This window comes from Schistocerca americana, chromosome 2, assembly GCF_021461395.2.
Source record: "Schistocerca americana isolate TAMUIC-IGC-003095 chromosome 2, iqSchAmer2.1, whole genome shotgun sequence".
In the NCBI taxonomy this organism is placed as follows: Eukaryota; Metazoa; Arthropoda; class Insecta; order Orthoptera; family Acrididae; genus Schistocerca; species Schistocerca americana.
Genome location: NC_060120.1, coordinates 579,834,692 through 580,123,049, shown reverse-complemented (window position 1 = coordinate 580,123,049; position 288,358 = coordinate 579,834,692). Strand labels below are relative to the sequence as shown.

Sequence of the window (288,358 nt, the reverse complement as noted above, 5' to 3'; positions counted from 1 at the left end):
CTGGATTATGAAGGCAGCCCTTTTTACATCACATACTTCACGTTCTCGTAATTCGAAACGTGTAACAGAATGAAAGTTACATCAACGAGGTCAAATTCATCGTATTACTGGATCAAATACGCCTTTAAAACGTCTAAAAATGCCTTCCTCACGCTATGTTATTCACAAAGCACTGTAATATTTACTAGTTAAACAACTGTTGCGCGGACACAACAGAAATTAAGAACGAGCAGCAACTGTGATCAGTAACCACCTCATGTGTAGCGGTTACTAACACGACGGCGCCGGCTTCAAAGCAATGCAGCCGAAGTCTCTAGCGCCACCTCCCCTCATTATACTTCCATGATTGATATACAAAAAGACGCTTACATCTTTTACTTGACGTAACGTTGATATGTGTGATCTAACTTGTTGTAAACTCATATTACAATGAGCTCTATGATTGTAAATAAAGGGTTTTGTTAGACTGGAATCACTGCGTAGCACTGACATCACGACGATAAGAAGCCGTGTTTTACTGTGCATAAGACACTTGCACTCTTACAGCTGTTATGTTAACGCGGCAGCATTTACAAAACAAATGCTTCATGGAAACACGGTCACAGAGTTGCTTCGACGCCAGCTCTGGACTCGCAGAGTCATCAACACGCGTTAAGAATCACTCGGCGACCGCGTGCAGTGTTTATCCGTTAACTGGCGCTCGCTGTGCGCTAATGACTTGCCCGCTGTCTTATCCCGGAGGCCAGCGCTACTGCCGGCGAGGTCTCAGGCACTTATCAGCAAGCGGCTGCGGCCTCGCACTCATAATGCAACCGTAAAACGTTTTCTAATCACAGATTTATTTAGAAGGATCTGTAGATTGTGCGGGCTTTCAAATAAAAAAATGTGGCCCTCAACTACGTACCCTCAGACCCAGCGTTGAAATATTAAAAGTTTTGGCTGGTTTCGTTGTCTAGGGGGTGGGATTCGTAGTTGCCGCATTTCATCCCGAATACTGCTGAGTCTACAGTATACAATATGAATACACACCTGAATCGAATGGTCGAAGGTTCCTATCACTCAGCAATAGCGAATTTTGAATGTAACACAAAAATTCATAAATGAAAGACTGCAATTAAATAAAATCTGCAGGTCCTATTTTAACGACTTTAAATGATTAGTACGATGGCAGAATTACTTTTAAGAATGCCGTTTATTTCTGCAAAACACTTATTGGTGTCGATGGTCCGGCAATTAAATAAAATGTAAGTTGAGTAACAGGGAAAAAATAGATCCCTACTTCACGTAATTAGTTATGAGCAACAATATAACTCTCGAGATATTCAATTCTAAACGCATACTACGTCTTCACTGCAGAAGCCACGGAAATCTCACAAGTGTACAAGTCGGCACTCCGAAGTATTTCTATCTCCCGCGACCACGCGCAAACTTCTCAACACTCTTCAAGTATTCCATGAGACCCTCCGTCGCGCCTTCCCGTCCAGAACTCCCCCGTCCTGTGCCACCTGATGCTACTCCCCCACCTCCATACAGTCTCTCCATTGACTTCGGTAGTCGCCTACCATAGCATCGAGCGCTGTGATTGGCTAAAGCTCTCCCACCATGTCTCCAAGCTAACGCACACTCACAAACATATTGATTCTAACACACAATATTAAATACATAAACAAATTAAATAAACATACATCAAAGGAATAGAAACAAAAGCAGGCCAGTAGCCTAATGTGTCTGTCCTTTCTACAACACAGTCAATATTTGACCAATTTCTTCATGAATAGCACACATCGGATATAAACAAAGACATAGACGAATAAATGTATTTATAAGCATGCTGCTACCGTTTTTTCGTGTAACTGCGAAGTACTTATGCCCTGATGCGATCAAAAGTAATCGGCCACTTTAACCCCCAATAACTCGTGTAATATTCAAGTTACATGCCTGAAATTCATGCCAATTTAGGTTTACATTAATAGCTTTCTAAAGACACATCGATCGACTAAATAGGATGAACCGTTTAGATTTTGGAAATTCGTTGCTGGGTGTTACTTGTATAATTTACAGTCAGAGACTAAACTTTAAACTAATAAAGATATTGAAAATATGATTACACCATCAGAATTGTCGTGCAAATAATGATAATGTATATGTTTCTTTTTAAGGTATCATGATTCCTCTGGCTATTATTAATTTTTACATGAACTGTGAAATGTCTGCCATTATGGTTTCACTAAGTACGCCCTCTTTGCCACGCCCGGCATACAAATCTCCTACATCGACACAAAGCACAGTCCTCGACACAGCATCAACATGGAATTCCCAGCCACGTGGCCCGCATCTCGTGGTCGTGCGGTAGCCTTCTCGCTTCCCACGCCCGGGTTCGATTCCCGGCGGGGTGAGGGATTTTCTCTGCCTCGTGATGGCTGGGTGTTGTGTGATGTAGTTAGGTTTAAGTAGTTCTAAGTTCTAGGGGACTGATGACCATAGATGTTAAGTCCATAGTGCTGGGAGCCATTTGAACCGTTTTGGAACCCAGCCACGTGATTGGCCTGGACCACGCGCTGGGGCTACTTCGGCCAACGTTCGGCACCACGCAGTTGCTGACGAGCCCCAGCTTGCCGAGCAGCCTGTCCAAACTTAGAAATTTTCAGGGCGCCACAATTCGCCCGTTACCTCACAATGGCAGTTGGAAGGTTCCAAATTTGACGTAAAATATCCTTATTCCAACAATTCGTATATCCCATTTTTGTGACTGCCAAAGCTCCTTGCAGTGTTCCTTTGTGACCGGGCACGTAATTTTTGATGTAGCAGATCCAGAAGACTGGGGAAGTGATCGATAGTTACCGTTTTGCCATTTGCAAGACATGTCATTTAGAACAGTCCGTTCTCCGCCCAAGAAAACACTGGTGATACCCTAGCAGGTAGATGTAATCATTCTATTTTATTTACTGATGTGACGCCTATTGCTTAAACTGTTGCTTCGTCTCTGCCGTGAAGTGATGGATCCACGACTCATTGGTACTATGAAATTAAAAACCGGTTGGATTCTTTTTTGTCAGTATTTAACGAAGGTAACGTCCACCGTGACCATAGTTTCTTCAACTTTTTCTCTGCATTTTTTTCGTTTGGTACTTAAATGGCAACAGCTATTTCATGCACCGTTATTTACGATATTGTACACTTTCTTGCTGTCTTAGTCTCTTGTTGCAGTTTTAGGATATTCTTCGCATGGATCATCTTCTACCTCTACATACATGCTCTGCAAACCACTGTGAAATGTATGGCAGAGGGAACGTAGCATGGTACTACATGTTCGGTTTATTTCCCGTTCCAGTTGCGTATGGAGCGCTGGAAAACAGTACTGCTTCTGTGCCTATGTGCATGCCGTAGTTAGTTTAACTTTGTCTTCACGAGAGCCCTTCCCAATATCCTGCCAATGAACCGAAGTCTGTATCCTGCCGTATCCGAGCTCGTTCCATTTCATATCTCAACAAACTGTTATACTCCCCGAGTCATAGAATACTACGTTTGTTTCGTTTAGTGAAGCACAAAATTTTACATTTGTGAACAATTAAAGCAAGCTGCCAATTTTTGCACCACTTCGAAAGCTTATCAAAAAGTGAGTGAATATTGGTGCAGCTTGTATCAGACAGTTCTTCGTTATAGATAACTGCATAAATTGCTAAAAGTTTGAGGTTTTGTATTACCATTGTCTGCAAGGTCATTCATACACACTGACGTGACAAAAGTCATGGGATACCTCCTAATATCACATCGCGTCCACAACTGGGAAAGTGTAGCTGCTGCAGGATTTTGTGCACGAACTGACCTTTCGATTATGTCCTACAAATATTCGATTGGATTTATGTCAGGCGATGTGGGTGGCCATATCATTCGCTCGAATTGTTCAGAATGTTCTTCAAACCAATCGGCAACAATCGTGGCCCGATTACAAGGGGCATTGTCATCCATAAGAATTCCATTTCCAATCAATGATCGATTTAGTTGGACCAGAGGATTCAGTCCATTACATGTAAACACAGCCCACACCATTATGGCGCCTGCACCAGCTTGCACAGTGCCTTGTTGACATCTTGAGTCGTGGCTTAGTGAGGCAAGCGCCGCACTCGAACACTATCATCAGTTCTTACCAACTAAAATCGGAACTCATTTGATTACTCCACGGTTTTCCAGTCGTCTAGGGTCCAACCGATATGGTCACGAGACAAATGTAATGTATTGCGAATACATAGAAAGAAGGATCCTTTATTGTATGATTATATGATAGCGGAACAAACACTGGTAGCAGTTACTTCTGTAAAATATCTGGGAGTATGCGTACGGAACGATTTGAAGTGGAATGATCATATAAAATTAATTGTTGGTAAGGCGGGTACCAGGTTGAGATTCATTGGGAGAGTGCTTAGAAAATGTAGTCCATCAACAAAGGAGGTGGCTTACAAAACACTCGTTCGACCTATACTTGAGTATTGCTCATCAGTGTGGGATCCGTACCAGGTCGGGTTGACGGAGGAGATAGAGAAGATCCAAAGAAGAGCGGCGCGTTTCGTCACTGGGTTATTTGGTAACCGTGATAGCGTTACGGAGATGTTTAATAAACTCAAGTGGCAGACTCTGCAAGAGAGGCGCTCTGCATCGCGGTGTAGCTTGCTCGCCAGGTTTCGAGAGGGTGCGTTTCTGGATGAGGTATCGAATATATTGCTTCCCCCTACTTATACTTCCCGAGGAGATCACGAATGTAAAATTAGAGAGATTAGAGCGCGCACGGAGGCTTTCAGACAGTCGTTCTTCCCGCGAACCATACGCGACTGGAACAGGAAAGGGAGGTAATGACAGTGGCACGTAAAGTGCCCTCCGCCACACACCGTTGGGTGGCTTGCGGAGTATCAATGTAGATGTAGATGTAGAGGTGTTGCAGGCGTTGTCGTGCTGTTAGCACAGGCACTGGCGTCAGTCGTTTGCTTCCATTGCCAATTAACGCCAAATTTCACCGCACTGTTGTAACGGATACGTTCATAGTATGTCCAACATTGAGTTCTGTGATTATTTTCACACAGTATTGCTTGTCTGTTAGGACTGACAGTTCTACGCAAACACCGCTGCTCATGGTCGTTAAGTGAAAGCCGTCGGCCACTGCGTTGTCAGTTGTGAGAGGTAATGGCTGAAATGTGGTACTATCGACACACTCTTGACACTATTGATCTCGAAATACTGAATTCCCTAACGATTTCCGAAATTGAATGTTCCATACGCCTAGCTTCAACTATCATTCCGCGTACAAGTTCTCTTGATTCCAGTCGTGCGGGCATAATCACGTCGGAAACCTTTTCATTTTAATCACCTGAGTACAAATGACAGTTCCGCGAATGCACTGCCCTTTTATACCTCGTGTACGCGGTAGTACCGCCATCTGTATAAGTGCGTGTCGCTGGCCCATAACTTTTGTCACCTCACTGCAATACTCTTGTCTTCCTCTTTTGTTGGCTTGGTTGTGGCACAGGGAATTTCTTTTTTGGTGGAAGGCTGATTATTGTATCTACATCATCTTCACTGTATTCTCTTGTGTTGTCACAGGTCCCTTTTTCAGTATGGTCCAACCACTCTGATATTCGAATCTTGAATTTAAGATAACCCGTTATTTCTTGGCTCTTCATTTTCAGAGCACTGTAGTCCCGCACAGCCAAAATAAAGAAATAATATTGAGTTAACTGTCCACTTTCTAGTTCTTGCAGCTTGCGTGTATGCTACAATGATGCAGTCAAATGAATTAACACATTCCATATTTTCATTGCAACTGTCAATTATTTGTGGTCTTTTAATGCTGATATGCTTTCTTTTTTTGATCACTACTTGCATTGTCCCACAGATATTTTGCCTTCTGCAGACGAAGTAGCGGCTATTCCTCTTTGACAACAGAAATCTGTTCATCTCCTCAAATGGACTAGTCGGTAACATCATGGTCTGTCTTTCTCATTTCATTGTCAGGCTGGAGCTTATTCTCAATTGGAATTCTGCTTGGCTGCATGTTTCCAGTTGCCTCCTAACTTCGCTCAGAATGAAGACAGTCCAACAGCTCAGTGGATCCAAATTATCTGTCGATGTAAATAACACGACCTGCAAAAGATAGTCACAATATAATCTGCAGATAATGTTTTTCTAATATCATCACAACTTTGTCTCCATTATTTAAACATTCGTAGCTTCCTAGTATTGTGTCACCTTTTTCCTCGTACATAAAGAAATACAAGCTTGACATTTCATCAAATTATGACAGATTCATATCAAAGTCGAATGGCTTCTCCAGTTCATGACGTATCTCATCTTCTGGCAATAGGTAAAAGTTTTACTTGTTTTGAATTAAATCAAATAATTATTTTTTATTATTACTGTCGTCATTATAATAAATATTTTATTATTATAGCTGCTTCCTTTACCATCGTTCAGTAATAGCGAAGTGTGCTAACACTGATAGCAAGTTAGTGCTGAATATTTGCAACTGAACAAATTATTTAATGAGATACAAATTCTAAGTGCCGTGTATGACACATATAAAACTTATACTACAAAATAGTGGAAAGTAACATATTAGTGCTGCAATGGACTAATATTTCTTTAATAATCTGTTGAAAATAAAATAGAACTGTTTCAAGAGAGATTGGATGTGACTAAATGAATAAATTCAACATCACTTTATTGTTCTTCCACTGCGGACCTCAGGGAAACAAAGGCTAACTTCACCTATTGACGACGCAGAGCGTTGAAACTAGATGCAATAGGTAGCGACACATTGCGGAACGTGAGAAAATTAGTGTCGCATGAATCTTTGGGGTTACGTGAGTTCTGGATGCGGACAAACGTTACCAGTTCTGTGTTTCGTATACGATTAATGCGTGAAACAGAATTCGTGACTTTCATGAGTGAAATAATAAATGTTGCGGTCACACCCGCCGCACTGAGTTTGGAAACAGAGCGCAAAACGTGCCTCTTAAGATGCCGGATAGACAACTGCAACTATCTTTAGCGGGATACGGAAATATTTTACAAGTTAAGCACAAACAGTGAGCTGTCAACACTCACTTAACTGTTTTCTAAGGCGAGAGTTTGGTACGGATAGATCTGTGTAAGCTTGCTCCATCGTTTATGGGGAGCTTTCAAATACTACTTGATGGGACTAAGAACGATCTTTTCCCAGATACTATGAGGAAACCAGCTTACGAGGTTGTATGTTCACATTATATTCAATCAAAAAACTTAGTTAACAACATACGGGAATTAAATCTCCCTCCTATCCAAAAGCACTTGTCACCCATCATATTATCAAGGACCTCTTCAACAGATTTTCAACATGTGTACGGCAGGAGTGAAAAGTATAAAGACTTAGGACTATTAAGGCAGCGCACATAATTAGTATAACCAAACGGGGACGAAACACTATCACTTGAGTAATCAGGTACCCCATAACAGCAAACGATAGCTAAACGGAACCAAATTCACATCAAATAAAGTCACTAGACAATTTGCCAGAATTCATACATATCTCTCAAAACGTAACACTACAAGTTCAACCTCGTTCCAATGCGTCACTGTGACCCCAACATAAATTCATCTGTCTGAAGTAAAACAAAACAAGTCAAACCAAAGTAAGAAAAGTCGAATAAAAAATCAGCCACTGATCCTTGTAAAGCAGTTGATAGATATGTCCCGGAGGAGAACAACAGTGTCGACTATACTACGTTAATACCACATTTAACTGGCTCAGTCAACTCACAAGAACTACAATATGGCCCAAATATGCCCTGATTTGAATTATATCGCCACCCAACATTCCGACTAATGTCTCAACCACAGATGACGTAAGTAGAACAATTCAGCCATGAATATAATCTGAACACCTGTGAGATACAGACATCGACATCGCTTTTCTACAGAAGGCTCTCTCTCCGTCTTTACCAACACCTCTCTTAATATTAACCCAAGGAGTGTACAGCAATCTCCTCTAGTCAAGATGTGTCTTAACAGCTAAGCTCTATCGGCTTTCAGTGCAGGGACGAACATGAAAGTACAAAACTTCCTGGCAGATTAATATAGTTTGCCAAACCGAGCCTCGAGCCTGGAACCTTTGTCTTTCTTACGCAAATGTTCTATCGACTGAGGTATACAAACAGGAAAAGTACAACATGCCCAACTTCTTGTGAATTTTCAAGTGCATTCGTGCATAGTGGGAGACTTAAATTGCCTGGGAGAGCAGTGGCAGCATCCAAATTTAAATTGCAGTTGAAGTACACCGGATATTTATTCATTTATTACTGTTAAACAATTCCTACAGTCTCGTCCCCCAGTGCAAATCGAATAACCACTTAAAACTAAAAGTCAGTATTATGTTACTTTGAGTACATGTGCCATTTTGTATTGGAACTGTGACTTGGTATCGCTGGGGCAACTGGTCATCCGGCAGTCAGAATCTATGTTCAGCTATTAAAGAAAAACTAAGTACAGGTGACTCAAACAAAAGTGGCCTGGAGAAAAGTGTTCCAGGGCGCAAAGAAACAGAGCAGAGCAAGGAAGTACAATACTAACCTCACTATATCAGAAGCTGAAAGTGATTACCATACATCTCTTGGCACTCTTGGACCTTGGTCAACAAGCTGCTGAAGGCTTAGATTGCCGGAATTCGTGCAGTCTCATCCGAAATGCTCTGCTGCACCTCTTGAAGACTATCTGCCTGCTTAGCTGGGTGGTAACGTGCTCGCCTCCGATGCAAGCGGGACTGGGTATTGTGTTGTCCTCATCATTTCATCCTCATCACCGGCGCACAAGTCACCCCATGTGGCTTCGACTGAAATAAGCTTTGCGCTTGGCAGCCAAATTTCCCCGGATGGGGCCTCCTGGCAAACGATGCCATACACTCATTTAATTTTCCTGAAGACTATGAGGGTTGTTGCGATACACCTTAGACTTGGGTGCTCCCCATACAAAGTAATCGCACACTGACAAATCAGATAACCTGGGTGGCCTGCTAGGGCTGCGACCAGACTGATCTCCGCCAAGAACTCCGTCAGGCGTGAAGGTTGTGTAAATGTGCTCCAAGGTTCGTCCGGCTGTATGGGTAGTTGTTCCATCCAGTTGGAAGTAACTGTTGGTCATGGGGTGTGGTTATATGCATATTTTCACGTCCAGTCGTTTCCACTCGTCAGGGCCACTTTTCTTTGTGCCACCCTGTATAACTAATCCCTATAACTATACAGGATGTTCCAGGAATGTTGCGACAGACATCGAAGTGTTGTGGAGGGTGACTGGAGGAACAAATCGGGGACAGGACCCCGTGTTCGAAAACGTCATCCAATAACGCTACTGAGCATAAAGTTTGTAGACGCCGGCGCCTGGTGCTAGGCAACCCCTTTGGCAGAAAATGTGAATTTGCACTCTGACAGGCGGTAGGCAAAACGTCTCGCAATGTTGTTTGTTATTTAGTGATCGCATCTATTCGCCACGATCGCCAGTGGAAAAGATGGAATTAGCTGCTGCATAGAAAGGCCCCATGCCCTATGAAAGCGATGCTCTGTTGTCCTGATGGTTGACGATTTCGACATGGGTTTCCATTTGTTACTAAAAGCGCCTGTCACCCTAAGCAGTATTCTTCTCTGGACGTGACGCAGTTGGACGGCGACATATTCACTTCGTAGTTTCCAGTCCCATACACATGCAGCCAGTTTCATCATTTCTGTCAAAATAGTAGAGCGAGGTACTGTAAACGCGCATACTGCTGATAACCTATATTCGTTTATAAATAATGTCACAACCTTCTGCATAAGTTTTATTGTTCACTGAATGAAATCCGTAATATGAGTTAAGAAATTCTATTTTTGTCAAGAAAGACACCCAAATATTTGCATGTTTTCTTTCTTCGAATGGACACAACGTCGAGCTTTAAAATGGAATATCTCATTTACCTTATCTTCTAGTAGAACGCATGAAGTCTTATTTGCAGATACTACATGTTTTCGCTATGAACACCAAGTTTGAATCAAATGGATTGCGTCAGAGATTCTATTCTACGGCTTTTCTCTCGAATCGTGGTATACAATCACCATAATATCATCAACCTATGCTGTGAAACTGTCTGTGAATAAACTCTCTTGTAGTGTCCTTAACAGCAGTTCGATTATGATATTCAAAAATTGGGGCCACACAGTGGGCTCTCTGGGCACAGTTCTATAATTCTCCCTACTATTTTGTCTGTTTTTCTTTCTCATTGCACTACCCTACCTTGATAGTAGTCTATGAAACTACAGTAAAAACATCTAGGAACAATTGTTTCCCTAAGCCGAGCGAGCAGAGCAGGCCACCATATATTATCGATTCTCTGGCTATATCTGTTATGACCCCAACCACATATTTTATTTGTATGTTGTCAGTAACAGTCATGGCACAATTAATCGCACCACCTATGGTCTTACACTTCCTAAAACCAAACTGGTATTCATAACGCCCATCCAGTTCTCTACAGCTATGCAGTCTGTTACATAGGCGATTTTCCTGAACCTCTTCTAAAGTATGAGGTTCATTCAAATGAAACCTGGTCAGTGCGTCCACCTTTGCCTTGCCCATAAGGTGGCACCACATAACTGCGGGTGTGGTGGCACCATCTATTGGTAGAGAGACCGATGCGTGCGCACCGTTTGATGTTGCGTAGTGCCAGTGTGCTTTCACGCCGAAACGCCGAAGAGAAGGTGGTCACACAAGTTATCGTCCACTACCGAACTTGCAGGCGAGTAAACAGGAACAACGAGGAGTGATTCGGGTTTTGGCTGCGGAGGGAGTTGGAAGCCGTGAAATGTATCGACGGATGAAGGCTGTGTACGGTGAGTACAGTCTGAGTCGTTCTAGTGTTGTGGAATGGCGCAAACGATTCCTTGAGGGGCGCGAGTCACTGGAAGACGATGCTCGTTCTCGATAGGCTCATCGTGTCATCGCACCGGAACTGGTTGCGGAAGTGAATGCTTTAGTCTTGCACAACCGCAGGATCACCGTGGACGAGATCTATCGGTTACTAGGTATTAGCGTGGGCACCGCCCACACCATAATGCATCAACACTTGAACTTTTGAAAAATCTGTGCGCAGTGGGTTCCCCACCAACTGACAGCCGAACAGCGCAATACTTGAATGATGCTGTCTTTGAGTCATCTGTAGCGTTATCATCAGGAGAAATACGGCTTTCTGCCGCGTACTGTCACAGGTGAGGTGACGAAACATTGTGTCACCATTTTGAACCGGAAAGCAAGCGTCAGTGTAAGCAGTGGAAACATGCGACTTCACCACCTCCAAAGAAAGCAGAGGCCGTGAACACCCGTTCTGGTAAGGTCATGATGTCCTTTTTTGATCACAAAGGCCCACTGTTTCTCGAGCTCCTGGAACGGGGAACCACCATCATTGCCCGGCGTTATCAAACCACTTTATAGAACCTCAGACGACCCATCAAGTCGAAACGCCAAGGCATGTTGTCTAAGGGCGTTATCCTCCTGCATGATAATGCCTGCCCACACACGGCCAATCCGGTGAAGACAACATTGCAGCAGTTTTGGTGGCGAACGCTGGAACATTCACCGTACAGTCCTGACCTTTCACCTTGTGATTTTCATGTGTTTTGACCTCTAAAACAAGCTATTAGCGGGCATCGATTCGCAACGGACGACGAAGTGTGTGACTGGGTCCAGGCCTGGATCCGACAGCCACCCACTAGCTTCTTCAAGGATGGAATCGACTGGCTAGTGTCGCAATGGGATAAACGTGCCAACAGTTTCGGCGACTATTTTTGAGTATGTGTACTGTGTATAACTACATTTTTAGTTACTAAAATCGTTACCGTTACTTTACACTAGTGACCGTGTGTCATTTGAAAACCCTTTATGTTTTAAGAACATGGTGTCACACATCTCGCGAATATTTGAAAAAAGTCACTATTCACCACCAAGGGCTGCTGATAAAAATTTCTTTATTCTACAACCAGTTTCGGTCCACAGAGCGTCTGCAGGTATCATAAATTGTTTACAACAGCTTCTGATTACTGTAGGGAGATGGGTAGGCGAGCGAGTTGCTACAACCACTAGTGGTCAGTCCATGGATTACATTAAAATCAAAATGTTGCGTTTCTGGAAGCCAATTATTAAGGAAGCTGCCGAAAACAAGAAGTAGATAATGTAATTAATCGTGATGACGGTTTGTTATTCTATAAATTCCTGAGCATTTACATCTACATCTGTATTCTGTGAGCCGCTGTGAAATGCATGGCAGCGGTACGTACCATTGGACCAGTTATTAGGGCTTTTTCCCATTCCATTCACGTATGCAGCGCGGATAGAATGATTGTATAAATGCCTCTGTACGTGCTATAGTTAACCTAATTTTGTCTTCGCGATATCTGTGGGAGCGATATGAACGGGGTTGTAATATCAGGGTCAGACAAATGAAAACTGAACTGCCGCCACGACGGGACCATGGATTGGTTCCATTAAAAAGTAATCACGAAATGCGATAAGACATTTCTCTCACTGGCAGGCGAGACGATGAATTCATGTTTCTTCGAAGGCAGTCGGCCGTTGGAGGACCCACAACCGCACCAACTCTAGCACTTCTTCAACCGACTGAAACCGACGCCCACTCATATCTTTCTTCAGGTTGCTAAGGATGTGAAAAGCACACAGCAAGAGATCTGAACTATACAGAGGATGTTGCAGTGTTTCCCAAACAAATCGCTGATGTGTAGCCTTCGCCCCATTGGCATTGTGAGTGCGGACGTTATCGTGCAACAGGATGATTCCATCTGACAGCATTCCAACAGCCCGAGGACAATCGGCAAAGTCAGCAGTAGAAACATTCCACATCTCCCCCGCCAAAGAAATCCAAAGCTGTTCACACAAATTCCCGTAAGGTCATGATGGTTTTCTTCTTCAACTTCAGGGGCCCTCTGCTCGTGGAGCTCCTCGAGCTTGGAACCACAAAAAAGGCGCTGCATTATGAAGACATTTTGCGGAAACTGTGACGCAACATAAAGCCAGAACGCCCAGCAATACTGTCAGACCGAATCATCCTGTTGCACGATAATTCCTGACCCCACACTACCAACTGGACGAAGGCTGCGCTTCAACGATTTTGATGAGAAACACTACAACATCCTCCGTACAGCGCGGATACTTCACCGTGTGATTTTCGTATAGATGGTGACCCAAAGGCAGATATGTGTGAACGTCGGTTTTTGTCGGACGAGGATGTGCATGAATGGGTGCGGTTATGGATCCGTCAGCGGGCGATTGGTTTCTGGGAAACAGAAACTCATAGTCTCGTCTCCCTGTGCAATAAATGGCTTAAAGCTGTTGGCAATAATTTTTGAATGGGACCATTCCATGGTCCCGTTGTGGCGGGTGTTGAGTTTTCATTTAACTGTCCTTTATATTTCCTAAGAGTCATCGTTTAAAGTTTATTCTTCAAACTTTGTTAGAAGGCTTTCTCGGACCTCTCCTTAGGTATCACCACAAGAAGACTTCGCAGTTTAAATCTTTTGACCATAAGGTCGTCTTTGACCAGTCAAGTTCTAATCTGAAAAACCAGTCAGCAAGGGAAACACATAGTGTCTTTATGGTTTGCGTTTTTATACACAGTCACTAACCTGGCAACAAAGCGTGGTCGCTCTTGCGGCGGCATTGGGGTTAGGCAGAATGTGTGCTCCAACCCGCCGATTGGTGGCCGCTCCATTGCCAGACCCAGCCACACGGGCTTCCGGAAGTCCAGGCAAGTGCCACCCACGTACCAGAGCTGCCCTGTGAACCATGTGCCACGTTCCACTTACCAACAAGTGCTGCCTTCGCTTCGTGTAATCTACTGCACTCATTTCTTAGATAAACAGTGAGTTTCATACTTCCAGAGGTTGTATAGGTGACTTCATAGATCAAGTTTTACGTAGGAACCCATGTCCAGAAATGATCTTTTTCCATGTTACAAGGAAAACAAGAGCTACTCAATCGCGCGCTAGATGTTTCTTACGCATTTCGCCTGTTATGGTAGGCTATCCACATTCACGAATGGTATGATGATGCAATGTCACGTCCTCTGTTTCCATCTACCTTGTTTTCATGCTTCCTGGTGTTACGTCAGTTGACATTACGGTGACTAGTACTGCGGTAACAGGATGCCTGAGTGTACATTCACAGAGCACACCGATATGTTGTTCATTTACGGTGCAGGTCGCGTTAACGGAAGAGAAGCTCAACGTCTGTACTACGAGTACTTTCCAAATCGTGTGACCCAGTCTCATCCTATGTTTGCCAGGGTAGAACAACAGCTGCGAGAAAGTGTTGAATTCACAAGCAATAGAGTAAACTGCGGTGCTCCAAAAAGGCGGTGCACTGGTGCATTGGGAGAGGAAGTGCTTGATCAAGTTGAAGAGAACCCATCGACGAGAACTCGAGCCACTGCACCTGACTTGCATCTGTCTCATTCGTCTGTCTGGCGTGTTCTGCATGAACAGCAACTCCACCCATATCACCCTCAGAACGTACAGGCCATGCTCCCGGCGAATTTTGTGCCACGTGTCAATTTCTGTACTTGGCTTTTACACCGTTGTACACATTTTCCTCAGTTTTAAAGACGAATTTTGTTCACTGACGAAGCGCATTTCGACAGGGAAGGTGTTTTGATCGCTTGAAATAAACACATTTGGTATCAAGAAAACCCCAAAGCCACGTGTACACGATGATTTCCGCACACCTACGGCATCAATATTTGGGGAGGTACCTGCGATGTTCATGTGATTGGGCCGTATAAACTTCCTCCCCACCTAACGGGTGCCAGGTACCGTATATTCCTGCAACAAGCGCTGGCGGAGTTTTGGAGACGTGCCATTGGACGTTCGGCTTGAATGGTGGCACGGTGGTATATTTTGCAGTTGGCGCCCCCCCCTCCCCTCCCCCCCCCCCCCCCCAAACACCTGAACGTGTTCTAGGGGGACAGAAGGAGATGTCGAGGTGGACGACATGCTTGGCCGCCGCGCGGGATTAGCCGAGCGGTCTAGGTCGATGCAGTCATGGACTGTGCGGCTGGTCCCGGCGGAGGTTCGAGTCCTCCCTCGGGCATGGGCGTGTGTGTTTCTCCTTAGGATAATTTAGGTTACGTAGTGTGTAAGCTTAGGGACTGATGACCTTAGCATTTAAGTCCCATAAGATTTCACACACATTTGGACATGCTTGGCCACCAAAATCCTCAGATTTAACCCCTTTGGACTTTTTTTTCTGGGGCCAATGAAGAGTCTTGTTGAATAGATCATGACTGCGGCATATGTGTTTAATCATACACCACGCATGTTGGACAGAGTTTATGCGAACTCACTGCTCAGATATACTGCGTGCACCAAATTCTGTGGTCGTTATACAGACCAGCTGTTGTAATATGACAGTGAACAGGAGTGAAATATGTACATCTTATTTTCCTTGTATCATGGAAACGAACCGTTTTCGGACATTGATTCGTGTGTAAAACTGGATCCACTTAATCCCCTCCACAACCTCTAGAGGTGTGTAACAGGAATTGTGAAACACCCTGTGCATCAGAGAGACAAATTAACTATAGTCTGTTCAAAATTACTGTGAGATTGATAGCTACGACCGAAGCAGTAGTGGGAGAGCTCACACGGAAAACTTGAACTGCATTCCGCCAATGCCACTCATCCGTAGCCGCAGCAATCACCACAACACTTCATGCTTGTCTGAGTTTCAGACAGCTTGCTGTCCTCTGTGATTGTTGCACCCCGTGATTTTCGTTGTCGTTTTTGGTGCTGCAGGATTTGTTGTCATATTTGTTGTTACTGTTATGTGTCGTATGGTGCTGAACAATGTCAAAAAGATGTTAGTCGGAAGTTATGAGTGCAAAAGTTCTGTGCCGCTTACTTGATCAGGGATTTGCCGTACGAGGGCAGTCGAGAGAAATAATTTGCGAGTTACGTGTCTACTTTAAGACTGAAAAACTTAATGACGGCCCGTTTCTCTCCGTTGGCAAGGTAATCGATAGCTCTGCTGTTGTTCTGAACATAAACCAAAACAATACCGTGAAGATCAACAAAGAAAAGTTTGAGAAATAAAAAGAAAATGGAAACACTTCGAGGGTTGAGTCTTCTGGGGAAAAAAACTTCATGTGGATAAGAGGATTGCCAATAAACACTGATCAGCCAGATCATTTTGACCATCTACCTAATAGCGGTGGGTCCACCTTTGACACAATAACAGCTGCGGCGTGTCGTGGCATGGAAGCAATGAGGCCTTGGAAGGTCGCTGGAGAAAGTTTGCACCACATCTGCACACAGAAGTCACCAAATGTAAATTCCTGGTAGGAGGGCGATGAGCTCTGACCCCAACGCACAATCACATCCCAGATGTGTTCAATCGGGTTAAGATATTGTGAGTTAGTGAGTCAGTATATCAATTTGAACTCGCCACTGTGTTCCTAGAACCACTCCATCACACTCCTGGCCTTGTGACATGGCGCATTATCTTGTTGAAAAATGGTACTGCCGTAGGGAAAGATGATTGTCTTGAAGGGTTGTACGTGGTCTACAACCAGTGGTCGATACTCCTTGGTCGTCATGGTGCCTTGCGCGAGCTCCACTGGACCCATCGAATGTTTCCCAGAATAGAATGGAGGCGCCGCTAGCTTGTCTCTGTCCCGCAGTCCAGGTGTGAAGGTGGTGTTCCCGTGAAAGACGACGGATTCGCGCCCTCCCATTGGCAGGATGAAAAAGGTATTGGGAATCATCAGACCATGCAACGCTCAACCATCGCACCAACGTCGAATGCCGATGGTCAGTTGCCCATTTCAGTCGTAGTTGCCGATGTAAAAAAAGAAAAAAAAAGTGGTGTTAACAGTTGTATATGCGCATCCTTAGAAGCGTTCGGTGCGCTGTGTGTTCTGAAACACTTGTACTCTGCCCACCATTAAAGTCTGCTGTTAGTTCCGTCATAGTTCGCCGTCTGTCCTGTTTTACCAGTCCGCCCAGCCTACGACGTCCGACATCTGTAATGAGGGGAGGCCGCCTAACCCCACGACGTCTGGACGTGGTTTCGCCTTGGTTTCGCCCCGTGTTGAAGAAGATCACCACAGCACTCCTCGAACAGCCGACAAGTCGTTCAGTTACCGAAATACTCGTGCTGAGCCTCCAGGCCATCACAATCTGCCTTCGGCCAAACTCAGATAGGCCGGCCGCTGTGGCCGTTCGAATCCTGCTTTGGTCATGATTGTGTGTGATATCCTTAGGTTAGTTAGGTTTAATTAGTTCTAAGTCTAGGGGACAGATGACCTCAGATGTTAAGTCCCATAGTGCTCAGAGCCATTTTTTGAAACTCAGATAGATCGCACACCTTCCCCATTCCACACATGGACATCACGCTCAATGACACTACGTGCACCGTGCGTGTGTCTGAGTAGCAGTCATTCCTCGTCAGATGACGCTGCTATCGCCTGGATGGATTTATATCGAGGAGATCGGTGGTCATAATGTTCTGGCTGGTCAGTGTAGATCCATTTGCTGTGGATGCGATTCCTCATCATATTTATGGTTATTATCGCAGAAAGAAAAATCCGACAGTCGGCAAGGTGCCGATCATCCTTAAGCAACAGGGTTTTTTTCTGGGCAGTTGCATAGTTTTTTTTTCTTCATTTCATTAAATAACAACAGGGACAGTTCTAGTGACACTTGAAGCATCTGTCATAGCGAAGACGGTGATGTCAGCACATTTTTTCTGGTATCGCTACAGAAATGGAGTATAGCCGGATTCAGCTGCATGTTTTAAGTGCACAATTTATAATGGCAAGTACCTACATAACAAATTATGTTGTCGTAACTTTTGACATTTTAATTAGAAGGTCTTATCAGCAGCTAAGTCCAAGTGAAGTTCGTCTCCAGAATTCAGTCAATGTCACACAAAATAAATGTTACTGTCTACGATATAATTGCTTCAGTATTGAAGCAATGATTTTTGTATCGTTTCTGTTCTTCCTCCAGATACTGTTTGGCGTATTTAAGACACGTTTCCTCACCGCGATAAACACCTGTAAATTTTACAGTTTGTTTTGTTAGTAGTAAGTAGATGGTTCAGAAAAATTAATGACAGGTTAGTTATAATCATAACGATCCGTTTCTCGTAACAATACCATATAGGTGACTGCTTAGCACCTGACGCGCGAGCGGACCGTAGTGCGTCACATTTAACAATCTCTGAAAGAGTTCAGGTTTGGAGTAGATAAAATATGGTGTTCAAAAAAGGTCCAAATGGCTCTAAGCACAATGGGACTTGACATCTTAGGTCATCAGTCCCCTAGACTTAGAACTACTTAAACCTAACTAATCCAAGGACATCACACACATCCAAGCCCGAGGCAGGATTCGAACCTGCGACCGTAGCAGCAACGCGGTTCCGGACTGAAGCGCCTAGAACCGCTCGGCCAAAAATTTGGTGTATTCTTTAGATTTAATTCGAGTGTTCGCCCAACTTCAGTAACAAAAAATTTCCTGCATCTGGAAAATTCGGTAACGCGATGGAAAATGAATTTTCGTGTACCGTCTTAATAATCTACTGCCGCAAATAAAACTAAAATGGAAGCATTGTGCAGTTCTTCCAGAACACACTGGTGCCAGTTTCATATCTGTACAGCGAATAGTTGTTTGTTTGAGTGAGTCGAATGAAACGTTAAATTACGTGACTCTTCTGTACCGGACGTGGCCTCCAAGCGCTACACCCGAACTGGCAATCCTGAGGTAATTTTGAACAGACTATACACTTGTTAACAATGGATCAATTAACTAACACGATACTCTGAACCGAACAACCCAATGTTTCATAATTTTGCTCGCAAATATTAAGGAGTCATCACAAAATCGTAAAATACTATGATTATCGGTAGTATATACTCTAGAAAAATAAAATAAAATAACAAAAGACGTTTTACGAAAGAATTATCCAAATGGGGCGGAAATCGATAGATGTGATGTACATATGCAGACAAACAAATGACTATAATATCCGAAAATTTGGATGACTTATTGAAAAGAACGAGCTTCACAAATTGAGCAAGCCAGAAACGGGCTGGTCCACCTGTGGCCCTTATCCAAGCAGTAATTCGACGTTGCACTAATCGACAGAGTTGTCGGATGTCCTCCTGAGAGATATTGTGCCAAATAGTGTACAATCGGCGCATTAGATAGTCAATGCCCGAGGAGGGCCCAGCCCATAATGCTCCAAACGTTTTCATATGGTGAGAGATCCTGGGATCTTACTGGCCAAGGTAAGGTACAGCAAGCACGAAGACAAGCGGTAGAAACTCTCACCGGGTGCGGATGGTCATTATCTTGCTGAAATGTAAGCCTCAGATTAATTGCCAGGAAGGCCAACAAAACGGCGTAGAATATCGTCGACGTATCGCTGTGCTGTAAGGGTGCCGCAGATGACAACCAAAGAGGTCGTGATCTGAAAAGAAATGGCGCCCTAGACCTGGTTGTCGGGCCGTGTGACGGGCGACGCTATGGTTGGAATCCCACAGTTTTCCGGGGCATCTCCAGACATGTCTTCACTGGTCATCGAGGCTCAGTCCGAAGTAGAATTCATTACTGAAGACAATTCTCCTTCAGTCAATGTAATGAGATTCCAGGCCAAAGACTGTCTGGAGACGCCACACACAGAGGTGGGATGCCAGCTTGACTGTCAGCTATCATATGGCCCAACCACCAGGAATGGAAAACTGGAAATGAGCGTTTGGCGTCATTGGCCAAGAGGCCCCTTGTGGGGCAGGTCCGGCCGCCTTGGTGCAGGTCTTCTTACATTCGACACCACATTGGGCGACCTGCGCGCCTGATGTGGATGAAATGATGATGAAGACAACACAACAACCAGTCCCTGAGTGGAGAGAATCTCCGACCCAGCCGGGAATCGAACCCGAGCCGTAGGGCGGCAATCCATCACGCTGACCACTCAGTTATCGGGGCGGACACCACCAGGAATGATGATGTGGCTGCCAACTTCTTTTTTCTTTTTTTTTTCACAGCAGTACCCGTTTGGTTGTATTTTGGGGCTCCCTTACACAATGACGTGTCGACAATATTCTACGCCCCGCTTTATTGCCCTCATGTCAAGTCATCTTATGCTTACATATTAGCAAGATAATGCGCGTCCGCACGCGATGAGGCTTTCTACCGCTTGTCTTCGTGCTTGCCAAACCTTGCCTTGGCCAACCAGGTCCCAGATCTCTCCCCATGTTTGGAGCGTTATGGGCAGGGCCCTCCGACCAGCTCGGGATTTTGTCGATCTAACACTCCAGTTAGACAGAATTTGGCTCGATATCCCTCCAGAGGACACCCAGCAACTCGATCAATCAGTGCCAAGCCGAATAGCTGCCTGGATAAGGGCCAGATGTGGACCAACACGTTACTATCTAGCGCAGCTTATGAAGCTCTTTCTCTTGAATAAATCATCCAATTTTAAAAAAATGCTATCATTTGTTTGTCTGTACATGTACATCACTTCTACAGATTTCCATCCCATTCGGATAATTTCTTTGTGGTACGCCCTTTCTTCTGTCGAAGAGTGTAAAAACATGTCCAAAGCAGCTCACGGAACAAAATATTAGTTACTTCCTTAAAGAGGATGCTGGTCGCTTTGCAGCGTTGTAGATAGTGTAGAACTGGTACCACTAGTACCGCGACCGTCATAGTCGGTTGCATGAAATCAGTGGGACAAGAGTGGCCGGCATGAAAATGCGACAGAATTTCGGAAAGGAGCTATCGTGTTTAGACTTACCAACGAATGAAGTTGACGGCTTTAATGGTGAATGGACTGGGATTGTACAGCGTACGTACAAGGAGTGGTGCACAACTCACAGTCATGTTACATTGCGCAAGAACGCTGGTCGTAAAAAGATCCGTATCAACAGAGACCGGAGCCAACTGACACGCCTTGTCGATAACAATCGGTTTCCAACCCAACAAGGATTGCCGCTGTCAGTGAATGCAGTTTTACAACCCAACAAGTACTGCTGCTGTCAGTGAATGTAGGTCAATCTCAACGAGTTTGAGACCGAACAATGCACAGGGAACTGCATGCAGTAGACTTTTTAGACTTTTGAGTTGGGTTCCTTGCAAACGAACGTTTCTCATAGTGGCAGAGAATCTACGTGTCCTTAGTGAGCCAAACAACTCAGAAACTGGACAGTAACTGACTGGACGTGGTGTTTAGTGTGGTCCGGAAAGTCTCGCTTTTGGGACTTTTTTGATGATGTAAGGTGCCGAGTACACCGAATTCTCAATAGATGTTTTATCCACAGTGTGTCCAGGGTTCTCGTCATGCCACAGGTTGTTCTGTACTTTTTTTGTACCATGATCTGTTATTACTCATTTATGTTACTGTGAACATGAACCAGGATGTAATGGGTGGGTATAACTAAACTGATGGTGTTCCGACTGCTGTACTACAGGCTATAAACATCGCAGGACGCTGAAACATTACGTTCATAAATCAGTGCTCTAGCAAAGTATGCAGAAAAAAATAATAGTTTCACTTTCTACCAGCAGGTGAAAATATGGCGTTGTAAGCAGTCAGGACATGGTGTGGGTAAAGATCAGACATATAACCACCGTGGGTGTGACACGTTTATTAGGATATGGTTACAAGGTACAGCATGTGTTCGGGATGGTCTCCCGATTCAGCAACATGCTGCATCCATAACACGGCATGGTCTACAGTTGCTCGCAGAACATCCGGCGTAATCAGAGTGATATGCCATCATAAGCTATGCTTCAGATCAGCATACTCCGCGAGCGCTCCTATTAATGAACATAACGACGTTTCAGCATCCCGCGGTTTTTGGAGCCAGGATTGCAGCATTCGGAACACTGTTTAATTATAACCACCCTGTAGATCTAAACGTTATCGGTGACTGAAAGACAAGGTCTTTGAGATATTCACGCAACCAGATGTCACAAGGATTTTGATTGGGGGATCTGGAAGGCCACACATCTTGAAATTGCCTATAAATGATGCAGTCGTTGCCAAAGATTTCTCAAAGCAAATCCTTCACCACGTAAGTCACATGTGGTGTCACCCCATCTTCCATAAAATAGTGTTGTGAAGCAAAGTTGGAATGTGTTGCACAAGGAGGTCCTTATAAATTGCAGATACGACTCTACATTTAACAGGCACGTGGGTTGGCATCTCAGAGTGAGGAAGCTTGTGAAACCACACTTCACATTTACCCAAGTTCAGTGCAGTGGATGTTCATCCACAACATGTGGTGGAGTAGAACCCCATAGGCGACAGTCCTGTGAATTCAACGGACCGTGGAGAGTAAAATGTGCCTGGTCCACACAAGGAATATTTTCTTGTCACATGTCACCCATTTTCAACAATGTCAAAAAGGAAGGGCAAAGGTCAGGGCTTTGTGCCCAACTTGTGGCTCCATTTGGTGTACATTCTGAAACTTGTAGCGGTTACATTGTAAAATGCACCGCAAAATCTTTTGAAATGTCGACCAGAGATGAGGCAATTCCCGTGACATACCTCGAGTACTGGCTGTGCAATATAAGACGGATGCTGCACGGTCGGCTATAGCAGCAGCAACCTTATCAACAACTGCCATGGGAATGGGCCTACTCGCTTTCCCCACTGTACCACCTAATCCACCCATTTGTCAAAACTTCGCGATCATATTCTTCAACCTATTTATCGACATGGGGTCTCTTCGCAGCTGTTTCTGTCGGTGATATTCTCGCAATGCAGCACTGTTAGTGCTGTCGTTCTGATAAAACAACTTTACTAACAGTGCACTGTCTTTCTTCTTAATAGCCGTTGTGTCTCGTACGGAAAACTTCAACATTCTTGACACTTTACACCAACAGTCAACTCACAAAAGAAATCACCACACCATACCAACGTCAAAACAGGAAGCATTTCATATTCTGACTGCTAACAGCGCCATATTTTCGCATGGTGACAGAAAGTGGAACTATTATTTTTTCAGTATACCCTGCTGAAGAGCGATATGCCGTCGTACGCTATACTGCAGATCAGCATACTCCGTGAACGCACCGATGAAAGAACATACTTACGACGTTTCACCATCCCTCAATGTTTGAAACCCGCACTGCAGCACTCAGTACACTGTCTGTTTGATTATAACCACCTGTTATATTTCTCGGTGACCAAGTGTTGGCCTATCTTTGACATCTTCATTAACGAGTGTGCTGTGGTTTCTCCCGGCTCTGGTGAGATAATGATGATGATGTGGGGCGCTCAACTTCATAGTTACCAGCGCCCGTTTAAATTCCGAATCTTTGCACTATCCAGTCTCTCCACTTCCCCGAATGATGACGAAATGACTAAGACAATAGAAACACCCAGTTCCTGGGCGGAGAAAATCCACGTCCAGCCCGGTAATCACCCCCTAGACCCCGTTATCCAAAGGTAGCAATGCTTCACTAGGCTCTGCGGATATGCTTCTGGATAGATAAAGACTCAGGCACCCTATCGCATCTCGACTGGCCTGTTACATCACCCGATTTCAGTTAAATAGAAAGTGTTTAGGACTAATTGGAACAGGGGCTGAAACTTAGCTATCAGCATTACTGCAGCTTCATCTAATCAACAATAAATAGCTACAGCCGGATATGGCACACCTGAAGAGACTTGTGATCTCTCATCCCCGCCTAAATGAGGCCATTGTCACGGCTGGAGTCGGAGTTACATACAGTAGTCCTAGAGTGTTGTCTCTTGAGGGGGCTAACTTCTTGTCTGGTGGTGCTTATAAATTCCACGAGTTGTGGATTTTTCTCGTTATTTCATGCCATTATTTATTTATTTTGGACTGATGCATTTCCTTCAGGTGTAACAAAGACAAGAGACAGCGTTGTAACCCCCCTCCTCTCCCCCCCCCCCCCCCCCCCCCCGGTGTTAAATCTTTAGAAAGAGGTCATTAAAGTATCGTCAGATGCAAAGATGGGAAAACATGTTAAACTCCTGAAGATAAAAATGTCTTCAAACGCTTATAAACTACTGTATCAAGGAAACAGTGCTAAGTGCTTTCTATGCAAATGTGCACAGGTTATTATGGTGCGGTGTACCATGCTGCTGAAATGGCATTTTTAACGAACAATCGTTTGAAAACAAAAAAAGAATGAGGAAAACGGGTAATGGAATTAGTTAACCAATTGTGCACAGTGCAGCAACATTATCAAACAATTTAAAATCTGACTCATCCGCACCTTCTCTCCTGCCCTCCGTCGTCCCTTAATCTTTGTAAATGAGCTGCAGTCAAGGCCCACTAGACCGTCTTTCCCGAGATGCTAGGTGTTCTCCAGCACCAATGAGAAAGAAATTTCTGTCAGTGATGGAAGGAAACAGTACTTTACAGAATCATACCGTGTGTGAGCAGGTAACAGCCAATTGAAATGCGGAGTGGCCCTCAAGGATCAATAAAGTTTTTCACCCATTGTGTAAAGCTTTAAAAGAGCGCAAGAGTATGTTTCCCACTCACAGTCGTGGCACTGCTCGTAATCTTCCAGTTTTCTAAGCGAGTATTGTGTTTAATGATTGCATACAGTCAGTATGAAGAGGCCTCAAACGATAGATGAGCGCTGAGACGACTGCAGGAGTTGTTCTGTGAACGGAGCGCACGTGGTGAATTGTAACTGAAGCCAGTAAAACACATTTTCTTCTGGCAAACCTTCCGGGATGTAAGGTCGTGGTCCATGAAACTCTTCAGCTCCTAACGTTTCGTCGAGAGCTGCGCTGGACATCTTCAGAGGGGTGTTTCTCCTCCGGTGAGTTTTGCCGACTGACGGGTCGGACGTCTAAGAGTGACATATATCGTAGAAAGTGGGCGTGGCCAGAGTTACACGTGATATGCAGAGATAATCTTTGTCAGAGATAAAACTTAACTTTTTATCTGCATATGAAACAAATAATTTTTACCAAGCACATTAAGTGTACTAGCACAAAGCTTTGACACACACATTTAAAGCAATATGAATCTCTAAAAACTTCCTAATAAGTCTCTCATTAAGTGCCTTTCTTTGTCTATGCAACAGTTAATTTAATCGATAACATATTATTAATTCCTCATTGAATTTCAGGCACTCTTGGATAAATCAAGAATTTAACTAGTTATTTTTACAAAGGACACTCGGATTTCTTCACGTACGAGAAGAGGATCCTACTTGGATAAGTGCACATGACATACTCATTGTTCAAAAACAGTTTTTCAATATTAAAATTATAATTTCACAAAACCAAACACAAATTTACTGGTTCACACAGTTATACAGTTCTGACCTTTCGTATGTGTGATGAAGTGGCTGCGCAATCGTGGTGGCGAGCATGTGGCGGTTACGTAGTCTCTCCGTTGGCGTTAATAAGCTCTATTTACTTCTTCTTGGCGTCGTTAATATCATTTTTAGAGCCTTCCCCAAAGCTAGAGCACTATTTTCAGCCAAAATTTGCATCCGGGGCCATTCCATCTAAATTGCAGTACTGTAAGCCTCGGTCGGCACCTGCGCTGTTCATTCATCGGTTACTGGCTGCCGACTGACTACTGTGCTCTCTCGTTTGCCGCTCAGGCTGAGCGCCAATACCACCTTTTCGCTCACGCCAACTCACTTCCGTTGCAAAGGGGATTTACTCTGGGTTTTGGTTATATGTCAAAGCGGTAGGTGGATCAAAACAAAATGTCCAGACACTCTGTGACCAAAATGGTACTGAAACAGAGGATGACAGACTAAAGGCCGAAATACTAAATGTCTTTTTCCAAAGCTGTTCAACAGAGGAAGACTGCACTGTAGTTCCTTCTCTAGATTGTCGCAAAAATGACAAAATGGTAGATATCGAAATAGATGACAGAGGGATAGAAAAACAATTAAAATCGCTCAAAAGAGGAAAGGCCGCTAGACCTGATGGGATACCATTTCGATTGTACATAGAGTACGCGAAGGAACTTGCCCCCCCCCCCCCCCCCCCTTCTTGCAGCGGTGTACCGTAGGTCTCTAGAAGAGCGTAGCGTTCCAAAGGATTGGAAGGGGGCACAGGTCATCCCCGTTTTCAAGAACGGAAGTCGAACAGATGTGCAGAACTATAGACCTATATCTCTAACGTCGATCAGTTGTAGAATTTTGGAACACGTATTATGTTCGACTATAATGACTTTTCTGGAGACTAGAAATCGACTCTGTAGGAATCAGCATGGGTTTCGAAAAAGACGATCGTATGAAACCCAGCTCGCGCTATTCGTCCACGAGATTCAGAGGGCCATAGACACGGATTCCCGGTAGATGTCGTGTTTCCTGACTTCCGCAAGGCGTTTGATACAGTTCCCCACAGTCGTTTAATAAACAAAGTAAGAGCATATGGACTATCAGACCAAATGTGTGATTGGATTGAAAAGTTCCTAGATAAAACAGAACGCAGCATGTCATTCTCAATGGGGAGAAGCCTTCCGAAGTAAGCGTGTTTTCAGGTGTGCCGCAGGGGAATGTCGTAGGACCGTTGCTATTCACAATATACATAAAGGACCTTGTGGATAACATCGGAAGTCCACTGAGGCTTTTTGCGGATGATGCCGTGGTATATCGAGAGGTTGTAACAATGGAAAATTGTACTGAAATGCAGGAGGATCTGCAACGAATTGACGCATGGTGCAGGGAATGGCAATTGAATCTCGATGTAGACAAGTGTAATGTGCTGTGAATACATAGAAAGAAAGAACCTTTATGATTTAGCTACAATATATCAGGCCAGCAACTGGAACCAGTTAATTCCATAAATTATCTGGGAGTTGGCATTAGGAGTGATTTAAAATGGAACGACCACATGTGCGGTAGCGTTCTCGCTTCCCGCGCCCGGGTTCCCGGGTTCGATTCCTGGCGGGGTCAGCGATTTTCTCTGCCTCGTGATGACTGGGTGTTGTGTGACGTCCTTAGGTTAGTTAGGTTTAAGTAGTTCTAAGTTCTAGGGGACTGATGACCATAGATATTAAGTCACATAGTGCTCAGAGCCATTTGGAATGACCATATAAAATTAATCGTCGGTAAAGCAGATGCCAGACTGAGATACGCCCACTGCTTGAATACTGCTCACCGGTGTGGGTCTGTACCAGATAGAGTTGATAGAAGAGAGAGAGAATATCCAACGGAGAACAGCGCGCTTCGTTACAGGATCATTTAGTAATCGCGAAAGCGTTACGGAGATGACAGATAAACTCCAGCGGAAGACTCTGCAGGAGAGACGCTCAGTAGCTCGGTACGGGATTTTGTTGAAGTTTCGAGAACATGCCTTCACCGAGGAGTCTAGCAGTATATTGCTCCCTCCTACCTATATCTCGCAAAGAGACTATGAGGATAAAATCAGAGAGATTAGAGAACACACAGAGGCATATCGACGATCTTTCTTTCCACGAACAATACGAGACTGGAATAGATGGGAAGATCCATAGAAGTACTCAAAGTACCCTCCGCCACACACCGTCAGGTGGCTTGCGGAGTATGGATGCAGATGTAGATGTAAATATAATGCAAAGTCCCTAGGTATGAACCAGCTATTACATAGTTACAAACAAACATATTTTAAAAATCTCATCATTTAAACATATTAGGAAGTCACCACAAAATGTACATAATTACATGCTACTGCCCTCCAGTTAATAGAAAGAACTTAACTCGCAAAGAATAAACATTTCACACCACTCAGCTTCTTTACAGTAGATCAAAGACATTTCATAATAAAGAATATACATTTTACATCACCCAGAATTAATCAGTACAAATTATTTACAATATTGATTGTAGTGTTACAAGCACTTGCAAGCCTATGAAATAATAACTCCATCTCGGTTGTTTCATGCTCCTTTAACATCCCATCAATCGCGACATACGCTGCCTAGCAAAAAATGTTTTTCAGAGGGACTACGGTGTTACTCCTGGTGTCATGGTGTGGGGAGCCATTTAATATGTCCTCAGGCCACGGTTGGTAGAGACTGAGGGATCGCTGACTGCACAACGGCACGGCACGGACATCCTGCATCCGCATGCGTTACCTCTCATGTGTGGGCATCGTGGTGCCATATTTCAACAGGAGAATGCTCTTCCACACGTGGTACATGTCTCTACGAACTGTCTCCGAGACAGAACTCCTGAGGGACCAGCTCGGACGTCAATTCGCCGCAATGACAGTATCCAGGATGTCAAGGACCAGTTGCAGCGGTAGTAGGCTAGCTTGTCTCAATGGAGATATAACGGCTTTATGACACCCTTTCCATCCGAATCAATGCATGCATCCAGGCCAGAGGTGGCGGAAGTTCATGCTGATAAGTAGGCCCATACTGCCAAATTCTTTGTAAATTTGACTCGGTTTTGCAAAAAACTGAAATAACACCACATACCGTCTCCATTTCGTGTCCTCCTCCCCTTGTGAACGCTCACCTTTTTGTCAGGCAGTGTATTTACTCCTCCGTCTAGGTGAACCGACTAGTCATCTCTGAATATGAGACAATCATAACAGTCTTATTGATGCATCAGCATCTTGCTTGGAGCCGAGGTGGTGTCCCAGTGGTTAGACACTGCACTCGTATGCTGGAGGACGAGCGGTTCATATCCTCCTTCAGCCATCCAGATTAAGGGGAATGCCGGGATGGTTCCTTTGAAAGGACGCGGCCGATTTCCTTCTCCATCCTTCCCCAAGCAAAACATTTGCTCCGTCTCTAATGAACTTGTAGTCGACTTATTTCCCTCGTGTGGACTTGGATCCCAAACAGCGGTCTACTGACTTTCGACTACTTTGGAATATTGTGTAGTATGCGGGCAGAGTTAGGACGACCGCTGTGGCGGAGTGGTTCTAGGCGCTTCAGTCTGGAGCCGCGCGACCGCTACGGTCGCAGGTTCGAATCCTGCCTCGGGCATGGATTTGTGTGATGTCCTTAGGCTAGTTAGGTTCAAGTAGTTCTACGTTCTAGGGGACTGATGACTTCATATGTTAAGTACCATAGCGCTCAGAGCCATTTGGGTACAGTTAGAAGCGTTTCTTGATATCCCAATTCAGAGACATCACTAGAATTGCTTTCCTAAGAGATTTCTGAGGGCTAACCGCAAAGTAGTATCTCAAATGTTCAATGTTCAATTCCGACACACTTGATTTTCCCAGTCTCATATCTTTATATAGACAGCTAATACTTTTGAACTGATGATAACGTCTAAAGATGTTATGTCACTTCCGTAGTCACTGTTGTCGTTGTGGTCTTCAGTCCTGAGACTGGTTTGATGCAGCTCTCCATGCCAGTCTATCCTGTGCAAGCTCCTTCATCTCCCAGTAGCTACTGTAACCTACATACTTATGAATCTACTTAGTGTATACATCTCTTGGTCTCCCTCTACGATTTTTACCCTCCACGCAGCCCTACAATGCTAAATTTGTGATCCCTTGATGCCTCAGGACATGTCCTACCAACCAATCCCTTCTTCTAGTCAAGTTGTGCCACAAACTTCTCTTCTCCCCAATCCTATTCAATACCTCCTCATTAGTTACGTGATCTACCCACTTAATCTTCAACATTCTTCTGTAGCACCACATTTCGAAAGCTTCTATTCTCTTCTTGTCCAAACTATTTATCGTCCATGTTTCACTTCCATACATGGCTACACTCCATACAAATACTTTCAGAAACGACTTCCTGACACTTAAATCTATACTCGATGTTAACAAATTTCTCTTCTTCAGAAACGCTTTCCTTGCCATTGCCAGTCTACATTTTATATCCTCTCTACTTCGACCATCATCAGTTATTTTGCTCCCCAAATAGCAAAACTCCTTTACTAGTTTAATTGTCTCATTTCCTAATCTAATTCCCTCAGCATCACCCGACTTAATTTGACTACATTCCATTATCCTTGTTTTGCTTTTGTTGATGTTCATCTTATATCCTCCTTTCAAGACATTATCCATTCCATTCAACTGCTCTCCCAAGTCCTTGCTGTCTCTGACAGAATTACAATGTCATCGGCGAACCTCAAAGTTTTTATTTCTTCTCCATGGATTTTAGTACCTACTCCAAATTTTTCTTTTGTTTCCTTTACTGCTTGCTCAATATACAGATTGAATAACATCGGGGAAAGGCTACAACCCTGTCTCACTCCCTTCCCAACCATTGCTTCCCTTTCATGCCCCTCGACTCTTATAACTGCCATCTGGTTTCTGTACAAATTGTAAATAGCCTTTCGCTCCCTGTATTTTACCCATGCCACCTTCAGAATTTGAAAGAGAGTATTCCAGTCAACATTGTCAAGTGCTTTCTCTAAGTCTACAAATGCTAGAAACGTAGGTTTGCCTTTCCTTAATCTATTTTCTAAGATAAGTCGTAAGGCCAGTATTGCCTCACGTGTTCCAACATTTCTACGGAATCCAAACTGATCTTCCCCGAGGTCGGCTTCTACCAGTTTTTCCATTCGTCTGTAAGTAATTCGTGTTAGTATTTTGCAGCTGTGACTTATTAAACAGATAGTTCGGTAATTTTCACATCTATCAACACTTGCTTTCTTTGGGATTGGGATTATTACATTCTTCTTGAAGTCTGAGGGTATTTCGCCTGTCTCGTACATCTTGCTCACCAGATGGTAGAGTTTTGTCAGGACTGGCTCTCCCAAGGCCGTCAGTAGTTCTAATGGAATGTTGTCTACTTCCTGGGCTTTGTTTCGACTCAGGTCTTTCAGTGCTGTGTCAAACTCATCACGCAGTATCGTATCTCCCATTTCATCTTCATCTACATCCTCTTCCATTTCCATAATATTGTCCTCAAGTACATCGCTCTTGTATAGACCCTCTACACTCCTGGAAATTGAAATAAGAACACCGTGAATTCATTGTCCCAGGAAGGGGAAACTTTATTGACACATTCCTGGGGTCAGATACATCACATGATCACACTGACAGAACCACAGGCACATAGACACAGGCAACAGAGCATGCACAATGTCGGCACTAGTACAGTGTATATCCACCTTTCGCAGCAATGCAGGCTGCTATTCTCCCATGGAGACGATCGTAGAGATGCTGGATGTAGTCCTGTGGAACGGCTTGCCATGCCATTTCCACCTGGCGCCTCAGTTGGACCAGCGTTCGTGCTGGACGTGCAGACCGCGTGAGACGACGCTTCATCCAGTCCCAAACATGCTCAATGGGGGACAGATCCGGAGATCTTGCTGGCCAGGGTAGTTGACTTACACCTTCTAGAGCACCTTGGGTGGCACGGGATACATGCGGACGTGCATTGTCCTGTTGGAACAGCAAGTTCCCTTTGCCGGTCTAGGAATGGTAGAACGATGGGTTCGATGACGGTTTGGATGTACCGTGCACTATTCAGTGTCCCCTCGACGATCACCAGTGGTGTACGGCCAGTGTAGGAGATCGCTCCCCACACCATGATGCCGGGTGTTGGCCCTGTGTGCCTCGGTCGTATGCAGTCCTGATTGTGGCGCTCACGTGCACGGCGCCAAACACGCATACGACCATCATTGGCACCAAGGCAGAAGCGACTCTCATCGCTGAAGACGACACGTCTCCATTCGTCCCTCCATTCACGCCTGTCGCGACACCACTGGAGGCGGGCTGCACGATGTTGGGGCGTGAGCGGAAGACGGCCTAACGGTGTGCGGGACCGTAGCCCAGCTTCATGGAGACGGTTGCGAATGGTCCTCGCCGATACCCCAGGAGCAACAGTGTCCCTAATTTGCTGGGAAGTGGCGGTGCGGTCCCCTACGGCACTGCGTAGGATCCTACGGTCTTGGCGTGCATCCGTGCGTCGCTGCGGTCCGGTCCCAGGTCGACGGGCACGTGCACCTTCCGCCGACCACTGGCGACAACATCGACGTACTGTGGAGACCTCACGCCCCACGTGTTGAGCAATTCGGCGGTACGTCCACCCGGCCTCCCGCATGCCCACTATACGCCCTCGCTCAAAGTCCGTCAACTGCACATACGGTTCACGTCCACGCTGTCGCGGCATGCTACCAGTGTTAAAGACTGCGATGGAGCTCCGTATGCCACGGCAAACTGGCTGACACTGACGGCGGCGGTGCACAAATGCTGCGCAGCTAGCGCCATTCGACGGCCAACACCGCGGTTCCTGGTGTGTCCGCTGTGCCGTGCGTGTGATCATTGCTTGTACAGCCCTCTCGCAGTGTCCGGAGCAAGTATGGTGGGTCTGACGCACCGGTGTCAATGTGTTCTTTTTTCCATTTCCAGGAGTGTATATACTCCTTCCACCTTTCTGCTTTCCCCTCTTTGCTTAGAACTGGGTTTCCATCTGAGCTCTTGATATTCATACAAGTGGCTCTCTTTTCTCCAAAGGTCTCTTTAATTTTCCTGTCGGCTGTATCTATCTTACCCCTAGTGAGATAAGCCTTCACATCCTTACATTTGTCCTCTAGGCATGCCTGCTTAGCCATTTTGCACTTCCTGTCAATCTCATTTTTGAGACGTTTGTATTCCTTTTTTCCTGCTTCATTTACTGCATTTTTATATATTCTCCTTTCATCAATTAAATTCAATATTTCTTCTGTTACCCAGGGATTTCTACTAGACCTCGTCTTTTTACCTACTTGATCCTCTGCTGCCTTCACTATTTGATCCCTCAGAGTTACCCATTCGTCTTCTACTGTATTTCTTTCCCCCATTCCTGTCAATTGTTCCCTTATGCTCCCCCTGAAACTCTGTACAACCTATAGTTTTGTCAGTTTACCCAGGCCCCACCTCCTTAAATTCCCACCTTTTTGCAGTTTCTTCAGTTTTAATCTACAGTTCATAACCAATAGATTGTGGTCAGAGTCCACATCTGCCCCTGGAAATGTCATACAATTTAAAACCTGGTTCCTAAATCTCTGTCTTACCATTATATAATCTATCTGATACCTTTTAGTATCTCCAGGATTCTTCCATGTATACAACTTTCTTTTATGATTCTTGAACAAGTGTTAGCTATGATTAAGTTATGCTCTGTGCAAAATTCTAACAGACGGCTTCCTCTTTCATTTCTTAGCCCCAATCCATATTCACCTACTATGTTTCCTTCTTTCCATGTTCCTACCGTCGAATTCCAGTCACCCATGACTATCAAATTTTAGTCTCCCTTCACTACCTGAATAATTTCTTTTATCTCATCATATATTTCTTCAATTTCTTTGTCATCTGCAGAGCTAGTTAGCATATAAACTTGTACTACTGTAGTAGGCGAGGGCTTCGTGTCTATCTTGGCCACAATAATACGTTCACTATGCTGTTTGTAGTAGCTTACCCGCACTCTTATTTTTTTATAGATTATTAAACCTACTCCTGCATTACCCCTATTTGATTTTGTATTCCCCTAACCACAAGTCTTGTTTCTCCTGCCACCGAACTTCACTAATTCCCACTATATCTAATTTTAACCTATCCATTTCCCTTTTTAAATTCTCTAACCTACCTGCCCGATTAAGGGATCTGACATTCCACGCTCCGATCCGTAGAATCCCAGTTTTCTTTCTCCTGATGACGACGTCCTCTTGAGTAATCCCCGCCCGGAGATCCGAATGGGGGACTATTTTACCTCCGGAATATTTTACCCAAGAGGACGCCGTCATCACTTAACCATGCACTAAAGCTGTATGCCCTCGGGAAAAATTACGGCTGTAGTTTCCCCTTGCTTTCAGCCGTTCGCAGTACCAAAACAGCAAGGCCGTTTTGGTCAATGTTACAAGGCCAGATCAGTCAATCATCCAGACTGTTGCCCCTGCAACTACTGAAAAGGCTGCTGCCCCTCTTCAGGAACCACACGTTTGTCTGGCCTCTCAACAGATACCCCCCCGTTGTGGTTGCACCTACGGTACGGCTATCTGTATCGTTGAGGCTCGCAAGCCTCCCCACAAACGGCAAGGTCCATGGTTCATGGGGGGAGGCCGTAGTCACTATCGAACGTAACATGGAACACGAAACAAACAGCAAAACACAAAAGTCTGTCTGTTTGGTGCCGCCATCTTTGCTACAGGCACTTTCAAGTGGCGGGCTGAGGTAAGTTAAGAGGAGTACTTACAACCACCTCACAACTAAGCTGACATCTTTGTTCTTTTCTCTAGTATTACATCATTACTGGGCGTCACATCAAAGAGGGTTAAGGGTAATAATAAAAATCCCAGTATTTCTCCTGAAAGCCGCAGCACATCATTGCTCTCTAACCCACAAAAATACCCAAATTTTACACCCAAGTAACAATCACAAATGTTTATGTACCCGTCCCGATAGCTGTGCGTGTAAAGCGCCGCTTCTGGACGGGGGAGGTGCACCGGCCCCGGATCGCATCCGACCAGCGAATTAACGACGAGAACAGGTGTGTCGGCCAGCCTGGTTGTGGTTTTTAGGTCGTTTCCTACATCCGAATAGGTGAATACTGGTCTGGTACCCAAGTCCTGCCTCAGTTACACGATTCGCAAACACTCCAGAAACTTTGGCTCACTTCATGTCAATAACACTACACACAGACAGCTGGGGTACGCATATTCCATCCCTGGGGATTTGGGGGGGGGGGGGGGGGAGTGGCGGTGGCGGTGGCGGTGGCGGTGGCGGGGGAGGGGGAGGAGGGGGCTAACGGAGTGGCAGCAGGAAGGGCATCTGGCCATTTCTTAAAATTAACAATGACAAATCTGTTAATAACCAAACTGATCCAGCACCGACGTGGGGCACAGGCACTAGAAAAAGAAGAATGGCCAGTGTTTATGTGCTCATTCCATGAGATACGCCGCGAGTGTTTGATATGTAACGGAGAGCATTGACACACACTCTGGAGAATCGGAGTTGTACGCTGTCATCTCTTCACTACTTTTCAGTCATAGTTTCCCCGACAAAACTACCTTCACTGCCGGAGTTTTCGAACCGGCTGCTCCCGTATCAAGAGGTTAGCCCTTGCGAGTGCTCACCTGTGGGTATGAAGTCACGCGTGGTTGCCAAGTACTGGTCTGCATCCAGCGTGAGCAAGTGGTCCTTCAGCGCAGGCTCTCCAGCATCCTGCAACAAGATGTTTTGCGGCGTTGACTCTGCAGTGCAATAGTCAGGTTAAACCAACGGAACGAACTCACGTGGAAGGGAAAGGAGGCTCACCTATGCTGCTCCAGTTTGTTATAATTTTTGGAAGGTGTAACACAGAAGCAGGGCAGTGAAAGTCGATGTGACCAAAGATGAATCATCCATATTCTGCTAACAGTCATTGGATCTCGATCAACGCGAGCAGCAATTTCGCGATACGATAAACCGCACTCGCGATAGACTACAATCCAACCTTTATCAAAGTCGGAAACGTGATGGTGCGCATTTCTCCTCCTTACACGAGGCATCACAACAACGTTTCATCAGGCAACGCCGGTCAACTGCTGTTTGTGTATGAGAAATCGGTTGGAAACTTTCCTCATGTCAGCACGTTGTAGGTGTCGCTACCGGCGCCAACCTTGTGTGAATGCTCTGAAAAGCTAATCATTTGCATATCACAGCATCTTCTTCCTTTCGGTTAAATTTCGCGTCTGTAGCACGTCATCTTCGTGGTGTAGCAATTTTAATGGCCAGTAGTGTATAATAAAATAAATACTAAAGTCCTCTCAATAAAACATATTGTAAGTAAGAACTTCACTTAGAAGTGTGTGAACACTTTTTACATAAAAAACAATTTAGTTTTCAAATGTTAAAGAACTGCTCTCAATGAAATTTGTAATTTTAAATAAAATGTAAAACACATGTACGATTGGTTTTCAGATACCTACGTAGGAGTCCTATAGTGCTGCAATTATTTGCACTCCTAATTTGTGGCTTAAAGTCAATCAGTTGAATTGTGTACTTTAAAGAATGTGGATCCATGATGCATTTAACACGTCATGTGCACGTAAACACGTGGACAAAGGTGCACAGTTACGCATTTCAACATGTAACAAGCGTAAGTGGAATGTTAAGTGTGTGGACATCCCTAGTTGCACAGGTGGTTTTCAACTGTATTGTTTCTATGGGTGCTACACCTGTTACTATTTTTAACAAACTTGTGTGGAGTGTGGAATATACTATCCACTGTAATGTCAACATGACATACGCGTTACAGTCATAACGGAACAGGACGTACTACAACAAGTTTTATGAAGGTGTGAAAATGTAGAATTTCCATTTCTCCATTTGTAATGGCAGATATAAATAATGACTATACATGTACTTTATGTAAATGCATCACTTTAGACAGATCAGAAGATGACACTAGTAACTGTTGAAACTGGTAATCCCGAATAAATGTACTTTATGTAAATGCATCACTTTAGACAGATCAGAAGATGACACTAGTAACTGTTGAAACTGGTAATCCCGAATAAACAGTGTTTAATGCGACCTTGGCTATTAAAAGTTTCTTCAAAGCAACTACAGATCGCTGCAACTAGTCTCTAATTATGAGAAATTTCTGATAGCACCCACCCTAAACTTTCTATCGGGGTAAGTCTCAATGCCTCGAGGAATCGATACTGTATATTCGATACCCTTATGGGTAAGACACTTTCCTTATGATACCACTCATGCGGGGGCTATCGCTACTTCTTGTTGGGCACCGTGTTATATCGGCCTTAGTCTCGATATGTCGTGGAATCGATAATGTATATTCGATACCCTTCTGTGTACGATACTTTCCTTATAAATCCAGACATGATGGAACTGTCGATACTTCTGTCTGGGCACCATGTTCTATCGTTTAAGTCACGATACATCGGGGAATCGATACTTTATATTCGATACCCTTCTGGGTACGATATTTTCTTATGATACAATTCTTGTGGGAACTATCGATACGTCTAGTCTGGCGCAATTTTCTATTTGGGAAAGCCTCGATACATCAAGGAATCGATACTGTATACTCGATACAATTATGGGTACGATACTATCCTTATAACACCACTCATGAGGGAACTATCGATACTTCTAGTTTGGCACCATTTTCTATCGGTGTGAGTGTCAATACCTCGAGGAATCGATACTGTATAATCGATACTGTTATGGGTACGATACTTTCCTTATGACACGACTCATGAGGGAACTATCGATACTTCTGTTTGGGCACCGTGACCCCAAGTGCGGCAGCGGGAGACTCACGTGGCCCGCCAGATTGAAGGGCATCGCGAGGCTCATGTCGAGCGGCGTGGGCGCGGTGGCGACGGCCGTCATGTCGACCCACAGCTCCGGCAGCACCGAGTCGCGCGGCAGCCGGTAGGAGACCTCAGCCAGCACGGCGCCGGGGAAACCGCCCGCGCCGTCCCAGCTCACGTGGCTCAGCAGCACGCCGTCCTCCAGCATCTTCGCCTCCCACAGCGCCTGCGCAAAACACGCCACGTGCACGAACTCATCAGCACGCCTAAACGCCTCAAAACAGATTTTGCACCACTTACATGTCAGCGAACGTGTGTGAATTTACACCCACATCCGCATCCATACTCTCCAAAACTGCAAAATACTAACACGAATTACTTACAGACGAATGGAAAAACTGGTAGAAGCCGACCTTGGGGAAGATCAGTTTCTATTCCGTAGAAATGTTGGAACACGTGAGGCAATACTGACCCTACGACTTATCTTAGAAAATAGATTAAGGAAAGGCAAACCTACGTTTCTAGCAATTGTAGACTTAGAGAAAGCTTTTGACAATGTTAACTGGAATACTCTCTTTCAAATTCTGAAGGTGGCAGGGGTAAAATAGAGGGTGCGAAAGGCTATTTACAAGTTATACAGAAACCAGATGGCAGTTATAAGAGTCGAGGGACTTGAAAGGGAAGCAGTGATTGGGAAGGGAGTGAGACAGCGTTGTAGCCTATCCTCCATGTTATTCAATCTGTATATTGAGCAAGCAGTAAAGGAAACAAAAGAAAAATTCGGAGTAGGAATTAAAATCCATGGAGAAGAAATTAAAACGTTGAGGTTCGTCGATGACACTGTAATTCTGTCAGAGACAGCAAAGGACTTGGAAGAGCAGTTGACGTAATGGACAGTGTCTTGAAAGGAGGATATAAGATGAACATCAACAAAAGCAAAACGAGGATAATGGAATGTATTCGAATTAAATCAGGCAATGCTGAAGTAATTAGATTAGGAAATGAGACTCTTAAAGTAGTAAAGAAGTTTTGCTATTTGGGGAGAATATAACTGATGATGGTCGAAGTAGAGAGGATATAAAATGTAGACTGTCAATGGCGAGGAAAGGGTTTCTGAAGAAGAGAAATTTGTTAACATCGAGTATAGATTTAAGTGTCAGGAAGTCGTTTCTGAGAGTATTTGTATGTAGTGTAGCCTTGTATGGAAGTGAAACATGGACGATAAATAGTTAGGACAAGAAGAGAATAGAAGCTTTCGAAATGTGGTGCTACAGAAGGATGCTGAAGATTAGATGGGTAGATCACATAACTAATGAGGAGGTATTGAATAGAATTGGAGAGAAGAGAAATTTGTGGCACAACTTGACTAGAATAAGGGATCGGTTGATAGGACATGTTCTGAGGCATGAAGGGATCAGCAATTTAGTATTGGAGGGCAGCGTGGAGGGTGAAAATCGTAGAGGGAGACCAAGAGATGAATACACTAAACAGATTCAGAAGGATGTATGTTGCAGTAGGTACTGGGAGATGAAGAAGCTTGCACAGGATAGAGTAGCATGGAGAGCTGCATCAAACCAGTCTTAGGACTGAAGATCACAACAACACTCTGCAAAACACTGTGAAATAAATGGCACAGGAACAGCTTGCGTCTGTCATCATGAGCCTCCCACTTCAGTTTCTTCAGAACCTCTGTCCCACTGATTAAACAAATCTATGACTATTAGTGCTGCCCTTCTCTGTAATTATCTCTAAACGAGAATTGTAACTTACCACACCTTAGACCACACTGCCTGGGCCGGCCGAAGTGGCCGTGCGGTTAAAGGCGCTGCAGTCTGGAACCGCAAGACCGCTACGGTCGCAGGTTCGAATCCTGCCTCGGGCATGGATGTTTGTGATGTCCTTAGGTTAGTTAGGTTTAACTAGTTCTAAGTTCTAGGGGACTAATGACCTCAGCAGTTGAGTCCCATAGTGCTCAGAGCCATTTGAACCACACTGCCTGGGGCGGCGCAAGTGTCTCTTCAACAAATGTACTCAACGGGACAACGCTCATCAAGTCTACGTCGCACGCGCAAACGACCATCACTTGAAACTTCCTGGCAGATTAAAACTGTGTGCCCGACCGAGTCTCGAACTCGGGACCTTTGCCTTTCGCGAGCAAGTGCTCTACCATTTGAGCAAAGGTCCCGAGTTCGAGTCTCGGTCGGGCACACAGTTTTAATCTGCCAGGAAGTTTCATATCAGCGCACACTCCGCTGCAGAGTGAAAATCTCATTCTGGAAACATCCCCTAGGCTGTGGCTAAGCCATGTCTCCGCCATATCCTTTCTTTCAGGAGTGCTAGTTCTGCAAGGTTCGCAGGAGAGCTTCTGTAAAGTTTGGAAGGTAGGAGACGAGGTACTGGCAGAAGTAAAGCTGTGAGTATCGGGCGTGAGTCGTGCTTCGGTAGCTCAGATGGTAGAGCACTTGCCCGCGAAAGTCAAAGGTCCCGTGTTCGAGTCTCGGTCGGGCACACAGTTTCAATCTGCCAGGAAGTTTCATATCAGCGCACACTCCGCTGCAGAGTGAAAATCTCATTCTGGAAACATCCCCTAGGCTGTGGCTAAGCCATGTCTCCGCAATATCCTTTCTTTCAGGAGTGCTAGTTCTGCGAGGTTCGCAGGAGAGCTTCTGTAAAGTTTGGAAGGTAGGAGACGAGGTACTGGCAGAAGTAAAGCTGTGAGTATCGGGCGTGAGTCGTGCTTCGGTAGCTCAGATGGTAGAGCACTTGCCCGCGAAAGTCAAAGGTCCCGCGTTCGAGTCTCGGTCGGGCACACAGTTTTAATCTGCCAGGAAGTTTCATATCAGCGCACACTCCGCTGCAGAGTGAAAATCTCATTCTGGAAACATCCCCTAGGCTGTGGCTAAGCCATGTCTCCGCAATATCCTTTCTTTCAGGAGTGCTAGTTCTGCAAGGTTCGCAGGAGAGCTTCTGTAAAGTTTGGAAGGTAGGAGACGAGGTACTGGCAGAAGTAAAGCTGTGAGTACCGGGCGTGAGTCGTGCTTCGGTAGCTCAGATGGTAGAGCACTTGCCCGCGAAAGTCAAAGGTCCCGTGTTCGAGTCTCGGTCGGGCACACAGTTTTAATCTGCCAGGAAGTTTCATATCAGCGCACACTCCACTGCAGAGTGAAGATCTCATTCTGGACCATCACTTGCGTGCAGGCGGAATCTGTTTTCACCGCCGAAAACCACGGCGCACCGTCCCATCGTCCAAGTGATCCCCTGACAGCACCCGTCGAGCCGTGCACGTCGCTGTTGTGGCGCGACCACAAGACGGGCTAGAAGTGTGTGTTCCCGTAGTCTCACTGCACGTAGTCTCACTCACGGTTCGTAGCATTTTCTGTTGACACGTCTGGGCTCACAAGCCCTCTCACCTTTGGTTTGGTAGCTGCACCATCTGCCACTGCTGCGTGGCCTCTGTGGCCGAGCGGTTCTAGGCGCTTCAGTCTGGAACCACGCTGCTACTACGGTCGCAGGTTCGAATCCTGCCTCGGGCATGGATGTGTGTGATGTCCTTAGGTTAGTTAGGTTTAAGTTGTTCTAAGTTCTAGGGGACTGATGACCTCAGATGTTAAATCCCATAGTGCTTAGAGCCATTTGAACCATTTTTTGCCACTGCTGCCCTTACAATACTACGATCCTGGCGGGTGTCTGTGCTGTGTGGACGTCCAAAACCTCGTCTACTGGTGTGAGAATGTTCACGTGACCACTGATACCAGCTTTGTTGCAGAACTAACACAGCACATCCGATTTGTTTGGCAGTTCTCCGAAAGGACCATTGCGCCACTCGGAAAGTCACAGTTTGACCCCTTTAAAACTCGTTCAGTTGGCTGTAAGGAAGCGCGAGTACGTCTCCGAGACATGGTTGCCTCCTTACTTCTCACTTCTGCACCACACTTAGCCTTCTGGCTGTGAGCATTCCATATTAAAGGGTAGAAACATATGACGCTCTGGGCGCTATGCCATTACGCTACTTGTTAGCGGACGACGTCGAAACCATTATCAGTACATTATCAGTACTAGCCAATTCCTTGTCACTAAACTTTGAAAAAAAAAAAAAAAAAACACACTACATGCAGATCAGAACTTGTAAGGGGTGTCCCACGGGTATATGCCTAACGTATGATGACAAGCAGCTAGAAGAAGGGGACAGTGTTAAATTATTGGGATTACAGCTTGATAATAAATTCAACTGGGAAAAGCATACCACAGAACTGCTGAAGCCTCGTAACAAATCTCTATTTGCAATGCGAATTGTGTCAGACATAGGAGATATAAAAATGAAAAAGCTGGCATACTATGCTTACTTTCATTTCATAATGTCATGGGGAATTATTTTTTGGGGTAATTCAAGCCAAGCTGAAGTTTCCCGGGCACAAAAACGAGCAGTAAGAGTTATATGCGATGTGAACTCAAGGACATCCTGCAGAAGCCTGTTTAGGGAAGTACGGATACTAACTACTGCTTCCCAATATATTTATTCTTTGATGAAATTTGTCATTGAAAATATATCACTTTCTCAAACCAACAGCTCAATTCATGGAATCAATACTAGAAATAAGAATAATCTTCACAAGAATTTAAAGTCACTTAGTCTTGTACAAAAAGATGTGCATTATTCAGGAACACACATTTTCAATAACTTGCCAGCAGCAATAAAAAGCTTAACAACCAATGAAATTCAGTTTAAGAGAAGCCTAAAGGATCTATTGGTGGCCAACTCCTTCTACTCCATTAATGAATTTCTCAGCAGTACCAACTGATTTGTGTGTGTATATATATAAGTACAATATAACTTCTGCACAATTTCAGTGCAGTAATATGTTCATTGTAACTTAAGTGTGTGTGTGTGTGTGCGTGTGTGTGTGTGTGTGTGTGTGTGTGTGTGTGTGTGTGTGTGTAAGTATAAACTAACTTCTCCAACATTTCAGGGCAGTAATGTGTTCATTGTAAATAAGTATTATAGTAGTTGTATTGTACGTTTATTACCTTATAAATAAATAAATAAACTTTTTTATTTTAAATTCGGTGTATTAGTATTTATAAAATGATTCTTTCATATAGTGTACATTAAAAAATGACGATCATTCCACTTGTTACCTGTGGGATGGTACATTAGCTTATTTGTTTGGGTTGTAAATATTTGTCATGTATTGTTGTTTTTCTGACATGTTCTACATCCTGGAGGACCTCCTCGCTACGGATCAATTGGAATAAAAGTAAATCTAATCTCTAATCTAATCTGCCCAGGTGGCATATGCCGTCATCGGATCAAAATCGTATCTTTCCAGTTGTACCAACTTTTTGGCGGTCGTGTACGTTTAACATGCCCTGCTGGTCCTATTTGGTACAGATACCACACACTTGAGCAATATTGCAGTATGAGTGGCAAGCAATCTCCTTTGTTGACTGACTGCCATTCCCTAATATTCTACCAATTAAACGAAGTCTGTCATCTGCTTTACCTACGACAGACCTTATGTGATCATCCCATTTCCTATTCCTACAAAGGTATTTCTACGAACTGGCCGATTCTGGTTCCGACTCATTAACAATGTAGTCATAGAATACTACGTTTTTTCATTTTATGAAACGCAAAATTTTACATTTTTGAGCATTTAAAGCAAGTTCTCGATCTTTTCACCATTTTGAAATCCTATCAAGACCTGACTGAATATTTCTGCACTTTTTTTCAGACAGTGTCTTATGATATATAAGTGAAAGCCTGAGGTTACTATTAAAGTTGTCTGCAAGATCTTTAATATACAACATGAGCAGCAAGAGTCTCGGCATACTTTCTTGGTGCACACCACAAGTTACATTTGCCGATGACTACGTCCAAGATAACTTGCTGCATCCCACCTGTCAAAAAATCCTCAGTCCAATCACAAATTCTGCTTTATAACACGTACGATCGTATATTTAATAATAAGCGTAAATTTGGACTGCCTTGATCCATGGCTTTCAGTATGTCGTGTGAGTGTGACATGAGTCACCCATGATCGCTATTTTCGGAATACTTGCTGATTGGTTTGGAGGAGGTCATTCTGTTCGAGATACATATTTACGTTTGAGCTCAGAATGAGTTCTAAGATTCTGCAACAAACCATGTCAATGAAATTTGACATTAGTTTTGTGGATCACTTCTGCCACCCTTCTTGTAGTCGGATGTGAGTTGTGCGTTCTCCCAACTACTAGAAACGATTTTTAGTTTAAGAGACGTATAGTAGATTGTACTTCAAAGACGAGCTAACACTGCTGCAAATTCGCTATAGAATTTGATAGTGATTCATCGCTCCCTGGAGCTTTGTTCGGTTGTAGCTGTTTCATCTCTTTCTGTACACCACTGACACTGTAGCGTCGCAAGTTTTTTCCGAGCGAACGTTTGTTTTAGGATAGCTAGCTTCATGTAACTTCGGGGCTGACTTCTGCCAGCCTAACCGGGAGACACACGCGCGTCTGTCACTACCTGCCGTGGGAAAGCTATCCAATGTCTCTTACTGGAGGCGTACATTCACAACCTATAAGAACCTAAATAAATGATATTGAATATTATTCAATCTTTTTCAAAATCGGTACACTACCTTTTGACACTCAGGAGAAGATTGTATCCAAATTTCAGCGTTACAACTATCATAGTTTCAAGATAGAAAAAATTGCTAGAAAAGTCAAAAACCGCCACTTACGAAGCAAAATTCAGTTAGGAAATATAATAGTTTATCTTTTGGTATGATTGGAAAACCTAAACGGAACTCTCAGTGTGCAGAATTAATTAACTGAGCTTTTCGCATTACAACTTCAATTATTTTTCGTTTTCGCAATATAAAAATCAGACAAAATTATTATTGGTGTCTAAGATTTTGTGGGAGTAAATGTGAGTGAATGAGAGTGTGTACGTGGGACATTCGTCAAATTTTAATGTTGCATTATATACCGTCTTAAGTAACCTGCAAGAGTTACGCAAGCCTGTCGTGGGAAAATGTTCATAGGGAATTTACCCACTTTGCTGATGACGTATGTCTAGGTGTGAATGCTATTGTAACAGAGCGGTCAGAAAGTCAGCTGGAGTAATATCTGTATCTAAAGAATATTACCAGATTTACTGCCTTTTCGTTTTCGTTTATTAAACATTACTTTAATATTTGTATATCAGAATGACGTAGATGCGTCTTTATGTAAGGACTGGTGCAGGCCAGTTTTGGCGCGAGTATGATGATGAGCGAGCATTCTGATTGGCAGTGAGTATGGTTAGCCAATTAGAATTGAGACGGTTCCCGCTCGTTACCTTATAGTTATACTGGGAGTGCGAGTCAAATTAATGTGCAAGATGAAGGAATATTGAGTTCCTCGCGTGTGATACGTGGCGTGACTAACGCTTATGTAGTTACGGATAGTTTTGTGAAATTAGGAAGTTCCAGAACTGTTTAGTTGGACAGATATTCGCGTGTGGCCTTGATAGTACCCTCGTGGCAATGTTGGAGTATTCAACCACTGAGCATTTTTTGGCAAGTAGTTTCTTTTTTGAGAAATCTACAAGAAGGACCGAATGTAATAACTCATGTTAGTAGTGAAATTAATGACTGTGAGAACGTTGTTTGATTCAAGTCAGGTTTGTACAGATGTCTGGCTGCTGTGCATGTGAAATGAGTGTACGAATTGTGAATGTGAAAAAAATAGCCAATAGTTTAAATGTGGTCTGAATAGTACCGTTTCTTTGGCTAGATGGACAAAATTAACCTTTTTGTGTGGAAATTTCGGACATTATTTTCCAGAAGTTGATCCATGTTCTTACAGCCCCATAAATTTTTTTAATGACAGTTTTTCTACATTACTAGAGTTGCGCGGTCTCAGTAATTGTAGGTATTACACGGCGTTTTTTTTATTAACGCTGCTTTTACATCATCTTGTAAGTATCTACGTTGCCGAGTGGAGGAACATCGAGCAGACGCCGTTCTGAGGTAGGTGAATTCAAATTTGCAGCCTGCACACGGCAATACTCAAAAGCCCAGCCACGCCGCAGCACGAATATCCATACCGTCCATCTTTGCAGTGGTGCGGAATTAAATTGGGGCAGTACCTTTGCATTTTCATTTCTAAAGAAACATTTGAAAATTGCGACCACCGTTCTTGCTTTTTCTTTGCTAACCTCAGTTTCAGTCCCTGTCTCGCCCATGAGTGTCTTGATATTCAAATGGCTCTGAGCACTAAGCGACTTAACTTCTAAGGTCATCAGTCGCCTAGAACTTAGAACTAATTAAACCTAACTAACCTAAGGACATCACACACATCCATGCCCGAGGCAGGATTCGAACCTGCGACCGTAGCGGTCACGCGGACCCAGACTGAAGCGCCTAAAACCGCACGGCCACACCGGCCGGCGAGTGTCTTGATAATAACTTGGGCAACATTTATAGTCTTTGTAATTATGTGACTAGAATTTCTTCATGTTTTATGAAAGATCGTTCACGCGTTGCCGTATTGACAGCCAAACGTGTTCCACCCAGCATATTCCTGTCTCTATCCCTATGATTTATGCAGTAATCTCTGTTCCTTTAGAAATTTCTTTATATTGACTGTAGGCTTAGATTGAAGGTGTAGGGGGAATGCAGTAACAAACTTATGAAAAAACATTACTAACAAATAAAGAAAGACAATAACCAAAATAAGGTCATGCTTTCCCAAAGTGCACACCTGTGAAATCAAATACTCAAGTGAGTAGCACTGATTACCGTATTGGTCAACATAGTTGGATCCTCTTTGGAATGTCGTCCACTGAGATCATCCAGTGTGCCAGGAGCTTTCCTGCAACGAGGGACTGGATGCTTCAGTTAGCACCAGACATGCTCGGTCGGGTTCATGTCAGTATATTGCGGTGAGTATGTATATAACGGATTTAAAAGGCTGCTCAAACGCAATCGATGTCTACCTATACCCCCCACGTCTGTACCTGTAGCATAACGGATACGCCCAACACTCTGCCTACAGCATGTGGGACAACATCAGTAGGAACTAAGAGAAATGCCGAAGTCGTCGCCGGGTTCCCAACCCGAAATAAACAGAACTAAACCAGGATTATAGTCCGTGAGACGAGTGATTGGTACTGACAGTTCCGGCGGGCAGACGGCGCTGTTGCCGAACGTGGCTCACAGCACGCGGCGCCCTGTCTGCTACACGCATTCTCTAGCAGCAGAAATAAAAGCGAGACAAAATACAAGTCGTATTGGTACGCGTGAATTTATTTAAAGTTGATGCTTGAAATATATTAACTCGAAAACTGATAAGAGCTATTTAGTACAAGTATCTAAGATGCTGAAACATAATAAAGTTATTTGTTAAACTTCACAACTGAAATGATAACTATTTTCGCAAGTTGTTGAACGTTAGCAGTTTTGGTTTCCATTGTTAAGTATTAGCATTATTAATTTGTTCTACTACAAGCTACAGAATAATTGGTCAGTGTATTAAGAGTTATAATCTGAAGAAAGTACTCACAATATGATGATCTGGTTGTAGATCGATAGCAAACTCCCCCCTTACATTCCTGAATACGTTGTAGTTACTGTAATGGAAAAACACCACTCACATCACTGTCAGAATCTGATTTGACGTTGTCTTCCTCAGCACTACTCGAACTATCACTGCTCTCTCCCAGATGTATAATTAAATTTTCCATGCATTCTTCCACAACCCCTTCGGTTTTGGCCGCCTCTCTGATGGCACTTGCAGTGCTGTTTACAATTTGAGCCCACGTCTCGCTTGTCACTTTATTGATAGCTGCTGGAAGGAGAGTTTCCACTTCAGAGATCGTGAATTTTTTAATTTGTTGCGGCAATGTAATTTTTTATCTGCGCCCACACTCCTTCAATTGCATTGAAGTGACAGTGGTATGGAGGAAGCCGAACGATTTCATGCCCGTGCCTTTTAGCAATCTCGTCAATTACATATATTGTGCCACAATTTTGAGCAGTTCCGCCTTCCTTAAATCTTCTCTGAAATCTACTTTTCACCGTTTCAACCACTGAATGATATCGTCCTTTTTTTGTTGCCAAGGTTGGTGCCTTATCGTGAACAACGGAATGATAAGGCGCATTGCCCATAACAATCACTGATGGACTTGTCAGATTCGTCATAAGCGATGTCTCGAACCATTCTTGAAATATTACACTGTTCATTTCTTCATGGTAATCTCCAGTCTTTTTTGACCGAAACATTTTCAAGCAGTTTGGCACAAAACCTTTAGATGTTCCTACATGTAAGACAATAATACGCCCTCCTTTGCCAACAGGCACTGCCGTTGTCCCCTCGGGCGTTCCATCATTCCAGCCTCTACGTAAAGAATGGCTGGCATTGACCCAAGTTTCATCTAACCACACTATACTTTCGAATTCCACACCCATGATCCTGCGCAGAAATCTGCACCGCCATGCAACTACATCTGTCCTTTCCATTAATATTTTGCGTCCGTTAAACAGTGAATAGCTGAAGCCTATTACTTTCAACACTGTACGCAATGAAAATTTGCTCCCTTTAAAAAGATCGTCTTTCTGAAGCGACACCTGTAATTTAGATAGAGTGGGATGTTCCCTTCTCTTATAATAGCTGCATATACGACGACGAATAGCGTCTTTCTGAAAATCGTCCAAAGCTGTCACCTGCTTATTTCTCGGTCGCTTCTTTCCTGGTGTGTGCAGCTTTGTTGTGCCACTCTCGTCACAATCTACACTATACTGTTATTTCCCTATCTTTACAACAGTGTTCTTACTTATTTTCAATGCTGCTGCAATTCTCTTCACAACCCGAACAACAGGAATTACGGGCCCACCTTTGTCCTTTTCTTTCTCAAAGTAATCCCTCACAGAACACACGAATTCACGGGCCTGGGTGTGTAGCACACTTTTCTTCCTCCGTTTCACTTCTTGTGTTGGGCTGGTACTACCCGCCGCACTAGACATTGTTTACAACTAAACATAAACAAAGAAACACTAAAAACAACAAAAACGAAATAAACTGCGAATTCAACTTCAGACAAACGACGAACGACCGCACCGCCTGCACGCGAGACACTGGTAAGTTTCATAAGCGCGCGCGACCGGGTTTCAGAGCGGCAACGTGGCCCTTGCTACCCGCTCAAAGTCAGGCCGTCATTGGCTGCCTGCCTGCGGTCGCTAGGCAACGGAAAGACGCTACCGAGCTGTCAATACCAAAGACTCGTCTCCCAGACTATAGATTGTTACTATTACAGTTCTAATGCACCCCAGATAATACATTTTTATTGACGTTTCGGAAGCATTATTTATATTTTACGTTAATTGTTAGCACTAAATTGGCTAGGCCACGAACTGTTCGCGGAGAGAGAAAACGCAACGTCAGTGGAGCAAAGTAAACGATATACAACATGTCACCAATGTTGTGTACCACTGTAATGAAATATATCCACCATCCGCGAGTGTCGAGGCAGAAGTCTTGCGCGACCTCTGCCCCAGAATGCCCAAGACGATGTGCTTTCGTGTTCGGTATCGTCTTGTTACCAGCTCGTAAAACGAATATGCGTACAAGCTAATCAGGGGACAGAAAACTCTTCCACGCTACTCCAACTGCCAATGTAATTTTATATTAACTGTAACTCTGAAAGAGTGATTAATGCTTCCAGATGACTGTGGAAGACCGACTGTATATGCCTATGTTTCTTGAAATTAGGAAGCAGCTGTTTATTAAATGTACATATATAGTTTAAATGAAGGGTTATGAGTCGTTGACTCAGTTTTTGGTGCATTCTGTAGATGTGCAAGACCGATAAAAACGATGGCTTCCACTCCAGTGCGATCAAAAGCTTTGCCTGGCATCAGTATGAGACCGGCTGGGTCACATACAAAGAGCTGTTCTCAACCTCCAAATCATTTCTCTGCGCTTACATGCCGGCGAGCTACTTTCCACTTCTGAACCAGCAAATGGATCTGAGCACTATGGGACTTAACATCTGAGGTCATCAGTTCCCTAGAACTTAGAGCTACTTAAACCTAACTAACCCAAGGACATCACACATATCCATGCCCGAGGCAGGATTCGAACCTGCGACCATAGCGGTGGCGCGGTTCCAGACTGACGCGCCTAGAACCTCACGGCCACAACGGCCGGTTCAAATGGCTCTGAGCACTATGGGACTTAACATCTATGGTCATCAGTCCCCTAGAGCTTAGAACTACTTAAACCTAACTAACCTAAGGACAGCACACAACACCCAGCCATCACGAGGCAGAGAAAATCCCTGACCCCGCCGGGAATCGAACCCGGGAACCCGGGCGTCGGAAGCGAGAACGCAACCGCACGACCACGAGATGCGGGCACAACGGCCGGCTCTGAACCAGCACTCACATTGTAATTTCTGAGAGTAACCACAGCACCTAACATTAAAATTGTTGTCTCCTTCGATATGTGCCCCGTTCCATTACAATGCACTGTGAGCCATTCCTTTAGTTTATTCCAGAATCCTGGAGAATGGTGTTCATGAGGCGAGTGCTTTCTTCTCTTACATTACCGTCTCGAATAACGAACCTATCACCGAAATGTTGGCTGTAGAGCTGAAAATATGGCGTGGGATCCTGTCTCAACAACACACAGCCCTCAAATCACCCTCCAGTAGCGAAGAAAGGTGTCCGACATTCATACACGGTACAGGCATAAAACACGTCTGACTCTCGTTCCATCTGAGCACGTGGTACTACGCACCTGATAACTGCATAATAACTGCACTGTCTCTGCGTTCTTCGACCACCATCAGCTGCCAGATAATTTTTTCACTCGTCGGAGAAGAGGACCCATTGTCATATATTCAGGTTCTGTTCAAGGTGGTGCCTTACACACCTTCTCCTGAGGGGTTTGTACTGTTCTTCTTAACTCTAGATACCAAATTCATCATACAAAGATTGTTGCACACTGTCTGTATCGACGTATTCCTCTCAACTGCCTCCAAAAAGACTGTGCGCAGTTGTCTTGCATTCTCCCGGGGTAGCTAAGAGGTGTAATTTGTAGGCAGTGGTACGCATCAGTCCATTGCCAGACTGGATGTCTCATGGGTTATTCATAATTGATTTAAAATCATTACTATATGAATTCCAGTCCAACATTAATAAAATAATTAACACTTGTAATTAATAACATAAATGATTGCGAGGATCAAACCATCTGCTTAAACATCAATTCCTTCTCTTTCCTGGTGGCTCTTGTGCACGTAATTCTCTCTGTAGTTTAACTAGGTATGTGATGAGCCAGGCTGGGCGCAATGACACAGGTGAGTGACTTGACGTTCGGACCGACCCTCCTGGAGTTGCCGCCCACCTTTCAGAGGAAACCAAAAGGGGATGATACGAACTGGCCGCTCAGGGCAAGTAGAGGCCAGCATGCCAGCCACTGTCAGTGCTTGTGTCTATGAGACGCATTTCTATGGTTTTTCACATAATGTGTTCTGTGCAATATAGGGTCCAAGGCTACATTCACAGAAGTCATATATCCTGAAATGATGAACGCCTCCACTCTCGAAGAGTCTTAGTTTTTGCAGGCAGAGGTCTGGCCAGAATACACTGAAAAGGGACCTTGTTTGTGCTTACGAGTCGTCTTCCGAGAATGGGGAACGAAGGGAAGTCGATGACAGATGAAAATCTCGGCATTCCGTGTGAGGTAACAGACCTGCATTGTGGTCAAGAATTCTTTTCTCGATGAGCTGATTTCCAGGGGCCGTTTTTTTTCAGGCTGTCTATTTCCTGGCATAAAAAGTAGTGAGAAGGCTTCTCGTTGGCTAATCCAAAAAAATATAGTAAGAGAAGTCACATTTCCAAGAATTTGGATGTATTCGCTGAAGTAGCAAATTTATATGAGGAGTGGGAGCGTAACTCTGAATTGTTTAAGAACTGTGTGCGGTTGTGTGTAATGATTGGGTAGTGTTTTGCTAGGAGCGAGAGAGTTGTCTCGTTAAAAAAATCACTAGCCAGCATTTTGCAGAACCTTTTTTATTGGCGAACAAGAACTGAGTAGATTTGTAGAAAGGAGAAAGAACTCTGTTTAGTGGAGAGTGCTCTTTGGCTCGGGACACGATGAAGGAGACTCCGTCTGAGGACTGTGATGAGAACACTTGTCTAGAGATTTCGTCTGGAGATCCGATAGAGAGTGATTCGTCGCAGTCTGTGGCAGATCACGCTTCTCTCCCTAGGTTTCACACAGTTGAGTGCTGAATGTGGCGAAAAACAATAGCGTGGGCGAGCAGGATATGACAATTACCATGCGTTTATAAGCACATTGTTAGGTTTGCCACGTTTATCAAATCCAATACGTTTCTCGAGTGACTGAAGGCTCATTTATAACTCACAGGGGAACATCCCGAAGTGTCAATAAATGATTTTGGTAAAGTTTGGCGGGTGTGTAGAGGGGACAAAATAATGCAATACGTATTTTTTTTGTTTGTGCCCAATTTCATTTTTAAGGAGCAAAACACACCCAAAAGGGTAATTTCGAATTTTAGGTTCAAAAATGGTTCAAATGGCTCTGAGCACTATGGGACTTAACATATATGGTCATCAGTCCCCTAGAACTTAGAGCTACGTAAACCTAACTAACCTAAGAAAACAACACCCAGTCATCGCGAGGCAGAGAAAATCCCTGACCCCGCCGGGAATCGAACCCGGGAACCCGGGCGTGGGAAGCGAGAACGCTACCGCACGTTTTAGGTTCGTAGGGAACATCTTCGAAACGATGATATATAAATATGTTTGTAATATTAAAGATATGTAATCTTGAAAACTGTATAATCGATTTTTTTAATAATCAGAAATTTTTCAAAATACCCTATAACCATTAAGTAATTTTGAAAAACGAAAAACAAATTAAAGAAGCTTTCAAGCGTCCATGTGTAATAAAGCTGATTTGTGAAATACCATTTTTGGAAAAATAATCTGTACCCAATGCGCTGTTAGAGTGTTTTCGGCATATATAATTAAAATATCTAAGCAATCATCATTAGCCTATTTATTTATTTTACTTATATTTGTTTTATTTTTAAATTGTTATTTTACGTTCGGCATTCCTTTCTTTTTTGTTTTTTAGTTTACCGTTCGCATAAGCGTATTTTGTTAATCGAAAATAATTAGCAACTCAATATTACCATACAAAATCATTAAAATAATGATAATCTGTAAATAAATGTTTAAAACATAACTTTTTCTCACACAATGCAGACAGAATGAACGAAATTTCTTCAGGTGATATACATGACGGAGAAGACAATATACAACAGAGTTCAGCAGGATGTCAAATTGTCGTAGGTGATCTCTAAATATCCTGATTTGTACCAGACATATATCAGTACATTGCTAAGTCCTGGCGAAAACGATTGATTATGTGCTAGCGACTGCATCTCAATTATATTTTTTCTTGAGTGAAGATTGATATCAAAAGCATTCAACAGAACATTATCTCATAATCTTCTCATATAGTTCTTCTTCCAACATCGAAAGCCATATACATTTCACAACGGAATCTGTGCCGTCGAGCCCTGTGGGTCACAAGATGAAAAAGTTCCTTGCCTTCAGGTACGATGTTCTATACGGTTCTTTCGTTCTAACAGCCCTAAGAATCTGACTATAATACCGATTTTTCTCCCTCATTGGGAAAGAAAACATGTTTCAAATATCTTCTGACCCAGTCAGACATATGTTTACCAGATTTCATTGCTGTCGCAAGGACATTTGAGGCTTCGAATTCTCGGTTCAAACTCACTATTCGTTTTTTTAAACTATGAATAGGCGGGTAGTCATAGTGAAAAAACCGCTTTGACCATTGTAGCCGAGGACAAGAAATTTGTACATCTGGTGATCCCAAAGGACTCGATGTCACAGGTACATATGTAGTACACATACTGCTTCTGAATTTGGAAGAAATTTGTGAGAAGCTTTTCAGATCTAGTTCAGTTGAATGATTTTGATGTCAACCTCCATTTGAGAAAAAATATAATTAAGCTAAAGTCATTAGTAATCCTTTTCGCAAAGGCTTATCAATGTACTGATATATGCCTTATACAAATCACGATATTTAGAGGATCATCTGGGACAATTTGAAGTCCTGTTCAATTTTGTTGTATACTTTGCTCTGTGTCATGTGTATAATGTGAAGAAATTTCGTCATTTTATGTGCGTTGTGTAAGAAAACGTTATGTTTTAAGCATTTATTCACAGGTTATCATTATTGTAATGATTTTGTATCATAAGAATGACTTACTTATTATTTTCAATAAGCAAAATCCATAGATGTGAATAGTAAACAAAAAAACAAAATAAACGTAAAACGTAAAATAACTATTTGAAACATAAAACAAATATAAGTGAAATAAATAGCTAGACTAATCATAATTGTTTAGATATTTTAGTTTAGGCGTGTTGAAAATACTCTGATAGCACATTGTGTACAGATAATTTTCCGAAATATGGTATTTCAGAAACCAAATTTATTACACATGGATGTCTGTAGCTTGAAAGATATTTTAATTTATTTTGTAACAGAAGTTTTCGTTTTTCAAAATTAATTAATGGTGGAGGGGGGATTTACAAAATTTCAAGTTATTATAAAATTTGATTATACAGTTCTCATGAACGTTAATTACATATCAACTTTTATGTAAGAAACATTTTTTATATATCATCGTTTCGAAGATATTCCTTCTAATCCCTATATACCGAATTACCTTTTGGTGTACGTTTTATCCTTTAAAAGGGAAACCGGACACAAAAAAAAAAAAATACGTATTGAATACCAATTGCATTCTTGAGCCCGCTCAATACACCTGCCAAGCTTTATGATGATCGTTTATTGACACTTGGGAATGTTCCATTGTCAGTCAATAACATTAGCTGCATTTGCATTTTTGCATTCCTTTGGCGGATTTAGGCAATCACTGACTGACCATCGCAGATTTCTGTTATATTTCGCGTACAGATTATGATCTTGTCTTATTCACCTTAACTATACAATATCGGCCAAGATATTCAAGTGATATATTTGTACTGTCTCTTGTCAACAATTCTTGATTTCCTTATTCTCTGCTTTTCTTGTGATCGAACTTACCCTGTAATTATTTGTTGTTCACGCATGCCAGCAGGGAACTACCTAATAAACAGGGATTAATGTGGACCACTGTTTCATTTCATTGTTACATGATCAACTTGTTTCTAATATTTTGTGAGGTACAACAACTACGTCTCACGTTTGCTAGATTTACCCCTGTCCTATTAGATATTCGTTGCGGGGAACCTTTAATTAAACGCATATAAGCCCACAGGGAGTGATCTATCGGCCAGGCCAACCGATGCGGATAGTTTGGGTGTGTCGAAAGATCAGCTGTACTCCCACAATTGCTGTCAACAGCTGGTGTCCTTGGCAACAGCCGAGCACTACAAAACAATCTTCAGTGTTTAATATTTCACAGCAGCGGACGAATATTCAAATGACGTCACTCTGATGTACGCCTAACTGGAGAGGAACTTCTTGTCCTGAAAATCCTTCTTGCCATATAGTATCAATGCGGGCACATTCAAAACTTGAGATAACCCTTCACAGGACGCTGTCAGAGTCTGTGGTGTACAAAAGCTGCCTTCTCACGTTTACGACTAGAGACGCCGCACCCTCCACTAAACCCATTGAGAGGGCAGCTTTGCTTTTATCAATGTTAAGCAGTTGTCTACAGATAGCGATTTCCTGTGGTCATAGGGGTGCTAAAAAAGACATTTCCGACAAAAAAAAATTGTGTGAGTGATGAGCACGGTGTTATCTTTTTTCAATAGTTTATATTGTAAGTCAACAGGTTCTTTCAATTGATGAACGCGTAAAAACGCATGTCACCCTTGATTGCTATGAAACAATAATTTTTTCTCTTCTTTTTACATATGCAATTATGTTCATTACTCACTGTGACAGATAAAATCGAATACTGTGAGAAGATTGTGAAATAATTATGAACCATGTATATATTGTAACCGCAATATTATGTTAAAAATGAGAACTAGTTTGTTTAACGATCTAGTAAACACAAAGGCAATGTTGTGGACTTTGTGTTGTATAAATCATGAAACAGCCTGGGTGCTAGCATAAAGCAGAAACCTTGTCGTTATACAGGTCATCGACATGAAACCTCCCTGATTTCCAAGATCAATTAAAATTAAAAACTGTCAGACATAGATTCTTGCGATTTGTGTATCGTGTAAAGCAACTCGAAAACCTTTTATATAGATTTTTTCTACATGATTCCTTTTGTTTTGTTTGAATTGCAAAAGATTTACCAGAAATCAGTGCAACTCAAGAGAGAGCCGGTTGCGTGGTTTAATATGCGAAAACGGTATCACTCATTGCTGTCCAAAGAAATTTTTGACGTTAGTCTCAAATGGGGTCACCAGACGTTAAGACGATTAAGGCTTGGTATAACAAATTCCTGACCTCTGGAAGCGTAAATAGACAGTCAGGTTCTGGCAGAAATAGCACATCTAATGAAATGATAGAGGAGATCAGAGGGAACTTCCAAAAATGCCATAATCCGAACGAAACATCTTCGCACAACAGCTCATAAGGTGCAGCATAAACGACTTGGCACGCTCATAAACTCCAAATTGTGCAAACACTGAAATGTTTAAATGTTCAAATGTGTGTGAAATCTTATGGGACTTAACTGCTAAGGTCATCAGTCCCTAAGCTTACACACTACTTAACCTAAATTATCCTAAGGACAAACACACACACCCATGCCCGAGGGAGGACTCGAACCTCCGCTGGGACCAGCCGCACAGTCCATGCCTGCAACGCCCTAGACCGCTCGGCTAATCCCGCGCGGCCAAACACTGAAATGAAACGACTTGCAGCTCCACCACGAATTTGCTATTGAGATGTACTGGACTGGGAAAAACCTCAGCTATTTAGTAAATGTTTTTTTCTCAGTCAAAGCAACCACCCACATATTTGTGGAACGTTAATCGGCACAACTTTCGCACCTGAGCTTCAGACAACCCTCGCTGATTTTGGGAACATATCATATACAGTGAAAAGGTGAATGTGTGGTGTGCGATGATAAAAGAGGGCGCAGTTGGTCCATTTTTCTTCATCGAGCAAGCAGTAACAGGAATCCTTTATCTGGATGTTCTTGAGGAATTAGTAGTCCCTCAGCGTGTTCCCTTTCAGCCAAACGGTGTACCACCGCACTGGGGTTTATATGTTCGTGACTTCCTAGAGCAAAGCCACGCGGTGTAGACGTGCGGTCTCGGGCGCCTTGCCCCGGTTCGCGAGGCTACCTCCGTCGGAGGTTCGAGTCCTCCCTTGGGGATGGGTGTTTGTGCTGTCCTTAGCATAAGTTAGTTTAAATTAGATTAAGTAGTGTGTAAGTGTAGTAGTGTCTGGCGTGAGGTCGGTCGCTTGATGGCGTGTTCGGCGCGGGCCCGCCCGTTGCCGGCGCGCCGTAAGGCACGGAGGCTCGCACTGGGGCGTATCGCTTCCAGTCGGGCGTGCCGCGGCAGTCCCCACACGGGGAAGTGATGCGTCTCTTATAGCCTCTCCTTCCCAAGTGGCTCTTTCCGCCTTCCCGTGGTGCCAGATGTTAAGCTCGGCATTCTGCCTTGCGACAAAAGGGAGAGCTGCAACCCCAATGCGAAAGCGAAGGGTGCGTGGCACAGGGGGAGCTGTGTCGAGGGACCGAACACCAGTCCCTCTCTGTTCGCAGGGCACAGACCATCAGGTGTTCTGCATGCCGGAGACCTCGTTTGTCGGCGTGGGATAGCGACGCGATTCGGCAAGGGTGCTTCGCCGCGCCCCTGGGTAACCGGGGCGTGTTCTGCCAAACCCATGAGGTGGTGACATCGCCTGGGCTAGGTTAGATGAGTCCAGACCGCTGAACGACTGGGTGACCGACCCACCACCTGAGTAGGAGTTGGTCTTTGGCTGAGAGGGGGAAGCTCGGGCTAGTAAGCGGCGAAGGGCGAGAGGTGCATCCGCCTCTCCGGAGTGCGGGGTGCAGTTGCCGAGGAGCGTCGCGTGAAATCGACGATGACGGAGCCACCGACGGGGACCAGTGCGCTGGCAACGGTGCTCTGAACCCTGCAGTTCGAAGAGTGCCCTTGGCCTTGGGGCGAGGCCGGTGGGCGAGCTGCCTTTTTGTCCCCCCCCCCCCCCCCCCATGCCAGAGGAGCCGGTCCGGGGTAAGAGACGGGCTCCCATTTTTTATCACTCGTTTATTCATGATGGCGACAATTGAAACGGGTGATTCGTGTGCGTAGAAACGCGCTTCTGCTGCACCTGATCCCTCTCCCCAGGACGAGTTGGGACAGGCAGAGAGTGAGACAGTGACACAGAGGCACGCCAGAATTTCACTGCTCTTAGAGCAAAATGTGAAAAATGGTAAGATAAGCCAGGCGGCTCTGTCTATCATCAAAAATGAACTTACAGCATGGGCCATTGCCCATGCAAAACTTGAAGGATGGGTGGAAGGAGTTAGAGAAGGAAAACAGCAGATTGCGGAACCAACCGGTCAAGACCTGGGCGGCGGTGGCTGCGCAAGCGCCAACCAAGCCAAACACAACTAAAGAGACAATAGACAAAGTAGCCAAGAGAACAGACACTGCGGTCTTTCTCAGGACTCTGCCTGGGCAAGACACCAGTGTGAAGAAAATTCAGGAGCTATTCACGAAAACAATCAACCCAGCAAAAAGACAAAATCAGAATAACGAGAATTAAACCAAGCAAAAATTCGGTAATTGTGGAGGTAGCTTCGGTGGAGGACAAAGACAAGTTACTAAACAACCAAAAACTAAATTCAGTAGTCAAGTGTGAACCTCCAAAGAAGAGAAATTCCCTAGTAATCCTCTACAACGTGCCCACCATAATGAGCGATGAAGAAATTACAGACACAATAAGAGAGCAAAACTTTGATAACATAAATGAGGAAGAATTTAAAAACAGTTTCAAATTAAGATTCAAGACGGGGCCTCGGGGGCGTGATGTTGTTCATCACGTTGCCGAGGTCACGGCACCAGTGTGGAGAAAGATCACGGCAATGGGCAGATTATACGGTGGCTTCCATTCGGTCAACGTCAGGGATTACATCGTGGTACCTCGCTGCCACAACTGTGGTGACCTGGACCACATTCTAAGGCTTTGTACCAGGGAGTCGGCTTGTACGAACTGTGGCACAAACGGACATAACCGCAAAGACTGCAAAGCAGCAGTGGTCTGCATTCCCTGCAAAAGCCGTGGAAAAAAGTCATGTGGAGCAACGGGACGTAATTGCCCAACATATCGAATGCTAGAGCATCGATTGATCTCTAGAATCGATTATGGCTGATCACAGCCCACAAAACAGGATGCCAAAGCGCAAATCTCCGAGAAAGAGGAGGCGGGACGCTATGAGGCCAACCAGATTTAAGAACTTCTTGATGGCGCTCTCGGGCGCCACTAAGACAGAAGTAATAGACAAGGCCATCCAAACAGAGCCTTACATGATTGACAGCAGTATACAGACAGATCTCCCCGCAATGGACATAGATCCCGCCCCTCAACGCCGGGGAACGAAGCCGACAGTCCATCTGAAGCAGCAAGGGCATCCTATGACTGTAACAATCCCAACAGGAAATCAATCTAAAGAAACTCAACCTATTCAAGACAATGCAGTCACAAGTCTGAAGTCCACAACACAGAGCACTCCAGTGGTCAGATTGCCACCTGTGGACCCGGTAAGGGTGTACCCCAATATCGAGTACACGATGCAACTGGCTAGGCTGGTAGGGCCGATTACCCTGGCCACTGCCTTCCGAAATGTGGTCCGTGTAGGACATGAAGAGGGTAGGAAGGTAACCTTCTCGGTAATGGAGGCTGTGGACAGAATTCAGCTAAAGTCAGTGAATCTCCCCTCTGATTTCGGAGCCCTGTGGGACCTGCTAAAGAAAGTCTTTGAGAGACATGGTGAGAAGTTAGACCTCCAGAACATTTACGAACAGGCTGTACTGGCAAATGGACGAATTGCTTTCGACTGGAGTAAGACCTGGCCAGACGACCACATGCACACATACTTCCCATGACGATTGAAATAACAATTGGACAATTAAACACGCACAATAGCCGACTTGTGATGCAGGAGCTCCATAAAGAGGTGGAGGAGAGGAGACTGGATGTGCTCTGCCTACAGGAGCCGTACTCCCAAGCTGGAAAAATAGCTTTCGCTGCCGCAACATGACAAATTGTCAGCAGAGGGGAGGATCCAAGAGCGGCGATGGCAGTTACAAACAAACTTCTGAGGGTCACCATGCTCTCACAATTTACAACTAGTCACTGCAACGTCGTGGAGCTTCAGTCACCAGTGGGAGTAATTATCCTCATAAACACGTACTTCCAATACGGAGACGAGATTGAGCAGCATTTAGAACATCTGGCAAGAGTTACCACGGCGTTGCGGGGACGGAAGATAGTGATAACAGCTGACGTAAATGCAAAATCCCCCTTGTGGTACAGCGGCACCAGAGATGCAAACGGGGACAAAGTGGAAGAGTTTATCATGGCATCACAGCTCGTGGTGGCCAACAAGCCGGGCAATCCTCCCACCTACGCAGCAGGAGGAGGACAGGGCACGAACATAGACGTAACCCTACGCAGCAGGAGGAGGACAGGGCACGAACATAGACGTAACCCTAACATCGCCTAACGCAGCAAACCTTATACAAAGTTGGAAAGTCGTGAGCAATGCCACCACGACTGACCATAATTTAATAACTTTCACTTTAGGTGAAAGGGAGTGCCGCTGGACCATGGGATGGGAAGTACAATTCAATTATAACAAAGCGGATTGGGAACGCCTAGCAAGGGAGTGCGACATTCCTGCCGTACCGGAAGGTGACGTACATCAAGACATAGACGTGGACGAAAGAGGTGAGGAACTGGTAGGCGCAGTACACAGAGCGGTGAGGGCCGCTGTACCAACCAGGAGGAAGGCCATGGCGGCCTCACCGTCACCATGGTCGGCCGAATTAGAGGAATTACGTCAATCTGTCAGGAGGCTAAGGAGGAACTACCAGCGCAGTGTCGTCTGGCTGGAAAGGCAAATATGGCAGTTGCAATGTAGGGAGGCCAAGCAGAGATTTCAGAAGGAACCACGCGGAGTAAGACTGCGTAGCTGAGAGAGCTACGTGTTGAACCAGTTGGTTTTAGACCCTTGGGGTCTCCCCTATAAATTAGTGAGGGAAAAAATCCGCTCTCCCCTGGAGTTATCAACAGTCAGGCAGGGGGACAGGATGACGGAATCTTGGCGGGAGACTGCCTCCTCCGGTCCTCCTCCGGTCCTCCTCCGGTCCCTGCTGCCTGACGACAATGCGGATGGAGAAACTGTAAGCCAGCAGCAACTGCGAGATGCAGACCTAGAAGAATACAACAACGACACGGCAGTCTATCCCTTCTCGGAAGACGAGGTGGCTGCACAAATAAGATCCCTAAAAAGAGGGAAAGCTCCAGGACCAGACGGAATTGTGGTTGAGGTGGTGCAATTTCTGGTACCCCCAGCTAATCGCGCCGCTAACTCACCTCTTTAACGAGTGCCTCAGACAAAGGAAGTTCCCCAAGAGGTGGAAAACCGCGAACGTGGTCATAATAAAAAAGGGACCAGAAAAAGACCCGGCTGAAGTCAAATCATACAGGCCAATTTGCCTATTGGACCTGTTCGGGAAGCTTTTGGACAAACTGCTGGCTGACAGATTGACGGCTCACCGGGTGCTGTGCGGGATGAGCGACAGGCAGTTCGGCTTCAGGCCGGGGCGGTCGGCATCTGATGCTATCGCTCTGGCGGCTGAGGTCTGTGGCTCAACCCCACATAAGTACGTCGTTGGCATCATGGTGGATATCAGTGGCACCTTCGACAACCTGTGGTGGCCTTCGCTCTTCTCCTGTCTGTGGGAGAAAGAGTGTCCAGGGCCGCTATATGGGCGTCTGAGGAGCTATTGTAAGGATCAGGACGTATGGCTATCATCTCCTAGCGAGAGAATTGGGAAAGTAATTACCAAAGGGTGTCCCCAAGGCTCTGTTCTGGGACCCCTTTTCTGGGACATCCATATGGAACCATTGCCAGACAGACTACAGCAAAGTGAAGAAGTGCTAGAGGTGATAGCCTACGCAGATGACCTCCTCCTGCTGGTCGGCGGTCGCAGCCGAGAAGACATCGAACCAAAGATCGAAAGGGCCATAGAGAAACTGCACCAATGGTGCCAAAATACAAAGATGAAAATATCTCCAAGTAAATCTACATACTTACTGCTAAAAGGTCAGCTAATCAGGAATCCCACTGTTAGAATCGATGGCTCACCAATTCTTCGGCGATAGGAGACGCGATACTTGGGAGTCATAATTGACAAGAGATGGAACTTCTGGAAACACATAGAAACCGTAACCCAGAGAGCTCTCCAACTACTAAACAATCTCATTTCCATTGGACATAAAAGATTTCATCTCCCTCCTCATCTCATAAAACTTTATGACAATAGCATTCTAACCTCAGTAGTGGGTTACGGCTCGGGTGTCTGGGCGCACAGGCTCACACGGGTCGTGCCCGCCATGACCGTGAGAAGAGTCCAAAGGAGCATGATTTTAAGATCTGTGGGGGCCTACAGAACACCACCGGGGGGAGCTCTGTTAGTCATAATGGGGCTCTGCCCGCTAGATATCAAGATACGTCAGCAAGCGGCATGGTACTGGACCAAAAAGGGGAACAGGGAGAAAATAATTGAGATCATGGGTGTGAGCGTGGAGGAGAAGAGAGAAATACGAAATAGAGGGGAGGAACTTTGGCAGAGGGCTTGGGAGGAAGAAGAAACGGGGAGAAGAACCTTCCAGTTCCTACCTGACGTAAAAGAGCGTGGGGGCATGAAATATTTTGAACCTACACGAGGACTTATTCACTTTCTCACTGGTCATGAACCCTATCCGACATATCTATGTCGGTTTGGGAAAAGGGCAACCCCCGAGTGTGACTGTGGCGCGGCAGAGGGAACTCCCGACCATCTGGTTTTCGAGTGTCCTCTCTTCAATGATGTCGCGACAACACTCCGAGACAGACTTCCGAACACTGACACATGCTATCTACTTAGACAAGAAGACACTTTTCATAATTTGAATGCTCTGGCAGATGAGGTATCACGGAAAGTGTTAACAGAATACCTGAGGGACCAAGAATAGGTACCAATTCATAGACCAACCGATTGAGACCAAGATCCCATTCCCATACCGCCTGTGCGTGGAATGGCCGACTTCCATCAGTTGGAAACCGCCACGTACGTGATTAGGGGGGGGGGGAGGGGGTCAATACCACCGATTATGACTAAATTTTTTTGTAGGACTTAGATTTAGGACATTAACTTAGGAAACTGCAGCGAATACCAACTTTGGCCAGCCCAGTGCCAGGGGCATGCTACACGGGGTTAGCTCGTGGAGCCTGGCTATTTTAAGTAGGTTTGTACTTTACTGGCACACCTGTGACGCTGCAGTTAGTAGTTATTCTAGGTTAGATCCTTAACAAGTAGATTAATTAAACTGCCCATTGTTGTAGAAATTTACCACACTGTAGTAGTTTAAACTGTAGTTCACTAACATACCCGTAATATTAAGCTGCATTATAACCCAATTTTATGTAGCAATTAATGGCCCACTAATCATGCTAGGAGGTGGGTTAATATGTGTAACTAGTATTGTTGTGGAAATAAAGATTTAAAAAAAGTTGTGTGTAAGCCTAGGGACCGATGACCTCTGCAGTTTGGTCCCATAAAACTTACCACAAGTTTCTAAAATTTCCTATAATAAACCTCTCAATGGGGTTTACATGTTCGTGATTTCCTAGACCAAACCTCTCCATAGCGACGGATAAGACATAAACGACCAATTAAGTGGCCACTGTGACCTCCGGACATAGCTGCTCAGAATTTCTTGCCATGGGATTGTGCAAAAGACACTGTGTGTCTCTCCCCCGTACATGAACTTGGCGATCTCCACAGAAGAATCGTGGATGCAATAGCCATCATCACGCCAGGCACGTTTGTACACACTTAGGTTGAGGCAGAGTACCGTCTATACATTTTACGGGTTGCAAAAGGAGCCAATTGTGCCTTGACAGAGCAGTTCATGGTGCATTTGTTTTTCCTCCCCATCTAGTGTATCACCATGGCTCTTGTGTTCCTGACACCGCTGGGAGCATTCCTATCAGTTGGTTTGTAGCTACAGCACCGCGCCGAGGTGAGGTGTGACCATGTGGTACAATGGAAGGCAGTCTGGTCATCCGAACTGCAGTGACAACAACTTCTTGGAGCCGAAGGGCGGTGGACAACAATGGAAAAGTCGTCAGTGTCGCACCAGCGCCATGCATGGCGCGCCGACCGGGCTTTCTGTGTTTCGGTGCCGTTCGCCCATGTTGTTACTGGTGACCATGTAGACGGAGGAAGGGTCAGCTGCCGTCGCCATAAGATGGCTGCTGTGGTAGAGTAGAAGGCGCTTCGAAATGGCCAGAGAAGGAGAACACTACTAGCAACTTGGAGTACGAAAACAACCACCTGGAGAGACAAAGCAGGAAGCATGGGGCAGAGAAGCGAGGTAGCCTGGTGAATGGACAGCTAATGCTGGTGGTAGCTTGCTTTCAACACGAGGCATCGTTCCAGCTGGAGCAGCGGATGATGCTTGGCCCCACAGAACCAGGGAATACAGAATTCTGCGAGAGATGAGATGGGCGCTGCTGTGTGTTTTCGGATACGCCAGCCAGAGGATGTGTGTTTGGTGTGACTAGTGCTAGGTTGCGTATGACTGATTCAGGGCTGACCTGCTTAAGTCGTCTTTAATTACGTTTGTGAAATACAGTGTATTCAGTGTGGGCCTAGTGTGTTCAGTTGAAAATGTTAGATCTGATCGAAGTATGTATAGTCAGATTTCATTTTACATTGCTGTTGGATTTAATTGTTTTAGTGTTCGTATCTTCTGTGGGTAGCAGAGTGTACGTGGGGTTACTTTCACTGTGGATTTTGTCTCTCCTGTATTGCCTCTCTAGTATTAAGTAAGGTGTCGGTTTTGGTTGGACGCATACTAGGATTTGGTTCTAAGGTTAAATCTTTAATAGGCTATTCTCGTATTCTCCTTTCACTGACAGTTATTTGTGTAATTCCTGCTACTTTTACTGTAAGGTTGAATAAATTCAGAGGGGCTGATTTACTGATACTCTGTTCTGTTGTATTTTGTATTATAGTGTTGTTGGCTTGGTATATTAATCTGTGTTCCCTTTATTGTAATGTCGATTGATTCCAGTGCGGTAAGTCACTTCAAGGTATATTACCTTGTATTAGGTCTTAAGTGATATTTTGTTAATTTGAGCTCTGAGTTCTATGGTTGCTTCTTATTCTGTATACGCTTTGGGTTGTTCATACTTGTTAATAAATTGAATTACGCGTGGTTTAGAATTTACTCTCGCACAACTTGCAGCCATTGTCATTCCCGCCGTTTGGTGCGCCACGCCATGTACAAGTGTATTCTTTTTTTGTACAAACAGTAACAGGACTCATGGCCTACTATACTGTACGCGGGTCGTCATACTATGAACGATGATTATTTTAAGATTATTAAAGTTATCAACGTTGCCAGAAAATAGAACTAAACTTTTACTCAGCTTTAAAGTTCAGATAGTTCCTAGTAACTCATTCATCTAAATTTGAACATTAATAATAGCAGTTGTTGTTTTGAAGTTGATGTTTGCAAGAACTGTTGAAAAGAGGATAATCTGGCAAATAACGGTAATCTGTTTCTTATTTTATGATACCGATTGATTTTTGTGCGTAGGTTATTTGAATCGATGTCTTGGCTGCCGAATTCCAGTGACGAAACAGTGTTTTAATGCTTATTTGAAGGCATATTTCAATAAATGAATGTTAAGAATGATATTTAGGAATTTAGAAAGATTTATCTATTGGAGTTTGTCACAGTAAGACTTACGACGATGTGCGCAGCATCATTATTGCCGTGTTGCATACAGTAGTTACAGATTCATTTATTACTCTGTTAATCACCATAGTAAGAAATTCAAAACTATATTTCAAAACTATATTCAAAACTAAATTTTATGACCCCTTAAATACAAAATTTGCTTGTGCACGAATAGTGTCTGAAGTCAGCAGTACGAGAATAAATGATTCTGGTGAGAGCCCAGTTCTAATAACAACTAACTGGCTTAAAAGCAGTCTCTTTGCTTTAGGACGTACTCTTTAGTGCTCTTTAGTATTTCACTGAAATACGAATATTAATCAACCATGCTCCCAGCTAATCAATCAAAACTGAATTTAATCTGAGATTTCTTCACGGAGGAATTATCCGAATGGAACGAAAATCGGTATATGTGATGTACATGTACAAACAACTGATTACAATTTCAGAAATAAAACTGGATGGTTTATTCAAAAGAAAGAGCTTCACATACTGAGCAAGTCAATAATGCGTTAGTCCACCTCTGCCCTTAAGCAAGTAGTCACTTGGCTTGGCACTGATTGATAGAGGTTTTGGATGTCCTCCTGAGCGATATCGCACCACATTCTGTCCAATTGACGCGTTTAGGTCGTCAAAATGCTGAGCTGGTTTCAAGACCCTACCCATAATGGCTCCTAACGTTCTCTTTTGGGTAGAGATCCGACGACTTTGTTCACTAATGAAGAGTTTGACAAGCACTAAAACAAGCAGAAGAAACTCTCGCGTGTGTGGGTGGCCGTTATCTTGCTGAAATGTAAGCCCAGGATGGCTTGCTTGAAAGGTCTCTGCTGGATTCCTTTCATATTAATTTCTTAAATCTGTTGTCATTTACGGCATAAATTCCTCTTCTAAATTTACTGTGGCGTTTCTGACTATCTGGGAGGAGACTGAGTAGTGGAACGTGTTACTTTTACACATAAACAAGAACGATCTGTCACACTACTACACTTTAAAACCCAGTTTATATGTAATTCATGTCACACAGTCTCATACGGAACCTACATCCGCTTTCTTTTATATACTGTATTTGATAAGATACTGTCATCCACCTTCCCTTCTATGTGAGAGGATGAATGAGCAAATGTATTTCTAGTTGCATGCTTGAGGGTAGCAGACAAGCCTGTCTGCTAGAGAACAGTAGGACCAACGTCGGAACAGGTAGCTACGCTTTCTAAAAGCAGAGAGGTTTCTATCCTTAGTATGGTCCTGTCCATCCCTTGTAATGTTGGTATGGGAAGCTGCCTCTCCGGTCACTTCCGTTTTGTGTAGGGAAGCACCCTTGGTAGGAGCCCAGGTCAGTCTGTCCGCGGCGAGCGTCTGAAGTGGTAAGATCTCCGGCTAAGCGCGTGCCTGCTAATGGATTTCTTGAGTTCAGCTCTAAAATATCTAATGTTATCTTAAAATTGCAACGCAGTGTAAGTCGAGTGTGAAGTTCAGAGTATCTTCCGTTAGTTGCTTTGTCACTACTTTGTGAGTAAAGTGGAACCATGTATTGATCAGTAACTCTAACTAAGATCATCAATCTTAAATGCGAATGTGCGTGAGATTATAACGTCTCGTCTTGACAATATTTTTCAATATAGCAACTTTTCTTTATGTTCAACCCACGTGGAGTGTACTTTGTGAGACCAGTACCACTTGCTTACACAATAGTTTGACCCATCAGGTTAATAGTAAGACGATAGTAACCAGTTCGTGGTTTTTCTTTTGTAAATTGCGTTTCGATGTAATTTATTTTAATTATCAAAATTATTGTGGAATTACACTCTTTGTGTAAACCAAGTTGACCAAGTGAAGCTTGTGGTGTAAGCATCAAAGTAGCCCTCAGCTATTCTTTTCGGGAAGATTTCACAGGGTTGATATGAATTTAGTTATCAGTGTGTGGTAATTTCATGACGGACAGGATTGCGCTACGAACGTAACTTCTTTGGGTGAAAATTGAATCGGTTGGTTGTGGTTAATTTCCTCTTGCATATGTTTCAACGTTCTTCGTGTGTTATTTTATGAATGCAGTGTTGTATGTAGTCTCCCAATCTTGGCTCCCTATTTGATGTGTTCCGTAAGATTACAAACTCACATTTCCACAATCCTAAATAAGGCACCAGTTTAGTTATGAATCAAGTTTGATATGCTGAAATTTTAACAGAACAATGATCAATGTTAAAATAAATGTCCAAATATAAACTGATTTATTTCTTTTTATTTAAATTGTCCTTATATATATATATCACCGGTTATCGTAAGATGAGTACTAAAAGATTATAATTAATGTTAGTCTGGTTGGGAATTTGGTAAGCTAGACTGGATACCTGGTGAAACAGTTGCGCAGTAATGCAAGGTTAACTTCCTCAGATAGCTCACAGCTTTTAACCCACTTTTATGGTCTTTAATATCAGCACCGCTTACACCTCAAATTAATGCAACAACATTACATGCTATCAAGGGCAACAAAGCGGAGCGTAGAATATCCTCGACGTATCGCTGTGATTTAAGGGGCCGCGGATGACTCCAAAGGGGTCCGGCTATGAAAAAAAATAACACCCCAGGCTATAATTCCTGGCTGTCAGGTCGTATGGTGGGACACAAGACAGGTTGTTATGCCACTGCTGTCTGGGGTATCCCCAGACACATCTTAGCTGGTCATCGGAGCTCAGTTCGAAGCGGGACTCATCACTGAAGACAATTCTACCACACCCAATGAGATTCCAGGCCGAAAACGTGTCTGGAGACGCCGTGGGCAGTGGTAGAATGCCAACGTGACCTTCGCCCGCCATATAGCCAGATAACGAGGAGTGGTGGCCTGGAGTGCCGTTTCTTTTCGTAGCAGGTCGCCGGATCTTCACCCTATTGAGAAGGCTCGGTGTATTATGTATTCTGGGCAGGACATTCCAACCAGCTTGGGATTTTAACATTCTAACGCGCCAGTTAGACAGAATTTGATGCGATATCCCTCAGGAGGACATCCAACAACTCTGTCAATCAATGCGAAGCCGAATAACTGCTTGCCTAAGGGCCAGAGGAGGATTAATTGACTTGATAAGCATGTGAAGCTCTTTCTCTTGAATAAGTCATCCAATTTTTCTGAAATTGTAGTGATTTGTTTGTCTGCGCATATGCATCACATTTACCGATTTCCGTGTAATTTGGATAATTCCTTCGTGATGCGTCACTTGTTTCTTATCTTAGAGTGTATTTAAGCATAAGGTGGGAGAGTAGCACGTTCCGACTGTTTGTAAACGGGATGTAATTTATTAATGTGAAAGTTAATAACTTCAGTTTTAAAAATTTCACGTAAAATAGACAGATCGACTTCGAGAATGCAGGCAGAACTTTCACTCTAACGAGTTACGAGCAGACAGAGAACTGCTTAGCCACGAGAAAAATAGTAACAACAACAAAGACGGTGCGATAGTAAATTGTGTCTCCATAAAACAGGATATTGCATATTCTGTGCTAGAATTTTTGGAGGGGATAATCGTGTATCATATGGGTGCAGACGGAATCCATGAATGTGTCACTGGAACACAGTGATTAAAATGATCCAGGCTTTAACTAGCCGAAAGTAAGCAAGAAGAATCAGAATAGAAAGGCCTGAATCCATACATATTACAAATTGGATACATTTACGTGCGTATGTATGTTCCACATCTCTTCCTAAACCTCCGGATCGATTTCAACGGCCGACCGTGGTGGCCGAGCGGTTCTAGGCGCTTCAGTCTGGAACCACGCGACTGCTACGGTCGCAGGTTCTAATCCTGCCTTGGGCATGGATGTGTGTGATGTCCTTAGGTTAGTTAGGTTTAAGTAGTTCTAAGTTCTAGGAGAGTGATGACCTCATATGTTAAGTACCATAGTGCTCAGAGCCATTTGAACCTTTTTTTTCGATTTCGACGAAACTTGACACACTTATCACTTACTGTATGCAGGAAACCACTGTGGTGGTAAGAACCACATACCTATGAAAGGGGTGAGGGAGAAGACGAAGCGTAGGTCCCGTTGCGCAAATAGCGCCCCCCCCCCTCCACCCACCCACAAAATTTTGAAAGGGAAAAGGTTATCGCTTAGTATATTTTCGCTGTTCAAGCGGTTAAACTGCCGAATCAGGCATGACTTTTAAATTATTACTTATTTACTGCCACTCTGTTTGCAACACATTTAACAGATAATATTTACATATACCATTGAATGTAGTTACTGAAATATATCATTGTACGACACAGTTTAGGTGATATGATGTTATAACCATCGGGCTGCGTGAAAACGAAACAGTAGGCCGAAATTCGCTACAGATCATGTGAAATATGTATACAAATATGTCTGAAATATGTTAAATATGTGTCAAGTAGATGAAGTTAAGGAAATCTGCTACCTAGGCAGCAAAATAACCCATGACGGACGGGGCGAGGAGCACATAAAAAGCAGATTAGCACTGTCAAAAAGCGCATTCCTGGACAAGAGAAATCTACTGATGCCAAATATGGGCCTCGACTTGAGGAAGATATTTCAGAGAATGTTCGTTTAGAGCACAGCATTGTATGGTAGTGAAGCACGCCCGGTTGTCCGTGCGGTCTAACGCACGGCTTTCCGGGCGGGAAGGAGCGCCTGGTCCCCGGCACGAATCCACCCAGCGGATTAGTGTCGAGGTCTGGTGAACCGGCCAGTCTGTGGATGGTTTTAGGTGGTTTCCCATCTGCCTCGGCGAATGCCGGCTGGTTCCCCTTATTCCGCCTCAGTTACACTATGTCGGCGATTGCTGCGCAAACAAGTTCTCCACATACGCGTACACCACCGTTACTCTACCGCACAAACAGAGGGGTTACACTCGTCTGGTGTGAGATGTTCCCTGGGGGGGGGGGGGGGGGGGGGGTCCACCGGGGGCCGAATCGCACAATAACCCTGGGTTCGGTGTGGGGTGGCGGAGGGGTGAAGTGGACTGCGGTAGTCGTCATGGGGTTGTGGACCAGTGCGGCTGCGGCGGGGACGGAGTCTCTCCGTCGTTTCTAGGTCCCCGGTTAACATACAATGGTAGTGAAGCATGGACTGTGGGAAAACCGGAGCAGAGGAGAATCAGAGCATTTGAGATGTGATGCTACAGACGTATGTTGAAAATTTGGTGGTTTGATACGGTATGCAATGAGGATTTCTCCGTAGAATCGGCGAGGGAAGCAATATGTGGAAAACATTGACAAGAAGAAGGGACAGGTCGGTAGGGCATCTGTTAAGACATCACGGAACAACTTCGATAGTATTAGAGGAGGCTGTAGAGGTAAAAACTGTTGAAGAAGACAGAGATTGGAATACATCCAACAATCAACTGAGGACGTAGGTTGCAAGTGCCATTCTGAGATGAAGATATTGGCACAGAAGAGCGATTCGTAGAATCAAGCAGATCAGAAGACTGATGATTAAAAAAATTTCGTCCGAAATTCCACTAAATGCTTTTACCGAATTTTATTTCAAGGAATTGGTTCAGGAGCCAACGCTTGCGAAACCATTCAGTGACCATTTGTGACAACTAATTCTGAGCAAATTGGGAGCATCATGATTACAAAGATTTTTGTAGCGAGATTGAATAACCTAACGCCCAAATTCACTGCGAATCATAGAAAAAAATGCCTGTTTTAAAAAAGGAGACAACAGTTCGCTTCACTACTTCATAATACATAATCTTTCCAAACTATGTAAGCTTAGACCAGATGTCAATTCAATTAAAAAAATTAGTATCGACAGCAATCGAGCGATTCATAACAACAGATGAGTAACAGACGGAACTGCTATCCCATGGCGCACAAAACAGGTCACTGTTGAAAAAGAAACGAAAGAAAGCCACGTGAAATTTAAAACAATACAATATCTCCAAGACTGGTGATGTTTTGTAAAAATTCAAAATTTATCGTACGTGGACATACCCATGAATAAGAAGCTCCTCTTAAACCACCAAACTTGGTGCGCATTTCACTTCCTATCTGTAAAGAAATATTGTGGGGGTAAGGACCAGCTAACTCTTATTCGGTTGGATGTGATAACGTTGAGACAGAAGGAGCAGATTAAGATGGACAGACAGAGTGTGTGAAAGATGAGATGGATACCGATAGGGAGGATTAGGAGATGCTTAGAGAGAGGGGGAGAGGAAAATGGATAGAAAAGGAAGAAAAGAGTATTAGAGGAGACAGGAAAGAGGAGTACATGGTTAGAGAGAAGGTGGAGAAACGGATGGAGAGGGAGAGGCGGAGGAAGAAATGGGCAGAGAAAAGAGAGATGGACAGAGAGGGGAGAGGAGGAGATAGAGACAGAAAGAGAAGAGGAGGAGACGGACAAAGACAGGGAGGAGGAAGAGATGGAGAGCGAGAGGGGACAGGACGAGGTAGACAGAGAGAGGTGTAAGGAGGAGATGCACTGATAGAAGACTAAAATAAATGCCTACCCGAGCAACGCCGAGTACTCAGCTAGAGTTAAACAATACAGTGGAGTGGTTTGGAACGCGCAAAATCTAGGAGTCCGTCGGCAGCCCTCGTCGGGTTGACGAGCCAAGTCGTGGCCCTGTGGGACGGAGGTGCTGTTTCAAAACTGTTACCATTTCGGCAGTCTGAAGTTACTGATCCTTCGTGATTAACCATGTGTCTTATCCGGTAAGCACAACCTACACCCCATTCGGAAGTGCGATCTCTTGCGCGGGCGTTGAACTCTGCTACGACACTTCCCTGTTTTTCTGATTGGGTATTGCGGATTAGTGAGGGAGCTATTGTTCGGTGAAAAGAGGCTCCAGAGAATAGATGCGAATCCTTAGTTAGCTGGAGGTAGTTTTCAATAAAAGAAATGGAACTGAAAGGGTAAACACCAATTTATTTCATTTGTTTCCTTGCAATTTTGAAATTGAAATTTTTGTGTGACTTTTTCCCTGTTGATTTAAAATGTATTGCTGTTTTGTTGTGGTGGTGATTATCGGCGAGAGAAGCTAGTAACCAGTTAGAAGCGGTGTACAGAACTGTTAACAGTGAACACATTCCAATCCAGTGGTTAGCTCTTGGAATCTTGCTAGAAAGTAAGTACCTACATAGCTGTTATTTATTGACTTTGGAGTGTTGAGAGGTGTAATTGTGTCTCGTAGGCCATTTTGAGACTGGCGATCATTAATTAGACTGACTTACATGCGTAACAGAGCAGGGAATTAATCCGGGACCGCCAATAAGCGTTTCGTATTAAATCTGGGGAGGCGTAAGTCTCGTAATTTGCCTCTGAAAGCAGCCCAGTCCGTCTGCTGTCAGACGGCAATTAATATAAGGCATTCTGAAGGTACAAGACGCTCTGGTGTGATTGTAAGCGGTGTGCTGTCTTAAGCAAACAGTTTAACTTAACCAAATAAAACTATCTTGCCCTGTGTAAAGAAACTATGCCTTATAACATAGTAATAACTCAAATAACACACCTATTAATGCAGTCTGATTTCGATAAGGGAAAAGATATTTACATGAGAGCTAAATTCATTATGGAAAGGTATCAGATGCGGTAGTTGCAACAGTCAGATATGAAACACAGAATAACACTGGCAGTATGAATTAAAATCCGTTGAACGACGACAGAGCTCGAAAGACTTGAACAAGCATTGTTGCCAGGTCGTACTAAACACCTCAAGATATAGAGGGTGGACAAAAATATGGAAACACTAAAAACACAGAACATCACCATGACTAATACTGTGTAGCAAAAATCGTCGGCATTCAAAACGGCTACCAGTCGTCTTAGGACGGATACATGCAGGTCCTGTATTGTTTTTAAGGGAATCTTATACGATTCTTACTGCAAAATAAGGGTAAATTCGTGTAATGATGATTGAAGTGGATATTGGTCATACACCCATCTCTCCAAAGTGTACCACCAAGGCTCAATAATATTGTGATCTTGTGACGGTGATGGTCAGGCGAGACGCGACAATTTAGCCTCGTACTCACAAAGCCACAGCTGTACGATGCCAGCTGTGTGAACAGGAACCCCGTCGTCCTGGATCACAGCCTCACCATTTAACATTGTACCATGAGATGGACCTGATCAGCCACATTGGCCACATTCCTTTGGCAGTAGTGCGACCTTGCTGGGTACCCATGGGGTGCATGGAACACCGCGATATGGCTGCGCAAAGCACCACCGAACCCCCGCCATGTTTCACTATTAGGACGCAAGCTCGGCCATAAGTTGGAAACATTGTGCAACAACGCTCACCAACCAAATGACTTTCTTCCATTGCTCCATTGTCCAGGTTTTCTAGCTTTGCACAGCGTTTTCCTGTTATGGGCGGTTGTATCACTGATGAATGGTTTTGGAACTTCAGCTGGCCCTGCAATTCTCTGTTTACGTGGCACCCATGGTGTTATTTTGGTGCTGAGTACCTCTCGCGAGGGCGATATTCAATTCTGCAGTGACTTTTGCATCTGTCATCCTCTTATTAATAGTCACAATTCTCGTCAATGGCCGTCGCCCACGATCACTCAAAATACATATTCGTCCTCATTGTGAGTGGGCGGATGATGTTTTCCGCTTTCACTTTATGCGATATGAGTCTTCGGTACGCTACAGCTTGATACGCAAACACCTCGGCTAACTTGGTTACGGAAGCATCCACCATACAAGTGCCAACCACTTACCCACGTTCGAATTCACATAGCTCTGAGTTAATGGACTCACAAATATATGTAACATGGTGCTGATCACGACTGACACTTGCGATATATTGAGGACATTGCAGAGGTGCCGTTCGCTGTCAAATACACTGAAACGCCAAAGGAACTGGTATAGGCATGCGTATTGAAATACTGAGATGCGTAACAGGCAGAATAGGGCGCTGCGATCGGCAACGCCTATATAAGACATGTCTCAGGTGCAGTTGTTAGATCGGCTACTGCTGCTACAATGGCAGGTTATCAAAATTTAAGTGAGTTTGAACGTGGTGCTATAGTCGGCGCATGAGCGATGGAGTAAAGCTTTTCCGAGGTAAGGATATAGTTGGGATTTTCCCGTACGACCATTTTACGAGTGTACCGTGAATATCAGGAAGCCAGTAAAAAAACAAATCTCGGACATCGCTGCCGCCGGAAAAAGATCCTGCAAGAACGGGACCAACGACGACTGAAGACAATCGTTCAACGTGACAGAAGTGCAGCCCTTCCCCAAAACTGCTGCAGATTTCAATGCTGGGTCATCAAAAAGTGTCAGTGTTCGAACCATTCAACGAAACATCATCGATATGGGCTTCCGAAGCCGAAAGCCCTCACGTGCACTCTTGATGACTGCACGACACAAAGCTTTACGCTTCGCCTGGGCGCATCAACATTGACATTGGACTGTTGATGGATGGAAACATGTTGCCTGGTCGCACGAGTCTCGTTTCAAATTCTATCGAGGGGATCTACATCTACATCTACATTGATACTCCGCAAGCCACCCAACGGTGTGTGGCGGAGGGCACTTTACGTGCCACTGTCATTACCTCCCTTTCCTGTTCCAGTCGCGTATGGTTCGCGGGAAGAACGACTGTCTGAAAGCCTCCGTGCGCGCTCTAATCTCTCTAATTTTACATTCGTGATCTCCTCGGGAAGTATAAGTAGGGGGAAGCAATATATTCGATACCTCATCCAGAAACGCACCCTCTCGAAACCTGGCGAGCAAGCTACACCGCGATGCAGAGCGCCTCTCTTGCAGAGTCTGCCACTTGAGTTTATTAAACATCTCCGTAACGCTATCACGGTTACCAAATAACCCAGTGACGAAACGCGCCGCTCTTCTTTGGATCTTCTCTATCTCCTCCGTCAACCCGACCTGGTACGGATCCCACACTGATGAGCAATACTCAAGTATAGGTCGAACGAGTGTTTTGTAAGCCACCTCCTTTGTTGATGGACTACATTTTCTAAGCACTCTCCCAATGAATCTCAACCTGGTACCCGCCTTACCAACAATTAGTTTTATATGATCATTCCACTTCAAATCGTTCCGTACGCATACTCCCAGATATTTTACAGAAGTAACTGCTACCAGTGTTTGTTCCGCTATCATATAATCATACAATAAAGGATCCTTCTTTCTATGTATTCGCAATACATTACATTTGTCTATGTTAAGGGTCAGTTGCCACTCCCTGCACCAAGTGCCTATCCGCTGCAGATCTTCCTGTATTTCGCTACAATTTTCTAATGCAGCAACTTCTCTGTATACTACAGCATCATCCGCGAAAAGCCGCATGGAACTTCCGACACTATCTACTAAGTCATTTATATATATTGTGAAAAGCAATGGTCCCATAACACTCCCCTGTGGCACGCCAGAGGTTACCTTAACGTCTGTAGACGTCTCTCCATTGATAACAACATGCTATGTTCTGTTTGCCAAAAACTCCCCAATCCAGCCACACAGCTGGTCTGATATTCCGTAGGCTCTTACTTTGCTCATCAGGCGACAGTGCGGAACTGTATCGAACGCCTTCCGGAAGTCAAGAAAAATAGCATCTACCTGGGAGCCTGTATCTAATATTTTCTGGGTCTCATGAACAAATAAGGCGAGTTGGGTCTCACACGATCGCTGTTTCCGGAATCCATGTTGATTCCTACATAGTAGATTCTGGGTTTCCAGAAATGACATGATACGCGAGCAAAAAACATGTTCTAAAATTCTACAAGAGATCGACGTAAGAGATATAGGTCTATAGTTTTGCGCATCTGCTCGACGACCCTTCTTGAAGACTGGGACTATCTGTGCTCTTTTCCAATCATTTGGAACCCTCCGTTCCTCTAGAGACCTGCGGTACACGGCTGTTAGAAGGGGGGCAAGTTCTTTCGCGTACTCTGTGTAGAATCGAATTGGTATCCCGTCAGGTCCAGTGGACTTTCCTCTATTGAGTGATTCCAGTTGCTTTTCTATTCCTTGGACACTTATTTCGATGTCAGCCATTTTTTCGTTTGTGCGAGGATTTAGAGAAGGAACTGCAGTGCGGTCTTCCTCTGTGAAACAGCTTTGGAAAAAGGTGTTTAGTATTTCAGCTTTACGCGTGTCATCCTCTGTTTCAATGCCATCATCATCCCGTAGTGTCTGGATATGCTGTTTCGAGCCACTTAATGATTTAACGTAAGACCAGAACTTCCTAGGATTTTCTGTCAAGTCGGTACATAGAATTTTACTTTCGAATTCAATGAACGCTTCACGCATAGCCCTCCTTACGCTAACTTTGACATCGTTCAGCTTCTGTTTGTCTGAGAGGTTTTGGCTGCGTTTAAACTTGGAGTGGAGCTCTCTTTGCTTTCGCAGTAGTTTCCTAACTTTGTTGTTGTACCACGGTGGGGATGGACGTCTACGGGTATGGAGACAACCTCACTAATCCATGGAACGTGCGTGACAGCAGGGGAGAGTTCATGCTGTTGGAGGCTCTGTAATGGTGTGGGGCGCGTGCAGTAGGAATGGTATGGGACCCCTTATACGTCTCGATATGACTCTGATAGGTGACACATAAGTATCCTGTCTGATCACCTGCGTCCATTGATGTCTATTGTGAATTGTGCATTCCGATTGACATTCCAGCAGGACAATGGAACACCTCACACGTCCAGAATCGCTACACAGTGGCTCCAGGAACACTCTTCCGAGTTTAAACACTTCCGCTGGCCACCAAATTCCCGAGATATGAACATTATTGAGCATATTTTGGATGCCTTACAACGTGCTGCTCAGAAGAGATGTTCAACCCCTCGTACTCGTAGGGATTTCTGGTCAGCCCTGTAGGATTCATGGTGTCAGTTCCCTCTAACACTACTTCAGACGTTAGTCGAGTCCATGCCATATTGTGTTGCGGCACTTCAGCATGCTCCCGGGGGCCCTGCAGGATATTAGGCAGGTGTACCAGTTTCTTTGGCTCTTCACTGTATAACAGTGCAAACTGCAGACTTGGCTAGCTTCTGCATGCATTTTCGAAGAGCCATTTCTCGCAATGTTTTCATATTTTTGTCCAACCCCTGTACTCTACTTGAAGTAGTTTGTGAGACACGAACAAAAACACTTTTGTGGAACCAGCCTCAGCTTCACTCCAACCAGCATTCGTCGTCAGAACCTACATTTCTATCTGAAACTGCGTGCATGAGAACGGAATATTTATCGGTGAAAGTATGAGGTACCATTTGAGAAGTGAAATATTTACTGGGATTCATCTAATGCGATAGTGACTTGTGTGGAAGGTTGCGTCTCATAACTCGCGATCACGAAATGGTGCAGGTCAAAAGTTTGCCCCGATTCACACTTAAATACTGAATAAATGAGGCTTGAAAGTAGAAACGACAAATAGTAGTTAAACTTAAACTATACTGTTGACCTAAAACGATCATAATATTGAAACACATGTCCCCTTGGCGTCACAAAGACACGTGATCAGCTGCATCGAACGTGACACCTTCACATGAAATCAATTCCCTAGACTACTCACAGTAAATCATTCAGCGAACTAAACTGATGAAAAGAACGTTTGAAATTCTTGTACAATATTTAGGATTTAGTGACAGAAGTCCAATTCTGTAACCAGGTTCGAATCTAGTGACGTCACACATCGTTAGCTGCATCGCGCGATGAATACATATTCGCTTCGCGATTCGTATCGAGTTTAGCAGGACGAAACCAATCTAAATCTAGCCGTAGCATGAAGCACCTGACGAATAATTTAACAGTGCGTCTTTGCACACGAACAGTCTCTTCATAAACCGAAATAAGTCGAACAATCTCATGAAGAAACTGCAAGTTCGCGGCAACTGCAATTAACACCAACTAGCTGTCTCTACGAAACTAGGGCGTCGACGACCTCGCTGTTTAACGTCCTGTTTCAAAAACCACCACCACCATCATCACCACCACTATCATCATCATCACCATCATCATCCAGGAAGCTCCTGGAACAAGATTATTTGAAAGCAATTAGGCAGCGTTCGTTCCAATTGCCCGAGTGCCGATTGGTCGGCTCCCCCCAAAACACGTGACCAACGGTTCCCCTACTAACTCTAAGAGACACACCACTAAGATCATGATTGCCTGTTGTCGATGATGGCTATAGAAAAATATCTGGAATGCATTTGCAAATACTTCTCCCCGATATAAAGAAAAATTGAAAGTACCAGTTTTAACAGGCATCCTTAAAGAGTCCACCCTAAGAAGAAGCGGTTACGGGGCACCTTGTGGAAGGCGGCGACCCCGCCGTCGCGGTGGTGGTGGCCGTCGTTCTCGGTGACGAAGTGGATGTTCTCCCCGAGGCGGAAGCTGGCGCCGCCCACGCGCCCCGACACGCGGCCCATCACGCCGCTCAGCGACAGCGCCGAGTGCTCCACATAGTCTGCGTCACCACAACAACACCTCCACCACCCGCGTCTCATAGCGATTGGGACTGCAAGGCAAATCACTGGGAAGTTCATTGGCGCTAATCTGCTACCACTTCATATCCTTGCAGCTCTGAGAGAGAAACGAATAAATAAATTACGTGCTATATGGCCAAAAACTCTCTGGTCATCCCTCTTGGCATGCCCTAAAGGATCTCCCAAAACTTTGGCATCATAAATTATGCATCAGAGCCAACTGACAAATACTGAAGTATGAAGCTAACTTTCGCATGACGTGTCACGGTCAAGTAGAAATCTATCATACGCAGAAAGAGCAGCTACAGTATAGTACAGGAGGTAACTGAAAGAAATATGCAACGAGACGAACGAAAATGACACTTTCATTCTAAGACAATAATTATAAGTGGCGCCCAAAAAGTTTCGCCGGCCGGTGTGGTCGAGCGGTTCTAGGCGCTACAGTCTGGAACCGCGCGACCGCTACGGTCGCAGGTTCGAATCCTGCCTCGGTAGTGGATGTGTGTGATGTCCTTAGGTTAGTTAGGTTTAAGTAGTTCTAAGTTCTAGGGGACTGATGACCTCAGATGTTAGGTCCCATAGTGCTTAGAGCCGCTTGAACCATTTTGATGAGTGTTCAAAGAGGAGGACCACTAAAACGATCACGTTCGACAGTACTGTGCGTACTCCCACATGACGGGAGGCCTAAACATGTAATGCACCCTGGAACATTGTCCAGCACGACTGTCGGCAGTGATCACGCTTCCTTTTACGAACAATTTCCCACCTCTCGTAATGTCCAGGGTACCACCACGAATCGTGGTCACTTCAGCTGTAGAATGTTTCAGAACAAATGACAATATGTGCTGGAGTGGGATTCGAAACCGGATTTCCCAAGTCTACATCTACATCTACATCCATGTTCTGCAAGCCACCTGACGATGTGTGGCGGAGGGTACCTTGAGTACCTCTATCGCTTCTCCCTTCTATTCCAGTCTCGTATTGTTCGTGGAAAGAAAGATTGTCGCTATGCCTCTGTGTGGGCTCTAATCCCTCTGATTTTATCCTCATGGTCTCTTCGCGAGATATACGTAGGAGGGAGCAATATACCGCTTGACTCTTCGGTGACGGTATGTTCTCGAAACTTCAACAAAAGCCCGTACCGAGCTACTGAGCGTCTCTCTTGCAGAGTTTTCCACTGGAATTTATCTGTCATCTCCATAACGCTTTCGCGATTACTAAATGTTACTGTACCGAAGCGATGGGTCTTCTCTATCTCTTCTATCAACCGTATCTGGTACGGATCCCACACCGGTGATCAGTATTCAGGCAGTGGGCGAACAAGTGTACTGTAACCTACTTCCTTTGTTTTCGGACTGCATTTCCTTAGGATTCTTCCAGTGAATCTCAGTCGGGCATCTGCTTTACCGATTATCAACTTCATATGATCATCCCATTTTAATCACTCCTAATGCCTACTCCCATATAATTTATGGAATTAAATGCTTCCAGTTGCTGACCTGATATATTGTAGCTAAATGATAAGGGATCTTTTTTTCTATGTATTCGCAGCACATTACACTTGTCTACATTGACATTCAATTGCCATTCCCTACACCATGCGTCAATTCGTTGCAGATCCTCCTGCATTTCAGTGCAATTTTCCATTGTTACAACCTCTCGATATACTACAACATCATCCGCAAAAAGCCTCAGTGAACTTCCGATGTTATCCACAAGGTCATTTATGTACATTGTGAATAGCAACGGTCCTACGACACTCCCCTGCGGCACACCTGAAAACACTCTTACTTCGGAAGACTTCTCTCCATTGAGAATGACATGCTGCGTTCTGTTATCTAGGAACTCTTCAATCCAATCACACAATTGGTCCGATAGTCCAGATGCTCTTACTTTGTTCATTAAACGACTGTGGGGAACTGTATCAAACGCCTTGCGGAATTCAAGAACCACGGCATCTACCTGGGAACCCGTGTCTATGGGCCACTACGTCTAGTGGGCGAACAGCGCGAGCTGGGTTTCACACGATCGTCTTTCTCGAAACCCATGCTGATTCCTACAGAGTATATTTCTAGTCTCCAGAAAAGTAATTATATTCGAACATAAAACGTGTTCCATAGTTCTACAACTGGTCGACGTTAGAGATGTAGTTCTATAGTTCTGCACATTTGTTCGACGACCCTTCTCGAAAACGGGGATGACCTGTGCCCTTTTCCAATCTTTTGGAACGCTACGCTCTTCTAGAGACGTACGGTACACCGCTGCAAGAAGGGGCCAAGTTCCTTCGCGTACTCTGTGTAAAATCGAAGTGGTGTCTCATCAGGTCCAGCGGCCTTTCCTCTTTTGAGTGCTTTTAATTGTTTTTCTATCCCTCTGTCATCTATTTCGATATCTACCATTTTGTCACAACGACACTACAAATACACTCCTGGAAATGGAAAAAAGAACACATTGACACCGGTGTGTCAGACCCACCATACTTGCTCCGGACACTGCGAGAGGGCTGTACAAGTAATGATCACACGCACGGCACAGCGGACACACCAGGAACCGCGGTGTTGGCCGTCGAATGGCGCTAGCTGCGCAGCATTTGTGCACCGCCGCCGTCGGTGTCAGCCAGTTTGCCGTGGCATACGGAGCTCCATCGCAGTCTTTAACACTGGTAGCATGCCGCGACAGCGTGGACGTGAACCGTATGTGCAGTTGACGGACTTTGAGCGAGGGCGTATAGTGGGCATGCGGGAGGCCGGGTGGACGTACCGCCGAGTTGCTCAACACGTGGGGCGTGAGGTCTCCACAGTACATCGATGTTGTCGCCAGTGGTCGGCGGAAGGTGCACGTGCCCGTCGACCTGGAACCGGACCGCAGCGACGCACGGATGCACGCCAAGACCGTAGGATCCTACGCAGTGCCGTAGGGGACCGCACCGCCACTTCCCAGCAAATTAGGGACACTGTTGCTCCTGGGGTATCGGCGAGGACCATTCGCAACCGTCTCCATGAAGCTGGGCTACGGTCCCGCACACCGTTAGGCCGTCTTCCGCTCACGCCCCAACATCGTGCAGCCCGCCTCCAGTGGTGTCGCGACAGGCGTGGATGGAGGGACGAATGGAGACGTGTCGTCATCAGCGATGAGAGTCGCTTCTGCCTTGGTGCCAATGATGGTGGTATGCGTGTTTGGCGCCGTGCAGGTGAGCGCCACAATCAGGACTGCATACGACCGAGGCACACAGGGCCAACACCCGGCATCATGGTGTGGGGAGCGATCTCCTACACTGGCCGTACACCACTGGTGATCGTCGAGGGGACACTGAATAGTACACGGTACATCCAAACCGTCATCGAACCCATCGTTCTACCATTCCTAGACCGGCAAGGGAACTTGCTGTTCCAACAGGACAATGCACGTCCGCATGTATCCCGTGCCACCCAACGTGCTCTAGAAGGTGTAAGCCAACTACCCTGGCCAGCAAGATCTCCGGATCTGTCCCCCATTGAGCATGTTTGGGACTGGATGAAGCGTCGTCTCACGCGGTCTGCACGTCCAGCACGAACGCTGGTCCAACTGAGGTGCCAGGTGGAAATGGCATGGCAAGCCGTTCCACAGGACTACATCCAGCATCTGTACGATCGTCTCCATGGGAGAATAGCAGCCTGCACTGCTGCGAAAGGTGGATATAGACTGTACTCTTGCCGACATTGTGCATGCTCTGTTGCCTGTGTCTATGTGCCTGTGGTTCTGTCAGTGTGATCATGTGATGTATCTGACCCCAGGAATGTGTCAATAAAGTTTCCCCTTCCTGGGACAATGAATTCACGGTGTTCTTATTTCAATTTCCAGGAGTGTAGTTAGCTCAGATTCCACCCGGCGAGCGAGGCTTTCCGTCTTCACCAACTCCGCCAACAGCCTGTAATCACAGTGGTTAAGACGACCACTCGCGACAAGTGGGAAATCCGTTTTCGAGTCTCACTCCAGCACAAATTGTCATTGGTTCTAAAATATTCTACAGCTGATGCGGAACCATAATCGCAGTTTGCGAGTTCATTCATAAGTGAATGCTGCTGGAGTGTCAACTCACTGTCTCGGACGCTGTACTGCAGTAAATTACAGCGTTTGTATGAAACGTAAACAGTCGAAATGTGGGAAAAACGTTTTGAAGATTTCGGAAGGAACAATTAAAATTCATTAAAATATCAGTCTTGGTTGGCGACACACTTGGAATGTGGGAAAAACGTATTGAAGATTTCGGAAGGAACAATTAAAATTCATTAAAATATCAGTCTTGGTTGGCGACACACTTGGAATGTGGGAAAAACGTATTGAAGATTTCGGAAGGAACAATTAAAATTCATTAAAATATCAGTCTTGGTTGGCGACACACTTGGAAGGCGCCCTGGAGGTCCTTTTCCGGAATGTCTTCCGTCATATCTTGGATGCTGCTTTGACCTCTGCTTCTGGCTCATGAAGTTCTACACTCGGGGAACGGGAAATCGTCCGCTGCGCCACACAGGTACTGTAGGGAGACAGAGAAAGCTGCTCCAGCTCGGTGCGTCGCCATGATGCAACTTCCAATTGGGCATAACGCCCTGCGTGAATCTCTTGATTGTCCCCTTCAATTATTTTATCATTTGAATACTTCCAGAATGAAATTTTCGCTCTGTAGCGGAGTGTACGCTAATATGAAACTTCCTGGCAGATTAAAACTGTGTCCCGGACCGAGACTCGAACTCGGGACCTTTGCCTTTCGCGGGCAAGTGCTACTGTTAAGTTTGGAAGGTAGGAGACGAGGTACTGGCGGAAGTAAAGCTGTGAGAACGGGTCGTGAGTCGTGCTTTGGTAGCTCAATGGTAGAGCACTTGCCCGCGAAATGCAAAGGTCCCGAGTTCGAGTCTCGGTCCGGCAGCCGGCCGAAGTGGCCGTGCGGTTAAAGGCGCTGCAGTCTGGAACCGCAGGACCGCTACGGCCGCAGGTTCGAATCCTGCCTCGGGCATGGATGTTTGTGATGTCCTTAGGTTAGTTAGGTTTAACTAGTTCTAAGTTCTAGGGGACTAATGACCTCAGCAGTTGAGTCCCATAGTGCTCAGAGGCATTTGAACCATTTTTTTCGGTCCGGCACACAGTTTTAATCTGCCAGGAAGTTTCATGTGAATGCTTAACTGCCAGTGTGAGTTCAACACTTCACGTACACACTGCACATTGTCCTGTGTGGGGTTCGTCTTCCATACGCTCTCAACCGCATTTGAAGCAGTTGTGCCCTCTCAAAACAGCAGTTTTCTATGGGCTTTCACTTTCAAGCACATGCTGGATCATGGCCAGTGTCGCCATAGGCGATTATCGGAGATTTCACACAGAATATGATAGCGCATCACTGTTGGATGGGACAATGCATTTGGAGCTTTGACTGAGCATACAGACAAAAAATGGTTCAAATGGCTCTGAGCACTATGGGACTTAACTTCTGAGGTCATCAGTCCCCTAGAACTTAGAACTACTTAAACTTAACTAACCGAAGGACATGACACACACCCATGCCCGAGGCAGGATTCGAACCTGCGACCGTAGCGGTCGCGCGGTTCCAGACTGTAGCGCCTAGAACCACGCGGCCACCCCGGCCGGCGAGCCTACAGACAGGGATAAATTGAAACGACGATATGAACCACACCGAAGGTCGAAGCTTATAAGCGAATGATGCCAAGTGTTTTTTGAAAGTGACTTCCCCCTCCATTGCCTGAGTTCTTGCCACATAAAGCTGCAGTAGAAGACACCAGGAGTCATTACGTTTTAGACAAATTGTGATGTTACATAATTTTACTTTTCCAGTGCTTTATTGCACAGCAGAATAGTAATTAAATGTAATTTTGTTAGAGCCGACTGGAATGACGATAAGTGGAACACGTCCGCAGGATACGCAACGGCGGCGTAACTAATGTCAACACTAGCAAGAATTAAAGTACAAACAGGCAGAAGGCTTATTATCTCGTAATTTGCGCGAGAGAAGATCAGGAACACATGATTCAGCACTTAGATGACAGTGCAGAGCGGACACAATGCTCTTCTGTAATGGGGGTGCATGTAGTAACTTCACCAAGGGTTGACACAAGAATGTCTTTCAGGCTGCAAACCTTGGCCCTGAAGTTCAACATTAGGTCAGCCAAGAACGCTGATGGGTTTAGAAAACGGGGGCACATTCGGTCACCATTACAGGGGGAATCACGTCATTGAGTGCTGTAAAACCCTCGCTTTCCTTCCACTCACACTCAGATTTAGGTCATTCCATCTGCATCACTTATACCGATGGTAGGTGAGCTCTATTAGTTGCAGATTTCCCTGGTGAATACAACCAAGAGTCTACAGCCAACACCGTCTTGGAATCCACTGCTATGAATCCTCAGCCGTCTGACTGTGGAAGGAACTTCAACTCTATGAGTTGCGCTCATGCTGATCATAACGGGATATGAATGACGATGTGGGATTTGACCAATTTTCCGTGAATGAAGAACCGATCTGTCCATCTGCGGGCTGTTCACCTTGGGAGCAGGGCGCCTTTGCTGCCATATTTTGGCAGTACAAGGACCCCCTTACCTGCTGTATGCTAGAACCGCCTCTCGGGCTGTCCTTCATATGACTGATAGGTTTTCCGTTCCGACGCCATCTTGACATCTCGCAACAGGGGTATGCTGATTTTTGGGGCTGAGCTTAAGTGCACCTTCATTCAACGACAGCACTGAGGCCCCAGAAGACGTCTACAGCCACGTCAGGCTGTAACAACGCGCTTGTTCCCGGACTCTCCAACGACGAGGCGTGGTACTGACTCAGACAATGCCAGAGTCAATGCCTGCAAATTCCTTGTCGGATGCTGATGTGCTGCCTTGCGCCTTCGTGGACCAGTGGCTCAACACGGGCTGCTGCTAGGCAGTACTGGGAAGAAGACAGAGTTATTGTAAAACTCAGGGAAATATATGTCTGTTAAGTGAATGATGTCTCATTGGCGTCCTGGTGCTCCACAGGACCTCACCACCGCACCTCCACTTGCCTACACTCCACTCACGTAGGAGGCCACCTCTGGTAGGCTCTGCAGCATCACGATTATATACGTAATATAGGGGTCAAGAAGAATTTGCGATTCTAGCTGTCGGCTTTGACCAGTGATGTAATGGTCATGGATGCTGTGACACGACTTCTTGGTGCTCATTTTGAATTGGATTTCTTCATATATCATTGTTTGTTGTTATATTTTAGTTGGTTGCGAAATTGCATTTCTAAAGTCTGCTGTGCATGGGAAACAAAAACTGTCTCTTGTATTTCGGCGCGAATTGCAATATTTAGTCGACTTATCAGTCTTCCTTTCATTGTGATAAGTTACAAATTTATATTGTTTACCGTGGTCTCCTTCCTACTAGAACTGTAGTCACTTTTTCCGATATCTACTCTGTTTATTTCTTTTTCGATAAGTAGTTTATTTCTCATGAGTACATATATTCGGAACTGAGTATCACAATCGCCACTTGAGATGTATGGCTAAAGTCTATTTTTCTGTATTAACTTCGATTTATTTACAAGAAAAAGTTTTTTTCAATTTGTATTGTTTATCGTGATTTTCACTAGCGCTACAGTCTGTTTTTACGAGACTCGATTCGACTTCTCTCCGACAAATACGTAGTTAAAGCTCTTCCCGTCAAACTCTTTTCGACATGCTACTGGAAATTCTGTATCTTCTACCTGCGTATGGAATTCTCCATTTGCCTTAAATAAGTGAAGAGTAATTCCCGATACTAGCCACGATTTACGTAGCGGAAATATTTTTTTGTCCGCGCTCCGTCCCATTAGTCCAAAAAGTTTCGAGAATGGATTAATAAAAAATATATGAAAGTTAAGATGGTCGTTTTAATGCTTCAAGTGTTCTATATTGCACCCGCCCCCCACTTGAGTACGACATACAGAAAGTTCATACAACCATGTCAGATGATACTTTCTTTGGGATCTTGTTCAGCTCACGTGTCACATTGTCTTGAACGTCGGTTGTGACTTCAAACTATTGATCCTTCATGTGAATTTCGGCACTTTACCGTTCTGTGGTAGTTTCGTTTTGATGACAACAAGTGTCGTCACCAGCGATGATCTTTTATCAGAAAAGTGTTTTCCGCGTTTTGCAATCAAGTCGCGCCAGGCGTCGACATAGCAGTGTTTTTGTTCAGGAGTCAAGGTGTGTGGAACAAACTTTGCACACACTTTTCTTTTCCTAAAAAGTTTCTAGAGAACGTCTTGTAAATTTAATTTAGAGACGCTTCCCCACTGCGATTTGTGACACAAAAACGTTGACACACTATGGTCACGCGACCACCACTTAACAGTGTCTCCACACAACTGATTGGTCAAATTGGTATCTCCGACCATAGTTACTGTGTAAAGTGGCTGTAATTTCGCACCTTACAAGCACTCTTCCACATACTCTGCCACGATCTACAACCACATTAGGTATTATTTGACAGGTAATACATCGTATATATGAATATTTAAAGGAGACTGACATTGTCACGTACACCTTGTAAATAATTGTTAACGCCTATTGCATGAAAGTGACAGAGTGTCTTTACTACCATACCAGTAGAGGTTGGAACACCAGTGGAAATGAAATGGCAGGCGGAACTCAAGTCCTGGGTGGAAGGCCCACACAGGTGTGTTGGTCCTGCTTAAACACAAGAAACAGCAAGACGGATGTCGTAGCACCTAAGCGCTGGAGCACAATAGAGTCGCGACCGGCCGGTTTTGTAGCCGAACCAGAGGGCTTATACTTCGGAAACTACGGAAATCTTGGACGCAGGTGAGAGGATCGAAGAAGCGGCACCTCGGAAACCACGCAGGCTGGATTATTTCCAAGGATTTCTACTCAGAAGCGTACCATTGTACGAGTATAGGATTTTCCTCGCAAACTTTACGCGCTGGATGTCAAAAGACTAGAGTCTGGTTGGTCGGCGTTCGGAAGAATCTGAAGAGAGGGAGAATATTCCGTGGTTTCGGGAATATGATTCGTTTTCGGAATGACGATGGTGGGGAGCCAAGCCTTGCTGGGAAGCCAACGCTGGAGAGACGTTGTCTTCCATTTTTGAGCTCCCGGGTGTGACGGTCGCTCAGTATCAGCTTCTTGTTGGTACGGAGGGACTTGCTGTCTCTGCTCTCACGAGATTTTATAGATAGAACTTTTAGGCACTGTACTGTTGCGAGCTTACACGGTTCTGGACTTCGCCTCCGGGCTGGAAGTCGTCGTTGAGTACGCAGCGTTCTGCGATTGAGAGCACGTCTTCTGCCTATACTTACGTTAAGACGTTATCCGAACTCCGTCCTTGTGGCTGGGAGTTCGCGTTTCTCGTCTGTAGAACACACAGAGGAGACGACAGTATTAGAGTATAGTAGTCAGAGGACCGCCTTCAGCCGTCCTACTCTTTGAAAGAGTTTATTTTGTCGCAGGAGTTCTTCCACCATCGCAGACGTGTACGAGAACCATCACTCCGACGAACCAGACGCAGTACATACGGTGACATTGCTAATTGCTTTGGCTTATTAGGGGCTATATGGTTAAACAGCTGTGATCACGTAGGATTTATTTCCACTAACGTTGCACTCCATTTTAGATCATCTTTAAAAGTAGTGTCTTCTTGTGTTTGGTACATAGATGATGTCAGTCATTTCGCGTTATTTATATTAGATCGTGCAGTCATAATAAAAGAGCAGATTTGTTCAATGGATCAGTAATTTTAGTTAGGAAATATTAACATTTGTAATAAAGATTGTTTTTAATATAAAATAAATGTATAAGCAGCAACAACGTTTATCATTTAGTATAATTAGTTCCCTTAATCATTCATGTCTGTTTAGGTTGGAATTTATATGTTAAAGAGCATTAAGAGAGCCTAAGATCTGCTTCCGGGGGTAGACAGACAGGGCCAAATCTTCATTTTAGCGTTTATTATTTTCCGTTGCCCACAGTCATTTAACACCCGCCTGCAGTACATTCTTGGAGCTGCACTCACGTCGCATACTCCCCAGGAATAAAATCATTCTCGTATCTTTCTGTACGGATGCTTATAAGATACCAGGTCACAGTGTCGCCTAATATGACAGTTTTGACAGTGACGGCGCTGTGTCGTCTGCTGTTGAGTCGTAAACATAGGAGGTAAGTTGCGAGTTGATTGTCGGGCTACACAGATAAGCGCGAACAGAGTGAATGCTGCCTGGAATTCCCAATGAGGGGAGAGAAGAGGAACTGAGAAACCGCCAGCCAAAGTACGCCAAAATAGTGAGTTTGTGGTTCTATTTGAGAGTAAAATATAGACCCACCAAAAATACTAAAATCGCGTCCACAGGAACTACAATAAATCTGAGAACGGTTTTAAAATCGCTAGACACGGACAATTCCTTGAAAATTATTACCGTGTTTGTACCACTTCTACAAAATAAATTATTAACAATTGTACGTAAATCGTTCAGTTATAACAATAGATACCAATATGTTGCCTGTGCATGAAACCCGTTAACAAATGAATATGTTCGGCATAAGGGTAAGTTAAACTACCTGTTTATTATAAACAGAATTCTTCGATTACTACTGCTGTGCGCCCAAAACAAAGTTCTCCACATATACACCAAATAGTCAGCCTCTGCAGGGAGGGTTTATACTAATATTTGTCCGTGTTTATTTAATGCTAAATCTGCGTGTTAGTATTTGTAAGAAAGCATTTGATTAACGTAGAGCGGAACCGGCGAGAAAGAATAAGGGAGCACCTTTGACTAGCGATGGCGGTTCCGATTTCTGCAACGTTAAAAGTGTAATTAGAAAATGAGTCATATGACAATGTGTAAATTTAAATACATGTGTACAAAATTATATGCTATATATACATGAAATATTTAGAGCTTTCGAAATGACTGTGCAAACGAATGATGGTCAGGCATATAGATATTCATTTGAGCAATGTGGTATGTCGCGTGACAGCGTGTAGGGCTGGTATCTTCGTCAATTGGTCTTTTGCTGTTGATAGTTGCCGGGTTAAGATCGACTGAGTAGCGAAGGCGGAGCTGGTGTTCGATGGTGGTCTGAGTCATGCATGATCCTATATACGTTTAGTTAGTCATTTTCCTTACATCGGTTGGTGATTTTGAGACTTAGAAACTGCGAACGTTAAGAAAGTTAAATGACCAACATTCAAGTGATGAATCGTTTATTGCAAGGAGCTTTGATTGAATTGGTAAAGTGCTAGGAAATTTGTGGTTTTAACTGAATTTAATAACGCTTTTGGTTTATGGTAGGCATTGCCTTCAAGTGCTCTACTCGCTCTACTAGAACAATTATTTCTGATTTCATCTATACTACTGTGAATAGTATGACCCTGTGCGGGGGCATCATTCAAAAAAAATTTGTCTTTTGTGAATAAATCGGCACTAAAATTCAAGCATATGGTCATCGTACATTATTATCCTGAGGGATTATTACCTTAATTCCCTGTTAATTAATCACTTATATTTTATTTTTGTTATTTACTTATACCTCCCCCCATGAACCATGGACCCTGCCGTTGGTGGGGAGTCTTGCGTGCCTCATCGATACAGATGGCCGTACCGTAGGTGCAACCACAACGGAGGGGTATCTGTTGAGAGGCCAGACAAACTTGTGGTTCCTGAAGAGGGGCCTTTTCAGTAGTTGCAGGGGTAACAGTCTGGATGATTGACTAATCTGGCCTTGTAACACTAACCATAACGGCCTTGCTGTGCTGGTACTGCGAACGGCTGAAAGCAAGGGGAAACTACGGCCGTAATTTTTCCCGAGGGCATGCAGCTTCAATGTATGATTAAATGATGATGGCGTCCTCTTGGGTAAAATATTCCGGAGGTAAAATAGTCCCCCATTCGGATTTCCGGGCGGGGACTACTCAGGAGGACGTCGTTATCAGGAGAAAGAAAACGGCTGTTTACGGATCGGAGCGTGGAATGTCAGATCCCTTAATCGGGCTGGTAGGTCAGAAAATTTAAAAATGGAAATGGATAGGTTAAAGTTACATATAGTGGGAATTAGTGAAGTTCGGTGGCAGGAGGAACAAGACTTTTGGTCAGGTGTTATAGGACTATAAATATAAAATCAAATATGCGTAATGCTGGAGTAGGTTTAATAATTAATAAAAAATAGGAGTGCGGGTAAGTTACTACAAACAGCATAGTGAATGCATTATTGTGGCTAAGATAGACGCGAAGCCCACGCCTACCACAGTAGTACAAGTTTATATGCCAACTAGCTCTGCAGATGACGAACAATTTGATGAAATGTATGATGAGATAAAAGAAAGTATTCAGGTAGTGAAGGGAGACGAAAATTTAATAGTCATGGGTGACTGTAATTCGATAGTAGGAAAACGAAGACAAGGAAATGTAGCAGGTGAATATGGAATGGGGTTAAGAAATGGAAGAGGAAGCCGCCTGGTAGAATTCTGCCCAGAGCATATCTTAATCATAGCTAACACTTGGTTCAAAAATCATGAAAGAAGGTTGTATACCTGGAAGAGGCCTGGAGGTACTGGAAGGTTTGCCGGCCGAAGTGGCCGTGCGGTTCTAGGCGCTACAATCTGGAACCGAGCGACCGCTTCGGTCGCAGGTTCGAATCCTACCTCGGGCATGGATGTGTGTGATGTCCTTAGGTTAGTTAGGTTTAATTAGTTCTAAGTTCTAAGCGACTGGTGACCTCAGAAGTTAAGTCGCATAGTGCTCAGAGCCATTTGAACCATTTTTGAACTGGAAGGTTTCATATAGATTATATAATGGTAAGACAGAGATTTAGGAACCAGGTTTTAAATTGTAAGACATTTCCAGGGGCAGATGTGGACTCTGACCACAATATATTAGTTATAAACTGTAGATTAAAACTGAAGAAACTGCAAAAGGCAGGAATTTAGGGACATGGGAGCTGGATAAACTGACAGAACCAGAAGCTGCAGAGAGTTTCAGGGAGAACATAAGGGAACGATTGACAGGAGTGGGGGAAAGAAATACAGTAGAAGAAGAATTGGTAGCTTTGAGGGATGAAGTAGTGAAGGCAGCAGAGGATCAAGTAGGTAAAAAGACGAGAGCTAGTAGAAATCCTTGAGTAACAGAAGGGATATTGAATTTAATTGATGAAAGGAGAAAATATAAAAATGCAGTAAATGAAGCAGGCAAAAAGGAATACAAACGTCTCAAAAATGAGATCGACAGGAAGTGCAAAATGGCTAAGCAGGGATGGCTAGAGAACAAATGTAAGGATGGAGAGGTATGTATCACTAGGTGTAAGATAGATACTGCCTGCAGGACCTTTGGAGAAAAGAGAGCCACTTGTATAAATATCAAGAGCTCAGATGGAAACCCATTTCTAAGCAAAGAAGGGAAAGCAGAAAGGTGGAAGGAGTGTATAGAGGGTCTGTACAAGGGCGATGTACTTGAGGACAATGTTATGGAAATGGAAGAGGGTGTAGATGAAGATGAAATGGGAGATACGATACTGCGTGAAGAGTTTGACAGAGCCCCGGGAGTAGACCACATTCCATCAGAACTACTGACAGCCTTGGGAGAGCCAGCCCTGACAAAACTCTACCATATGGTGAGCAAGATGTATGAGACAGGCGGAATAACCTCAGACTTCAAGAAGAATATAATAATTCCAATCCCAAAGAAAGCAGGTGTTGACAGATGTGAAAATTACCGAACTATCAATTTAATAAGTCACGGCTGCAAAATACTAACGCGAATTCTTTACAGACGAATGGAAAAACTGGTAGAAGCCGACCTCGGGGAGGACCAGTTTGGATTGGATCACGTGAGGCAATACTGACCCTACGACTTATCTTAGAAGATAGATTAAGGAATGGCAAACGTACGTTTATAGCATTAGTAGACTTGAAAAAAGCTTTTGACAATGTTGACTGGAATACTCTCTTCCAAATTCCGAAGGTGGCAGGGGTAAAATACAGGGAGCGATAGGCTATTTACAATTTGTACAGAAACCAGATGGCAGTTATAAGAGTCGAGGGGTATGAAAGGGAGTATCGTTTTGGCATTAGCGACTCTCCAAGTTCATGAAGACCTTCGGAGTTTGATGAAGATTGTTGGAACCAGAGCAAGCCACGGCGTACCAAACTTCACGAGTGCAGCGTGTGCTGACCGTGTGGGGGCGAAGGCACGGCCTGTCACTCGGAAGTACTCGGAACAGTGCGACATTTCATTTAGCATTGCAGAGCGGAATTTTTCGGTCGCCAAAACTCTCTGAGACTCGTAGTTTCAGCGCTGTTTGCAGTTCGCTATTTGTTCGTGATATGAACGACGTCCACAGGTCCAGCAGCTGCTTGCAGAAAAAGAGACAGTCTGGAAATCTATCTTCACAATCAATTGAAATGAATGGGAATGGCAGAACAGGGAGGAGAATTCTAAAATAGCATAAGCGACAGGTACTATATATTTTCTACGAAACGACTTTACAGTACCATGCAGAAAGAAATTAAAGATTTAGTTGACAATGAAAGAGCAAAAAATTGCCAGGTTCCATTATTCTGTACATCAAGAAGCACCACGTGCCAAATTCAGAGGCATTGAACACGTGATGAAATTCGTGTTACGAACAGTAAAATTTCTGAAATCGCACACATTATCCCATTGCATTTGCAACAGTTTCCAATGGAACTGAGTGAGGGTACACAGACTTTATATATCACTGCATAGTACGGCAAAGTACGTTGGTTAAGTCAGGGAGCATGCCTCGAACGATTTTTAGACTTAAAAGTAGCTATTGTTGAATTTATGAAGGAAAAAGGAGTGCAGAAAAGAAAATTAGAACATCCGGAATGGATTGCAGACTTCAGTGCACACTGCCCACAGCATGACATTGCAAAGTATGTATTTTCTGATTTGATGGGAACGCATTTAAAAAGAAAATCGCGTTGTAGGAGGGACACATTTAGACAAAGGCAGTCGTGTTCCCTAAGCTTACTGGCATTAAAGAAAACGCGAGGTCTGAAGAATTATTTGTGGCCTCGATAGAATTACAAGGGTAGTTGTACGTACAAAGGTTTTGAGGACACTGTCAGTCTTACATCTATTTTCCAGCTGTTTTCGAGACAGTTCGCCGTTTCAGCTGAAAGCACCCCTGTGCATGTGAAGATGTAACTGACTGACCTGCAAGGTAATTCCAGTTTTAATGACAAATATTTTTGCGTTCAAACTGTTCAGGACGTCTACATTACTTTCTTTAGGTAGAGATCCAAGTCTCCGTAACGAGGTTGCAAAAGAGCTACTATATTTTGATGGACATATTTATGTGAAAGACCTTTTTTCGAGTATGAAACTAAGTAAGGCACTATTACGTGGCAACTTGAGTGCGAAACTCTGTGAAATCGTCTGCGTCTGTCAATACGCCGACAGTCTGTGGCAGACAAAAATTATATTATGTTTGCATAGCGCCAAAAATAATTAAATAATACTGAAAGTTTCCTTCATGAGCCGGCCGGAGTGGCTGTGCGGTTCTAGGCGCGTCAGTCAGGAACCACGCGACCGCTACGGTCGCAGGTTCGAATCCTGCCTCGGGCATGGATGTGTGTGATGTCCTTAGGTTAGTTAGGTTTGATTAGTTCTAAGTTCTAGGCGACTGATGACCTCAGAAGTTAAGTCGCATAGTGCTCAGAGCCATTTGAACCATTTTTTTCCCTTCATGATCCATATTGTTGAGAAATGTGAAATATAAAACAAGGTCTTACACAGTGCAATTGCAAGGAAATTTAAATGCGCCGAGTTCGCAGCTTTCCCCTCTTATCTCTCGTCACGCTGAGACAGCGTGGCGTGGTGGTGGAGGAAACGTGAAGCGAGGCTGATCGTATGGTACTGGTGCCCGGGCACAGCCTGTGAGCCGAAATCTTGACTCGCCCCTGGTTTAAATGCTTTAATCCACAATGATCCATGTCAGTATATTTGAGAACTGGGAAAAGTGACGAACTGTGATCATTCCACTATCATGGCCCATTTGCATGCAATGTGGAAGGTCAAACATTGGGTATACGGGTGCCGCATGCCCTAAGCCAAAATGACGAAGATCAGCGAGTGGCCATATGGACATCTCTGTTTTATAGTCATCAGTTGGCTTGTGAACAACACCGACCATTCCTATCCTGCATTGTTATTGATGACAAGAAATGGTGTGTTCATACTGACATAAGGGAAACAGGTTGAGCCTAAGCAAAGCAGAAATTTCCCATACAAAGATGTGCGCACGTGCACAAAAGATCATGTTATGCATCGAGTGGAACAGCGACGGTGTGATGTTGTACTGCCGGCCGGTGTGGCCGAGCGGTTCTAGGCGCCACAGTCTGGAACTGCGTGACCGCTACGGTCGCAGGTTCGAATCCTGCCTCGGGCATGGATGTGTGTGATGTCCTTAGGTTAGTTAGGTTTAAATAGTTCTAAGTTTTAGGGGACTGATGACCACATATGTTAACTCCCATAGTGCTCAGAGCCATTTGATGTTGTACTGACTTCTTGCCCTAACTGTACCCATCAGTGCTGTCACTGACTGTCAACAACTGAGACATCTTGCAGACGCAGACCAAACACAATGACCAGGAGAACTGCGTGAAGAGATGCTACTCCACGGCCGGCCGCTGTGGCTGAGCGGTTCTAGGCGCTTCAGTCCGGAACCGCGCTGCTTCTGCGGTCGCAGGTTCGAATCCTGCCTCGGGCATGGTTGTGTGTGATGTCCTTAGGTTAGTTAGGTTTAAGTAGTTCTAAGTCTAGGGCACTGATGACCTTAGATGTTAAGTCCCATAGTGCTTAGAGCCATTTGAACCATTTGAGCTACTCCACACACTTCTGCTAGACTGACAAAAAGCACTATGGTGGAGTTCGGTTAGGAGGTCGTTCCACATCGACCTTATTCACCTGACTTTACGCCCTCAGATTTTTACCCTTCCCGCTCTCTATCGAACAATCTTAAAATAACTTCGTTTTCGGAATAAAATGCTCTCCGAACATGGCTCGACGAGTTTTTCTCTTCAAAGCCAAGTGATTTCTACAGTAGCGGAATATAAAAATTATCGAAGGGTTGGCAGACTGCTGCAAACAGTGAAGGAGAATATATAATTGATGACTAAAGTCTGTGTTATGTGTACCTGTGGTGTTTATTAAACTTACAGAAAAACGCTACGAACTTATGCACCAGCTTTCCAAGCAATATTTCTCTTTTTTATATATGACTGATCGTAATAGCTGTAATTCGAACTATCTGTTTTCCCAGTGTAGTAAATCCTCGTACGAAAACTTTCTCTGTTGTGTTTCAGAATATCGGCAGTGGTTTGACTTTATAGCAGCCAAGTTGTTTACCTCGTTTGTCACACGTTCAGTCTGTCACTGGTCAAAGCCGACGGGTAGTATCGCATTTTGCTGTTTATCGTAATATGGTAGACAGTGTTGTTTGCTCTATAACAAACCGCTGTTGTAATTGTGTAGGATAGAAATTACCGGCGGTAATTTAATAGAATGATTGCCCATCGAAGTCGCGGAATCTAATCGATACGTGTCGAACGTGCGATTGTAAAACGATCATGCGACTCTGGTGGCGGGCGTTATGATCGTCATTCTTATCTTTTTTCCGTCGTTCCCTTAGTTGTCCTAAGTTACATACCTCCGCGAATTATTTGTGAGTCGCTAGGGAAACCCAGACGATTTATGTCGGTAGTGAGTGGGATGTCTGGTGTTCTTGACGTTTCTTCGGCGGATTCTCTCACATGGAAAAATCTAGTTCCATGCGTATCCAGCGTAGAAAATTGTTTCACTTTTTGTCGGAAATATGGAATACTACTGGACGAGGAAAGAAGGTACTGTGAAGACTGTGGTGGTGCGAAGTGTGTAAAACTTCATTAAGAAGCGTTTCGATGCTGAAATACCGTTAAAATTTCATTGCGGACAGTGCGGAAAACTGAGTACCAGCAAGAATACATGGTTAGAATCTTCCAAATTATCGATGCAGACCAGCGTAATTCTTCTATCTTGCTGGATTCGAGATTACACCTTGCAAGGAACAGTATCGGAAACTGAGTTACCTGCTACTGCCGTGTGCGACTATTCCGGGTTTTGCAGAGAAGTGTGTTATGTGGTAGTGGCGAACGACAGTGTACCTATTGGTGGACCGAGTAAAGTTCTTGAAGTGGACGAATCTCACATAGCATGAAGGAAGAACCATAGAGGACGACCTTCAGTGAGTGAATTCGAACATATTACGCTATTCCGTGTAATAGAACGAGAGTGCCGGAAGTGTTTCGTTGTCACAGTATTGTGCAGAGACAAGATCACTTTAGGGCGTCTGGTGAAGGACTTCATACTGCCTGGTAGTAAAGTCATTAGAGACGGGTTTTAGTCCTGCAAGACACACAAAGCAGAAGGATTCGACCACGAGTTCGTCAACCACTCTGTAGAGTTCGTGTCTTCGGATGACGCCAGTGTGCACGCGTAGAACATCGAGCGGCTACGGAAATCCGTGAAGTCTTCCATTAAAAGAGAAGGGCGTTCAGGACAAAGAGACGGACTACACTTGTTTCAGTACCTCTATTTCCACAAATTCCGTTTGCATGATATTGGCAGACTTTACCCAGGCTATGGCAAACGGGGAATTGTTCCCGTAGCGTACACGTCACACGGACTTTCACATGACGACAACACCGACGACGAGTAAGGTAAGTCGTCTCCTTTGTAATTACAAGTATTTCTTAACGTTCTTCTTTTGTCGTTGCTGTAGTGACCACCGTAAACACACTCATAACGCCCGCCACAAGAGCCGCAGGATCGATTTACAATCGCACTTTCGATATATATCGTTTGAACTCCACGACTTCGATAGGCAATCATTCTTGGAAATTACCGAGGCAGTGGAGTAAAAACGGAGGAGAGCAGTGGCGGTGAGACCTTGCAGGCTGTCAAAGCCGAGCACGATGTCCTCGACGGCGCCTCGGCGGTCGGGCAGCGAGAGCGCGGTCACGGCGGCGCCGAGCGTGACCACCTGGAAGGAGAGGCCGCGGCCGCTGTCCAGCGCGAAGCGGCGCACGGCCTGCCGCTCGCCGGTCCTCTCGTCCTCCAGCACGCCGAACCGGTCCTCCGTCACCGTCAGGCTCGTCGCCCCCGGGCACCGCCTCGACGTCATCATGCCTGCCCCACGCCTGCCGCTGCCAACGAGCTCTGCTGTTGCCGGGCGACTTCACTTCCAGTGCACACTGATTATTACGCGAATACAGCAAAGCAGCGCCACTGACCCTATGTCTTTATCCTCGAAGATATGAGGGACAGTCAACTGAAAAAGGGACAGACGGAAAAAAGTAACTAATCTGTTTCAAAACGCATCGCCATAATTGTTAATACATTTATCCCACTGTGATGGTTCAAATGGTTCAAATGGCTCTGAGCACTATGGGACTCAACTGCTGTGGTTATCAGTCCCCTAGAACTTAGGACTACTTAAACCTAACTAACCTAAGGACATCACACACATCCATGCCCGAGGCAGGATTCGAACCTGCGACCGTAGCAGTCGCACGGTTCCGGACTGCGCGCCTAGAACCGCGAGACCACCGCGGCCGGCAGTCCCACTGTGAGACAAGACGGTCAATGTCTTCACGGAAAAATGATTGCGGTTACCTGAGGAATCATGATAGAATCCAGGCTAGCATCTCATCGTGCGAATCAAATCGACGTCCGCGAACGTATTTCATGAAAGCTCCAAAAATACGGAAACCGAATGGCGAGACATCGGACTGTAAGGAGGATGTGAAGGGCTTCCCAGCGAACTTGCGCAGCGTAGTCGACATATGTGGACGAGGCCACACGTTACCAGAGTCATTTCGACTACGCTGCGGAAGTTCATTGTGAAGCCCTTACGCATCCTCCTTACAGTCCCGATGTCTCCTCATGCGATTTCCATGTTTTTGGACCTCTGATGAAAAACGTTCGCGGACGTCGATTTGATTCGGACGATGAGTTGCACGCGTAGGTAGATCATGATTCCTCAGGCAACTGCAAACTTTTTCCATGAAGGCACTGACCGTCTTGTCTCACTGCGGAATAAATATACACTACTGGCCATTAAAATTGCTACATCAAGCAGAAATGCAGGTGATAAACGGGTATTCATTGGACAAATATATTATACTAGAACTGACATGTGATTACATTTTCACGCAATTTTGGTGCATAGATCCTGAGAAATCAGTACCCAGAACAACCACCTCTGGCCGTAATAACGGCCTTCATACGCCTGGGCATTGAGTCAAACAGAACTTGGATGGCGTGTACGGGTACAGCTGCCCATGCAGCTTCAACACGATACCACAGTTCATCAAGAGTAGTGACTGGCGTCTTGTGACGAGCCAGTTGCTCGGCTACCATTGACCGGAATTTTTCAATTGGTGAGAGATCTGGAGAATGTGCTGGCCAGGGCAGCAGTCGAACAATTTCTGTATCCAGAAAGGACCGTACAGGACCTGCAACATGCGGTCGTGCATTATGCTGCTGAAATGTAGGGTTTCGCAGAGATCGAATAAAGGGTAGAGCCATGGGTCGTAACACATCTGAAATGTAACTGCCACTGTTCAAAGTGCCGTTAATGCGAACAAGTGGTGACAGAGACGTGTAACCAATGGCACCTCATACCATCACGCCAGGTGATACGCCAGTATGGCGATGACGAATACACGCTTCCAATGTGCGTTCACCGCGATGTCGCCAAACACGGATGCGACCATCATGATGCTGTAAACAGAACCTGGATTCATCCGAAAAAATGACATGTTGCTATTCGTGCACCCAGGTTCGTCGTTGAGTACACCATCGCAGGCGCTCCTGTCTGTGATGCAGCGTCAAGGGTAACCGCAGCCATGGTCTCCGAGCTGATAGTCCTCGCTGTTGCAAACGTTGTCGAACTGTTCGTGCAGATGGTTGTGGTCTTGCACGCGTCCCCATCTGTTGACTCAGGGATCGAGACGTGGCTGAACGATCCGTTACAGCCATGCGGATAAGATGATTGTCATCTCGACTGCTAGTGATACGAGACCGTTGGGATCCAGCACGGCGTTCCGTATTACCCTCCTGAACCCACCGATTCCGTATTCTGCTAACAGTCATTTGATCCAACGCGAGCAGCAATGTCGCGATACGATAAACCGCAATCGCGATAGGCTACAATCCGACCTTTATCAAAGTCGGAAACGTGATGGTACTCATTTCTCCTCCTTACACGAGACATCACAACAACGTTTCACCGGCAACGCCGGTCAACTGTTGTTTTTGTATGAGAATTCGATTGGAAACTTTCCTCATGTCAGCACGTTGTAGGTGTCACCACCGGCCCCAACCTTGTGTGAATGCTCTGAAAAGCTAATCATTTGCATATCACAGCATCTTCTTCCTGTCGGTTAAATTTCGCATCTGTAGCACTTCATCTTCGTGGTGTAGCAATTTTAATGACGAGTAGTGTATTACAGTTACGACGGTATGTTTTGAAATAATAAACAGTTTACTTAACTTTTTCCGTCTGTCTCATTTTCATTCATGAGAAGTTCTTTGACGAAGAAGGATAGTATCGTACAGTTTGGGGATATGAGTTCTCGGAGCACTGTAACCCAAGGGGCCACCATGATGTCACGGAAGATCCGACAAAACTCGACTGGTAGTCCATCGGGCCCTGGAGACTTATTGTCAGTATCCTTGTCCAAGGAGTTCCCCAACTCCTCAGACAAGACTTCATTCATTAGTGCCATCAACGTTACCCTGTCGATAGTGTGTGCCACCTATCGTCTACGGTTCTTTCTTGGTAAAGAGGACGAAAGTGATCTTCCGTGGCTTTCACTACAGTTGCTTGGTTCGTACGGGAGCGACCTTCTTGTGTCGTAAGGAATGTAATAAACTATCGGCGGTGTCGGTGCATGTCCGCCACATTGTGGTACATGGTGGGGACCTCTGCAGCTGTTCGATCGTGTCGTCGCAAGTGGACTATGGCGCCTTCCAAGCGGCGATCCATCAACGATAATATGTGAGTTTGATTCAGTGTCGTTCTCATACTCTGTCCAACGATGGAGGTGGAGCGTCGAGGTCTCTGAGCGCTGCATAGTTGAAGTCCAGGGTCTGCCGGTGCCTGGTAGCTGTGTTCTTGCTGAACTGCGTAAGTGTCTTGCAGATTGTCTATTTGGCACAGTGGAGCCACCGTGTCAAAGTCGAGTGGTATCGGGAGTGACGTCATTCACAGTTAGCCCAAATTGCGGCGACTTGCCGACGGCGTCCTGGATGTGTGCTACATTCATCTTCCAGAGGCTGTTACTATGCCAGATTTGCTGAGGGTGCACATGTATCGTTCGTATGCGGCCACTGTGATCAGGAAAGGGCAGTGGCCATTGTTCGGCGGCCACCACTACCTGTGTAAGACCTTGTGGTACCCGTATGTGATATAGTCGGCTCACCGAATGGGGACACAAGAAATTTGTGGCACAACTTGACCGAAAGAAGGGATCAGTTGATAGGGCACATTCTGAAACATCAAGGGATCATCAGTTTAGTACTGGAGGGAAGTGTGGGGGATAAAAATCGTACAGGGAGACCAAGAGATGAATGCAGTAAGCAGATTCAGAAGGTTGTCGGTTGCAGTAGTTATTCAGAGATGACGTGACTCGCACAGGATAGAGTACCATCGAGAGCTGCATCGAACCAGTCCTTGGACTGAAGACCACAACAACAACAACAACGGTAGCAGACGACTTTCTGTCTGGGCAGCAAAATAAGTACTGTGGCCAAAGTAGAGACGACATAAAATGTAGGCTGGCAATAGTAAGGACAGTCTTTCCGAAAAGAGAAGTTTGTTAACAGAATACGAATTTAAGCGTATTTGGCTGGTGTGTAGCCCGGAACTCTTCAGACAAGAGTAGAACAGTAAATAGAAGATTAGTTGTGTAGATCGGGTAACAAACGAGAAGCTACTGAAACAATTTGCAAAAAAAAAAAAAAAAACAAAAAAAAAAAAACGGCACAAGGTGCGTAAAAGAAGTGACTGGTTGACAGGACACATCCTGAAGCAACAAGTAAGGGTCAAATCTCTAATAAAGGGAAGACTGCGAAGTAAAAGTTGTACATTAAGACCACGGTTTGACGCCGTAAGCAGATTCGAATGGATATAGGTCGCAATAGTTACGCAGAGATGAATACACTGGTACAGGATAGACTAGCGAGGAGACGGGAATGTAGCCACATTCGGAGTGAATACAAATTAAAAGCTACGCGAAGTTCCTGCAATAATCAACAGACGCTATATTTAAATGGAACAGACTTCTAAAAGATATCATGGAAAACAATGAAAATGTGATCAGTATTCTTGGCGGCGCGTCTGGGTTGAAACAAGGAGTCTGCAGAGTATCACTTATCATGCTATACAGAGGAATAGTCAGACCAGCCTTTGACTGTAGATGTGCATACTGCTGACCGACAGGTCAGCACAAACTGATGTTGTTGTTGTTGTTGTCGTCTTCAGTCCTGAGACTGGTTTGATGCAGCTCTTGGCGGTAACTCACGGCGTTCCTCAGATATTTACAAGCTGTGGGGCACTACCTTCTGAGAATATGATGTTCTTGTCCTGTATAGTTTCGATAGAAGATACGTTTCCTATGTCCGATAAACCGTAATGATGCAAAAGTGTACTAATGCTGAATCTGCATGTTAACTGCAGAATCATTTGAAAGTAGCGGCTAATCTGAGCGCTTGCCCAGAAGGATATAAAGTAACAAGAAAATTCCGAAATCATTATCATGTAGACAAAGCCTCACACCAGTTAAGCATTGTGGCTGTTCAACCAGTAAGCGGCGTGGCTGCTGAGTGATTGGCATGTTTCTCGCTAACGAGCATACTCATTAGTTCGTTCCGTCTCTGGCTAACAGCCACGCTCTTGTTGGTGCTGCCGTCTCAGAGAATCGGTCTCTTGCCAAAAGTATTTGACCACAAAAGTTTCCGTGACGTGATCTGAAACCCTCTGATTACTAATGAAATTAAAGCTTTCCCGAGTGCCATACTACACTCACTTTTGAAAAAGATACCCCTGATCATTGCGACATAGGGAGCATCCAAGCTTCCATGGACTTCTGAAGGTCTCTGGAAAATCCAAACAGATGCTTGACCACGTCTCAACGACGGTCTCTGGCACCGTGCTTTAAGTATACACAGTTACACTTCGGAGTGAAATTTCACATGCCTCACAGCCAAGAGAACGTCCCCAGGGCGCGGTGATCTGTCAGGTCCGGCTCGAAAGGACTAAAATAGTTGCCCCAATTAAAATCCGAATCACATAAAAATTCCTCTGAACTCTCGTATGAACAGGTCCTAGAATGATATGTTACACATTAGCTTCCGACGACTGCAACATCAGAACGAAGCCCGGTGAATCCAGGTTAACGTGGATAACAGAGGAACCAGATGTCTAAAGTTATATTATGTGCTCACACGAGTCAGTATTGAGCTCCTTAATGACATGATCACCAGTTTACATTTAATAAACTGCCTCCTTCTTTTATTCAAGATGCAGAGGAACTCGGGCTGTAACAGGATATTTATTTTTTGACAGTTTGTGTGAAATAGAGGAGCAGAAGATAACACTACTTAAATGTATAAAGAAACACCTTGTGGTATAGGCTAACATACATTACTTGAAAATAACTCAAAACTGTATGTTATATATCTTTTACATTTTTCAAAGAAATACTTACTTAATTCCTGTGCCATCCTACCCAGGTGGCAAAATGGAACAAGGCATTTTTTGTGAAAGTATTGCATTAACGTTGAAATTCTTAGGGCTATCAACTAGGACTCAAAAAGGATGATTATCAACAATTTAAACAAGGAATATGGGATCCTTAAAGTAATCGTTAATAACACAATAATATTTTATTGCCATTGTAGCGTTACGCGCACATAGGCGAGCTAATCGGGCGCCTAGAATTGGTACGACGGAAGATGAATCTGTTGCACGGCTTAATGCTGGTGGGTTCAGGGCAGAGTGCGCGCCGCGGGCAGCTTGGGTAGTTCCTCCTTCCGGTCATCCTGGTGCAGGGGCAATGAGCGCGTCGCCGGAAACAGGTAAAACCCAGAGCTGGAAATTGGGACGGCTGATGCTCGCTTTGCCTTTGTGCAGAATATGCTCCAGAAAATGGCGGAGCGTCAGAGAATCTTTAAGATGACCAAGTTACAGCTCTTTGAGATTTGACAATAACTCACATCAAATATTAATGCAAACATGAATACATCTATGATCTCAGAAAAATGAGACACATTGAATGATACAACAATATTTCAGTATCTTTAAAAATTTTAAGCGCTTTATGCGATTTCAACACACGTTACCACAGATGATAGCATTGCGCTATAGCTGTCATGCCTGAATGCTACGATCTGTATGTATTTTACTTATATGATTGCGATGTCTTTTATATCTGTTTATTTTCAAATATTTGTCACAACTTCGTATTCCCCACAGTTACACAGCAAATGAATGCAGCATGAATACTTCAGCCGCCCTGGTGGCCGTGCGGTTCTAGGCGCTGCAGTCTGGAACCGCGGGACTGCTACGGTCGCAGGTTCGAATCCTGGCTCGGGCATGGATGTGTGTGATGTCCTTAGGTTAGTTAGGTTTAAGTAGTTCTAAGTTCTAGGGGACTGATGACCTAAGATGTTAAGTCCCATAGTGCTCAGAGCCATTTGAACCATTTTGAACCATGAATACTTCACATTTTGTCATACTTGTGTTTTTATTTAATGAATAGTTTTCTATTGTGCCAGCAACTTTATTTAAATGTTGGTTGCAAGAGCTATTAAAAAACTTTGCTAATTTAAACATGGTCAATCGTGTGTGTTAGCAGACACAATAATTGAAAAGAGTGCAAGAATACACTTCTGTCAAGAAGGCATGAATAACTGTTAAGCAATTTTAGCGACAATCTGTTGTCATTTAACGTAAGCGCACTTGCGCAAGGATGCTGGCTTATTTGTTAATAAACAAACCTTTATTTATATGTGCTGTAAACTCTCTGAGTGCGACATAATGTTTATGACATTTCTTTATTTAAATGTTGTTGAAATATGTTACTTTAGTCTGGGAAGTATTCACGTCGAATCAAATCATGTCTGTCGAGTTTTAGAACGATGTATTTTTGGTGAGGATGGCCTTCAGAGTTGGACAGAGGCGGAACAATACTGGCGTCCAGCGGAGATTCTGGAGGACTTCATGTCGAGCTATTGAATATGGCAGACCTGCCTGAGGTAAAGTGCGTAATTCGGTCGTCTAGGTGATTGATTCTGGGCGGTGAACGGTCGATACCATACTTTAACTTTTGAAGGGATTTTATATTTCGAGAGGTCTGAATGTGCTCCAGAGTAGAACTAACTTTTGCCGCTTGATTTACGGAACTAAGGACACACAGTATGAGTTGCTATTCTTTGTATCGCGTGCATCACTTAGCTAACCATCATGTTGAACTCTGAACTGTTTCGAGTTGGTGAATATTTCGTGTACTGTGATGTTTTCGAGAGTCTTTGATGACAGTTTGGTTTGGGGATTTTGCTATCATTCTCGTATCGTCCTCAGCGTAATTTCACTGCATTTGATAAGGGTATTTTCTCTCTGCATTTTAACTGAATATCGCAGGGTCACTTACTGTTTATTTGAGATGTTCTTTCTTGAATAAACATCATTCAAACTAATTCTCTGTCTTCTAAACTAACTGCAGTGTTAGAATAAAACCCTTATAATTAAATTAATCAATTAATGTGTAATACATTAATTCGCAATTCTAGCCAATGGATAGCCAATGCATAGTCTATTTGACTGCAGGATCACAGCTAGAAGTTATTATTTGCAGCGAATTAGCTGCGGGGCATGAAAGTCGAAATGCGCGGCTCGACGCTATGGCTACAACGAGTTACTCTTTTTAAACAGAGCCTTGCATAGCCCCAGTACCTAAGGTACGTGTAGCCATAGGTAAAGAACCAACTGGTTTGCTCGTATGGACTGTTGTTTGGAAGAGCAGCTGTACTCAGCAGCAGTAACCGTTAGGTACGATCACACTATTTTTAGAAATATACAGTTATTTTCAGTGCTAACACCAAATTACTGTTTCTGTTACTTACTGAATCCCATCGTTCGTGTACCAAAGTAATTTCTATCCTGCAAATGGACAGAATAAGACGCCTAGTAATAAATCCGATACTCAGTCCTGCCTAGCAAGACAAGTTTCTTTGTCAAATTCTGCTAGATAATACACTAATTATCTGACAATGATACGTTTCATCGTTGGACTAAAATGCGTCGGGCATCAGTAGCCGGCCGCGACACAAGCAGCAACATGGAAGTAACCGACTTAACGACTTTTACAAGTTTCGAACCAGGAGGAGCGAATTTTATAACATCATCTGTGTGCATTAATAGTTTAGTTTCTTGTGTTTCTGCGTGTTTATTTAACATCTAACAGCCACAGTTCTCGCGTTTTCGGTTGCGTCGGAAAGTAAATCGATTTTGTGACATATTACAAGTTCCTAATCAGGGGCGAATTATATAGTTTCACCTGAGTGCTTCGGTAGTTAGGTATTATTAGACACAGTTCCTGCGTTATCGTCAGGGTCTACAGCAGAGTTGCGCAGCACGTGCCTATAGTCCGTTTATCTGCATTGTTTAGTTTTCCACGGTCTTTAATATGGACTGGGACTGCGACTTTTGTGTGCGGATGAGAGCCGAGTTGGTGACACTTCGCTCTCAGCTTCAGGCTGTGATGGCTTCGGTTACACAGCTTCAGGCTGCAGTGGATGGGCGCCACTCTTGTGGGCCGGCCATGGGGATCCAACGGACGTCCAGCACGTCAGAGTCCTCCGATCGGTCCTCACCGGTGGCCAGCCCAGTTACTGGTCGCTCTGAGGGTAACCCCTCACCTGTGGTCGAGTGGGAAGAGGATAGAAGAAGACGCTACAAAGTCCCAAGAAAACGCAGGTGGTGGATGACCACAGTTTTCAGAAGCAGAAAAAGATAATGTGGGAGTGAGTTGATGGATGACTTGGATGTTGAAAAAATACATTTCAAGACATTTTGCCATATGTCCACATCAGATTTTGAATATCTGATAAATTTGGTAGGACCGAAAATATCAATGGCTGACAGCAAATTTCGGAAAGCTATACCAGTTGCTCAGCAGTTGGCACTTACGTTCAGATACCTAGCATCTGGCGATCCCTACACCAGCTTCAGTTTTTTATTTAAAGTCTCCAAGCAAGTGGTATCAAACATTGTTCCTGAAGTATGTGTAGCTCTTACTGGTAGCTTGAAGGAGTTTGTAAAGGTAAGTTAATAAATTATACAAATTTTGTTGTTAATCCACTTTTATTCATCAGGTAATAAGCAAAACAAATAAAAACGTTTAGATTTAAAGAATGAGAAACAATTAAACGCAAAGATTATTACTTTTAATTATTATAAATCAAATAGATCCAGAAAATGTGGAGAGCCTTGTCCAATGTTGTCAGAAGTAGAAGTAGATGTCTGCTGGAAGTTGCATTGCATCTGCTCATGGGCATGAACTTGTTGAGTTGAAGGAATCGGTAAATGTGACGAGCAACTGTAGTCGCTGTTGGTTGAACTTGGTCTAGAATGTTCGAAACAGCCGCTTTCTGCTCTGAAAATCGCGTCGGAAAATTCTTTTTTAACAAAAGCACGTGTTGTGTTGAACATGGACCGTAGAACGTTCGCTATGTACTCTCCGTAGGCGTCAAACTCGTCTCTGGTTTTAGATAAAGCAGTTTGTAGTGCATTATATGCCTCTCCTATACGAGGATCTTCGGCCCCTTTTCTCTGATTTTTATAGGCGAAGCATATACCTTCGTGCGTTTGTTTGGCGTGGGTGGTAGTTTTTTGCCTCTCGTTGTTTGATGATCTACACCTTGATTACTAATTTCTTCGCAAGTGCTCGCTGTACCTTCCTTTGTATCCATGCCCGCAACCCTCTGTTCTTCCAAATCCTCCTTAAATTCCACCTAAAACAAAGCGACGAAAAAGATTGATGTAAACAATAGCAAAGCAAGTAAAATAAAAAATAAAAGAATGGATGTAGGAATAGGGAGATACACGATAATAATCGTAAAAAAATTAGGAAAAATGTCAAGTTGATAAGTGAAATTCAGAATATTTGTTATGATGATTACTACCTACTATTACACAAAACTACTGATTTTAATTTTCATTATTATTAGAATGTACATTATTGTCTATGCATTTAATAATTATTTATATCATTAGGAGATATTAGTTTCTATTTACTTTTTTGCAGATGCCACAGACACAAGAAGAGTGGTTACTTTGTGGCAGAGGAATATGAGAGAAAATGGAACTTTCCTCATTGCCTCGGTGCGATGGATGGCAAACATTGCGCAATCCAAAGCCCAGTTAATTCTGGAAGCGATTTTTTCAATTATAAGCCTTTTTTCCGTATTGTTCTTTTTGGTCTAGTGGATGCTGACTACTGTTTTTTGTATGCTGATGTCTGCTGCCAAGGTCGAATTTTAGACGGTTGTGTTTTTCAAAATACATCTTTTTTTTAAGAATATGAGTAATGGTACCATCGTTTTTCCAGATGATCGAACCCTCCCAGGTAGACAGAAAAAAGTACCCTATGTTATTGTGGCAGACGACGCGTTTCCCCTCAACAATCATATCATGAAGCTGTATAGTGGACAACAACCACAGAGGTCAATGAAAAGAATTTTTAACTACAGACTTTCAAGAGCACGGGGTATTGTGGAAAATGCGTTCGGAATACTTTCTTCCGTATTCCGGATGCTAAGAAAGCCAATATTACTACAGCCTGAGAAAGCCCAAAGTGTTATGACTTGTATATACCTTCATAATTTCTTGCGAAAAAGTTATGCTTTCAGACAAATTTGTACCCCCGTAGGAGCAGTGGATCATGAGGAGAACGGGCATGTAAAGCCAGGAACTTGGAGAAATGAGATCACTCCTGCTACAACGTTTACACGATTAGCGAACATTCCACGACGTTCAACGCAGACTGCCCAAGACATTAGCGATGAATTCGCTGCTTATTTCATTTCCGAAGAGGGAATATTGCCATGGCAAGATGATTACCAATAATTTATTAAAGAATTTTCAGCTGCTAGCTACGTACGTACTAGTGACTGCCTGACTGCACACATTTCAACTACCTATATATGTGAAGTTTTACCTTTATTAATTCCTATTTTATTATTTTTATTTCCTCAAATAATATAATATACAAATAAAATACGTATAAATGTACATGTGCTTCAGTATACTGTGTTAGAAAAATAAATGTTATTCATTATTATTTATTCATTTGTTACTAGCTGAGTACCCAGCGTTGCCCCAGTATGTATTGCAATCCTGTCACTCCATTTCCTCCTTTCCCCTCTGTGACGTTCAGAACTCATTTTGCCATAAACCTTATAATTTTATCATAATTAGAGCTTCTTTTAATTTTTAAATTTGAAAACTATAAGCAATTACTAGGTATTTTCCTAATAGAAATTGTAGTAAGCTAAAATAAATATGAAGAAATATCTTAAGAAATGAAATGATTAATGGTATATAAGGGAATAACACCAAAAAAATTTAAAATCAACAAATGAGCAGGGACCGACATGCAAACTGAGAAAGATAAAAAGTTAGGTAGTCGTGGAGACAGAACCAAAAAGGGACTGAACCCCATTAAGTTTCTTAATAGTCTGTTTATACATTTCCAAAAATAAATATATTTTACTTACATCTGTGTTGATTGTCTCCCGCGGCTGATATTTGCAGTTCAGAAATTCAAATGCTTTGAAAGCGAACCACTTTGGAGCGTTCACTCCCTCAACCCCAGCGTCAGACTTCCCAGGCTCAGTCTTCTTCTGGCGGACTTTCCTGTAAGTGGCTAATAAGTACCGACGACAGCCGTAGCCAGACAAGCCATAAGCTCGGGCGGCTCACAGGCCTGTTTCGCGGCGAGCCCTCGGAGCCTACCTCCGTCCACATTACTCGTAAGGCTCGCAAGTCTCACAAGTACACGAGCCACACGAGTAGTGTGGACGCACCTTAAGGTCAAACAGGTTCCAGGCGTTGTCTGTGGCTGACGCTCTCGCTGAGTCAGATGCTGTCGCCTGTCCTGTTTCAGAGGAAATCTCTCAGCCTGCAAGATCCGGACAGTCAGAGGGTGGGATCATTGATGGTTGGGAGGTCCAACATTAGGCGCGTTATGGGACCCTTTAGGGACATGGCTGCCAAGAAGGGAAAGAAAACCAATGTGCACTCCGTGTGCATACCAGGTGGAGTCATTCCACATGCGGAACGGGTTCTCCCGGATGCCATGAAGAGCACAGAGTGCAGCCAACTGCAGGTGGTTGCTCACGTCGGTACCAATGATGTGTGTCACTTTGGATCAGAAGAGATTCTCTCTGGTTTCGAGCGGCTAACAGAAGTGGTAAAGGCTGCCAGTCTTGCTTGCAAGATGATAGCAGAGCTGACCAATTGCAGCATAGTCGACAGGACCTACTGCGGACCTCTGGTACGGAGACGAATGGAGGGTCTGAATCAGAGGCTCAGACGGTTCTGCGACCGTGTAGGCTGCAGATTCCTCGACTTGCGCCAAAGGGTGCTTGGGTTTCGGGTTCCGCTGAATAGATCAGTTGTCCGCTATTCGCAGGAGGCGGTTACACGGGTAGCAGGGGCTGTGTGGTGTGGAATTGGCGGTTTTTTAGGTTAGAGTGTCCCGGGAAAACACAAGAAATGCTTCAGCCACAAGGGGTGCAAGCCGAACGCAGGAAGAACATACATACAGGAACCATCGGTATAACAGTTGCAAATTGTCGTAGCTGTGTTGGGAAAGAACCACAGCTCTAAGTGCTAATAGAAAGCACTGATGTTCAAATAGTTATACGCACTGAAAGCTGGCTAAAGCCGGAGATAAGCTCAGCCGAAATTTTTGCGATGAACTTAACGGTGTTGCGAAAGGATAGGCTGAACACGGTTGGCGGTGGCGTGTTTGTTGCTGTCAGAAGTAGTTTATCTTGTCACGAAATTGAAGTAGATAGTTCCTGTGAGTTTGTATGGGCAGAGGTCATTGTTGGCAACTGGAATAAAATAATAATTGGATCCGCTTACCAACCTCCCAATTCAAATGATACAGTTGCTGAAAGGTTCAAAGAAAACTTGAGTTTGATTTCAAACACGTACCCTACTCATACGATTATAGTTAGTGGTGACTTTAATTTACCCTCGGTATGTTGGCGAAAATGCATGTTAAATTCCAGAGGTACGTATAAAACACCATCCGAAATTATGCTAAACGCGTTCTCTGAAAATTATTTCGAGCAGTTAGTTCATGAGCCCATGTGAATAGTAAACGGTTGTGAAAACACACTTAACAAATAATCCTGAGATAATAACGGGCAGGGATTAGTGAACACAGGGTTGTCGCAGCGAGACTGAATATTGTAACCCCAAATCATCCCAAAATGAACGATCGTATACCTATTCAAAAAAACAGATAGAAATTCACTTGATGTCTTCCTGAGAGACAATCCCCCCATTCTTCCATATTAATGATATAAGTATAGTCCAGATGTGGCTTGAATTCAGAGAAATAGTATCGGCAGCAATTGAGAGATGTATACCAAATAAATAAACAAATGACGGAACTGATCCTCCTTGGTACACAAAACGGGTCAGAACACTGTTGCAGAAACAACGAAAAAACATGCCGAATTTAAAAAGAAGCAGATTCCCCAAGATTGGCGATCTTTTACAGAAGCTCGAAATTTAGGGCGGACTTCAATGCGAGATGCTTATAACAGTTTCCACAACGAAACTGTCTCGAAACCTGGTAGAAAATCGAAAGAGATTCTGGTCGTATGTGAAGTATGTTACTGGCAAGAAACAATCGATGCCATCTCTGCGCGATAACAATGGAGATACTATCGAAGTCAGTGCTGCCAAAGCAGAGTTACTAAACACAGCCTTCCGAAATGCCTTCACAAAAGAAGACGAAGTAAATATTCCAGAATTCGAATCAAGAACAGCTGCCAACATGAGTAACGTTGAAGTAAATATCTTCGAACTAGTGAAGCAACTTAAATCACTTAATAAAAGCAAGTCTTCTGGTCCAGACTGTATACCATTTAGGTTCCTTTCAGAGTGTGCTGATGCATGAGCTACATAGTTGACAATCATATACAACCGTTCGCCCGACGAAAGATCCGTTCCCAAAGACTGGAAAGTTGCACAGGTCACACCAATTATAGTAGGGGTAACCAACTTAATTACAGGCCCATATCATTAACGTCGATATGCTGCAGGATTCTGGAACATATATTGTGTTCGAACATTATGAATTACCTCGAGGAATACGGTCTATTGACACACGCTCAATATGGGTGTGGAAAACATCGTTCTTGTGAAATACAAATATCTCTTTATTCGCATGAAATGTTGAGTGCTATTGACAAGGGATTTCAGATCGATTCCGTATTTCTGGATTTCTAGAAGGGTTATGACACTGTACTACACAAGCGGCTCGTAGTGAAATTGCGTGCTTGTGGAATATCGTTTCAGTTATGTGACTGGATTCGTGATTTTCTGTCAGAGAGGTCACAGTTCGTAGTAACTGACGAACGTAATTTCTGGCGTTCGTCAACGTAATGATATAGGCCGTTGGCTGTTCCTTATCTATATAAACGATTTAGGAGACAATCTGAGCAGCTTTCTTTGTCTGTTTGCGGATGATGCTGTCGTTTATCGTCTAGTAAAGCCATCAGAAGATCAAAACAAATTGCAAAATGATTTAGAAAAGATATCTGTATGGCCCGAAAATGGGCAATTGAAACAAAATAATGAAAAGTGTGAGATCAACCAAGTGAGTACTAAAAGGAATCCGTTAAACTTCGGGTACATGATAAATCAATCAAATCTAAAGACCGTAAATTTAACTAACTACCTCGGAATAACAGTTACGAGCAACTTAAATTCGAAAGAACACATAGCAAAATGTTGTGGGGAAGGCAAACCAAAGACTGCATTTTATTGGCAGAACACTTAGAAAATGCAACAAATCTACTGAAGAGAATGCCTATACTAGGTTTGTCCGTCGTCTTTTGGAGTACTGCTACACCGTTTGGGTTCCTCACCAGATAGGATTAACAGAGTTCATCGAGGAAGTTCAAAGATGAGCATCACCTTCTGTATTATCGCGAAATAAGGGAGAGAGTGTCACTGAAATGATACGGGATTTGGAGTGGACATCATTGAAACAAAGGCGTTTTTCGTTGCGGCGGAATCTTATCACGAAATTCCAATCACCAACTGTCTCCACCGAATGCGAAAATATTTGGTTGACGCCGACCTACTTTGGTTAAAGCGTTCATCATAATAAAATAAGGGAAATCAGAGCTCGTACGGAAAGATATAGGTGTTCGTTCTTTCCATGCGCTATACGAGATTGGAATAATAGAGAATTGTGAAGGTGGTTCGATGAACCCTCTGCCAGGCACTTAAATGTGATTTGCTGAGTATCCATCTGCCGGCCGGTGTGGCCAAGCGGTTCTAGGCGCTTCAGTCTGGAACCGCGCAACCGCTACGGTCGCAGGTTCGAATCCTGCTTCGGGCATGGATGTGTGTGATGTCCTTAGGTTAGTTAGGTTTAAGTAGTTCTAAATTCTAGGGGACTGATGACCTCAGATGTTAAGTCCCATAGTGCTCAGAGCCATTTGAATCATTTGAGGTATCCATCTAGATGCAGATGTAGATATGTGATCCCCACTGACTACAGGTATGCTACTAAGGCCTCTTCCGCAAACTTAGCGACCTTGATTTCCCCGAGAGATTCGTACGTCTCATACACTCGTCATCACCAACAGATGTTTTAGAACTGGCAAACAACACGACACGTTATTCAAACTGGAGTACCCCAAGGCATCATGAAGGGGCCCCTCTTGTTTTATCTGTATATTAACGATATTCCAACTACAGGAAACACGATGGTTGCCTTTTACGCAACATTGCCATCCCAGCACAAGATCGGGAACTATCGAACATAAATTTGCGTCTGCAGACAGCACTAAGAACAGTTGAGCCTTGGCTGGAGAAATGGTGTATGAAAGTAAACGTCAACAAGTGAAAAGCTGTTTTGTTTACGAGACAAAGACAGCTGCATAAACACCATCTCTGCAGACAAGTAACACCCCACACACGCACAGTACGTTTGAGTGAAAAAGTCAGATACCTCAGTGTCTGGATGGATCGGAAACTCACATGGGGGGACCATATACAACACGTCGCCAACAAAGCATACACGAGGCTCAAACAACTATACCCTCCGCTTAACAGGCAAAGCACACTGAACAGGAGTGTGTCGAGGTCCATGTACATTACGCTGGTTAGACTACTGATGACACACACTGCTCCTGTCTGGGGATACGCAGGTCCAAAACATCTGCGCCACCTGCAAGCCATACAGAACAAATTGCTACGTCAATGCTCCACGACAAATACGCACCACGGACCTTCACAATGAGTACCGCCTTGAAACCCTCTGGGTAGTATTCAAAAACCTCGCCACACGACTGTAGAGGAACTCGAGATACTCGAACAATCCCTTCATCCTTATCCTGAGCAAGTACTATCACAGCCACAGCTGGAGGCATAATCACCCAGACGCACTTCTTCTTAAGGGTAATTAACCACCTATGCTAAGTTCAATTTAAACACACACAGACAACGCAATGTCGGCGAGCTCCTGCAATACAGCAATTCTAAACGGCACTGCCAGCTGAGTACACACAGCCGACAAACCGGTACAGAAGGGAAGCCGAACACCCATGAAACGCGAACAAACCCCACTCAACGTTTAAACAGAGAGGCCAATTTTCTTGACCAAATCGACCATTCAGATGATACTTAGCTTATCACAGGTAAACTGAAGCTGGCCCAGAAGAAGTCGTCGGTTCCCACTTACATCGCTACATTTCATGGACCGGATTGACAATCATATGACGAACATTGACTGTGACACTGATATCGAGCATTGCACGATACTCGCTACAAACATAACCACACCCTTGCGTGATCTGTTGCAGACATAAAGAAAAACGCTACTGCTCTTATTACCCACCCACACTAGCGCAGTGGTTTTTTCCCACGGCTGCTCGCCATGGCATGTTTTCCTTTCTGCCCTTAAAACCACTACTCTCTTCTTCAGTAAAGCGCCGAAGAAAATCGTATAGGCATACGTATTCAAATACAGAGATATGCAAACAGGAAGCATACGGCACTGCTGTCGGTAACGCCTATATAAGACAACAAGTGTCTGGCGCAGCTGTTACAATGGCAGGTTATCAAGATTTAAGTGTATTTGAACGTGCTGTTATACTCGGCGCACGAGCTATGGGACGCAGCATCTTAAAGGTAGCGACGAAGTGGGGATTTTCCGGTACAATCATATCACGAGTATACCATGAATATCAGGAATCCGGTAAAAAAAGATCCTGCAAGAACGAGACTAACGACGACTGAATAGAATCATTCAACTTGACAGGCGTCGAACCCTTCCAAAATTGCTGCATACTTCAATGCTGGGCCATCAACAAGTGTCACCGTGCAACCATTCAACGAAACATCATCGATATGAGCCGAAGGCCCCTTGTGTACCTTTGATGACTGCACGATACAAAGCTTTACGCCTTACCTGGGCTCCTCAACACCGGCATTGGACTGTTTATGACTGGAAACATGTTGCCTGGTCGGACGAGTCTCGTTTCAAATTGTGTCGAGCGGATGGACGTGTACGGATCTGGAGACAACATCTTGGATCCATGGACCCCGCATATCAGCAGAGGACTGTTCAAGCTGGTGGAGGATCTGCAGTGGTGTGAGGCGTGTGTAGTTGGAGTGATATGGGACCCCTGTTACGTCTAGGTACGACTCTGACAGGTGACGCGTTCGTAAGCATCCTCTCTGATCACCTGCACCCATTCCTGTCCATTCTGCATTCCGACGGACTTGGGTGATCCCAGTAGGGCAATGCGACACCCCACACGCCCAGAATTGCTGCAGAGTGGCTCCAGGAACACTCTTCTGAGTTTTAACACTTCCGCTGATCATCAGACTCCCAGGCATGAACATTACTGAGGGTATTTGGGATGCCATGCAACGTGCTGTGCTCCACCCCCTCGTATTCTTACGGATTTATGGACAGCCCTGCAGGATTTATGGTGTCAGTTCAAGTATATTTTTGTCCATTCTGAGATACAGAGTCCTAAAGTTAAAAGATATGAAGGGCTTATTTCAATAGTGGTACAAGTCCATTATTGTTCTTTCTGAGATACAGAGTCCTAAAGTCAAAAGAGCGCTGAAAAATCTGCAGTTGAGATACCAGAAATATATGCTTGAATATTTCTGGTATCTCAACTGCGCTCTTTTGACTTTAGGACTCTGTATCTCAGAATGAACAAAAATGGACTTGTACCACTATTGAAATAAGCCCTTCATATCTATCCAGTACATGGTCAACTATTCTTTAAAACTTGAGCCATAGTTCCTCTACATGCTCCTGCCCTGTGCTGAAAGTTTCAAGTTCCTCATTGAGATATTACACTACTAATTTTTTAATCTGGTTTACTGGACAAATATATCTTTCTGCTTGTTCTGGTTGTCCTTTGTACATCATTACTGCTACAAACGCGTCATGGTCACTGATACCAGTTTTGATGTCCTCAAAGAGGTCAGTTCTGTTTTCTGCTATTAGATCCTATATATTTTCATCTTGAGTGAGGTTCTTCTAAGAAGTTTTCAGAGAAGGCATTTAGTAATGTTTCACAGGATATCTTATCACGCCCACCACTAACAAAACTATAACTTTGTCAAGTAGCTGTTCGATGATTAAACTCTCCACCGATGATTACAGTATGACTGGGTAATTTACGCACAAGTGAACTGAGGTTTTCTCTAAAGTTTTCGGTTACGTCAGGAGAGGAGTCTGGAGAGTAATAGAGGGGTCCATTATTATTTTACGTCTACTCCTGATGCTGAGTCTTCCCCAAACAGTCTCACACGCAGCTTCAATTTCTGTCTTGGTGGATTCAGTTTTTTGTCTACTGCGACAAATAAACCACCTCCATTTCACATTCCCCTACCCTTTCCATATACACTTAAATTTTCCCCAAAAATCTCATTGCTATCAATTTCAACCAGCTTACTGTACCTAGTATTATGTGAGGTTCACTGCTTTTCATGAGTGCTTCAAACTCTGGCGCTTTGTCGCGAATGCTTCGGCAGTTTACTTTTAGGATTTTAATATTTTCGCTTGTGGGGGCCTTTCTTTCGATCTCATACTGATACTTTCGGATTTCCTACAGGTATAGTTTTATGGATTGGATGGAGACTCGCCTAATCCAAAAAACCGCACACATGGTCAGCTACCTGAGTAGCAGCCTCTAATGTCTAGTGCACACCTGACCTATTTAGGGGGACCCTACAGTTCTCAACCTCATGGCGCGAGTCCAGGAAGTCGCAGTCTAGTCTGTCACAGAACCTTCGAAGTCTCTGGTTCAGTCCTTCCACTCAACTCAGAACAAAAGAGCCGTGATCACATCTAGGGACAGTGCTGCAAATTGTGAGATTAGTTGGAACTCTATGCGCTAGGCTGGTCTCAACCCTCTCTGCCAGTTGCTGGGATGACCCTAGAATGTCCTCAGATACCAGACGACGGGCATCATTTTTTCCAATGGGCGCCACAATCTGTAGTTGGTTGCACCCTGTTCCTTGAAAGGCTGCTGCAACAGCCCCTTCAACATGTTGAATGAGGGTCCAGGCACACACACCGAGTGCACCTGGTGACCTTTCCTATCCCGTCCTCTCACCTCCCTAATGGGTATCATCATTCGCCGTCTGTCTGAACTACCAGCAGTTAATAGACCCCTACCCTTTTGCGTTTGCTTCCTCTTTATACCGGACAAAACAGGTTTACTTGAAGCAGGAGAAATGGGTCCCACTGGTGCAGTTTGGGTTTCAGTGAATAACAGAACTTTAAACTTGTTGGTTATGGGGATCGGTACAACAGTCTGAGTCCTCGCTATCCCCATTCGACCCGTACAGAACGCCCGGATCTACCATCGGCATGCCACTCGCAGTCAAGTGGGCGAGTAATGACAGATCCTGTACTTTAGGCAGAGGAGACAGGAGCCACAGGAGAGGATAGTGCTTGAGGCACCCCTGGCACCGGTACCACAGGCACTCAACTCTCAGAAGCTCCTCCAGCACACCGATTCGCAGCAGCTGCCAATCGCTGGACAGTAGTCGCGACGATTTCCAGCTACTTACGGACGTCAACCAACTCGTCCCACCGAGCGAGGTGGCGCAGTGGTTAGCACACTGGACTCGCATTCGGGAGGACGACGGTTCAATCCCGTCTCCGGCCATCCTGATTTAGGTTTTCCGTGATTTCCCTAAATCGCTTCAGGCAAATGCCGGGATGGTTCCTTTGAAAGGGCACGGCCGATTTCCTTCCCCATCCTTCCCTCACCCGAGCTTGCGCTCCGTCTCTAATGACCTCGTTGTCGACGGGACGTTAAACACTAATATCCTTCTCCAACTCGTCCCGTGTTCGAGAACACCATTCATAGTGGGGTTGCATTTTGGCTGGTGCAATGTATTGCAAGGCAGTGCAAAAACAACTTCAAATTAGGCCTGCTGATTATCTTGTAATCTATTGAGTTAAAAAGATGTTAATTTCCTATAGGAATTAAAACAAATGCACGACGTGAGATATCTATTAAGGCAACACAAAAACCTCTGGTAAAAATTAGGCTACTAGTTTCCCAAAACGTTTTGAGATTAATTACAGTTGTTAGCAAACTCAACAACTGCGTTAATTTACGATAAATGCAGGCAGTATGGAGTTGCTCCTCTGTAGTGGAAAACTAGATGTAACACAATATGTTAGAATACCCGCTGCAGTAACTAAATCACAAACGCCAATTCACTACAAATTGCTCTTACAAGGGAACCTCCCCATCGCACCCCCCTCAGATTTAGTTATAAGTTGGCACAGTGGATAGGCCTTGAAAAACTGAACACAGATCAATCGAGAAAACGGGAAGAAGTTGTGTGGAACTATGAAAAAATGAGCAGAAAATACAAACTGAGTAGTCCATGTGAAAGATAGGCAACATCAAGGACAACCTGAACTCAGGAGCGCCGTGGTCCCGTGGTTAGCGTGAGCAGCTGCGGAACGAGAGGCCCTTGGTTCGAGTCTTCCCTCGAGTGAAAAGTTTAATTTTTTATTTTCAGTTTATGTGACAAACTCTTATCTTTTCATCACTTTTTTGGGAGTGATTATCACATCCACAAGAAAACCTAAATCGGGCAAGGTAGAAGAATCTTTTTACCCATTCGCCAAGTGTACAAGTTAGATGGGTCGACAACATATTCCTGTCATGTGACGCGCATGCCATCACCAGTGTCGTATAGAATATATCAGACGTGTTTTCCTGTGGAGGAATCGGTTGACCTATGACCTTGCGATCAAATGTTTTCGGTTCCCATTGGAGAGGCACGTCCTTTCGTCTACTAATCGCACGGTTTTGCGGTGCGGTCGCAAAACACAGCCACTAAACTCATCACAGTGAACACAGACGTCAATAAACGAACGGACAGATCATAACTTTGCGAAAATAAAGAAAGAAAACTTTTCACTCGAGGGAACACTTGAACCGAGGATCTCTCGTTTCGCAGCTGCTCACGCTAACCACGGGACCACTGCGCTCCTGAGCTCACATTGTCCTTGATGTTGCTTATCTTGCACATGGACTACTCAGTTTGTATATTTTGCTTATTTTTTCATAGTTCCACACAACTTCTTCCTGTTTTCTCGATTGATCTGTGTTCAGTTTTTCAAGGCCTATCCACTGTGCCAACTTATAACTAAATCTGAGGGGGGTGCGATGGGGAGGTTCTCTTGTTAGATTATGCAAGGACAATTGTAGCTTCCGAAAATTCTCAAAAACGCACGTTCATTTGCGTTGGTACTCAATGAAATTAACCACAAATGGTGATTTGCTGCACAGACAACAGTGACTTGCATGTTTTAGTGCCAGTGTCAACTAAAATATTAAATGGCATTCTGTGATATTCAGCGATGAACCTTGCTTCTATTTGTGGCGGTCAGATTGGCACCAACGTGGCCGTAGAATACGTGAAAAGTTACAGGAGGCAGCAGTTGTCAAGAACCATACCCGTCCAACTCCTGGAATTATGCTGTAGGGAGCTACTGGACTTGGCAACATGACCGATCTGCTAATTTTTGAAAGAATGAGGAATGATCGCCGTTAAGTGGCAAGAATGGTAAACTATGTTGACATACTTTTCATGACCAGAGTAACAAAAGAAATATTCCAGCAGGATAATGCCATATTCCATGCTGCAGTTTGCACAGGTGCCTTGAGGAATATCCGGATCCTTAATTGGCCTCAGCATGTGTTTCAGGCATTGGAAGAAATTCCTCAAGATAGCATTTAGAGGCTTCCGTATCACAACGAATACAAAAGTGTATTCGTGGTGGGGGCCCCATCTCGTACTGCTGTTGATGGTAGACAGCATTTCCGAATGGAATGAAAGTTTAGTTATTTAATATCCATTAGGTGATGAAAATCTCCACAATAGTTTCATAAATATCGGACTGGTGCTTCATAGTGTAAAACTTTCCATTTCCATCATTGTGTACTTACTTTCTAAAACCTATATCATTTAACATACATTACAATAAAAAAGTCATTGACAGACTGGCTAATAGTAGTGTTGTTCTGAAGAAAAAAACTTAATCAAAGTCGCGAAGCGTCCATATAAATAATAATATAAAATATGGCCCAGGAGAAACGGTCAGTACTCAGGGCTATGACAGGAACGATCATTCGAATCAAGACAGTCTTGTAATCGTAGACTCTAAAATGCGTACTTTAAGAGCAATGAGCACTTCTTCATTTGCGATTATGTGATACAGATATATTCTACAGCAAGTTCTTTGCTTTCCACAGTTTAGGAGGAGGTAGTATGGCACAAAAGAAGAAAAAAAATTGTCTTCTAAACATGGGCTTTAAAATGCATACCTTAAGAGCTATGAACACTTGTTCAGTAGAAGAGATGTGCTTCACGTTAGCGAAGATGAACAAGTGCTCATAGCTCTTAATATATGCATTCTAAAGCCCATTACTACAGTATCTCGTTACTGTAATATGAACATCGTTGATAATGAATTTTGAATTTTAGTGTGGTGCTATAGAGCAAAAGCTTGCTATTTGATATAGAATATAGTTATGTATAAAGAAATTCTGTATATGTATAAACAAATGTTATGTGACTGAATATGACAGAAAAGTAGCCACTATTATCAGAAAACATCGTCTCATGTAATGTATGAATGCAGAGTCTCGCGGCAATAACATTGAATAAAATGTTCTCGGGTTTCCAACCGCGTCAATTGCTTAAAACTGCATGAGCTTTCGGCCCACCCACACAGACCTGTACCTGCACGCTACCAGCCATCATCATCCAGCACAGAAGCGCACAGTGTTACAAACATCGGTGCATCGTGCAAGAGTAATATCAGACGACGATAACCTGCCCCATGAACTGAGCCACCTACGCAATGTTTTCAGGAATAACAGCTACAGCGCCCATCAAGTGAAAGAAGTGATTTCTGGGAAATATCAGACTAAGACCACCGACGAAGAGCAGGAAAAGAAACTTGCTTTGCTGTCATTCTGTGGCTCTGTGTCGGGCTAGATAAGCCGCCTGTCGAAAAGAGACAAGATCAAATCAATCTTCAGGTCTCCAACGAAAATCCGTCAGTTACTGAGACCAGTTAAAGACGCAGCAGGTCTCAGAACACCTTGAGTCTACGAAATACCTTGCGAGTGTGGCCAGAAGTACATCGGACAAACAGTGCGCACTGTGGAACAACGCAGGAAAGAACAGGAGAGGTATTATCGCCTACGCTATCCAGAGAAATCCGCGTTAGCTGAGCCTGCGTTAGGAAACGGTCACCGCATAAAATTAGCCGATACCTCTGTCGTGGCTCGCACTAACGGCTTCTGGGACAGTTTAATAAAGTAAGCTATTGAAATAAAAATTACCGTAAACACCTTGAATAGAGACGGTGGCTTGCAGCTCAGCGCTGCGTGGGATCCAGCGATCGCGCAGTTGAAGAGGGCAAATAGAACGCCGACTCAAAACATGCCCATATATGGCAATGTCACGGGCACCAGTGACGTCACAGCCGGCAGCTAGCGTATATAAGGGCGCAACAACAGCCCATCGGCAGTCATACCACTTGACAATGGTGAAGGAGTGCTTGGCCGAAAGCTCGTGTAATTATAAGCAGTTGACGCGGTTGGAAACCCGAGAACATTTTATTCATCGTCTCATGTAGTTGTATCTATGATTATAAACTGCTGTCTCTTAAAACTGTGGCATCGTGTGGATGCCACAAGAATAAAAGGAATTCAATTGCTGTACGATCTATTGGGATAAAACAATACAACGAAACAATGAAACCTACACAGAACCAAGACATAAATACAGCCACTACAACACGCCGGAGCATCCAGTGAAACGGGTTTCGAATATACTCCCTGGGGGATGACAGACATTTCTGATAGCCTCTGGCTCTGAGCACTATGGGACTTAACTTCTGAGGTCATCAGTCCCCTAGAACTTAGAACTACTTAAACCTAACTAACCTAAGGACATCACACACATCCATTCCCGAGGCAGGATTCGAACCTGCGACCGTAGCGGTCGTTTGGTTCCGGACTGTAGCGCCTAGAATCTGATAGCCTCTATTCGAGTTTAGATACACTTGCGTCACAAGCTGATTGTAAACCGTTGAAAACCCATATGGAAAGGCAATTACAGTAATCTTCTAGTGCGAGAGTTTGGGGTGCCAGTTGTAAAAGATGGCACAATTTACCTAGAACCACCATATGTCTATTTGAGATCGTGTATTCGTAAACTTAAACTGTGAATTTTCCAGCAGTGAAGGATTGTTGAATCTGATGTCGCTACGTTATTGCCCCTCTTCACCTACATAGTTTCACACAGTTGCGATGGTTGCTTAGTATTACGTTTGCTATATCTCTTCCACCCTTTTTTACTTCATTGTGCTCGAAATGCTATGAACATAATATAAAGATACGACTCTTCTCATCCCATGACGCAGAACTGGGTAACATTCATCTCACAAGACTTCCTGCAAACTTAACGTCATTTTGACGTCACACGCAATATCGAAGACGGAAAGAGCTGTCTATCGACTTTCGTTGTCGTACATTTCACAACACGTGAAGTGGACATGACGTTCAAAACAATAACATTCGCCCCAGTTAAAGAGAACTCGAGATTACGCTTTTTCTTTACTGCAGGGTACTTTAATCTCCAATTTAAGGTGTTTACCGGATACATATGCAAAGTTCTGCACTCATGTGGACTGAACTGTGCATAAGGGAGCAATTAAAGTGTTTGCAAGGATTAATTCCGAAACTTACTGAAAAGTTGTTCTATTTTCCTTAACATGTCTCATGAATCTTCCATGTGAGACGATTTGATTTACAAGCAAAAAAACAAGCTGAGGCCATCCAGTACTGAAAACATTTAACACAGATATTCAACATAGTTTTTTAAATTTTGTCAATAACATAAGTGTATTGGTAGAAACTCAGGAAACTATTGGTGCTGAGTAGCCGCGCGGTCTAGGGAGTCTTGACACGGTTGCCACGGCTTCCCCCGTCGGATGATGATGATGATGTTTGGTTTGTGGGGCGCTTAACTGCGCGGTTATCAGCGCACGTACAAATTCCCAAGCTTTGCTCAGTCCAATCTCGCCACTTTCATGAATGATGATGAAATGATGAGGACAACACAAATACCCAGTGGTCCAGTCATCTCGAGGCAGATGAAAATCCCTGACCCCGCCAGGAATCGAACCCGGGACCCGTGCTCGGGAAACGAGAACGCGACCGCGGGATCACGAGCTACGGATCGCCCCGTCGGACGTTTGAGTCCTTCCTCGGACATGTGTGTGTGTGTGTGTGTGTGTGTGTGTGTGTGTGTGTGTGTGTGTGTTGTCCTTAGCTCAAATGGCTCTGAGCACCATGGGACTTAACGTCTGAGATCATCAGTCCCCTAGAACTTAGAATTACTGGAACCTAACTAATCTAAGGCAATCTCACACATCCATGCCCGAGGCAGGATTTGAACCTGCGACCGTAGCGGTAGCGCGGATCCAGACTGTAGCGCCTGGAACCACTCGACCACCCCGGCCGGCCATTGTCCTTAGCGTAAGTTAGTTTAACTTTGATTGTGTAAGCTTAGGGACCGGTGACCTCAGCAGTTCAGCAGTTTGGTCCCATAGGAGCTTACCACAAATTTCCAAATTTCAGAATACTAGTTTCAGAAGTTGGTCTGTAATTAAAAAGGGTTGGTACCCATTCTGGCAGACGAATTAAAGCGGCAGCTCATTTAACTTACGTTCTATGAATAAATGCTGTTTCAAAACAACAGCACGTTGAGGATCTCTCGAGAACGAGGCGGTTTTGATACAATTTGTTATAATAAAATAACGAAAAGCATCATATTGGTGGTTAAAGATGGTTCTTATTCTCGTTTGACAGAGAAGCGACCTAAAAGAACTAGCTCGCAAATTTTCTTTTAAATTGTTGTCGTTCGTTGAAACTAAATTACCTTTTAATTCTTCTGCGAATATGTCAGTCTTTTCTATACTTTTTGTTCTGAGTGGCAGTTTGTTTTATCAGATGACAGACGTGTTTTTAAAATTTACTCGCATCTGTTTCATGCTTGATTTGTAAATTACTGCCAATGACAACTCGCTCCTCGCTATAAGATCGAATATTACAACTCCTGCCTCCATTTATTTAATAACGAAGTCACAGAATCATTTAGAAAGGGGAAAAAATTGGAGACAGGGAGATGCGAACCAGCAACTTTCCACTACACAATTCCACACTCTTTATTCTGCACCACGATGAAATTACGTTGGTTTAGACTCTATGCTGTAACTTAGACCTCATAAAAGCTTTAGCCGCTGATTAATCATTATGTGATGTTTAATTATGATAATAATTGTAATAAATCGTACCGAGAACGACGTTTTCTTTTTACAAATCTTCGTTACCGTGTGTGGCATCAAAATGACGTCATGTGTGCCGGAAGTCTTGTGAAATGAGCATGGTAATGAGAGTTACCCATACAGAACTCGTCAAAGAATAGTTATGTTTCCCAGACGAAACAAATTGCTTGTGATGCTGAGATGCTATGCCACTTATGTTGTGAGTCGTAACCTTGTCCGTATCAGCATGATAGGAAGGTGTCGTCTGCTGTTCACTGGTGTCCACAGGTATTTTAAAGCGTTAATACTTGTATGTCATCGGATACTTTTGATCGTAATACTCATAACAGTAAGATAAACATATATTATGTTCGTTAGTTTAGTTTATTATATTTATTGGTTTATTAGAAATACGAAAAGAAATTAATTAATGTTATCTGATTTGAAGCCTGTAGATTTCGCCGTGGGAGAATCTGTTTTGTTTGGTTACTTAGCAAATACCTCTTTCATAAATTAATTTTCTGCTTCAAGACAATATCTTAAATGTCTTGCGGAGAACACTGTCAGACTATGTTTATGCTTGAAGCGATTAATACAACATGTTTGTCCGATCCGTCTCCTGAATGTAGCTGGTGCGAGAACTGGCACTTAACCAACGCAGTATCACCAAACTGTTTAGTTGTATGCGTTTCCGCGTCAGATTTCGTCGTGACATCGAGGAAGATAACGAATTTCGCAGCATTCTATCTCAGGCGGTAATTAGGTTTCTTAACGGAAGTAAGTGAAAATGTAGGTATTGGTGGAATTTCTTAATATAAATGCCTGAGAACTAAGTACAAGGCGGAATATGAAACAGTCTGGACCGTGAAGATTCCAAGTCATATCTGCATCTACATCTACATCTACATGGACACTCCGCAAATTACATTTAAGTGCCTGGCAGAGGGTTCATCGAACCACCTTCACAATTCTCTACTATTAAAATCTCGTATAGCGCACGGTAAGAATGAAGACCTATATCTTTCCCTACGAACTCTGATTTCCCGTATTTTATCGTGGTGATTGTTCCTCCCTATGTAGGTCGGTGTCAACAAAATACGAGTACTTTCGCATTCGGAGGAGAAAATTGGTGACTGGAATTTCGTGAGAAGATTCCGTCGCAACGAAAAACGCCTTTCTTTTAATGATGTCCAGTCCAAATCCTGTATCATTTCTGTGACACTCTCTCCCATATTTCGCGATAATACGAAACGTGCTGCCTTTCTTTGAACTTTTTCAATGTACTCAGTGAATCCTCTCTGGTAAGGATCCCACACCGCGCAGCAGTATTCTAAAAGAGGACGGGCAAGTGTAGTGTAGGTAGTCACGTTAGTAGTTCTGTTACATTTTCTAAGTGTCCCGCCAATAAAACGCAGTCTTTGGTTAGCCTTCCCCACAACATTTTCTATGTGTTCCTTCCAATTTAAGTTGTTCGTAATAGTAATACCTAGGTATTTAGTTGAATTTACGGCTTTTATATTAGATAGATTTATCGTTAACCTAAGTTTAACGAGTTCCTTTCAGCACTCAAGTGGATGACCTCACACTTTTCGTTATTTAGGGTCAACTGCCAATTTTCGCATCATTCAGATATCTTTTCTAAATCGTTTTGCAATTTGTTTTGATCTTCTGATGACTTTATTAGTTGATAAACGACAGCGTCATCTGCAAACAACCGAAGACGGCTGCGCAGATTGTCTCCCAAACTTTTATATAGACAAGGAACAGCAAAGGGCCTATAACACTACCTTGGGGAACGCCAGAAATCATTTCTGTTTTACTCTATGAGTTTCCGTCAGTTACTATGAACTGTGACCTCTCTAACAGGAAAACACAAATCCAGTCACATAACTGAGACGATATTCCATAAGCACTCAATTTCACTGCGAGCCGATTGTGTTGTACAGTGTAAGCCTTCCGGAAATCCAGAAATGCGGAATCGATCTGAAATCCCTTGTCAACAGGACTCAGCACTTCATGTGGATAAAGAGCTAGTTGTGTTTCACAAGAACGATGCTTTCTGAACCCATGTTGACTGTGTGTCAATAGACCGTTTTCTTCGAGGTAATTCATAATGTTCGAACACAATTAATGTTCTAAAATCCTGCTGCATATCGACGTTAACGATATGGGCCTGTAATTTAGTGGATTACTTCTACTACCTTCCTTGAATATTGGTGTGACTTGTGCAACTTTCCAGTCTTTGGGTACGGATCTTTCGTCGTCGATCGAACGGTTGTATATGATGGTTAAGTATGGAGCCAATGCATCACCATAGTCCGAAAGGAACCTAATTGGTATACAGTCTGGACCAGAAGACTTGCTTTTATTAAGTGATTTAAGTTGCTTAACTACTCCGAGGATATTTACTGCTACGTTACTCATGTTGGGAGCTGTTCTCGATTCGAATTCTGGAATATTTACTTCGTCTTCTTTTGTGAAGGCATTTCGGAAGGCTGTGTTTGGTAACTCTGCTTTGGCAGTACTCTCTTCGATATTATCTCCATTGCTATTGCGCACAGAAGGCATTGATTGTTTCTTGCCGCTAACATACTGCACATAACGACTAGAATCTCTGGATTTTCTACCAGGTTTCGGGGCAAAGTTCCGTTGTGGAAACTATTATAGGCATCTCGCATTGAAGTCTGCGCTAAATTTCGAGCTTCTGTAAAAGATCGCCAATCTTGGGGATTTTGTGTCTGTTTAAATTTGGCATGTTTTTTCGTTGTTTCTGCAACAGTGTTTTAACCCGTTTCGTGTACCCAGGAGGATCAGATCAATCATTTGTTAATTTATTTGGTATAAATCGCTCAATTGCTGCCGATACTACTTCTTTGAATTTAAGCCACATCTGGTCTACACTTATATTATTAATTTGGAATGAGTGGAGATTGTCTCTCAGGAAGGCGTCAAGTGAATTTTTATCTGCTTTTTTGAATAGGTATTTTTTCGCTTATTTTTATAGGATTTGGGGATTACAATATTCAATCTCGCTACGACAACCCTGTGTTCACTAATCCCTGAATCGGTTTTGACGCTCGTTATTAACTCAGGATTATTTGTTGCTAAGAGGTCAAGTGTGTTTTCACAACCGTTTACTATTCGCGTGGGCTCACGAACTAACTGCTGGGAATAATTTTCAGAGAATGCGTTTAGCACAATGTCGGATGACATTTTATGCGTACCTTCGGAATTAAACGTGTATTTTCGCCAACATACCGAGGGTAAGTTAAAGTCACCACCAACTATTATCGTATGAGTCAGGTACGTGTTTGAAATCAAACCCAAGTTTTCTTTGAACCTTTCAGCAACTGTATCATCTGAATTGGGAGGTCGGTAAAAGCATCCAATTATTATTTTATTCCGGTTGCCAACAATGGCCTCTGCCCACACTAACTCACAGGAAGTATCTACTTCAATTTCGCGACAAGTTAAAACTACTTCTGACAGCAACTCTTACTTGATGCTACGGCCAGTAGTAATGAGAGAGGAGGAAAATTTAATATAGTCATCTTTTCTAACATGTTTTTTGTTGCAATAAGACTGCATAGACTTTTGAAGAATGAATGTCAATTACACTTCGTTACTTTGGTATAATCGCAAAGGCATTCATTTTCGCAGTAACTCAGAGGCGGTCCACCTTGTCAGAAGCCGCAGCAATCAAGGTACTGGTGTTTGGTTTTGCTTTCAGTTAGGAGAGGTACAAAATCTCTGGCAAGAGTTACATTATGTACCCGCTCTCCCCTCCCTCTCCTCCCACCTTCCCGCCCTCCTATATCCTTTACATTTCATAGTTAATGTTCGACTATCCTGGTTAAGTTTTCTGTGCTTTTCCTAAACCTCTTTCGACGAATGACGAGATGGTTCAGCAGTGGTACGTCCATGTTCGATTCCTCGCCGTATCTTCCTTCAACTGGGTGATTGCTCTGTCTCTGACGACCTCGCCCTCGACGATGCATTAACCCTAGGTAAGATCACTGCGTGAGCAGACATTTCTAGTAGGAAGAGTTCAGAATTCTGTCCCCGCGTGGTTCCGTTTACAACTGATTGAGTATTATCCTTAATGTGTGTTACACCGTTTGCAATCTCACGTACATAATTAAACGTGCGTCGATACTGATAACAAAATTTCGATAAACAATAGAGGCCGAATCACCCAAAAACTGCACTCCTTTTATTTCGTGAACGATTCAGAATATCGAAACCAAGTTTTCTTCAAATGGTAGCACGCAGAGGGACTCTAATTTGTTGTACAGTAGTGCACTTAACTCTTGTATCAACCGAGACACTGTAGCAACTATCGTATGTTCCTTTAAAAAAAAAAAATAGGAACACTATTCTGTCTGACGGCATTCGAAAGTATTTGAAAAGACTAGTTAAGTGATACAACGCCTGTTGATGGTGACGTTGAAGAAAATGGTTCAAATGGCTCTGAGCACTATGGGACTTAATATCTGAGTTCATCAGTCCCATAGAACTTAGAACTACTTAAACCTAACTAACCTAAGGACATCACACACATCCATGCCCGAGGCAGAATTCCAACCTGCCACCGTAGTGGTCGCGCGGTTCCAGACTGAAGTGCCTAGAACCGCTCGGCCACAACGGCAGGCGGTGACGTTGCAACTTTTGACAGATGTATCCGAGAAAAATATAAACTTGACAGCAAGATGGCCATAATCGGCTACGGTGATATAAGCTCCGCAAGATGGGGATATCATACCGAGCTTTGACGTTATACGCAGCAAGAGGATCTGATCAAATGTATCCGGACACCTCCCTACTGCCGGCCGGAGTGGTCGAGCGGTACTAGGCGCTACAATCTGGAACCGCGCGACCGCTACGGTCGCAGGTTCGAATCCTGCCTCGGGCATGGATGTGTGTGGTGTCCTTAGGTTAGTTAGGTTTAAGTAGTTCTAAGTTCTAGGGGACTGATGACTTCAGAAGTTAAGTCCCATAGTGCTCAGAGCCATTTGAACCATTTTAGAACACCTACCTACTAGTGGACATTTATATGGGGTGTATCCGTTCTTTCGTCTTTCTGACGGCTTGAGCTCTGCTGAGGACATTTTCAGTGATGTATCTGATTGTCCATGGAGGAATGACAGCCCATTCTTCCTCAGAAACTGAAACTGGAGAAGTTGTGATGTTTGGTGTCGGGGTCAGAAATGTGTGGCTCATGAGAAGTTGTTAGACCATTGTATCCTATGACGATGATGAATTCTTTTCGGGTTATCAGTCGAGTTGTGCGGTGTCATGTAGTAATGTTTCGGTGAATTTCGTACCCATCATCTTCTGGCGAGGTGAAGAAGATGATGGGTACGAAACTCATCGAAACGTTGCGACAAGACGACGCCACCACTCGGCTGATAACCCGAGAAGAATTCATCATTGGAATACGCCGAGAAAGACTGCAATCGCATATGCTATTACATCCTATTATATTTAACCCCATACTCATAGTCACTGTGCTAGCTGGATTTCTGGTAGCACTCTGGATCGTACGAAAGATTCCTTCAGCTGATTACGTGCAATTTTTTACAGCCACCCTGTGCGATGATCGATGGTCTCAGTTCAAATGGTTCAAATGGCTCTGAGCACTATGGGACTCAACTGCTGAGGTCATTAGTCCCCTAGAACTTAGAATTAGTTAAACCTAACTAACCTAAGGACATCACAAACATCCATGCCCGAGGCAGGATTCGAACCTGCGACCGTAGCGGTCTTGCGGTTCCAGACTGCGGCGCCTTTAACCGCACGGCCACTTCGGCCGGCGATGGTCTCAGTCCGCCAGTATATGATGACTTGGGCAGCTGTGAAGACGGGTGGAAATGTATGTGGTGGACTTGTCTAATGGATTTGTTACTCAGGTGACATCCAATGATTTGTTCGCGTTCACAGCCATTGAGTTCGTCTGTCCGAGCCATTCTGGTGTTACTACTTTTCAGCTAACAACTCATCAGTACTCCGCGATTTGCTTTCTACTGGCGGGTTCGAATCTCGTGGCATCTAGTGGCCAGTTTAGCATTACAAGGAGCTGTCCGGGGAGTTTTGATCAGACAATGTAAGCCCACACTACTAAGATAAAACGTATTTCGTCTTGGCACTGCTTTACGTGACATTCTATGTCAGGGTGATGCAGCAGACAGGGTGAGATACAATCACAGGAAATGTGTTCGCAGTTGCGAACATGAACTATCTTCGGCTGTATACTGGAATTACGGCAGTGAAAATTTGTGCCGTACCTGGAATCGAATCCAGATTTTTCGCTTCAGGCGAGCGATCGCCTGAACCACTTCGGCCATCCGAGCACGAATGACCACCAGACCCAATAATCGATACGTCGTCATCCACGTGTTACAACGTGCCCTCGTACGTTACTTATATTACTGTTAAGGAAGAACATATTTACTGAGAGTCGAGAGCTTGGTAATTGCGAATAGATACGAAGTAGCAGTGCCTGTATTACGCTACTGGCCATTAAAATTGCTACACCACGAAGATGACGTGCTACAGACGCGAAATTTAACCGACAGGAACTAGATGCTGTGATTTGCAATGATTAGCTTTTCAGAGCATTCACACAAGGTTGGGGCCGGTGGCGACACCTACAACGTGCTGACATGAGGAAAGTTGCCAAACGATTTCTCATACACAAACAGCAGTTGACTGGCGTTGCCTGGTGAAACGTTGTTGTGATGCCTCGTGTAAGGAGGAGAAATGCGTACCATCATGTTTACGACGTTGATAAAGGTCGGATTGTAGCCTATCGCGATTGTGGTTTATCGTATCGCGACACTGCTGCTCGCGTTGGTCGAGATCCAATGACTGTTAGCAGAATACGGAATCGGTGGGTTCAGGAAGGTAATACGGAACGCCGTTCTGGATCCCAACGGCCACGTATCACTAGCAGTCGAGATGAGAGGCATCTTATCCACACGGCTGTAACGGATCGTGCAGCCACGTCTCGATCCTTGAGTCAACAGATGGGGACGTTTGCAAGACAGCAACCATCTGCACGAACAGTCCGATGACGTTTGCAACAGCATGGACTATCAGCTCGGAGACCATGGCTGCGGTTACCCTTGACGCTGCATCACAGACAGGAGCGCCTGCGATGGTGTACTCAACGACGAACCTGGGTGCACGAATGGCATAACGTAATTTTTTTCAGATGAATCCAGGTTCTGTTTACAGCATCATGATGGTCGCATCGGTGTTTGGCGACATCGCGATGAACTCACATTGGAAGTGTGTATTCGTCATCGCCATACTGGCGTATCACCCGGCGTGATGGTATGGGGTGCCATTGGTTACACGTCGCGGTCACCACTTGTTCGCATTGACGGCAGTGGACGTGGACGTTACATTTCAGATGTGTTACGACCCGTGGCTCTACTCTTCATTCGATCCCTGCGAAACCCTACATTTCAGCAAGATAATGCACGTCCGCATGTTGCAGGTCCTGTACGGCCCTTTCTGGATACAGAAAATGTTCGACTGCTGCCCTGGCCAGCACATTCTCTAGATATCTCAGCAATTGAAAACGTCTGGTCAATGGTGGCCGAGTAACTGGCTCGTCACAATACGCCAGTCACTACTCTTGATGAACTGTGGTATCGTGTTGAAGCTGCATGGTCAGCTGTACCTGTACACGCCATCCAAGCTCTGTCTGACTCAATGCCCAAGCGTATCAAGGCCGTTATTACGGCCAGAGGTGGTTGTTCTGTGTACTGATTTCTCAGGATCTATGCACCCAAATTGCGTCAAAATGTAATCACATGTCAGCTTAGTATAATATGTTTGTCCAATGAATACCTATTTATCATCTGCATTTCTTCTTGGTGTAGCAATTTTAATAGCCAGTAGTGTATTATAAGAAGTACGATGCAATGTTCCTTCGGACATGTATGCATGTACGTACGAGTGCGGGTAGTGACATACAGACGACGACATATGGAAGTTTTGTTCTTGCCATAATTCGTGCACTGAAAGCCTAAGCGTTTAGGTGATCACTGGTGTAAAGCGTGAATTCCGGGTTCGAGTCCCGGTCCGGCACAAATTTTCATTGCCGTGATTCCAGTACACAGCCGTAGGTGGTTCACATTCGCAACTGCGAATACATTTCCTGTCTTTCTTGATGGCTGTAGTCGCTTCAATGCCTGTTTCTTCGAACATGTATACATCATACTTCTTGATAACACCAGCACTGCTGTTTCGTATCAGATACAATTATTGTAAATGGAACCACATGCTAGAGTTCTACCATAACATAAGTTTGGGGAAACTATCTCAGATGCTTGCACATACTAATGTTTAAAGAAACAGCTTTTATAGAAAAAAGTAAACAGTGGAAAGGCTCGATACAACCGAGGAGCCTGGCATTAGGGCACCATTTAGCGATGTTTACGCCACAGCTGCCGTTTCCGGCTTCATTGCCCCTCAGTTTAGCACGTTTCTAGATATATTGCGAAAGGCTTCAACAAGAACAAAAATGGTTCAAATGGCTTTGAGCACTATGGGACTTAACATCTGAGGTCATCAGTCCCCTAAAAACTTAGAACTACTTAAACCTAACTAACCTAAGGACATCACACACGTCCATGCCCGAGGCAGGATTCGAACCTGCGACCGTAGCAGTCGCGCGGTTCCGGACTGCGCGCCTAGAACCGCGAGATCACCGCGGCCGGCCAACAAGAACATTAGAAATTGTTATATCACTATACTCTTGTTGTCAAGAGCTTTCCAATGCCTTTAAAAAGCACGTCTTTCGTTGAATAAATCCCATATCTACTTCAATATCTCGGTTCATAGAAGTGTTAAGAATGTTACCCATACAACAAAACTATGTGCTGCTCCGCCTACTATTATCTACCGAAAAATTCATTTCTGTGTCCTGAACCGTTCCCGAAGTAACAGGAGCGCAAGTTTCAGGTGATTCATTCTGTGTTGTTACGCTAGAGACGGAGGATTCCTCTAGAGAAATACCAATGTTCCACTCATCTCATCTGCCACACTTCAGGAAAATAAAGAGCTCTATTGATTGAGAAACATTCATAGCCCATGAATGTATTAAAATTCATTTCCCACTATTTGGTAATACGGCGTCAATCTTATTCGCAAAGTAAGGGTACCAATTTCTTATGTTCGCAGGGAATTGGTTTCCTGTTGATGTGAGTAAATATTATCTGCCCTCTGGCTATAATCTTTCACTATTGCCAAAATTAATATAACAGGAACATAAGATCGGTGTGATAAACTCAGTATTGGTCTGCAACACTTACATTTAGAAGTGTGACTTGACAGCGTGAGACAACACGACAAATTACAGAAGCAAGAAGAGGAGCTTTATCACTATTTTAAACTGACAGTATGCGAATGAAGAAAGTGCGTGAGAAAAGGCCTGTGTTACATCCGTGACAACGAAATATGTAGCACAAGCGCAGAAATTACGGACAACTATCGTGTTCGTAACGATCAGCCTAGTTCATAGCAGGAAATAATAAACTTTGGTGGTTATCGATGGCTTCCATCAATCATCCAATCCTCCGTTTGTTTGCGAACCACTGCATGGCCTCGTGATGAACGCGCAGACCCGCTGTTTCGCCAACAGCAGGCCCGGCCGGCGGTAGTTCTGCTTTATTATTACTATTATTTATTGTCTTTCGGAACGTGCCGATACAGCCATCTCAACACAGAAAATATGATTCTGCAGTTTGTTCTGGCAATTTAGAATGTGCATTACTTTAAGTCGTACCCTGGTTACGAATTTACATATGCTTAACAAACGACAGATATCGTAATAAAACAAATTTTACATCCACAGGATACTGAAACGAGTAAACAAGTAAAAAATGAAACACCGGATGCTCAGAGGTAGTATGCTATAAGAATCCTACTGGTAACACAATAAAAAATGATAAAACGCCGCTGGTACACGTTTGGGACACTTCCAGTTCAATCTGTATTAATGACTGTGTATCTAAATTAACTGTTAAACATTCTCTTGGATGTCCTTGAAGAAGTGTTTCAAAAACTGCGGATAGATAACAGAATATTTGTGCAGGTTTGTAAGGACCATCTAGACAGAAAATGAGAACAGTACATAATAACCAGGTCTAGGTATTACAGCCATGCGTATAGAAACACTTACATTCAGACAAATACATATAGGAGAAATATAGTAAGATACATTTATAGCCTGAGCGTTCCACATCCTGCTGAACAGCAGGTAGGAGGTTGGTTGATTCAGATGATACATAGCCTTCGCACCTGCAGTCCATACTAGTATAGTATTGTTCGAATGTCCGAAGGACTTTCCGTAAAGAATCCATTCTAAGTTTCCATCAAGAGGCATTCATTATCCTGGACTAGAAAAGAAAAACAATAACACTACTTTTTCTTGCAATGGCTGGAGTGACAACACTGTAATGTAGATTACAGACTTCTTTTCCTGAAATGTAGTGGCTTTCGAGCCGCGCCCATTCAGCCATCTCAGTATTGGAATGACAATTATGACGATACGAACTTAAGGACGACACAACACCCCGAGCGGTAATAGTCTCCGACCCGGGCGGAAATCGAACCTGAACCTTCGCTCAGCATTCCGCAGTGCTGACTGCGCAGTACCGAGGCGGACGTTTCCAAACCTTAGCGACGTGTGATATTGACAACTCCCTCATGACGTCCTGGGTTCGTGGCACGGCGTGGTAATGCGGTGGAGGTCGGCATGCATTTAGTAATGAAGAAGAAACGCTAAAAACCTTTGAACAACTATTACGAGCTTAGAAAACGGAATAGTGCCGCTAGTAAGAAAAAAAAAGCTGAAATTTCACTGTGGTATTAAAAGAGCCACAGTGCAAAGAAGAACGAGAATTATTCTGCCAGTCTTATTATTATCACATGACATTGCAGAAACCACACACACACACACACACACACACACACACACACACAGGTCAATGTTTAAATTCGACAATCAGGTTGCAACACTCGGTGTCACTTTGCGCAAGTCTTTCAAACCTCCTTTGAAAGCGTGAAGTTGACAGTTTTCCACAATATGCCCTGCTGCTTGTTCCTCGGCAACACAGTCATCTGCGGCACTTTCAGAATAATCCCATTTCTTCAAGCTACGTCCACATCTCCCTTATCCTGTTCGGATGCGTTGAGTCTCCAACACTCGCGCGGGGAAGATAAAATCCTGCTAACTTCATCCCTGGGTTTTGAATTACGGGGACGTTCTAGGGTGGATGTTCACTCCAGCGTTCTATCCTATTAGGATATTTGACTGATTTCAGAAAATTGCCTTATATGATTAATTATGTCATTTTTTGCTCCTAACATGCTTTTTTCCTCTTGGATTTCAGTATTCTTTTACAAAAACGCAAATGAAATTAAAATAATTTGAACGTCCTCTGAAACGTTCCATTCGAGTCATGTGATGCCTGTGACAATACTGGCTAGCTCGCTGCCCGTACTGTCATAATGCTAATTCACAATGATGTCTTGTTTTGGAATTTACGTTTCGGAAAAGGGGTTACAAGTGACGTGTAGTGTCATTCTGTACAAATACGTCTACAAAAATTACTGAAAAGTTGTTTCTGGGTGTCCCAGAGAATGAGAAGATGCGTAAAACATGTTTGCACTGTACCGGCAAATTGGAACAATGTCGACACTAAACTTAATTAAAAATACGTTGCTCTGTGGAGTTAACATTAACTTATCTCCGAGATATGATCTTCTACTGTTACAACGAAGGATGGTGTCATTCAACGAAATTAAACTCCTAGTGAAAATTGTCGTTTAACCAGCTGCTCTTCAATCATTCGCTAGCTCAGTTATCAGAGCGGTAAACCGTCGAATTTTGTAAGACGATGTCCGTAGATCTCTGGCCCGAATCTAATCTGAAAGAACATTTTAACTTATTTGTAAAATGACTCGACAGTCCTCTCATACGAAAACCTAATCACATTTACAAAACTTCACCACGCCGATCAGAAACATAATATTATTGTGTTTTTCTTGCTGTTTAAATGCGGTTACATTTGCACTCGCTGTTCACACACGCCATGTTCAAAAGTGACCACACACCTTTTACTTTATTAGAAACAATGTTTTTATCTTCGTACTGTCCAGCTAAGATCCCTATTGTTTAAAATTTTACAGATCCATCGTTTTACATAAAGATGACGTTAGTCTGCTTCAGACGCCAACTTTAATTTACACTCACAAACATCACAGCCCTTACATTTGCATCACTTGTATGTTGTACACGCTTTATCTCTTTCCGTATAACATCATCGCCCTACACCTCGTTGTACCGTGGACGTATGGTGATATCTTCACTACTAGCAATCCTTCCCGAAATAGTGAATTGTTTGCTCGCAAAGTAAAAGCATTTATCCTTCGTTGTCCGTTTCTCAGGCTGTCTGCAGCAAAGTCAGCCTATATCAGCTGCTACAATCAGTTCTTGCTAACGCTTTTTCATATTTCACGTAAAACTTTTAAAAATATGTGACGTCTTTCAGTGCAGTCCAATGCATGCATTGCGCCACGGAACACGTGCTGATGTAATAACTCTGCTGAGTGCCTTCTATACAGGAAATCAGCATTATATTTTGCCAAGAATACTTTTGTCGTGCTTTGGGTCGCAGCTTATGAGTGATAGACGACAATTCAGTTAACAATATACGAACCCATTTGCAAACGTTATACAGTTCCTTAGTTTTGAGCGAGTTTAATTACATTGCAGGGAAAGAATGTCCGGCATTGAACATATCGGCGCTCTAAATGACAGGAGCATAAACGCATCAACTTTCGCAAGGCTTCCAACTATCAGCGTTCACAAAATTCCTTTCTATTGTTCCTTAAAACCTGTAATTGTGTTTTCCATCACTAAATAGCTAAACTGTTTGCAGTAAAAGTACGTAAAAACCTCGTAACTTCTGCTAACGCTCCAATAACACAAGTATAGCTTCATATTACTCCTAGCCTGTGAAGTCACCAGAGCATCAGTCGATAACAGAGAGTTGTCGATCACATGTACATTGAATTTCAAGCTTCAATTACATAAAAATAACAGATATTTTGTGAGAATATTGACAGCAAAAGCCATTTAAATGGTATGATCAATCAGAATAATAACAATCCGAACCATATTTTTAACACATTTAAATAGCCTATTCTCGGTGACATCGTAAACGTCTGCGACTGAAGCGGTGCACACGTTGGAAGCGAAGTCGTACGACTAAACCGTTGCTTGACATCGTACGATCTGAATCGTGCCAGTTGAGCTCGCTCATTGCAAGCATATTCGTCGGACTACTGCATGTTTAGCAGTGGATATAATCGATTTCTCCTCCATGACAACTCTCTTTTGCTGAGGCAAAGGCTGATATCGGAAAGGGAGGAAGGAACACGTAAATTTGATGTATAAATAAGAGACATATTTGATGAATTTCATAGCGTGTGAGATGGCCTAAGTAATAATCAACATAGCTTCCGCAATTGTTTTATAATGACTCTAGACTCCTGTTGTGTGATTCGAAAACCCCAAAATAAGCAGTGACGGAAGATATTTCGAATACGTCATTCAGATATAAAAAAAATTGCATCCTGTTCGACCTGAAATGCGCCCAAATGTGCCTTAGAATGTTCACTGGTGGATGACCTGGTAACTGGCCTTCGTCATGGGATCGTGATGAAGTAGTAGCTCTCCCAGCAACATGGGGGGTATTGTTCGCTGCGTTCGTGGCATTCGATCAGCCATACATGCCCCCAGATAGTGCTAGATGGCAAACACCGTTGGGAGCTCAGCATTCATTTCCTCAGTATGGATTTGGGAAATTCGTGTTTCCTGAGCTGGAGACTGGTGAGCGCCACACTTCTGTGTAACGGTAGGTTTTGTGCATGCTAAGCGACCACCGTGCGGCGTGGCAATCAAACTTCGAGAGTCACGGAGAACTGGGATCTTGGCTTAACCGTCCAGGTAGCGAGGATGGTGAAAACCTCTATCAAAAATCCTTCACTCTCAAGGTGTGGTGTGCGCCGACGTGATGCATGACTGTCGAGGTAGAACATTCTTTAGTGGGCAACCAATGACGAAACAGCTGCACCTCATAGTAAGGCTTACCCAGGAAAGCTGGCTTCTGTCTGGGTGGATCTTTATTTCCCTAGCTGCTCATGAGACGGAAATGGAATCCTCGAACTTATATATTTCACTCCTGGTGGAATGGGGCTACTCTTGGAAGGTATCAACGCTCAGCCAAACAAGAGGGATCGTGTCACTAGCTTTCCTTTGCTTAAAAGTTTAGCCTTACGCCTCCAACGCAGTCCGCTGTTTCAAATACCATCGTTTGGGCACACCACAACGGCGTGTAAGGGCGCTGTTACTTGTGGTAAATGTAGTAAGGTTGCCCACGACGGCGTCATTTGCTTCTTTCCTCCAAAATGTGTAAATTGCCCTGGGAATCACCCTTTCTGAAGTAGAGGCTGCAGTCTATACCTTGAACAAAGGAAGATACAAGAGTTCAAAACAACGAAGCGCATACTACACAGTGAAGCCAAGAAGATCTACAAGACCACGCAATCTCCCACATTCATTACTTCTTTCGCTTCAGCTCTTAGAAGCCTGTTCCAACAGCTGATGCCACTACACATTCGGAGGTTGGTAGCTCAGCACTACTAACTGCATTTGTCATACACTTGTAAAGGTTCTCTTATTTCGAACTCAATAGCACCTCTCAGAACATCAGAAAAAGCCACAGTTGCCAATACTAGGTAGCTCCCAGTACCTGCAAGGCAGGGGTCCATAAACAGACTGCAGTGCCGCTACCACTGCTACAGTCGTTCCTACAGAACCTCCTCAGGCAAACAAACCAAATAGGAAGCTTAACCGCAGACGAAGGCAGAAAGTAAACTTTCTGAACATGTCAACCTCATTTACATGTGATGGTTCTAGTGATTCTGCATGGAACCAAAAGAATACGAAGCCCATCTGGGGCCACCATCCAGACCCCAGACTAAACCTCCATCCATTGAGAGATCGACATGCTATCAGAGAGGTAGGGTCAAAGTAAAACCTCACCAATAAATTGACTCCCATACGACAGTGGAACATTAATGGGTTCAAGATGCACGTGGAGGACCTGAAACTCCTAGCCCAGGAGCGTCCCCTGTGCTTGTGTTTACAGGAGACACTTTTTAATTTTAAAATTACTTATACCCCTACGCCGCAAGGATGACTTTCTGGGAAGTGGGCTGTGTCAATAACACACATCACTCCTCTGTTCTCTCCTTGGTTAAGGACCCACAAGCAGTTGCAATTGAAGTTCATGTGGGTTAGAGGATCACTATCTGTTCCACAAGATGCAACAGTCTCTGAGGCTCTCACAGATCTTATAAAACAACTCCACAAACCACCTTATAATTACTGATGACATTTATTCCAGTAGCCACTTTCTACTCGGGATTCACCTACAAGATGGAGCAATCCTTGAAACGTCGCCATCAAGATGGATGATCTGCAGAGCTAACTGGCTGCTGTTTTGCCATCTATCTGGGTTTGACCGCCGAGGCAGCATCTAGGATTCAGTGGAGCACATCACACAAGTGAGCCTCCGTGCCACTGACTTGTCCATCATTAAGTCCTCAAGTCATCTTAGGAGGCAACCTGTACCTTGGTGGACTGATGAATACCACTCAGCAATTGGCTGAGGTGTGCAGCTCTGTGACAGTTTTAAGTGCTCCCCAGCAGCAGAAAATCTCATAGTCTCTCGATGCGTAATCAAGGAGAGCAAGAAAAGGTGGTGGCAAGCAATCCTGGAGTCTGTCAACAGCTTCAATTATTCTATGAAGTATGGGAAGCCATCAGGATGATATCTAGTAAATACAGTTGATTTCATATACTGCAGTGCTGAAACAGGGTGTCTCCAAACAACGCCTGGAGACATTGTCCAGACAGTGACAGAGCGTTTTGTGGCGACTACTGTCACTGCTACTCAGGATCCAGCGTTCTGTATTACCTGTCAACATGGACAAGGGTGAGTTGGACTTCATGGACTTCAGGTCCTACAATTGTGGGTCCTACAACCATCCATGCTCCATGTGGGAGCTGGATTCGGCTCTGTCTGAGGCCTGTTATACTGCACCCAGTCACGACCAAATCCATACAGCATGCCACAGAACTTGCAAACAGTGTCAAAGGAAACCTTTTTACAATCTTTTAATTTGATTTGGGCAACAGGCCAGTTTCCCGAGTCGTGGATGGAGCGAATTTTGAGGCATCTGTTCAAATTAGGAAAGGACCAAACGTGTCCCAGAAGTTACTGGATCATCGCGTTAATGTGATGTGTAGTGAAAATTTTGGAGCGAATGGTCAACTGTCGTCTAGTTTGGATATTAGAGACCAGGCAGCTCCTTGACCGCTCCAAGTGGGGATTCAGTAGATGTCAGTCCACTGTTGACAATCTGACCTGGCTAGAGGCGAATATCTGGAAAGTTTTGCTGTACAAATAGCATTGTATAAGTATATTCTTTAACATCAATAATATGTGCAACACTACTTGATGACATAGTAAGCTAGGACAGCTAAACCAGTGGGGCTTCCATGGCCACTTCTCCATCTTCATTTGGTCCTTCTTTAACTAAGTTTAGGTACCGAATTGGTCACGTGCTGCCGAACAGTTTTGAGCAGTCGAATGGTATTTCCCAAGGATGTGCTTTAAGTGTTACCCTCTTTACCACATCCATAAACAGTATAACGTCTGCCGTAAGGAGTCCTGTACAACGATTGGTGGACGATTTTGAAGTTTACTGTTCCTCTTCCAGTACTGCAACTGGTACTCTTCAGTTGCAAACGTACAGTGAAGAGGTTAGAGTAACAGGTAAGTTTGTGTGTGTGTGTGTGTGTGTGTGTGTGTGTGTTAATTTTAATCATTCTTATTGTTCACTAACTTTACCTGACTTGCATATGAGTGGCACCACACTGCATTTTAAAGACTCAGTGAAATTTCTGGGACTCAGTTGCGATTCAAGGATGTCGTTGTTATCACATTTAAGTACTTGAAGCCACGGACACAGAAAATACTGAATATCACAAAGTGCCTTAACCACAGGTCTTGGGAAGCGAACAGATCACGTCTGCTTCAGTTTTATAGGATTGTTGTGAGATAGCATTTAGATTAAAGGCGCGTGGTATATGGATCCGCTATTCTTACCTGAAGATTATTGACACTATCCATCATGAGACAATCAGCCTGGCCATGATTGCTTATAGGACCAGCTCCATACCCAGTCTCTGTGCTGAGGATAGGAATCACCAATCAATCTGGTGGCAAATCTGCATGGTGTGTCAAGCATATAGCATCCTCATTGCTCCCAGTTCATCAGCATATCATATGTTTGTACTTCCAGATATGGAACAAACTTTTTCTGCAACTGCCCATGAGCAATAAGCCCATTTGGGATCCATGTGAGGTGTGTGCCGGAGTCACTTGGTCTGAGGCAAATACAAGTCAAAATCTGGGGTTTCAATGGACTGCCATCCTAATTACTGAAGAGGCTAAAAGTAATTTTAAATTTATTACGATCCAGGAGATGCTGTATTTGTTTTTATTACATTATTTTGTGACATTTTAAATGCACAACACAACTATGTAGCTGTAGTCTTGGATGGGTCTAAACAGGAGCATTCCATTGGCTGTTTTGTTGTTTTCCCTGGCCATGTCATCAATTCACTGTCTGCGATTCAGAATTATGTGCAATCTTGAGGTTGCTGGAGCAGGTGAGATATTGTGAATGCTGAATTCCCGGTCTCTTTTGCCTTCCGAAGGGTCCTTAAATTTTACAACGCTTGTATCCAGCAGATAAAACAGTCCAAAATACCCAGAACGACCTTCTCCACCTATAAAGGCCGAAGAAAGAAGTGTCTTTCTGCTGGGTACAAGGGGACATGGGTATTAGGCAGCCAAGGCGACACGTCGCAATCATCAAATAGCTTAGTGTGCCATTCCACTCACTGCATGCTCATCGCTGGTGTGGTACAGAGTTATGCATCAGTGGGAAGAAGAGTGGCTGGAAGTTACAGAGAATAAGCTACATCTAGAAAAGTGTACAACTCAGCCGTGTCCTACCTCCTTCCGGCCATGCAGACAAGATAAGATCCTTTTCAATCGTTTTCGCATAGTACACAGCCCTGTCACGCATGGCTTCTTGCTCCGGCAACAGGACGCTCCAGTGTGTGGTGTTTATGCCATACAAATCATGGTGTGTCTACGTCATGATAAATTAAGCAACATGACGATAGTATTCTCTCTTCAGTCACTGCAAGAAAAAGTGTGTTCAGTGCTCTCAATAATCAGCCCAATGATAAAATGTAACAACCACTATCTCTCAACCGAAAAATTGAAACATTTTATGTTTACTTTTCCACGTGTTACAATAGGGATCTGTGAGAGATTTTGTTGAATAGGCGAAAGGACACGCGTATCAAGGAGGTTAGCAAGTATCATTGCCTGAAGTACGCACCGTCATCTGTAGCTACAACGCTCTACCTGTCTGAGTGCCCTGTAAAAAAATTTCGTCTAACATAAAACACCGGTAGATTCGTCCTAGAGAAAGCCTAACTGGACAACTTTATGACTTCGAGAGACCAGTTGACGAAGCTAATTGTATGAAAGATACTGAAAGACGGACAAGATTCTGATTCCACATAGGTCAAGTACAGCTGGGAACATTGTACAATCACCAGTTAAAATGTGTTGTTGCTGCTACTGTAACAGATTTGCTTAGAAAGAGAAACAGATCTAATTCAAAAGAAATATGAAGCGAGAAACGAGATCGGTGAACAAGGAGAAGAGAAAGCACATGCCCAGATACTGAAAGAAACAGAAACGAAGATGTGGACTCTCGCATAAATTTTTGCCAGTGTCTCACGATGATTTTCATTTTTTGCTGAAATTGGTTGTGGTATAACAATTATGACGCAGAAAGAAAAAAAAATGTACGTTAAGTGTAGCATTGTTTCAATTCTTTTCACACAGCTAGAAAACCCTAACTTCAGAGAATCAAAAATTTTCTGCGCCTATTTTTCAACTTCGTCAGAGCCATCATCACTCCATCCTGATTCATTTTTCCGACTTGCCAATTCATTTGACATCGCAGATTTTGTAGTTTTCTGCTTACTTCCTCAACATTTGTTTCTAAGAACTGTAATGGTTTCAAAAGCTTTTCGTTCTCTGTCTCTCTTCTTTTTTTAATCAATATGCCGCAACTCTGGATGCATTTCAAACAAACTACATGTTTATTCAGTGTTGCGTACAAAACTTGTCAAATCTCCGAAGTATTTCGGTGAAACATTTGTAGAGCGCCAGGTCTACTTGTAAACTGACTAAAAAAATTAGGCTGCTTTCGCTAAAGTGATGGAACGACGTGCTGCTGCCCATAGATTTGCCACTCTGGCAACGGCGTTAAACTTTCTCGACTCTCTCGTCGGTGTTACACGGGTAGACTCCCCAGGGAGCTGTACCTAGAGCAACTCTTCAGTTACACCCAGTGTACTGGCACCTTTACAAATGAAGGGACGGAAGGAATACATGTGAGACCTATAACTTAAGGTTTGCACGTTCTAATGTGTGAACTGTGCCGAAGTGCTTATTCGCGTTTCACTGGTTATTTGTGACAACTTGCGAATGGACTTTTAGTACGACCATTCAAAAGAGATTAAATTAATGTTAGTAGCAGTTATGATTAACGACGCATGGAAGTCCTAATTGTAAATTCTAATCAGGTTTTCTACGTTATTCAGCACACTAGGTGTCACGATAACTCGAATTTATAGAATGGTTTCCAATCGATTAACGTAAAATATTTCCGGCGTTTATCAGAGCAATTATATAATCTACACGAAGGTTTCCAGACACCACACTTCAATATTTTATTGAACAGTGACAGATCACGCATTTTTCCTGCAATTTGATATATTATTAAAACACACGTCACCACAACATAGATCCGTCCAATCGTGCTGATTTTGTAGTCACTTTATATCTTTGCATAAGGTTGGTATTACTGTTGAACATATGTGATAAGTAGAGCCAAATTTAATTCCACGAACTGTAACCGTGTCGATATATTGACACACAACGTGCAGTACTTGATGGTTAACACATTGATCCGTAGTATTCTGATATTTGTTCCGCAGGTCAGTTGCGCTGCGGGCATTGCCACTGGTTATTTACGGAAAGCTATCAAGGCCGCAAGAATCTATGGGGTTCCAACCAGTAACACATTGTATTTTCGATTTGGATGGACTTCTACTTGGTAATTGTTATCAAATAACTAAGTCTACTTAATTTGCGTGTCGGTTACAGTCTTTACTACAATAAATTCGAGAGCTGGTGATGAAACAAGTTTTTCTGAACAGGCATCTACGTGATCTCGTTAAATGTGTAACCTTTACATAATTCTCACTATTATGTGCATGAAATACCGGTCGAACTATATGCCGAGAACTGATTAACTATGGAATTTAGGTGTCAAAAACTAATATACATACCAGCTACCAGCCCAAACCAGCGTTATATTGAAAGCGTTTTTCAACGCCACGAACATGACTCAAAGTTATGATAGATTAAAACTGTCCATTCAATAAAATCATGACGAGGAGATCACAGAGACGCAAAAATAATTTTCATATAGACTTTGCGACCTTGTCTAGTATACAGAATCGAGTAATGTACTGTGGTGGAAAGATAATAAACAGTCTTCTTTCCAGAATAAACAAAAAAAATTGAGAATGTATAGGCTACCAATTCAAAGGGAAAGTAAAAGCATACTTCATTAACTAATCTTTCTTCAAGTCACCAGTATGTACATTGAAGTGACGAAGGAACAAATGTTCACTTATACCTCATGTTGCAACAGTCCAGAATCAAGTACATCAACATCTCGTTTGTTATTTCCCCCTCCCCCACTAGACAGAATATGGGCCACAGTGTGTAGCACATTCTTGGGGAGCTAGACCAGAATTTTATTTATTGATGTTCTTGTAACATTGTACAAATTGTTTGCGGTAGCAACCTTCATTTTTAATGTCGCTGAGGAATACTGAAGTCTCACTCTTTGGGTGATTCAAAAACCTTGAGTTAAAGGAATGTTATACTTTCATAATTTATGTTGCACATGTAATTGTGTTAAAAAGCTAGCTAAATTAATAGGAGATGTTGAAGCAAGAATATTAAGTCTTTCTTGGCATAAAAATATGAGAAATATTTAAGTAAGCCTACTTAAATAAAATTAGCCTAGTTACAATGCAGACCCAATCTGTATTACAGATGTTTTGTGTATATTTTCAAAAGAGGCCAAACATATGTTGGTCATAGAAGTTTAATGGTATGTTTTTGGGTTGTCACATATTTAGCTTGTTAGAAATGAAACTATAGTACTTACCTTACTTCCCAACAGTTTAAGTTTCTTGTGATAGCTATTTTATTTGAATGTGTAGAATATGAAAAACCAATGATGCATTCCTTAAAGAAAAAGTCTATGAAACTCAGCTTCTTCAACACAGACATTTCACAAAATGATGACTTAAACAAAGAAATGCTTGTATATCTATTTAAATAGTACATGTCATTTTGTTTATAATAAGCTATTGTAAGATTGATTGGTATTCAGAAGTGTCCATAAGTGGGCTAGTGTCCAAAACTAGTCTTGACCCTGTGTGTGTGAGTAGCACTAAGCAAGATAGTGATAGTTTGTTGTTAATGTGGTGTAAATATATAGTTTCTGTTATATCCTTGTTTTTTTGTTAATGTGTACCTTGACTCATTCCTCATCCCTGAAAGTTGTCCTTATTGCTGAGATCTACAGAACTCAAGGAATGCGAATGTGGACATGCTGGAAAAACAGAAGCAGATATGTATTATAAGGAACTGATGCACTAATGATCCTTTCACAGCTGCTGAGTGAAATGGTGCTAAAGGACACTTAAGTAAATATTAATAATAAGACTCAACCTGTTCTCATTTGGAAATAATGCAACACTTATCAAAAATATGCAAAAGTAAACAAGCTTATGTGTGTACAATGAGTGAGTGTAGCTATGTCAGAAGGGACTAGATAGTATGTATTTGCTTCACACTCAATTAGTGGGATTGGTGTTCAGTTATATTAGAGGTTATATTAGAGGTCTCCAATTGTGGTTGGAAACTAAATGCCTTATCTTTGACAGAACCAGATGCTACATTTTAATTTATAATTTTCACAGTCAAGCTTCCAAAAGGATGATGAATTGCACACAAGAATTTGTTTGTATCAGTGTGGTCAATTAAAGCGATGTCCAGTTTTAGCTCATTATGTTTTTTTTAACCACCTTCCTTTTCAGAATCTTTAAAAGATCAGTCTGTGGTGTCCCATGGTTATCACACCACATTGAGTGATTGATCCTTTACTTTTTCAGTTACTTACGGTTACCTGTTATATTGATATTATGAATTTGTTTCTGCTAAATAAATTCAGATGAATATCATGAAGACTTAAATATTACCAAATATTTATCCGTACAGTGACATCCATGTTTTTGAATGTAAAATCATCAACTTTTTTTTTTTTTTAATCCTAGTGATTACTGGATGTAATACATATCAGCCTGTATTTTCACTGTTGTGTGTTCTGATGGAAGAAGTATCATCTATGGGTGTCTTTCTGTGTTTGTCCAGATGGTCTAATTTTATATTTCAATCACAATTCTCTTAGACTATCAGGTGAGAAAGAGTTCTGTGCTGTTGAAGAGGTGATAACTAAATACTAGAACTCTCAGTTTTCATATTCAGAATACAGTCCCCCTCGCTCATAAAACAAGAACCATTACTTCTACTTAGAAAAATTGCTGTGTCAGAAGCCAAATCTTCATCCAGAACACTTGTCAATTCGCTAAAAGGCGTTTGGACCACACACTTTTACTTGTCTCCTAAGCAGAGAGTGCTGGAAGCAGTAGTGTGCAATCAGCTTGTCTGTTATTGGATCGTCAGACAAACTTCCTCCTCCTCCTCATCCTTCTTATCCCCCCCCCCCCCACACATACACCACCCCTCACCATCTCCCAGAGCAGCCAGCCTTTAGATTATAAAAATAAATGAACATGTTATGGTGCAATGTTTTGCAGAATTGGCACAGAATTTGATGGCAAATTGTTAGAAGGACCAGGTACAGCCTTCTTGCTCATTTTTGAAAATAATATTAATAATCATTAAACATGACATTTTACATGAATCAACACTACTCCCAATGGCTGTTTATTGCAAAGTGCACACTACTGTTGTGTAGCTAAAGTTGACAGCAAGTGTAAACATTCCAGAGCGGCTTTGTGTTAGCCAGTTTGCACCGATCACAGAGGGACTAAGACATGTGCAACCTGTATAGGATGAGATACCGTGTTTGTTTGATGGCTAAACCCAGCTATCCTAAAATGGCTGCCAATTGGGTTGCCCTGTTGCCACTGGAGTGAAAGAAAACTGTGACATCTATTGCCAGTCAGTGTGGGGACATTTCTAGCAAGAACCTTGTGGATGTGCCTGCTTATTTACGTAGTGTAGGTGCAATGTAACAGTATGCTGTAGTTAAGCAGTCATTAATGGTAATTGATTTATTATTTGTTTAGTCATCCAAGGTCATCTCAAAATTTTACTGGTCATAATAGAGTGAAAATAAACTGCTCAAGATAAGCATACTCACAGAATATATAAGTATGTTTTTATGAGGATAGAACATGTGGTTGGCTGTGGCCTTTTAAGAAACCATCCCAGCATTTACCCAAAATGGTTTAGGAAAACCTACATCAGGATGGCCAGACAGGAAAACTCCTTCCAGAGTCTTCAATGTCAACTGGACAAGGGGTTCGTGCTAGAGATTTTCAGATCTGATGAAACTTAATGGGACTGTTCCACAATGTATTGGATGGTTATGTACAAAGTTACAATTTGATATCTCCTTTGGTTCCATTTGTACAGCATGCTGCAGGTAGGGGTCCCCAAGTTTGCACCATTTACATGCATGCCAACATACCAAGAGAAAAGTCACTAGTTCAAGCCCCCCTGCTTTAAACAAAATCAGAGTAAGCAAAGATTCCAGTGGTGATACTGCATTCTCAGTTAATGAATTTAAAATTCTCGGTTAATGAATTTAAAGCAGATGAAATTCCATTTGTTTCATCTACAATGTTAAGATCCAGGCAGAATGTTGCCTGTATGTATGATAATGGTTGGTGATAGGAAATGTATGTGATTGTTGTTGTTGTTGTTGTTGTTGTTGTTGTTGTGGTGGTGGTGGTGGTGGTGGTGGTGGTGGTGGTCGTCTTCGGTCCAGAGACTGTAGCTCTCTGTGCTAGTCTATCCTGTGCAAGCTCCTTCATTTTCAAGTAACTACTGCAACCTACAGTCTTCTGAATCTGCTTAGTGTGTTAATCTTCTAGTCTCCCTCTAAGTTTTTTATGCTCCATGCTTCCTACCAATACTAAATGGGTGATTCCTTGATGCCTCAGAACGTGTCCTACCAACCGATCCGGTATTATAGTCAAGTTCTGCCACAAATTCCTCTTCTCCCCAATTTGATTCAGTACCACCTCGTTAGTTACGTGATCTACCCATCTAATCTTCAGCATTCTTCTGTAACACCAGATCTCAAAAGCTTCTATTCTGGTCTTGTTTAAACAATTTATTTCCCATCTTTCACATGGCTACATCCCATACAAATACTCTTCAGAAACGACTTCCTGACACTTAAATCTATACTCGATGTTAACAAATTTCTCTTCTTCAGAAAGGCTTTCCTTGTCATTGCCAGTCTACATTTTACATCCTCTCTACTTCGACCATCATCAGTTATTTTGCTCCCCAAATAGCAAAACTCCTTTACTAGTTTAAGTGTCTCATTTCCTAATCTAATTCGCTCAGCATCACCCAAGTTAACTCGACTACATTCCATTATCGTTGTTTTGCTTTTGTTGATGTTCATCTTCTATCCTCCTTTCAAGACACTGTCCATTCCGTTCAACTGCTCTTCCAAGTCCTTTTCTGTCTCTGACAGAATTACAATGTCATTGGCGAACCTCAAAGTTTTCATTTCTTCTCCATGGATTTTAATACCCACTCCGAGTTATTCTTTTGTTTCCTTTACTGCTTGCTCAATATACAGATTGAATAACATCAGGGAGAGACTGTAACCCTGTCTCACTCCCTTCCGAACCACTGCTTCCCTTTCATGCGCCTCGACTCTTATAACTGCCATCTGGTTTCTGTACAAATTGTAAATAGCCTTTCGCTCCCTGTATTTTACCCCTGCCACCTTTATAATTTGAAAGAGAGTATTCCAGTAAACATTGTCAAAAGCTTTCTCTAAGTCTACAAATGCTAGAAACATAGGTTTGCCTTTCCTTAATATAATTTCTAAGATATCTTGTAGGGTCAGTATTGCCTCACGTGTTCCAACATTTCTATGGAATTCTAACTGATCTTCCCCAAGGTCGGCTTCTACCAGTTTTTCCATTCGTCTGTAAAGAATTCGTGTTAGTATTTGCAGCTGTGACTTATTAAACTGATAGTTCGGTAATTTTCACATCTGTCAACACCTGCTTTCTTTGGGATTGGAATTATTATATTCTTCTTGAAGTCTGAGGGTATTTCGCCTGTCTCATACATCTTGCTCACCAGATGGTAGAGTTTTGTCAGGACTGGCTCTCCTAAGGCTGTAAGTAGTTCTAATGGAATGTTGTCTACTCCCGGGGCCTTGTTTCAACTCAGGTCTTTCAGTGCTGTGTCAAACTCTTCACGCAGTATTATATCCCTCATTTCATCTTCGTCTATATCCTCTTCCATTTCCATAATATTGCTCTCAAGTACATCGCCCTTGTATAGACCCTCTATATACTCCTTCCACCTTTCTGCTTTCCCTTCTTTGCTTAGAATTGGGTTTCCATCTGAGCTCTTGATATTCATACAAGTGGTTCTCTTTCCTCCTAAGGTCTCTTTAATTTTCCTGTAGGTAGTATCTATCTTACCCCTAGTGAGATAAGCCTCTACATACTTACATTTGTGCTCTAGCCATCCCTGCTTAGCCATTTTGCACTTCCTGTCACTCTCATTTTTGAGACGTTTGTATTCCTTTTTGCCTGCTTCATTTACTGCATTTTTATATTTTCTCCTTTGATCAATTAAATTCAATATTTCTTCTGTTACCCAAGGATTTCTACTAGACCTTGTCTTTTTACTTACTTGATCCTCTGCTGCCTTCACTACTTCGTCCCTCAGAGCTAGCCATTCTTCTTCTACGCTATTTCTTTCCCCCGTTCTTGTCAATTGTTCCCTTACGCTCTCCCTGAAACTCTGTACAACCTCTGGTTTAGTCAGTTTATCCAGGTCCCATCTCCTTAAATTCCCATCTTTTTGCAGTTTCTTCAGTTTTAATCTACAGTTCATAACCAATAGATTCTGGTCAGAGTCCACCTCTGCCCTTGGAAATGTCTTACAATTTAAAACCTGGTTCCTAAATCTCTGTCTTACCATTATGTAATCTCTCTGATACTCTCTAGTATCTCCAGGATCCTTCCATGTGTACAACCTTCTTTTATGATTCTTGAACCAAGTGTTAGCTATGATTAAGTTATACTCTGTGCAAAATTCTACCAGACGACTTCCTCTTTCATTTCTTACCCCCAATCCATATTCACCTACTATGTTTCCTTCTCTCCCTTTCCTACTCTCGAATTCCAGTCACCCATGACTATTAAATTTTCTTCTTCTTTCACTGCCTGAATAATTTCTTTTATCTCATCATACATTTCATCAATTTCTTCATATGCAGAAGGAATTAGTTATATTTTTCTATCTTTGGTCACAATTTATTTTTAACAAGAATTTGTTGTTAGGACTCCATAAATAAAAGTAAACTTTTAGCGAGTTTTTAATATTTTGATTTATGTTAATTTTGTTGGATTAAGAGACCTTTGACTTCTTGATTCTTATCATTTCTTGAATTTTGGGTGCTACAGTCAGTAGTATTTTTACCATTCAATAAGATATTATTGTCACATAATATGAGAAGTCACTTGCATGCTGACTGTACAGTCTTTGAAGCTTTATTTTTATTATTTTAGAGATTCTTATTAGTCTTGAGACATTATATGCCAGGCTTGTTTCTTCACATCACATGCAGTTTGCATTTGATAACATGTTTAAAGTTTTTTCAAGTTGGAGTTTTATTGCAAGACCATGATATCATTTTAACTGTTTTTATTGTAAAATTATACATATACTTTGATCCATGACCCACTTACCTGCTTCTGAGTTACTCCTCAATAGGCTATGTTTGTGACTTTTGTACAGTCCTGATATATTTTTGGCAAATTACAGTAATACACGTAAGAGTAAGGGAACTTGGCATTGACTTCAGACCTATTTCCATGCTTTTTTTAACTCTGTTGTGGACTTACACTTCTTGTGTCAGTCAGAGGATACTATAAATGTGCTACCATTGGAAATCATTAATACTACTAGTACAAATTACCATCCGCATATTGGAAGACTGTAATGTAGACAAATCACGTGCTTGTAAGTACGAAACAACACAATACAAATTCTGTCACACCCATTATTATACTACATTGAAATTAAATAATGGTATTTAACTATGAAGCTTCTTTCTCTGCTCTTTGCAGGTACTGTGTTGAGGTGATTTGTATCTTTAATTTTACAGACATATTTTTCTTAATATGTTTTGTTATGTATAAGCTTATTATATTTTCTGCAGATACTGAATCAACATATTTGAAATTATATACGGCTATTGCTGCGAAATATAATAAGGAATACCCATGGTCTGTTCGCATGAAACTAATGGGTACATTGGAAAGAGATTCGGCAAAAATTATGATTGAAGATCTTGGTTTGCCCATAACAGTGGATGAATTTTTGTCACAACAACATGCTGGTCTTCAGAATGTTCTTCCAGAAGTCGACCTTCTACCAGGTAGTCATTAGAGCTCTGTACTAATTTAAAATATTATAATGACAAAACCCTGTCTGGAATACTTTCCTGCTCCTCTCCCCATGTAACCTATTTCAGCCAGCCGGTGTGGCCATGCGGTTCTAGGCAATTCAGTCTGAAACCACTTGACTGCTATGGTCGCAGGTTCGAATCCTGCCTCAGGCATGGATGTGTGTGGTGTTAGGTTAGTTAGGTTTAAGTAGTTATAAGTTCTAGGGGACTGATGACCACAGATGTTAAGTCCCATAGTGCTCAGAGCCATTTGAACCATTTTGAACCTATTTCAGACTGTAATAAGACATCTTCAGATCCAAACAAAAGGAGAAAGAAGAAGAAAGGTCAATCGTGCAAAAATAATAGTCATGTGACACAAGACCAATGAAACCATCAGTGTTAGACAATAACACACTGCACAACATCCATAGTTTGTGTTTCATTGTGTAACTATAAACATTGTTGGCCAACATCCTCAGTGACCAAACAAAAGCACTGTTCCAACAGAAATTTTTGAAATTATGCTTTAAATTTTTTTTAGCTTCTAATAACTTTGTGATGCAGACTGGCAGTCTGTTGTAATGTGTAATACCACTCTCAACATTTCCGTTATAAGGTGCGTAGCAATCTGTCCTTTTCATAATATTGTCATGGCAACAAAGGTGATAGATAAGGTAATGTACTAGTTAGACTTAGCTTCTGACATCTCTGCCCATGATGTGACATTCTAAATATACTCCATGCAGACCACAAGAGAAAAGTCTTACCTAACGACAGTCTTAAATTAAATCAACCACAGTGCACTGTGAAAAACTATTCTTGTATACCATGGAAGGCTGTACGCCATGAGCAGGCATTATATGGTGCAATCTGATAATTCAGTCATGGATTTACTGCCCTATTTAATGCGCTTTGCAACAAATGGTGTCCCTCAGGATTAAAAGTAAAGAGAGCCACTGTTTTCTGGTTGCCTGTAGAACTATGTCAGATACATCAACAAAAACAATCATTTTTGGAAAATATAATGGGATAGGTAAAAAAAATTACTCACTGAGTTGTGGCAAGAGAAAATGCACATAAAAGTTAAGGAAATGTATAAGCTTTCCAAGTCAGTGACCCTTTATCTGTCAGAAGGATTGAAGGGGCAGGAACAGGGATGAAGGAAAAGGACTGGTAAGGTTCACAAAATAGGAAGAGTTAATGGAAAAGTCAGCGAGAACACTGTGTCAGAGGAGATCGACCAGACAGGATGAGAAGGAAGGACTGATTAATGGGGAAAACTGGAGAGTTTAAAGGTGGAAAATAGGGTAATAAGCAAGACAAAGCTTACTGAGAAAACTTCATGCAATAGTTAGTAAGAGTGGGAAACGAAGTGCATTATTGTATTGTATTGTGTTTGGGGGGGGGGCGGGGGGCAGTGGAAGACAGATCAGAAAATAAAAGATGTAGAAAACTAAAAGGGAGTGAAAAGGGGGACAGTTACTAAAAGGAAAGGTTGAAACAAAAGAAATTAATGTAAATTAGGGCCAGATGGGTGGCGAGAACCAAGGACAAGTTGTAACACCAGTTCCCACCTACGTAGTTCTGAGAAACTGCTGTTTGGGGGGCGGGGGGGAGGGGATATCCAGTTTTCATGTGTGGTAAAACGCACCAGCATCATGATTGTCATGTTGCAGATCATGCTCCGCAACAGGATACTGTGTGTTGCCCATGTCACACCCACAATCTATGCCCCGTCATCCTAACTGATAAGTTGGTGGTAATAATACCAATGTAGAAGGCCAAACCATTTTTTTTATGTAACAGCTGGTATATGACGTGTTTTTTCACAGATGATTCTCTGTTTGGTAAGCCAGTTGCAGGATTGGTATAGGCGGTGGTAGGAGGGTGCATAGGGCAAGTCCTACAGTGGAGACACTCACAAGGGTAGGAGCCATAGAGTAGGACTTAAGGATCATAGAGTCTGACCAGTATGTTGTGGAGTTTGACAGGGGCATGGGAGGATGATGTAACGGAAAGCTATGCTAGGTATGGTAGGCAAAATGTCAGACAGAGTAGACCTCATTTCAGGGCATAATTTTAGGAAGTCATAGCATTGTCGAAGTAGCTAATTAATACATTCAAGACCAGGATAGTATTCAGATAGTACCGAATAGTAAGAGGTGTTCTCCCAAATTATTTTTTGGAGGGTTCAGTAGCACCAGGTTTTAATGCGATGCCTGGAAAATCTGCCTTTGAACTAAGCTGGTAGGGTAATTTTGTCTGGTGAAGGTTAATGTGAGAATGGGGGCGTATTGCTGTAAAGGATTTGCATCTGAACAAATGTGTTTGCCTTAAATGCCTGCTGTATGGCAGGGAAAGGATGGCATCAAAGATGTCATCGATGTTGCTAACCAGGGGCTGAAGGCTAATGGGTCCCAGAAAAGCCATCTCCAAGCAACTCATTAAAACGTTTCCATGGGAAAGGAGCCATTCTTGTTTCCGGTTGTGCCTCGGTTCTATTTATATGTCTGCTTCTCAAAGGTAAAGTAATTGTTCATAAGTAAAAAGATGATTAAGGTGAGCAAGAAGGACATCATAGGTTTTTGATCTGTTGGGCACTGGCTGAGGTAATGTTCAACAGCAGATGGACAATGTACATGGTGAATATGGTATAGAGTGGTGACAAGCAAGGTGTGTGGTGAGGGTGGAGCGGGCACAGATTTCAGATGATATAGGAAATGGTTGTTGTCTGTAACATAGGAGGGGAGGCTTCAGGCTGTTCATTGCAGGTGTTGATCAACTAAGGCAGATATTCATTCAGTGGTGCTTTGAAGCCAGCAACTATGAGGCAGCTAGAGTGATTGGTTTATGGGTCTTAAGAATAAGGTAAAAGGTGGGAGTATGTGGTTTGGGTGGGATAAGAAGTAATATGGACCTGAGATTTTACGGAGGAACTGTAGGTCACTTTTTATCACATGGATGAGATCTTGATGGCAGATGCTGTATGTAGAATTGTCAGAAAGCTGGTATACACACGTACTTATATACTCCTGCTGGTCAAGAACCACAGTCTTAGATCCCTTGTCCACTGCGAGAATGATGATGGATTCATCAGTTTTTAGGGAACGTAGAGTCTGGAGTTCTGCAGAGGACAGTTTAGGGTAATATTGCAGGGACCTGAGAAAGGGTTGTGAAACAGTGCTGGATATTGGGACTTCTTGGAAAGCTGGGAAGGGATGATTCTGAGGTGGTGGTGCTATATCAAGTTGGGCTTTTGGCTGGAACTGGTCAAGGCAGAGTTCAATGTCAGGTTTGCTGTTGAAAAAGTTTTGACATTGGGTCCCAAAGTGATATTTCCAGTTGACAAGACATATGAAGGAAACTAGGTCCTTAACCAAAGCAGCTTGATTAAATGCAGGTTTGTGGCAGGAGGGGAGAGGGCCTTAGATCAGAGGTTTAGAACACTGTACCGCTATGACTGGTTCTTGTGATCACTAGTTACCACAGCTCGGGGAGGCACGGCACTTGTGAAGGCTGGGAGATGTTAAGAAGGTTGACCAAGCTTGGTTTGTTGGAGAGAAGTGGTGGTTGATGGTGCAGCTGTTCATGGAGCTGTTGAGGGGCAAGAATGGAAACACCACTTTTGAGGTATAGGAAAATGTACATAGCTTCTTTAGGTGAAGCCTGGCATGTTGTTGCAGTTTGAAGTTGGCTTGGTGGATGATACTTTCCAAATAAATATGAGGGGCAGATGATTGCAGGGTTTTGTAGGAGAGAAGTCTTATGGAGAGGAAATTGGCAGATGAATCATGTAAGTCACTGGTGAGGCAGGTAAGTGCAAGATACTGCCATATTTGAAACTGTGAAAGGTGCTAGTGTAGAGTGCATTTATATCCAGAAACAGGAACTTTCAGTATGAGGCCTTTTGGGGTAACTCCCAGGGGACAAGCGGGTTTCAAGTCAAGTCAAGTCAAGGTCTGGATATAATATGTGATGATATTCATCACGATGGGTTTTAGGAAGCACCAAAAGAGAGATGGAAGAAGAGAGCCTTGCTGCTAGGTAGTAGCTGTGGGAGGTTAACATTGCAGTGGGCATTGTGATCATTGAGTTGAGCGGGCTCCTGCTGGCTGTGTTGAAATACCATACAAACCTGTTGCTACAGTTGGGAGATGAGGATATACTAGACATGGTCTACATCTGAATAGGAGAGACTAAGATAGGTTGGCTGAGCTTCTTGCAGAAAAATGTACAGAGGGCTACCATCACAAAAAGCAAGATCCCTGTGGTTAGTGATGTCATAGGGGTACCTTTTGCATGTAAGAATCAGGATTCAGCAGCCTGATGTAAAAGAAGTCAGAATAACAGTAGAGATTCACAAAATACTTAAGAATGCACAGAAAAGTATGGTTAACTTATATCATTAGAATACTAGAGGATTGAATAATAAAGTAGAAAACTTCTTGCCCATTTTGAAAATTTAATGAGCTCTCAAAATATAAGACATCCTGTGCCTATCAGAGCACCACGTGACCACATGGTTAGTTTAGATATAGCAGCATACTAATGAAGAACTACTATGGGAAAACGAGGAGGTGTTACCTATACTAAGACAGAACACAAGTTCAAAAACATTGAGACCAGTAGATTTTGTAGTGATCAGCATGTAGAAGTTTGTGCTTGTGAATTAATACTGGCAAAGTAGTTCTTTTAATTGTAATTGTAGGTAGGTCCCCACAGGGAAATTTTGAACTATTTATCAGGATGTGGATTCCTTACTGTGTTCAATGTCTGACACCAGCAAGTAGATAAGAGTTCGTGGTGACTTCAATGTAGATTTTCTTCAGGATAGTAACAGGAAAATAAGTCCAGGTAAATGTTAGTAGGACTCATACACCAAGGGTTCTGAACAAACTTAATATTGCTACAAACTTAATTATGTATATAGATTGTTCATTCATCCTGGGAATCTAGAATCTTGATAATTATTGCCTGTTATTGGTACTGATACAGGAAAGATATAAGTCTACTCTTTTCTAAGAAAAAGTTATCTTAAGAGGAGAACAGACAGACAGTTGGATAATAAATAACAAACAAAATGCTTTTTGCGTAATACAATTACAAATTTTTAAATTTTTTCCTTTGCTTACTCAGTGAAACTTTGCTTCTTGCCAAATATGATGATTCTAGGTGAATGGGAAATACCATGTAAGTTTTGATCAGTGAGTTTGCGACTATCAAAATACATGATGTAAATGACTGTCTTTTGATTGCACTGGCTTGCAGGCTTATATTTATTACATTACCAAGGGACTATAGAGTTTGGTATGCAACAAAAATTTAAAAGTTTCATCATGATACATCTACTCATTCCTGAGAAAAAGGATTTTTAAGAGTCAGACAGACAGACAGACGGACGGACATCAAAGTGATCCTATAAGGGTTCTGTTTTTACCGTTTGAGGTAAGGAGCCCTAACGATCTGGGAACCTTATTTAGATCCTACAAATTCCAGCTCAGCTATTGACCTTCCAACAAGGGCGGATAAAGAAAGTAGAACTGTAACTGACAATGATTTCTTTGGTGAAGCTCTGAACAAGAAAATAACTGTTTACCCAGTAACAAATGCTCTCTCTGACCATAATTCACAGCTATTTACGATTAATAAGATGCCTTACAGTGTGGATACTGCTATGTGGAAATCGGTTAGAATAATTAACAACTCTGGGACAAGTGTTCTTATGAATAGTTTACAGCAGATGACCTGGAATGAAATTTATAGTGAACCAAATGCTAACATTAAATTTTATCTTTTTCATGATAAAAATTCATATCAATATTTGGAAATAGCATTCTGCAGACGCTAATCAAGAAAGATGGAAACAGCCATATGAAAAAACAATGGATCACTTTAGGGATTAAAGTATGTTTTGAAAGAAAAAGGGAAATTATCTGTTGGGAAGAATGATTAGAGATGCTGCAGTAGTTGCACACTACAAAAAGTATTCAAAACTACTAACAAAAGCTTTAAAAAAGTTAGTAATTCTGGCAACAGACTTAAAAAAGTTAGTAATTCTGGCAACAGACTTACGGCTGTATGGAATGTACTGAAATGAGAGACAGGATAACCAGCCACAGAATAGCATAACATCTCTATTGAACTGAATGGAAGGGTTGTAAATGATGAGTTACAGTTAGCAAATGTATTTAATAATCTTTTCTTAAATATAGTCGAAAGTACAGGGACAAACAGTTCAAGTAAAATATCACGCCAGTGTGTTGAAAAAGCAAATCTCATAAAACTTAAACATATGAATACATCACGAACTACTTCTCCTGAAATTAAGAAAATTGTATATTCTCTCTGTTGTGACTCGCCGATCTTTCAAAGTGCCGCCGCGCAGTTACGCGCGTCCTCTATATGCGGCGCTGCCTGCCAGCCATGCAGCAGCCGCGCCACCTAAGCGGCCAAGCAGCCAGCGGCCGTCAGACTTGGACTCAGTGCTGATTTGAATGTTACCATGTTCACATGTCTTGCTTTGTCAACTTGCTCTGTGACTTACATGTGTTGTGTCGTTTTTGAAATATGTGTGTTCAACTTGACATTGTAACAATTGGCGACGAGGTAGTGGATTTTTCCTTTTCATTGTTGACCTACCAGGTTTCCATGGCTACTTTAGAGCAACTATTGCAAGGTCTCATTGAACAGCAAACGCTTCTCACATCGGCGATTCGCGATTTCGTCGCGGCATCCATTGTGGGCCGTTTCTCGTCGTTTTATATACCTCCTTTTCCTCCTTACGACGAGACGGCGGAAGACTGATCTGATTACGAAAAACATCTTCGACAGCACTTCTTGGCTTTTCATGTCACGGACGAACAAACATGTAAGTCTCTGTTCCTTTCATGGATTTCACCTCAAATGTATCGATTGTTGTCGCAATTGGCTCCTTTGAAAGATCCTGCGTCTTTGTCCTTTGCTGAAATGTGCTCACTTCTGTCCGTATATTTTCATGAGCAAATGCATGTGGTAGCCTCTCGTGTTGCCTTTTATCGTTGTCAAAAACAACCAAATCAATGCTATCGCGCTTGGGCTGCTGAGCTTCATGGCCTCAGTCGAAAGTGTCAATTTGTTACTGACGTTCACAAAGAGTCCTACGCAGATTCCATGGTATGGGATGCTATTATCCGGTTGGCACCCGACAAAGATGTGAGGCAATGTGCCCTTCAGTTGGCAAATCTGATTCTAGATGAAGTTCTATCCATCGCGCAATCTTTAGAAATTTCTCGCGCAGCTGGAGCGCAAATAGAGGCGTGGGGTGACGTCGGGGAAATACAATCTCTGTGCGCTGTTGACGACATGTGCGGCATGTCCCCGCCGTCCAACGTGGCCGCAGTACGCTCCCACGCGCAGCCTTGGCCTAACCGTAAACAACCCTCTCAGAAACTGCAGCAAAACCCCCGGCAACTTCCTTCATGTCCGCGGTGTTTTACGAAACATTCACGCGAGGATTGTCCCCAACATTGGGCCATGTGTCACAATTGCAAAAAGAAGGGTCATGTGTCTTCCGTTTTCAAATCCGACCGCATACATGATGTTCATGACTGTGACACTGTTTCTGCTTCTGAGATGCCTGTCAGTTGCGCTTCTTCCCTTTCAGGGAAGTTATTCCTCACAGTCCAAATCCTTGGTCGGGATGTTTGCATGCAGGTGGATACTGGTTCTGCTGCCACTATCATTAATTCTCAGACGTATCTTCAGTTGGGTTCTCGAATCCTATCACCTGTCACTCGGCAATTACGGACGTACAATAAACAGAAGATTTCTCTCTTGGGAAAATTTAATGCTGAGGTATCTTACAAATCCGTTGTTCGCACTGTTCCCATATTTGTGGTTGACCAGAGTAAAGCAGAAAATCCTTGGTTTCAATGCCTTTCACCTTTTTTTGTTCTCCATAGATGACTCTGTCGATATCATCTCTGATGCTATTCCTTATGCTCAACTGGATTCCTTGTCGACAACATTTTCGTCCCTTTTTTTCTCCTGGGTTAGGCCGTGCAAATGACTTTAAAGCTCATATCGTGCTCAAACCCACTGCTCGGCCTAAGTTTTTTCGGGCTGGGCCCATTCCTGTGGCCCTTCATGATCGGGTAAAACGGGAGCTGGATCGTCTCACTACTTGAGGGGTCTTGCTTCCTGTCACTTCCAGTGAGTGGTCCTCTCCTGTCGTTGTCGTTGCTAAGCCCAATGGTGATATTTGTCTCTATGGCGATTTTAAAGCCACTGTAAATGCGCACTGCCTCATCGACACTGACCCTATGCTCCGACCTGAAGAATTGTTCACTAAACTTGCGGGAGGCCAGTATTTTTCTAAAATTGACCTGTCAGAAGCTTATCATCAACTTCCTCTCAACGCTGCTTCCCGGCAGTTTCTGGTCCTTAACACGCCTTTCGGCCTCTATCAATAACAACAATTGCCATTCGGGGTTGCCAGCGCCCCTGCTCTCTCTCAGCGATTCTTGGAATGATTATTGCTCCCTGTTCCTGTGTGTATCAATTACATGGACGACATTGTTGTCACTAGCTCCAACACTGAAGAACATCTTCAGAATCTCCGCACACTTTTTCATGTCCTACAGACTGCCGGTCTTAAGTGTAATCTTCAGAAATCACAATTTTTTCAGGCATCTATCACATACTTGGGGTTCCAGCTCTCTCGGGATGGTATTCGACCGCGTCAGCAAGCTGTCGCTGCAATCGATGCCCTTCCTCGCCCTACATCTGTTAAGGAACTGCAGGCCTTCTTGGAGAAAATAGCATACTAACACAGGTTTTTACTGTCTGCTGCTTCGGTTGCTCAGCCGTTGCATCGCCTGTTGCATAAAAATGTGCCTTTTCACTGGTCCGCGTCATACGATGCGGCTTTCCAGAAATTGAAGACTATGCTGAAACAGGCCCCGTGCCTGGCTACTTATCAACCTGGCCAGCATCTTGTTCTTGCCACGGACGCCTCTCAATACGGGGTTGGTGCAGTCCTTGCGCACCGTTTTTCTGATGGGTTATTGCTTATGCCTCCAAAACGCTCATGGATGCCCAATGAAAATATTCTCAAATTGAAAATGAAGCTTTGGCCATTATTTATGCTCTTCATAAGTTTGGTGTTTTTCTTTATGGATCCAAATTTCATCTTGGTACGGATCACAAACCACTTGTTTCCTTGTTTCATCCATCAACGTCGCTTCCCAACGAGTCTGCACACCGCTTCCAGCGTTGGGCTCTTTACTTGTCTCGTTTCAATTATGAGATTCATTTCTATCCGACGGCTCACCATGCAAATGCTGATGCACTGTGTCGCCTTCCCATGGGTCCTGATCTGGCATTCAATAGGGACGAACTTTTGTGTTTCCACCTGGATGTTGCTGAGCAGCGGGTTGTGGATGGGTTCTCCATCACCGGGGACCGGCTGGCGGCTGCTACAGGTTCTGATCCTACCCTCTCCCGAGTTTTACGCTGTATTCAGAAGGGTTGGCCAGATCGCCCGTCCACTAAGACTTCTGATCTGTTGCGGAACTACTACACTTAGCGCTACCGCCTCACGGCTAAGGATGGTGTTATCCTCCTTTCCACTGAAAATGTTTCGCCGCGTGTTGTGGTACCTGCGTCTTTGCGTGCTTCGGTCTTGCGCCTCCTTCACCAAGGGCACTGGGGTGTCTCTCGCACAAAACCTCTGGCACGCCGTCATGTGTACTGGCCCGGCATCGACTCTGAAATCGCACACATGGCCGCTGCCTGCGGCCCTTGTGCGTCACAGGCCGCCGCCCCGAAGTCATCTTTGTCACTGTGGCCTTTGCCTGAGAAGCCCTGGGAGCATATTCATGCTGACTTCGCAGGACCTTTTTTTAGGTACTTATTGGCTACTCGTAATTGACGCCTACTCTAACTTTCCTATCATTGTCCGTTGCACGTCACCTAGCACCGCAGTGACCACAAGTGCTCTCACCTGCATTTTCTCTTTGGAACGCCATCCCTCTACTCTTGTTACTGATAATGGTCTGCAATTTGCCTCTTCCGAATTTGCAGATTTTTGTGCTCGTGACGGTGTCATGTATGTCACGGCCCCTCCGTTCCATCCACAATCAAATGGTGAGGTTGAACGATTGGTCCGCACATTTAAGGCTCAGATGAAGACACTCCTGACTTCTTCTGCTGCTGATGATGCGCTTCTCCAATTTCTGGCTCCTTACCATTTCACCGCTGAGGACCTTGATCTCGCTGGTCCCTCAGACGCCATGGATGCCTCTCGTACGGGTACTGAATCGGTGGCAGTGAGTGAACAAGCGGCGTAAATTGCCTTCCCAGTCCTTTCATGCCTTTCTCAGCCATGGACAATATCATCCTCCAGTGGAACTGCGGCGGTTTTTTCCACCATCTAGCTGAGCTCCAACAACTTATCAGCCTTCACCCTTTCTTCTGCATTGCTCTGCAGGAAACTTTGTTTCCAGCAATGCGAACCCCCGCCCTCCGTGGCTATCGGGGTTATTATAAGAACCGGGCAGCATATGAAAGGGTGTCGGGTGGCGTCTGCCTCTATGTCCTTCACACTCTGCACAGCGAGTCTGTCCCTCTCCAAACACCTTTAGAGGCTGTCGCTGTTCGGGTGTGGACACCACAGGCTGTTACCGTCTGCAGTCTTTACCTTCCACCGGATGGTGATGTCTCGCAGCATGTCCTGGCTGCGCTGATAGCCCAATTGCCGCCGCCTTTCTTGCTATTGGGCGACTTCAACGCCCATAACCCTCTGTGGGGTGGGTCAGTGGCAACAGGTCGAGGCGCCATCGTTGAGCATTTATTGTCGCAGCTCAATCTCTCGATTTTAAATGATGGTGCCTTCACACACTTCAGTGTGGCGCATGGCACATACTCCGCCATTGACCTTTCAATCTGTAGCCCTAGCCTCTTACCGTCTGTCCAATGGAGTGTGCTTGACGACCTGTGTGGTAGTGACCACTTTCCGATCATTCTGTCACTACCACAGCGTCACTCTTCTGGGCGCCCTAGCAGATGGGCTATAAATAAGGCTGACTGGGGCTTGTTCTCCTCCACTGCCGCTCTTGAGCCTCTCTCTCATGACGACATTGATGCGGTGGTTCAATCGGTCACCACCAGCATCGTTACTGCCGCCGAATCTGCCATTCCCCACTCCTCTGGGTCCCCTCGGCGGCGGACTGTGCCTTTGTGGTCGCCTGAGATCGCTGCAGCGATTACAGATCGCCGGCGGGCGCTACAGCGTCACAAGCGACATCCCTGCATTGAACACCTGATCACCTTCAAACGGCTGCGTGCGCGGGCCCGCCGCCTTATCCGCCAAAGCAAGCAGGAGTGCTGGAAGCGGTACGTATCCACCATTGGCCTCCATGTCACTCCATCGCAGGTCTGGGCCAGGATTCGACGCGTCTACGGCTATTGGCCACCTGTCAGCGTCCCTGCGCTCTCACTGAATGGAGCAGTTTGCACTGACTCCGACGTCATTGCAAACCACTTAGCAGAGCATTTTGCTATGATTTCTGCTTCTGCGAATTACCCTAAGGCCTTCCGCTCCATTAAAGAGTGGATGGAACGTCGGAGCCTTTCGTTTCGCACCCACCATCCAGAATCGTACAATGTTCCATTCAGTGAGTGGGAATTCCGCAGTGCCCTTGCCGCTTGTACTGATACCGCTCCTGGACCAGATAGCATCCACTGCCAGATGCTGAAACACCTCTCAGTGGACTGCCAGCGACGGCTCCTCGACCTTTACAATCGTATTTGGGTCAAGGGTGAGTTTCCGTCGCAGTGGCGGGCAAGTATCGTTATCACCATTCTGAAACCAGGCAAGAACCCTTTGGCGGTGGACAGCTACCGCCCCATTAGCCTCACCAACGTTCTTTGCAAGCTTCTCGAATGGATGGTGAGCCGGCGCTTGACTTGGGTACTGGAGTCTCGGGGCCTTCTGGCTCCATCTCAGGGTGGGTTCCGTAAAGGCCGCTCCGCCGCCGACAATCTGGTGAGCCTGGAGTCGGCCATCCGTTCTGCCTTTGCCCGCCGTCAGCACCTGGTCGCTGTCTTTTTCGACATGCTACCTTCCACGTGCAAGTCACAGCCTCATATAGTTCCACCCACGTCCAGGAGAACGGTGTGCCACAGGGTTCTGTTTTAAGTGTCTGCCTGTTTTTAATAGCCATTAACGGGCTCGCTGCGGCCGTGGGAAATTCTGTCTCTGCTTCCCTGTATGCTGAAGACTTCTGCCTTTATTACAGCTCTACTGGCATTGAAGCTGTTGAACGTCAGCTACAGGGTGCTATCCGCAAGGCGCAGTCTTGGGCTGTAGCTCATGGGTTCCAGTTTTCGGCAGCCAAGACCTGCGTAATGCATTTCTGCCGGCGACGCACTGTCCACCCGGAGCCGCGGCTTTATCTTGCCGGCGAACTTCTTTCAGTGGTGGAATCACACAGGTTTTTGGGGGTGGTTTTCGATGCCCAGTTGACTTGGCTGCCTCATATCCGGCAGCTTAAACAGGCGTGTTGGCGGCATCTAAACGCTCTGAGATGCTTGAGCCACACCCGCTGGGGCGTCGACCGATTTACCCTGTTGCGGCTCTACCAGGCGTTAATCCAATCCTGTCTGGATTATGGGAGCCTGGCCTATGGCTCAGCATCCCCCTCTGCGTTGCGGGTGCTGGACCCCATACTACACAGCGGGATCCGACTTGCCACTGGTGCCTTCCGCACCAGCCCTGTGGACAGCGTCCTTGTTGAGGCAGGTGTCCCTCCACTGCCGGTGCGCCGCCAACAATTACTGGCTGCTTATGCTGCCCATGTTTTTAGCTTGCCCGGGCATCCAAATTACCGTGTCCTGTTCCCGCAGTCTGTCGTCCATCTGCCGGACCGTCGGACCCGGTCAGGTTGTCCGATCGCCGTACGCATCAAGGAGCTTCTCTGCGGGCTTGGGTTTTTCCCTGTTCCACCCCCTTTCCAGGCGCCTCTGCGTACACCCCCGTGGTGTGTTCCTCGCCCTTGCCTTTGGCTCGACTTGGCACAGGGCTCGAAGGACTCGGTCCCTCCAGAGGCCTTCCGCCGCCGCTTTTATTCCATCCTGGCCACGTATCAGGGCTCTGGAATTGTTTACACCGACGGTTCGATGGTTGCTGGTCGTGTCGGGTATGCGCTAACTCTAGGGGACCATTCCGAACAACGGTCCTTGGCGGCTGGCTGCAGCGTTTACACTGCTGAGCTAGTCGCCATCTTTCGAGCCCTAGAGTATATCCGCTCCTGCTCAGGTGAGTCCTTCGTGATCTGTAGCGATTCCCTGAGCGGTTTACGAGCTCTCGACCAGTGTTTTCCTCGTTCTCGTCTGGTGATGGCTATCCATGAGTCCCTGCATACTCTTGCGCGTTGCGGCCGCTCTGTGGTCTTTGTGTGGACCCCCGGTCATGTCGGTATCCCGGGCAATGAACATGTTGACCGCCTGGCGAAAGAGGCCACGTGTAAACCATCTCTGGATGTTGGCCTCCCAGAGACTGATTTGCGGGCAGTCCTCCGCCGAAAAGTTTTTGCGCTTTGGGACGCTGAATGGCGCGATCGGATCACACCCAATAAACTCCGTTTCATTAAGGAGACGACGACTGTGTGGCGGTCATCCATGCGAGCCAACCGCAGGGAATCAGTCGTCCTTTGTCGGCTCCGCATTGGCCACTCCCGGCTAACACACAGTTATTTACTGCGCCGGGAGGACCCTCCTGTATATCGCTGCGGGGCGGCTTTGACAGTGGCCCACATTCTGTTGGCCTGCCCCCTTTTAGCTGTGGTCAGGCAGACATTTGCGCTGCCTGATATGCTCCCTGCCGTTTTATCTGATGACCCTGTTATGGCTGCCTTAGTTTTATGTTTTATTAGGGCAGGGAGTTTTTATTCTTTAATCTGAGTGTTTCTGTTTTATTTTATTGTTTTGTGTTGATTCTGGCCTTTGGCCTACGGTTTTAAACTAAGTTTTTAATGTGTTTTCAGTGGTTAGCTTTTCCCTTTTTTTTGTTCCTATGGTCGACCAACCACCGTCACACTCCATGTGATTTTATTTCGTTTTGTCTGGTCCTTGTCTATGTTTCTTTTGTTCTGTGTCGTCTGTCTCCTATTCTGCTGAACATTTTTTATTTTCTGTGGGCATTTTTAGTATTTTGGAAAAAGGGACCGATGACCTCTGCAGTTTGGTCCCTTTAATCCTTAAACCAACCAACCAACCAACCAAGATCACCAGACTCACATGGGCCTGTGGGATATGGTTAAACTTCTCACAACTCCAAAATCAATAATTAAAAGCCCTTTAACTATCCAACTTCTTTCAGGAAATTTCCAAGATCCAACAACTGAACTGGAAATTATATGTTCATCTACATCCAACAGGACACTAACAACTCTCACCAATATCATCACAACAATGAAACAGTAATGAAGTTCAAAGTCAATAGGGAAAGAGTCACCCAAAACATCACTCTCGTTTTAGTGCAGAAACGAATGAAATTTATTTATGTTAATTAACTCTAGCCAAGTTTGTTCCTTTTATTCCATAGCATCTCCAGCTAGCTAATGACTCCATACTCTACACTGAGATATTGCCTTTTACCAAACAAATTGATACCCACTGATCCTGAACAGAATTCTTTGCCTGTACAAGGAAATGCATTTTGGAATGCGTTATAGACTTCCCATATTTCACAAGTAACCTCATTAATCGCAGATCATCATACACCCCAGACTTACTGTAACTACTCTAAATAACAAACTCCACCACACAGGGCTCTTGACTTGTTGCCTCTGTCCCATGAGGGCTGATTCTCTGCTTTCACCAATTCCAAAACCTCCCCACAAAATTATTTAACTTGTAAGCCTTTCATGTAGTTAAAATCTGGAGCAGAATGTAGGCATTTCTGTTGGCCATTTCCAACAAACACCAATAGAACTCAGTAAAGAGCAGCTACTGGCTGTGACTTTCCCCATTTATTTCCCAAAGGCTCTGAGGAAACACTGACGGAACTCACTCACCCTGGGAAACAGTTTGTTTTGCTCCGACCACTATCCATTTAGGATGATTAGGGGAAAATCGGCCATTATCTTCAGGATGAACAGTATTTACCTTCCCCCTGAAACCAGAAAATGGCTGTGGTGACCACAGTATCACACGAGACTAATACTACCCAGATGTGGCCAAAAATGAGATTTTAAACATTATGCTGTGAGAAAATTACTTAACATGATGGACTATCATTACTGTAATACCAGATGCTCATGAGCACAATAATAATAATAATAATAATAATAATAATAATAATACACAGTCCCTGATACACTTACACAAGGAATAACTTATCTGAAACCTAAAGATCAAGCAGACACAGCAAACCCAGCAAAATATCGCCCCATAACATGCCTACCAACAATATACAAAATATTAACTTAAGTCATTAAACAGAAATTAATGACACACACAACACACAACAAAGTTATAAATGAAAAACAAAAAGGCTGCTGCAAAGGAGCACGAGGATGTAAAGAGTAACTGATAATAGATGCAGAGGTGACATATCAAGCTAAAACTAAACAAAGGTTGCTACACTACGCATACATTGATTACCAAAAAGCTTTTGATAGTGTACCCCACTCATGGTAACTACAAATATTGGAAATATACAAAGTAGATCCTAAATTAATACAGATCCTAAACATAGTAATGAAAAATTGGAAAACCACACTTAACATCCAAACAATTTCAAATAATATCACATCACAGCCAGTACAGATTAAGCGTGGAATATACCAAGGAGATTCATTAAGTCCTTTCTGGTTCTGCCTTGCTCTGAACCCACTATCCAACATGCTAAATAATACAAATTATGGGTATAATATTACTGGAACATACCAACACAAAATCACACATTTGCTATACATGGATGATCTAAAACTACTGGCAGCAACAAATCAACAGCTCAACCAATTACTAAAGATAACAGAAGTATTCAGCAATGATATAAATATGGCTTTTGGAACAGACAAATGTAAGAAAAATAGCATTGTCAAGGGAAAACACACTAAACAAAAAAATTACATATTGGATAACCACAGCGACTGCATAGAAGCGATGGAAAAAACAGATGCCTATAAATATCTAGGATACAGACAAAAAATAGGAATAATACAAATATTAAAGAAGAACTAAAAGAGAAATATAGACAAAGACTAACAAAAATACTGAAAACAGAATTGACAGCAAGAAACAAGACAAAAGCGATAAATACTTATGCTATACCAATATTGACCTACTCATTTGGAGTAGTGAAATGGAGTAACACAGACCTAGAAGCACTCAATACACTTACATGATCACAATGCCACAAATATAGAATACATCACATACATTCAGCAACAGAAAGATTCGCATTAAGCAGAAAGGAATTATCTACCTGTCTATGGACAGGTAGATAATTTAAGAAAATTCTTTATAGAACAAGCAGAAACTAGCAAAATACACAAAGCAATCACTCATATAAATACATTGGCTACACCATTAAAATTTCATAACCACTTCTACAAACCTTTAGATCACATAACATGAACAGATACAAAGAAAGTAAATTGGAAAAAGAAAACACTACATGGCAAGCACCCGCATCATCTAACACAGTCACACATTGATCAAGACACATCCAACACGTGGCTAAGAAAAGGCAATATATACAGTGAGACGGAAGGATTCATGATTGCAATACAGGATCAAACAATAAACACCAGATATTACAGCAAGCATATTATTAAAGATCCCAATACCACAACAGATAAATGCAGACTTTGCAAACAACAAATAGAAACAGTAGATCACATCACAAGCGGATGTACAATACTAGCAAATACAGAATACACCAGAAGACATGACAATGTAGCAAAAATAATACATCAACAACTTGCCATACAACATAAACTAATAAAGCAACACGTCCCCACATACAAGTATGCACCACAAAATGTACTGGAGAATGATGAATACAAATTATACTGGAACAGAACCATTATAACAGATAAAACAACACCACATAACAAACCTGACATCATACTCACCAATAAAAAGAAGAAATAACACAACTAATCGAAATATCCATACCCAATACAACAAATATACAAAAGAAAACAGGAGAAAAAATTGAAAATACATCCAACTTGCTGAGGAAGTCAAGGACATGTGGCCATCAGGATAAAGTTGACATTATACCAATTATACTATCAACTTCAGGAGTCATACCACACAATATCCGCCAATACATCAACACAATACAGCTACATCCAAACGTATATATACAACTACAGAAATCTGAAATTATTGATACATGTTCAATTACCCGAAAGTTCCTAAATGCAATGTAACATATACCGTACAGTTAAAAGGAAGTCACGCTTGATCAAGGTCCGCGTCACTTTCCATTTTTAACCAGGCATAACGTCTGAGAAAGGAAAGAAATTGTAATAATAATAATAATGATAATAACAGTAATGATAGTAACAATAGTACCTCTCTGTGCTGTGCATATTGCATTATTAACTTGTTATATACTCAGTTTAATTTCTTGATCAGATGATAAATATTCTACTTGATCTTATTTGATAATGCAGATGCATACAAACTTTGTCAGTCTTCATTAGCTCCGTGAAAGTCAGCTTCAGTTCCATAGCTACATTTGTAGTTGTTCAGAGTCTGATATCTCCTAAAACTATGCTTTATTTGCTTTCATTTAAAACTATTTGATATAAGCCATTTATGAATATAATTTATTATATTCACAATTGCATCATATGTGAAGTTTAGCCCCTGTTCATGATGATCATTTAATTCGCAAACATGTACCCTTAGGAATAACTAAACAAATTTTTGGGCGAAGTGTTGTGCACTTATCTACATTAAGAACAAGAATAGTTATAACAGCCTGACAGATTTTTGGGCAAGGTGCTGTGCATGTGTAAACTATCCAAACAAGAACAACTGTAACAGTCTGACAAATGCTCTGAAAATTGTTAAGTGAATTGTGTTGTCTAATTGGTATGTGTGACAGGTCTAATTCAGATTTTATTTTGAGAACCAATAAGCAGACAAATCATAATTATTCTAGTGTTATTATTATTATTATTATTATTTTGACTGATTCATTTTTACACTGATAGTTCATGTTATAAGTGAGTAGAACATCAGGCCCAGTGGTTGACTCTTACCTGATGCTGTACTTAATACTTTTCTTTACCTGTGTCTATTATTGAAACCTGTGCTTCATGTAAGTTCCAGATGATGCCACATTACAAGGTCAGTTCAAAAAATTCTGGAACACTTTCCACAAAATTTTTCTACTCTTCTCTTTCACTTATTGTGCACTGGCTCATTTTAAATACTCACCTCCACAATTGATACAACACTCCCACTGCTGTTCCAACTTCTGGAAGCAGTCTTGGTACGCCTCTTCATCTGCGGATTTTCTTTTATCTTGCCTGTCATTGCAAATCTTCGTCCTTTCAATAGAGCTTTCAACTTCGGAAATAGAAAAAACTCCTGCAGGAACAAGGTCTGGAGAGCATGGAGAATAAGGCAGCACAGTGATTTCGTTTTTTGTGCAATAAGCTAATCTTGACTCATGAGCTGTGCGACAACCTTGGCAGCAACATGATGCATTCCAGATGCTGTGTCAGGATATCATGACATGATCCAACTGAAATGTTACATTCTTCTGTGTTCTTTCGGACAGTCAGCCTTCAATTGGCATGCACAATTTTATCGACTTTACTGACATGAGCATTGTTGCTAGACATCGAAGGGCATCCTGAACAAGGGTCATCTTGAACTTCTGTCCGGCCATTTTTAAACTTCGTGAACACTTCGTAACACTGAGTGAGTACAGCTTAAGCACTCTTCATCATAGGCTTCCTGCATCATTTTGTATGTGTCTATAAAGCCTTTATTGACTTTCATGCAAAATTTAATGCTCCTTTAACTCTGCCATCTCGAAATTCCCGAAGTGTGTGTTACAGTGCTCAATACAGCACTAAACAATAACTAACAGACATACAACAGGGAAACTTGTGGCAGTCACACATTAAACACAGGCGTGTGCAGGTATGCCAACCACATTTTGCTCCAGCACATCATTGGCATGAAATTACAGATGTTCTGGAATTTTTTGAACAGACTTTGAATGTGAGATCTCTATTTATCTTTAAAAATGATTGTGGTTTAAGTCGGAAGCACTCGCAAACCTACATGAAAATGCCCTTTGAAAGGATGTTGTTGTTTAATTTACCTTAGAAAAATTTTAATATGGCTAAAAATGGGTTGTTCTGAAGCTGCTCCTTCATGAAACTGAGATTGTGACATGTGTTTACCCAGCCATCACATTCTGTTAATCTCGTAGTGCAGGAGAGCCTTCCTGGATGTGCAGTGAGTCAAATTATTCATTAACAGACAAAAGCTGGCATTGCACTCAATTTCTATTAAGCACACCATCAATAACTTATGACTACTGCTGATCTACTTTCATAAATAATTACTTTGTACTTATTAGGAGTACAGAAACTGTTTTGGAAAAGAAGTGACTGCTCATCCTCTTCTTCTACTCAGCTGCTGTTTTTTTTTTTCTATTTTATAACTGCACTGCTTTCAGGGACTACTATCAACTAAGTAAACTGGAAAAGTTTGTAACTCATTTTCCATGACAATTAGTGTTGACCAGTATTTACATCACTAAGTTCTACTACTCTGATAAAGTATTGGTGGAGTTTCCAGTAAAGTACTGTTTTTTAATGGTGTTTTGTTCAGTGTGCTCACGATTCTTATCACTAGCAATCATTTCAAATACATTAAAGTAGAAAACACAGGAACAATAAAGAATAAAAAATTGGTCAAAAGCCTAGAAACTGACAGTTACATGCAGTGTTAAGTCTTTAACAGTGAAAGCTGGCCAAATCACTCCTCATCTGCAATATATTATCAGGAAATTAGAGCTTGCACAGAAAGATACAAGTGTTGGTTTTTTCCGCGTGCTGTACGATTTTGCAATAATAGAGAATTATTGTCAAGGTAGTTCAATGAGCCCTCTGCCAGGCACTTAAATGTCATTTGCAGAATATCCATGTAGATGTAGATGTTACCAGTCTACATAAATGGGAATGAGCATTCAGTATTCACTCGTGTCTCAATGTGATTTTACTGTTATTCAGTGATTTTAATGGGAAAAGTTGATGTTATTTAACATACTGTTTTCAATGTAAAGAGAAGTTTTATAGGTCAACTAAGGTGCAGTAATTAGTGTCTGCTTTTGCTTGAATAGCTCTAAAGCTTTTTTACATGTTCCATTCAGTGTTTACTTTGTTCAGTTTTTTATTCGCTGTACAAAATGCATGATTTTGGCTTTACTGATTATAGGAAATTTAGTTAAATATGAGTGTTTAATTTAAGTGTATTGCTTGGTTTCTACTAGCTACCTAGATGGATGAGAGTAGAATTATAAAATCTTATTGATTGCAAAATAATTATAAATGGAAAGACTAGTGGAAGAAGTGACCCTTGCCTTCTTAAAGGAACTGTCACAACATTCATGTGACATTGTTTAGGGATATTGTGGAAAACCAGCCCAGGATGGCTGGATGGTGATTTGAACCCTGCACCTTTTGCGTAAGTCCATCTTCTTAACTGCCATACAACCTTGCTCACTTAATGGCTCTATGTTTTAGGTAAGTATAATTCTTTTTATGGATGGAGTTATGTGCTTTTCTCATTTTCATGTGTGTAATCTTTTCCTTGTCTTAAGGGAGACTTGGATTCAAGGTTCTTGGAGGAACAAATTCAACGGTGTAGTAAATTTGCAGCTGCCAGTTGTGTTACGTACGTCTCTCCTCTGTTCTTATTAGACTGTATCAGAGTATTAGCGAATTGTTGCTTATGTCTGTGTGTCCATTTGTGGACAATCAGTTACTAGTTCCGTGTCAGCAAGTTTTCAAAATTATGACATTAACAAAATGAACATAGAGATAATACACTTTCTGAAAGTGTACGTGCTACAGAAGTATTTAATGTTACATGACAATGAACAGACATAATGTTATCAACATTGATGGAAAAGGAGAGATGCATTTGTGACCATGCTGTTAAACTTGGAAGAAAATAATCAAGAATATAAAAAAGTTGTATGTTTCCTCCAAGTGGTAAATTGTGATGAATATCCTGCTTAAAGGTGAAAAGAATGTGTTTAGTCTTCATAAAATTTAATAGCAGCTTGTGTCTGTTTCATATCCGTATGAGGGTTGCATCTCCTCCTGCAACCAGACCTCAGGGAAAGATCTTTGAAAGAATCCCATAAAATTCTGATCCTGTATAAAATTTCTTAGCAAAACAAAAGCACACTATGGAATCATTCATTGATGAATTCAATGCATACAGCAGAATATCACATAAATAATTCTGTTTTTAAGAGTTACTTTAAGCAAGAAATCATACTGTACCATCACTCTTGACACTACCAAAGAAGCACGCAAAAGGGTGGTGTGTGAAAGAAATTGATGCTGGTGAAAATTAATAAAATTCTGAAAATATTGTGTAAAATTAGAAGATTTTTGCTTTTATTTATGATAAATTGCTTGTGCAGTGAACAGACTGACGCAGCTAGAACAAAATAAACCAGAATAAAGAAAAGATAGACTGCCTTTGGTATTCAAAAACATATTCTTGGTTTGAATATGATGATTCCAGATATTTATCAGGAACAAAGGAATTGTTAAGTGTGTCTCCAAGAAATGTATGAGAGACAATTATTATGGGAGAAAGGGTTATGAGGAGGGGATGGGGACATATGGTTTGTCATTCTTCTTTGATGAAAGAGGTCGGTTTCGTAGCTGAGCTACAAGCACCAACATGTGATTTACAAGCTTTATTAGTGTTCAAACTTCATCTGTTTTCTTATGCCATCTCCATTCCAACACCATCTCTCAACTTACATCCAGCTTAGACAATTTATAGTAATTTTCACGCCTATCTATTTTTTCTTGTCTTCATTTTTCTGTGTTTTATATGAACCAATGAGATGCTGGATCCTGAAAGTCTAGAGTCTGAAGTTATTCAGATAAAGTTATGTTTACATTTCCTATTGTTACACTTATAACACTGAACCTGTACCCATAAGGAAGTTGAAATATTCTATAAAACGTACCGATCATGAGAATTTTGCTGTTTAGACAGTGACAACTTGTCTTTATGCACATGTGTTTAAATTTTATTTTAAACTAAAAATAGTATATGTAAATTAATTGTTAATGCTTATGTATTTGGATAAGACTGAAGATAAAAGAAAAGCATTAGAAACCAGCTGCTGATGGTCTGTCAAGTGTCATTACTGATTCCTGTTACTTCACATAGTGTGTGTGTGTGTGTGTGTGTGTGTGTGTTTTGGTCCTTGGTCCTTGGTTGAAGTATCTCATTCAATTTTGCTGTATGGAAACACTCAGTGTCATTGTTAGTCGTACTGATTATTTACAAGTTCGCCCCATTCTGGATGACTGTTTATGATATTTACCCTTTTATATTGCTAGAAGTTTTGTACTTAAATAGCTGTTGCTGTGAAAGTTTGATTTCAGCATATTAGTGCAAAATTGTCAGTCCTTGTGGTCTAGTGGTAAACAGTAATTAGCAAGGCAGAAACTTGTTGGGACTGGGGATTGATGTTTCACTGTTGTGAGGAAGCCAGTTAAGTGTGAGATGAGGCTATCCCATGGAGTTGTAGATTACCTAAGGTACGCAAGCTGACCTGTACGGTGATCAGTATGGTTGAAAATGAACATAGTCTGTACATTGCAATTGCAGTGTAGATATTTTTATTGTTCCAAGACAACCAGATCCCACAGTCTTATGCTCCCATCATATGATCTTTTGGAACTTGTCATGAAATTGCCATGTTACATTACATGAACTTAAAGCGATGTGACTTACCAAATGAAAGTGCTGGCAGATCGACAGACACACAAACAAACACAAACATACACACAAAATTCAAGCTTTCGCAACAAACTGTTGCCTCATCAGGAAAGAAGGAAGGAGAGGGAAAGACGAAAGGATGTGGGTTTTAAGGGAGAGGGTAAGGAGTCATTCCAATCCCGGGAGCGGAAAGACTTACCTTAGGGGGAAAAAAGGACGGGTATCACACACACACATATCCATCCACACATATACAGACACAAGCAGACATATTTCACAGGTGAGGTATGAGTGGCGGCAACTTGGGAAATTAGCGGAGATTGAGGCCTGGTGGATAACGGGAAGAGAGGATATATTGAAGAGCAAGTTCCCATCTCCGGAGTTCGGATAGGTTGGTGTTAGTGGGAAGTATCCAGATAACCCAGACGGTGTAACACTGTGCCAAGATGTGCTGGCCGTGCACCAAGGCATGTTTAGCCACAGGGTGATCCTCATTACCAACAAACACTGTCTGCCTGTGTCCATTCATGCGAATGGACAGTTTGTTGCTGGTCATTCCCACATAGAATGCATCACAGTGTAGGCAGGTCAGTTGGTAGATCACGTGGGTGCTTTCACACGTGGCTCTGCCTTTGATCGTGTACACCTTCCGCGTTACAGAACTGGAGTAGGTGGTGGTAGGAGTGTGCATGGGACAGGTTTTACACCGGGGGCGGTTACAAGGGTAGGAGCCAGAGGGTAGGGAAGGTGGTTTGGGGATTTCATAGGGATGAACTAAGAGGTTACGAAGGTTAGGTGGACGGCGGAAAGACACTCTTGGTGGAGTGGGGAGGATTTCATGAAGGATGGATCTCATTTCAGGGCAGGATTTGAGGAAGTCGTATCCCTGCTGGAGAGCCACATTCAGAATCTGATCCAGTCCCGGAAAGTATCCTGTCACAAGTGGGGCACTTTTGTGGTTCTTCTGTGGGAGGTTCTGGGTTTGAGAGGATGAGGAAGTGGCTCTGGTTATTTGCTTCTGTACCAGGTCGGGAGGGTAGTTGCGGGATGCGAAAGCTGTTGTCAGGTTGTTGGTGTAATGGTTCAGGGATTCCGGGCTGGAGCAGATTCATTTGCCACGAAGACCTAGGCTGTAGGGAAGGGACCGTTTGATGTGGAATGGGTGGCAGCTGTCGTAATGGAGGTACTGTTGCTTGTTGGTGGGTTTGATGTGGACGGACGTGTGAAGCTGGCCGTTGGACAGGTGGAGGTCAACATCAAGGAAAGTGGCATGGGACTTGGAGTAGGACCAGGTGAATCTGATGGAACCAAAGGAGTTGAGGTTGGAGAGGAAATTCTGGAGTTCTTCTTCACTGTGAGTCCAGATCATGAAGATGTCATCAATAAATCTGTACCAAACTTTGGGTTGGCACGCCTGGGTAACCAAGAAGGCTTCCTCTAAGCGACCCATGAATAGGTTGGCGTACGAAGGGGCCATCTTGGTACCCATGGCTGTTCCTTTTAATTGTTGGTATGTCCGGCCTTCAAAAGTGAAGAAGTTGTGGGTCAGGATGAAGCTGGCTAAGGTAATGAGGAAAGAGGTTTTAGGTAGGGTGGCAGGTGATCGGCGTGAAAGGAAGTGCTCCATCGCAGCGAGGCCCTGGATGTGCGAGATATTTGTGTATAAGGAAGTGGCATCAATGGTTACAAGGATGGTTTCTGGGGGTAACGGATTGGGTAAGGATTCCAGGCGTTCGAGAAAGTGGTTGGTGTCTTTGATGAAGGATGGGAGACTGCATGTAATGGGTTGAAGGTGTTGATCTACGTAGGCAGAGATATGTTCTGTGGGGGCTTGGTAACCAGCTACAATGGGGCGGCCGGGATGATTGGGTTTGTGAATTTTGGGAAGAAGGTAGAAGGTAGGGGTGCGGGGTGTTGGTGGGGTCAGGAGGTTGAAGGAGTCAGGTGAAAGGTTTTGTAGGGGGCCTAAGGTTCTGAGGATTCCTTGAAGCTCCGCCTGGACATCAGGAATGGGATTACCTTGGCAAACTTTGTATGTGGTGTTGTCTGAAAGCTTACGCAGTCCCTCAGCCACATACTCCCGACGATCAAGTACCACGGTCGTGGAACCCTTGTCCGCCGGAAGAATGACGATGGACCGGTCAGCCTTCAGATCACGGATAGCCTGGGCTTCAGCAGTGGTGATGTTGGGAGTAGGATTAAGGTTTTTTAAGAAGGATTGAGAGGCAAGGCTGGAAGTCAGAAATTCCTGGAAGGTTTGGAGAGGGTGATTTTGAGGAAGAGGAGGTGGGTCCCGCTGTGACGGAGGACGGAACTGTTCCAGGGAGGGTTCAATTTGGATATTGTCTTGGGAGCTGGATCATTAGGGGTAGGATTAGGATCATTTTTCTTCTTCGTGGCAAAGTGATACTTCCAGCAGAGAGTACGAGTGTAGGACAGTAAATCTTTGACGAGGGCTGTTTGGTTGAATCTGGGAGTGGGGCTGAAGGTGAGGCCTTTGGATAGCACAGAGGTTTCGGATTGGGAGAGAGGTTTGGAGGAAAGGTTAACTACTGAATTAGGGTGTTGTGGTGCCAGATTGTGTTGATTGGAATTTTGAGGTTTTGGAGGGAGTGGAGCTGGAAGTGGGAGACTGAGTAGATGGGAGAGACTGGGTTTGTGTGCAATGAGAGGTGGTTGAGGTTTGCTGGAAAGGTTGTGAAGGGTGAGTGAGTTGCCTTTCCGGAGGTGGGAAACCAGGAGATTGGATAGTTTTTTGAGGTGAAGGGTGGCATGCTGTTCTAATTTGCGGTTGGCCTGTAGGAGGATGCTCTGAATAGCCGGTGTGGATGTGGGAGAGGAAAGATTGAGGACTTTTATTAAGGATAGGAGTTGACGGGTGTGTTCATTGGCGGAGTTGATGTGTAGGTGAAGGATTAGGTGGGTGAGGGCAATGGATTGTTCAGTTTGGAACTGGTATAGGGACTGATGGAAAGAAGGGTTGCAGCCAGAGATGGGAACTTTAAGTGTGAGGCCTTTGGGGGTTATGCCAAATGTCAGACAAGCCTGAGAAAATAAAATATGCGAGCGTAATCTGTCTAGGGTGAAGGCATGTTTGCGGAGGGAATGTAAATAAAACTTAATGGGGTCGTTGTGGGGGTGTTGTGAGGGTGGCATGGTATTAGAAGGTGGAAAGCGTAACATGAGGTTGAAATGAAAATGAAAGATAAAAATATATGGGGAGAGATAAGGGTGAACTAGAAAGTAACTGGAGATCTGGTATGAAAAAAGGCAAAAAAGTGTTGGTTAAGTTGATCCTGTGGTGAACTTGGGTTGGTAGACAGCGATGTGCATGAAGGTTAGGTGGTTGTGTTGCCGCTGAAACATGTTAAAGGACGGAGAAATTCGGGAAAATTTCGAAAAAACGTTTAAATGTATTAAAAGGAGTGGTGTTGTGGTGAAAGATTACGAAAATGGGGCTAACAATTGTCTGACGAAGAAATAATGACGTTAAAACCTGTGGGAGCGGCTAAAAATGATCAGTGATGTGCGAAAAACGGAAGTGGAAATAAAGTGAAAGTTATTAGAACTAGCCGAAATGGTTGTTTAATACGTGAAAGCAGCTGTTATTGAACTAGAAACTGTCGATTTTATAGCAGCGGTAGTGTTGCAAGCGGAAAATAAAAAGTTTTTTGGTTATGGTTTGGAAGCGGGTTACGTATTATTGAGTATATATAGGCGGGATAAAATTGTATTACGGTAAAAAGGGGAAGGTGAATACAACGTGAGACTACTGGTAAAAACAGAAAGAGAAAATAAAGAGAAAATAAGACGACAGGAAAGTTTTCGAAATGCAACAGCGACAATAACAAACGTAATTGTTGGGTTCAAATTAATGATATGGTTATAATAGAGGGAAACATTCCACGTAGGAAAAATATATTTAAAAACAAAGATGATGTGACTTACCATACGAAAGCGCTGGCAGGTCGATAGAAACACAAACAGACGCATACATACACACTTAAAATTCAAGCTTTCGTCAAGGAAAGTGGCATGGGATTTGGAGTAAGACCAGGTGAATCTGATGGAACCAAAGGAGTTGAGGTTGGAGAGGAAATTCTGGAGTCCTTCTTCACTGTGAGTCCAGATCATGAAGATGTCATCAATAAATCTGTACCAAGCTTTGGTTCCATCAGATTCACCTGGTCCTACTCCAAATCCCATGCCACTTTCTTTGACGTTGACCTCCACCTGTCCAATGACCAGCTTCACACGTCCGTCCACATCAAACCCACCAACAAGCAACAGTACCTCCATTATGACAGCTGCCACCCATTCCACATCAAACGGTCCCTTCCCTACAGCCTAGGTCTTCGTGGCAAACGAATCTGCTCCAGTCCGGAATCCCTGAACCATTACACCAACAACCTGACAACAGCTTTCGCATCCCGCAACTACCCTCCTGACCTGGTACAGAAGCAAATAACCAGAGTCACTTCCTCATCCCCTCAAACCCAGAATCCCCCACAGAAGAACCACAAAAGTGCCCCACTTGTGACAGGATACTTTCCGGGACTGGACCAGACTCTGAATGTGGCTCTCCAGCAGGGATACGACTTCCTCAAATCCTGTCCTGAAATGAGATCCATCCTTCATGAAATCCTCCCCACTCCACCAAGAGTGTCTTTCCGCCGTCCATCTAACCTTCGTAACCTGTTAGTTCAGCCCTATGAAATCCCCAAACCACCTTCCCTACCCTCTGGGTCCTATCCTTGTAACCGCCCCCGGTGTAAAACCTGTCCCATGCACCCTCCCACCACCACCTACTCCAGTCCTGTAACCTGGAAGGTGTACACGATCAAAGGCAGAGCCACATGTGAAAGCACCCACGTGATTTACCAACTGACCTGCCTACACTGTGAAGCATTCTATGTGGGAATGACCAGCAACAAACTGTCCATTCGCATGAATGGACACAGGCAGACAGTGTTTGTTGGTAATGAGGATCACCCTGTGGCTAAACATGCCTTGGTGCACGGCCAGCACATCTTGGCACAGTGTTACACCGTCCGGGTTATCTGGATACTTCCCACCAACACCAACCTATCCGAACTCCGGAGATGGGAACTTGCTCTTCAATATATCCTCTCTTCCCGTTACCCACCAGGCCTCAATCTCCGCTAATTTCAAGTTGCCGCCACTCATACCTCACCTGTCATTCAACATCATCTTTGCCTCTGCACTTCCGCCTCGACTGACATCTCTGCCCAAACTCTTTGTCTTTAAATATGTCTGCTTGTGTCTGTATATGTGTGGATGGATATGTGTGTGTGTGCGAGTGTATACCCGTCCTTTTTTCCCCCTAAGGTAAGTCTTTCCGCTCCCGGGATTGGAATGACTCCTTACCCTCTCCCTTAAAACCCACATCCTTTCGTCTTTCCCTCTCCTTCCCTCTTTCCTGACGAAGCAACCGTGGGTTGCGAAAGCAAGAATTTTGTGTGTATGTTTGTGTTTGTTTGTGTGTCTATGAACGTGCCAGCGCTTTCATTTGGTAAGTCACATCGTCTTTGTTTATGTATATATAAATCCAATTGATAAAATGCACACAGTTCATGAAAGGCAAACAGATGATAAAATTCTCATATCATCCTTGCATGATTTTATCAACTCTGTGCATTTTATCAACTGAATTTTTATGGAGATTTGTATGTGGGAAATGCCTTTTATGCTTTGACTTCATGTATGGTATCATTGCAATTTTTTAACAAGTTCCATAAGATCAGGTGATGGCAGCTTAAGACCATGAAAAGCAGTCATCTTGGAACAATAAAATTGTCTATACTGTGATTGCAGCATACGAAGTGTGTTCACTTTCATAGAGTTGTGCCCTTCAGGCACAATAAGAAATGGCGTATTTTGAACTATGTAGGTTAAAGAGGGAAAGAGAAAATGGGAGGTGGTAGAAAGTGACTAGTAATAAGCAAAGGGAGAAAACGACAGAAATCTCATTTCAAACTCCAGTTTGCAATCAGTTTGACATGTTACTTGAAATAGGAGAAGAGCCTCTACCAGTTTGTGATCAAAGTAGGATGCAGCAGTCTCATAGCAAGGCCAGGTCAGTAGAAAAGTCAATTAGAAAGAAAACATCTGCTGTTAGGTAGCAGTCATGGTAGAAGTGTAGGCCGAATGGAACGTAAAATGCTAGCTGTAGTTTACCACGTCACAGGCGCTGTGAAATATAATGTCAAGTTTAGATAGGTGTCAGACAATTAAGGGCCTTGGTGCAGACATTTTGATGACAAGGATCAGCTACTTATTGTAGAAGGAGCAGGAAATATACTCACCAACAACTTAAGAGTGTTGTATTACAAGTGATGTGGATGAACTACAAGCAACAACATCAGACACTTTTCTGGGCTTTGTGGAGATTTTTCAGTGGATTGCTTTCGACTGAAACAAAGTCTCACATCTTTGCTGCACCTGTTCATGCAGTTGGGAGATGGGATTCTCAAATCATGGCCTGCACCTGAATAGGAGGAGAGGAGAGGACAGATTAATTTGAGGATATTGCAGAAAGTTTAAGGGGGCCACGGCCACACAAAGCTGGGACCCTGTGGTTACTGAATTCAGGGACACTTTTTTTTTTTTTTTTTAAGATTAGAGTCTGGTCATAGACAGGCAGTCTGGAAAGATATTGGAATAGAACAGGACCATAATTAATGTAACAATTTCCAGAAAAGTAAAATTAGTTTGTTTCATCAGAACATTAGGGGATAAAAAGGAAGCTAGTTGATGTTCTTATATTTATAGAAGATGTGAAAAAAATCTGAAATGATAGGCTTTCTGTGCCTCTGTGAACACCGTATAACCACAACAATAGAAAAGTTAAACGTAAGTGATAATAGTCTAGCGTCATCTTCATTTACGGTGAACGTGGAAAAGGAGTAGTTGCAATGTATGTAAAAGATGGACAGAAAGTCAAAAATATTTATACAAGCAGTTTCTGTATAGAACAGAAACTAGAAGTATGTGCATGTGGGTTGTTACTGCAAAATACTTCTGTTGTAATTGTAACGGGTTAAGATTGTCTCTGGGAAACTTTAATCTATTTTTGAGAGATCTAGATGCATTGATCTAACTGTCAGACAAGAAGAAACAGTAGTTCGTGGAGATTTTGATGTAAATTTTTTAAAAGGCATGGGCAGGAAAAATGAAACAATGATTATTTGATTGTTGCAGTCTAATTTCAGTGGTTAATTGTCCGTCTCATGTGGCAAGATAGTTGGACCCTGATTGGTAAAATTTTTATAGACAGTGCTCAGGTTGAAACAATTTGTGTGTACCCATTTGTTAATGGAATGTCTGATAATTCTACTGCCAAATTCAATTTATTCTCTGGTAAATTTGTGTTAATAAAGTGGCTTTCCTTAAAAGTTATCCAGAACATTCATTAAAAAAAGCAGTAAGCCAGGGCTAGCTAAGGAATTAAACTCTCATGTAAGATGGAGAGGGAAATTTATATAGCATCAGAAAAGTCTGACATTACTTACATAGTATAAAAAATACTGTTGCAAGGAAAGTCATTAAAAAGTGAGAAGTATGCATGTTCTGACAGAAATTAATAATGCTTGTAGTAAGATTAAAACTGTATGGGATATTGTCAAACAAGTTACAGAACAATCAGTCAGTGAATGAGATATAACAACAATTGTCCGTTTAACTACAGTTGACTTCTGTAGAAGTCCACTGTAATTGGGCCCTGCAGTGGTGGACTGCTGTAGAAGCTTGCTAGGAAAGAGACATTTACTCTGCATGTTAAATGTTTTGCTAAGCTAAACTGTTGTTGAAGTAATTCCTTGGTGCTTTTAGTGTGCTTCCTAGAAATTTGTAGTGCAATATCTTATCACTACATATTGTGGGCATTCACTTAGCATTGTGGTACATACAATGGATTTTTGGCATTCAGTTAACAGTACGGTGTGAGCAGGCACTCATTTGTTGTGACATGCACAATTTGTATTGCCTCCTTTCTTGGCTATAGACACATTATTTGTCATTTCCGCATCAGGAGATGCCATCGCCACTCTAATTGAGCCATATTTGCAGAAGGGGTGTATATTATTTTGTGACAATTGGTGCACAAGCCCAGAACTCTTCTCTTGGCTGTATGAATGGGCAACTAATGTACTGGGGGGGAGTCATTCCAGATGTGGAAAGGGTCCTTCCAGATGCCATGAAGGGTACAGGGTGCACCCATCTACAGGTGGTCGCTCATGTTGGCACCAATGATGTGTGTTGCTATGGATCGGAGGAAATCCTCTCTGGCTTCCGGCGGCTATCTGATTTGGTGAAGACTGCCAGTCTCGCTAGCGGGATGAAAGCAGAGCTCACCATCTGCAGCATCGTCGACAGGACTGACTGCGGACCTTTGGTACAGAGCCGAGTGGAGGGTCTGAATCAGAGGCTGAGACGGTTCTGCGACCGTGTGGGCTGCAGATTCCTCGACTTGTGCCGTAGGGTGGTGGGGTTTCGGGTTCCGCTGGATAGGTCAGGAGTCCACTACACGCAACAAGCGGCTACACGGGTAGCAGGGGTTGTGTGGCGTGGGCTGGGCGGTTTTTTAGGTTAGATGGCCTTGGGCAAGTACAGAAAGGGCAACAGCCTCAACGGGCACGGGGCAAAGTCAGGACATGCGGGGACCAAGCAGCAATCGGTATTGTAATTGTCAACTGTCGAAGCTGCGTTGGTAAATTACCAGAACTTCAAGTGTTGATAGAAAGCACCGAAGCTGAAATCGTTATAGGTACAGAAAGCTGGCTTAAGCCAGAGATAAATTCTGCCGAAATTTTTACAAAAGTACAGATGGTGTTTAGAAAGGATAGATTGCATGCAACCAGTGGTGGAGTGTTCGTCGCTGTTAGTAGTAGTTTATCCTGTAGTGAAGTAGAAGTGGATAGTTCCTGTGAATTATTATGGGTGGAGGTTACACTCAACAACCGAGCTAGGTTAATAATTGGCTCCTTTTGCTGACCTCCCGATTCAGCAGCATTAGTGGCAGAACAAGTGAGAGAAAATTTGGAATACATTTCACATAAATTTTCTCAGCATGTTATAGTCTTAGTTGGAGATTTCAATTTACCAGATATAGACTGGGACACTCAGATGTTTAGGACGGGTGGTAGGGACAGAGCATCGAGTGACATTATACTGAGTGCACTATCCGAAAATTACCTCGAGCAATTAAACGGAGAACCGACTCGTGGAGATAACATCTTGGACCTACTGATAACAAACAGACCCGAACTTTTCGACTCTTTAAGTGCAGAACAGGGAATCAGTGATCATAAGGCCGTTGCAGCATCCCTGAATATGGCAGTTAATAGGAATATAAAAAAAGGGAGGAAGGTTTATCTGTTTAGCAAGAGTAATAGAAGGCAGATTTCAGACTACCTAACAGATCAAAACGAAAATTTCTGTTCCGACACTGACAATGTTGAGTGTTTATGGAAAAAGTTCAAGGCAATCGTAAAATGTGTTTTAGACAGGTACGTGCCGAGTAAAACTGTGAGGGACAGGAAAAACCCACCGTGGTACAACAACAAAGTTAGGAAACTACTGCAAAAGCAAAGAGAGCTTCACTCCAAGTTTAAACGCAGCCAAAACCTCTCATACAAACAGAAGCTAAACGATGTCAAAGTTAGCGTAAGGAGGGCTATGCGTGAAGCGTTCAGTGTATTCGAAAGTAAAATTCTATGTACCGACTTGATAGAAAATCCTAGGAAGTTCTGGTCTTACGTTAAATCAGTAAGTGGCTCGAAACAGCATATCCAGACACTCCGGGATGATGATGGCATTGAAACAGAGGATGACACACGTAAAGCTGAAATACTAAACACCTTTTTCCAAAGCTGTTTCACAGAGGAAGACCGCACTGCAGTTCCTTCTCTAAATCCTCGCACAAACGAAAAAATGGCTGACATCGAAATAAGTGTCCAAGGAATAGAAAAGAAACTGGAATCACTCAATAGAGGAAAGTCCACTGGACCTGACAGGATACCAATTCGATTCTACACAGAGTACGCGAAAGAACTTGCCCCCCTTCTAACAGCCGTGTACCGCAAGTCTCTAGAGGAACGGAGGTTTCCAAATGATTGGAAAAGAGCACAGGTAGTCCCAGTCTTCAAGAAGGGTCATCGAGCAGATGTGCAAAACTATAGACCTATATCTCTGACGTCGATCTGTTGTAGAATTTTAGAACATGTTTTTTGCTCGAGTATTATGTCGTTTTTGGAAACCCAGAATCTACTATGTAGGAATCAACATGGATTCCGGAAACAGCGATCGTGTGAGACCCAACTCGCTTTATTTGTTCATGAGACCCAGAAAATATTAGATACAGGCTCCCAGGTAGATGCTATTTTTCTTGACTTCCGGAAGGCGTTCGATACAGTTCCGCACTGTCGCCTGATAAACAAAGTAAGAGCCTACGGAATATCAGACCGGCTGTGTGGCTGGATTGAAGAGTTTTTAGCAAACAGAACACAGCATGTTGTTATCAATGGAGAGACGTCTACAGACGTTAAAGTAACCTCTGGCGTGCCACAGGGGAGTGTTATGGGACCATTGCTTTTCACAATATATATAAATGACCTAGTAGATAGTGTCGGAAGTTCCATGCGGCTTTTCGCGGATGATGCTGTAGTATACAGAGAAGTTGCAGCATTAGAAAATTGTAGCGAAATGCAGGAAGATCTGCAGCGGATAGGCACTTGGTGCAGGGAGTGGCAATTGTCCCTTAACATAGAAAGAAGGATCCTTTATTGTATGATTATATTATAGCGGAACAAACACTGGTAGCAGTTACTTCTGTAAAATATCTGGGAGTATGCATGCGGAACGATTTGAAGTGGAATGATCATATAAAATTAATTGTTGGTAAGGCGGGTACCAGGTTGAGATTCATTGGGAGAGTGCTTAGAAAATGTAGTCCATCAACAAAGGAGGTGGCTTACAAAACGCTCGTTCGACCTATACTTGAGTATTGCTCATCAGTGTGGGATCCGTACCAGATCGGTTTGACGGAGGAGATAGAGAAGATCCAAAGAAGAGCGGCGCGTTTCGTCACAGGGTTATTTGGTAACCATGATAGCGTTACGGAGATGTTTAATAAACTCAAGTGGCAGACTCTGCAAGAGAGGCGCTCTGCATCGCGGTGTAGCTTGCTCGCCAGGTTTCGAGAGGGTGCGTTTCTGGATGAGGTATCAAATATATTGCTTCCCCCTACTTATACCTCCCGAGGAGATCACGAAGGTAAAATTAGAGAGATTAGAGTGCACACGGAGGCTTTCAGACCGTCGTTCTTCCCGCGAACCATACGCGACTGGAACAGGAAAGGGAGGTAATGACAGTGGCACGTAAAGTGCCCTCCGCCACACACCATTGGGTGGCTTGCGGAGTATAAATGTAGATGTAGATGTAGATGTATGGTATAGTGCGGCACAACAGAAGATGTGCCAAAATGTCAGAGAACTTGCAGAAAGAGCAACTGACATTCAGGTCTATTTCGAGGCTAATGTTGGCAATGATATGATGTGACTGTTATCAACTCTTCATTCAGCAGACATGCAAGAGACATCTAAAAAGGACTACAGAATAGGTGCGAAATGTGTAAAACCTTTGGTTGTAATTGATTATAACAAACCGATCATTGACTGAACTCATATGCTCGGGAAAAGCACCAAATCGTACCAAAAAATCTTCTTCCTCCTAATAGACATGTTGTGGTTCAACGTGTTTTGTCTGTACAAACTGTCATCTGGCAAGAAGCCGTACGTGAATTTCCACTTGATTCAGGAAATGTTTGTAAAAACAATGTCAACAGTAGTAGTCCACATGGGGGTTGTAGCAAAATTGATGTCCCACAAAGGATGACTCTGAACTTCATCTTCCTGAACAACTGCCAAAGTATGCAACATTGTTGTTTGCATGAAAAAATACAACAAATGAAAGCAGTTTTCAAGGTCTGCAAGCAAACACTGTGAGAATTCACATTTTGTATGTATCGTGAAGGCGAAGCCATATTGTCTGGCACGGGTATGTAAGTTAGGTCAATGTTGTGTGTATAAATATTATTCCCATATCTGTTTGTAAAAACCAAAGATAAGCAGCAGACTGTTTGTTTATTTCAGCATTGTCAAATAATACATAATTATGTGAACAATGTGTGTAATATTACTGCAGTAACTGCATTCATTTCTGCCCTGTTGATTCATGAATAGTGTTTATAATACATCTATTGTGTGCTTGAAATGGAAACAAAAAGAAAATAATATTCATTTCTGTAAATGGTGAGATTTCTTACATAGTGCTTTGTACAATGTGAAAAATGTGTCACCTGATGCTGATTCAGCAATAATAAAATGTGTGTAGTATGTAATGTAACTGTTTATTATTTTCAAATAGAAACCATACAAGTAAGCACAAGTTTCAAGTGCTTTTAACAATCACTTTCCAAATGTAGCAGCAAGGTCAGAATTATATAGTTCAGTTGAAGTAGAAAAAGTATATATTAAGATGTCATTCCAGAAAACTTTAAGCAACCAGAAGTAGCACCAACATCCTTCACTAAAATTAATAAATTATAAAATTTCTGAAAAAACAAAAACTCATATAATGTTGATGGGTTTTCAAACAGAATTCTGAAAAGTTGTTGTAACTAATTAAGTAAAGTCACCAGGGATATACATGTAATGCATTACTGGTGCAGGGAATTTTTCCAGACATGTTAATACATGCATTTGGTGAGTGTCATTATAAGAAAGGTGAAATGAAAGATTTAAATAATTATCATCCATTTTTCTTACTGACATCTTTTCCAAAATATTAGAAAAAGTAATGTACTCAAGAGCAGGCCCACACTAAAGCAGAAACAGTTTACTTAGTGTATCGCAGTTTAGATTCCAGGAGCATTATTCAACTATGAATGCTGTTTACACATTCACCCATGAAATATTATAAGCCACAAATAATAAAATATTGCTAATTGGAATTTTTTGTAAGCTTTCCAAGGTATTTGATTATGTAGATCATGTTACACTCTTAGAGAAACTTAAGTTTTATGGAGTTGATTGTTTTACACACAACTTGTTTGAATCACACTTAACAAACAGAATGGCAAAAGTTGTGCTGTATAATTCAAACAATGTTGGCAGGAGAAAGAATTTTAGTGACTGGGAAGAAATCATGAAGGGAATCCCACAAGGTTCAGTTTTGGGTCCACTCCTATTCCTTATACACACAGTGAACCAGGAGGTATGTCACATAATTTGTGAGCTGATTCTGCATGTGAAAATATACCCAAGAAGTACTGTGAACATGTATCTAATTTTTGATTCTTACAGAAGTGGTGTGGGTTGAAGTCTACACGCATCCATGAATGAATGATATGAATACAAGTGTCAATATTATTTACCAAAATGCTATGTATGTGCTGTGGTGGACAGAATAACGGTGGGACAGATGAGTCATCCCACAAGAGGTGTTCAAAAAGTCCCCATCCATCTTGATGCACTTGTCAATGTGTTGGAGGGTGTGTTGTGTTGCACATCAAACATCATCTCAGCAGACTTTAATGCGGGCAACAGGATTGGTGATGTGAGCGATAAGTTCTTCACATATATTCATCTTTGTAGCATATGCATCTCCCTTTAACCAGCCCCATAAACAGAAGTTGGTTGGTTGATTTGGGAAGGGGCCAAACAGCAAGGCCATCAATATAAACAGAAGTCTAATGGGATTAGGTTGGGTGATCTGGCAAGTCAGGCAATGGGTCCGCCATGCCAATCCACCATTGAGGAAAAGTCTTGTTCAGATACTGGGATACTTGTCTAATCCAGTGCATTGGTGATCCATCATGTTGCAGATAAATTTGCCGTCGTTGCTCTCATGTTACGTCTTCGATAAGTGTAGGTAGATATTCTATGAGCAAAGGTGCATTTGCTGCAGCTGTCGTGCGATTTGGCAGAAAAACAGGCCTTATCACCAGGTTGTCAATCACACCACACTAGACGTTCACTGAGAGCCTAACCTGGAATCTTGTTTCCCTAGTGTCATGTGGGTTCTCCTTCACCTATGTATGAGCATTGCAGGTGTTCATGATATCACGGTGTGTAAATGTAGCCTCGTCATTAAATAAAGTGTATTGCATGATGTGTCTGTGTGCACCCAACCATTTCCAAAATGGTTGTCTGCTTACTGAGTCACCTGAGTGCAGATGTTGCATGGGCTGCACATGGTATCGGTACAAGACCTTGGAATGTAACGTACCCCTACTCGCGTTTGTGGAATATCGAGCTGATAGCTAATGCGTCATTTTCTGGTGGTGGATCTCCATTGTGCCATTGCAATAATGTCGTATGTTTCGTCAGCTGACTTGACGGACTCACATTTGATGTTACATGTATGCTGGGTAGTGTTCTGGATTCATGTAATGTTGAAAAACCTTAGAAATTCCCTGACACAGTGGATTCATCAATCAGGGAAGAGTCACCGGTGTTTTGTCACAGTCACATGAGCACTGCCATTACAGTACCCGTACACAAGTAACATGTCTGGATATTCTTCTTGGATGAATGTATGTTCCATGTTGTATTCATGGACACAATGAACTTGCTCAATTAAAAAATACTCAAGCATGAGACTGACATGGCCTCATGACTACTCACTCATCCAACCCACAATTGTACACTGGGTACCCTTGCAGCTGTTGCCTTACTGTGACTCCACAGTGCTACCATCTGTTGGAGAACTGCCACATGTCTTGTAGGATGGATCAGTTATCCATCCTACCATTATTCTGTCCACAACAGCACCTGCACAGCATTTCAATAAGTAATATTGACACTTGTCTTCATATACATTTGTGGATGCATGTAGCCTTCAATCAGCTCCACTTCTGAAAACAGCACACATTCACAGGACTTTTTTAGTTTATTTTCACATTCAATGTCACCTCATAATTCATGTCACATTCCACCTGAATCACCCTGTATGTGAATGAAAAAATGAGTCCAACAAGCAGGGAGGTACTATTTTCAGACTATACTAGTGTTATAATAAATTTCATTAGGAGAAAGTGACAGAAGAGATTGTTAATGATGATTATTAAGTGGGTCTCCAAAAATTGACTCTCTCTAAATTTTGAGAACAATAAATAGAGTAATGCCAACAATTGATGCAGCACTTGAACAGGAATCAGTAAATAGGGTAGAATGCTCCAAAGTTTTTGGGAGTGCACATTGATGAAAACTTGAACTGGAAGAAGTGTGTCACTCTAATGCTCAAAAAATCAAGTTCAGCTACTTCTGCTACTTACATAATTGCCAGTATTGGAAAAAGTTGCATCATCCTCCTGACATTTTGCCCATTTTTATTTGGTAAGGTCTTATGGAATAATTTTCTTGAGTAACTCATTATTTAGAAAGTAAGTATTGATTTCAAAAAAACAGGCAGTAAGAATAATACATGGTGTTCAGCTGCACCTCTCTAAAAGGAGAAGGCATTGTATTTGAACGATCACAATACATATATTCGCTAATGAAATTTGTCCTAAATAATCCATCACAAATGGAGCAGAATAGTGATATCCATACGTACAACATAGACTGGGAAAAATTACCTTTGTTACCGATTATAAAGGAATTCAATATGCAGAACCAAGAATTTTTGATCATTTGCTCAATACTACAACACGTTTGACAGTGGAACAAATTTTAAATCTATCCTAGGATCATTCCTCCTGAACAACTTCTGTTGCAAGGACAACTTTTTATTTAAAAACTGGTAGAGCTCCCTCTCTCCCTCTCCCCCTTCTATCCCTCTCCCCCTTCTATCCCTGTCCCCCTGTCCCCTTCTCCCCCTCTCCCCCTGTCCCCCTCTCCCCCTGTCCCCCTCTCCCCCTGTCCCCCTCTCCCGATGTCACCCTGTCCCCCTGTCAACCCCTCTCCCCCTGTGCCCCTCTCCCCCCTCTCCACCCTGTCCACCCTGACCCCCCTGTCCCCCCCACCTGCCCCCCTGCCCCCCCACCTGGCCCCCCTGCCCCCCCACCTGTCCCCCCTCTCCCCCCCTCTCCCCCACTCTCCCCCCCTCTCCCCCACTCTCCCCCACCTGTCCCCCCTCTCCCCCACCTGTCCCCCTCTCCCCCACCTGTCCCCCCTCTCCCCCACCTGTCCCCCCTCTCCCCCACCTGTCCCCCCTCTCCCCCACCTGTCCCCCCTCTCCCCCACCTGTCCCCCCTCTCCCCCACCTGTCCCCCCTCTCCCCCACCTGGCCCCCCTCTCCCCCACCTGTCCCCCCTCTCCCCCACCTGTCCCCCCCTCTCCCCCACCTGTCCTCCCTCTCCCCCACCTGTCCTCCCTCTCCCCCACCTGTCCTCCCTCTCCCCCACCTGTCCCCCCTCTCCCCCACCTGTCCCCCCTCTCCCCCACCTGTCCCCCCTCTCCCCCACCTGTCCCCCCTCTCCCCCACCTGTCCCCCTCTCCCCCACCTGTCCCCCTCTCCCCCACCTGTCCCCCTCTCCCCCACCTGTCCCCCTCTCCCCCACCTGTCCCCTCTCCCCCACCTGTCCCCCCCACCTGTCCCCCTCTCCCCCACCTGTCCCCCCTCTCCCCCACCTGTCCCCCCTCTCCCCCACCTGTCCCCCTCTCCCCCACCTGCCCCCCCTCTCCCCCACCTGTCCCCCTCCTCTCCCACACCTGCCCCCCTGTCCCCCCCACCTGCCCCCCTGTCCCCCCCCACCCGCCCCCTGTCCCCCCCCCACCCGCCCCCTGTCCCCCCCCACCCGCCCCCTGTCCCCCCACCCGCCCCCTGTCCCCCGACCCGCCCCCTGTCCCCCCCACCTGCCCCCCTGGCCCCCCACCTGACCCCCTCACCCCCCACCTGTCACCCCTCTCCCCCACCTCTCCCCCACCTGTCCCCCCTCTCCCCCACCTGTCCCCCCTCTCCCCCACCTGTCCCCCCTCTCCCCCACCTGTCCCCCTCTCCCCCACCTGTCCCCCTCTCCCCCACCAGTCCCCCCTCTCCCCCACCTGTCCCCCCTCTCCCCCACCTGTCCCCCCTCTCCCCCACCTGTCCCCCCTCTCCCCCACCTGTCCCCCCTCTCCCCCACCTGTCCCCCCTCTCCCCCACCTGTCCCCCCTCTCCCCCACCTGTCCCCCCTCTCCCCCACCTGTCCCCCCTCTCCCCCACCTGTCCCCCCTCTCCCCCACCTGCCCCCCCTCTCCCCCACCTGCCCCCCCTCTCCCCCACCTGCCCCCCTCTCCCCCACCTGCCCCCCCTCTCCCCCACCTGCCCCCCCTCTCCCCCACCTGCCCCCCCTCTCCCCCACCTGCCCCCCCTCTCCCCCACCTGCCCCCCCTCTCCCCCACCTGTCCCCCCTCTCCCCCACCTGTCCCCCCCTCTCCCCCACCTGTCCCCCCTCTCCCCCACCTGTCCCCCCTCTCCCCCACCTGTCCCCCCTCTCCCCCACCTGTCCCCCCCTCTCCCCCACCTGTCCCCCCCTCTCCCCCCTGTCCCACGTTTCCCCCCTGTCCCCCCTCTCCCCCTGTCCCCCCCTTTCTCCCCTGTCCCCCCTTTCTCCCCTGTCCCCGCTCTCCCCCTGTCCCCCCTCTCCCCCTGTCCCCCCTCTCCCCCTGTCCCCCCCTCTCCCCCTGTCCCCCCTCTCCCCCTGTCCACCCTCTCCCCCTGTCCCCCCTCTCCACCTCTCCCCCTCTCCCCCTGTCCCCCCTCTCCCCCTGTCCCCCCTGCCGCGCTGCCCCCCTCTGCCCCCCTCACCATCTCCCCCTCTGTCCCTCTGCCACTCTCCTTCTCTCACCTCTCTCCCACCCACTCTCCTTCTCTCACCTCTCTCCCACCCCCTCTCCCCCTCTCGCCCCCCTCTCTCGCCCCCCTCTCCCTCTCTCTCCCCCCTCGCCACTTCTCCCCCTTGCCGCCCTCTCCCCCTCACCCTCTTCCTCCTCTCACGCTCTCTCCCCATCTCCCCTCTCCTCCTCGTTCTCTCCCCCACTCCTGTCTCCCTCTCCTCCTCGCCCCCTCTCCATCTCTTCACACCCTCTCCACCTCCCCCTCCCCATCTCCCCCTCCCCTTGCCCTTTCCACTTCCCCATCTCCCCCTCCCCTTGCCCTCTCCACCTCCCCTTGTCCTTCTCCACCTCCCTCTCTCCCCCTCTCTCTCTCCCCCTCTCCTCTCTCTCTGTCCCTCCCCTTCTCCCCTCCCATCTCTCTCCCTTCTCCCCTCCATCTCCCTCCTCCCCTTCTCCCCTCCATCTCCCTCCTCCCCTCCATCTCTCTCCCTCCCCTTCTCCCCTCCATCTCTCTCCCTCCCCTCCCTCTCCTTTTCCCCTCCCTCTCCCCCTCCCTCTTCTTCTCCCCCTCTGTGACACAGTATCTCCTCTACATGGTTAGTAGCAACTTTTCATTCATAATATTGTCGATATAAAACATTGAACACCAGTTGCAATTTTGAAAGTTGCAGGAACATTGTAAACATGAAAAGTTTGACCCCGATTAGTAACATCCCATGAATCAACAGGACCGAAAAAAACAGTGATCTGGTGGTTGTTTTATGGTTGCTGTGCAGTGGCAACGTGAACAGTTGGATGTGCTTCGATTTTGCTAAAGTAATGGACTCCACGCTTTCATGGGGAACATGTTTGTCAAGAATCAGTCAGACTGGATTTTCAATACTTTGATTGGTGTGCTTCATTAGATGTTCCAATCAGTTGATGAACATTGGAGTTTGCAGGCATGCCTTATCTCTGTCCACCATGACACACTCTAGTGGACCACCCTGAAGCAATTGACAGTTCTCTCTTTTCTTGCATAAATAAAGTAGGGTGGAATGTAGTGCCAAAGTGCATCCGTGACATGTGCAGCATTGACAATTTGCCACTTCTCAGCTGCAATGATTTTGGCCACTTCCCTTTTTCCCTTTGGGTGCAATGTATAAAGGAAGTTTGTTTGGGACCATCTGGACACAGACTTCATCCACATTATGTATTTGATTGGGGACAAACTTAAATTATTTCAAGGCTGTCCCTGACTTGTCAAAGTATTGGATAAACTGAACCCTGTCGAAAGCCATGGCCATAGTGATGCCAGTTTTATACTGAACTCATAGACACAGCCAATTCCTCTTTATGAATTCAAAGGTAAATCCCTGTCAGCAAGGTGAGATTGAACACAAAATCAATGACGTACTTTGTTTTCCTCTGCGCATTTAAAAAGCGGAAACCTTAGAGATTTAAGAGTGAGACCATAAAATCTCTGGTCCAGAGCAACACAGTGACTCATCAACTCCTCCTCCTGATCTTCAGTAAAAGTTGCTTGAAATCATCCAAGTTTGACACCTCCCCCTTTCTTCAGTTGTTCCCACTGTTTATGGTATCTTGTTGAAATGTTACTTTGGAAAAGGAAGAGTATATTTCATAAGTAGGAAATAACAGCCTCCTTGTAAGCATTTTCACATTGTATGTGCAGTATTGTTTTCATACAAGACTTTTCTCAGTACTATATCCCTGTTGTGTATGTTACATGTGATAAGTAAATCAGCATATTTTGTATCCAGAATGAATTTTCAGTCTGCAGCAGAGTATGCCCTGTTTTTAAGCTTCCTGACAAATTAAAACTGTGTGCTTTACCGGGACTTGAACCTAAGACCTTTGCCTTTTGTGGGCAAGTCCTCTATGGACTGAGCTATCCAAGTGTGACTCACGAGTCACCACCCTTACAGCCTTACTTCTGCCAGTACCCCAGGGGGATTAACACTCCTGGAAGGTAGAAATTGCAGAAACATGGGTTAGCCACAGAATTAATTTACACTCTACAGGGGAGTGTGTGCTGATTTGAAACTTCCTGGCAGATTAAAACTGTATACTGGATGTGGACTCGAACCTGGGACCTTTGGCTAGGTCACAGGTTTGAGTCCCAGTCCAGCACAAAGTTTTAATTTGCCAGAAAGTCCCAAGACAATGTATATTAGTTGTGTTGTGTATGATTATAAAAACTACATTGCAGGAGCTGAGAGGCTTATACGTCATCTGCATAAATCCAAAATACCAATTGCTGTTGCAACAAGCAGTGGAGAAGATAGTTACAATCTTAAAATAACTCGTCACAAAGCAGTTATGAGCATGTTCCATCACATAGTGTGTGGGAGTTCAGACACAGAAGTTAAAAAAGGAAAGCCAGCGCCAGACATATATCTTATATGTGCTTCTAGATTTGCTGAGAAACCAAAGCCAGAAAAGGTAATTAATTTGTAGACGAATATGTCATGTAAATCTTGTGATGATTGAAATTTTCCATGAATGTGAAATGTTGTTTCAGTGCTACTACATAGGCAGAAAAGAATCTTCTTTTTGTGCCCATATGGTAGAGCCACTATTTATCAGTCATTGTCTATTTCAGATTTTTAATTTTACAACCAAATTTGTTGATGGGAAACAGTTATCTGTGTACAGATAAAAATCTTGCTTGCCTGCATTGCCCCCTACTGTGCTAATAAGGATAAGGCTTCATAGTCCCATCGTCAAAATTTTCTGATTTTTAGGAGTGGCAAATGAGTTCTTATTTTTTAAATGTGTGTCTTCTATCAATTTCCATTATCTGTATGTATGGTTAATTTATGGAAAATGTCTGTGCAATGAAATAAAACCTCACTCTGAAACTTAGATGGCAATGAAAAGTTGATACGAAAATTATGTGAATATCTCTTATTGAGGTGGTTTAAATGTTTTAACTTTTACTGTAGAATCACACTGAAATTTCTGAGATTCTGGTCCATTGTGAAATTCCAAAAAGAAACATGTAGATGAGATCTGATCTAGACTGCAGTTGCAGTTTTCAGTAATATGTGACTGTTAAAAACACAGAAAGAATTGCATTCTCTAACTCACACAGTGTTCTCTTGATTTTAAACCATGAAGCCATGAGAAACTCTCATGTTTGTTTGTAATTTCAGAGGAGGTTGAGCCTTAAGAGTGATTGTGATTGACATTTGGAAATTGTCCTCCTCCAAAATCAGTGGTATTTCATTGGCTCACCTATTCAGAAAATAAAATAATTTTACTGAAGATGAAAGTCTGACTCAGTATCAAGTAAGAAATGCTGTTAATGATAACATGTGGTGTCTTCAAAGAATGATAGAAGTGGACACTTTTTACCCCAACAGCATACTCAAGTATTCTCTAAGTAGAATCAACAGCAATGTTCTGTATCTCCCAAACAGTCTTCTCCATTGCAAGGCTTGCATAACTATCACAGGCTGTAGTAATATACCTTCTGTTGTGAAGCTGTTTTTTAGTCAGCCTGTTTGATACATACAGTTCTATTGTTATAAATTATAAGTTTTGTAGTGCTTCCCTTCTAAAGCTGTTGAACTGTTAACAGCTCTCCTGTCACATATGGGTGTGCCTGTGGCAGTATTCTTGTAACGAAACTATCCTAATAAATAGTGCAAGAGTACAGCATATAGTAAATATAAGGCACCATGTAGATTGGGGTACATTAGTAAGTAGGGATGATAAAGTAATTACAGTTATTAAACTGTACCATAAGGCTTGGAAGTTGATTTAAAGAATGTGTCTTGCACTTTGTACAGAACCTAAGTGAATAAAAAATGAAAGCAAATGGGACAATTGAGGGTAAATTACTGAGGTTTCTTTTCAGTGTTAGAGTAGAGACGACAATGCTACATGAAATATCAATAATACACTGGTGTCCAGAATTAAAGCAACAAACCACTATTTCCCTGTCCTGTGTCCCATTCACGATAGAATTGTACCAACAGTCAACAGGTGTACATACGGTCATGTCCTGCCAGTAGATCAACAGACAGCCACACCAACGATGATATCAGGGCACCTATCAAATGGGATAGCGTTTGCTAGGTAGTCCCACAACCACAATTGCTGTTTGCACAGTCACAGACTGCACAGTATGACACAGAGAAGACACCTACCAGAATCTCTGTAGTGGAGGGCCATGGGAAGAATGGAAGCCGGTCAGTCACAAACTGATGTTTCTCGATGGCTTACTATGAATCGTTCTGTTGTTTTTTGGATGTGGCAACAGTTTATAGAGATCAAAACTGTATCCCAAAGACCAGGGTGGGGCCGACCACATGTAATATCAAAAAGAGGGAACAATTATTTGGCTGTAAGGGTACAAAGGTACTGCCTTAGTATTTCACGGCAATTGACATCTGACCTCGCAGCATCCACCGGACATGTTATAGTGAGGCAAACAGTGTACAGAAGGCTTCGCCAGAGTGGCCTTTATTGTCAGAGACCTGCTGTACATGTACCTCTGATGTGTCTTCACAGAAGGGAATGTCTAGAGTGGAGCCGTCCACGTGCCACCTGGACTGTCAAACAGTTGGCCAATGTTCTTTTCACACGAGTCCCAATTTGGTTTGTATAGTGATTATCAACAGATTTGCATCTGGAAGGGACTTGGAACATGATTTCAGGTCCCAGCCGTTGTGGAAAGAGACTAATGTCGAGGATGATCTCTAATGGTGTGGGCAGTGATTATGTTCACCACTTGAACACTCCTTCGTGAAACTGTATGGTTAAACTGGAAAGGTTGAACTGCTGTCAGATATGGAGACAAGATCTTGGGACCTCATGTGTGGTTGTTGCAAGGTGCTGTGGGATCCCCAAACTTTGTATTGCTGCCTCAATATGAGATTGATGACACCATTTACAGCATGCCCCATCATTTGTCAGGCCTGTATTGTTGTCAGAGGTGGTCACACCCCATACTGAGCGCATTAACCAGTTGTGCATGTTGGGAAAAAACGAAGAAATTTTTTGTCTACTGTTATGCACTTTGCAGTTGTTTATGTTCTGTGTTCTTTATACTGTTTCTACTTTACTGTCACCTTATTATAATGTTTGTGGCAAAATAAATGCAACCTTGCAAAATCTCAGTTTGTTGCTTTAATTTTGGACACCAGTGCAGTTTGATTTCTTGGAGTACAGGAAGTGCTTGCACTCTAAAGCTTTAGATGAGGTACTTCAGATATGTATCAGTTATTGGAAACTAGATTTGTTGCGACAAACCATACTTTTTGAGCCTCTACATTATTAGGTTTGGATTTTGAATATATTGATGAAATTGTTTTTGTGGTAAGTGGTAAGTTCTTATGGGACCAACCTGCTGAGGTCATTGGTTGATGAAATTGTTGCTCCAGTGAACATACTCATACAAAGGACGTCCAAATTGAGAAAAAAGGCCTACATGTTAATCAGACTGGATTGACACTAGTCTTTGTCATACATCTGATGGTGGGTGAAATATTTGATACTGGAAATAATTTGTAGAGGAAATGTGGTGACTGTGTAAGTAAGCCTTACACTGAGGTGACAAAATTCATTGGATAACAGTATGTACATATGCAGGTGGCGGTTGTATTGTGTACACAAGGTACAAAATTGCAGTGCTTTGGTGGCACTGTCATTTTTACTCAGATGATTCATGTGAAAACTTTCCAGTCTGATTATGGCTGCACGATGTGAATTAACAGACTTTGAATGAATGCGGAATGGTAGTCGGAGCTGGACATATGGGACGATTCCATTTCAGAAATCGCTACTGACATCAATATTCCGAGATCCACAGTGTCAAGAGTGTACTAAGAACACCACATTTCAGACGTTACCTTTACTATGGACAGCGCAATGGCTGACGGCCTTCACTTAACAACAGAGAGCAGTAGCATTTGAGTACAGTTGTCAGTGCTTACAGACAGGCAACAGTGCCGAAACAACCACATAAATAAATGTGGAGCTACGACAATTGTATCCATTAGGAGAGTGTGGTGAAATTTGGTGTTAATGGGCTATAGCACCCGAGTGTCTTCGCTAACAGCACAACATTGCCTGCAGGGCCTCTCCTGCACTCATGTCCATATCAGTTTAACCCTAGATGACTGGAAAACTGTGACCTGGTCAAATGAGCCCTGATTTCTGTTTGTAAAAGCAGATGGTAGGGTTTGAGTGTGGCACAGACCCCATGAAACCAAGTTGTCAACAAGGCACTGTACAAGCTAGTGGTGGCTCCATAATGGTGTGAGCTGTCTTTACATGGAATTGACTGGGTCCTCTGGTCAAACTGAACTGATCATTAACTAGAAATGGTTATATTTAGCAAAGTGGAGACCATTTGCAGCCATTCATGGATTTCACGTTCCTAAACTATGATTGAATTTTTATGGATGACACTGCGCCATGTCACCAGGCCACTATTGTTCTCAATTTGTAAAGAACATTCTGGACAATTTGTGAGAGTGGTTTGTCCACCCATATTGTCCAACATGAATCCCACAAACATTTATGGGACATAGTTGAGAGGTCACTTCATGCACAAAATTATGCACCATAACACTTTCACAATTCTGAACAGCTATAGAGGCAGGTATGGCTCAAAAGTTCTGCATGAGACTTCCAACAACTTGTTGAGTCCACGCCATATCAAGTTTCTAAAGTATGGTCAACAAAATGAAGTCCGACACGATATTAGGCAGTATCTCATGACTTTTGTCGTCTCAGTATAGAAAAATATGAACGAAGTACAATAGTTAAAGATTGCAAAGATAAACTGCTGAGCCAAAACATTATGACCACTGCCCACCATAAGACTGAATGCCACCTAGTGGCATTGTGGGCACGTCACACACTAAGAGAAGTGTATAAGTGAAACAAGGTGAGTGAGGACTTCTTATGGCCCAGCACCTAGGAAGAAAAATTTGTGTGCCACTGTCATAGCATCTGTGGAATAAGATTGAAGGATGGTGAAAACCACCCATGCCACACCTAACAAGAAAGTGACCAGAAATGACCTATATACCACTTACTTTTTCTGTTGCAAATTCCTAAAATCTGCCCTATGATTGAATGTAATAAGCAGTCTTGAACAAAACAGGCTCACCCATGAATGCAAAACACCAGCCTTGTGAAAATAAATTTTTATTCCTTACACATGTTATTGTAGCAACTTTAGGTAAAGGTGACCAGTCAGATTCACTGTATTGTATTTCAAGAAGCTTTTGATTTAATACTGCTCTAGCAGCTACTACAGAAAATAAATTAATATTTGATATGCAGCCACATTCATAGCTTAAATAGTGTGTCCTCCAAAGATATGTAAGTTTTTTCATATGTTCCCCAGGGAAGTCTAAAGGATTAATGCTATTTACCGAACGAAAGCGCTGGCAGGTCGATAGACACACAAACATACACGCAAAATTCTAGCTTTCGCAACAAACGGTTGCTTCGTCAGGAAAGAGGGAAGGAGAGGGAAAGACGAAAGGAAGTGGGTTTTAAGGGAGAGGGTAAGGTGTCATTCCAATCCCGGGAGCGGAATGACTTACCTTAGGGGGAAAAAAGGACGGGTATACACTCGCGCGCGCACACACACACACACACACACACACACACACACACACATATATCCATCCACACATATACAGACACAAGCAGACATTTGCTTGTGTCTGTATATGTGTGGGTGGATATGTGTGTGTGTGTGCGAGTGTATACCCGTCCTTTTTTCCCCCTAAGGTAAGTCTTTCCGCTCCCGGGATTGGAATGACTCCTTACCCTCTCCCTTAAAACCCACTTCCTTTCGTCTTTCCCTCTCCTTCCCTCTTTCCTGACGAAGCAACCGTTTGTTGCGAAAGCTAGAATTTTGTGTGTATGTTTGTGTTTGTTTGTGTGTCTTTCGACCTGCCAGCGCTTTCGTTCGGTAAGTCACATCATCTTTGTTTTTAGATATATTTTTCCCACGTGGAATGTTTCCCTCTATTATATTGGATTAATGCTATTGATACACATGTTGTTTTCTTTGACATCAGACATTTTACGATGTTTAACTTCAAAGAAGTGTTATCTGCTAAAATAATTGAAGATAGCATACACCTCCCATAATCTGTTAATATTGTTAGAAATCCTTCTTGTTTCCTACTTATGACATCAGTTTAATTACAGGAGTAAAGGAAGCAAGGAAGGGAAATTAGGGTGCAACATTCAGTGATAGTAAGCTTACTAGAGACAGAACACAAGTTCGAATTAGGCAATGATATTAAGAGAAATTGGCCATGTTCTTTCCAAAGGAGAGATCCTGTTGTTTGCTTTAGGTGATTCGGGGAAACCATGGAAAACCTAAATCTTTATTGGCAGATAGGGATTTTAATGCTATTTCTCATGAAGGCAAGTCCCATATTTCATACATTGTGCTACCTTATTTGATAACTACAGAATTAACGAGTTCATGATCAATTGTAGATATAAGTGCAATGTAATAATGACATACAGATAAGTGCACGGGGTCCAGGACAGTGATTTATTGAGGGAAAGACAAATTGTGCATGAAGATGGGGAGTGAAAATATTGATTTGACAGAAAATTGCTGCAAAATCTATCTTGTATATAAATGAGGACACTGTCACACCAGAACTATTGACATTATGAGAAGAATAGTCTGATAACAGAGCACAAAGAGAGCTATAAGCAGCTTTATTTCTCCACCCTACATGTGGTCTTAATAATAAATTCTCTGTTTTTCTTGTGACTGAATTTGTTGGATCAACCATTTTTCTTGTCATTACTAAGATTCAGTTTGTGAGTATTTTGAAGAATTTTCTGGATCAGCTATTCATTTTGTTGTTACAGTGCCTCGTTTTTGAAGATTCGCCAAATGGAGTGAAAGCTGCACATGCTGCTGGAATGCAGGTTGTAATGGTTCCAGATGAACGAGCTACTGATATTGAGATGAAGGAAGCTACAATTGTTCTTCGAAGCTTAGAAGATTTTAAACCAGAAATGTTTGGTATTACTCCATTTTAAAATTCATGGTAAATTAGTCTCCTGAGACTATGCAATATGGTGCTTTTATGCAGTTGTAATTTTGGAATTTATAAAAATAATTATACTAAATGGGGAGTTGTAGCTCTAGCTGTAAATAAAATACTGCTGCTAAAGTTAGTTCAATTTCTGTGAATTTGAATAATTGCTTCCTTTATTTAACATTCCATGATAGTGTTACGACAAATACAAATCGAAACTATTATTATTACTACTACTACTACTACTACTACTATTACTACCACCACCACCACCACCACCACCACCACCACCACCACCACCACCACTTCTGTGATTTGTAATGTCATTGCAGACTGGTAAAGTCTCAGATACATAGTTAATGATTTAACTTGCCAGTATGATGCCTATGGGATGAAAGATTTCATTTTGTGTTAAATAACTTGAGAATAGTTGGATACAGCACTAAAATAATTACAACATAAAAGCAGTAATGACTTTAATGCGTGGCTCCAATAGCAGGACAGCTGCTGAAGTTTCATCATAATTCAGCAACAGCATTTTTGGGAGCAAAAAAAGTTACATTTTTGTAGCTAAATTAAATTCAATAAAGATTATAAGAAACTAAAAATGTTCCATGACAAAACAAAGTGCAAAAAATCTGTCCAATTGTGTCATTTCTTTGGTTAATTGATCCATAGCCAGAGTTCTCAACCACCATACACAGATAAAATAATACAATTACTTTACTTTTTATATTTGATGACACAAGTCAAGGAATTTGATTAAGACTGTTGACTGGGGTAGTTTCGAGTAATGCATCACCAACCCACTCACCTAAATAGGAGAAGTATATTTTGTGAGAGAGTAACATCTGACCAAAATTAATTTAGCCAGACCACTTGAGAAGACAGTGCTCTGAGTCACTGTGTACTATCTAAAGGTGGCCATCACAAATGATAATTATAATCAGTCTTCATCAATAGAAATAAAAGAAATTATTATTTAGACTGTTGCTATTTGTTCTTCAGGTGAACTACTTTAGTGTTCAACTGGTGAAGGCTTTTATCATCCTACACCAATGGTTCACATCCGCTCTGAGACTATTACACGTTCTTGTACCCTCACCCTACCCCTCCCTGCATCATCAACAGCATCATTAGGGTGGCTTTTTAAACATTGGAAAGAAAAAGAATTTTTTGAACACTTTCATTTTTAAAATGGTGAAAGATAAATGGCTGTTTAGCTTTTCTAGGTGTTTTAATAAACCACAAATTAATTAGTCAATGAGAAAGTTGGTACTGCTTGGTTCTAATAACTTTTATTATACAGAGTGTATCAGAAATAATCATCCAATTTGGCATGTATGCATTTCCGAAACTAATAAACATATACCATGAATTTTGCTTTTTGGTGGACGGGAAATTCAAAAAGCCTCTTCTTTAGGTGTCCAATATGCCTCCCTTGAGATGCATAACATATGTCAGTGCGGTATTCAAATTGTTCCCACACTGCAGTGAGCATTCTTTTGTTACTGCTTTCACAGCTGCTGTTATGCAATGCCTCAGTTCATTCATTGTTGTTGGTAATGGAGGCATGTAAACAAAGTACTCTATAAACCCCCACAAGACATAATCACATACAGTCAGGTCTGGTGACCTTGGAGGCCAGTAATGTAAGGTTGAATCATTTAGTCCAGTGCGAGCAATCCATCGTTCAGTAATCCTTTGATTTAAAAATTCCCACACTTCCAGATCCCAATGTTGCGGTGCCCCATCCTGTTGGTAAATGAAGTCGTTCGAATCAGTCTCCCACTGTGGGAAAGGAAACTTCTCAAGCATATCAAGATATGTGCTTCCTGTAACAGTGTTCTTGGCAAAGACAAATGGACCATACACCTTTTCCCATGAAACTGTACAGAACACATTAAATTTTGGAGAGTCCCTCTCATGTTGTACAACCTCATATGATTGCTGTGTACCCCATATTGTCACGTTATAATGATTCAACTTTCCATTTAAATGGAATATGGCCTCATCGCTATAAATTAAGCATGAAAGAGAAAGAAAACTTATCACCCTCCATCTTGCCAAGAATGAAATTACGGAACTCCACACACTGTACTATGTCACCTTCATGAAGAGCTTGCAGTAGCTGAATTTTGTATAGTTTCATGTGTACATGTTGATGCAACGCACGTCAGACAGACGTTGGGGGCATGTTGAGCTGTCATGCTGAATGGTGAATGGATTTTTGCAGACTCCTTGTGAAACTATGGTGGATGCGTTCAACATCTGTATCGGACAGTCTGGGATGGCTGGTGATTTGCCTTTACACAAACAACCAGTTTCTCAGAATTGTTCATGGTGTCTTGTAGTGTTCTCTGCTGTAGGAGGATCCACACCATACCTACTACGAAAATCGCACTGAGCAGTTATTACTGACCTGCACTAGGCAAAACAGAGAACACAAAATGGTTTCTGTTGTCCCTACACCAATTTTACTAGAACTGAAGTGGTCACACACTGCTATTACCGAGCAGGAACCATGTAAAACTCGAGGTTTGCTCTTTCCAACAGTATGTTGTTCATGCACACATATATCAAATAACATATAATTATGATTTTTTAAAATCAGACGATTCTTTTTGATACACCCTATGTACTGATGAAGTGATTCTCAGTGCATCTCAACCAGAAAAGAAAGCTTACAGTTGTCACAGTAGAGTACTATCCATTACATAGCTAATTACACAGTTTATCAGTTGAGAAGTAAATAATGAAACAATTTTTGCCTGATTTTCGGAATGTCCTTCAACTCTAAGTGGGCTTTTGCATGAGATATTTAAGCATATGCAACTTATAGGTCTGTTTTGTTGTAATAGATGCATGGTAAAAACTAGAAAGTGTGTGTAGTATGTGGGCTATGGGAGGAAGATAGTATTCATACATTCGTTTCACTAGCTGCAACCCCACCACATGGTGTCATGCATTAGGCTAGCATTGGAAAAAGAATGTAATTATTGGTAACTTATTTAATCAGTATTACTGTCTTTTGAAATAGTGGTAACAGTAATGAACAATTATGAAAAGGATAGATTGCTACTCACCATATATATGGGATGACGAGTTGCAGACAGGCACAACAAAAAGACTGTTACATACTAAACTTTGGCAAAGCCTTGTTAAGAAAAGAAAGGAAAACCCAAACATATTCAGACATGACCACTATCTCCGGCTGCTCTGTTGATATTCATCACTTAATAAATAGTAATGATCTTTTCAAAATAGTGTTGTGACTGAAACACAATGAAACCCTCTTGTATTTACCCCTCAGAAAATTTCATTTTGCTCCTCAGGGGGTAATTACTCACAGGCTGAAAACCACTGTTCTTCACAGTAATCATCCTCACTGTGTAATTTGTGAATGTTTTTTCTTTGAGGAGATTTGGGGGGGGGGGGGTGTTGAACCAGGTTCCCTCAGCCACATGAGACCAAATGAGGAGCTACTTGAATAAAGAAGCAGTGCCATCATTAGGCTTCATCTGCTGGCGATAACTGCTGGAGGGATTGGCAATGTACTGATCACATGATCCACGATCACAGAGTGCTTCTTGTATTATGATATTTTTTGTTTGTTTTCTGAGTTGGCAGTTTCATTTTTTGGACAAATACTTTAACCACTGACCTTTTTCTGTGCTCCAAGGAGTGACAGTGTATGTGCTCACCTAACTAGATTGAGGTTCTGTTGCCAAGTTTGAATCCAGGGATCACTCAATGTAAGTTCATTACCTTCTGCCCCTTGTTTTGTGCGACTTACAGCTTCTCATTGTATATCAGCTCAAATGGCTGATGTGACTGCTAAAACCTTAATGAGCTGGGTGACAGATTCCAGAGCTTGATTAAATTGGAACCTCCATCTTTGTTTATAAGGTTTGAAATGATAATTAAATGGACACCCTAGCTGCAAACAGACGTTAATGTACTTCATTGGGGACATGTTGAAAATGTGTGCCCCGACCAGGACTCGAACCCGGGATCTCCTGCTTACATGGCAGACGCTCTATCCATCTGAGCCACCGCGGGCACAGAGGATAGTACGTCTGCAGGGACTTATCCCTTGCACGCTCCCCGTGAGATACACATTCCCAACATGTCCACACCACTACATTCGTAGTGCGCCTAATAGATGTTTGCCCATCATACTCATTACTCATGGCAGATTAATCTACCAAGTCCTGTACGAGTTCGGGCATTGCGTTCGCACAAGAAGGTCAATGGCCGGGAAGCCGTATTTTAACTATATATGACGGTTGTATCTGTTCCCGAAAGAACAGTTACCGTGGATGACCATGCAGCTTTGCTAGAAATGAAATGATAATTAAATGGACACCCTAGCTGCAAACAGGCGTTGATGTACTTCATTGGGGACATGTTGAAAATGTGTGCCCCGACCGGGACTCGAACCCGGGATCTCCTGCTTACATGACAGACGCTCTATCCATCTGAGCCACCGCAGGCACAGAGGATAGTGCGTCTGCAGAGACTTATCCCTTGCACGCTCCCCGTGAGATACACATTCCCAACATGTCCACACCACTACATTCGTAGTGCGCCTAATAGATGTTTGCCCATCATACTCATTACTCGTGGCAGATTAATCTACCAAGTCCCGTACGAGTTCGGGCATGGTAGATTAATCTGCCACGAGTAATGAGTATGATGGGCAAACATCTATTAGGCGCACTACGAATGTAGTGGTGTGGACATGTTGGGAATGTGTATCTCACGGGGGGCGTGCAAGGGATAAGTCCCTGCAGACGCACTATCCTCTGTGCCTGCGGTGGCTCAGATGGATAGAGTGTCTGCCATGTAAGCAGGAGATCCCGGGTTCGAGTCCCGGTTGGGGCACACATTTTCAACATGTCCCCAATGAAGTACATCAACGCCTGTTTGCAGCTAGGGTGTCCATTTAATTATCATTTCATTTCTAGCAAAGCTGCATGGTCATCCATGGTAACTGTTCTTTCGGGAACAGATACTACCGTCATATATATTTATAAGGTTTCCAGATGTCCTTTCAGAAAGACTCCATAATTATGATTTCTCAGAAACTTGAAGCCTACACCACAGTACTTGCCTTGTCATATCTTGTTTTGTGATTGTACTCCAGGCAGTACTCGATGAGAAGAAAATATTTATGTGACTTGTTTCAGCCAGGTGGCCTTCCTCAGCCTCCTCGCCCTCTCAAATTCCATTATATATTGAATATTAGGATGGACAGAATTTTGGTATTCCAAGAACTGTGACAGCTCATTCTCTCCCCTCGTTCTGATATCTGGTTGTTTCCTCTCATCAAAAGGTCTGAGTGATATGACTCTTCTTCTCACTCTCTCCCTCTTACCATTATGAGGAAGAAACCAACAGTCCTCAAAGCTAAGAATAGTTTTTTTTTAATTTTTTAGTGTGTCTGCTGGTGATATTGGAATTTTGCATCCTGAAGGTAAGTACGTACCACCAAGTCTGTACCTTGCAATTTTGTAATCATACTCTTACGCATTTACTTAATGCAAATGGCTAGACTTTCCCTGCTTCTCCTAGTGTGTAGATGAGTTGCCATTTGTGATGCATTAACAATAAAGCAAAGCTTGTTACTTGCTTTACTTACCGTAATAACTTCTGCTGCAATTCCTATGAGTTCACATTGTTACTTTTAGTTACCTGTATTGCATCTGTTATTTATTGTGTAATCACATTATTTGATATTTATTAGACCCAGATGGCTAGTGTCTCCTTATTTTAGAACAATTTGTTAGTTTTGCGTGATGGGGAAATGAGAGTTTGTGCATGTGTTTAACTTTCCTCAGAATAACACTTTGTTTTAAGTAACTGTTATTTCTGAACTTCTGACAGTAAGGTTACAGCTAATATCTGCTAAGTTGTAATCGATGGAAAAGCCAGTAGTGAGAAATAGTAGGTTCATTTTAGTATTTAGATCATTTGTGAGCATCACTGTGAACCCATTTATTGTGTTCTGTGAGGATACAGTTGTCTTCATCCTGTTTTTTTTTTTTTTTTTTTGTAAACTGTGCCTTAAGAAACTAGATACTAACAACATACAATATGCAGATGGTAGTCTGACTAGATGTTTTATGATCGCTGGAAATATCTCCTTCGTATATCATGTCCTGTGAACATTAATGTGAAGATAGGCAACCCACAATATAAAAAAAGGTTGAACATATAAAGACAGTTTTTCGTTGCTGTAACTCTTGCTGTCAAATGTGAGTTCATCATTTTAATTATATGTTTTATGTATGTATCAGGTGCTCAGTTGAAATAAGTAGTTCACATAATATGCAAAAAAACTGGTGATCTCTCAAACTGGGGAACAATCAAGAATTGGGTGCCGTAAGGTTCGGGCTTGGGTCCTCTGCTGTTCTTAATATATATTAATGACTTGCCATTCTATATTCACGAAGATGCAAAGCTGGTATTTTTTGCCGATGATACAAGTATAGCTATCACACCCAACAGACAAGAATTAACTGGTGAAATTGTAAATGATGTTTTTCAGAAAATCATTAAGTGGTTCTCTGCAAATGGGCTCTCATTAAACTTTGACAAAACACAGTATATACAGTTCCACACAGTAAATGGAATGACACCATTAATAAATATAGACTTCAATCAGAAATCAGTAGCTAAGGTAGAATATTCAAATTTTCTAGGTGTATGCATTGATGAGGGGTTGAACTGGAAAAAACACACTGAGGATCTGCTTAAATGTTTAAGTTCAGCAACTTATGCTCTTAGGGTCATTGCAAATTTTGGCAATATACATCTCAGTAAATTAGCTTACCACTCCTAGTTTCATTCTCTGCTTTCATATGGCATCATTTTCTGGGGTAACTCATCATTGAGTAAAAGAGTGTTCATTGCACAAAAGCGTGTAATGAGGATAATTGCTGGAGCTCATCCAAAATCATCCTGCACACACTTATTTAAAGAGCTAGAGATCTTCACTGTAGCCTGACAATATATATATTCACTTATGAAATTTGTTATTAACAATCCGAGCGAATTCAAAAGTAATAGCTGTGTACATGGCTACAACACTAGGAGAAAGGATGATCTTCATTACTCAAGGTTAAATCTAACTTTGGCTCAGAAGGGGGTAAATTATGCTGCCACAAAAGTCTTTGCTCACTTACCTAATAGCATCAAAAGTCTGACAGATAGCCATATAGCATTTAAAAGGAAATTAAAAGAATTTCTGAATGGCAACTCCTTCTACTCATTAGATGAATTTTTGGATATAGTAAGTGGGTAATTTCCCCAACTCCCACAATATTAAAAATATTAAGTGTCATGTCATATTTTGTGTAATGTAATATCTTGTATAGACACCTTTTATTAACCTGACATGTTCCACATCATTACGAAGTGTCGTATTCATGATCTATGGAACAAGTACTAATCTAATCTAATCTATGTATGGCATGCATTTGTTTCTGTACACCTGTGTTTGTATTTCAGTCTGACAGGCATGACTACATTGACTAATTTCATAAAACATATTTTTTATGATATATCATTACTGTTAAAAAGTTATTATGGAAGGAATGAAGAGAAAGAAAACCAGTATCAGTAGAGGAGAACATTTTATTCATGCATGTACTTCAGTGTTTACAATGATGGCAGAGACTGATGTGGTATTTATGCAAGCAGGATCTCCTCGTAGGGTACTTTACTGGTGAAACTGGTGAGTATCCTTTCAACAACCTGCACAATTGTCTCCTCTATGGGTGCACGAATCTCTTCCATCACAATTCGCCAGTTTTCATTGATGAACTTGTTCATTGCATCTCCTGTAAAAAAAAGATCAGCAATGTGAGTTAATGGTGTTAAAACTACTGATGCTGAGGCTAATAGGTGGGTGGGAAACTTTCAGTCCTTCCAAATTGCAGGACAACTTTAATGATTCATTTGCTAGCATAGGTTGGGCTTCAATGCATGGTTAGAAACTGATACTCTTAATAATTTGTAAAACATCATTCTTTTAGGAATTGTTAATCATGGTGAAATTGAGAACGTGACACCATTTACCATGGTAACAACACACATACTTGATGATTCATGTAAACCAAGAGAAAGGGAACCAATCACCTGTATTGGACTGATGTATGAAGAATGAAAACACATAAAAGGAAACAATGTCCACACCAGCTTTTGAGCTCTTGGTGTACTTTTGCCACTGCCACGGGGGGGGGGGGGGGGGGGGGGGGGGGGAGTGCAATATCTGAAAAACTAGTTTCCTGTAAGTGTTCCTGTTCTCCACACACCAGTCCCCTATATGTGAATGGCTGCCTTCCATTATTTTACGTATTGCTTCATCCAGGAATTTGTAGTATAGTTACTTGATCATTTCCTTTTTCATTTTTTTTTCGTACATTTATTAATTCTGTAATGTGGTAGCAGTGTGCTAGCTTAACACAGATACTGTGTACACAGCTCGCTCATGTTCAACAGTGTTCTTCCAGCTACTTCACTACAGTATTGCAGGATCTCAAAGATTGGCGAGGGGATGCTGAAGCAGATTTGATATTTGACTGAAGACTTTCAATTTTGGTGATTTCTGTTGACTGAGGACTGGACCAATACTGATAAACTGCTTATTTATAGAATAATGCCTGAAGTGGAAAACAGATTTTGCATACGTTAAACCATTTCACCTTACTTTAATTTCCTGTTATTAAATCCCTTAAGTGATAGCACTGTATCTCATATTGAAAAATGTGCAGTTGATTTTGGTGCCAAATGCAACATATATATTGATACGTTGGAGCTATTTAACTAAGTAGCTATTTGAAAATTCCAAGTGAAAGAGCTGATGGAGAGCACTCACATTCCTTCCTATTTGGATATTTTGAAAGCTGTTTTCAAAATGTTCGTTAGAATGTCTATTGAATTATTGAAACAGTGTTGAAGACATTCATGACAATGGCAGTGACTGCAGAATGTTTTGAAAGCAGTTCCTGTGAATTAAAGATAATAAATAACTACTTAAGGTTGAATATAAGTGAAAGAGTGTCAACTTAGGTATGTTATCAACAGAATATGACACACCTGTTAAGCTTGACTTCAGTGACATAATCAATGAATTGAGTTTGCTGAAAGCAAGGAAATTCAAAGTAAAATTATAATAACAACACCATTCCTGGAAAGTGATAGTTTCTCAACTATTCATTGTAATGCTTTTTCCTTAATTTATAATTGGTAATTTACACTATTTATCATTTATGAGGTACAAATAAAATGTTTTCTTTATTATAGATCATACAAAAAACAATTTACAGCAGCTCTAAACATGTTTTTCTTTTATATTTTTAGTAAGTTTATACAAATCGTAATTCATTTGCTACAGTGACACATTGTTGTGTGAAGTATTTCGTATAAATATAGTTCATTTAAGTAATATTTTTCATTTATGCTTCATTTCTATTATACCTATGAACAATACAAAAAGTTGCTAAATCTGTGCAGCAAAACATTTAGAAAGATATTTTACATGTAGGAGGTAGGGAAACAGGATCACCTCAGTACTACTCTGTCCTTCAATTCCTATCTTCATACAGGTCCTTGAAACTTTTTAGGTAGAACTGTGCGGGATGGACAGAAACTATCTTCAAATGTCTGCCATTCCAGGTTTCAGCATTTCTGCAACACTCTCCCATTAATCAAAGAAACCTGTGACCATTCTTGCTTTCCATATTTATATACATTGAATATCCCCTGTCAAACCTAGTTAGTATAGATGGCAAACATTTGAGCAATATCCTAGGATGTTGCTGTTGTAGAATGACTGCTTTATCTCAGGATCCCGTCAGTGAACTGAAGTCTACAGCCTGCTTTACCTATAACTCAAACGTATTTGATCATTCTGTTTCATATCTCCACAAATAGTTAGGCCCAGGTATATATAAGTATATTAGCTGACTAATTCTAATTTAATTCTTTGATATTGTAGTTATAGTATACTATATTTTCATATTATGTAAAATACACAGTTTTACATTTTTGATCATGTAAAGCAACTTGGCAATTTTTGCACAACTTCGAAATCTTGTAAAGATCTGACAGAATATTTGTGTAGATTTTTCAGATGGTACTTAACTATAGCTGACTGCACCATCTGTAAAAGAGAGAAAAAGGGGGGAGTGGGGAGAGACTGTGGTAACTCTTAACGTTATCTAGCTGGCCATTAATGTATACATGTACAGCAAGTGTCCCAACCCACTTTCCTGGCACATGCCTAAAGTTACTTCTACACTTGTCTATAACTCCATGCTTTGTCTTCCCTGCGAAGAAAACCTCAGTCCCATCACAAATTATGCTTGATATCCCGTATGGTCACACTTTCATTAAAAATGTTGGTGTGGTATCCAGTCATAAGTTTTCTTATCTCAAGAAATACTGCATCTATCTGTATGTCTTCCAGGATGTCATGAGAGAAAAGTGCGAGTTAGGTTTCACATGACTGTTGGTTTTTTTATAACTGTCAATGGTCATTCAGTTCGATGTAGTTCATTATTTTCAAAGTCAGAATATGTTCTAAGATTCTAATATTGAACAGCAGTTTTGTGGATCACTTCTGGTACACTTCTTATAAACAGATGTGACCTGTTCTTTCTTCCAACTATAAGTCACAGTCAGTCAGTGTTTTTGCAGCTGTATCACTCACCTTTGCAGAAATGTGAAAATAAACAGTGACAGGTCTTCTGTGCCTTTCTTTTTAAAAGAGTGTTTGACAATGGAGTACTTCACTTTGCTACCCTCAATTGTGGTTCGTGAGTCAGCCAGAAGTGTTTGGGTATTATATTTTAAACCATTAACAGCCATGACCAATATTTCTTTAGTTTTGTGAGAGGTCTTTCAATAACATTCTTCTACAGTAGTTCTTGAATGGTTTAGATATTATTCTTTTGACAGCCAAATGCTTGTCATTTAGCATATCTGTATCTGTAGCCCTACACTTTGTTTTACTCATGTTCTGCAATAGTCACTGTTTACGGAGAAGCTTCTTTGCAGTGACTGTATGCCCTGAAGGATCTCTCCCATCATAAACTGTTCTAAAATGTTCATACGTATCCAGTGTTTGGTGTACTATTTTTGTAAACTTAGTTCCTCTACTTGTTCATGCTGAAAGGTAAAAGTATTAATTTTCTCCTTGTGATACAACACTATAACCTCTTTATCTACTTTACTGAGCATGTAAATCCATCTACTTGTTATAAATTCCAGTTGTGTTTTGGTGATAATTGTTGCTACAACTGCATCATGGTCACTTATTCCAGTTTCAATGTGGACATCCTTAAACAGGTCAGGTCAGCTTGATGCCATTAGATCTGATATACACTCCTGGAAATGGAAATAAGAACACCGTGAAATCATTGTCCCAGGAAGGGGAAACTTTATTGACACATTCCTGGGGTCAGATACATCACATGATCACACTGACAGAACCACAGGCACATAGACACAGGCAACAGAGCATGCACAATGTCGGCACTAGTACAGTGTATATCCACCTTTCGCAGCAATGCAGGCTGCTATTCTCCCATGGAGACGATCGTAGAGATGCTGGATGTAGTCCTGTGGAACGGCTTGCCATGCCATTTCCACCTGGCGCCTCAGTTGGACCAGCGTTCGTGCTGGACGTGCAGACCGCGTGAGACGACGCTTCATCCAGTCCCAAACATGCTCAATGGGGGACAGATCCGGAGATCTTGCTGGCCAGGGTAGTTGACTTACACCTTCTAGAGCACGTTGGGTGGCACGGGATACATGCGGACGTGCATTGTCCTGTTGGAACAGCAAGTTCCCTTGCCGGTCTAGGAATGGTAGAACGATGGGTTCGATGACGGTTTGGATGTACCGTGCACTATTCAGTGTCCCCTCGACGATCACCAGTGGTGTACGGCCAGTGTAGGAGATCGCTCCCCACACCATGATGCCGGGTGTTGGCCCTGTGTGCCTCGGTCGTATGCAGTCCTGATTGTGGCGCTCAGCTACACGGCGCCAAACACACATACGACCATCATTGGCACCAAGGCAGAAGCGACTCTCATCGCTGAAGACGACACGTCTCCATTCGTCCCTCCATTCACGCCTGTCGCGACACCACTGGAGGCGGGCTGCACGATGTTGGGGCGTGAGCGGAAGACGGCCTAACGGTGTGCGGGACCGTAGCCCAGCTTCATGGAGACGGTTGCGAATGGTCCTCGCCGATACCCCAGGAGCAACAGTGTCCCTAATTTGCTGGGAAGTGGCGGTGCGGTCCCCTACGGCACTGCGTAGGATCCTACGGTCTTGGCGTGCATCCGTGCGTCGCTGCGGTCCGGTCCCAGGTCGACGGGCACGTGTACCTTCCGCCGACCACTGGCGACAACATCGATGTACTGTGGAGACCTCACGCCCCACGTGTTGAGCAATTCGGCGGTACGTCCACCCGGCCTCCCGCATGCCCACTATACGCCCTCGCTCAAAGTCCGTCACCTGCACATACGGTTCATGTCCACGCTGTCGCGGCATGCTACCAGTGTTAAAGACTGCAATGGAGCTCCGTATGCCACGGCAAACTGGCTGACACTGACGGCGGCGGTGCACAAATGCTGCGCAGCTAGCGCCATTCGACGGCCAACACTGCGGTTCCTGGTGTGTCCGCTGTGCCGTGCGTGTGATCATTGCTTGTACAGCCCTCTCGCAGTGTCCGGAGCAAGTATGGTGCGTCTGACACACCGGTGTCAATGTGTTCTTTTTTCCATTTCCAGGAGTGTATTTCCATAATTAATGGCCTCCCAAAGTATGTGTTCTCAGTAGTTTTCATAAAAAAAAAAAACATTTAGTTTCGTATCATGGGATGTCCTGTCATACCCACCACACATTATCTTCGTCAACAACAACAACACCTACCACAATACACTTAACAGTATGTCTCTATTTTCCCCAGTGTTCAGCTTTGTGGAGTAGCTGGCCCCATGTTTGGTGGGTCTTCTCTTTTATCTGATGTATCCATCTTCTCAGTGGCCGTCCCTGTAATCTTTTTCCTTCGACTTCGCCTTGGACGATCATCCTTTCCAAGTTATCCCCCTCTTGTTGAATTATATGATGAAAAAACTGCAGGATTTACAGAAAACAAATACTGGATAACCTCTTCTCCACTCTCGATTCTTGAAGGATTAATTTGTTGGTTTGTTTGTCAGCAACCTCATATATGTCCACATCTCAAAAGCATCAATTCTTTTGCAGTCCCCTTCAGTTACTGTCCATGTTTCAGCACCCTAAAAGAAAACTGGAAACCATAGATTTCAGCTCTGTCAATTTAGTATGTATAATTAATACTCAGTCTTCCAAAATCACTCTCAGCTTCAATGCAGCATCCCTACAGAACAATTCTTCATCTTATTTCCTGGGTAGAAACCCACACACTTTCTGAACCACTGAGGCCAGGCAGACGAAGTGATAAACTTCTTCATATTCTGATCGTTCATCAGTAGCTGGTAGTGACTCACCTCTATCAATTATTATGATCTTGATTTTTTTCGTATTAACTGAAAAACCAAGTTTCTCACTTTCTGTCTCAGCTCTATTCAGTATTTCTTTCATTTCCAATTGTTATTCTGTGCACGGTGTGCTGTCATCAGCAAATCGTAAATTGCTGATTCTTTGTCATCCAGTTTGGATTCTGCCAGTACAGACATGAACATTTTTTCTCTTAACATATTCCCCATGGATGTTAAATAACACTGGTGATGGAATACACTCCTCTCGGACTTCTTTTCGTGCTTTAAAAGGAGCTGAAATAGTTTCATCTAGTCTGATTATTGCCTTACTATCAGATGTCTGAGGACACCTTGGAGTCACCTACAGTTGTCATTATCTGGACTGCATGGGTAGTTGACTAATGTAAAAAAAATCCTTTATGTGTGTACCTCACACAGAATGGTAGTAGTCCCTGATCCATTTGGGAAGACCATACAGTTCTCAACCCTGTAGTGCAAGTCATGAAAGTGACAGCTATGCAGGTCACAGAATCTTCAAAGTCTCCGGTTCAGGCCTTCCAAAGAACTCAGAAATAGAGGTCACCAGGGGTGGCTTCTGAGACAGTGCCACTGTGCAGTGGCACCACTTTTATAAAAAAGAAAGAAAGAGAAATCTATCCAAACTGTGCATAAAACATTGTTTTGGAGTATGTGTATTCTGATCTGAAGAGGCGCGTTTCATCGCGCGCTCTCTTGGGGTAGTTTTCTGAAGCTTGGAGCCAACTGCAGATTGGCATCATTTGCCCTCATAAAGTTCTGTGTGAAAGGCTCAGCCGTTGGTTTCTACATGCTTCTTATGGCAGAGATGGAGCCATAGCTACTCTGACTCAGAGCTTTACATTCCTTCTGCCAGAGAGCAGTAAAGTGCAGAACCTACAGAAACATGATCTGCCATCTAGCAATCCTGTTAGAATACATTGGGGTGCAGATTTCTTGTAATCCAGTTTTACAATCTTTCTGCAAGTTAATGCTAATGCATTCCTGAATGCTAATTAATGTTTAATTAAATTGAGTACAGAAATAATACACTTAAATAGTGTTATAAATAACAATATGTAATTTGAATATGTGATCAAAAGTATCCAGACACCCCCAAAAACATAGGTTTTTCATATTAGGTGCATTGTGATACCACCTGCCAGGTACTCCATATCAGTGACTTCAGTAGTAATTAGACATTGTGAGAGAGCAGAATGGGGTGCTCCGCCGAACTCACCGACTTTGAACGTGGTCAGGTGATTGTGTGTCACTTCTGTCATACGTCTGTACGGGAGATTTCCACACTCCTAAACATTGCTAGGTCCACTGCTTCCGATGTGATAGTGAAGTGGGAATGTGAAGGGACACGTACATCACAAAAGCATACAGGCTGAAGAAAACAACGCTGTGTTTTGTTTTCCTTGTGTGTTTTTTGGGGTTGAAGTTCATTGGTGTAAGACCAGAAGTACTGATACTGGACATATATGGTCTAAAATGAAAGTACAGGAAATTTCAAAGTGACACACGAATAATGTGCTTAGTCTTTTATAGCTAGGCAAAACCAACATTCAGCAGAAATCAGATTCGCGATATAGACAAACAATTGACAGCTACAACAAATGTGTAGAAAAGAATAGATGTATATTGAATTTCACTGTAAAATGTAATCGGTTCTGTGGTGTTTTGGAACTGGCTCTCAGGGGCCACAATGAATCTGATGGGCTCAAAATATGGGGGTTTTATGAGAGCTTGTTCAGTTCATCGCGGAACAGGATAAAGATCTTAAAGTTCATCCCATTCAAGCATCAATGTTCAAAAGCATTTGTAAGACTGTTCAGAACGAATTACAGCAATGCACGTTGGAAGTGTACCATGATGAAGTTAGTCAAGAAATAAAACGTACCAATTATGTTGCAATAATCGCGGATTAAAGCATAGATGTGTCCTGCAAATTTCAGTTGTGGACTTGTTTGAGTTATGTTACATTGTGATCATGAAATAAAGAAAACCTCCATAGTACAAGCTGGTCAGTGATCGAAAATAAGGGGAAATATTGCACTAATCCCGTAATGCTTTCTCTGAGAATTACTTTGAACAATTAGCCCATGAGCTCACACGATTTGTAAAAGATTACGAAAACACACTTGACCTCTTAGCTACAAATAATCCTGATCTAAGAGAGAGCGTCATGACGGATACGGGGAATAGTGAACACAAGGTCATTGTAACGAGGCTCAAAACCATATCAACCAAAACCACTAAAAATAAACGCAAAATATATCTATTCAAAACAGCAGATAAAAATATTCTTGATGCCTTCCTAACAGTGTGTCTCCATCCTTTCCAAGCTAATTTTGTAAGTGTAAACTAGATGTGGCTCAAATTCAAAGATACATTATCGACAGCAATAGATGGGTTCATATCGCATAAGTTAATAAGAGACGGGACTGATCCACCATGGTACACAAAACACGTCAGAACACTGTTGCAGAAGCAACGAAAAAATCATGTCAAATTCGGAACAACGCAAAATCCCCAAGACTGACTAAGTTTCACGGAAGCTCGAAATTTAGTGCGGACGTCAATGCGAGAAGCTTTTAATAGTTTCCACAATGAAACATTGTCTCAAAATATGGAAGAAAACCCAAAGAGTCTGGTCGTATGTAAAGTACACTGGTGGCAAAAAACAGTCAATACCGTCACTGCGCGATAGCTACGGAAATGTTACCGATGATGGTGCCACTAAAGCGTAGTTACTAAACACAGTTTTCCGTAATTCCTTCACGAAAGAAGACGAAGTAAATATTCCAGAATTCGAAACCAGAACAGCTGTTAGCATGAGTGACATAAAAGTAGATATCTTAGGTGTTGCGAAACAACTCAAATCACTTAAGAAAGGCAAGTCTTCCAGTCCAGATGGTATACCAATTAGGTTCCTTTTAGAGTATGCAGACACAATAGCGCCTTTCTTAGAATTCATATACAACCACTCACTTGACGAAAGGTCTGCTCTTAAAGACTGGAAAGTAGCACAGGTCACACCAATATTCAAGATAGGAAATAGGAGTAACCTATTGAATTACAAACCCATATCACTGATCTCAATTTGCAGCAGGATTTTGGAGCATATATTGAACTCGAACATTATGAATCACCTTTAAGAAAATGACTCATTGATACATAAACCAACACGGATTCACAAAATATCGTTCTTGTGCAACACAGCTAGCTCTTTATTCCCATGAAGTAATGAGTGCTGTCGACAAGGGATCTCAGATCGATTCCATATTCCTAGATTTCCAGAAGGCTTTTGATACCGTTATTCACAAGCGACTATTAATCAAATTGCGTGCATATGGAGTATCGTCTCAGTTGTGTGGCTGGATTCGTGATTTCCTCTCAGAGAGGTCACAGTTCGTAGTGATAGACAGTAAATCATTGAGTAGAATTGAAGCGATATCTGGCGTTCCGCAAGGTAGTGTCGTGGGCCCTCTGCCGTTTCTGATTTACATAAATGATCAAAGTGATGATTGAGCACCCCCTTAGATTGTTTGCAGATGACGCTGTAATTTACCGTCTAGAAAATCAGCAGAGGATCAATTCCAATTACAAAATGATCTAGAGAGAATATCTGTATGGTGCGAAAAGTGGCAATAGGCACTAAACAAAGAAAAGTGCGAGGTCATCCACATGGGTACTAAAAGAAATCCAATAAATTTACATCGCACAAATCTAAGGGCTCTCAATTCGGCTAAATACCTAGGAATTACAATTCCGAGCAACTTAAATGGGAAAGACCATATAAATAATATTGTGGGGAAGGCGAAACAAAGACTGCGCTTTGTTGGCAGAACACTTAGAAGATGTGACAAACCCACTAAAGAGACAGCCTACATTACACTTGTCCGTCCTCTTGACGGAGGACATCGAAAAAGTGCAAAGAAGGGCAGCTCGTTTAGTGTTATCGTGCAATAGGGGTGAGAGTGTCACTGATATGACACGCGAGTTGGGGTGGCAGTTACTGAAACAAAGGCGGTTTTCTTTGCGGCGAGATCTATTTACGAAATTTCGATCACCAACTTTGTCTTCCGAATGCGAAAATATTTTGTTGACACCCACTTACGTAGGGAGAAATGATCATCATTATAAAATAAGAGAAATCAGAGCTCGAACGGAAAGATTTAGGTGTTCCCTTTTCCCACGCGCTATTCGAGAGTGGAATGGTAGAGACGTAGTATGAAAATGGTTCGTGAATCCTCTGCCAGGCACTTAAGTGTGAATTGCAGAGTAACCATGTAGATGTAGATGTAATTACAGGGTGACTAAAAAGGTTCGCCACAACTTCAATGTGTTATAGCACCCAAATTAATTGAGATATTCTCACAATATTTGATTTGTGACAGACAAACGCTGTTTTCAGAATGAGATTTTCATTCTGCAGCGGAATGTGCGCTGATATGAAACTTCCTGGCAGATTAAAAGTGTGTACTGGACCTAGACTCGAACTCGGGACCTTTGCTTTCTGCGGGCAAGTGCTCTACCATCTGAGCTACCCAAGCACGACTCACGACCCGTCCTCACAGCTTCAATTCCGCCAGTACCTCGTCTCCTACTTTACAAACTTCACAGAAGCTCTTCTGTGAACCAGGCAGCACTATCACTCCTGGAAGAAAGGATATTGCGGAGACATGGCACAGTCACAGCCAGGGAGATATTTCCAGGATGAGATTTTCACTCTGTAGCGGAGTGTGCGCTGATATGAAACTTCCTGGCAGTCTCGGTCCGGCACATAGTTTTAATCTGCCAGGAAGTTTCATATCAGCGCACCCTCCGCTGCAGAGTGAAAATCTCATTCTGGAAACATCCCCCAGGTTGTGGCTAAGCCTTGTCGCCGCAATATCCTTTCTTCCGGGAGTGCTCATTCTGCCTGGTTTGCAGAAGAGCTTCTGTGAAGTTTGGAAGGTAGGAGACGAGGTACTGGCGGAATTGAAACTGTGAGGACGGGTCGTGAGTCGTGCTTGGGTAGCTCAGATAGTAGAGCACTTGCCCGCAGTAGGCAAAGGTCCCGAGTTCGAGTCTCGGTCCGGCACACAGCTTTAGTCTGCCAGGAAGTTGCAAACTCTGTTTTGTTTGTGTGTTTCTTAGGTTGCCGTGAGTGAAGCACAATGATAATGGTTCACGAAAAGACTCAGCGTGTGGAATGGTCTATTCAGACCAAATCGGACATGCACGTTCAAAGGAACTTCGAAACATGGCATAGAAAGCACTCATCCTTGCAGATGTTGACACACAGGCTGTACAGGAATTTCATGCAGAGAGGAAGTGTTGACGTGAAGGATCATACTGGGTGACCTAGAACAAGTTATGCTCTCGCAGAACAGTTGCAGTGAATTTTCAGCGTTAATCGCAGAAGCCTGTTTCGAGGGCATCGCAGGAGCTACGAATCCCTAGGGTGACCATGCACCGGATCCTTTGGAAATGTTAACAGATGTATCCATACCAACTACAGCTGTTACGTGCATTGAAACCAGACGACAAGCCACAACATATGCTATTTGCTGTTAGTGTTCTTCACCGTTTGGAGATGGATGGAAATAATCTGAACAACCTGGTATTTTGTAATGAAGCGACATTCCACATTTGTCGTAAGGTAAACAGATATAGTATTCACATCTGGAGCGCAACCAAATCATATAATGTGACGGAAGAACTATGTAAGAGCCCAAAAGTAAACGTGTTGAGTTGTTTGATGGTTGACAGTATTGTGGGTAAATTTTTTTCCTCAGAAAACAACAGTTAATTCTGACAAGTTCCTTGATATGCCAGAGCTGTTTGGGAAGATCTGGCAGACTGCCAAGACATACAGTCTCCAACAAGATGGTGCACTGCCACATTGGGCTCTGACTTTGCGAAATGCTCTAGACCAGGCACTTCCAGATTAGTGGATAGGCACGGATGGTCCCATTTCCTGGTCTCCAAGGTCGTCTGACATTGCACCAATGGACTTCTTTCTGTGGGGGTATGCTAAGGACAGAGTCTCCTTAACCCTTGTCATCCACGTCAATGATTTAAACAACCGAATTGTTGCTGCCATTGTCAAAGTTGATGCAGATATGTTGTGCCAGATGTGATTAGAGCTGGAATACAGACTGGATGGTGTGTGTGCCACCAGAGGCGCACTTGTTGAAATTGATCGAATTGCATAAAAACGTTTTGAGACAGTGTGTCGCATAAGCCGAACATGGCCCAAGTACCTTAATTAGTTTTGGTGCTATACCGTATTCAAACTATGCCGTACCTTTTGAGACACCCTCTTGCTACTAAAGTTAATGGAATACACTGCTATAACTCACAACATCGGTTTACTGTAAAAGAAGCTTTGCACAAAAATTGAAAGATACCGAAACTTCTCAAAAATATAACTAATTTCGCAGATGTATTCTGAAATTAGGAGGAACGATTATTTGAACAAGGAGACAACTGCAGAAAATTATAGAAAACAGAAGCATAGTTTGTAGCTAACAAGAGGTGCTAATTTTACACGTCACTTGCAATCGTTTCAGATACACGATTTATCACAAATACAGTTTTTAATACAATCGATGAAAGATATAAGGAAACGACAAGAAAATTTTAGAATTTCGAATGAATTTCCCGCTCGTACAAGAAGGAAAAATAAGAGTCGTGTTATCTATATTTAGCTAAGGCTACGAAATACACCAATTTTGTACGTAGGTGGTTTAGTGACAACTTCTACGGTAGCTTACGGAAGATGAAGACTGTATCGTTGGTAGTCATTTTGTGCCATTCAAAGCCGGCCGAGGTGGCCGAGCGGTTCTAGGCGCTACAGTCTGGAACCGCGCGACTGCTACGGTCGGTGGTTCGAATCCTGCCTCGGGCGTAGGTGTGTGTGATGTCCTTAGGTTAGTTAGGTTTAAGTAGTTCTAAGTTCTAGGGGACTGATGACCTCAGAAATTAAGTCCCATAGTGCTCAGAGCTCTCTCTTTTTTTTTTTAAGCATCGAAAATCAGAGAGCACAACAAAGCATATCTTCCATTTGGGGGCGGATGACAAGTATTAAAGTGTCTTAAACATAATTTAGGCTGGAACATAACTATTAAATCACTGTTTAAAACTGCACTCATTTCTAACGCATTATAGATTTGTGTATCAGAAACTTGGATAATGGTTTCATTGCTCGAGATATTTAGGTATGGAAAGGCGAGTTCTACAGTGTGAATCGCCTAAGACTTGATCGGAAATACTGCGGGAATGGAAAATGCTAACGGTGTGCGCTTTTTACAGAAAGGATTGGTAGTCAGGGGCTCGTATTGTTAGCCTATGAACAGTGGGTGATAATACTTAGAAAAGTGTACTTTTTGTGCAGACATAGACTTCTTTAGATGGAACTGCCTAATGACATTAACAAACTAAAGGTATGGTAAATTAGAATGTCAATGATGTTTGTTACAGGATTCTAGTGACAGTCGTTTACAAGGTATCGTAGTTTGAGAGGTTCCAATGCTGAAACTTGGCCATACCTGTGGTAGCACTCACTAAAAAACAGTATAAGTGAATACACTAGTTATGTGGATTCCGACCACTGACGAAACAACTGACCGTCACAGGTTGCGCTGAAAATGTCCAGTGACAGCAACAGTACACGCTTCCAGTCTGGTAGGAAACGACTGCTGCACACGTGCTAGCGTTTCAGAGGAGATATCCGAGCAGGCTGCAGTAATAAGTCGTTGCATATCATCGGATGTAGTTGGTAGGGCCTTGTAGACAGCATCTTTCAGCTTTCCCCACAAAAAAGTCTACAGGCGTAAAATCTGGGGAACGGGCCGGCCAAAGTTCAGGTCTCCTGCTTCCGATCCCCCATCTATTTGGAAACAATTCATAAGACATGCTGTGGTGCTCCGTGCACTATGGGCTGGACAGCTGTCATGTTGGTACCACAGGTTCCTCCTAATCTGTAGAGGAACGTGGAAGATAGTGTATTAGGAGGCTGCAATACTTATGCGCGTTAAGTGTTCCGTCTATGAAAAACGGCCCTATGAGCTTATGGTTCACTATCCCACACCACACATTTACACTCTATAGACGTTCCACCAGACGAAGCCAACGGGGATTATCAACAGACCAATAGTGCATGGTTTGGCGGTTTACCTCGCCATAACTGGTAAACGTGAATTCATCACTGAACAAGCTACATGTTACTTCTGGAGTATCCTGTCTTAATGCCTTTGTGTAGAAGTTAAACCGATTCTCATAATCGTTTCCATGCAGCTTAAAATGTTCAAATGTGTGCGAGTTCTTAAGGGACCAAACTGCAGAGGTCAGCGGTCCCTAGACTTACACACTACTTCCTAAACTAACCTATGCTAAGAACAACACAGGGCGCTTGCCTGAGCCACGCCATTTCCTCATGCGACTGCGTGGGAGCTAACATGCGGATGAACTGCAACAGCAGGAAGAACCTTTATTTCGCCCCTCTTCTTTCGTCACTTGTTTTCTTCTGTTACGTTGTCTAGGTCCTACACTACCATTTTTAAGTAACTGGGTGAAGAAGTTGATAAATAAATGCCGAGATGGTTGATGTCTATATCCTGCAGCATACACCGTACAAGAACAAACTGCATTCTTACTATACTCTCCATACAACATGAGCATGTCAGCTTTCTATGCATTGGTAAATCCCGACCTACTGCATGGACTGTCGTATCTGGCTGACTAGCAAGTCACAATGCACTCAAGGAACAAAACAAGTTCGCTGTAAGCAAAAATAACATTACCATACCTAGCAACTACGCAGGCTGAATAGCACAAAGAAGTGTCGGTGTGGAGACTTAAAAAACAAAAACAAAAAAAACAAAAAAAAGATATCTCGTAAACTACTCGCTATAGAATCCTGCAACAAACACCAATTTCATTCTTATTTACCCTACTTTTAGTTGTTAATATGAATAGGGGTTGCTCATTTTTAAAAAGTATGTTTGCACAAAAAATACACTTTCTAAGTATTATTACAAAGTTTATTGGCAAACATACGAGCCCTTGACTACCAATCCATTCTGTGAAAACCACACACAAACAGCACTTTCCATTTCCGCAATATTTGAGGTGCCCGTTTTAAGTGATTCACTCTGTATATTCTTGAACTATATTGAAATGGGTTCTTCACTGTGCCCCAGTGAAGCATTTTGATATGAAGGCGTTTGTGAAAATCTTTTTAAGGCCTGTGCTAATGCATACCTACTACATGAGACCAACAGTTTGTAGTTTGTCTACGCTCAAAATGCACTTCTGCTGGCAAGAAAGGAAGTCTGTATAGCTTGCGTAAGACATAATGACGTAAGGAAAAAATCGGGATAAATTGGAAAACACGATGAATCACATTTGAATGAATAGTGGCGTCTATTTGGCCTCGAAATCTTAATGAAAAAAACGAGTGACGATTATTAACACAGTGAACATGGCCTTAGAAGTCAGTGAGAAATTCCATTTGGAATATGAATTGTGGCACTTAAAGAAAACCTTGATAAAAAATGTTGAAGTAAGCACACCTGACAAAATACTAGCGAACCCCTTACAACAGTACACAAATAGTCGCTTTGGATCGCTGTAAATGGCGTAGAACTTGTTCTAGGAGGTCATGTGACATTTCACAGCTGACTAAGTCATTGTAGTGAAGTGACGTTTATTTCCAATCGGTTGTATGCAGTCTATGTAGTAAGAAGGGTCGCTGTGAAGACCTGACAGAAGAGACTAGCAGATAGCGAAGTTGGAAGTGCCCATGACCACACTGTGAATGAAGTTGCCCGATTCGTTAGAGTACCGACGTGGGCTGTCCAACGTTTAGTACAAGGAAACCAGCCATGTAATACGGTGCAAAAGCAGTGGAGATGTATACAACGCCTTGGAAATGATAAATAATCGGTATCAAACCCAACAGAGAGACCTGCTGTCAGTGAAAGGAGGCCCATCTGAACCAGTTCCCAAACGAACGTTGCGAAGGAAACTGCTTGCAATGGACATGTGGAGTCGGAGTCTTCGCAAAAGGCCATTGCTCCACGCCTTCTGTGGGCCAAACAACACAGAAACTGGTTGCATGTAGTGTGGTCCGGCGAGTCGAGATTTTGCCTCTTTTCAAATGACGCAAAGCGTGGAGTGGACCGATGGCCCAACGAGACATTTAATCTGTAGTGTATGGAAGGTGTAGTGCAGACCATAGATGATTCTGTAACGTTTTGGGGTGATTTTCGTTCACTGACTTGGTCTTACTCATTCAGGTTAACGTGAACACGTACCAAGACGTTTATCTCAACATTCTCGGCGTTGTCCTATCTTCTACAACTTTATGACGAATACACTGTGGGCACTCACGTCAGCCGAGACGATAACAGTCATGTTCACAGGGCTGCAGACATAGTTTCTGGTTCGATGAAGGCTTAAGTATCCTATCACTGCTCGACTGGGCCACCAAATCACTCGGTGTTAATCCCATGTACAATGCCCGAGACCGTTTGGAACACCGGCTCAAATGCAGCAAACAGCATCCCCGCAATTTGATAGCTGTTGGGGGATCTAATCATCAATGAGCAGCTTTAGTTGAATACGGCATCCTTGAAGAAACTTGTAGACTCTCTCCCTCACAGAACCGAGACTATAATCCAGGGTGGAGCCTGAGACCTTGTGTCTCTAACTTCAGAGGTAATTGACGCCATGCATATCACTTTGAGAGAAACAAATGTGCACCGCAGCCATATAAAGAATACAGTGATTGGAGTTAGTCTGTTGCAACAGTTAAGTGTTGCCTCTGATCGGTACGTAAGCAGACTGCTGCAACAACATTGCACATCATATGTTGCTCATCATTTGGAGGGGTGGAGATCAGGAATCCGTAAGACTTTTTGATAACAGATGCCGAAGCCACGTCAGAACTACTGCGCTGAAGGCCAAGGAGAACCTACACTGTGTTAATTAGGTGGTCATACTGAAGTGCTCATATAGTGTGTGTTTAAGGAGCTTAAGTTTCAAAACTGAGCGCGCAATTTACCCAATCTTTTGTCGCCGTTGAAGAGGTTGTCCAGGTGCGCACTGCCCCAGCCAGCAGTCAGCGTCAGTGAGTTGTTCTTACCCCTGATGTACTGCTTGCCATCAGCCTTCCTGACGAGGTCGTGTTGGAACGTGTAAGACACACGCACGTCGTCTGAAAAACGAAGGAAACACGGGGCTGCTTATTATCTCAGAAATCCGTGACGCCAAGAAACTACTTTTCTCAGTTTAGATGTAACTGCAGGACGGAGATTTACTTACCAAGGGTTATGTTTGCGTTTCCCTTTCCGGTGATGGGCAGTACCATTATCTTCCCCTTCACTACGTATTTTCCCAAAATTTCTATGTGCGGTACAGTAAGGTTGACAATCACGGTGTCCTTGGGAAGATCAAGGCTAAAATACAGAGTAAAAAAATCGTTATTAAATTGTGAAGTTAAAAACAACTGCGAAATCAGATATTCGAAGGTCTTTTTAAGACTCAAACTACAGGGTGATTCAAAAAGAATACCACAACTTTAGGAATTTAAAACTTTGCAACGACAAAAGGCAGAGCTAAGCACTATCTGTCGGCGAATTAAGGGAGCTATAAAGTTTCATTTAGTTGTACATTTGTTCGCTTGAGGCGCTGTTGACTAGGCGTCAGCGTCAGTTGATGCTAAGATGGCGACCGCTCAACAGAAAGCTTTTTGTGTTATTGAGTACGGCAGAAGTGAATCGACGACAGTTGTTCAGCGTGCATTTCGAACGAAGTATGGTGTTAAACCTCCTGATAGGTGGTGTATTAAACGTTGGTATAAACAGTTTACAGAGAATGGGTGTTTGTGCAAAGGGAAAAGTTCTGGACGGCCGAGAACGTGTGATGAAAATGTAGCACGCATCCAGCAAGCATTTGTTCGCAGCCCAGGAAAATCGACTCGCAGAGCTAGCAGAGAGCTGCAAATTCCACAATCAACTGTATGGAGAGTCCTACGAAAAAGGTTAGTTATGAAACCTTATCGTCTGAAATTGGTTCAAGCACTGTCTGCAGCTGATAAGATTAAAAGAATCGATTTCTGTGATTTTATCCTTGCTCAAATGGAAACAGATGAATCTTTCGTTTCAAAGATTGTGTTTAGTGATGAAGCAACTTTCCACACTAACGGGAAAGTCAACCGTCACAATGTCTGTATATGGGGCCCTGAGAATCCACGGGAAACAACTCAGTATGAACGTGACTCGCCTAAGGTGAACGTTTTCTGTGCCATTTCAGCCAATGAAGTTTTTGGTCCCTTTTTCTTCGAAGGTGCTACTGTAACTGGACTACAGTATCTGGAGATGTTAGAGAATTGGCTGTTCCCTCAGCTCGAACAAGAAGCACAACAATTCATATTTCAGCAGGATGGAGCGCCACCATATTGGCACTTATCTGTCCGTAACTACCTGAACGTCAACTACCCGAGGCGATGGATCGGCCGCCAGGAAGCCCGTGACAGAGCACTTCATCACTGGCCTCCAAGAAGCCCTGATCTTACCCCCTGCGATTTTTTCTTATGGGGGTATGTTAAGGATATGGTGTTTCGGCCACCTCTCCCAGCCACCATTGATGATTTGAAACGAGAAATAACAGCAGCTATCCAACCTGTTACGCCTGATATGCTACAGAGAGTGTGGAACGAGTTGGAGTATCGGGTTGATATTGCTCGTGTGTCTGGAGGGGGCCATATTGAACATCTCTGAACTTGGTTTTGAGTGAAAAAAAACCTTTTTAAATACTCTTTGTAATGATGTATAACAGAAGGTTATATTATGATTCTTTCATTAAATACACATTTTTAAAGTTGTGGTATTCTTTTTGAATCACCCTGTATATCGAGAGCCTACTTTCTCATTGCGCTGAATAATTATGGAAGTTCGCAAATTACTTCATGTCCTGTAAACTACATGCATCTCAGCAGAGGTGCCTGAAATGGCAGGAGTATTATAACCGAAATAGGCTGTAGTTTGACTTCTCCTGTCACCAGAGTATGTACCTCTTCGATTCAGTCGACGTATCTAATTATTTGAGACGTATTACCAATAGTCAAGTATCCCTCCATTTCCCTGCCCACAGTAAACATGTCTCATGCTGTCACATGCTCTCTGTATCTCAGCATTTAGAAGACAGCGTTGTTTGTAAATTTGATGGTAAAAAATTCGTAAATGTAAATGGTCCATTATTTCACGTATCTGGCATTGTTATGCATAAGAGACATGTCCACGTTGTAAAGATCATTGCTTCCTCTCGTGTTTCTTAAGCTATTGTCTCGCTGTGGCAAAATTTGCTAATCACGGTCAGTCGTCCATTCGTGATTTGAACCATTTATTTTATTTTGTGTTTAATTCTTTAATCTGTCTGTATCTACAATAGGAAAGTAAAATTGTGTGTCCTTCCCGTCTGTGAACTGTGTGAATTTTGTTCAGTATGTCTTCATATTTTAACTGTTTGTTTTTTGCGTCTAGACTGGAAATCCCTCTAAAAATACATTCCCGTTTACCACACAAACAGTTGTCAAAAAGCAAGTGGATTTGATCAGTGTCGCGCAAGTTTGCTTGCTGTGTGTTAAGCTAATGCATGTACATTACAGACTACTGGTATGCAATCTTTTTTCACAGTCGCTTATAGAGGACGTACGTAAGAAAGGTGTTAAGGTTCCATTACTGACTGCACTAACTCCTGCGTAAAAACTGGACAGAAATGCATTTAAACTTGATAGACAAACACTTTAAAGGCAAAATCTGGCTCTACTTAAAATTAGTGAAAGGACAGTAGGGCAGAGCTGTAAAACATCATATAAGTAACATATTATTCGCCGTATTTATTTATTTATTTATTCATTGCAGTCACAAAACGTGCCTTCTGTGTGTCTAAAACAGGATGTAGGAAACAATACAAGCAGTAGGCTACACCAAAAATTCTCTACTTAACAGTACACATTTTTATTGACTCTAATAATGTAATGTTAAGATATTAATTTATACAATATACTTACACATATAGAAAGAAACTATAATTATTTGGAAAGAATATAAAACAAAGATAAGTAATGAAATAGAAACAAAAAAATGAGTATATTACGTTACTTCTCACGTATATTTCTCTAGCTGACCTTCGGATTGCAGTACCTACGCTGAGTGGAAAAACAGCCTACTTCCTACATCTATCTGAAACATTTAAAACTATAATTACAATGGGGACCCTCTAAGTTACCTTCAACGAACTTCGAATTGATTCCGACAAAGTGACGAACAAGAATATCTTCTCTCTTCCTTGTCCAGTACACTAAAATTTTCGAATGTCGCTTAACACCACGGAAAGCGGAGGCAAAAGAGTAATGCACAAAGAACATTATCGTTGCAGCTTAGTTGTGCTGTGAATTAATCCTCGTAAAAATCAGTTGTACAAGTATATAGTCTGCCTGGATTATGAAGCTGTAAAACTAACACTGGCAATTGGCGAGATAAAATGAGCGAACTGTTGTATCAGCATCGATAAAACACTAACGCCTGCGTGAAAAATGCACAGAAATGGATTTAAACTTGATAGACAAACACTTTAAAGGCAAAATATGGCTCAACTTAAAATTAGTGACATGGACGTAGGGCAGAACTGCAAAACACAATATAAGTAACCTTGTTGAAAGAAATAGCTGTCAGACTTCGTGAGTGTTCTGATTGTCCAACTGGTTCGCTGAGCGAGCTACTTCGACAAATGATTTTTAGGCGAGCTTTGTTAACAATGGAAGTAATCAACCTCAGTCCAAAATGCTGTGGTGCAAGTTCACAATAATTCGTGGCAGACCATTAACGGGACAAAACATGTAGATAAAATTGTTTTTACAATACTTTGCACATAAAATGCTGTTTTAATGAAATATACTTACGTCGAATGTATTTTTCACATATTCGAAAAAATACCGCCAGTCCAAAATGTTTCTGAGACTACGTTAATAAAATACAGAGGAAAGTTAAGATGGTGGGTTTAATGCTTCAGGTGTTCTACGCAGCCTCCCCCCTCCCCTCCACTCCCCTCCTCGCCACCTGAGTACAATGCACAGGACCTTCATAAAACCATGTGAAACTGTCAGAAGAGTCCTTCAACTCGCGCTTCACATTGGCGTGAATGTCGGTTATGTCGCCAAAGCGTTTAGCCTTCATCTGAATTTCTGCACTTTGTCGTTTTGTGGTAGGTTCATGTCGTTAACACCAAGTATCGTCATTGTTTTTGTTCGGGAATCGAGGTATGTTCGCTAAGGAGTTGAACGCACATCCGTTGTTTGCAGTCATTAGTTCAAGACACCGCTGACGTCGCGTATATGCTAGGAATAAAATCAGTCAGGTAACTTTTTGGACTTAGGTTGTGCACACAGTTTTATGTCAACAACCTGTTATTTCCACTGCTTTAACAATATTGCACAATCGTGCGCTCAAAATTCGCTAAAGGTTAATTTCCCCCCAGACAAGCTTGGTGGAGCGATTGTAGAACCCATGACAGCGTGGGATGCGTATCATGTTTCGCCTGTGTTATTTGAACAAACCACCTCTGCAGACTACTTGTACTGACTAATTCGTAAGCTCCCGAGTATCGGCTGCAATCGGGCATAAGGTCTTGGTCCAAGGCATAATTCTCTGCCTAATGTTTCGTCTTCCAATGCTGGAGACATCATCAGAGGCTTTAGCGACTCAGAATGCAGTTACAGACTAACAAGGTCAGCAAGATGAACTGTTTACATGTATCCACTCAACGGTCGGTTCGTGCCGTCATCAAACCACAGCCTAAGTTGACGAAGGCTCGCTGACATACACTATGGAACCTGTTATGGAGAAAAGTTTGCACTGTTGTATTTGACACTAAGGCCCACAACTAGTTTAATTTCAATCCTTTTGAATTTTTATGGCCTTCTAGGGTCGTAATTACTAGATCTTATTAAACCGACAGCGTCAGAGAAACGAATTTCGTAGTTTCAAGGCCCTAGTGTATGATCTGATACTGCTGATTTATCCGTCCTGCCCAAGCGAGAACTGCTCTTGCGTCCCTTAAGGCGGGTGTTACTGCTTTTTGTGTTTCCTATGTACACCTGGTCACAAGTGCAAGGGATTTTGTGTACTTCTGCTGTGGCAAGCGACGGGTGTTCGGTTCAAATACTGGATGAGCACCGTTTTTTTCTGACTGCTTTGCTGATATGATCTGTGACAGATTTCAGAAATGGAAGGAACAATTTTCCTTTAATTGATTCTTTTTTATTAGAAGCTCTACATTCTAGACCTTTTAGGCTGTAATGCCCTATTTATCTCTTTGTCAGAGCGGTCGTTTCTTCTGAAGGCAATTCTTAAACTATCGAGCTCGCCCTCCAAGTTCTGTGAGACCCAAATTCTTTTAGTCCGGTCCACCAATGATTTTATCACTCCCCTTTTCTGCCTGGGATGGTGACTGGAATTTTTGTGCAGATAACTGTCCGTCTGATTGGGCTTTGTGTTGACTTTATGCCCTGAAGTGCCGTCACGTTTTCTAAGTACCTGAACGACCAAAAATGAAATTTGACTTCCTTTCTTTCTCTTTTTCCGTAGTGAAATTTATCTTATAGTTAATATTATTCATAAAATTTAGAAATCGAGAAAATTCTTTTTCTACACGAGGCTATATAGAGAAAGTATCATCCACATGCCAGAAACAACATGAGGGTATCTTCTTCGCCGTCGGAAATCTCCGCGGTCTGATGACGTCACGAACCGATTGTTGCGTGGGTATATACACAGTACACAGTTAGGCATACTGATATGCTTATGAGTCGTTAAAAGCCTCAGATGATATCCCTAACATTGGAAGACGAAACGATAGGCAGTTATTTACGCCTTATCCATAAAACAAAAATCGGCAATTACGCCAATACCGGCCGCGGAAGCCTGTATTGTATGATTGTCACGTTATTGTTGAAGGTGAGTTTGATATCATTCGGCTGTGCGGCGTATAGGGAAATGTCGGGCTTGCTCGACGGCGGGCGTCTCACAGTATGTTGGCAACAATATAAGGTTTGTGCAGGTACTAACCGGACGCTGTTGATGTCGGTGGCGTGCAGGCCGATGACGTCGACGTCTCGGAGAGCGAGGCTGAGCCCGCGGCCCTGCTCCAGCAGCACCTCCGTCAGCCGCAGCGGGTCCAGCGGCTGCACGCCGAACTTGCGGTCGCCTGTCGGAAGAACGCACGCAATTCGGTAAAAACATTGTTACCTGCCCATATCGTATCAGACACAGTTAGGTCGTTGCCTCTTCGCGTCAAGCGTAAAAAAAAAGCAGTACGTTATTTATTGCAGTTCGAATCCACTTAGTTCGGCTCTGGAACTGAGTGATAATATTGATGAATTGCGAAATGGAGGGCTCGGGTTTGATGTTGCTGGTCGTTTGAGGAATGGAAAGTGATCCAACCAGCATCGTGACTACAACTGAGGAGCTTCTTGAAGGAGAAATGGCAGCTCCAATTTGGGAAAACCGACATTATAAGTAGAATGAGAGCTGTGTAGTCGCAAACCCCTTTCTTTTAATATCAATTGACGACTTCAAGGCCCTTGTAAGCGATCAAATTTGATTGTAAAATTCGCTGTTGGCTTCCGACACGTTTATCTACATCTACATCTACATGATTACTCTGCAATTCACATTTAAGTGCTTGGCAGAGGGTTCATCGAACCACAATCATACTATCTCTCTACCATTGCACTCCAGAACAGCGCGCGGGAAAAACGAACACCTAAACCTTTCTGTTCGAGCTCTGATCTCTCTCATTTTATTTTGATGATCATTCCTACCTATGTAAATTGGGCTCAACAAAATATTTTCGCATTCGGAAGAGAAAGTTGGTGACTGAAATTTCGTAAATAGATCTAGCCGCGACGAAAAACGTCTTTGCTTTAATGACTTCCATCCCAACTCGTGTATCATATCTACCACACTCTCTCCCCTATTACGTGATAATACAAAACGAGCTGCCCTTTTTTGCACCCTTTCGATGTCCTCCGCCAATCCTACCTGGTAAGGATCCCACACCGCGCAGCAATATTCTAACACAGGACGAACGAGTGTAGTGTAAGCTGTCTCTTTAGTAGACTTGTTGCATCTTATAAGTGTCCTTTCAATGAAACGCAACCTTTGGCTCGCCTTCCCCACAATATTATCTATGTGGTCTTTCCAACTGAAGTTGTTCGTAATTTTAACACCCAGTTACTTAGTTGAATTGGCAGCCTTGAGAATTGTACTATTTATCGAGTAATCGAATTCCAACGGATTTCTTTTGGAACTCATGTGGATCACTTCACACTTTTCGTTATTTAGCGTCAACTGCCACCTGCCACACCATACAGCAATCTTTTCTAAATCGCTTTGCAACTGATACTGGTCTTCGGATGACCTTACTAGACGGTAAATTGCTGCATCATCTGCGAACAACCTAAGAGAGCTGCTCAGATTGTCACCCAGGTCATTTATATAGGTCAGGAACAGCAGAGGTCCCAGGACGCTTCCCTGGGCAATACCTGATATCACTTCAGGTTTACTCGATGATTTGCCGTCTATTACTACGAACGGCGACCTTCCTGACAGGAAATCACGAATCCAGTCGCACAACTGAGACGATACCCCATAGGCCCGCAGCTTGATTAGAAGTCGCTTGTGAGGAACGGTGTCAAAAGCTTTGGGGGAATCTAGAAACACGGAATCAACCTGAGATCCCCTGTCGATAGAGGCCATTACTTTGTACGAATAAAGAGCTAGCTGCGTTGCACAAGAACGATGTTTTCTGAAACCATGCTGATTACGTATCAATATATCGTTCCCTTCGAGGTGATTTATAATGTTTGAATACAGTATATGCTCCAAAACCCTACTGTAAACCGACGTCAATGATATAGGTCTGTAGTTCGATGGATTACTCCTACTACCCTTCTTAAACACTGGTGCGACCTGCGCAATTTTCCAATCTGTAGGTACAGATCTATCGGTGAGCGAGCGGTTGTATATGATTGCTAAGTAGGGAGCTATTGTATCAGCGTAATCTGAAAGGAACCTGATCGGTATACAATCTGGACCTGAAGACTTGCTCATATCAAGCGATTTGAGTTGCTTCGCAACCTCTAAGGTATCTTCTTCTAAGAAACTCATGCTAGCAGCTGTTCGTGTTTCAAATTCTGGAATATTCTATTCGTCTTCCCTGGTGAAGGAATTTCGGAAAACTGCGTTCAATAACTCCGCTTTAGCGGCACAGTCGTCGGTAACAGTACCATCGGCACTGCGCAGCAAAGGTATTGACTGCGTCTTGCCGCTTGTGTACTTTACATACGACCAGAATTTCTTCGGATTTTCTACCAAATTTCGAGACAATGTTTCGTTGTGGAACCTATTAAAGGCATGTCGCATTGAAGTCCGTGCCAAATTTCGCGCGTCTGTAAGTTTTAGCCAATCTTCGGGATTTCGCGTTCTTTTGAACTTGGCATGCTTTTTCCGTTGCCTCTGCAACAGCATTCGGACCTGTTTTGTGTACCATGGGGGATCAGTTCCATCTCTTACCAATTTATGAGGTATGAATCTCTCAGTTGCTGTTGCTACTATATCTTTGAATTTGAACCACATCTCGTCTACATTTGCATAGTCAGTTCGGAAGGACTGGAGATTCTCTCTTAGGAAAGTTTCTAGTGACACTTTATCCGCTTTTTTAAATAAAATTATTTTGCGTTTGTTTCTGGTTGATTTGGAAGAAACGGTATTGAGCCTAGCTACAACGACCTTGTGATCACTAATCCCTGTATCAGTCATGATGCTCTCTATTAGCTCTGGATTGTTTGTGGCTAAGAGGTCAAGTGTGTTTTCGCAACCATTTACAATTCGCGTGGGTTCGTGAACTAACAGCTCGAAATAATTTTCGGAGAAAGCATTTAGGACAATCTCGGATGATGTTTTCTGTCTACCACCGGTTTTGAACAAGTATTTTTGCCAACATATCGGGGGAAGGTTGAAGTCCCCACCAACTATAACAGTACATGAAACCTGTTTGTCAGACGCACCGGGGAGGCTTTCTGATCAGCCTCCGGGGACGTCTTTCGCTGCCTGCCGCGCCTTGGAACGACCTCCCAATCAACCACAGTCGAGGGTTCAGCCCCACTGCGGGCAGCAACCGGGGCAACCACAGCGGCAGATCGATCTGGGGACAGACGGGACGAGGTTGACATCCCCATGATACCCAAGTCCGGCTCCCCACCGTGGTGCCTATTGGCAACAGCCTCAATCTGCGCGACTGAAGTCAGTGCCGCCTGCAGCTATGAGCGAAGGGATGGCAGCTCAGCCCTCATCTGAACACAGCAATCACAGTCCCTGTCCATTCTAATCGATGTTCAACAACAGTTACTGAAACACGAGTCCGTGCCTAGATAATGCAAGGGAAACACGCAAAGAATGTATGAACTAACGTGTACAAATGTCTAATGACTGCGCTACAATCTGCCTGAATTTACGATTACAGTAACTGAAACTCGAAATTACACCTCCTATACGAAGCTCACACGCAGTTTAAGTAAGAATCTACGAAGTAAACACACAAAAGAAGCTATATACGTATCTTTCTGTGCTGTCGATGTGCACCAACTGGGAGCTCAGGCCAAACAAGTGCGCGATTGTATGAGTACAAACCAAGTTTATCACTTTTGAACCAGTTCTCGCGCTGTATGTGCCACGCTGTGTAGTATTTTGACACAAGCTGGAATGGCAGGTAATGCAGACAAAGCATTTCTTCCTTTGCTTTTGCACTGTGTATAAAGAAAAAGAAAGCAACACACTGGTGCAGGGAATGATTGAAAGTGAGAGGTAGATACAATATATCCATCAAAAGCTGCTAAAAGAAAAGTTGTTACACTCAGAATCTGATGATTAAATGAACTCCCACCGAATGGACAGTCAAACTTTTAATAAGTGTCTCGAGGTAATTTTGATCATTTTTTAGAGTGTACTGAATTGTATGGGTTGGCTACAGTGACTGAAAGATCCTGACACTGAAAATCGGATATGTTTTTGCAGTCCTACGTATATCATCTAACGAGAATGTTTTGAGAGTTGTGTTGATTATTGGGAATATCAGTGATGTTCATTCGTTTAATCAGTGATTAACGACTTCCGTAAACTGTTTGGACTTAATTCCATGTAACAGATCAGCGACCAATTGAGTGATTTAATTCATTTCATTTGGAGATGTACAGTTTGATATTATGGGTATGAAGAAAGTCATTGCACCCAAGACAATTGTTGTTTTCAGGACACTTTGGCCAGAAGGGCGCTACAGACAGCATCAGATTGCTTCCAGGCTCAGGATCTCGTAACAGGCAACGAATAATATTAAAATCTGTAAATCTAAAAACTTTGTTGATCAGCAGCAATGCGTAGGCGGATGTCAAAGAAAATCAAAATGGAGTCGTAGAGAGATGAGAAAACGGAATAATCTGGTCGTTTCCAATCGTAAAGCTACAAGTATGGAACTCTGCGTGCAGTTGGAGGATTATGGAGTAACTGCGTCAGCTAGAACTGTGAGGAAAGTGCTGTGCAACGCAGGCCTGCCAGCACATCGACCCCCACTTAACCCGAAGCTCACCCCAGGAATGGCCTTAAAGCAGTTAAACTGGGGAAAACCCCTACAGAACTAGACTGTTGATGACTGGAAAAAGATATTTACTAAAAATTTATGCATTAGTACACATTTCATTAAATAAACTGATTTCCAGATGATGCACTTCAACAATTTATGCATATGGTCAACATGGCTAGCAAAACTTGCCTATGAATATCAATAAAAAAATTTATTATTGCAAAGTGTGGTAGTAACAAAAGGTTTAATATTCCTTCTAGATATGTTTCAGTGATGAATCAGTGTTCTGCGTCACAGACGAAAGCAGCACGTATGTGAGGAGCAGGGAATCGGAGGAGTTTCTCACCAAGACTGTGTACGCGAAAATGTGAAGCACCCCACTTCAGTTATGGTCTGGAGTGTTTTCTCAAGGGTGGATACAGGAAACCCATACATTGTTGAAGGTTCTATGAATGAAGGGCAATAAATCGAAGGGTAAATAGACAGACCGCTGCCTCAGACTAGAGAATGATTTAGTGGTGAAGATCATGTTTTTATGCATGATGGAGCACTACGCCATAAGGCAAAGAATGTGGGAAATTTTCTGGATGAAAATTGTTTTACTGTGCTCCAGTGGTCTGGAAACAACCCAGATATGAACCGAATCAAAAATCTACGGGAAATAGTTAAGAAAATGATAAGAATACAGAACGTCACAACGAAGGAGAGTTTGATTAAATTGCTGACACAAATGTGGTTACAGGACCCAGATATTCAATCCAGTTGTAAAAAAACTAATGGAAAGTATGCCTAAAAGAACAGAGATGTTAATAAAAGCTAAAGAAATGCAAAGAAAGTATAAACAATTGTAAATGTACACTTTTATGCATTCATCTTAGTTTTCAATAAAAAATATCAACTGAATTTGATTCACGGAAGTGAAATGAAAATATCAATGTGGATGAAATCAATGCAGATGCAATGACATGAAGTGATGAAACTTTCTAGTAGATTAAAACTGTGTGCTCCACCGAGACTCGAACTCGGGACCTTTGCCTTTCACGGACAAGTCCTGTGCCAACTGAGGTACCCAAACACGACTCACGACTCGTCCTCCCAGTTTTACTTCTGCCAGTACCTCATCTCTCTGAAAACGTGAAATAATGCCAATGAAAACAGTACAGAAATGCTAAATGTAATGAATGTGTTGATGTTTCACAAATTTTCATTAGTCAAGACATATTCATTACGTCTCGGGTTCGGCATGACATTGCATTTTAATTGGTTTCATCCCAAACGACCCTTTGCCTTCATTTCACTGAAACTGACTGAATTGCTCTTCTTATTTTGTCGAAGCAATTTATTTGGGTTTTCGAGTCAAAGAGGATCACGATCCAGACATTCCTACCCCTGAAAACGCACTCAACATGAATCGAAAACAAGAACGCTCACTAATACGTCCAGGAGACGATAAACCGAGGCATAAGTTGAAAGAATGAGGTGAAAGCTGCTCAGCGGTACATACGCTCCTGGAAATTGAAATAAGAACACCGTGAATTCATTGTCCCAGGAAGGGGAAACTTTATTGACACATTCCTGGGGTCAGATACATCACATGATCACACTGACAAAACCACAGGCACATAGACACAGGCAACAGAGCATGCACAATGTCGGCACTAGTACAGTGTATATCCACCTTTCGCAGCAATGCACGCTGCTATTCTCCCATGGAGACGATCGTAGAGATGCTGGATGTAGTCCTGTGGAACGGCTTGCCATGCCATTTCCACCTGGCGCCTCAGTTGGACCAGCGTTCGTGCTGGACGTGCAGACCGCGTGAGACGACGCTTCATCCAGTCCCAAACATGCTCAATGGGGGACAGATCCGGAGATCTTGCTGGCCAGGGCAGTTGACTTATTCTTTCTAGAGCACGTTGGGTGGCACGGGATACATGCGGACGTGCATTGTCCTGTTGGAACAGCAAGTTCCCTTGCCGGTCTAGGAATGGTAGAACGATGGGTTCGATGACGGTTTGGATGTACCGTGCACTATTCAGTGTCCCCTCGACGATCACCAGTGGTGTACGGCCAGTGTAGGAGATCGCTCCCCACACCATGATGCCGGGTGTTGACCCTGTGTGCCTCGGTCGTATGCAGTCCTGATTGTGGCGCTCACCTGCACGGCGCCAAACACGCATACGACCATCATTGGCACCAAGGCAGAAGCGACTCTCATCGCTGAAGACGACACGTCTCCATTCGTCCCTCCATTCACGCCTGTCGCGACACCACTGGAGGCGGGCTGCACGATGTTGGGGCGTGAGCGGAAGACGGCCTAACGGTGTGCGGGACCGTATCCCAGCTTCATGGAGACGGTTGCGAATGGTCCTCGCCGATACCCCAGGAGCAACAGTGTCCCTAATTTGCTGGGAAGTGGCGGTGCGGTGCCCTACGGCACTGCGTAGGATCCTACGGTCTTGGCGTGCATCCGTGCGTCGCTGCGGTCCGGTCCCAGGTCGACGGGCACGTGCACCTTCCGCCGACCACTGGCGACAACATCGATGTACTGTGGAGACCTCACGCCCCACGTGTTGAGCAATTCGGCGGTACGTCCACCCGGCCTCCCGCATGCCCACTATACGCCCTCGCTCAAAGTCCGTCAACTGCACATATGGTTCACGTCCACGCTGTCGCGGCATGCTACCAGTGTTAAAGACTGCGATGGAGCTCCGTATGCCACGGCAAACTGGCTGACACTGACGGCGGCGGTGCACAAATGCTGCGCAGCTAGCGCCATTCGACGGCCAACACCGCGGTTCCTGGTGTGTCCGCTGTGCCGTGCGTGTGATCATTGCTTATACAGCCCTCTCGCAGTGTCCGGAGCAAGTATGGTGGGTCTGACACACCGGTGTCAATGTGTTCTTTTTTTCATTTCCAGGAGTGTATAATCGATGAAAAGTACGGAATACTGGCGAAATGAATATCTCTTGATCAATACATTTATGCGCGTGTATCGTGGTGAGGTTGTGGAACATGTTTCATGCTCAAGAATTAGGACATTTTTGTAGAGCGAAAACATCTACATAAAAATCAACATGGATTCTGTAAACACAGATCTTGCGAAATTCAACTCACTCTGTTCATCTATGAGAGCCATAGTGCTGTACACAGTGGCACTCAGGTTGACGACGTGTTCCTTAACTCCAGGAAGGCGTCTGACAACGTCCCGCACTGCCATTTCGCGAAAAAAAAAGGAGCTTACCGAGTATCGGACCAGATATGTGACTGGATTCCAGACTTTCTTGCAGATATAACTCATCACGTCGCTCTTAACGGAACAAAACCAACAGCCATAAAGGTAAACACCGGAGTACCCCAAAGAAGTGCGATACGACCGTTACTGCTTACAATATGTATAAATAACCTAGAAGAAAGCGTCGGGAGCTCCTTAAGACTGTTCGCAGATGATGCGACTGTCTATAAGAAAACAGCAACGCCAGAAGACAGTATCAATTTCCCTAATTACCTTTAGAGGATTGATGAATAGTGCAGGAACTGTAAGATCACCACGAACGTAAATAAACGCAACATACAGCTCGTACATGGGAAGAGTAATTCACGACTGTATAACTGAACTGTCGATGACAAATTGCTGGAATCAGTATCTGCCGAAAATATCTAGGAGTAACTATCCAGAGAGACCTTAAGTGGAGAGATCACATAAAACAAATAGTAGGAAGACAGATGCCAGTCTGAGATTCGTCGGAAGAATCTTGAGGAAATAAGGAAGTGGCTTACAAGGCGCTTGTTCGACCGATTATTGAGCACCGTTGATCAATCTGAGACCCTTACAAGGGAAAAAATGGTTAACATGGCTCTGAGCACTATGGGACTTAACATCTGGGGTCATCAGTCCCCTAGAACTTAGAACTACTTAAACCTAACTAACCTAAGGACATCACAAAAATCCATAGCCGAGGCAGGATTCGAACCTGCTGCTGTAGCAGTCGCGCGGTTCCGGATTGAGCGGCTAGAACCGGTCGGGCACCGCGTCCGGCTCTTACAAGGGAGGACTGATAGGAGATATAGAGAAGATCCAACGAAGAACGGCGTATTTCGTCACGGGATCGTCTAGTTGAGATCGTTGCGGAGATGCTCAACAAACACCAGTGCTAGACGTTACAAGAAGGCGTTGTGTATTACGCAGAGGTTTACTTTTAAATTTCGGGAGAACACTTTCCACATACATCTCACGAAATGACCACTACTGGTAAATTCGAGAAATTAGAGCTAATACAGAGGCTTATCAACAGTAGTTCCTTCCATGCACTATTCGCGGGTGGAGCAAGGAATAGGGTGGGAAGTTAATAATGCCGTAAGTACCCTCCGCCTCTTATTGTTAGGCTTGCGGAGTAGGATGTAGATGTAGGTAAGATCATGCCGGGCTATAACGGGTTCGAATAATGTACACTGTATTTGTGGTGCTTTTGGAGCATCAATAGAAGGCAGCTGTGTCCCTTATCTGGGGTATGAGGCAGGATTGCCTGCTTTCTATCTGTTGTGTTGCGGGCCACTTCATTGGTATTACTTCAGTCAGTTAATGCCGACCCATCTCAAACAATCTGCGAGTGAACACAGCGAAGAAAACTGTATGCAATTAACATTTGTAGTCGGGTACCTCGCAGAAGCCCATTGCTCACGGCGGGACATGCGAGATGTGGCTATAAAATAATGGGACTATTGCTGTAAAAAATGTTTCAGAAACATACATACGGGGTGTGATTGGAAAGTTTTAAGAATGGGCTTGTAATTGTACAATGGTCGTACTTACATGTTACTGTGATACATATCCTTCAAAATAGTCCCCTTCTGACAGAACACGCCAACTCCAACGAGGTTTCCACTTTTGGAAACATTCCTGAAATTTTTTTCCTGAAGTGTGTTAAGGACACTCTCCATATTTGCCAGGATGTCTTCAATCGAGTCAAATCGCTTCCCGTTCAGTGAAAATTTCAATTTAGGAAACAGGTAGAAGTCCGCAGAGGCCAAATCAGGGGAATATGGCAGTTGTGGAGGCACAAGAATTTTGAATTTGGTCAAAACTTCAACGATGAAGAAGGCAAGACGAGCCGGAGCATTGTCATGGTGTAGCACCCAACTCCCTTTCCACAACGCAGCCCTTTTCTTCCGCACCTTTTCGCGCAAACGTTCAAGGACATATTTTTAGTATTCCTGGTTAATTGTCTGTCCTCCAGGGGTAAATTCATGATGCACAATACCGGTAGAATCGAAAAAAATTGTCTTCAAAATGGTTCAAATAGCTCTAAGCACTATGGGACTTAACATCTGAGGTCATCAGTCCCCTAGACTAAGAACTACCTAAACCTAACTAACCTAAGGACATAACACACATCCATGCCCGAGGCAGGATTCGAACCTGCGACCGTAGCAGCAGCGCGGTTCCGGACTGAAGCGCTTAGAAACGCTCGGTCACAGCGGCCGGCAACATTGTCTTCACCTTCGTCCGACTTTGCCGTGCCTTTCTCTGTCATGGTGAATCTGGAGTCTTCCACTGCGAAGACTGCACTTTGGTTTCAGGATCATGTCCATAGACCCAAGATCCGTCACCTGTAAAGACCCTGTTTAACAAATCTGGGAAATTTTTAGTCCGATTAATCAGTTCTTGGCGTACTTCAAGTCGGTTTTGTCTCTGGTCACGTGACAACACTTTCGGAATGAATTTTGCGGACACTCGACGCATGTTCAGATCTTCGGTTAAAATTGACTGAAGTGCATAGAAACTTAAGTTCATCAGCCATCTCCCTAATTGTAAGTCTACAATCAGAGCGCACGAAGTCGCGAACTTTCACAACATTTCCATTCGTTTTTGAGGTGAAAGGACGGCCGGACCGTGGTTTATCTTCAAATGATTCGCGGCCATTTTTGAATATGTTGAACCAGAGAAAAACATTTGACTGGCTCATACAATTATCGCCAAAAGCTGTTTTTAATAGTTCGTAAGTATCAGAAGCTGATTTCCCGGTTTGAAAACAAAATTTCACACAAATTCGTTGCTCCATTTTTACTTCCATTTTGATGCAGACTGAATCCAGCAACAACCTCTAACAGGCCCGCACTCAACCAGCTGCCGCAACGAACTGAATAAAGGAAATGCAGTTTCCTGTCAGAGGGCGTTCAAGAACAAGGCAATGACTCACTCCTCACCCTCCGTGTACCTGCCCGCCAAACTAGTAAGCAGTAGCGCATCCATTCTTAAAACTTTCCAATCAAACATTGTATTTAGTCGCCCTCAATATACTACCCTTCTCTATCCCCAAAAAAGCTACACGAGAATTTTCCATTGGTGGAAACAGTGCTAGAAGTTTATCTCTGTGAGCTCTTTCATGATGCATGCCGCTTTTTTCCCCATTACGTCAACGGAGTGAAATCTTGTTCCTTTTAATGTAGATTTGACCTTGGGGAATAGATAAAAGCTACATGATGCTAGGGCAGGCGGATGAGGTGGGTGGTCTAACAATGGGACGCTGTATTTCACTAGAAACATCGTCACAGACAAAGGTGTTTCGCGTTGTCTTGATACAGAATCAATGTCTTGTTATTCAGCAATTCTGGGTATTTTTTTCTTATTTTCTCTCGGAGTTGAGCAAGAACCTCAAGGTAGTAATGATAATTAATAGTCGGACCTTCAGGAACCCAGTGAAGATACAGAATTCTATGAATATCGAAAAAATAGACATCGTTGCTTTGAATCTTGATTTGCTCATTCGAGCTTTTTTTGCTCTGGATGAAGTTTGGCCATTCCAGTGCCTGGACTGGATCTTAGTTCTGGATCATAAGTGAAAACCCATGATTCGTCAAATGTTATCACGCTTGCCAAGAAATTAGGGTCATTTTCACTGTTATTCAAAGTGTCAGTATTTTCATGAGCTCCTTTTTGTTCGATTATGAAAATTTTCAGTACCACTTTCGCACACACTTTTCTCATGTTAAAACTGGTTATGTAAAACTCGCCTTATGCGTTCTTTGTCAATTCCTACAGTTTCAGCAATCGATCAAATACTTAACCTACGGTCGGATCTAATCAGGTTACTTACTTTTTCGACATTTTCACCCGTTTTTGATGTTGACAGGCGTCCCGAGCGTGAATCATCTTTGACGACATCTCAGACATCTTGGAAACGCTTGAACCACTCAGAAGCTCGCATATGCAATAAATAGCTTTTGCCATACACTTAATTTAGTAAAAGATAGGTTTCCTTAGCAGTTTTTCCAAGTTTCACGTGAAACTTCACGACAAGTTATTGTTTTGTTATTACACTTACCATTTTTCCTGGAAAACAAAGTAACGGCTGTTACACAAAGGACGACCACGGCCACACTGATTGTCTACGGTCACTAGAGATGCCTTATTCGACTGCGAAGGCTTGACGCTTCACAGCTATTCGTCTTTCATCTTTGACTCATGCATAATTACTTTGCGGCAGCATCAGTCCCCTTATTTTATAGTCATGCCTCGTATACGATGGGTCAAACAACGCAGGAACTGGCCGAGTCGTGATTCTGCGTGTTTCTAAAGTGATGCGTGAGCGTCGAGCGCTCCGCCAGGCCCGATGAGGTGTTTAACACACATTGTAGGGAGGGTGCAGGCAAGGTTGGAGACGGTTTTATGATCTTTGGGCGTGTTTTTCGTACCATGACCTGGATTTCTATGAACGTGATTCAGGCTGTTTATTTCAACACTCTCGGTGGCGAAGTACGAACCCACCAGGGTAGCCGAGAGCGCTAACGCGCTGCTTCCTGGACTCGGGTAGGCGCGCCGGCCCCGTATCGAATCCGCCCGGCGGATTAACGACGAGGGCGGATATGCCGGCCAGCCTGGATGTGGTTTTTAGGCGGTTTTCCACATACGGCTAGGTGAATACCGGGCTGGTCCCCATGTTCCGACTCAGTTACACGGCTCGCAGACATCTGAACACTTTCGCACTATTCCATGGATTACACTCGACGCAGACAGTTGGGGTACACTAATTTCGTCCCGGGGGGTACGTGGTGGCGGCAGGAAGGGCAGCCGGCCACACCTTAACCATTAACATGCCAAATCCGATTAACGATGGCTGACCCTGGGTAACTGTGGGACAAGGCTCAAGCGATAGATATATAGATAGATAGGTGGCCAAGTACGATTATTCTAGAGACTCGCGTCTTACAAAATAAAAGGGGTGCATTTACAAGTTTCTAGTTGGACGTACATACAGGTACCACATCGCACCTCAGCTGACCCATTAAATGACACGAACTCAAGCCCTTGGGAAATGTGTGGAACGGTTTGGAGCAGCGGGTGAAAGAGGTGGTCAGCTTCCCCGTAATATGCTAGCTCCATGGGGTCTAACCATCTGTGAGTGACTTAGCTGAAGAAACTTGTGTAAGTTCTTCTTCGTCGAACTGAGGCAACTATTACGGGTAGAGGCGAAGTTGCACGGTATTACTGTGACTCATTGTTTGTTCGATGTGTTAACATGTAGATGTTCACGTAGATTTGCGCTGGTGCTCACCTTTAATGATGCCGGGCAGGGCGGCTCTCGCGCTGCGAAGAGCACACTCATCCAGATGGATGTCGTTCTGGGAGCATGGCTTTATGTACGGTGCTGCAACACAACACAACACACCTTACCTCTGAGAAAGATGAGATAAATCCAGCAGTTTTTGCATATGTAATAAATAAAGTAATACTTATTTTGAAAAAGAAATTAGTAAACTGTATACTACATACACTGAGGTGACAAAAATCATGGGATACTTCCTAATAATGTGTCGGACCTCCTTTTGCCCGGCGTAGTGCAGCAGCTCGACGTAGCAAGAACTCAACAAGTCGCTGGAAGTCCCCTTCTGAAATAATGAGCCATGCTGCCTCTATAGCCGTTCACAACTGCGGAAATGTTGCTGGTGCAGGATTTTGTGCACGAACTGTCCTCTAGATCGTGTCCTATAAATGTTCGATGGGATTCATGTCGAGCGATCTGGGTGGACAAATAATTTGCTCGAATTCTCCTGAATGTTCTACTAACCAATTGCGAACAACAGTGGTCCTGTGACATGGCGCATTGTCATCCATAAAAATTGCATCGTTTTTTGGGAACATGAAGTCAATGAATGGCTACAAACGGCCTCAGGTGGTAAACACAGCCGACATCAGCTTGCACAGTGCCTGGTTGACAACTTGGGTCCAAGGCTTCGTGAGGTCTACGCCACATGCGAACCCTACCGACAGCTTTTACCAACTGAAATCGGGACTTATCTGACCAGGCCTCCGTGTAGGGTCCAGGAGGCGCACTGCAGGCGATGTCGTACTGTTAGCAAAGGCATTCGCGTCGATCGTCTGCTGCCATAGCCCATTAACGCTAAATTTCGCTGCACTGTCCTAACAGATACATTCACGGTACTCCCACGTCGATATCTGCGGTTATTTCACGTAGGTCGCTTGTCTATTAGTACAGAAAAACTCTACGCAAGCCGGCCGCGGCGGCCGTGCGGTTCTGGCGCTGCAGTCCGGAACCGCGGGACTGCTACGGTCGCAGGTTCAAATCCTGCCTCGGGCATTGGTGTGTGTGATGTCCTTAGATTAGTTAGGTTTAAGTAGTTCTAAGTTCTAGGGGACTTATGACCTAAGATGTTGAGTCCCATAGTGCTCAGAGCCATTTGAACCATTTTGAACTCTACGCAAACGCCGCTGGCCTCAGTCGTTAAGTGAAGGCCGTAAGAGCTAATGATTGAAATTTCCTGTTATCGGCACACTCTTGACACTGTCGATCTCGGAATATTGAATTCCCAAACGATTTCCGAAACGGAATGTCCCATGAGTCTAGCTGCAACTACAGTTCCGCGTTCAAAGTCAGTTGATTCCCCGTGCGGCCATAATCACGTCGGAAACCTTTCCACATGAATCATCTGGGTACAAATGACAACTCCGTCATTGCATTGCCTTTTTATAGCTTATGTGCGTGATACTACCGGCAAAAAAAGTGTATCTCTGGACTTACGAATGCACAATGAAAAATTGATTAACAATAAATCCTCTCTCATTTCGATGCCCTTTCACGCAGTAACAATTAATTTTAGTCAGTCTGTAAAGTTTATCTACATTTTACAAATCTGGTTTTTTTCAATAATTTTAGACAATACTCCTACGGTCGTCAGCGAATGATAATTGAAAGCTTAATCTTGAAAGTGTCCAGGTCGGATTTCTTATTTATTCTTGGTGTCTGATTTTGGTTAAACTGTCTACAAACCATCTCTTACACAGAACAATCGAATAGGTCATAAAATGTGAGGCATGGATAGTGTCGTATTGCACCACCACCCATCAATCCAGTGGTCATCAAACTCTTTTGCCCCCAGAACCATTGGTGCGGTGTCTCCGAGCGCATACGTACCGTCTTATTATTAATTGGTTACCTGCACAAATTAGTATGTTATGAACCCCCTGTATACTAGCTATAGTAAACGCACGATAAACTGACCACTGGTCATCAAGTACTGTTTGTTAAAAGCCAGCACTATTCGGAACATTCCGTACGACTTTTCCGTTTCAAATTAATGCCACCTTCGACGACCACGAAGCTGCGACGGTGTGATTGCCTAACGAAGTGCTGTTGTGTCGTCTGTGTGAGCGGATTATTAATTGATTAACGCTTTGACTGCCCACCACGTAAGTGTTGCCGTTTCTTAGAATGCCGGCTATTTTTATGTTTTTTCAGTATTTTTTTTTTTAATCAAGAGCACTAGCTAACATTTAACTGTGATTCCGACCTTTTAATAAACCTTGAAACTACTTCTTCTGCGTCACATACATAAATTGTTACACATTGTTTCCATATATATTTTATGTTATACAGTTTGTAACAAGGTTTCTTGTACATGGCTATTTTGCACTAGATGCAGTGGTATGTAGTGTCTTTTCAGCAGCCCGTCCTGCCTATACCAAATACAAAAGCGTTCTATGGTTCGGAAAATGAAGAAACATTAGAAAACAACGCAGTGCTTCATCCAACGTTTTACGAGATCAAAATTACATGTTCCTCGCAACACAATGAAGACCGACTGAGCCCGCCAAGATACATGGTTTCGTATCAAAAGACGGGAGAAATTATACGCTGCCATTTGTCGGGATCGGCAGTTTGCGGAAATTTTCGCGTCCCATCAAGTGATGAGACTGGAAGCCAGAGTATTTATAAAAGTAATTGTATTTATTTTTAAATGCAGGGTGCTATATGAGACACGAACACAAATGTTTCCTAAATGTTTTGAATGTATTTTTTTTTCTACTCATTTCGTTGCATTACAAAAGCCTTAATTTAATTTCACATTCCTTGCTACAAATAAGTATTGTATATGAAGATGACTGTCTCTACAACGCGCATTCACGAGTCCACGCTACTTTCAATTGAATTAATGTCATAACGGCTGATCGGTACGTGGCACATACGCCAGTGAGTTGTCAGCACTTCCGATAACTTCCGGTAACCTCGCAGTGGCCGCGCTACAGAGGTAAGCGGCCAATTTTACGTAGCTCACGGCTAAATTCACCAACGTCAATTAAAATTAGTCACATCTTAAAATTTTACTTCCTCTGTAAGTATTTTTGTTTGTTACTGAGCATGTGAACTACACTCTTAAGAAGTTCATAACGTTATTTGATGTTTTTGAATTAGACTGTTCGTTCTTACATGGATATTGTTAAAAAATGTCTGAGAATAGCAAGCAGCACAAATACTTGTTTGGGGCCGTGTGCAGTCCGCAGGCTGCAGTCTGATGACCACTGCATTAATCTGTTTAGCTTTTTGATTCTCGATAGCGTTTGTGTTGCTAGTTTTACTTGTTTTTCCAATGGATTAGATACTCACGTTACATCTATGATGTATCCGCAATTGTCACTCGAGACAAACTAGAAGATATGTAAAGCCACCTGCATCAGTGTCTGTTCGATTCCATACTAGATGGAAAGCAAACTTCGTTGGGTGCACTCTCGTTAATTTTATTAATATTCTGTGAGACGTTTCATAAGTCTAATAAAAGGTGACTTACACATAAAAGAATTCGACTTATCTATAATACTTGTAAAAAGTTACTCACCTATTCAAACCAGTCCTAGTAAAATGCAAAACGTGTTGCAGCAACTGAAGGATTATCGTAGTCATCTTTCTAAAGTGATAAAAAGATTTTTGTTGTCATCAAAACTCACATGTGTCAAAAATGGTTCAAATGGCTCTGAGCACTATCTGACTTAACTACTGAGGTCATCAGTCCCCTAGAACTACTTAAACCTAACTAACCTAAGGACAACACACACATCCATGCCCAAGGCAGGATTCGAACCTGCGACCGTAGCGTTCCCGCGGCTCCAGACTGTAGCGCCTAGAACCGCTCGGCCACTCCACCCGGCTCACATGTGTCAGAGGATGAATGCGTGGGAGACGACAAGCTAACTGGAGGAAATTTTAACTAAGGATTTAAGTAACACTCCTATTGAGCAACACGAAGTACTGTAAATCAACTTTGGCTTTAGACATTTTAAATATTAAACATACCTTGCAGAATATAAAATACAATTTAGAAATTCTGCACATAGTTCCTAAAACTGTACTGTTTAGCAATCTGAAATAGGAAGAGAAATTAACAACCACCATAAGAATAAACCTGAACGTTTGTTAAATGAGAAAACTCAAAAATGGTTCAAATGGCTCTGAGCACTATGGGACTTAACATCTGTGGTCATCAGTCCCCTAGAACTTAGAACTACTTAAACCTAACTAACCAAAGGACATCACACACATCCATGCCCGAGGCAGGATTCGAACCTGCGGCCGTAGCGGTCACGCGATTCCAGACTGAAGCGTCTAGAACCGCACGGCCACAACGGCCGGCTAAATGAGAAAACTGACTTCAGAGAAAAAATCTAGAATCTTCTGTCTGATTTACTGAAATTCGTATTTTAATTTCAGTAGTTAATAGCTGCTCGTTCGTCTTTCTTTTTTAAAATTACAGTTTATATATAGTTCACCTTTCTTTTTACGTTACATTCTCCTGTAAGCAGGCACCAGAAACATCCTTTATAAACCGTTTTTAGGGGCACGACAGGTATTTACATATCTTTACCAAGCGAGGTGGCGCAGTGGTTAGCATACTGGACTCGCATTCGGAAGGATGACGGTTCAATCCCACGTCCTGCCATCCTGATTTAGGTTTTCCGTGATTTCCCTAACTCGCTCCAGGCAAATGCCAGGATGGTTCCTTTGAAAGGGCACTGCCGACTTCCTTCCCCATCCTTCCCTAATCCTATGAGACCGATAACCTCGCTGTTTGGTCTCTTCTCCCAAACAACCTACCAACCTACCTACCCATCTTTATCTTAAGAAAATTCTTTAATAGTGAATCGTATAGGTAGCTGATATTCTATTATGATAAAAATCTTATTATATTTACTGCCCCAAAGATCTCATCTCAGCAGCGTTTTGTGACGCTACGATATCTGCAATAGCCTCAAAGTGTTGATGGTCCATTCTAGGTAGTTGAGAAACATCCTAACATCGAACATCTTTACTTCACCTGTCTCGTAAAGTCGTCACTATGGTAATCACACAACTGTCTGTTATCAACTTTTGCCGTAGCCAGATAGTTTGCGGAATTTACATCAGATGCTGCAGTTGAGCGTATACTACACAAGCAACAAAGAAGCGCCAATGTACATGATAACCCAAGTTAAAGAGAACTGGTAGACCCGGTAAGAGAGATTCGATTGGTACTCTTCAGAGTACTGAGGACAAAATTCTCTGAGCTATCTACGTATACACCACATCATATTTCCTTGCGGTAGAACTAGTACTACTCTCGCTTCTGTCGATTTCGCTCATTGAAAACGATTTACAAGGTCACATTCGCTGAAAAATCTCTTTCGAATTGCATGCCACGTGCAAGATCCCGAAAATAATCTCGGCCTTGGAAGTAGCTGGCTCGAAACCCATTGGTAGAGAAATTTTTGGATCCGATATTTCACCACAGTAAAGAGATACGGTGTTGAACTATGGTCCCCCAACACCAGATCGTACGTAAATATGCTGCCTTATACCCAGCCTTCACGACGTGACAACATGTGATAGTCTTCTCAGCGTTACACTCCTTGGATGGTTACCAAGCGAGATGAGGGAATGCTGACTCGCATTCGAGAGAACGGTGGGTCGAATCCCTTTCCAGTCGTGCAAATTTTGATTTTCCGTCATTTCCCTAAATCTATTGACGCAAATGCTGGATTGATTCACTTTAAAAGGACACGGTCGACTTCCTTTCCCACCCTTCCCAAACCTCTAAGTTCGGTTGCGTCGTTGCTGCTGTTTACTAATAATGGAAATTTCAGCGTAGATATATCTTGTACCGTCTTTTCAGTTCACTGACGGTTCATAAAAATCCAAGCACTTTACAACCGCTTTCAAATATACGCTTTATACACCGGACTGTAGAAAGGAGAGCGACCCTGCCTATATACACTGCCACATCTAAATCACAGTTAAGTCCAAATCCGAAGCCAGCATCGTCAGTGAAGCACAACACGTAGGAATACATGAAATGTATTCGCAACTGTGAATATGGAGAACCATCAGCTCCATAATGGAACGTCGACAGTGAAAATTTGTGCCTTTCCATTTGGCTATCCCCGCCCGACTCACAGCCATATCCAAACTTCCATATGTTGTCAACTACGTGACTACAACCTGTATCGTACATCCCTTATGTATATTCCCGTACAGGGGAGACATTTTACGTGGAAGTCGCTCGCCCGGTGTCGGCGGATAAATACGATGTAAGCAGCGCCTGTGTTATATTCCCTATAACAACGCAATATGCCTTCGGACATGCTGGACGAGCGAAGTCAAAGTAAAATGCCTCCCCTGTATGGGACTATACATATGGATGTAGGAGTACAGGTTATAAACACATGGTTGGTGACATATGGAAGTTTGGATGTGGCTGTCAGTCGTGCTCTGACAGCCATGTAGTAAGGCGGCCGCTCGCGATAAACGGGAAATCGGGGTTCGAGCCATGGTCCGGCACAAATTTTCGCTGTCGTCATTCCATTATACAGCTGATAGTTGTCCATATTCGTAAATCCGAATATAACTCATGTATTTCATAATGGCTGTAGACGACGTATGCATGTCCGAAGGAACATTGCATCGTAATTCAGAATAACACAGATACTGAAATATCGTACACTTTATAAAAGGAAGCACGTTTATTACTGACACAAACGTGCTGACAGAACAGAACTAATCTGCTGGATGTAGAGTGCAGCTATTTATACAAACATCGAATATTCCATAACGCTGGCATTTATATAGATATCGAATATTTCAGAGTATACAAAAAAATAAAGATATTTAAGAACCTCCCAGAAAATATAAATTCTAAAAAAAAATATTCGTGATTGTTTGGATTTGAACTGGTATCTCTGATCTGCAACAGGCCGGCTAGCGACGTTAACGACTACACCACATAATCACTACGGCAGCTTTTGTCAATAATTCAATAAGTCACTGGGACGTTCATTACGACATTAGGGATTAAACTGATCAATACTTTAACAGTTCACAAAACTAAATTAAACGGAGAAAAGGGCGTTGTACCTCCAACACATGAATGTGCAATTAAGTACTGTGACATTTAAAGTACTCTTTGCTCTCGTGACTATCATAAATCAAAACATGCTGTTTTGTGGAGTGGTATTTTTGTCTCTAACTGTACCATCATCCTCCACTACTGCAGGTCCTCTACACTGGGATATCCGATTTGAGTCCTGGTGATGGAAGATATTGTCACTACCAGTATTTGTCCAGTAAGGGAAGAAGAGGATCCTATTTACGAGACGCCATTATTCTGGATCACGCAGTGTATAATGGAGTGAAGTCGTCTTACACTATTGATGGTAAAATGCAAAGGAGCGTTTGGCGTCATTGGCCGGGAGGCCCCTTACGGGGCAGGTCCGGCTGCCTTGGTGCAGGTCTTATTACATTCGACGCCACATTGGGCGACCTGCGCGTCGGATGAGGATGAAATGATGATGAAGACAACACAACATCCAGTCCCAGAGTCGAGAAAATCCCCGAGCCAGCCGGGAATCGAACTCGGGCCCCTTACAACAAAAGCCGTTACGCTTACCATTCAGCTATCGGGGCGGACACTATTGCTGGTGAAAGTTTGTCAGATGGGGACGTTAAGACCGATGCTGTTCGGGTAGCCTATGGTCCGGCACCAGCTATCACGCTCTCCGTTCCCTCTTCATCACACAAGACGAACATGAGATCACGCTAAACACACAAACATTACTTTCGTCTTCACTCAATGGACACACTAGAGACAGGTCTCATGCAACACACGGTTTTCATGGGATCATTGTGCGCGAAAATCATTACCGATTAAGTGGCTGAACAACCCTACTGGGCCTCCCAGCCAAGAAAGCCGCAAGACTCTTTGTAGCCGCATTCTACCGTGGTTGTTGAAATATTACCTTTTGGACGTACAATGGCTCTCGATAATTCCGAGTTCAAAGGACTTAACAAAAAGCTTCGAAAGACTGAGAGTTCGAATTCAAGCGAATTTGACTGATTTCAGTAAAATTTGGAAATAAAAGTTTAAAAAATGGAACAGCAGTTTCAATAACATAATTTTCTTAACGAATAGGGAAGCGGAAAGTAACAACTGGAGTTCAATATAAACTTTTTTTACCAGCGTTATTATTTTATATTTATTTTAATATCTCAAACGAAAGGTACACACATGTGTCCAAAAATATGCAAGAAAAAATCATTTTACATTCTGAACAAACTCTCGTAATACCAAGCCGAGAGTGGGAAACTTTATATGCGCCTTTTGAAAATATTGTAATCAAGTGATGTACTTTATACCTTAAAATTTTGAAAAAAAATATTTGTTGTTTTTAATGACTTCTTAAATCAGATTCCATAATTGCTTTGGATTGTCTGCCCCCGGTAGCTGAGTGGACAGTGCGACAGAATGTCAATCCTAAGGGCCCGAGTTCGATTCCTGGCTGGGTCGGAGACTTTCTCCGCTCAGGGACTGGGTGTTGTCAAAATCATCGTCATTTCATCCCCATCGACGCGCAAGTCGCCGAATTGGCGTCAAATCGAAAGACTTGCACCCGGCGAACGGTCTACGTGATGGGAGGGCATAGTCATACGACATTGTTATTGCTTAGAATTTTCCAGTAAATCGTAACGCAAAAAATTTAAGCCTTTTAAGACTTTTCGCAGCAAATGTCATAGTCAGATTTTCAAGTCATGGACCATCGTTACATATCTATGTACATTTAAACAATATATTGTGAATAAATCTCAACGATAATTAAGGAAATCTGTATTTTTTAATTTTTTGTGTTGAGCATTAAGTACCTTCCGTGCATATTACAGAAAATGCGTTGGTACTACTAAGATTGTGCTAAAAGATGTTTTCGGTTTCTGGACCCTACGTTTAATTTATTTTGTCGTGGGCATAAAGTACCCGCCGCCCCATCGTAATACGACTTATGGAAAATAAGTAGATGTTGTTAGGGTTAGCGCTCCCATTTTCGACCACAAAAGCAAAGATAAGCTCCGCGTTCTGGCCCACACGGACCATCGTGACCAGCCGACCACCGTGTCATCCTCTGCCACTGGCGTCAGCATACCGCTCTCCCGGCCGCTGTTGGCTTTCTTGACCTTGGAGCCGCTATTTCTCACTCAAATAGCTCCTAAATTGGCTTCACGAGGCTGAGTGCACCCCGTTCCAGTCCTCCCAACAAGGCGGTAATGAGAATCGAACTCGAATCCTCCGCATAGCAACCAGAAACGCTGACTACGTTGTTTTTAGGGTTTTTGTATCTCCGTCAGTAAAAATGGAACCCTTATAGGATCAGTTTGTTGCCCATCCGTCCGTCTGTCTTTGTGTCCGACTGTTAAGAATACATTTTTCAGGAACGGGCCGACGTATCAAGTTGAAATTTATGTCGCATACTGAGGTCTATGGTCTCTCGGTGGAGTAAAAAACTTAAGTCAGTGAATTTAAAAGATACGGCCATTTATATCACATGGTTTGATCCTAGCAAATTCACTCATCAAAATCTATGCTGTACTTCCCGTTGACATGGAATCATGAAATTTGGCAAGAAGCAAGGGTTCGCAGTACAACTAAAGAAAAAAAGTTCGAGTCCGAAAATTGTAAAATTATAATTAATCACGCAAAAATATCTTTCTGCCATTAAAACTTACATAGCATTCATAATCCGTACAATTCACAAGAGAATTATATTATAGCATGCAAATATAAAGCCAACGGCCGGCCGGTGTGGCCGAGCGGTTCTAGGCGCTTCAGTCTGGAACTGCGCAACCGCTACGGTCGCAGGTTCGAATCCTGCCTCGGGCATGGATGTGTGTGATGTCCTTAGGTTAGTTAGGTTTAAGTAGTTCTAAGTTCTAGGGGACTGATGACCCCAGATTATAAGTCCCATAGTGCTCACAGCCATTTAAACCATAAAGCCAACGGCCATGCCGCAGTGGTAATACCGGTTCCCGTCAAATTACCGAACTTAAGCGCTGTCGGGCTGGGCTAGCACTGGGATGGGTGACCATCCGGTATGCCGAACGCTGTTGGCAAGCGGGAGGGACTAAGCCCTTGTGCGGCAAACTGAGGAGCTGTTTGACTGAGAAGTAACGGCTCCGCTCTCGTGAACTGGTATACGGCCGGTAGAGAGGAGAGCTGACCACATGGCCCTCCATATCTGCATTCAGTGACGCCTGTGGGCTGAGGAAGACACGGCGGCTGGTCGTTACAGTTGGGCCTTCTAAGGCCTGTTCGGACGGTGTTTATTTTAGTTTATGCATATATAAAAAAGTAAGTTGTAGTCATGTTTTAGTAAGTAAATAAAAAATATTTCATTAAATTCTCTCTCTCTATGCATACATAAACTGAAGTCCCCTGCTCGCTTTTCTTTGTACGTCCGGACAAGTCTCAGGAGCTACTGTAGTGATTTTGATACAGTCTTGGAATTCCTGGAACTGAAATTTTGACAGAATCGATATCGATTAGAGGCAAAAATGGTCGAGATTTTCGATTCCCTGGATGGGTGACCAGTCTGCATGCATAATTAAGTTTGTACGGAAACCTCAGTCTACGAATCATAATAGCACTTAGCCATTCTTTTTTTCGTCGTCTTCCTTTTGTTGGTTGATTCGGGGGAGGGGACCGAACATAGAGATCATCGGTCCCATCGTATTAGGAAAGGATGCGGTAAAAATTCGGCTGTGCCCTTTCAAAGGAACCATCCGGCATTTGCCTGGAACGATTTAGGGAAATCACGGAAACCTAAATCAGGATGGCCGGACGCGGGTTTGAACCGTCGTCCTGTCGAAGACGAGTCCAGTGAGCTAACCACTGCGCCACCTCGCTCGGCCGTCTTCCTTTGGATACGTTTCTGCGCACCGTTTATTTTTTCGTCAGCGGTTTTGTGTGGATGCCACATGACTTCTTTCAAACTCCGCCGATGAAAGCTTCAATCAGTTTTTATATGATCCGCAGTGGCAGCGACTCTAAGCTACGGGTTGTCAACTGAAGTGTTAAAAACAAAGTTATATTTTCCTTAAATCCAGTGAGCTACCTCTAACATCCGTCGAACCCTTCAGTGCCCGCACTAAGAGCGAATGCCACAGAGATTTTTTTCTATTACCTCCGACAGGTACACTAACGGGGAAAAAAATCGCAACTCCAAAAAACAATAAACCTAAAGAAATTTCGGGAATACATTTGTCTAGATAAAATAGTTAAGTTCCCATAAGCTTCTTCCTTATTCCATATTTAAGTAATTAACATTGCAAGATCACGGGTTAAGGTCAATATAAGAGCGAGAGAAGCCACTGCAAATGTGAAATGTTGGTTCATTAACAACCAGTGTAACCGCCAGAATGTTGAGCGCAAGCATGCAAATACGCATGAATTGTGTTGTGAAGGTACCGGATGTCAGTTTGTGGGTTGGAGTTCCATGCCTGTTGTACTTGGTCGGTCAATTCACAGACAGTTAATCATGGTTGTCGATGACGCTGGAGTTATCGTCCGATGATGTCCCATATGTGCTTCTTTGGAGACAGGTCTGGTGACTGAGCACGCCAAGGCAACACCTCGACACTCTGTAGAGCTTGCTGAGTTACAATATCACTATTTGGGAGAGCGTTATCCCGTTGGAAACTACCGCTGGAATGCTTTCAGGAATGGCAGCACAACAGGTCGAACACCAGACTGACGTACAAATTTGCACTCGGGGCACGTAAGATAACCTCTAGTGCTCCTGGTATCATACGAAATCGGACTCCAGACCATAACTCATGGTGAAGGCCCAGTGTGTCTGGCGCGCAGACAGATTGGCTGCAGACCCTCAACTAGACTCCTTCTAACCATAACCACAGCCATCACTGGTGCCGAGACAGAACCAGCTTTCAACAGAAAATAAGACAGACCTGAACCCTGCCTTCCAATGACCTCTCGCTTGACACCACTCAAGTAGCAAACGGCGGTGGTTTGAGGTCAGCGGATTGCACGCTAGAGAGCTTTGAGCTCTCTTTGAAGTAACAGGTTCGTAACAGTTCGTCCTGTCACTGTGGTGCCAACTGCTGCTCGAATTGCTGCTACAGATGCAGTACGTTGCTCCATAAGCCAAACACGATGGTCTTCCCTCTCTGTAGTGCCACGTGGCCGTGCGGAGTCCGGTCTTCTTGCGACCGTACATTCTCGTTATCGCCGCCGCCAGCAATCGTGTACAGTGTCCACGTTCCTGTCAAATCTTTCAGAAATATCGCAGAAGCAACATCTAACTTCTCGTACCTCTATTACATGACCTCGCTCAAACTCAATGAGGTGCTGATAATGGCATCTTTGTCGCCTTAAAGGTATTCTTGACTAACATCAACCCACTACGCCCATCTCAAATGTAACTAATACTCACGACCGTTATAGCTTGTACTTAAAGCTCTGAGAAGCTCGTCTGCAGAAACCAGCATGGTTTTAGGAAACAGCGGTCATGCGAGACACAGCTGGCCCTCTTTGTGCATGATATACAACATGCTCTGGATACCGGCTTCCAGGTTGATGCCATATTTCTCGACTTTCGAAAGGCGTTCGATTCAGTTCCGCACTATCGCTTGCTCCAAAAAGTGCGCGCTTACGGTCTATCCGATGACATATGCGGTTGGATAGAAAGTTTTCTAACAGACAGGGAGTAGTATGTCGTCCTGAACTGGGTGACATCAACAGAAACAAGCGTAACTTCAGGTGTGCCCCAGGGCAGCGTTAATAGGTCCGCTGCTTTTTACGATTTGCGTAAACGATCTGGTTGATGGTACTGACAGCGGCATTAGACTGTTTGCCGATGATGCTGTAGTCTACAGGAAAGTAGTATCACACGAAAGTTGTGAACAAATCAATGAGGATTTGCAGAAAATAAATGCGTGGTGTAATGACTGGCAGTTATCTCTCAATATTAGTAAGTGTAACCTACTGCGTATAACAAGGCAAAAATCCCCATTAATGTACGAGTACAAAATAATTGTCCAGTCTTTGGAAGTGGTAACATCCGTCAAGTACCTGGGTGTGACTATTCGAAATGATCTCAAATGGAATGATCAGATTACACAAGTAACGGGTAAGGCAAACTCTAGATTGCGGTTTATTGGTAGAATCCTGAAGCGATGCAGTCCTTCAACAAAGGAAATAGCTTACAATACGTTAGTTCGTCCAGTCTTAGAGTATTGTTCGTCTGTATGGGACCCTTACCAGCTGGGTCTGATTCAAGAGATTGAGAAGGTTCAAAGAAGAGCGGCAAGATTCGTGACTGGTACATTAAGCCATCGCGAGAGCGTTACAAATCTCATAGAAAGTTTGAAGTTGGACACACTTGCAGATAGACGGCGCGCTAAACCGAAGGGGCTGCTCACTAAATTCCGAAATACGATCTTCACCGAGTATGTAGAGCATATATTATTACCACCAACTTTCAAGTCGCGCAATGATCACCATTCAAAGATAAGGGAAATAAGAGCTCGTACTGAGGCGTCCAGACAGTCGTTTTTCCCTCGCGCGATCCGCGAGTGGAACAGAGGGGGGAAAATATGACTTTGGCGCGAATTGTTCCCTCCGCCACACACCGCTTGATGACTAGCGGAGTGTATATGTAGATGTAAATGTCAAGCAAACCTGATTTGCATCCTCGTAGTGGCGCTTCTCCGACTGGCACGCCGTTGGAATAGACATCATCTTTCATACGTACAAATACGCCTACCAACCTTCGTTCATGTCGCCTAACTCCTTGGTGTTGCGATTGTTTTCCCATCATCGTACGTTTTCTCCTCTATATGGGCTAAGTCATTTATTACCTCCGACATATACGTTTTTTCCTCCGCATTGACTATCGTCCCATTTATTACCTAAGACAGATACTTTTTTCCTCTGCGTTGACTAACACATTTCCAAAGCATTCCTTAGGAGCTGGAAACTCACCTTGCCGGATCCGTTTTCTCCCCCCCCCCCCACCCTGCCCCATCCCCTACACCCCAACGATAATTTTCAAATTTTCAGCAATCTCATCTTTCTTTGACTCCACATTCCACAGACTGAATTACCCGTTTCATTTTTGAGAAATTCAAACAACTTCTTTGAAGACATTTTTACAACTGTTTTATGTTGTACGTGATACTTTATGCATTTTTTTTGGAAATAAAACCATTTAGATTCCTTAACATATTTCTTTATTTATTAGGCCGTTTCGGCTGTTGGAATCAGCAGATCTGGGTTTAAGATTTAAGTCACGTAAAGAACTACGCGCGCTTGTTACACATTTTCAAGCTACAAAAGATGAAATATTGTCAAGTTTAACAATTTTAAAAAGTTGGCTCGCCAAAACTTGTAATTTGTAAAACAAGGTTAACATCAATATCAATAAAATCTATACCTAATCGGGTCGCCAACTATCAACTAGGCTCAAACAATTGTACAACCATATGAATTCTAGCCGACAGGTAGCGCTAATGTGGTGGACTCTGCCTTCAACTTTTTTTCTCCTTCATAGTTATAAAATGACAGACAGTTTTAAAACTACAAACATTCAAAGTCAGATTACAAGAAACGATTTAAAGGAGTACTGTCGCTCATTTATAAAATAATTTGACTTTGTACTGTCCCTTATACTTACCTCTATGTATAATTTTTTTGAGCCAAGTTGACTGTTGACCCCCGATTAGGGAGAGCTTTTATTGATACTGACACTGAAATCTACTCTACTCTGTAGGAATCAGCATGGGTTTCGAAAAAGACGATCGTGTGAAATCCAGCTCGGGCTATTCGTCCACGAGACTCAGAGGGTTCCCAGGTAGATGCCGTGTTTCTTGACTTCCGCAAGGCGTTTGATAGAGTTCCCCACAGTCATTTAATGAACAAAGTAAGAGCATATGGACTATCAGACCAATTGTGTGATTGGATTGAAGAGTTCCTAGATAACAGAACGCAGCATGTCATTCTCAATGGAGTAATAAGAGTGATTTCAGGTGTGCCGCAGGGGAGTGTCGTAGGACCGTTGCTATTCACGATATACATAAATGACGTTGTGGATAACATCGTAAGTTCAATGAGACTTTTTGCGGATGATGCCTGTGGTATATCGAGAGGTTATAACAATGGAAAATTATACTGAAATGCAGGAGGATATGCAACGAATTGACGCATGGTGCAGGGAATGGCAATTGAATCTCAATGTAGACAGGTGTAATGTGCTGCGAATACATAGAAAGAAAGATCCTTTAACATTTAGCTACAATATAGCAGGTCAGCAACTGGAAACAGTTAATTAAAAAAAATGGTTCAAATGGCTCTGAGCACTATGGGACTTAACATCTCTGGTCATCAGTCCCCTAGAACTTAGAACTACTTAAACCTAACTAACCTAAGGACATCACACAACACCCAGTCGTCACGAGGCAGAGAAAATCCCTGACCCCGCCGGGAATCGAACCCGGGAACCCGGACGTGGGAAGCGAGAACGCTACCGCACAGTTAATTCCATAAATTATCTGGGAGTAGGCATTAGGAGTGATTTAAAATGGAATGACCATATAAAATTAATCGTCTGAGAAGCAGATGCCAAGCTGAGATCCATTGGACGAATCCTAAGGAAATGCAATCCAAAAACAAAGGAAGTAGGTTACAGTACACTTGTTCGCCCACTGCTTGAATACTGCTCACCGGTGTGGGATCCGTACCAGATAGGGTTGATAGAAGAGATAGAGAAGATCCAACGGAGAGCAGCGCGCTTCGTTACAGGATCATTTAATAATCGCGAAAGCGTTAGCGAGATGATAGATAAACTCCAGTGGAAGACTCTGCAAGAGAGACGCTCAGTAGCTCGGTACGGGCTTTTGTTGAAGTTTCGAGAACATACCTTCACCGAGGAGTCAAACAGTATATTGCTCCCTCCTACGTATATCTCGCGAACCAGAGCGATTAGAGCCCACACAGAGGCATAGCGACAATCTTTCTTTCCACGAACAATACGAGACTGGAATAGAAGGGAGAAGCGATAGAGGTTCTCAAGGTACCCTCCGCCACATATCGTCAGGTGGCTTGCAGAGTATGGATGTAGATGTAGATGTAGAATCTTGTTTTAGAAGTTACTGGTTTTGGTGAGTGAACTTTTAAAACATTTTTAATTTTCTTTTTCATCTTTTGAAGCTTGACTACGTGTAACAATCTCTTGTCTTTGTTTATGTTCCTTTAATCTTAATTATAGATCCGATAGCAGCAGCCGAAACGGTGTACTAAATAAATAAATATACACTGGCCAGTGACATTAATGTGACCGCCTATCAAAAGCCTGGATAGCCACCTTTTGCAGCGTGGACCGCTGCGAGATATGGAGGAAGGGAGTCCATGTGGTTCTGACGTTCTAACAGGAATGAGGAGCAGTGCTGACTAACAGGGCCATGGCCAGCTGCGCTGGGTTACTCGGTTGAGCATCCATGGCGCGATCAGCCCGACCGAGGTGATCCAGCAGGTTCTCGACTGGGCTTAAATGCGGGGAGTTTGGTGGCCAGGGGAGTACGGTAAACTCATTCCTGGTGCTCTTCGAACCAGGAACTTACACTGCGAGCCGTGTGACACGTTGCATTGTCCTGCTCGTAGATGCCATTGTGCCGAGGAAAAACTACATGTAATCGTGTACATGGTCCCCAAGGATAGATGCATGCTTGTGTTGATCCACTGCGCCTTCCAGAATGACGAGATCACGGAGGGAATGCCCTCTGGCCTTGACCCTTCCGACGATTGTTGCAGGGTCTTTGCATTCAGGCGTTTCATGCCGTACGTGCCAACAGCCCTCTGTCATAAAGCGTGATTCATGTACAAAGACCACTCATCGCCACTCAGTGGTCGTCGAGTTGCGGTACTGGCGTGCAAATTCAAGTGTTCGTCGCCGGTGAAAAGCAGTTGCCATGGGTGCATGAACCAGACTCCTGTTGAGGAGACCGATACGCAACAACGTTCGCTGAACGCTCCTTGAGGAGACGCTATTGGTTGGATTTTGGTTCATCTGGGCGGTCATCTGTGCTCAACCGTTGCACGTCTATTCCTCCGGACAAATGTCCGCAGCCTGTGGTGCACCATATGTGGTTCGGCGCCGATTTTGGATACACGGCATACTTTAACCACGGCGGCATGCGAGCAGTTTACAAACTTAGCAGTTTCGGAAATGTTTCCACTCTTGGCCCGAACACCAATGATCATGCCTTTTTGGACTTCAAGTGAATCTCTCCGTTTCCGCATTACGACAAGGATTGCAATGTTTTCCGCGTCCCCGATAAATTTTATACAGGGTGGCCCACTGATCGTGACCGGGCCAAATATCTCACGAAATAAGCGTCAAAAGAAAAAACTACAACGAACGAAACTTGTCTAGCTTGAAGGGGGAAACCAGATGGAGCTATGGTTGGCCCGCTAGATGGCGCTGCCATAGGCCAAACGGATATCAACTGCGTTTTTTTGAATAGGAACCCGCATTTTTTTTATTACATATTCGTGTAGTACGTAAAGAAATATGAATGTTTTAGTTGCGATAGATGGCGCTGTAATAGTCACAAACACACGGCTCACAATTTTAGACGAACAGTTGGTAACAGGTAAGTTTTTAAGTTAAAATACAGGACGTAGGTAGGTTTGAACATTTCATTTCGGTTGTTCCAGTGTGATACATGTACCTTTGTGAACATGCTGTTACAGCGTGATTACCTGTAAATACCACATTAATGCAATAAATGCTCAAAATGATGTCCGTCAACCTCAGTGCATTTGGCAATACGTGTAACGACATTCCTCTCAACTGCGAGTAGTTCACCTTCGGTAATGTTCGCACATGCATTGACAATGCGCTGACGCGTGTTGTCAGGGGTTGTCCGTGGATCAAGATAGCAAATATCCTTCAACTTTCCCCACTAAAAGAAATCCAGGGACATCAGATCCGGTGAACGTACGGGCAATGGTATGGCGCTTCGATGAGCAATCCACTTGTCATGAAATAAACTATTCAATACCGCTTCAACCGGACGCGAGCTATGTGCCGGACATCCGTCATGTTGGAAGTACATCGCCATTCTGTCATGCAGTGAAACATCTTGTAGTAACATCGGTAGTACATTACGCCGGCCGCGGTGGTCTCGCGGTTCTAGGCAGGCAGTCCGGAACCGTGCGACTGCTACGGTCGCAGGTTCGAATCCTGCCTCGGGCATGGATGTGTGTGATGTCCTTAGGTTAGTTAGGTTTAAGTAGTTCTAAGTTCTAGGGGACTGATGACCACAGCAGTTGAGTCCATAGTGCTCAGAGCCAGTACATTACGTAGGAAATCAGCATACATTGCACTATTTAGATTGCCATCGATAAAATGGGGGCCAGTTATCCTTCCTCCCATAATGCCGCACCACACATTAACCCGCCAAGGTCGCTGACGTTGCACTTGTCGCAGCCATCGTGGATTTTCCGTTGCCCTATAGTGCATATTATGCCTGTTTACGTTACCGCTGTTGCTGAATTACGCTTCGTCTCTAAATAGAACGCGTGCAAAGAATCTTAACCCCCCCCCCCCCCCCCCGTAATTTCTCTTGTGCCCAGTGGCAGAACTGTACACGACGTTCAAAGTCGTCGGCATGCAATTCCTGATGCGTAGAAATATGGTACGGGTGCAATCGATGTTGATGCAGCATTCTGAACACCGACATCTTTGAGATTCCCGATTCTCGCGCAGTTTGTTTGCTACTGATGTGCGGATTAGCCGCGACAGCAGCTAAAACACCTACTTCGGCATGATCTTTTGTTGCAGGTCGTGGTTGACGTTTCACATGTCTCTGAACACTTCCTGTTTCCTTAAATAACGTAACTATCCGGCGAACGGTCCGGACACTTGGATGATGTCGTCCAGGATACCGAGCAGCACACATAGCAACACGCCCGTTGGGCATTTTGATTACAATAGCTATACATCAACACGATATCGACCTTTCCCGCAATTGGTAAACGGTCGATTTTAACGCGGATAATGTATCACGAAGCAAATACCGTCCGCACTGGTGGAACGTTACGTGATACCACGTACTTACACGTTTGTGACTATTACAGCGCCATCTATCTCAAAGCGAAAAAAGTGCTCCAATTAAAACATTCATATTTCTTTACGTACTACACGAATATGTAATAAAAAATGGGGGTTCTTATTTTGAAATACGCAGTTGATATCCGTTTGACCTATGGCAGCGCCATCTAGCGGGCCAACCATTGCGCCATCTGGTTTCCCGCTTCAAGCCAGACGAGTTTCGTTCCTTGTAGTTTTTTCGTTTGATGCTTATTTCGTGATATATTTGGCCTGGTCACTATCAATGGACCACCCTGTATACTCTCCACGGCTGGTGCTGCCTCCTGCCGTCTGTGAACGGTTATTGCACGCTGACACAGTACACAAGCGGTGGTTGTGTATTAAGCGATCTAGACCAGTTCTATTCAAGAAACATTCACAACGATCGCGGACTCGTACAGGAAGTAATACATCGTTGAGCAAACAAACGAGTTGAATGACGAAACAATTATTTGATCAACTGCCGAAGCAATCTGTATTAACGAGTGTTGGACAATCGCTGACGTCGAATTATTATACGGTGTCCGCAGTGCGCTCTGCAATGACAGTCGTTTCGATTTCTCGATCGTACGGAAACGCATGTGACTTCTTCAATTTATTGAGGCTTTTTCGAGGATATTAGCAACAGGTTCGATTTATCGAGAAATTAGATTCGTCCAGTTTCGAATCAGCAGCAGTCGACTGTACGACAGTTAGCAACAGAAACAATAAATAAATGTTGACGCATGAATAAATGTTTGACGTGTGTCGACTTACGCAGTTTGTGCGAGGCGAGGACGGCGGGCACGAACGCCCCGACGAGGGCGGCGGCGGCCAGAGCGGTGAGCGCGCTGGTCCTCTGCCGGGGAGACATGTTGACGACTGGGAAGAGGCGGTGCGCCAGCCGGCCTTTTATTGCGTACCGTCTCTTCTCGCGGGAGCCTGCCACTCACCCTGTGGCGATCACTGATTTCACAACGCGACGCGACAGCGCAGTCGCCGCTTCCGCCACATGAACCCGGCGGCGCTCCAAGCTCGCCACCGCTGACATTATCTAGTTCCCTCTATTTTTCTTTCTGATTGGTGGATATGGGTCTGGTTCAAAAACTCTTACCGTTTCTTGATGCCGTAGTTATTTTGTATCACGTTTTGGACTCGGTAATACCTTATTGCTCACAACACCTATCGACACCCAAACTTGCAGCTTTCCGCCCATAGCTGCACCCTCTCATATCTGTTCCCATGTCCAAATAAGATTTCAGAGCAGAGTTACATAATTAAATTGGTTTCCCCTTCTCTATGCTCTCTCTCTGTTGCTGCTTCCAACGCCTGCAGGAAGTGGTGTACAGTCCCATACCAAGGACACATATCACAAAGCGTAGCAGGAACACTGATATCCTACAAATATGCGAGAAACTGTGTAAGGAATGCCACAGCCCAGTATATTTTCAATAGCGAAGGTAAGACCTAACTACTAGTCAACAATGGGCTACACAGAATTTTTTCTCGTGTGATAAGTTTTATGTTAGTTAGTGTCATAGCAATAGTTTGGCTGAACATGAGTGCAGCTACAGGTTGCTGAAGTATGACTCCTCATTTGCAGAGCATGTACTGAGCGATGGTCACAGCAACCAGCACAGTCCTGCATCCTACACTTAGCAAACAAAGCCCAATAACTCATCCTGTTGGAAGCCCTGGAAATTAACAAACGTCTGGACCATAGTCCATACCTAATTCTAGCTGTACCTGGCCACGCTTTCTGTGGCTCAGTCTGCCTAAATGTAAACGAAAGAAAAGAGAAGGCACACGTTTCCAATATGTATGGACATTGAATATACTTCCTCATCCCCTTCTCTCCCCTGTCTGAGTCCGCCTCCCCCTTAACCTGTCTTTGTCCATCTTCTCCTCCTCCCCCTGTCTCTCTCCTCCACCTCTTCCCCTACCTCTGTTCTCGGATGGCAAGAGCAGTTGTGGAGTACTGCCAGATGCTTGGTCCACAGTACGGCGATTCTCCCTTGCGGTGCTCAGGTGTGGTCGACCCCAACATCACTGTCCCATGCAGTCCTACATCCGGCCACTGTTACACCCGAATGCCTCACAAATCTGGACATTACAGGACTCGACCACCCGCCCATATGGAGACTCAAAATGAGACCCCTTTCATATTCCTGGCAGTTGTTGTTAACGTTGTCTCACAAGAGTACGCGACATTTTCAAGGCTTACACAGTGATTACTGAGCATATGGCACTGTTCACGTTCCTTACAGAACCTATCAGGCCTGATAAGAACACTAAACAGGAAAAACACTGATGTACGAGGTCTGTTCAAAAAATTCCGGTACTTTGTCCACAAAATTTTTCTACACTTACCTTTTACTTATTGTGCATGGTCTCCTTCGAAATACTCTCACCAAAATTGATACACCGCCTCTAACGCCGTTTCTACTTCCGGAAGCTGTCGTGGTACGCCTCCTGCTGGATCGTACGAAGCGTCGTCTGCGGATTTTCTTTTATCTCGTCTGTCGTTGCAAATCTTCGCCCTTTCAATAGGGTTTTCAGCTTTGGAAATAAATAAAGGTCTGTAGGAGCCAGGTCTGGAGAGTACAGAGGATGAGGCGGCACAGTGATTTCGTTTATTGTGCAGTAGTCACGCACCAACAGGGATGAATGTGTGGATGTGTTATCGTGATGCAAGAGGCATGAAATGTCTCGCCTCATTTCAGACCGTTTCCTTCTCACATTTTCTCGCAAGCGTCGCAACACGTTCCGATAGTACCACCGATTAACAGTTTGTCTCCGTGACATGAATTCACGATGAACTAATCCTTCGAAGTCAAAGAAAACTATCAGCATGGCTTTGACATTTTACCTGACCTGACGAGTTTTTTGGTCTTGGAGAACCTTTCCCGATCCATTGCGAAGATTGAACGGTGGTCTCAACATCATAACTGTCGACCCACGTCTCATCACCAGTTGTGATTCTCTTAAGGAACAACTCGTTCTCATTTGCACCATCCAAAAGCTCTTCACAGGCTGCAAAGCGAAGGTCTCTCTGGTCTTGACTCATGAGACATTGGACGAACTTGACGGCAACACGATGCATTCCGATATGTTGTGTCAAGATTTCATGACATGATCCAACTGAGATGTTAGATTCTTCTCCAGTTTCTCTGACAGTCAGTCTTCGATTGGCACGAACAATTTCGTTGACGTTCCTGGCATGAGAGTCCTCGGTAGACGTCGAAGAGCGTCCTGAACGAGGGTCATCTTTAACTTCCGTCCAGTCATTTTCAAACCGCGTGAGTCATTCGTAACACCGAGTACGGCTTGAGTACTCATCACCGTAGGCTTTCTGCCTCATTTGGTGTGTTTCTGTAAAGGTTTACTGAGCTTCATGCAAAATTTAATGCAGACGCGTTGCACCTCTAACTCTGCCACCTCGAAATTCGCAAACTGTGCGAGACTCGACACAACGTTCTACTCAATACAGCTCTGAACAATTACTAACAGACGAACAACAACGAAACTTCCAGCAGTTACATATTAAACACTGGCGTGTGCAGGGATGCCAACTGTATTTCGCTCCAACGCACTGTTGTTGTTGTGGTCTTCAGTCCAGAGACTGGTCTGATGCGGCTCTCCATGCTACTCTATCCTGTGCAAGGTTCTTCATCTCGCAGTACCTACTGCAGCCTACATCCTTCTGAATCTGCTTAGTGTATTCATTTCTTGGTCTCCCTCTGCGATTTTTACCCTCCACGCTGCCCTCTAATACTAAATTGGTGATCCCTTGATGCCTCAGAATATGCCCTACCAACCGATTCCTTCTTCTAGTCAAGTTGTGCCACAAATTTCTCTTCTCTCCAATTCTATTCAATACCTCCTCATTAGTTATGTGATCTACCCAGCTAATCTTCAGCATTCTTCTGTAGCACCACATTTCGAAAGCTTCTATTCTCTTCTTGTCCAAACTACTTATCGTCCATGTTTCACTTCCATACATGGCTACACTCCATACAAATACTTTCAGAAACGACTCCCTGACACTTAAATCTATACTAGATGTTAACAAATTTCTCTCCTTCAGAAATGCTTTCCTTGCCATTGCCAGTCTACATTTTATATCCTCTCTACTTTGACAATCATCAGTTATTTTGCTCCCCAAATAGCAAAACTCCTTTACTACTTTAAGTGTTTCATTTCTTAATTTAATTCCCGCAGCGCTATTGGCGCGAAATTATGGACGTTCCGGAATTTTTTGAGCAGACCTCGTACACTTGTGGCCGTTCTACCTATTGCTGAGAATTGTAACTCTAATCCTTTACATATTCGCCGATGGTGCGTACGTGTTGGAAGTTACACTGATATCTGACCAAATCTTCTAGGTGCTTCACGTTCTAGTCAGACAGTGTACGTATTTTTGTTATCATTTTTCCAATTTCCCTTAAAATATACGCGTGGTCATCATGCAGTACTTTCCTATTAACTGGGTGAAACATTAAAGAAAGGAGCAAATGAAGCGCTGAGAAGATCGTAATGTTATTCAGAGGGCTGCAGTTGCAGCACTCCAGAGCGGCTTTGTGGGAGAGATGCATGACATTTTTCAAAATGTGTGTTTTATATTCATCCGAAGTGATTTATTAATCGGACTAATTTAGTGCGTCGGTAAGAGCGAGACATTTTCTTGCTTTCCTCCCATTCATTCAATTGCAGCGGTACCTAAACAACACTTAATCAATATATTACGAAAACTGATGGATTAAAGAAATTTATGTATGTTTCTGTTTCAGCTACATTGCTTGTAATTAAAATATAAGAATAGGGTTGGAATGCATAAGCGATGAAACATCAGTCCCAAAGACGGCATGATGACAAGACCACTCAATAGATCCCGTGGTTAGAATGTGAAGTCCGTTACTGAGAGTATTCGTAGCTCATATTAGTTACGTGAAGTACTTGAAGTGTTGACAGGAATATATGATCACTTAGCCTTTAGTGTCTACAGTGTAAATTCAGTAATCAAAGACTGAGGAGTCTTAGAACAACTCTGTTTATTCCATTTTCCACTCGGTATATACAGAAACGTCTGTGAAATTTGGAAAGTAGGAGTGGTGTTCTAAGAAAGTGATGCTATGGATGATTTGGCTGGGAGAAGCGGAAGGGGTGAGGGAGAGGGGGGGGGGGGGGGATGGAAATTGTGAGTCTGCCTGACTAACTCAGTCAGTAAGAACATTACCTGCGAAAGGCGAAGTTCTGGATCTCGTCACGGTCCGGCACACAGTTTTAATCTGATGAGAAGTTTCAAACGTAGTTATTTTTCGACAGAGTCTGCCTTAACTCCGTACATGGCTCTCGTAACTCCTATGCTACGTACTGCTTGGGCAAAGCGCTTTCCAGGTTTCCTTTTCTACTTTGTATCATTTACGGTTTGTTTTGTTCTTTTACTATGTATTTTTTCCATAGCAAAGTAACATGAAATTAATCGACAACAGCTATTAATCAACAATCGCTATGAGAAACTAAGCCGGCCAGGGTGGCCGAGCGCTTCTAAGCGCTTCAGTCTGGAACCGTGCGACCGCTACGGTCGCAGGTTCGAATCCTGCCTCGGGCATGGATGTGTGTGATGTCCTTAGGTTAGTTAGGTTTAAGTAGGTCTAAGTTCTACGAGACGGATGACCTCGGCTGTTAAGTCCCATAGTGCGCAGAGCCATTTTTTGAGAAACTGAATTTGATACGAATCCCTGCTTGTCTCCTACAATAATGACGGCGGCACCCTATCAGAGACTGAATGCCTAAACAAAGGAAATGCTGTACACCTATATGTGTGCATGTTCCCTCAACAGCGATACGTAACTCACGGAGATTACTCGGACAGACGGCTGCAGACTTGGCGCTCGACAGCACACCACATGTGCCAAAATGTAATAGACGTCAGATGGCTTAGAGGACCACTAGGTACCTTCTTGTTGCGGTGATCTTCACTGAGCCATTCCATCAAAACACGGCAGAAACGCCACAGTGCACCGTCTTGCAAAATGCACATATCTGCAGCAGTAACAGCGCAGTGGTGAACGTCATTAACTACAGCATTTGTTTTTCCAGGTGCATTGTCCTGTTGAAAGTATGTATCTACAACAGTAGTAATGTCGTAGTGCATTTTATTGCTGAATGAACAAATCTAGTGCATTAGTTATCCAGCGCACCACTGTCGCTTAAACGGCTATGGCTGCTGGCAAATTACAGAAAATGTGTGTTACTGAATAATGGACTCCTTTCTCCATGAAAGCAAGCGAATTCAAATTTTTATGAAGGTTATTCTTAGTTTTGATAGTGATTCCATCAACAAGACTGTCGCTTTGAAAGAGATGTATATTACTGATGAGACCTTTCATTAAGGAGTCAATCTATTGGAAATCGGTAACTAGCATCCACAGTTCTCTGCATGACGTTCTTGAGTTCACACCGAAAATAATTCATATTACACGCTTTTGATTTAGTGGTTTGCCTTTCATGAGTTAAGCCAAAAAATGATCCAGGATGACATTATGGAATGAAAACAATCGAAGTATGCTAGATTTTTTATTTTTATGGCACCTATGTCAGATAACATCCACACAGTAAATAAAGATTTGCTTAGGCGCATCTGCAATTCTGTCGTAGGCTGCTCCGAACTGAATTTATTAAAATATTTGATATATTCTTGTTTTACACATGTTCTGCATTCTGAGGATCTGCTCACTATGGAATCAAAAGTACACCTAATTTAATCTCTGTTGGTGAAACGACCATAGAAAGTGTCTGCAGACACTATTGTAATGTTTTAATACAGAATCACTTCGTATATTGAGAATATACCAGAGCGTGCTGAAAAGTAATGGCTCTGCCTTTTTTGTGTGAAAGCTCTTTGAGCTTTTTAAGTGAAACAAACCTTATTAATAATATGCATCCTTGTTCTTCACATCCGCTTATTTATTTCTCAGCATAGCCATCCTGGCGACGAACAAATTTCTCCCATCGCTGCAGACTTCATTGGCAGAGCCACAACCTCACTTCCGTTTGCACAACTTCATCAGTATCAAAGAGAAGTTCTCGAAGTTGTTATTGAACTTTTGGAAACAGATGAAAATGGGATGGGTCAAGTCGGGACTGTGAGGAGGATGATCGATAACAGTGAACCCATGTCGTCGTAGCGCTCGTGTATAATCTGAGATTGTCATGCTGAAGGAGTTGAACGTCCCAGAACACTGTGAGCATGACTTTGCCTGCTGATGGCAGATCTTGAACTTTTTTGGCGTCGGTGATCCTTTGTAGCGGAATTCCATTGATGGCCTCTTGTTTTCGGGGTCAAACAGGTGACCCCTGCTTTGATCACCTGTTGCGATGTTGATAATGAACCAATCACTCTCACGCTTAAAACGCAACGTTTCCTGTGATTAGACACTCGATAATAGAAAGCTGTTTCTCACACACCGACATAGTTACATTACACAGAACCATGTTACGCGCTACAATTCGATGGCCTCTAACAGCAGAGGGTTGCAAATTGCGTCAGCGAAGAGGGAAAGACGACCGAGTACTATGCATGACACACAATACCCAACAAATACTGAGAACAGAATAAACAGTTCGGAGACTTTATTTTTCAGCGCGCCTTCGCGTATCTGTCAGCTATTCACGAGTGTAATAATCGCTTAAAGTGATTTGACTCTCTCTCAGCATCATTTGTTATAAATGTAGTGATTCTTGTCGACTGAGACGTTTCGATATTGCTAGGAAATCATGATTAAGATACGACATTAATTTCACAGGTCAGAAATAAACATAAAAAATTACGAGTGTTTCAGATTAATATAAGCATATTATTATCACAAAACTAGTATTCTATGAAATGAATACGAATCGTATAAAGAGCGTCGTAGAATGCACCTAAATTACTTTTGGAAGTTTTCAGTAACGTTGCATTCCAGCGTGATTTACAGAGAACAGATTTCCTGATAAGTAATTGTCTGGAACAGTGTTAAGCAAAGATGTGTGCTAAAGCTATAAACTTATTAGTGATTTTTATTTGAGTGTTCTTTACATCGACAAGAAATCGAGTGACACATGTGAGAGATACGAAATATTGTTGTGACGAAGAAACGAAGACTATCGGTAATTTATTGAAATTCACTACTCAGCATCCGTTACGACTGTAGTTTAATGCAGAAATATATATTATTGCGTATAGACTGACGATACCAGGCACCTTTAGTGATTAATGAGATATGGAATATCGAATGAACTAGTTTACAGAAAAGGAGGCGACAAAGGTAGACAGGTGAAGAGAAGAACGAAGGGAGAAAGGGAAGTCGGAGGTAGAGGGACAGTGGGGCCCTTCTGTTTCTTGGTGATCGCTTCCGTGGTCTTAAATGCCCTTTTATGCGGAAAGTTCCTAAGCTGGAAAAGTTATATGCCTGTTAGCTGTCATCATATACACATTCAGTAACTGAGCGGAGGTTTGGTTCCTTTAATTACGGGTGTAGTTAACGACATCCACGTTCATTAGGAGTAGCGTCTCCTGAAGAGGTGGAAATGCATTTACAAGCTGTTACTAATTATACACAACCTGTTGATTATGTACGCAAAGTCTCTCTTATTTAACTGTTAGTATAATATGATATGACACAATTTATTGAGAAAGTGCAGTGAAACGTGTGCTTATATCTTTTCAGGCTAATTCTGCGATGACGCATACAGCAAAAATACATTAATTTTCTTCTCAAATTATGGCGCAATTGGTTCTGGAGCTTTGTGTTTAGAAACTTCATGTTAATCTCTTGACGCCTGAGACAAAAAAAAAAAGCAAGAAATTTTTGTTTTCATATTTTCCAGCAAAGTGATAACCGAATATGACGTAATTGCAAATGAAATATTTTTTTGGTGATTCACTAAGGCATAAATGGAGGTTTACGCTTGTGGACCACAAGCCTCACTTACCATGAGAACATCCTAATCTTGGCTTTGTATTTTATTTCCCCTTTTTTTAATATCAACATTTTGTTCAGTGATATAAAATTTTATTTTGGAATAGTGAATTGTATATGCTAATGCACGCAGAAAAAAGGATTATAAATATTTGTATTTTTTCGAATATATGATTTCCAATACAGGTTTTTGTTGCCACTCTGAAAAAACTTAATAAATGCAAGAAAATAGTAGTCATACAATACTTTCTGGCAAATAATAATTTGCTACGGCCAGTAAATAAATATTTGTGGTACATTTTATGATAAGCATCAAAACAATTATGTTTCGCAATACATAAATAGCCAGGTTTGCCGCATTTGGGGCATTCCTTGCCTCAACAAATTTTGCTAGTTGGTCAAGATTTTAAAACTTAATTTCTGAAACTGGTTGCAACACAGCTCTTCTAGGATTTTTATTCACTTTTTCTACATCATTCACATCTTCGCTGTCAGAGGAATACACTGTATGGGGACGTCCTCTTCTAGCTACTAGCAAGACACCGTAACGTTCTTACTGCTCACCAGTTAGTTTCATCAAACTCAGCAGGACAATCTTCCGTCGAAAACGAGATTTCGTCGTCTTCCCAATCAGATAATTCCACGCTGCTATCATTCAGAAGAGCTTCTAATAGTTCACCATTGCTGCATAATGTAAAAATAACTGTTATTTAAGAATTCCATTATCGAACGCCAAATTGAAATGAGCAAATACGCATTGTGACATGAGGTAAAATGCGTAATTTCATAACAAAAAACAAAATTTAAGCGAGTCTCAACTAATTCTCAACATCTAGAATAGTTAATGAATGTTAGGTAAGAACAGCAGGTTTTCAGTCTAATATTTAGGAATAATAATTATTTACATGCCTCTACGATTCGTAGAAGTAGTCATTTTCTGCGTGCAACCAGCTGCAAAAGAATGCACCAATCGTTCCTTGCAAGATACTGCGTTCTGGTTTTAAAACTAAGAACTAGAAGGCCCACTCGCATGGATCTTCGGTCTATAAGCGGAAAAATACATACATCTGCTTACAGAGAAAACAGATGAACGAAGGTCCACATGTGTGGACCAAGGGGATGAAGAGGTTAAGGGGATGATAAACTCTGACTTTCTCACTATTTTCGTCTATGATGGAAAAGGAGGAACGTTAGGTTTTAATTCCCCGCCGGCGAAGAGATAATTAGAAACTGAAATGAAGTTCGGATTAGCGTAGTATGGGGAAGAAATGAACCATGTCCATTTCAGTGAAACCAAACCAGAAGTCGCCTCGATCTATGTAGAGGAACACCCAAACACGAATCTGGACGGTTGGAGAGATTTTATCTCACCCATCCAGAATATGAGGCCAGTGTCTTAACCAATGTTCCATTTCACTGGGTTCCAAAATTTGCTTTCCTGTGAAAGTAACCAGTGAAAATATAAATTTTTGTGAACGAATCGAAGATTTTAAACACACTGAAGTTCGATTTCTAAAAACTGAAACCAAATGCTGAAAGCTTTTTACTGATATTTAAATCTGTCGCTTGACTTATCTTTTTGAAGTCGATAGTAAAAGTATGTCACCCCAATCAGTATAGCACAACTATTGCACAAATCGAGCTGGTGGATTCCCCACGAAAGTTCAGTTTTGTAGTCACGCAATGCAATGTAGATATTGATACATCGAAACACGTCTTTATTGTTTAAATTCATTTTGACAAACAGTTGTCAGAAGTCGCTCATGACTAATATCGGACTTGACTTTACATTGCTGACAGTTGACATCTGGTTGACATTCACAAAAATTAAAAAATATTGCAAGTCTACATGTCCTAGCAGTTCATCAGTTCACTCTCAAGTGACCGTTGGCGCCCACACAAAATGAATTGAAAGAATCCCTCTCCCCACAAGTTTTCAGATTGTGATATTATAAAACAAAGCATTTAATTGTATTACTGAGCCGCCAGAAGGCTATTTCTGTTTTCATTTATATTACTAATAACTTAACTTTTTCTGTTGCATATTAAGTGTGTCTCAATATATGTTAATGTGGTAGCAATCACACTTGAGTCCACTATTATAACCTCAAATCTGTCTATAACCTTAGAAAAATAAAATGAGTGAAATTTTTATGAAATGTAAAACGACTGAGAATTAATGTATAATATGTCCCATCGTAAAGTCATGGATGTCTTAATATTCTGATTAATATATTGTTAATACATGATCTTTTGTCGTCTACAATCTACTGAATAAAAGGTTCTTCTCAGAAAAGTCTTTTAATTGAGTCTGAATATTACACAATATATTCCTTTTTTTGTATGTGATACAATTTTGGGACTAGCCAAATGATTTGGTCCATCCTGAAACCTGTTATCCTATTGTGGTCTTTAGGTGCTCTAGATCCTTAATTCCTGATATTAAAATATGGGATAACGTATTAAAATGGCTACAACATTCGGAATATACATTCCTTACATGAATCCTGACTTACAATGAACTGTGCCTATTGTTAGCTCAGTTGTTGGTACAAATTTTCATTCGTCACTTCAGTCTGCATATATACGCCATAGATGTTGAGACTTGAAAAGTTCTCTGGGACCATGTAGTTTCATTTAATTTAATACTTTCTCATTAATATACAATAGAACTGCACTTTTCCAATTTCTGAATACATTAATAATACTGTATAGATGTAAGAATTAAGAAAATCTGTTGAGGCCGAAAAGGTACAGATAACAAAAAAAATATATATACTTACATTGATAGATGTTTTCAAGTCCCGCAAAGTGCAGCACGTTGTTAGTTTTCATTTTTCAACTCACAGCTTGGCGAACGCAAATTGTGTGCCTCTTGATGACGGCAGGTCTGTGCTTCAGAGGGATACATAGTGGTTCATATGCTAGTCGTAAATGTACATTTATGTAGTTATTGCTGTTTACGGATTGAACTTGCAGTCTCTTTACCTAATGCAGTTTGTATAAAACAAATATTGTACAAATATTAAAGCATACGTTCATACAAGCATTATTTGATGTTAAGTAAATTGGATATAGTTAGAATAAAGTATCTTAAGAACTTATCACCTATCCCCTCAAAACTATATATTAGTATTGTGTCACTTTGATTAGCTGCGTCATATGCATATACACTCCTGGAAATGGAAAAAAGAACACATTGACACCGGTGTGTCAGACCCACCATACTTGCTCCGGACACTGCGAGAGGGCTGTACAAACAATGATCACACGCACGGCACAGCGGACACACCAGGAACCGCGGTGTTGGCCGTCGAATGGCGCTAGCTGCGCAGCATTTGTGCACCGCCGCCGTCAGTGTCAGCCAGTTTGCCGTGGCATACGGAGCTCCATCGCAGTCTTTAACACTGGTAGCATGCCGCGACAGCGTGGACGTGAACCGTATGTGCAGTTGACGGACTTTGAGCGAGGGCGTATAGTGGGCATGCGGGAGGCCGGGTGGACGTACCGCCGAATTGCTCAACACGTGGGGCGTGAGGTCTCCACAGTACATCGATGTTGTCGCCAGTGGTCGGCGGAAGGTGCACGTGCCCGTCGACCTGGGACCGGACCGCAGCGACGCACGGATGCACGCCAAGACCGTAGGATCCTACGCAGCGCCGTAGGGGACCGCACCGCCACTTCCCAGCAAATTAGGGACACTGTTGCTCCTGGGGTATCGGCGAGGACCATTCGCAACCGTCTCCATGAAGCTGGGCTACGGTCCCGCACACCGTTAGGCCGTCTTCTGCTCACGCCCCAACATCGTGCAGCCCGCCTCCAGTGGTGTCGCGACAGGCGTGAATGGAGGGACGAATGGAGACGTGTCGTCTTCAGCGATGAGAGTCGCTTCTGCCTTGGTGCCAATTATGGTCGTATGCGTGTTTGGCGCCGTGCAGGTGAGCGCCACAATCAGGACTGCATACGACCGAGGCACACAGGGCCAACACCCGGCATCATGGTGTGGGGAGCTATCTCCTACACTGGCCGTACACCACTGGTGATCGTCGAGGGGACACTGAATAGTGCACGGTACATCCAAACCGTCATCGAACCCATCGTTCTACCATTCCTAGACCGGCAAGGGAACTTGCTGTTCCAACAGAGCAATGCACGTCCGCATGTATCCCGTGCCACCCAACGTGCTCTAGAAGGTGTAAGTCAACTACCCTGGCCAGCAAGATCTCCGGATCTGTCCCCCATTGAGCATGTTTGGGACTGGATGAAGCGTCGTCTCACGCGGTCTGCACGTCCAGCACGAACGCTGGTCCAACTGAGGCGCCAGGTGGAAATGGCATGGCAAGCCGTTCCACAGGACTACATCCAGCATCTCTACGATCGTCTCCATGGGAGAATAACAGTCTGCATTGCTGCGAAAGGTGGATATACACTGTACTAGTGCCGACATTGTGCATGCTCTGTTGCCTGTGTCTATGTGCCTGTGGTTCTGTCAGTGTGATCATGTGATGTATCTGACCCCAGGAATGTGTCAATAAAGTTTCCCCTTCCTGGGACAATGAATTCACGGTGTTCTTATTTCAATTTCCAGGAGTGTATATGAATTAGGACCTGGTATTCCTGGAGCAAAAAGCCCTCCAGCGCTCAGAATCTATAGTTAAACATTCAAAGAAATTAAAATTTAACTGCTCTCGATAACTACGCATATTACTACAATCAGAGTACTACTAAATTATTCTGTTCTTTCTTTTCCTTAGCGTCTATCCTGGATACTGTGGATTTAGCTTCTTCAGGATTTGGCAAATTTTATTTCATTATTTAAGTTTATGGATCAGTTCCCTTCCTGATGCCATATTCTTCAAGTAATCCAAGGGAACGAAGACGTCATCTGTCTGTGAAAGAAGCTAGCGTGGGAAACCGCTTAGAAACCACACACTCTGGTTGGTATACCCGGCCACAGTCGTAAATCCTCCCTGTCTCACGAGATAGCACTTAGCACGTTACGCTGAACGACCAGGTGTTAATAAATTATTCTGTACAACGTTAAATTATCGGTTCCACTAGATATCTTTATGACACGAAATTGTTTCTTTCTCTGAGCGTGGGATGGCTGCCGTGTCATCAGGAAAGTTTCCCTGGTGTCACATCGGTGGCTCTATACCCTCACAGTGGGACTATGCCAACATCCATCCCAGTCTACATTTAATAAATTGATCACATTCAAAAAATACATTCACAGTTGCGTGTGTGTGACCTAATCTTGTTAATTCTACGTAAATACGTGGGATATGGGCCATGTCCTTTAAAAATCATGGATGCTTGGGAAAGAAGCTGTGTACCCGCCGTGCTGTAGGGGGTTGACACCCTTTTTGGGTGTGATACTTCGCAGAGAGAGATTTCTGCAAATCCATGGGTTGTCGGTGGAATAAACGACTTTCCACAGGTAGCATGCAGGCAAATGGCCCTCATACATGGGTGGACTGGTCAGCCAACTCGTCTGCCTAGTGGGTCTGCCCCAACACGCTCGCCGACCTTGGGTCGGGACCGTGGTCCATGTGCATCAGTTTAACCGGAGGACCCCTTCTGCAGGCACAGACAGATAGGGTCCGCCAAGCAGTCGCTGGTGTCCACACGTAGTCCGATAGGTTGGCGAGCGGATCGGTGGACGGTCAGCGGGCCAATTGGGCTGTGAATGGGCGCCTTTGGACTCCACTGAATTGTCAACGCATTCCAAAAAAAATGGTTCAAATGGCTCTGAGCACTATGGGACTTAACAGCTATGGTCACCAGTCCCCTAGAACTTAGAACCACTTAAACCTAACCAACCTAAGGACATCACACAACACCCAGTCATCACGAGGCAGAGAAAATCCCTGACCCCGCTGGGAATCGAACTCGGGAACCCGGGCGTGGGAAGCGAGAACGCTACCGCACGACCACGAGCTGCGGACAACAAGGCATTCCACTTCCCTACAAGTGCCACTCCACACGATTGTCACAAACTTGTGCTGTACTTTACATGTTCCAATGTCACTGTCATTCGGCAAGAATCCATTCCTGTACTTGGGTATTGGCAGTGACGTACTGGCAGTAATGTCTTGTACTCGTATTAGAAGATTACCTCTGCACGTCCTAACAAGACGAAGAGTGCTTTGGCAGACGGTTGTACTAAAACCGCCTGTCAACCTGAGCCATATTCGTCTCTTTGTATTTTTTTTTCTTTATTGTTATTTTGAAACCTGTATTACAGACAGGCCTGCAGCAGCATACGACGCCGCTCTTTGGCCGCAGAGAAACACAAATATACAAATGAAGACATTTAGAGAAAAAACATGGTGGACATATAAACGGAGACAAACACTTTTTAAAATACAAGGTGCCGTTCACGGGCGTAGAGTCCAAGATAAAATTGTTCAGACACTTGGACACAGACAGAGACGAAAATTGTCACACGTAAACGTAGGTGCACAAAACGAATAACACTGAATCACTTAAGCACAAAACGACGGCACACACAGAACACGAGGCGTTGATCTCCGGCGCGCAAATGTTCACTAACCGTGTACGAGTCCGGGGACATGCCAAGAGAGGGGGAGGGGGGGTGGGGGAGGGGAGAGCAGATGTTATGGGCAGGGGAGATAGGGGGAAGGGAGGAAGGCGGAGGGGAAGCCCGGGGAAGAGGGAAGGAGGGAGGGGATGGGGAAAAAGGAAAGAGAAGGGAGGGAAGGTGCCTAAAGGAAAGGACACAGGAAGTGGGGGGGAGGAGGATCAAAGTTTATAGGAGGGGTAGATGGAGGGGAGGAGGACATCATCAGGGAGGGGGAGCTGGTGGAAGCCACCTTGGGAGAGGGTGAGGAGGGTGGAGAGATGGAGACCGGGTGGGACGTGGGAATACAGGCGCGGCAGCAGGCGGGGGTGGGAGAGGATGGGTGAGACAAGCGGATGAGGAGGATCGAGTTTGCGAGAGGTGTACAGGATCCGTATCCTTTCAAGGAAAAGGAGGAGGTGGGGGAAGGAGATGAGATCATACGGGATCCGCGTGGGGGAGGGGAGACGGATGCGATACGCGAGGTGGAGAGCATGGTGTTCAAGGATTTCGAGGGATTTATAAAAGGTAGGGGGGGGGGGGGCGGAGATCCAGGCCAGATGGGCGTAACAAAGGATAGGGCGGATGAGGGATTGATAGGTGTGGAGGATGGTGGAGGGGTCCAGACCCCACGTAAGGCTGGAAAGGAGCTTGAGGAGACGGAGTCGGGAGCGTGCCTTGGCTTGGATTGTCTGGAGATGGGGAGTCCAGGAGAGGCGACGGTCGAGGGTGACGCCAAGGTACTTAAGGGTGGGGGTGAGGGCGATACGACGGCCATAGATGATAAGATAGAAATCAAGGAGGCGGAAGGAAGGGGTGGTTTTGCCTAAAATGATCGCCTGGGTTTTGGAGGGATTGACCTTGAGCAACCACTGGTTGCACCAAACAGTGAACTGGTCAAGATGGGATTGGAGAAGGCGTTGGGAGCGCTGCAGGGTAGGGGCAAGGGCAAGGAAGGCAGTGCCATCGGCAAACTGGAGGAGGTGGACGGGGGGTGACGGCGGCGGCATGTCCGCCGTATACAAAAGGTACAGAAGGGGGGAGAGGACGGAGCCTTGGAGCACACCAGCGGAGGGGAAAAAGGTGTAGGAGTCAGTGTTATGGATGGTGACGTAGGAAGGACAGTCGGAGAGAAAGGAGCCGATCAGACGGATGTGGTTAATGGGAAGGGCGAAGGTTTGGAGCTTGAAGAGGAGACCGGAATGCCATACACGTTCATAAGCTCGTTCGAGGTCCAGGGAGAGGAAGATTGCGGAGCGACGGGAATTAAGCTGGTCGGAAAGGAGATGAGTGATGTGAAGGAGAAGATCGTCGGAAGAGAAGGACGGCCGAAAGCCACACTGGGTAACGGGAAGGAGGCGGTGCTGGCGGAGATGCCGGTGGATGCAGCGGGTGAGGATAGATTCCAGGACCTTGCTGAAGACCGATGTAAGGCTGATGGGACGGTAGGAGGAGACGGCGGACGGCGGTTTGCCAGGTTTAAAGAACATCAGGATATGGGAGGTTTTCCACAGGTCGAGGTAGTAACCGGTGGACAGGACTACATTGTAGAGCCTGGCCAGGGTGGAGAGGAAAGAGACAGGAGCTTCACGAAGGTGACGGTAGGTGACACAATCATGACCAGGAGCGGTGTTGCGTTTCGTGCAGAGTGTAGCAATGAGATCCTGTGTAGTGATAGGGGCATTGAGTTCCATGTGTGCAATGTTGTCCAAGTACTGGAAACCATGAGCGAGCGGAGGGACAGAGGTGTCAGTTCGATTGCGGATATCTGGGAAGAGGGAGTAATTGAACTGGGGATCATCGGGGATGGAAAAGACATTGGAGAGGTAAGAGGCAAAGTGATTTGCCTTACTAAGGGAGTCAGGGAAGGGATGATCATCATGGAGAAGAGGATAGTAGGGGGAGGGTTTAGTTCCGGTAAGGTGACGGAAGGCTGACCAGAACTTGGACGAGTTGATAGGTAGGGTAGCATTTAAACGGGTGCATGTCTGTCGCCAGTCGCGGCGTTTCTTAGCCGCGAGCAAATTACGAATGTGTCGCTGGCGTTGCCGGTGGCATTGGAGTGTGTCCGGGTCATGCGTGCGGAAGAAGGCACGGTAGAGACGGCGGGATTCACGGAGGAGAAGGATGGCCTGTGGGGGTAAGGTAGGACGGTGGGGGTGGACGGCGACAGTAGGGATGTGGGCCTCCATGGCCTCAGACGAGGTGTGCTGGAGAAAGGAGGTGGCATGGGTTACATCGTCAGGGTGGTGGTAGGTGAAGGGGCGGCTATCGACCTGGGTGAAAAGGGTAGCCTGGTAGGCATTCCAGTTGGCACAGGAATAGTCATGGATGTACTTAGGGGGAGGGTCATGACGAGGGTCAGGGCGGGGGCGACGACCGTCTGAAACGGTAAGGAGGACAGGGAGATGGTCGCTACCAATAGGCTCCAGGACATCCACCGTTATGCGGCCAAGGAGGATGGGGGAGGAAAGGATAACATCGGGAGTGGAATTGGATTCGGGACGGGTGTGCTGGGGGATGGGGATGAGGTCGCCTTGAAGGGAGGAGAGGAACCAATGACACCGCCGTAACTATGGATGTTGAGGTCAGTGGCGATCACGTAGGAGGAGAAGGTACGATCAATGTGGGAGAGGAAGTCGAAGGGAATAGGGGCGTTAGGGCGGACATAGATGGTGGTGCAGGTAACGGTAAGGCTTGGGAAGAAGAGACTTAGGATCAGGTGTTTGGTGGGGTTGGGAAGGAGAGGTTGGAAAACGAAACGGGCCGCGAGGGAGATCTGTTGGAGGGTGTGCAGGCGCTGAAAAGGATGAACATTCTGAAGGACGATGGTGAGGAATCTGATGATGTCCTCAGCGGTAGGGGGTGGGTGAAGGGAATTGCCGGGAGGGGTGAGGGCGTCCAGAGGGCAGAGAGGAATGGTGAGTTCAGGAGTGGTAGGAGGGGGTTGGGCCTTACATTTCTGGGAGTAGGTAGGATGAGGGAGGTTACAGGTATTACAGGAGGGGGGGGGGGGACTGGAGATTGGGGCACTGCCGTAAAAAGTGGGCTTGCCTACAGTGTGGGCAGGTGGGGGCCTCGCGGCATTCAGATGTCAGGTGTGCATTATACCACAAGCACCTTTGGAGCAGAGGGATTGAGGAGGGGAACAGGAGGGGTCAACTTTATAACGTTGGTTAAAAAGGAGTGCACCCTCCTTCAGGAGACGGTCTATGGAGGGGGCGTGCTCGGAAAAGACCCGCATAAGGCGGGTGGGGCCGGCAGCGTTGTGTATGTGACGAACCGCACGCACCTCCAGATGGGGATAGGCCTGAAGTAACGCCAACACCTCCTCCACCGTGATCATCGGACTAAGCCGAGTGATCACGGCGGTGAGGGTCGGCGGGCGACGCGGGGGTTGGGGTTGGCGGGAGAGAGGCGGTGAAGGAGCAGGGGTGAGGGAGGCATTAGGACCAAAGCGGGTGACAGGGATGCGGAAAGGAGGTCTATGTGGAGGGTAGGGCTGGGGTAAGAGATGAGCACCAAATCACGGCGAGGAGTGAGGAGGGAGATGGGGGCACCAGGAAAATTCTGGCGAAGGAAGAGGGTGAGGTTCCGGGCTTCAAGAAGGGAGGGATCAGGACGGGAGAGGAGGTAGCGGTAGGAGGAGGGGGTGGAGGAGGAGGAGGAGGGGGCAGGAACAGGCGGGGAGACATCCATGGCATCATGGATGGGGGAAGGGGGACGAGGCGGAGCCTTTTTGGGAGTAGAGGAGGCAGGGGTGCCACTGGGGCACTTGACGGCGACAGAGGAGGTGTGGGGCATGGGAGCGACTGGAAGGTGGTGAGGAGTGGCAGGTCCCAGTGCTGGAGGCGGCGCCAGAGATGGTGAGGTCGATGGCGAAGGCGACGGTGAAGACGATGACAATGAATACTAAGGGGAGAGTGGAGCGTGGGCCGTAGCCCTCCGGGCGACCACCCTAGCGGGGCCACAGAAACGGAAGGAGCAAAGGGAGGGAGTGGAGGGAAGGGATCAGAGGAGGCACGGGAGGGAGGAACCGGGGATGGGGCGACAAATAGTTAGGGAGATGGGAGAGTGAAGAGTGGGGGGGATGGATTGAGGGGGGAGTGATGCGACACACCACGTGATAGTGGTGGCGGCGGCGGAGGGGGAGGTGTATATGATGGCAGTGGTGGTGACAGTAGTGGCGGTGGTGGGGGTCGACATTACGAGAGAGGGAAAAGCACAGGACAGGACAAAGAAGGCGACGAGAAACATAGAGGAGAAGGGACGGAGAAACTATGTAGGAGACTGGGGTCGAAGCTCCACTCTGCTGCTGCTAGCAGGGGTGGCGACCTGGCTGGCCGGCCGGTGGGGACGCTATTGCTGCTGCTGCTGCTGCGGGACGCTGGCTGGGACCGCAGCTGGACGCTGGCTGCTGGCAGGAACCGCTGCTGGACGCTAGCTGCTGGCAGGAAACGCTGCTGGACGCTGGCAGGAACCGTGGCTGGCCGCTGGCCGCTGGACGCTGGCTGCAGGCTGCAGGCTGCTGGCTGCTGGCTGCTGGCAGGAATCGCCGCTGGCTGCTGGCAAAAACCGCTGCTGGCTGATGGCGAGGACCGATGCTGGCTGGACTGATGCACGTAGACGGGCTGGTTAGCACCTGTAACACCTATCGCTTCGATTGGTACCGTAATAGCACAATCGAAGGGCGGTATTCAAACGAAATACCGCGGAGATCATATTCGTCTCTGTATGCGGCGCAATTTGTATGCAACACGCTCACTTCGTACTTGCGAGCCCATACACTTGCGGGGGCGAATCTAATTATTGCTATCAAAATGGCATCGTAATGTACCACGCGGATATTCGTATAGGTCGTGCAGGATAAAATGGGCGATGCGCAGTGTCCAGTTTTCGTCCAAAGAGCTGGGGGAGTTCATTCGTTTGTTCAAAGGGGAGCTCGACAAGCGTTTGCCACCTTTCGACCGGTCGGCGATGTCAGAATCGACGCGCACGCCCTACAATCTTTCTCAAACAATTTTACAGAAGCTATTTGGTACAAAAATTTCATTTTCGCATTATTTGTATCTTTGTGTGGCAGGTTCATTGTGATGTACCCATCAGTTCGTTAATGGTCGTAGTAATTGTGATATTTACAGGAAGTAAGATACAGCGCGAAATTCGAAAAAGTTCGCAATGAAAAATAAGGGTCGCTATGACTTTGCGTCTGGTGTATGTTACATAGTATGTTGCTGCGTGTGAAATGTAGCTAACATGTTCAATTTTTCTTTAGATGTGGTTGAAGGTCTCTGTCACCAATCTTGAAACAACTGATCTGACGTAGCGCACTCATTTGCGATCGTACCGCCCCAACGCTATAGCCAGAGTGAAATATCCACAACATTCCCCATATTTCATAAACGGTTTGAGATAACGAAATGAGATTTTGGCAAGTGGTAGCACACAATGAGCGAAGTATTTTGCCATGTGGTTATTGAGCAAAACTTCATTATCTACCGTTCATTGCACTAACTACAGACATTTCCGATGAAAGAATGTAATTTTTAAGGCCACCGACGGTTGGTGAAACGAGAAATGCTATGAGTTTTGGAACAATGTAAGTGAAGTCATTGCACGTTTATTTTGTACCGAGGATGTGCTTTTTCATAAAATGCTGACCTTACTTTTTTCAGTTCCTCACTTATTTAACTTAATAAACCACTGTTCCAGAATTCTCTCGCGATTGCGACTGTGTAAAATCCGCTGAGTTTTGGAAAAAGAAGCACATTTTAACATGGCAACAAGAAAAATGTGTAGGTTTTACTCAAAATTCCCCACTCGTGACTGAAAGCTACAAATGGTTTACAAACCAGGCGAAAATAAATCGCTGCATTTTCAACGGAATTCTTTTTAGATACTAACCAAAGAAGAGGTGCGAGATCTTTTTGAATGGTCACCGTGCAAATGTGGGCATGGAGACGCCACGTTTAATATTTACCAAAAATGGGAGTGTAGGCTTCAGTTTAGAACGGCATTTCCGCTATAGCTTCGGAGCGACCTCCCACCACAGGTGCTCTCCCGTGCTTCTCCAGCCATCTGCGCACCTAGCGGCCACGACGTTTTGCGCGCACTATAACCGGTGTTCCTCTGCATAGGTTCCGTAGTTCTCTAATATTGGTAGTATGAAATACGTTAAGAATGACACTCAAATATCTGCATGTTTCACTTCATCGAACGAAGACACCGCCAGTCTTAAAATGGTATTTCTCACCCGTAAAGAAATGTACGATAGAAGGTAAATGTACAGTAAAATAGAAAATGCATCATCGTGTACAGGGTATAAGTGGCCTTCTCGTAGAAGGAATACATTTTAAATACGGAGGGAGAATCTGTGATTCAAGTACTTTCAAAATGCAGTGTTTTCCTTCTAAGCACAAACTTCCCGTAGTCAGGAACACCCCTGGAGGCGTCGAAAGCTCGTATGCTTAACAGACTTAACTGATTGTTTTTGGAAGGGGCGCGCCTTGAACAAAAAATAATTTTTTCTTTTCTTGTTTAGCTGAAGTTTCAGTATCGTCTGTGCGCCTTTATTTTCTATTTGGAAATGCCTGTCAGGGCGTTGAAACCATCACCTCGCGGTTGAAGCTTTTGTGTCCGTGTTTGCTTGCAAATAAATTGCCCTAACAGAAGTTTCAAAAAGGAAATAAAAGCCCACCGATCATGCTGAAACTTCAGCGATACGTGTCTGGGTTATCGAAAAAAAATTGCGTTTTGCTCAATGCGGATTCCCAAAAACAAATTTATTTGTAAAGCAAACACCGACAGAAGAGCTTCAAACGTAACAGTATTCCATAGTTTTCTGTATCATTGATCAACATATTTGAAACAAAGAAGCTTTCTGCTGACATGACGGGGTTGTTAAAGTGATGACGCAACTCTCTGCCAATTTTGCACACGAAACGACTTCTCCTGTCGTGTTGCTATCCATCCTCC

The 288,358-nt window shown here is 43.5% G+C and overlaps 3 protein-coding genes, 3 non-coding genes and 1 pseudogene across 8 annotated transcripts in view; 3 read left to right on the top strand and 4 right to left on the bottom strand.

The window, feature by feature from the left end:
• LOC124594201 (galactose mutarotase-like) overlaps nt 1-97,850 on the bottom strand; it is a 122,133-nt gene extending 24,283 nt beyond the window's left edge. Inside the window, exons 1-5 of the mRNA XM_047132560.1 lie at nt 97,616-97,850; nt 78,482-78,639; nt 37,219-37,437; nt 35,025-35,112; nt 13,683-13,833 (exon numbers count right to left, since the gene is read on the bottom strand). Coding sequence (XP_046988516.1) covers nt 13,683-13,833; nt 35,025-35,112; nt 37,219-37,437; nt 78,482-78,639; nt 97,616-97,850 — 851 coding nt within the window. The remainder of the gene's footprint in view (nt 1-13,682; nt 13,834-35,024; nt 35,113-37,218; nt 37,438-78,481; nt 78,640-97,615) is intronic.
• Nucleotides 97,851-144,858: 47,008 nt separating this feature from the next.
• Nucleotides 144,859-202,991, top strand: LOC124596109 (probable pseudouridine-5'-phosphatase). Of its 3 annotated transcripts, XM_047135121.1 has the most exons (5): nt 144,859-144,989; nt 145,133-145,251; nt 152,734-152,952; nt 196,021-196,253; nt 202,680-202,991. In XM_047135121.1, exons 2-5 carry the CDS (start codon nt 145,197-145,199, stop codon nt 202,851-202,853), a joined length of 681 nt encoding a protein of 226 aa, XP_046991077.1. In that variant the 5' UTR covers nt 144,859-144,989; nt 145,133-145,196; the 3' UTR covers nt 202,854-202,991. The 3 variants fall into 3 exon arrangements, with proteins under 3 accessions (XP_046991077.1, XP_046991078.1, XP_046991076.1); XM_047135122.1 differs by lacking the exons at nt 144,859-144,989; nt 145,133-145,251 and adding an exon at nt 145,006-145,132; XM_047135120.1 differs by lacking the exon at nt 144,859-144,989 and having other exon boundaries at nt 145,018-145,251.
• Nucleotides 202,992-206,840: 3,849 nt separating this feature from the next.
• Trnat-ugu lies at nt 206,841-206,915 on the bottom strand. Its single transcript has one exon. It is a non-coding gene; the product is annotated as a tRNA-Thr (tRNA).
• A 359-nt stretch (nt 206,916-207,274) lies between these two features.
• Nucleotides 207,275-207,349, bottom strand: Trnat-ugu. Its single transcript has one exon. It is a non-coding gene; the product is annotated as a tRNA-Thr (tRNA).
• A 315-nt stretch (nt 207,350-207,664) lies between these two features.
• Trnat-ugu lies at nt 207,665-207,739 on the top strand. Its single transcript has one exon. It is a non-coding gene; the product is annotated as a tRNA-Thr (tRNA).
• A 2,775-nt stretch (nt 207,740-210,514) lies between these two features.
• Nucleotides 210,515-266,711, bottom strand: LOC124594200 (protein takeout-like). Its single transcript, XM_047132559.1, has 6 exons — nt 266,615-266,711; nt 246,660-246,752; nt 233,535-233,673; nt 227,731-227,864; nt 227,471-227,623; nt 210,515-210,699 (listed from the first exon to the last, which is right to left on the bottom strand). Exons 1-6 carry the CDS (start codon nt 266,709-266,711, stop codon nt 210,548-210,550), a joined length of 768 nt encoding a protein of 255 aa, XP_046988515.1. The 3' UTR covers nt 210,515-210,547.
• Nucleotides 256,685-256,802, top strand: LOC124597098 (annotated as a pseudogene).
• Nucleotides 266,712-288,358: the final 21,647 nt, after the last annotated feature.

Coding starts and splice junctions, on each gene's coding strand:
- LOC124596109 (XM_047135121.1), top strand. CDS start 145,197: ATGGGGTTCCAACCAGTAACACATTGTATTTTCGATTTGGATGGACTT. Junction 152,953..196,020: donor AGAAGTCGACCTTCTACCAG/GTAGTCATTAGA, acceptor ACTACATTGCAG/GAGCTGAGAGGCTTATACGT. Junction 196,254..202,679: donor AGAAACCAAAGCCAGAAAAG/GTAATTAATTTG, acceptor TTGTTGTTACAG/TGCCTCGTTTTTGAAGATTC.
- LOC124594200 (XM_047132559.1), bottom strand. CDS start 266,711: ATGTCTCCCCGGCAGAGGACCAGCGCGCTCACCGCTCTGGCCGCCGCC. Junction 227,865..233,534: donor ACCGACATCAACAGCGTCCG/GTTAGTACCTGC, acceptor TCTGTATTTTAG/CCTTGATCTTCCCAAGGACA. Junction 227,624..227,730: donor AAACGCAAACATAACCCTTG/GTAAGTAAATCT, acceptor TTCGTTTTTCAG/ACGACGTGCGTGTGTCTTAC.